A 275,304-nucleotide genomic window follows, 5' to 3' on the forward strand; every position below is an offset into this window, starting at 1 on the left:
AGCATTGTAAAGCAATTATACTCCAATTATAAAACGAAGCAGAAACATATTTATGTCCCCCAAAAGACATGCCTCCTCTTCTGTTAGACTATGCATGTGTGTGTGAGTGTGTGTGTGTGTGTGTGTGTGTTGGATGTTGGTTCTGAGTCAATTTGCTCTGTAGTTGAGCTACATCTGCAATTTCTTGTTGCTTTAGGTAGATTCTGTTCTCCGTGATCTTCAAAGATTTCAAGTAAGGACTTCCCTGGTGGTCCAGTGGTTAAGACTCCGAGCTGCCAGTGCCTCAGGGCATGGCCAAAAAGAAAATAAAAATGATTTCAAGGTAGGATCAGAGCCTTCTCTGTAGCAGGACTTGTGATCTGAGACTCCAGTAGGTCCATGAGCATGTGCTTTCAGTCTTCTGCCATAGCAGCCTTCTGCTTTGGGTTTTTATTCACCCTAAGTCTCAGTGGGAGACTTAGGCGGTGGCCTGGAAGGTATCTCTCAGTCCTCCTTATCCTGACTTAGGATCTCAACATCCTTGTCCCTTCGACCTGGGGAGGCTCTCTCTTAGCTCTTTTGCCCCTTACCAGCCACCAACTAGCACTGGAAGGTCTGGAGTGTGGTTTCCCTCAGCCTAGCTGCCCTGTCTGCAAACTTTGTTGGTGAAGGTCATGGCAAAGGGTTGGTGGGTGAATGCAAACTCTATGTCTAAGGTTCCTAGGAATTCAAACTGTCACATCATCCCATACTCAACGTTTAAAAAATTTATCAAAAGTTCCTCTGTTTTCTGCTCACACTAGTGTCTGGCAGCTTCCTTCTCCTCCTGCTGCAGCTGCTGTCCAGGATAAAAGCAGCGATGGGTCTTTTTCCTGGGAAGGACTTGTCATTTTTCAGATTTTGGCCCACTTTTGTTGTTGTGATTTCAGATCCCTGATAGGCTTCAAAGAAAAAAACCTATGACTCTGTTCCCAGACAGCAGCAAAATAGCCATCTATTGACTTTGGAATTTCGGCAACTGCAGAAATCTCTCTTTGGTTCTCTGAATGTTCCTTTTTATGGCTTCTGTTCTCCTCTCATGGATATTCATCTTATTATCTCCCTGAGGAAGTTAAGGAGTTTTTAAGAAAATATTTCTTATTCCTCACAATCCTGTTTCCCATCAGTTGTTTTCCTCTTCGTTTTGATCTTTATTTTTCATGCTTTCATGTTGGAGGCATTCTCAGATGTTTAGTGAGCCTTGGTTGTCGTCTCATATTTAAGGATGGGATACTAAAGAGCTTATTGCAAGAGGCAGGCTTGTCAATATGAGCCCCATGGTAGGGTGAAGTACCTGGGCTGTTTTTGAGGGGAATCCCAATGTTCCTCTCTGGGGTCCCTTTCTTGTGGAATGTTCAAATGGTCCAGAGAAAGACCTTTAGTCTGATAGCTGTGGCTGGTTGTCAGCACTTGAAGAACTGAGTCATTGAGAAGGCCCAGATGACCCCATGTTCAGTAGTAAATAAACAGTCTCCTTGTTTTCAACATGGTAATCGCTCAGCTGTTCCTGGTGTTTTCTAATTGAGACACTCATGCTTTCATCATTCCCAAAGAATGAAGTTATTTTTCTTCTGGGATGGACGATGGCATCCAACTGACTCTTGTACAGTTTCATTCCCCTCCCCACCCCCATTTCTACCGAGTTCTAAGCCTGCGTGAGCTCTGTCCTGTGAATTCAGCTGGTGCTCAGTCGTCCCCACTGCCTTGGCTTTCTTGGATCTGCTACAGTGGTTACTGCTCTGCTATCATAACTTTGTTGCTGCTATTTCATCTCCTATTATTTTTGCCCTTGGAATTTTTGCTTTTAAAAAATCATTTACTGTCATTATCATGGGGCTTCGGCGGGGGGGTGGGGAGAGAAAGTAAATGCATGTGTTTAATCTGTCCCCTTTGTTTCCAAGTCCACAGTATGTGGAAAAAGTCTGGAGGAGCCACTGAATGGAAACAGAGTAAGGTTGGCAGTGGGTGTGTGACAGGGCTATGGTGCCCACCAGCCAGCTTGTTTGGAGCCCGTGAGTCCCTAGTGATCTGTCTACACACTGACTTGGTTTCATCCAGTAGCACTCTCTGCAGCCTGTTGGTGGGGAGCAAAGTCAAATAGGCAATTCTGTTCAAAACCTGGGGGTTTATAGGGAAAACAAGAGACTAGGTGACTTAGGTGTGGTTAGACTGGACAGGCCCAACAAGATGCCTCCAAAGACATAGCTCCCTGCTGTGGGAGCATCTCCAGCCAGTGATTTACACATAGCTGCTGTTTTTGACAACTCTCTTCCTGGCTTGTAAATGGTTGTCTTCTCACTGAGTTCTTACATAGCAGAGAGAGAGAGAGGGCATGGGGACAGGTGACTGTGGGGTCTGATGTGTCATCTTATAAGGACACTAATCCTATCAGATCAGGGCCCCACCCCTATGACCTCATTCAAACTTAATTATTTTCTCAGAGGCCCCATCTCCAAATATAGTCACATGGGAGGCTGGGGGTTCAACATATGAATTGTGGGGGGAGGGGGACACAAAATTCAGTCCATAGCAGATGACCAGACTATATATCAAATAGCCCATCCCAACTTTAGCCTTAGCTGCTTGGATCAGGAGCAAGCACTGGCCAAGAACAACCAGTCTGTATAGACTAGTTAGTTGCCTATCAGGTTACCTGGGATGAAGGTTCTTCCCAAATAAGGATAGTGAGGATTTGGGCCAATAAGCTCCTTTCTTGTAGGTACTTGAACTGCAGTGAGATTAGAAGCCAAAAGACATGCAGAGGAAAGGTCACATGTGACTTTCATGAAGCAGTCGAAGCCAATGGGGAGCAGAAACTAAGATTAGGGAGAAGCAAAGGGATGAAGAAGACAGCCACAGAGCAGAGGTTATATTGTTGGCTGGTGGTGGTAGGAGCTGCAGGTGCTGAGTCACCATAATAGCAGCTCAGGGGTGGGAGGCTAGGCATATAGATCAGAAAACCTGGTCCACAGAGCTGCTTAAAAATCTGGTTCAGATTCCCCAAAGCTCAGGTGTCGGGTTTTGCCTGGGGACCTATCCATATGTCTGAGGTTAACCTCGTCATGGTTAATTTTATGTGTCAACTTGACTGGGCAACGGGATGCCCAGACATGTGGTCAAACATCATTCTGGGCATGTCGGTGAGGGTGTTTGTGCATGAAATCTATATTTGAATAAGTAGATTGAATGAGGTCGATTGCCCTCCATAAGGTGAGTGGACCTCATCCAATCAATTGAAGATCAGAATAGAACAAAGAGGCTGAGCGAGGCGGACTCTCTGGCCAGACTGCAGGAGCTGGGACATGGGTGTTTTCCTGCACATGGGCTGGAATTTACACGGTCAGGCCTCCAGCTTGTCAACTGTAGATTTTGGAACTTCTCAGGCTCCATACTTACAGGAACCAATTCCTTCTAATAAATCTCTTTCCACACACACACACACTCATACACATCCTATTGGTTCTGTTTCTCTAGAAAACCTCTGACTGACACAATGGCCTTCGTCATTCTTACAGGAACCCTCCCTCAAGGCAGAAACTTGAGCGTGAAGAGATCTGCTAAAGAGCTGAGGTGGGATATGGAAGGGAGAAAAAAGTCAAATGGGATCCAATAGATTGGGTGCAGGGGTCAAGTGGAGAAAGCAATGGCACCCCACTCCAGTACTCTTGCCTGGAAAACCCCATGGACGGAGAAGCCTGGTAGGCGGCAGTCCATGGGGTCGCTAAGAGTTGGGCACAACTGAACGACTTCACTTTCACTTTTCACTTCATGCATTGGAGAAGGAAATGGCAACCCACTCCAGTGCTCTTGCCTGGAGAATCCCAGGGACAGGGGAGCCTGGTGGGCTGCCGTCTATGGGGTCGCACAGAGTCGGACACGACTGAAGCGACTTAGCAGTAGCAGCAGCAGGGGTCAAGGGACTGGAAAACTTGGAGCTCAGCTCAGATGCAGGGGTGGTAGAAGGGTGGAAGCTAGAGAATGAGAAGGGAAGATTGAAGGTCATGCCCAGAGAGGTGGCATTTGGAACTTAACACCTCAGAGCAATTCTGTGGGTGGTGATGAGGCACAACTGTGAGACGGAGAGGCTGAGGTGAGGCCAAGAAGGTCTTTAGAGATAAGGTCAAGGAACTGAGAGGTGGGGATGTCGTATGGGTGAAGGGCAGGTTGGCAGAGTGATAGCACAAGAGGGAGCAGAGGGTGGCCAGGCCCGATGAGGAGAACCTCAAACAACATGGTGTCTGACTTTCAGACAGAGCAACCCTGGAAGAGAATGGGAAGCAAGAAGCAGTACTTTTCATGACCTGCTCCCCAAAGTTGCCTGTTATCCCTTCTGTCTCTTTCTATTCATTAGAAATGAGTCACCAAGCCCGGCTCACACCTCTTGAAGAGATGAGCTTCAAAGAGCTTGTGGCCACAGGTTAAAATCGCCAGACTAACTTTAGACTTGTTAAGGAGTCATGTTGAAATGGGAACTACAGTGCTTCTAAACAAATAAGAGGGGAGAATGAAAAAAGAGCACATTCAGTCTGTCTAAAAGATGGCCCAGAGCTGAGGGAATGGCTGGGACAGTAGCTGGCGATCAGCTTTCAGGCCCACTTTTTTTTTTTTTTCAGTTCAGTGCAGTTCAGTTGCTCAGTCATGTCTGACTCTTTGCAGTCCCGTGGACTGCAGCACGCCAGGCCTCCCTGTCCATCGCCAACTCCCGGAGCTTGCTCAAACTCATGTCCATCGAATCGGTGATGCCATCTAACCATCTCATCCTCTGGCATCCCCTTCTCCTCCCGCCCTCAATCTTTCCCAGCATCAGGGTCTTTTCCAATGAGTCAGTTCTTCACATCAGGTGGCCAAAGTATTGGAGTTTCAGCCTCAGCATCAGTCCTTTCAATGAATATTCAGGGCTGATTTCCCTTGGGTTTGATCTCCTTGCAGGCCAAGGGACTCTCTAGAGTCTTCCCCAACACCACGGTTCAAAAGCATCCATTCTTCGGTGCTCAGCTTTCTTTATAGTCCAACTCTCACATCCATACATGACTACTGGAAAAACCATTGCTTTGACTAGACAGACCTTTGTTGGCAAAGTAATGTCTCTGCTTTTTAATATGCTGTCTAGGTTGGTCATAGTTTTTCTTCCAAAGAGCAAGCGTCTTTTAATTACATTTCTCTTGTGGCTCAGCTGGTAAAGAATCCACCTGCAATGTGGGAAACCTGGGTTGGGAAGATCCCCTGGAGAATACCCACTCCAGTATTCTGGCCTGGAGAATTCCATGGACTGTATATAGTCCATGGGGTTGCAAAGAGTCAGACATGACTGAGCAACTTCCACTTTCTTTTAAGTAATTTATATTGGAGTATTGTTGACTTGGGGCTTCCCTGGTGGCTCAGAGGTAAAGGATCTGCCTGCCGGTGCTTCCCCTGTGACTCGCTCTGCCCACGGTCCTCTCTTATTCCTCCATTTGTGCATATGGCAGTCATACAGAAACAAGTGCAAATCCCAGCTCTACCATTCACCTTCTGGGTGATCTTGTGTCAGTCATTTGACCAGTGTGAAGCTCAGTTTCTTCATTTGGGAAATGGGAGCAATACTGGTGCTGACGTAGAGTGATGTGCTGAAGAGCAGGTGGGTGAATGCAGGCGAACTGCTCCATATAGCACCCCTGGTTGCTCAATTGCCCCCCTGCCCCTTGGGCCCCTCTCTTGGAGAAGGGGGTAACTTGTGGACACAATGAGCTAAAGAGATAAAGACACTCTTCCCAGCCTTGCTTCCTGGACACATTCCTTGAGTTGGTTGATGTGTTCCACAGTTGACCTCACTGGTTGGTGTGAAAAGTAAGTATGCCAAGACTCGACATGTGCTGAGAACAGTGGCAGGTCTGAGGCAATGGTCAGTAAATGGGATGTAGTGGAATAATAGTAATGAATATACTATGAGAAATGGAGACTGAGCCCATGACTCTGCGCTTAGCAGGAGCACACGAAATAGCTCTATCCCCTTCTTACTTCAGTGTGGTCATTCTCATCCCAGGGATCAGCATGGAACCCTAGGGTCCTTAATTGCAGCTGGCCGAAGAGTTTGGGAACTTGGGGGTGGGGGGGAGGGGAGGGTGCTGAGTGAAGGCACAGGCCAGGCCTATCAGAGGTCAGATCAGAGCCGGCAGGAAGCTAAGCCTATCGGAGATCAGATCAGAGCAGAGGCAGGAAGCCAACCGCAGCTCAGTGCCTCATGGAAAATACCCCGTCTTGGGTGCCCATGCCTGCCCTCTGCCCAGCTTCTTCCAAGCCCAGTTCCCAGCCTACTGGCCTAGTGCCCCAGCCAGCCCCAGCCTCCTCACAGCTCCTGAAGGGGCCGGCCGGTTGGCACAAAGGCCCAGCCAGCTCTCCTGCCCTGGGTCTTTTGGAATCGAAGGGTAGGGGGCCACTGGCCACCCTGGGACACACCTTGCCCCAGACTCCCTTGGTTCTCCCTGCCCCAGCCCCCCGCTTCACTCAAGATCCTGAAGAAGCCTGGCAACCTTGCATCCAGACATTCCCTGGGGGCACGAGGGACCACTCAAAGTCTCCCCTTCCAGGGATTGTGAGGTGGGATGGCGAATCGAGGCCCCCTACCACGAAGGCCTCTTGCGACTTGCACGACTTGCCTTAGGAGGCCGAGCTGAGGGACCGAGTATGCTTCACTGGGCCACAGGCATGCCCATAAAAATACCATGGCCACCAGGGCCGCAATCTGCCATCTGGGCCCTAGGCCTTCCTTGCCCTGCGGCTGGGCTCGGCTGGCTCCGGAATAGCTCTGCCCTCCTCGTGGCCTCAGAGGTCATGGCCGCCAGCCCTGGTAGGGGGCGCTGGGGAGGGGATGGTCCCCGGGGGCCTTCCAGAGAGGGGGAGGGCTGGGCCACCAGGAGAGGTCGGGATGAGGCCATTCCCCAGGACAAAGAAATCAGACCCCAGGAAAAGGGACAGAGAGCGGGGGAAGGGGGGGTGGGGGAGTAGTTCTGGGGATGTGTGATGGCAGCTCGACGGGAGACCCTCTCAGCCACCTCTGCACACCCCCCTTTCCTGGGCTCTGCGCTGCTCAGGAGCGCGCGCCCCGCTGTGCCTCCCTGGCGGGCTGAGATCCAGGCCCCAGCGGACAGAGCTCCTAGGAGAGGTTCCAGAAAGAGCTGAGAAACTCGGGAATCCTGCCGGAGGTCGGGGGAGATGAGCGGTCCAAACATCCCCCGGCCAGGGCGCGGCCGAGCCCGCTTGGTGTGTGGGTGCCCGCCGCTCGCCAGCGCCCTCGAAGGCCGGGTGGAGTCTGGGGGTCATCTGTTTCTCCTCCCCCCACCTCGCTCCCCGATTCCTCTCTCCGCCGCCCGGCACTACGCCTCGGGGGGCACACCAGCTCCGAGACTCCTGCCCGGGACCTCCACTGCGGAGCGGATGCCCGGCTGCGGGGCGCCGCCGGGCCAGGGACTCCAGGGCTACGGGTGCGGGTCCGGCGGGACCCGGCGGCCGGGATGCCACTGAGCTCCCGAGGGGGGTCACCGGGGTTCCCCGGCCTGCGCCGGCCTCGGTCGCCGGGTCCCGCTGGGACGAGGGGCACGACGGGGCGGGGCGGGCGGCGGGAAGGTGATCTCACTCCCCCCGCCCCCACGTCCCCCGCCCTCCCCGCGCGCACGCCCGCCCCGCCCCGCCCCCGCCCCCGCCCCGCAGCCGCGGCCGCCGCAGCATCAGCATCGCAGTCTCGCTCGGGCGGCGGGTCCGAGGCCGGCGCGTGTGGAGGCTGGGCGGGCAGCCCGAGCGGCGGCCGCAGCGCAGGTAAGGCGGCCAGGCCAGCCCTCGCGCACGGGCCGCGCGGGCAGCGCCCCGAGCCTCCTGTCCCAGCCCTGCCCTGGGGGGTTGGAGGGGTGGGCGGATGGGCGAGAGCGGGGAGCCCCACCCGGACCAGCCCGCAACCACCAGCGGAGCGGCCAGAGCCCCACCCAGGCCGGGCGCTCGGCTCCGGGCCCCGCGGAGCGCAGCGGGGCAGGGAAGGAGCATCCCCGACAGGTGAAGACTACCTGGGCGGTACCCCCAGTGCCGTCTCTCCGGGGGGAGTCGGGCAGGGTCGGTGCGGGCCGATGGGGGGCCGAAGTTGGCACGTCTCGCCGGGTGTGCGTGCGCGGGTGAGAAGGCGAGAGGGGTGAGACCCAGGGACCCCCACCCAGGCGTCCCCATCAGCCGCCGTGGGGTGTGGCCCTGGGCGTGGCTGCCCCCTTTCCCCGTTCAGGATCCTGTTTGGTGGAACATTCAGCTGCCCCGTGTGCTTTCGAGGCAGGTTGGACTCGGCCGCCCCTGGGAGGGGAGGGAACTGGGCTGGGCGCTGCCCGACTCTCCGCCCCAAGGTAGGAGAGGGGGGCTTTGTTCTCCTGCTTTCTAAACCTCAACCTGGCCTCTCCAGGGTTCTCCTCCCACCTTGTGCCATGACCAGTCTCCTGCCCTGGAGCCCGCAGGTTCTGCGGGCTCTCGGGACCCAAACAGGAAACCCCGAGTGAGGTGGGCCTGGGCACCCACTAGGGTGCCGCTGGGCGCATGGATGTAGACTGTGGCCCATCAGGTGGGGGGGTTGCAGGAAGGGGGGGCCGCGTTGGTCTGGTCGTGACTCGGCCCTGCCCACTGCAGGGCTTGCACCCATGGCTGTCTTCCTTCTGGCTGGCTGGTTATGGGAGGAGACGGCGATTCCTCTTGCCCTTTCCTAGGGTACATTTTCGGAGACTCTTGGTTGGCAGGCCTAGGGCCATCCGGTCCCCCCAAGATGTGGGGGGCCTGACACCCTCTTCCATGGAGGTACCCTACTTCAGTTAACTCCACCCAGAGAGCATGGGCTTCTGGGCAACTGGGTGCCATCTCTGCTGACTCACGTGGCCCTGAGGGTGAATAAGCCAGTCACCCTTCCCTCCCATGAAGTGCCCCGAGTCCCACCTTCCTGGTCCCCTGTGGGGTGGCTGGGGTGGGGTGGGAGGCCTCTTGCCTCTGACCAACGCCTTGCTGCAGGTGATGGAGCTCAGCCCGGCCTGGCCAATCACAGGGCCTCCATGCAACACCCACAGGTGCACCCACGGGCTCCTTAGCTCTCGTGGGGGGCTCTTGGCTAATCTATGGCCACATGGCAAGTCCTTATCAGTGCTGAGGCTGCGACACCCCTCCGCCTGACGTTTGTCTTTGCTACATCCTTTCTTTTCATGTGTGTGTCTCTTTCTCTTCACGTGTGTGTGTGTGTGATCCCCAAAGTAATACATCTTATTGTGGTAGGCTTGAAATATACAAAAAATAGAACAAAAGAAATTAGGGATCTTTGGGGATCTGATCACAGAGAGAGACCCCCGCTCAGCACACCCCAGCCTCAGTCTCCCTGCTTGGCTACAAACCACTCCCAAAAGGCTCCTCCCCCAGCACCCAGCCCCCTGCCACCGGGCAGTTGGGAGCTCCTCCCAGCTCAGGAGCTCTGGGGCCCATGGGGCGCACATTCATTCATGGGGCAGCATGCCCTGCCAGGTGCCGGCCTGAACCAGGCTCAGGCCCGCCCATGGAAAAGCCAGGGACACACTGGACCCGCACCTTCTTTGTCTCCAGATGGGTTTTCTGTTTTCCTTTGTGACTCCCTGCAGGGTAAGAGGAGGCAAGAATTGAGGCAGGGCCTTGTCCCGGGCCTACTCCAGTGGGCAGACGTGCCCAGGCTGTGTGCTCCTGTCAGCCTCCTCCTGTGCTGGGGTGGGTAGCTTCCATGGCATGCACTTGGGCGAGGCCAGCTGGGGAGGCGCCCCTGTGCCACACCCGCCATTCCATGGCCCAGCGATGCAGGCCCCTCTGCCCTTTCCCTTCTGAATCGTGGCGTTCTTGGCTGTCACGTGGGGTTTGGACCCCTTCATCTACAAGGTCCTTTTCAAGGCAGACGGTCCCTGGTGCCCCTCTCGATAGACAGAATGTCTCCTGGGGCACTCTTTCTGTCCAGGGGGCAGGCAGCCTTGCCGTACCTGGCCTGGCGAGCCAGGGCGAAGGTGCGATGGAAGCCTTTCTCCAACCCCTTCTTGGGGGTGAAACAGGAGTGGGTGGGAGCAGCTTCCCAGCGGGTGCTCTGGGTTGAGCAGGGGCCTGTTCTGGGGGAGAACAGAATAACGGGGCCCACTTCCCTCTTCCACCGGGCCCCCCCCACATGGCATCAGTGGCCATCCAGAGCACCGCCCACCCAGGGCTGTGCCCCACCCTGGGATGTGGACCGTGAGGGAGAGAGAGGATCTGAATCCCTGCTCTAGGGTCCCAGGTGGGCTGCTGGCTTGGCCCTGTCCCTCCTCCCCTAATTAGGAAGGCTGGGTTGAGGTCCCTGGGTGGGGCCTTACCTCCCCCGTCTTACCTCCCCCGTCTTTCTCCCTCCTGCTAGCTCTGACCTGGCCATTCCTGGATGCTCCCCCGCCCCCCGCCCCGTACCCTGTTCTCAGCTGTCTCTTTATACCCTCGCCCCCCACCTGTCAGCTTCCTCCTCCCTCTGCTTGCTTCCTGCCCCCTCGCTGTGGGGGGGGGGGCATTCCACTGTCCCCCTCTCTTCAGTCCCCAGACGCCCTTGTCCCTTGTCTCCCAATTTCCCCTTTTGTCTGTCTCCCCTCTCAGCATGACCACCTCCCAGCCCGGTCCACTGGGTTGGGCCCCGGCCTCCCATGGAGCTTTGTCTGACCTGCAGGGTGGCCGGGGTGGGGGGTGGGGACGCCTGGTGGCCACCAGCAGAAGACTGGGGGCAATCAGCAAAGGCCAGCCCACCTTCTCCCCAGACATCAACAGGATCTTTGTGGCTTCCTAGAGGCTGTGGTCTGAAAGCGGGAGGGGCCGGGAGGGTGGTGAGTTCCTCTGCAGGGGGAGGGTCTGGATGGACTGCTGGTCTTTCCAGAAGCTTTTCTTTGTCCAGTGCCCCCCACCCAAGGCCTGGGCCTATGCCCCCACCCCCCACCGTGTTCTCCCCAGGTCACACAGCTGGGGGAGGGGGTCACAGACCCTGCCTCTCCCCTGCCACGGGGCAGTCCCTGCCAGCCTCTGGCCCTCAACTTAGCGGGGCCAACGGGGACAACCTCCGGTTGAGAGGAGCAGGAGGGCTGTGGTGTCCTAGGCCTGGCCCTTCCTGCCCTTCTGGTGTGTTCCAGGAGCCAGGCTTTGCTCAGAAGTGTTCAGAGCCAGGCAGCTGGTCTGGAGGTTTGCACCGGGCAGCTTTGTGTGTGTGTGTGTGTGTGTGTGTGTGTGTGTGTGTGTGTGTGTGTGCAGCTTCCCCATATTCCTATTTGCATGCATGGGCATTAGCCATCTCATTACACGTGTGCAATTGTGTGTGTGTGCGTGTGCTTGGGAGAGCGTATGCACACAGATTGTCCTGTACCCGCGTGGATCCTGTGCTAGGAAGGGGCGGGGCTGATGCTGGTGGTGGCTTTGGAGGAGGCTGTGTGTGTGTGTGTGTGTGTTTCCCTGCGCCCCTGTGCTGCAGAGGCTTCCTGCTGGGGGGCGGGGTGCCCTCTGGCCCCTCCCCTGGCCGCCTGCATTCATGCCTTAGGAATGCTGAGGCCCAGGGGACAACAGAGCCTCCATTGTCCATCTCCAGGCTTCCGGTGCCCCCTCTGCCCTTTAACCCTTTGGAACAGGGAGCCCTGAGGCAACCAGAGGGGCCGGCTGTGTCTGAGCTGTTTCCAGGAGGCCCCTTCTCGCTTGGGCCAGTTGTCCCGGGGCCAGTGGGGCTGTGCAGCTCCGGGTGGGCCTTGGGCCGGGCCCCTCCTGCCTCTCCTGTTGGCTGGGCACCTTTCCTCTCCCACAGGACCTGCCACCTTCTCTCCTCTGGGGTCCTGGAGTGGATATATGTCGCCCCTTCTTGCCCGGTCCCTGAAGCCCCCAGCCCCCTCTGGTGCCAGGTTCATTTCTCAGGATGGGGGCTTGCGATCTTATTCTGAGCCCACTTTCCAGACCCAGAGGGAGGGCTTAGAGGGGATGAGGGGCCCCATTTTAGGCCGTGGGCATCAGTTTTCCCAACTGGTCACACACCCTGGGAACCTCCCTGCTGCCCAGGAAGGGAGTCCATGCTGCCCCTAAGCTGTATCTGGAGAGAGGGGCCCTCTAGGTAGCCAGGTCTTTGTGAGGGGGGCCCTGGAGCCTTTGGTTTACAGAAAGGGGTCAGAGCATCCCAAGGTTCTGCATGGCCAGGGAGAGAGGAGCCAGAAACCAAGAACTGTCTGCCTTCTCTTGTGCAGAGTCCTGAGGGGGGGGCAGCGGGGAAGGGGGTTGAGGGGTAGGGTGGTTTCTGCTTTGTGCTGAGATGGGATGTGGGTCACCTTCTACTTCCGCGTGGCCCGCTCCCAAGAGTTCCCTCCCAGTTGCCCGCATTTGCCTGCCATCTGCCTAGCAAATAGGCCCTTCCCCAGGGGGCAGGCCGGCTTGGAGCGCATCCCTGTCCAGACCCCTGACCCTCTGCAAATGCAGGCAGGTGCACGCACAAAGATGCCTGAGAGGCCCAGAGGCGAGCTGACCCCCCCGGAGTTGTCTTTGGAGGCTTTGGGGGCCCCCACGCCATCTAGAACCCCATACCTGGTGAGCATGGTGCTCCGGTTCTCTGAGCCTCAGTTTCCTCAATGTATACAATGGAGATAATGATAGTACTGCTCCCCCAGGGTCATTTTCAGGATTCAATGAGTGATGCATGTAAGGGTATTTAGAAGTGTCCCTGGCTTGTGGGACGTGCTAGCCACAAATTCAGTTAATAAAATAGGAAAGGGGGAAATGTCTGACTGCCTTTGGGGAGATTCCCCCCTCTTCCTTTCTCAGTGGAGACCGTCCACTCTCCCCTCTCTCCCACAAAGAGTTAACCTTTGCCCCACCCCTTCCTTACCCTGTAAGGAGAATGGTCCATTACAGGTGAGCTGGTGTTGCCTTGGAGACCGCAGCCTTGAAGGGGCTGAGGGTGTGCTCTCCCTGAGAGTGGGGCGAGGCTGGGATCACCGAGGACTCAGCAGCTTCCTCTAAGACTTCCGGCCGCCCCCACACCCCCACCCTCCACCTCAGTACCTGTGAGGGCTCCCACCCAGGAGCCTCTTTTCTGTAGTATCTAAATTACCCATTAGGCTGCGGCAAGCTTTCCTCCCTTCTTCCCCCATCTTTGCCAGTGGAGCGAGCTGGCTCCCATCTCCATGGAAACCCGCCAGCCATAGCCTGGTGGGGAGGGCGAGGAGGAGCCTTAAAGAAACACAGTGCCTGGGGTGGAGGTGACACACACCCCACCCCATTTGTATACCCATCGACAGCCTGGAAGATTCCCCACCAGCCCTGCTGAGCAGACAGCCCAGGTGTAGGTGCCCCCAAGCACCCCTTCAGGCCTACCAGATCATGGCCCTGGCACTGCCACTCTGGACTATCTTATATACCCAGGCTGAGCCCCCAGCCCTGCCCCCTGCTCAGAACAGACCAGCAGGGGCACCTTCCTGTGGCAGGAGCATTTCTGTCCGATGGGAAGGGCCCGGGAGGAGGCCAGCCAGGAGATTCCCAGGGTGTGTGCAAGGAGAAAAGCAGCCCTCCCAGATCCCAACCTGGCTTCACAGCCTCCCAAGTGTGCCCGCCCCCCCCCCCCACACCGCCCCGCCCTGTCCCCATTTAGAGGATGGAGGCTGGAGGAGAGGACTGGCCTGAGGATTCAGGGTGTGGCAGGGTGGGGCTCCTCCAGGGTCTCACTGAGGTACTCCCTGCTGGCTCTTGCATCTCAGAGCCTGCCACACCCTATCTCCCTCCCTGCCTGCCCCTCCTCTTGAGTTTGCAGGAGGCCTCATGGAGGAGGGGTACTCAGCCCGCCCTGGTCTCTCCTCCCCCAGCGTGCGGGCACTCACTGTTGAGCTGGCCCATGGACGCACGGGCACCCCCTCTGCCTGGGGGCGGCTCACTGTGTGCCAGCAGAAATCTTGGAGCGAGGTCCTCTGAGTACTTGTCCCTCCTCCCTTGTGGGACTCCCCACCTGCTTCCTAAGGGTCTGCCAGCAGCGGCTTGTTTCGTCTGTAACCGCCCCCCATCCTACGGCCACAAGTGGTCAGGGCCCTGCTGCTCTGTATCTGTTGTTGCAGGCTTTGTTTGTCTCTGCCTTCTGTTGGTCTCTCCACCATCCAGTCTGCCCTCCGAGCCCAAGAAGCCCCATTCCTGTGATTCGGGTCCATCTCTCCCTCTGTGGCCCTTTCCTGGCACACCCCTGTCTACAAGGATGTGGAAGAGGTGCCCCTGGGCTTGCACACACTCACACATACACTCAAGCACGCACGCACATACACACCCCTCACTCATCTTGCTCTTTTGGCCATTTCTCATCAGTTGCTTTTTGCTTTTTGTCTTGTCCTTTGTGCTCCTCACCCTTCTCCTCCCTTTCCCTGCTGTCCAGGTCTCTGTTTCTGGGTTTCTCCACATGGGTTACTGTGGTGGTCCAGCATCTGTCTTTGTCTCCCATTCCCTGCCCCCCGACCCCCCCAAGCCCTCCTGCTCTGTCTCTCCTGTTCCCTCCTGCCTCTTTCTCGCCCTGTCTGTCACCCTTCAGTCTTCCTCAGCCTGCCCCCCCTCAGCGGCCCCCACCCCGCCTTTGCAGACGTGGCCTTGGCTCCATCTGTACACCAGCTTGTGGAACACTCCCCCGCCTCCTTTGCCCCTGGAGGTGCTGATGGGGGGTGGGGGGCCTGCTGTGCTGACAACCTGAGCTGCTTGCTCTGTAATTGCCTGAGGAATGGGGAGAGATCAGAGACCCAGCCACAGCTGTCAGGGGCCTCCCCACCTTCTGGCTCCTGCCCAGGCTCCAAGGGCCTGGGAAGGTGGTGAGCTGGGTGGCAAAGACCAGGAGACTAAAAGAGTTTGAATGTGAGACTGCGGGGTGTCAGGATGGGGCAGTAAGTGGAGCCCACAGGGATTGGGGCTATCCTGTATCCCCTGCATATACACCAGGGTACACATGCCAAACCCCATTCTGGGGACAAGCAGCCATCCTCTTTCCAGCAAAAGGGAATGCTCCAGCCTCACAGCCCAGAAGGACAGCCTTGGAGATTCTTGCTTGTCTCCCTTCCCTCCCCCTCTGAAGACCAGAGCACTCAGAGCTCCCAAGGCAGCTGTTTGATTGCCTGCCCTCTGATCTGAGTCTCCTACTGCTTCCTACAGGCCTTGAAGCTGAGGCCAAGGTCGCGTGAGGCCCACCCGGCTTGCGTTGACTTGGTGGACTGCCTCCTTTCTGGGACCCAGCTTGGCTCTTGCCCTGGGGAAGTGACCAGGCCATTGCCACTTACTCTCCTGGTCACTCTCTCGGCCATCAGCCTGTCCACATTGACCCACCTGGGTGCTTCCTTCCCCGCCTCCCCCTCCAGCTTTGGGTCTGGGAGTCTGAGAGCTCTAGGCTGGCAGCTATTCGCTACTGTCTATTTTGCCTGCTGGGTCCCAGGGCAGTCTGCTGAATTCACCATACTTCTCAGGTCACCTTCCTCAAAACCAAGCTGTGGCTTCTGGCTGCCTCCTGATTGACTGAGTCTGGATGTCTTGGCATAGCATTCCAGGCCTCCACACCCACTGCTGCTGCCTTCTGAATGAGGCTGGTCCCATGTTGATCAGGTCCTGGCTGGGAGGGAGTTTGCCTGGGATGGACTTGGTGAGCTCAGGCATCACATCCAAGCTCCAGCCCTGAAGCTCTCGGTCACTTTTACTATTGTCTCTTCCTCACACCTCTTCCTGTTTGGGGGTCACAACTCTCTGTCTTCTTGGAAGTGCCCTGGGGAAGTGACCAGGCCATTCTTCTCGTTGTTGGCAGAGAAGCACCCTCCACTGGGCCCTCGGTCACTGGGCCTTCTGGCATGCAGAGGTGGCCTGTGCATATAGCTGATAGACTTGGGCTTGGGGTGGACACATCTATCAGTTGAGCCCTGAAGACTCAGAAAAAAAATCCAGAAGGTGGGCCTGCCAGACACTCTAGATGTAAGAAATGCTGTCCCAGAGCTTTCCCTGAGCCCTGCTCTGAGCCTGGCTTGGAGTATCTGGAAGGGGGGAGGCCACAGTTGCCTCTGTTGGCCCCCTAGGAGCCCAAGGGACAGCTGAGAGGTGCTTTCCTCCTTGACTCCCTCCTGCCACTTCTTGAGGGCAGGCTTCCTTTCCCCTTCTTTCTTCTTTTTCCCTCAACCTGTTCAATGAAATGCAGACTTCTTGGTTCCCTTCCCTTCTTGCCGTGTTCCCACTTCCCTAGTCTCCCTGTCCCCTACCAGGTTTTTAGGCCTGAACAGCACCCAAGGACCAGTTGGTTCCAAAACCCCCAGCAATAAGACTGTGACGAGGGTTCTCTACATATGTGTGTGTGCATGCTGTGTGTGCGCACAGAGATAGCAGACAGGAGTCATCCCCCAGAGACACAGATGCGCAGGAGCACACACCCATACTTCTGTGTGCCTGCAGTCATACACACACCCATTCATGAGTGCCTCCCGGTTGCAGAGAAGAGGGACATGTCCTCCTGTGTGTACGCACATAGTCACACAGCTACTGCACACCCAAATCCACACTCATGCCCACAGGCACCTGCTTATGGGCCCTTGAGTCACACATCGGGAGGATGGGCACAGAGCAGCCTGTGGCATGCCCAGGGGAGCGGATGGGGCAACAAGTTGGTTGTGCTGGGGAGGTAGCTGGTGGAGGAGGCACAGCCAGTAGGAAGGGAATGAAATGCGAACTGGAGGCCCAGCTTCTCCTGGTCTCTTCCAGGTTTTCTTCTCCAAAATGGGGGGGTTGGGGGAGGGAAGAGTGGAGGGGGCGGGGCTGGGGGCGGGGCCAGGAGCCCAGGCTCGCCCAGATGTTAGTCACTAACATCCGTCCGTTCTCTTTCCTCCCTCACCTTGCCCTTCCCCTCCTTCCCTCTCGCAGTGCCCTCACCCCCGGCTCCCTCCCACAGCCACCCACCAGCCACCCTTCCCTCCGGCCGGAGCTTGAGCCAAGCCCGGCCGGCTTTGCCGGCAAAGCCGAGCTGCCGGCGCCGCCGGGAAGATGGCCGTGGCGCTGTGGTACTTGTGGCCTCTCCTCCTCTGCAGCCCTTGCGTGCTCATCCAGATCCCTGAGGAATGTGAGTAATTGGAGGGCGCCGCGGCGCCTCCCTTCCCCGCCACACTGGGCTTTTCTTTATTTTCTGCCTCCTCACCTTCTCTGGGTTCCAGACCCCCCGACCTTCACTCCCTGGGGGCCCGGAGTGCGCAAGAGGTACCCGGAATTTGGATCCCCCTGTAAAGGACCGGGTGGAAGACTCGGGCTGTCTCAGTACCACGGACAGGGACCAGAGACGCGGGAGGGCGGGTGCTGTTTCAGCACCACGGACAGCAGGCCTGACGCCTGACCCGCCCCCTCAGGCCTCAGTGTCGGCCCCAACCCGCCAAGGATGGGGCAAGCGCGAGAATGTCCTCAGCTAGCTAGACCAAGCCTCGCTCTGGCTTCTGACTTGGGTAATCCTATATGGGGCCCTTGGTAGCCCTTTCCATGAACTGAGACAGGAAAAGACCCCTTGCAAAGATCCAGCAGCCTTCTGGATCCTTAAAATGTGATGTGTAGTTACTTAGTGGGGGATTGGGGGTGGGGCTGTTGGAGTAATCCCTTCGAGGGGGGTTTCTGGGGAGGGTGGCTACAGGGCTGTGACTGAACGTGAGTATTTGTGTATGCTTTTGAGCTGGACAGACTATGTAATTTGTCTGGATATATTTTTAGATGTGTATGGTGTGATACATTGACTAAGTGGGGATATTCCAAGTGTGATTTTGATGTCCTGTGTAGGTAAGTTTGTGAGTCACTCTAACCACTACTTACTGGTCAAATTTGTGAAGCTCTGTAGGTATTTGACTGTTGACATTGGATTGTACTAGTGAGTCATACGGGCCTGTGAGTACCTGTCTGTGTGTGGACCGTATGTTACTGTGATGGTGTTTTCTCCTGAGTGTGAGCAGGAGATATAAACACACTGCTATAAGCGGCTTTGGGGCTTGTGTGAGGGACAGTTGACATGGTAGCATTTGTGTATCTTAAATCTGCTCCTTGTTCACTCCAGTCCCCTCCCCCCTCACCTTTCCGCCTTTGTCTCTGAGCCTGCACCGGTTGGAGGCCAGCATCACTGAGAGATGAGCTGTGCGCTGAGGCTGGGGGAGACTGTCCAAGCCAGGAATGGGTCAGGGGCTGAGGGAGGTGACCGTGACCGGCCCCTGACATTGAGGGGTCCTGAGGGTTTGCAGGAGGTGGGGAGGGTCTGATGGGAAGAAAGGTTGGGGCTGTCTCCCTAGATATACACATGGAGCTCTGTGCAGTCACACCCGAAACCCTACCCTAGCTGCAGAGGCACACAGATCAGCCACCTATATCCAGCCAGGCACAGAGACCCCCCAAGAGGACACACGGGGGCACACAGGCACACACAAGTGAGAGGTTGAGATACAAAGGAACACAGCCATCCACACGAACACAGGAGCAGGTAGGCCACACAGAGTCATACAGTAAACACAGGCAGGCACTCACAGCCTTCCAAAATACTCTGGCCAGACACATCCGTATAGAGGCACATGGGTGGATACTCACAACGTCACTGCAGCACTGCCTGGGGTGTGCCCACATGTGCCCAGACTCATACTTTGGCACATTCCCACACATGTGCTCGTCTGCCTCCCCCTTCATCTCTCCCCAGTGACTTTCAGGCCTTACCCTGCTATACCTGCATGCAGAGGGGTGTCGGAGACCCACGGCAGGTCTAAGGGGGCCCTGGGCACTGGCTGGCACTTGTTACTGACCCTGATGCAACGTGGCGAGCAGCCTGGTACCTCCCAGTTGGAAGCTCTCCTCCAGCTCTCTCCCTCCCTGGCCCCTCCAGGCCCCTTTGTCTCCTTCCCTGCTTGCCCCATCCTGTGGTCCCTCTCACTGTCTCTGCCTCTTGGGCTGCCTTCACTGGCCCCTCCCAAGCGCAGAACCCTCTTTGCAGTGTTCCCAGGGAGCCCCGTCCTCTCTCCTGGGGGCCCCTACCCTGAGGTCTTCCACAGAAACAAAAGCTTTCAGAGGCAGCCCACTGCTGTCAGCCACCCCAGCCAGTGCTCTGCTGAAGCCTGCTGGCACTGGGGGCAGAAGCCCCGGCCTCAGCTCCAGGGAGCTCGGTGGCAGGCTGGGAGGAAGAAAGGGGAGAAATTGAGGCCTGGCGCCGGGCCGGCAGGCCCTAGAAACTCAGATTCAGCAGGGCCTTGGGGAGGATTTGGAAGGGAGGGGGCCGCTGGGCCCAGGTAATTGAAAACACTGAGCTGTGCTAATTGGATTAGGAGGGATATGAGCTGGAGCAGGGGAGTGTTCCCGGGCTGCTGTAGGCGGGCTGTCTGCCTCTCTGGCTTCCAAGGTATCCTGGGTGGAGGGCGGGGGGTCAGTTCTGCAGACCCTGCCAGGAGGAGGCAAGGATCTGGCCACAGTGCAGTCTTTGTTAAAGTCATGGATTTCTTTCTCCCTGCCCGCTAGAGCTGAGGCCTACTGGTCCTGGCCATTGCCCCACCCCAGAACTGGCGATCAGGCTGTGTCCTGGAGGTCTTGACCTGCCATAGCTGTAGCGTGGCATGTGTCCCCTTCTTACAGCCTCTCCCAGCCTCCCCCTCCCCCAGGGTTGTCTACTTCTTTCTGCCTAAGCCATGGGGCGACTTGTCAGCCTTTTTCTCATTCTGTCCCTTGCTGCATGGATCTCTCAGATGAAGGACACCATGGTAAGTTGAGGGGAGGGTGGAAATGTTTCCCAGGAGGCCCTGTATGCCTTGTGCCTCATGCAAGCTGCAGTCTTTTCTGCTTCCTGGGTCCTGTGGCACCTGGTGGCGGGGGGAAGGGGGGCGGCTTTGTTCTGTCTCCAGCAGGTGGGTTTCCTCCCTGGCTTTCCACTTGTCTCTGGTGGTCCACCCTTCCCTCTGGTCCTCCTCTCTCCCCGTGAGGGGTTTGCCCTTGTTGGTGCTTCTGCCTTTGGCTTCCCCTGTCTCTCTTTTCTTTCTTTCACATGCTTTGTCTTTCTGTTTGGCTTCTTCTCTCTCTTCTGGTTTCTTTCTCTGTGACTTTTGGTGCCATCTTCTCTCTGTTCTGGTCCCTTCCACCTTTGCCCAGCTGCTTTGGGCTCAACTTGCTCCTCCCCGCCCCACCACTCAATGGCCATGCGGCCTGTCAGGCTCCAGACCTGGCTTCTGTCCCCATGGGACAAGGGTGAGGGCCGAAGTGCTCACTATGTCTGTCCCCCCTCCTGCCCCAGTGATGGAACCCCCCATCATCACGGAGCAGTCTCCCCGGCGTGTGGTCGTCTTCCCCACAGATGACGTCAGCCTCAAGTGTGAGGCCAGCGGCAAACCCGAAGTGCAGTGAGTGACCGTCACCCTCTAAGCCCTGGGGCTGACCACTGACTTGACCCCCCAGCCCTTGTGGTCCCCAGGGCCTTCCCCCTCCTGGGCATCCCTCACCAGCCAGGGTCGTCGCCCTGGCCCAGCCCCTGGCCTGGCTGCCCGGCTTCAGGGCTCCTCTGAGCCTTTTTCTGCCCCACAGGTTTCGCTGGACTCGGGATGGCATCCTCTTCAAACCCAGAGAGGAACTGGGCATGATCGTGAACCAGGTGCCCCATTCTGGCTCCTTCAGCATCACGGGCAACAGCAGCAACTTTGCCCAGAGCTTCCAGGGCACCTATCGCTGCTTTGCCAGCAACAAGCTGGGCACCGCCATGTCCCACGAGATCCAGCTCATGGCCGAGGGTGCGAGGCACTGCAGGGACCAGGGAGGGTCTGGGGCATGTGAGCGGGTCCCCAAACGGATCTGCCGAGCGCGTGTGAGGCTCCAACCCGAGAGCTGACCTCTCTCAGCTGATTATTAAGAGTGCCAAGGGACCGGGCACCGTGCTGGCCTGCAGCCACCTCTTGCCTCCTCCCCCTGTTCTTTTGCCACTCTTTCTGGTCAGCTCCATCCCCCCTTCCCTCTCTTCTGTGCTTTTCCCTTCTTGGCCTTGGGGCTTGCTGCCTGGGGAGTGCCCTGGGAGGGCTTGTTGACTGAATGTGGGCAGGACTGAGCCTGTCTGAGCCTGGGCTTCAGCTTCTACCCCATCCACCCCTCAGTTGCTGTCTGCTCTCCACTTCCCTCCAGTCATCTCCTCCCATGTCCCCTCCATCAGTGTGTCTCCTCTCCCCTCCGTTGTGCACCTCTCACCTGACCTCTCTGGCTTCCCTTCTTACCGCTGTCTGCCTCTGTCTTTATCTGTGTCGCCCTCTCCCTGGGGTTTCCCCCCCCAAGCATTCCATCCTCCTCCATGAGCTTTCCGCCTTCTGAGCTTGCACTCATCTCCTCTCCTCTGCCCCTCCAGTTACCTTGGGAACCGTTGCCATGGTTTCTGTGTCAGGATGATGGAAGGGGCTATGACTCCAGCATCCCACCACGGCTCCCCTCCCCCCATCACTGCACCTCAGCCTTCCCCCACCCGCCCTCATCCCTTCCTCCTGGTGGGAGCTAAGAGTTGTAGAGAGTTAACCCTTCACGGCCATCTGGCCTCCAGCCCATCTCATCTGCATGCTGCGCTGGTCTCAGCCTTGAGCCCAGAGAGGATCCAGAGTCTCTGCCTCCGTCATGTCCTGGCTCGCCAACCTGTGCCCTCGGGTAGCCCTCCTCCTCTCCCCCTGCCCTGCCTTCTCCAGGAAGAGACTGGAAAATCCACGGGGCCGGCCTCTCTGTCCCTTCCAGGTACCCCCAAGTGGCCAAAGGAGACAGTGAAACCTGTTGAGGTCGAGGAAGGGGAGTCGGTGATTCTCCCTTGCCACCCGCCCCCCAGTGCAGAGCCACTCCGGATCTACTGGATGAACAGCAGTGGGTGCCCACGAGGGGCTGCTGCCAGGGGCAAGGGACGGGTCAGTGGGTGTATGTTCCGGGGGAGGGCTCCTGACCTCTGACCTCTGCCTCCTTCCTTCCCGCCCCCCCACCCTGCCCACAGAGATCTTGCACATCAAACAGGATGAGCGGGTGACCATGGGCCAGAATGGCAACCTCTACTTTGCTAATGTGCTCACCTCGGACAACCACTCAGACTACATCTGTCACGCCCACTTCCCTGGCACCCGAACCATCATTCAAAAGGAACCCATTGACCTCCGGGTCAAAGCGAGTGAGTTCCAAAGTCTCTGATACACTGCCCTACTCTTCTCCTACCCTCATGGTGCATCCCATCAGTCTTCTTCAAAGACAGCGTGGCCCACACACCTTCCCTGGGTGGTGAGGGCAGAGATAGGGCCCTCTCTTTAAGAAGAGGAGGATGGAGAAGGAAATGGCAACTCACTCCAGTATTCTTGCCTGGAAAAGTCCATGGACAGAGGAGCCTGGTGGGCTGCAGTCTATGGGGTTACGTGACTGAGCATGTGTGCATGAGGGTGGAGGGAGATGGGTTGGTAGCAATAAACTGGTAGAACTAAAAAAAAAAGAAGATGAAACTGAGCCTCGGAGGGCTCCCTGGGGTGTCCAGAGTCACCCAGCCTGGGAACTTAGTGCGTCGGAGCTGGGGAAGAGTGCGCCATGCTGCCCGCCCTGTCTCCTCACAGCCAACAGCATGATGGACAGAAAACCACACTTGCTCTTCCCCACCAATTCCAGCAGCCACCTGGTGGCCCTGCAGGGGCAGCCCTTGATCTTGGAGTGCATAGCTGAGGGCTTGTGAGTCTGGGTCCCCTGGGAGGGGAGGGGCAGGGGGTGGAGCCTCTGCCGTGGGGCGGAGCATGGGTGGAGCCTCTGCTGTGGGGCAGGGCTGAGCAGCCCGGTCCTCTCTCCCCTCTGCTGTCTCCCTTGGCCTCTGTGCTTGGTGGCCCCGGGCAGCCCCACGCCCACCATCAAGTGGCTGCGCCCAAGCGGCCCCATGCCAGCCGACCGGGTCACCTACCAGAACCACAACAAGACGCTGCAGTTGCTGAACGTGGGTGAGGAGGACGACGGCGAGTACCGCTGCCTGGCTGAGAACTCGCTGGGCAGCGACCGCCACGCCTACTACGTCACCGTGGAGGGTATGGCGCCACTGCGGGCATTCAGGCAGCCAGAATGCCATGCCCACGGTCACGGGGGGTGGTGAGGGTGGGCAGAGTCAGGGCCAGCCCGAGAGCTGGTCACCCGCTGTGAGCTCATATTAGTTCTTCCCTTCCTGGCAGCTGCACCATACTGGCTACACAAGCCCCAGAGCCATCTGTACGGGCCAGGGGAGACTGCCCGCCTAGACTGTCAAGTGCAGGGCAGGCCCCAACCGGAGGTCACCTGGAGAATCAATGGGATCCCTGTGGAGGGTAAGCAGGGCTTTGAGCAGGGATGGGGAGCGAGGCTGGGGGGCCCTGGGGATAGTGACTCACTGCCCTGCCCTGGGCCCATGGCCCACCTGCCATCTGCTCAGAGCTGGGCAAGGACCAGAAATACCGGATCCACCATGGAGCCCTGGTCCTGAGTAATCTGCAGCCCAGTGACACTATGGTGACCCAGTGTGAGGCCCGCAACCGCCACGGGCTCCTGCTGGCCAATGCCTACATCTATGTTGTGGGTGAGTGTCAGCCACCTTGCCTTATAGCCCCCTGGCCCGTCCCTGAAGTCCTGCCCCGGGCAAGGCCACCAGGCCAACTCAGCCACCAGCTGGTCTGTGTGCTGTGGCTGCCCTGCTCCTGTCTGGAGCCTTCCCCATGTCTCCCGCCCATCCTGCCAACAGTGGGGCAGGGTCTTACTGGTATTTCCAGACGAAAAAGCAGCCTCTGAGCGTGGTCCCCGAGCAGAGGCTCACCCTGGCCAGGATGCTTCTGTCCCCAAGCCTCAGGGAAGGTGGGCTTGGGGAGACCCAGAGAGCTTTCAGGAAGAGGCAGGCTGTCTGTGGAGGGGGGGGGAGCCTCACATAATTGATAGGATATTGGAGACTGAGACAAGAGGCTGAGAGAGGCTCAGCCTGGCAGGGGCCATAGGGAAGCAAGATGGGCAGGGCTCATGGGGGCCTGGTGGAGTCACTGTCAGCTTCCAGAGGCTGCCAGCTCTCCTGGGAGAAGCTGCCCTGGTGATCCCTGCATCTGCCTGCTGACTGCATGTGGGCGCTCGCCCGGCCCTGAGTTCGGCCCTGTGTCCCATTGACTGCTTCTCGCTCAGAGCTGCCAGCCAAGATCCTGACCCCAGACAATGAGACATACATGGCAGTCCAGGGCAGCACCGCCTACCTTCTGTGCAAGGCCTTCGGAGCCCCTGTGCCCAGCGTCCAGTGGTGCGTGCTCTGACCCTGGTGGCAGGGGGTGGGGGGCACCTGGAAGCCATCTTCCAGCCCAGGCAACCAAGGAGGGCCAGGGGTCCCAGCCCACTGGGGTCTGAGCAAGGCCTGCCTTGCTTGTGCCAGGCTGGACAGGGAAGGAAAGACAGTGCTGCAGGACGAGCGCTTCTTCCCCTACACCAACGGGACCCTGGGCATCCGAGACCTCCAGACCAATGACACTGGGCACTACTTCTGCCAGGCTGCCAACGACCAAAGCAACGTGACCATTGTGGCTAACCTGCAGGTCAAAGGTCCGATGCCCCTCCCTGCTGCTGCTGATTGTGGCCAGCAGCCCCTCCCTGAGGGAGGGTCACGGTCTCTGGGGGACCCTGGCATGACCTTCTTCTCGTCCTCATCCCCAGATGCCACTCGGATCATGCAGGGGCCCCGCAGTGCAATCGAGAAGAGAGGCTCCCGAGTGATGTTCACATGCCAGGCCTCCTTTGACCCCTCCCTGCAGCACAGCACCACCTGGCGCAGGGATGCTCTCGACCTGCAGGAGTTGGGGGACAGTGACAAGTGCGGGCCCAGCCCCAACCTGGGCTTGGTGGAGGGAGGGGGCAAAGGGGGGGTAAAGCAGGATGCCCAGACCCCCTGGCCTCATATGTCGGGGCAGGGGCGTGACCTGCTGTTGAGTGGAAGAACCTGGAAGGAGAGGGAGGAGGGAGGAGTAGCTAGGACAAGTGTGCCCCCACTCCCCACCCCCCGCCAGGTACTTCATAGAAGACGAGCGCTTGGTCATCCACAGCCTGGACTACAGTGACCAGGGCAACTACAGCTGCGTGGCCAGCACCAAGCTGGATGTGGTGGAGAGCCGGGCAGAGCTGCTGGTGGTCGGTGAGTCCCCAGAGGGTATCCACCTCGTGGCACAGAGGCGAGCGAGACGCAAGAGCCCAGGCATCCGTCGCAGGGGGAGTGGGCCAGCTGGGTCATGAGTGGGCCCAAGATCCAGCTCCTGTGGCCCCCAGGGAGCCCCGGACCTGTGCCCCAGCTGGAGCTGTCTGATCACCACCTGCTGAAGCAGAGCCAGGTGCGCCTGTCTTGGAGCCCAGCTGATGACCATAACGCCCCCATTGAGAGTAAGAAGACAGCAGCATGGCACTCTGTTTGCCCTCCCTTCTGGCTCCCTGTCCCTTCCTCTGGGAGAGCCAGACTTTGCACGACCCCCCCCTCCCCTACTCACCACCCACCGATGACTCCACTGCTGGTTCACTTCTTGGCAGAGTATGACATTGAATTTGAGGACAAGGAGATGGCACCCGAGAAGTGGTACAGCCTGGGCAAGGTGCCCGGAAACCAGACCTCCACCACCCTCAAGCTGTCGCCTTATGTCCACTATACCTTTCGAGTCACTGCCATCAACAAATATGGCCCTGGGGAGCCCAGCCCGGACTCTGAGACTGTGGTCACGCCGGAGGCAGGTGAGCACCAGGGAAAGTCAGGAAAAGGGATGGTGCCCAAGCTCCCTTGCTGCCAGGGGTTCCCCTGGGGCAGCGACTGCCTCCTGACATCCAGGGTTACAATAGGTCATTTCTTCCTTGGTCTTCTGCCTTCATGGCCTTGGTGGGCGCCCACAGTGTTGATGTGTCTACATTACTTTGCAGCCCCAGAGAAGAACCCCGTGGACGTGAAGGGGGAAGGAAATGAGACCAACAACATGGTCATCACTTGGAAGGTGAGGATCCTGGGCCGAGCTCACCCCTGGACCTCAGATCAGGACTCAGGGGTTTGCTATCCCCCCAAAGTACTGGCTGTCCTAAGGACCGGGGACCTTGACCACCCAGCTTCTTTTCTGCTCTCCCCCTCCAGCCGCTGCGGTGGATGGACTGGAATGCCCCCCAGGTTCAGTATCGAGTGCAGTGGCGCCCCCAGGAGATGCAGGGGGCCTGGCAGGAACAGATCGTCAGTGACCCCTTCCTGGTGGTGTCCAATACATCTACCTTTGTGCCGTATGAGATCAAAGTCCAGACCGTCAACAGCCAGGGCAAGGGCCCTGAGCCCCAGATCACCATCGGCTACTCTGGAGAGGACTGTGAGTATTGGGCTGGCCCTGCCCATACCCAGGGGGTGGGGTGGAGCCCACATGTGCCTCTCTGGCCCACTCTCCGCCACTGACTCAGGGATCCAGCCCGGTGCCAGCTCCTGCCTCTTAATACAGTGCATTCCCTAAGAGTAAGGCTATTTGCTTACGTAACCAAAAAGCTGTCTTGCAAATCCAGAAAGACAGTGACCATCCATAAGTTGGTATCTATAACTTAACTGTCTGTTTTGATAGTAGCCAATATCCCCAGTGTGGGGCCCAAGACTGTCTTTCCCGCAGTCCATGGTCCAAGTCAGAATCTCCTGCATGGCATCCACTTATCCTGCTTCTTCCCTTGCCTCCAATCTAGAACATGACCAAATGTTCAGTTTGATTATGCAGTCAAGATCTTTTCTAGTTCCTCTGTCACATAGTTACTATTTCCTCTCTCTTCGGGGAGAGACTCTGAGACTATGTAAACGCCCTTGCTCATTAAACTGCCCACCTGTTACATTGCATCCAAATCCATCTTCCCACTCTGGGTGGGCAGAGTCCTGGGCTGGCCTCATCCATGTCACTGGCCCTTTGCAGACCCCCAGGCAAGCCCTCTGCTGGAACCCGTCAAGGCCCTCAATTCAAGCACTGTGCTGGTCAGGTGGCAGTCTGTGGACCCAGCCCAGGTCAAAGGCCACCTCCGGGGATACAATGTAAGAGTCCATCACATGGGGGCTGGGGAGATCCCTGGGGTGATGGGTGGGGTGACCAGGAGTGATAGGACTGGGCCTGGGTTTCTGCCAGTTGCTCCCTTGGGAGGGCCATGGGGAACACGCACCCCACACTCCACCCCACCCCGACCCGGGTCACTGCCAGACCCTTTCTGTCCTTCCGGGGTCTCCTGTCTACCTGCAGGTGACGTACTGGTGGGAAGGCAGTCAGAGGAAGCACAACAAGAGGCACGTCCACAAAGGCCACGTGGTGGTGCCAGCCAATGCCACCAGCACCATCCTGGGAGGCCTGCGGCCCTATAGCTCCTACTGGGTAGAGGTTCAGGCCTTTAACGGGAGGGGACTGGGGCCCGCCAGTGGGATGACCTTCAACACCCCTGAGGGAGGTGAGCTCTGTGCCCTGCACCCCTACCTCCACACCCCCTGTCCCTTCCTACATGGGGTGACTGGGGCGAGGACTTGCCGCTGGTCTCTGTGCCCCACAGTACCTGGACACCCTGAGGCGTTGCACCTGGAGTGCCAGTCAGATACCAGCCTGCTGCTGCACTGGCAGCCTCCACTCAGCCATAATGGTGTGCTCACGGGCTACGTGCTCTCCTACCAACCTTGTACGTGTGTCATGGACCCGGCCAGGGGGTGGAGGGGGGAGCCGGGGAGGGGGCTGCACTGGGGGCCAAAGCCCACCGCTCACCTGTCCTTGCAGTGAATGACGGGAGCAAGGAGCAGTTGTCCTTTGACCTCCCGGACCCTGAGCTGCGGACACACAACCTGACCAACCTCAGCCCCCGCCTGCGGTACCGATTCCAGCTGCAGGCCACCACGAGGGAGGGCCCGGGGGAGGCGATCGTACGGGAAGGAGGCACCATGGCCTTGTCCGGTGAGCTGGCGTGGGCTCCGAGCAGGCGGCAAGGGCAGGCCAGGGGGCGGCCTCCAGGTCCCATGACCCTTCTTCTCTCCATTGCCAGGGATGCCGGACTTTGGCAACATCTCCGCCATGGCTGGCGAGAATTACAGTGTGGTCTCCTGGGTCCCCAAAGAGGGCCAGTGCAACTTCGGGTTCCAGATCTGGTTCAAAGCCCTGGGGGGTGAGCCTCAAATGGGGGTTCAGGGCCCAGAGGGGCTGGGGCTGGCATGGACCCAGGGTGCTGCCAGGCCCTCCCTGCTCAGTCGAATTGCCCTCACCCACTACAGACGAGAAGCTGGTGGCTCGTCTCCCACCGCAGTATGTCAGCTACAACCAGAGCTCCTACACACAGTGGGACCTGCAGCCTGACACCGACTATGAGATCCAGCTGCTCAAGGAGCAGGTGCTCCTGCACCAGATGGCAGTGAAGACCAACGGCACCGGTGCGGGGGCTTCGGGCAGGCTTAGTCAGCTTCCCTCCATCCCTGAGCTGCCCACGGCCCCGCCAGAACCTCTGTGCCCCTAGGCTTGTAATGGAGAAAAGTCCAGGTCCCTGAAAAGAGCCCTTTTTTTTTCACATCCTCCACTGGTCCTGTTGCCAGGGAAGCCATTTCTACTGAAGCTCTTCCTCCCTGTTCCCCCAGAGGGACTCCGACTTTCCCCTCCCCATCAGCTCGCCCCTCCCCCGGGCTGTCTGAAGTCCTCAGATGTCCTCAGCTGCTCCTGTGCAGTCCCTGGTGTGGGGGGTCCCTGATGTGGGGATCCCTGGCAGGGGGGTCCCTGGTGTGGGGGATCTCTGGAATTGGGGTCCCTGGCGTGGGGGGGTCCCTGGTGTGGGGGGTTGGCAGGGTTGGGGGTTGGCAGGGGACGGAGCCAGAGGCTTGGAGGGAGGTCCTTGACCAAGGCTGGGGACTGACAGGGTGGGCTCGGGTCCTGCAACTGCAGTGTCCCTGGGGGCCCTCCGCATTCAACCCTGGACTTGGCCTCAGTCTCCTGCCTCCTCTCCCCTCCGCAGGCCGAGTGAGGCTGCCTCCCGCTGGCTTTGCCACTGAGGGCTGGTTCATCGGCTTCATCAGTGCCATCGTTGTCCTGCTTCTTGTCTTACTCATCCTGTGCTTCATTAAGCGCAGCAAGGGTGGCAAGTACTCGGGTACATCCTGGCTGTGGCCCCCCCCCTTGGTCCCTGAGCCCGGGCAGGACAACATGGGCACACTGCGGGTGGCGGGCAGGTAGCCCGAGGGGAGCTGTCAGTGTTGAGCATGTGAAGGACCAGGCCCATGTGCCTGGGGCCAGGCTGGGTGATGGGGCAGGGTGAGCAGCTGGGCCTGCTCTGTGTCTGCAGTGAAGGACAAGGAGGACACCCAGGTGGACTCAGAGGCCCGGCCCATGAAGGACGAAACCTTCGGCGAGTACAGGTGAGCTGGGGGTGGAGCCCATGCCCCCGGGCCACCCAGTTGTGCGCTTTTCGTGTGTGACTGCATCTCTCTGTCTCTCCTTTGTGCTGCGGGGGTGATGGCAGGTCCCTGGAGAGGTAAGGCTGGGCTGTCACGCTTTGGGGGCAGGGACCCTCCTGTGGGTGATTTGTGCCAGGCCTGTACACTCCCCATGCCTCCTGATCCTATAGTTCCCTGGTTCAGGGACCAGCCAACAATGCTGACACTCAGCTCCCAAGCCTCCCTGTCCCTGTCTCTGGGGACGGGCTGGACTGGCACCCCTCCTCAGCCCATCCGGAGATGGGAGCCCCAACACCCCCAGGGTGCAGGCATGTAAGCTGCACGTGTCTGGAGTGAAGGCCTTGTCCCCAGTGTGCTCAGAACACACGGAAGTGGGGCAAACCTGGGCCTTCCGTCTCAGGCCAGCGGCTGCCTGCTCCTGCTGGCTACCGCTGGGCCACCTCCCATGGTCCCCGCCCTCCCCTTGCAGTGACAATGAGGAGAAGGCCTTTGGTAGCAGCCAGCCATCACTCAACGGAGACATCAAGCCCCTGGGCAGCGATGACAGCCTGGCGGACTACGGAGGCAGCGTGGACGTCCAGTTCAATGAGGATGGCTCCTTCATCGGCCAGTACAGTGGCAAGAAGGAGAAGGAGGTGGCAGGGGGCAATGACAGCTCCGGGGCCACATCCCCCATCAACCCCGCCGGGACCCTGGAGTAGCGGGGTCCAGCCAGGCCAGGCAGAGCACCACCCAGGGCCAGGCCACGGGGCTATCAGAGATCACCATGATGGCCCAGCCCAAGGCCTGTGCTGGGTCCCTGACCCTGGGACTGAGGCCCGTCCTTCTCTCCAGTGAGTTCGGGGGCCGAGGAGGGGATCTCGCTGCCTCAACGCCCTCTTCTGACTCCCCAGTCCCCACTTGATTGCCAAAACCCAGCTGCTCTGCTTCTTGGGCACACACTGCTTTTTCACTCCAGCTCGGGGGCCACTCACATGCCAGGAGTCTTCAGGTGCTGCCTCACCAGCCTTTGGGCAGGGCGAGGCTGTGGTTGAGGCGAGGAGGCAGGCACAGCTGTGGAGGGGGTCTCCCAAGGACCAGGGTTGGCACCTCCAGCCCCAGCCACTCGTTGGCCAGTAGGACTGGGACAGGGGACTGAAGTCGGTGTCCCCGCTGTCTGCCCCATCTTCTCAGCCATCTCTGCTCCAACTGGGATGGGAACTGAACAAGCTGGCCACGGGTACAGAGGGGGCCATCTGAACAGACCAGAGTCCCCCCACCACTGCCTGTGTCAACTTGGCCCACCCCACCCTGCAGCTGGCTTTCAGGAGTTCCAGACACATGCTGCCTTCGGTGCCCACCAGAAAACATCCAAGTGGGCTCCGCTGTCCCTGCCCAGGCCCACCTCCTCCCCCGGCCCCAGGACCCCTTAGCAACCCACCCCCCAACCCCAGTCTGAACTTGTTCAGCCCCTTGCTCAGCGATCCCCCCCAGCGCCCCGCCTTGGAAATGTAAATACACCACGACTTTGCAAGTTTGTGCCCTCGCCCTTTCCCCATATGCCACTAGTGTGTAGGCAGATGTCTGAGTCTGTAGGTGGTTTCTAGGTTTTCTAGCAATTAGCTTTGATGATCCCATCCCAGGAAAAAAGAAAAACAGACAAAAAAAAAAAAAAGGAAAGATCAGTTCTCCCAGCAGCCACCATCGCCCTGAATGCCTTTGCTTGGTCTGTCGATGAGCCCTTTACAAAAAAAAAGTATATATATATATGTACATAAATATCAGAATTATAAAAGGCAAATAAAAACCTGGAAACAAAGAGGTGCTCTTGTCATTTTACCCAGCACTGGGTCCCACACTGTGGTTCCACCTGGCCTGTTCCCCTTACCCTGCTGGCCTTCCAGGGGCGATCTGGGCTCTCAGCCACAGTTGGGCACCTTGTTCCTGAAGCTTCAGGCCCTGGGGGGTAGAGCACCCTGGGCTGCCTGGCCCTCTCAGGCAGTAAAAACCCCCCTCAAATGAATGACAGAAACCTCAAGTGGACCCGCTGGGACAGACGGCCAGCCAGTCCTGCGGATCTGTGTCGGTTTGCCCAACTCCCATATTCAGCGGAGGTCTTGGTGTCTGTCCTCTTTAGCTGAGTCACTACAAAACACCAGTAGAAGGCATCTTTGCCCCCGTTCTCACCATCAAATCTACCCCCTCCACCCCAGCCCCAGCCTGGAACCCTCAGTGAAGTGAGCTGAAATCTGAGGTCACCCTTTCTACCTAGGTACCAGGTCCCACCCCACTGTGGCTCATCAAGGATCATTCTCCTGCTGTATCTTCCTTGTCTTCTCTGCATCTCTCATTTTTGGCTCCTGTTGACTAGTTCTGGGGGCAAACATGCAGTAACCACCTTTCATCCATAAAAACACCAGTGAGTAACACCACACACCTCTGCAGCTCTTGCCCTGCTATTCTGCTCCTATTGATGGATCACCCCTCAAGACTTGTCTACCCTAATCATCCCCTCTTAAATCTCCACCTAAAACAGCATCTGCTTCTTGGCCCCAAGACGTGTCTTCTTGTTCTTACATAACAATAGAATGTCTTCACTGAGCTGAAGATGCATTTCCCAGACTCCTTTGCACCTAGGTGGGGCCACTGGGATGGAAGCACGGGGCTGTGCCCTGAAAGAAGCACAGTGTGTCTTTCCCTGCCTGGCTCCATCTCCTGGCCAGCCTGGGAGAGTGGAAGTTGGCTGTTGACGATGACAGAGCAGCAACATAGAAAAAGCCCAGGGTCCTGATGAGATGCAGCTGCCATGTCAACCCTGGGCTGCCTTTCTGGATGGTTAAAAAAAAACTTACAGACTTTGTTTTCTAGAACTTTTAGGTTTACAGAAACATTGAGTGGTGAGTAGAGAATTTCAGCGTAGATTTCAGTTCCTCACCAGTTTCCCTCTTTATTCCCCTCTTCCATCTCTTACAACTGATGACCCAATAGTGATTTGTTATCATTAACTGAAGTCCACAGCTGCCATTAGCATTCACTCTTGGTGTTGGATGTTCTGTGAATTTGGACAAATGTACGGTATCATACAGAGTAATTTCACTGCCCTAACATCCCCCCAAAATGTTGTCACTGGGACTTAGCATGCACGACATAAAGTGCGCACCTGAAGTTGGCACTTTTGAATCCACCACTCGCAACACTGGCAACACAGAAAGCCCTATATGCCCCTACCCACTACTTGTTCCAGACACAGCCCCGCTTATGGCATCTTCCCTCCCATGCCCTGCTGGGGAATGGTGTGGACTTCCCACAGTTTACACATCCATGTGCCTATTGGTGGACAAAGGGTTGTTTCCAAGCTCTGGCTGTTCCGGGTAAAGTGGATCTATGCAGTCCTTTCTTGGAGGTGCATGCCCCAGGATGAGCGTGACTAGGCCAGGTATTAAGCTCTTGTCTCTTGAGTGCCAACTGACTTTGCTCTCCTCTGCATCTTGACTCTAGAGCGGAGACTGCAAATCCCATTCCTGCTTGGCTAGCTGGCCCCATCCCAAGCTCTGCTCTCAGAGGCTGTTAGAGGGAGACTGCGAGGCCCAAGGAGGAAGAAAGGGTGTGCTTTCATGGAAGCATCACCCTCACAAGTCCTCCTTCACCCCTCCTCTGGCCTTGAAGACAAGAGGGGCTGTGCTTTGTTGCATCCTCAAACCAAGGCACCCATGCCAGGTGACAAATGCCCCTCTTTTTGGGGCCCCCCTGGGGCTCTTTTCTGAGCGTGAAGACCCCAGCATTGGCTAGGCTCTGCCCCTACCTGGACACTGGTCCTCTCAGGACCCCCATCAATGTGGCTAAGTTTGAGGAGTTGCAATCCTGCTTTTTGTTCCAGCCTTAGGGGCTGTATGAGTTTGTGGGGGCGGCTGTGACCAAGGACTACAAGCTGAGGGGCTTCAACAGTAGAAATGTGTTGTCTCCCAGCTATGGAGGCTGGATGTGCAGGATTGAGGAGTTGGCAAGGCCCTATTCCCTCTGTAGCTCAACTGGTAAAGAATCCGCCTACAATGCGGGAGACCTGGGTTCGATCCCTAGGTTGGGAAGATCCCCTGGAGAAGAGAAAGGCTGCCCATTCCAGTATTCTGGCCTGGAGAATTCCCTAGACTGTATAGTCCACGGAGTTGCAAAGAGTCGGATGCGACCAAGTGACTTTTCATTTATTATTATTATTCCCTCTCAGGAACCCGGGGAAGGACCTGCCTTCGCTTCTGCTTCCTGATTGGTTGAAACTAGACCGATGGAGAAACTGGTAACAAGGGTGGCATCAGGAATCTCATCTTGTGGCTTGAAGGTATCATTTGCTCCTCACCACTCACGGCTCCACCTCTCACATGAAAAACCCAAAGAGGCTGGGATTTAAGTCAACACTGTGATTCTTCAACTTGCACGATCAAACTCTGTGCTTGACTTGCAGCACGTTTCAGCTCCATGGCTACAAAAAGTAAGAGAACTTTTTTTTTTCTTTCTTTCTTTTTTTATTTTATTTAAGAGAACTTTTAGGGCTGTTGTGGAAGCCCTCCAATGCTTTGCAAGGGGATACCCATTCTGCACGAGACCCGTTGGCCATTAGACCTGTGAGGAGGGCCCAGTCTCAGCATTCTCTGGGGGTGTGGGCACAGGGAAGACCCAAGGGGAAACATCTTTAACCCGAAAAGAATAGTAAGATTTTTGCTAGTTATTACTGACAGACATCTGGGAGCATTTGTGTGAGAGTGGATTTTAAGGATGTTATACCAAAAGGGTGGAATGTAATGTTGGATTAGATACAATTTATTGAGCTGGGTGCATTTATTGGAGAGTCTATATTCATGTTAACCCATGTAGCTGGCAGGGACTCTAACTGACTACTTGGTTGGATGACTTCAACTTGGACTCCACTGTGGCCTAAGTTCGATGAGATCAAGATGCCAGCACAACCTTGGCTGCTGCAGGGGCAGGAACACAAAGATGTAATTGCTAGTGGGAATTGCAGGTATTTCTGCCTTGATTTGAAAGTTACCGTTGGGATGACATGGCTCACATCCCCATTTATCTATTTGAGTCTGTGCAGAAGGTGGATGGATCTTGGAGAAAGACTACAGACTGATTTCAACTTCATCAGGCAGTGACTCCAATGATAGCTGCTGTTTCAGATAGAGTTTCTTTCCCAAAGCAGTAATCACACAACCCCTGGTCCCTGCTATGCAGCTATTGGCCTATTGACTATTTTACTCCATACCAATATGCAAAGGGATTCCCTGGTGGCTCAGACAGTAAAGCATCAGCCCCGCAATGCGGGAGACCCAGGTTTGATCCCTTGGTCAGGAAGATCCCCTGGAGAAGGAAATGGCAACCCACTCCAGTACTCTTGCCTAGAAAATTCCATGGATGGAGGAGCCTGGTGGGCTACAGTCCGTGGGGTCACAAAGAGTTGGACATGACTGAACAACTTCGGAGAAGGCAATGGCACCCCACTCCAGTACTTTTGCCTGGAAAACCCTATGGACAGAAGAGCCTGGTAGGCTGTAGTCCATGGGGTCGCTAGAGTTGGACACGACTGAGCGACTTCACTTTCACTTTTCACTTTCATGCATTGGAGAAGGAAATGGCAACCCACTCCGGTGTTCTTGCCTGGAGAATCCCTGGGATGGGGAAGCCTGGTGGGCTGCCGTTTATGGGGTCGCACAGAGTTGGACATGACTGAAGCGACTTAGCAGCAGCAGCAGCAGCAGAACAACTTCACTTTTTTTCTTTTCTTTTCTAATACATGAAGTCCATCAGAAGCATTTTGTTTCTGGCAGGGCCAATAGCACACTTAAGGGTCAAGTCACCTCTCCTCCTCTCTGACATAATGTACTGCTCAGAGACTCAGGACTATCTCACATTTCTCACAAAATCTACTGGTCCACTGCACTGATGACATCATCCTGATTTAATCTGATGAGCAAGAAGCAGAGAGTACTAGAGATGCTTTGTAAGACATACACAGACTAGAAAGTGGGAGATTTACTCCATTAAAATCTAGGGATGTAAAACCTCACTGAAATTTCTGGAAGCTCAGTGCTGTACAGAATGTAAAGTTACCCTCTTCAAGGTGAAAGACAGCTGCACCTATATCAGCCACCTCTAAAAATGTCTGGTTGTACTCTTTGGGATCGTGGAATATATATCACAGGCAAGTGTGCCACGTTGGCCCATCAACTGTGTAACTCGTGAGGCTGCCTGTTTTGTGTGGGGATCTGGGCAGGAGATAACTCTGCAGTGAATCCAGGCTGCTCTCTCACTTCCAACTGGGCCTATGACCCAGCAGATCCAATAATGCTCAAAATGTCTGTGGGAATTGGTGAGGCTGTGTGGAGTCTCTGCCCAGCACTGATAGGGGATCACTGTGCAGAACTCTAGGGTTTTATAGAAAGGCCAGGCCCTCTTTTTTCCGATAACCATTCTCCTCTGGAGAGGCAGCAAAGGAAAATTCTCCAAGTAGGCAGAGCTTGGAGTGGCACAGCTAATTTTTCACAATTTTCCCCCCAACTTTATTGAGAGATCATTGTGTAAGTTGAAGGTGTACAGCATGATTTGGTACATGTATGTGTTGCAAAATGTTGACCACAATAAAGTTAACGAACACATTCTCCACCTCACAGAATTTTCATTTTGTTGTTGTGGTGGTGAGAACGTTTAAAATCTACTCATAGCAACTTTCAAGTGTACACTACGGTAGTATTAACTCTAGTCACCGTGCTTTACCTTAGATCTGAGAACTTATTCATCTTCTAACCAGAAGTCTGTGCCCTTGATCACCAGGTCTTCTTTTACCTCAGCCCCTGAAAAACACCATCCTTCCCATTCTATCTCTTCAGCTTTTTTTGAGTCTACACAGAAATGAAATTACACAGTATTTGTCTTTCTCTGTCTGATTTATTTCATTGAGCATAGTGCCCTCAAGGTATACCCACATTGTCCCAAGTGGCAAGATTTCGTTATTTTTCATAGCTGAGTAATATTCCATTATATATATATTATATACTATATCTTTTTTATCCATTCATCCACCGAAGGACACTCAGCTTGTTTCCATGTCTTGGTTATTGTGAGTAATGCTGCTGTGACATGGATGTGCAGAAAACTCATCAAGATAGTGATTTGATTTCCTTCCAATGTATACCCAGAAATGGAATTGCTGGATCCTATGGCAATTCTATCTTTTTTTAATTATTTTTTTTAACTTTTGGCCACATCATGGGGCTTTCCTGATTGCTCAGATGGTAGAGAATCTGCCTGCAATGCAGGATACCCAGGTTCGATCCTAGGTTGAAAAGATTCCCTGGAGAAGTGAATGGCAACCCACTCCAGTATTCTTGCCTGGAGAATTCCAAGGACAGAGGAGACTGAGGGTTATAGTCCATGGGGTCGCAAAGAGTTGGACATGACTGAGCACCTAGTGTTGTTGCTATCACTGGGGCATTCAGGATCCTAGTTCCCCAACCAAGCTTAGAGCCTTAATCACTGGACCACAAGGGAAGTTCTGGCAACTCTATTTTTTTTTTCATTTGCACAGTCCAGGTCTTTATTTTTACACCCATCAGGCCATGAATTCATAGGGAATGGGCTCCAACAGTTCGGGTTCCTTTCCATTGGTCCTCACAAAGTGTGCTTCTCTGGGTGGAGCAGGCTGGCGCTTCAGCTGAACCCAAGTCCCTTTCTCTTTGGCTTCCTTCTTTTTCTGATCATTTTCCTTCACACGTTTCAAGAAGCTATCTCGGCTCTTAGAGTGCTTAATATGCTCGATACGCACATTAATTCTCTTAGCAAGAATCTTGCCCTTAACTTGTTTGTTTACAATGATGCCAACAGCATGCTGGGTGACATTGTAGACTTTTCCAGTTTTGCCATGGTAACATTTGTGGGGCATTCCTTTTTGAACAGTACCCATTCCCTTGATATCTACAATATCACCCTTCCTGTAGATTCACATGTATGTGGCCAAAGGAACAACTCCATGTTTTCTGAAAGGCCTGGAGAACATGTAGCGGGTGCCCCGCCTCTTTCCCTTTGTGTTGGTCATCTTGGCGAATCAGCCTGAGGGGCCGGGAGAGAGACGAGAGGCGGCAGGAGCTACGCGCTGGCCTGGCAACTCTATTTTTAATTTCTGGAGGAACTTCCATACTGTTTTCCAAAGTAGTTGCACCAATTTACATTCCCACCAGCAGTACAGAAGTCTTCCCTTTTCTCCACATCTGCGCTAACACTTGTTATCTCTTGTCTCTTTGGTGATGGCCTTTATGACAGGTGTGAGGTGATCTTTCATGGTGGCTTTGATTTGCATTTCTCTGATGATTAGTGGTGTGCATCTTTCCATGAACCTGTTGGCTATCTGGATGTCTTTGGAAAAATGTCTATTCGGGTCCTTTGCCCATACTGAAATAGAATTAAATTTTCTGCTTCCTCTCCCTCCCTCTTATTACTTTATATAGCAATCCTTTTGATGCATAACTTTACAATTTAGTCTCTGGATCACAGACTATTCAAGTGGAACTATGACATTTAGAGGAGAAATTAACATTATCAGCACCATGGCTGTCATCAGAGATGATTAAAAAGGCTTTGGGGGGAATTCCCTGGCAGTCCAGTGGTTAGAGTTTGGCACTCTCACTGCTGGAGCCCAGGTTCAATCACTGGTCAGGGAACTCAGATTAAAAAAAAAAAAAAAGGCACTTGGGGTTTGGCCTCTCTCCTCCTTGGGGAGAGGGTGGAGCATATTTTTAGGGAGGATGCTGGCATTTGGTCCGGCAGAAACATACAGTCATCACCATTGCTGACGGAAGTTCAAATACATGTAGAAGGGTTCGGACTGAGACTGAGAAGCTGAAAGGCATACAAACCCAGAGCTCGGCCACACTGGGCTTTCAATACTTCCTCCTCTTCTGACTGTCTGTCTGTTGGCTTCCACCAGTAGGCGCCCTAGAGGAAGACTGGAAGGTTGGAGTCCTGTCTGCCTTTGGTTCCTCTGGTTGACCTGACCCTTCCCCCAAGCCTTGGCAACAGCCACTTGGCAATAGCTTGGCGGCACCCTCTCCCTGGGCTCTGATTTCCAACTCTGCAGGGCTCCTTCCCTGAGCTTTGAGGCCTGTATCCAAGCTCTTTCTTGAGTTCTTCCAGCCTTGAAGGTGGCACAGGCTCCCTGTGGCCATTGCCTCCTGCTGCCTGGCTAATCAATTCTCTGTATTATACCCTAAATTAAACCCCCAATGCCGAGAAGCATCAAAAGAAGATGCTCAAGCCCAGCGATTATCAGAGAAATGTATATCACATGAAAACAACAGTGAGATACCATTTCTACCCATTAGACTGGCAAACACACACAAGCACAGATAATATGAAATAAATGCTGGCAGAGATGTAGGGCTACAGGAGCCTTTGTGTACTGCTGCTGGAAATACGGACTGGCACGGTCATTGTGGAGAAGAATTTGTCAGTATCTAGTTCAATTAAGTATGTACACACCTGGCCTAAGACCCTATAATACTGTGTCACCTAAGATCCAAGGTATATGCTGTCATGTGAGACAAAGTTTGCTGTAGCTTTATTTTCAGTGACAGGGAGAAGCAGGTAGGACACTAGGGAGCACTGTGGGCCCAGGGGTTGGGACTCTGTGCTTTTGCTGGGTTCAGTCCCTGGTGGGAGAACTAAGATCCCACAGGCTATAGGGCACAAGCAAAAAAAAAAAAAAAAAAACAACCAACCAAACAAAAGATTTACATGTAGACCCAGTGTCATAAAGAGAGCCTCAAAGCATGAGGCTGAGTGACTTCTGTGGCCAGCAAGGACAGAGTAAGCCATCTGAACCCCAGCTTTCACTGAGAACAACTAGGCAAGCTCAACAACGCATGAAAACATTTGCTGGAAAACGTGCAAGTGATAACAGGTAGTGAAGACTCATGAGGCCAAGGTATGGAAGAGGGAGCAAAGTGAGAGAGACATGAGCTCAGCATTTAAGGATGTTTATCCTCTAAGGCCACCTGCTTGGGTCCCACGGGGTCAGAGAAGCTGAGCAGAGCTGTGGACAGACTTACAGGGCAGAGGGTCCAAACCTGGAGTTCAGGGCCCACCAAAGGTCTAAGAGTGAGTGTAAGGTGGAACTAGAATAGCCCTTGACAAGACTGCAGTCCTGTCCCCTAAGGGACTATACTCAAGATCTGAGCTATTTCAATCCCCAGAAACTGGATTCAGGAAATCCGGGATTTCTCATGTACCAGCTGTCCACCAGATGCAAGTATATATTGTCTCTGGAGGAAAGAGTGGAGTCCTAACCGCAGGACCACCAGGGAATTCCCTATTTGTAGATTTGTTGATGAAGGCCATTCTGACCTATGTGAGAAGATATGTTGTCCCAGTTTTGATTTGCATCTCTCTAAAAGATTCTTTACATAGGACTACAACTTTCCAAGATATTTGCTGAAACTGACTCCTGATGAAAGATCAAAGAGGAATTTCAAAAATACAGCATCACTTGCTTCCTTTTAGATCAAAGAGCAAAATGAATATCTTGATTGTGTGACAATTCCTTTAAAAACCCTTCCTCCACTCTTGACAATATATCGTTGCTCTCTACCATGAGCTTTATTAACATAAAACGTTGAAATAGTCGATATATACATTGTGCCCAGCAAGTAAATTGGCAATCTGACCTAAATTCAACAAGATAAACCAGAAGCAAGATAATTTACCAAATTAAAGCCCTTTAAATATTATTGCATATGGTATTCATTCCATGATGCAAGGGGTAGCGTTTTGTCCTTACTGGAATGGACAGTCAGTGTGGCCTCCTCTGCCATGGAATTGACTGGTGTCACCCTCTAGCGTGAAACAGCTGGCTTGGTGGGTAGGAGGGTGGCAGGCCCTCTTTCAGACTCAGTTGTCATTCCAGCTGGGTGGCGACACCTCTGAGGCAGGGCCAGGGTCTCCAGAAGGCTGTGTATACAAAGCTGTGTACATTTTGACTCAGCATTCGGTGTATGGAGCTGTTTCTCTTGCAGCCAGGATTCGCGGGTGTGGGCATCAGGGGCTGGAAGCTTCCTAATCCCTTGACTTTGTGCTCTGCTGGGCACAGAAAGTTAACCATCAGAGCCACCAACAATAGATGAGAGCTCCGATCTCTCCACAGCCTCTCCAACAATTGTTTTTATCCTGGCCATTCCAGTGAGTGTAAAGTGATATCTCATTCTGGTTTTCAGTGGTGTTTCCTGGGACTTCCCTGGTGGTCCAGTTGCCAAGACTCCACACTCCCAATGCAAGGGATCTGGGTTCAGTCCCCGGTTGGGGAACTATATCCCACATGCTGCAGCTAAAGACTCTACATGCCACAACTAAGACCCGGTGCAGCCAAAGAAATAAAAATTCTGTTGCCTGAGGGATAAATAGGATGCATTGTTTTTCACATGTTTATTATCCACTCATATGTTTTCTTTAGTAAACTGCCAATTTAAATCTTTTTTCTGTTTTTTATATTGTGATTTCACAAATAGGTAGTGACACTGATCCAGCCAAGATACTGAAGGAGGAAACAGACAGAACAGGCTCCATCTTGAAAGCAGGACTCCATCTTGGGCCGGACTGTGGACTTTGAGCTATATGCCCAGTATCTGTGGAAACAACATACCAACTGGAAAACCAGGTCCCTGGAAGAAAGAGCCCCAGGGCTCGTACCTAGACTCTCTGTTGCCTAAAAGAATATCCTAATTATCTGTGTAACCAAATAGAATCATACATTCTATTATGCTTATTGGGGTATGATCACAGGCCTATTGATAATTGTCCACTGTTAACTACCTAAGCTTAAGGCGTATGAATCATGGGTTAACTTTCATTGTATCTTTCTTTTCCTTTGTTCAGACTAGTTTCAGGGAATTTGGGGAGGTGGGTTTGGGCACATACACTTAGGGTATATAAGGTTTTCACAAAAACTGGTCGGGGTCCTTGGCTAAGAGGAGACTCTGTAATAAACTGCACTCCACTATCTGCACTGGCCTTCTGAGTGAGTTTGTTTCCCGGAATGCATGGCTACAACACTACCTTTCCATCACCTCAAGATTCCCTTCTGTCCCTTTTATAATCACACCCCATTTCCTCTGCCTCCAGCCCTTCCATATTCCTTGGTAATCAAGATCTGTTTGGTTTTGTTTTTAGCTGTGCAGCACATAGAATCTTATTTCCTTAACTAGGGACCCGTGCTCACTGCAGTAGACACCTGGAATCTTAACCAATGGCCTGCCAGGGAAGTCCTGGGATTGCTTTTCAACACTGAGCACAATCCTCTGGAGATTCTTCCAAATTATTGAGCGTATCACTAGTTCCTTCCTTTGTATTTCTGAGGGCTCCATAGTGTAGATGGACCACAGTTCTTTAATCATCCATTATTGAAAGACATTGGAGTTCTTCACAATTCTGGGCTATTATAAAGGAGCTACATACTGCTATAAACATTCATGTACAGATTTTTGTGTGAAAGTAAATCTATATTCTCTAGCATAAATGCCCAGGACTACAATTGCTAGGTCATACAGTAGTTGCATGTTTACTTTTATAAGAAACCTGCCAAACTGTTCTCCATAGAGGCTGTACCATTTTGCATTCCCATCAGCACATAGGAGTGATTCAGTTCTCTGTACCCTCACTGACATTTGGTGTTGTCACGATTTTTTTATTTTACTATTCTGACAGGCATGTAGTGATAATCTCATTATGATTTTAGTTTGCCTTCTCCTATTGGACAATGATGCTGAACATCTTTTCATGAGCTTAGTGGCCATCAGTGTACCCTCTTTGGTGAAAGATCTTTTCATATCTTTTGCCCATTTTCTACTTGGATTGATTTACTGTTGGGTTTTGAGTTCTTAATATATTTACAATACTAATCCTTTCTCAGATATATGGTTTGTAAGTATTTTCTCCCAGTCGGTAGTTGGTCTTTTCATGCTCTCACTTAACAGAGTCTTTCAGAAAGCAAAAGCTTTTAAATTCTAATGAAGCCTGATTTATTAATGTTTTCTTGTATGGATGGTCTTCCCAGGTGGCATGGATCATTCTTTTGGTGTCAAATTAAGAACTCTTAGCCTAGCCCTAGGTCCCAAAGGTTTTCTCTTTTTTTTCCCTTGAAAGTTTTATATTTATGTCCATGATCCATTTTGAGTTAATTTTGAGAATATAGTGTGAAGCTTAGAGACTTAGGTCAAGGATTATTTTATTTTTTAAAACTACTCTGAACGTTTAAAATTTGTTTGTTCTGGCTGTGCTGGGTCTTAGTTGCATCATGCAGGATCTTTTGTTGCATCACAACGGACTCCCTAGTTGTGGTGCTTGGACTTAGTTGCCCAGTGGCAAGTGGGATCTAAGTTTCCTGACCAGGGATCAAACCTGTGCCCCCTGCAGTGGAAGCAGAGAGTCTTAACACTGGACTGCCAGGTAAGTCCCTAAATGATATTGCATTGTAGATTTTGGTGTCCACATGTTTATATTTAGTATATAGAAATACAACTGATTTTTGTGGTATTCTGCAGCCTCGTTAAATTTCCTGTATTAATTCTAGGAGCTTCTTGGTACATACTTTGAGATTTTACACATAGACAACTATGTTACCTACAAATTGGTACAGCTGTATTTCTTCCTTTCTGATCTGTATGCCTTTTATTTCCTTTTCTTGCCTTAATGCACTAGCTAGGACTTCTAGCACTATCTTGAATAAGGGTAGTGAGAGCAGACATCCTTGTTTTGTTCCCTGTAGATCTTAAGGGAAAAACAGTGTTTCACCTTTAAGTATAATGTTAACTGTAGGATTTTTGTTGTTGTTTAGTCGCTCAGTCATGTCCGACTCTTTGCGACTTCATGGACCGCAGAATGCCAGGCTTCCCTGTCCTTCACCATCTATTGGAGGTGATTTTTGTAGATGCTCTTAATCAAATTCAGGAAAGTCCTCCTCTATTCCTATTTTTCTGAGAGTTCTGAATCATGAATAGGTGCTGAATTTTGCCAAATGCTTTTTCTGTATCCATTAACATAATCATGTGAATTTTTCTTCTTTAGGCTGTTCATATGAGCTGCACTGACTAATTTTCAAATATTGGACCAGCCTGTATCTCCGGAATAAGATTCTCCTTGGCCATGATATATGTCTTTCTATATTTTGCTGAATTCCATTCACCAATATTTTGTGAAGCTTTTTTTGTGTCTAGGTTCTTGAGGAATATGGGTTTGTAGTTTTTTCTTTTAAAATTTTCTTTGCCTAGTTTTGGTGTCAGGGTAATACTAGCCTCATAAAATAAATTAAGAAGTACTTCCTCCTCTTCTATTTTCTGGAAGAGATTGTGAAGAATGGATATTAATTCTTCTTTAAATGTTTGCCAGAATTCTCCACTGAGACCATCTGTGAGTAGAAGTTTCTATTTGGAGGAAATTTTTTTTTGAAAGAGGTCCCTCTCAGAAGGTGAGAGCAGCCCTAGGGTATGGGGTTGTTAAAGGGTTTTGTTTTTTTTTTTTTTTGCTTTTATTTATTTATTCATATTTATTTGGCTATACTGGGTCTTCGTTGCAACATGTACAATCTTCATTTGTGGCATGTGGGATCGAGTTCCATGATCAAGGATTGAACTTAACGCTGCACTGGGAGCACAGAGTCTTAGCCACAGGACCACCAGGGGAGATTTTAAATCATCAATTCAATTTCCTTAATAGTTATAGAACTATCCAAAGTATTTATTTTATATTGAGTGAGCCTTGGTAGTTCGTGGGTTTGGTCTTGTATTGCTGAGCCAGCTCTTAGTTGTGGCACGTGCGGTCTAGTGGTCTAGTTCCCCAACCAGGGATAGAACCCTGGCCCCTGAACTGGGATGGTGGAGTTACAGTCTTGGCTACTGGACCACCAGGGGAGTCCCAGGAGTTTGTGTTTTTGAAGAATTGATCCATTTCCATTTCTTTTTTTTATTTTAATTTTTGGCTTTGCAGCACATCTTGGACGATCTTAGTTCCCTGACCAGGGATCAAACTAGGGCCCCCTGGTGGAGGTGCAGAGTCCTAACCACTGGACCACCAGGGAAGTCCCTGTCCCGTTTCCATTTCTATTTAAATTGTCACATTCACGTAAGTTACTGGTAGAATTCCTGATCCTTTTGATGCCTGAAGGGTCTGTGGTGATATCCCCCATTTCACTCCTGATACTCATCATTTGTTTCTTCTCCTTTTTTTCTCTGTCAATCTTCTAAAGGTTTGTCAATCATACTTATCTTTTCTTTCATTAATTTTTTCATTAGTTTTTCTGCTTCCCCTGTCCTTGATTTCTGGTCCCATGTGTATTGTTTCCTGCCTTTGGCTTGCTTTCGGTTCATTTTGTGTTTCTTTTTCTACTTTCTGGAGGTGGGAGTTCAGGTAATTGATTTGAGACTTCTCTTCTCTGAGGTATGCATTTAGTGCTATAAATTTCCCTCACAGCACTGCTTTAGCTGTGTCCCACACATTTTGCTATGCTGTATTTTCATTTTCATTTTGCTGACAAATGTCTGTCTAGTCAAAGCTACGGTTTTTCCAGTAGTCATATATGGATGTGAAAGTTGGACCGTAAAGAAGGCTGAACACCAAAGAACTGATGGTTTTGAACTGTGGTGCTGGAGAAGACTCTTGAGAGTCCCTTGGACTGCAAGGAGATCCAACCAGTCCATTCTAAAGGAAATCAACCCTGAATAGTCATTGGAAGGACTGATGCTGAAGCTGAAGCTCCAATCCTTTGGCCACTTGATGTGAAGAGCCCACTGGTAAAGATCCTAGTGCTGGGAAAGATTGAGGGCAAAGGGAGAAGGGAGTGGCAGAGGATGAGATGGTTAGTGTAACTGAGTCAATGGACATGAATTTGAGCAAGCACTGGGAGATAGTGAAGGACACAGAAGCCTAGTGTGCTGGAGTCCATGGGTTCACAAAGAGTCACATACAACTGAGTGACTGAACAACAACCACAACAGACCAGTGATCAGTGACAAGGCCCTGGCCCTTTGACTTTGCAAAAAAGAATTCCCACAAAGATGGAAAGCAGTGAAATGAGTAAAGAGTTTATTAGGAGGAAGAGAGTATAATACATGTAGACAGACACACTGAAAAGGAAGAGTTAAAATTTACATAACCTCTTGCTCATCTGCCTCTGTAACTCAGCTTGCTCCTTGCAAAGTCTAGATCACATAGGTCATGCAGTCTCAGAAAGTGGGGACTTACAATAGTAGGAACTGGAGATTATCTCACTCACCCTTGTTCTGCTCTTTGCAACTGCCAGGCCCTTGCAAACCTGCTTAATCATACCTGTCTGTGTAAAAGTCAGACATCCCCCTCCCCATCTTGACTGCTGTTCTCTCGTTTATGAAACCCCTTAGTTTAAATGAGCCTATTAACAGCCAGTGTTGCCCACTACAGTCTGTGTATAAAAACTCTGTAACCCCTTTGGTCTGGGGCTCAGAGCTTGGAGTGTTAACTCCTCTGGGCCCGCCGGCGTAATAAACCTGAATTCTCCAACTCTCCGAGTATGGTGTTTGGTTTCTCGAGTACTGGTTTCTGCAACAACACAGGTGCACTCAGAGAGAGTCTCACCTTCGTGGTAGTTTAAATCACCTTTATGGGTCATTTCTTCTGGATTTCCTTTGGCCAATCATCTTGATTTGCCTGGTTCTGAGTCTGTATTTGGCTTATCTCAAGATCCTCCCACGTGTGTGTGCATCTTTCAACCAAGATGGAATCCAGCAAAAAGGACTGTAAATAGCCTTAGCATCACTCCCCTTTTAACCTCCAAGGAGCCTTCTAGTTGGGAAGGTATCCTTGACTTTGAGACTGAGAAATGTGTGGTCTCTTCTCCCTTATCTGGGCAAGGCTTAGCCTCCTTTCTCAATTATCTTGTTATTGATATTTTAGAGTTTCTGTCCACAGGGAATGAATTCAAATTGCTCACCCTGGGGGCGGGGGCCATCTACGTCTTGGTTCACTATGACTATTGATTTGGACTGATGCAAGAAAAAAATGGCCCAAGGGACTGGTTTGTCCTAAGACTGGAAACAAATCTGGCCATGGATTTCAAACTCTGGAGGTTCCATCTGTGCCCTTGAATTGGTGCCTCCTAAGACTTGGATGCTAGATGATGGCCATGAGTGTGTTTGTATTTCATGTCCAAGACATGGTATTTGAGAAGATAGAACAATTACAGAAGAGCTTCAGTTATCATGTAAATGTGATGTTACTTACATATTTGATGAAAATTTAGGAGAAATGTATTGGGCTTTACAAGAACACTCTTAATTAAACATTTAAATTATACAACCCCAGACTTAAGCTACTCTAGACTTGGATTGGACAAGACTTTATGAGGAACTTCAAAATAACACTCAAATAGTTAACTATTAGAAAGCTCGGGTAATAGGTCACAACAGCTAGCAAAATTAATAGAAGACAGGAAAAAAATGTGCGTTGCTTCCCAAGAATCTGATTTAACCCTTTCCCATTGGTATATTTAAAGCTTCTTCTATTTCAAGGCAAATATCAGGCTGCATTGTGAAATTCATCCTATTGTAATTCTGATCATTGTTTTGCTTTGCATTTTTCTTGCTGGCTCTTCAGGCATTGGCAATTTGCCCCTCGCCCAGAAAAAGTTAAAAGGACAGTGGAGATAATGAAGTATTGTAATGTGACGATTTCTTAATAACACAAGGAGGTGGTCCTTGGAAATATTCAAATGAAGAGTAGGAGCCTTCCATCTCCCCGGAGAAGATAAGGTGAGAGACTCCCCCTCCTGGACCTTTTCTTTCAGAATTTCCTCCTCATTCCTTTTAAATATATGCAAATCCTCTCATGACTCAGGAATGTCCCCCTCCTCCAGGGTCGGGGAGCATTGTTTTGCATTGTAATCAAGCTGCAGCCCCCGCAGACCTCCTGGCTTCCTGGGAGAGGTCTCACTATAGCCAACTGGACTCCAAATGGCCAAAGCTACCAGTTAGGGGTGCGGGGGCGGGGGGGTGTCCCCCACCCCTTTGGAGAATCCCCTGGCATCAGCATCCCTCTGGCGGGGTGCTTGTGTTTGCACAGATTATTCTGATTTTTATCTTTTCTGCCTTTGTGGCCAGGTATTCCTGGTTGGGAGATTGTTTTCAGTTCTGTGTCTCCAACACACTTCACAGCCACGGAGAAAGGACACGTTTCCTTCAGTGGAGATGTGTTCCTTAAATATCCATCTGGAGGAAAAAGAAAAGAAAACACTTCTTTCCTCAAGTGTCACCATCAGGCAGAAAAGGGAAAAGTCATCAATGCACTGAGTCTTTTTCCCCTGTGAAAGTGCCTCCCTGCGCCAGGGCCGGGCGTGGGGGCTGGAAGACTGTACCAACCTTAAGTCTCACTGTGGCATGCCAAGTGTTCCTATGCCACCTGTCATCTGAGCCCAAACCTCTGTGTCTTATCAGTGCTTCACAAATGCAACAGGCCTTTGTGGTAGAAAGGTAGAAAAGTTTCCTGTTCTGGTCACTTCTTGGGGTCTTCCTTGAATTGTGAAGGTGGCCAGGTTCACATAAAAGGTTAATCAAGTGTTTGCATTTCTCCTGTGAATGTGTCTTGTGTTAGTTTCATTTCCAGGCCCAGCCGGAGACCCAAAGATGGTAAAGGAGCATTTACCTTCCATGTCCCTTTGGGTCACTCCTGCTCCCCCCAAACAGAGATGTATGTGCAAAGGCTTCTCCAGCAGTGGTGGGAAAGCGGGGAGATGCTGAGGGGACTTGGAAAGAAAGAGGAAAGGAAGGGGCAATGCAAGAAGGGTCCAAGTGAGAGACCCCACACCAGCCCCTCCCCCAGGAACTCAAAAGGTGCATTTCCTCTGGGAAGCAATGGAGATCAGGCCCGGAGAATTTCCACCGGCCCCCTTACAATTTAAAAATGGTCAAGCCCTGATAGGGATAAGTCAATGCTTCCGCCCTCAGAGGGACTTGCATTTCAATGCCCTTGAGTTCCTAGAGGCGGGGAGAGCCTTCCAAGTGTGCGAACCCACAATGGCCCCTCCCCACTGGAGAGGCCTTTATTCCTGGAGGCCATTGTGAGCAGACCCGACGAATTTCTCAGACTTCCCTTAAAACTTAAAAGTGCCCCAAGACCCAAGCTTGGAGAAGCAAATGTCCCGCGGGCAAAGAGACTTGCATCTCAATGCTGTGTCCTTTGAAAGGAAAACAGGATTTTGGCCAGCTTTCCTGAGTTCTTCAAAACAAAGATCTGGAAAACCAAGCTGGATCTCAGGATTAGACCCTACAGAGCGTCTGCAACCTGGAAGTCTTTTTTTTTCCCCCTCTTTTAAGAAATAATAAATAAACCCTGACCGCTGCCGGACACCATGGACAAAAATCAATTCCAGTTGTACTGGAAATGCAAAAGGCGAAATAGTAAAACTTGTAGAAGACGACAGGAGAACACTTTCATGATGTTTGCAGTTGAGAAAGACTTTCTTAAGTGGGATACAAAAAGTACTAACTTGTAGGAGATGTTGATAAATGAGTGTTTTCTGAGCTCCTGGAGCACTGGGTTAGTTTGATATTTTCTGTTCCACACTCCCACCCCCCTGCCCCCATCTCCCCACAGAGTGGCTCCTGGCTTCTCCTTTCTGTTCCTCCAAGCTCCTGCTTTATGGGGAGCAGGTAGGATTACCCCGAGAGGATGAGCCCCTCAGCTACAGAAGTGCACTTTGTTTTGGGTGTTTTCTGAGATGTCCTGTCCTTGGCTGCTTTGTTATGCTCTTCATCCTTTAACGATATGTATCCCCTGCTTGGCTTCCGTTCGGTCTCCTCCCGAAGTGCTCTAGATCCTATAGCTCTTGCTGTTGGTAGGGACATTGGGTTACCGTCACAGAGTCAGCTCATGACTTGGATAGAGTGCTCTGATCTCAGGATGGGGCGGCCTCACTGTGGACTCTGCATGCCAATGCTAACTGCCTTGGGGCTGAGATCTGTCTCTTAGGGGTTTTTTTGGCAATTTAATTTTAACATCTTTCCCCGGTTTTCCCAATTTATGCATTCTTTCTGTCTCTTAGTTTTGTTGAAAATGTTTTTTTTTTTTTTTTTTTTCTGGGGGGGAGGGGGAGTTCCATGCAACTTATTGCCTTTGTGACATCACTGGAAGAGTCAAAACAGTCTCACTTCCTTGCACTTTCTTAAAAAAATTATTTTATTGAAATATAGCTGATGTACAATATTGTGTTAATTCCCTTCTCTGATTGTCAACCTGATGCGAAGAACTGACTCATTTGAAAAGACCCTGATGTTGGGAAAGATTGAAGGCGGGAGGAGAAGGGGATGACAGAGGAGGAGATGATTGGATGGCATCACCAACTCAATGGGCAAGAGTTTGGGTAAACTCCGGGAGTTGGTGATGGACAGGGAGGCCTGGAGTGCTGCAGTCCATGGGGTCGCAAAGAGTCGGACATGACTGAGAGATTGAACTGATACTGATACTGATTGTGGTAATTGCCACTGTACAGCAAAGTGACTCAATTATACACATATATGTTCTTTCTCATATTGTTTTCCATTATGGTTTATCACAAGATATTGAACATAGCTCCCTGTACTATGTAGTAGGACCTTGTTTCTTAGCCATCCTATATAAAAGAGTTTGCCTCTGTGAATCCCAAACTTCCAATTCTTCCCTTACCCATCCCCACTCCGCCTTGGCAATCACAGGTCTGATCTCTAAGTCTGTCAGTCTATTTCTTAGATGTTTGTGTCGTATTTTAGATTCCACATATCAGTGATATCATGGGTATTTGTCCTCCTTCTTCTGATTTACTTCACTAGTATAATAATCCCTACCTCATATTCTTTCTTTTTAAGAGTTGTCCAGGCTGTTCTTTTATTTAGTTATTTTTAAAATATTTATTTGGACATGGTATCTTCCATCATCATGGTAGCATGCAGGAAGTTTTTTTTCAGTTGAGGCATGTGGGATCTAGTTCCCTGATCAGGGATGGAACCTAGATCCCACACATTGGGAACCTGGAGTCTTAAGCCACTGGACCACCAAGCAAGTTCCCAGGCCAATCTTTTCTTATGTCTGTTATTCTTAAGGAAAAGATTCCTCTAAGGTGAGCCAAGCTTAGCAACTCATTTTAACTTAGAGCAACTATTTGCTGCTTCACGAGATTCAGCCATCTAACAGGATTCTCCTAAGTCAGCTCTCATTCCAGCTGCTGCTGCTGCTAAGTCACTTCAGTTGTGTCCGACTCTGTGCGACCCCATAGATGGCAGCCCACCAGATTCCCCCATCCCTGGGATTCTCCAGGCAAGAACACTGGAGTGGGTTGCCATTTCCTTCTCCAATGCATGAAAGTGAAAAGTGAAAGTGAAGTCGCTCCGTCGTGTCCGACTCCTAGCGACCCCATGGACTGCAGCCTACCAGGCTCCTCCATCCATGAGACTTTCCAGGCAAGAGTACTGGAGTGGGCTGCCGTTGCCTTCTCTTGCTCATTCCAGCAGTGCTCTGCATACCTGCTTGGGAAGCTCCGAGGGAAGCAGATGAAATTAATTAGGATACAGCCCATCAAAGCCAGGGCAAGTATTTCACCAGCTGTGTACAGAGACCTTCTCACAACCATGGCAAAGGCCACAGAATAAATATTTTTACCACTGAGAGTTTCATAGTCACTGTCCTTTTTGACTCACTCCTCCTCTCTTCAGCTCTCTGTCCTGACAGTCTCAGCCAGTCCACCATGTTTGTTCTCCCAGAGGCATAAGGATTTCTTTTTAGCTTATTTTTGTGGTTTACCCAACTAACCGGGAAATCAAGCCTTTGGGACAGAAGGTAAAATCAAATAAACAATCCTCTGAATGTCTGGGAAACGGCTGCTGGGCCTTCAACTTCAGGAGACACTTGGGCCAGCTGTGCTCTTCTACGTGGGGTCCTCCTCATCCCTCACCACATCGTCGCTGGTTCATATTCTTTTTTAAAGGAATGAGTTTGATCAAATGAGTAATTAGCACCTACTGATGTGATCAAGCTGGTTCCTCTAACTTGCTGAGTAATAATTTCTATGAAAAGATTTCGTCACATTGAATTACCTTTGTATTTTTGGACTAGACCCTACTTGGCCATACATAATATACTGATCTTTTGTTACATTGAGGGAATCCACACAGTTATTCTTTCCATTTGCTTATAAAAAATATAGGCAAGTATCTTTTTGACTTCAGGGTAGGGAAGGACTTCTTAAGCCAAGCATAAAAGGCATTAATCCGTTACAAATTTTGGTATATTTAACTATGTTAGAATTGGGGACTTCTGTTTAGCAAAGACTCAAGAAAGTGAAAAGGCAGGCCACAGACTGAGAAAATATGTGTAACATTTGTAACTGACACAAGATTAGTATCTAGAACATAGAAACAATTCTTACAAATTAGTGGATGGGTAAACAAGGGAAACAGCAACTGACTTTATTTTCTTGGGCTCCAAAATCACTGCAGATGGTGACTGCAGCCATGAAATTAAAAGACACTTGCTCCTTGTGTTGTAGACATGCATTCTGGGAAACAAACTCACTCAGAAAGACAATGCAGATAGTGGAGTGCAGTTTATTACACTCGTGGGCCAAAGGAAGGGTCTCCTCTCAGCCAAGGATCCCAACCAGTTTTTGTGAAAACCTTATATACCCTAAGTGTTTGTGCCCAAACCCACATCCCCAAATTCCCTGAAACTAGTCTGAACAAAGGAAAAGAAAGAAACAAAGTTAACCCATGATTCATTTGCCTTAAGTCTAGGTGGTTAACAGTGGACAATTATCTATAGGCCTGTGGTCATACCCCAATAAGCGTAATAGAATTATGATTCTATTCAGTTACACAGATAATTAGGGTATTCTTTTAGGGAGAGTCTAGGTTCGAGCCCTGGGACTCTTCCTTTTGGGGTCCTGGTTTTCCAGTTGGTATGTCGTTTCCACAGATATTTGGGCCACAGTCCGGCCCAAGATGGAGTCCTGCTTTCAAGATGGAGCCTGTTCTATCTGTTTCCTCCTTCACTTGGAAGAAAAGTTATGACCAACCTAGACAGCATGTTAAAAAGCAGAGACCTTTGCCAACAAAGGTCCATCTAATCAAGGCTATGGTTTTTCCAGTGGTCATGTATGGATGTGAGAGCTGGACTATAAAAAAAGCTGAGCGCTGAAGACTTGATGCTTTTAAACTGTGGTGTTGGAGAAGACTCTTGAGAGTCCCTTGGACTTCAAGGAGATCAAACTAGTCAATCCTAAATAAAATCAATCATGAATACTCATTTGAAGGACTGATGCTGAAGCTGAAGCTCCAATACTTTGGCCACCTGATGTGAAGAACTGACTCATTAGAAAAGACCCTGATGCTGGGAAAGATTGAAGGCAGGAGGAGAAGGGGATGACAGAGGGTGAGACGGCTGGATGGCATCACCGACTCAATGGACACGAGTTTGAGCAAGCTCCAGGAATTGGTGATGGACAGGGAGGCCTGCTGTGCTGCCGTCCATGGGGTTGCAAAGAGTCAGACTCGACTGAGCAACTGAACAACAACAAATCAGTAGGCAAATGGAAAAAGAAAACACTACAAAAAAGGGCAAAAATCAAAACCAGGTGCAACATAAAAGAGAAAATGCAAATGACCAAGAAACTTAGGAAGGAAAGATTTGCCTTGCCAGTGTCAATGAAAATAATCAATAAGCAATCTATAATAGAATAGAAAAGAGTTTTAACTGAGCCAAAGTGAGGACTCTGTGGTGATCCAAGGATGAAAAAGCAGATAAAACCAAGGAGGGCCTTGGAATGCAGGAACAGAAAAACTACACCCTTATCGTCCTTCCCTCCCCCATGTAATATCAGGTCCTCCTGAGCAGGATAACCTGTCTCCCCTCCTTACCCCATAGGGGGAAGGTATTTGCCTTACTCTTCCCTCCACCCTTCCGTTGAGGCTCAGCTGGTAAAGAATCTGCCTGCAATGTGGGAGACCTGGGTTCGATCCCTGGGTTAGGAAGATTCCCGGGAGAAGGGAAAGGCTACCCACTCCAGTATTCTGGCCTGGAGAATTCCACAGTTTACAGTCCATGGGGTCACAAAGAGTCGAACACAACTGAGTGACTTTCACTTCACTTCACTTCCTTCCACCCAGTATACATGCCTCATACAATCAGCAAATGACCCACAAGACCATTATCCCACTTGTACCCCGGGTATAAAAATGTGAGAGTTGAACTATAAAGAAAGCTGAGCGCCAAAGAATGGATGCTTTTGAACTGTGGTGTTGGAGAAGACTCTCGAGAGTCCCTTGGACTGCAAGGAGATCCAACCAGTCCATCCTAAAGGAGATCAGTCCTGAGTGTTCATTGGAGGGACTGATGCTGAAACTGAAACTCCAATACTTTGGCCACCTGATGTGAAGAGCTGACTCATTTGAAAAGACCCTGATGCTGGGAAAGATTGAAGGTGGGAGGAGAAGGGGACGACAGAGGATGAGATGGTTGGATGGCATCACCGACTCAATGGACACGAGTTTGAGTAAACTCTGGGAGTTGATGATGGACAGGGAGGCCTGGAGTGCTGAAGCCCATGGGGTCGAAAAGAGTCGGACACAACTGAGTGACTGAACTGAACTGAAGGACCCCTGCTCAACGTCAGTTCTCCCTTGAGCTGGCCCGCTGGTCTAACAGCTCTCCCACTCTGATAAACTTTATTTCTCTCTCACTCTGCCTCATGTCTGGAAATTCTTTTCCAACCCGTGACCAGACCATGACAGACTCTAGCCTGGAAGACAGCTTCTCAGAGTCAGTCAGAGCCTGAAACAGTGTTCTGGAGATGCATGGTGTTCAGAGCAGTTCCATAAATTGTCAGAACAAAGAACATCAAACAAGTCAAGGATACATTCCTTTAAGTTAAAACAACAACAACAACAACAAACCAGACCAGCTGATGAGTCAGTAAGGCCTTGGCACCTGGGAAGGGAGCCTTTTCATCCAAGCAGCCCCAGGAAGGGGGACGTTTCATTTTTATTTTTATCATGGACAGTCTTTACTTCTGGTCAATGTGTCCTTTTCTTTCACAATTAAAGCAGATGTACAGTTTATATTCAATAGGCCACAAACAGTCTTAAATTTGAGTTAAGTCATGCATAAGCCAGAATGCCTTCCCCAGACCTCAGTGCGTGAACATTTCTACCATAATTAGTAATCAGGAAAATGCAGGATCATAGTGAGAGAGCATTTCCACCCACCAGCCTGGCAGATATGAAGTCTGAAAAAACCCAGTGGTTAACATGGCAAATTTTGTGTTATACATATTTTTTTTCAAAATTTTAAAAAGCATGAGAATGATAAATCCATCTGTGGCTTATTGTTGTGATGGAGCATTGGAGTGGTAGGGTCAGGATGGTATATGGCCCTGTGCCAGGGTTGGGTGGTGGCTTCATAGGTGTTAATGAGCTTTATTCTTTAAACAAACAAAATGAAAATGGGCCTTGAGTGGACCTGTCTGACAGATAGTGAGTAATCCAATTCTATGCATCTGCATTAAAAAAAAAAAAAAAAAAAAACTAGAAAACCAAATACCCATGACTTGTTCTTAAAACGAACACAAGAAGCCCCTTGGGTCCACCATTTGCTTCCTCTATGTCATCAACAGGGTTTTCAGTTTCGCTACATGGAATAGTCCCTGACAACTACTGTCAAGTGATCTTTGACAAAAGAGCAAAGGCAATTCAATAGAGAATGAATAATCTTTTCAAGAAATAGTGCTGGAACAACTGGATGTCCATATGCCAGAAAAAAAATAATCTAGATACAGACTTTATGTCTTTCAAAAAAATTAACTCAAAATGAGTAACGTGGAATGTGAAACTAAAAAATCCGAAAGATGATGACCTAGAGGAAAATCTAGCTGACTTTGCATTTGGTGATGACTTCTTTGGCTACACCACCAAAGGCACGAGCCATGAAAAACACAGAGGCAAACTCAAAGAATTAGGAGAGTACAATCTCTTCATTCTAGGATTCAGGCAGGAGGTAGATGCCCCCACACCCACCCCCTGTAAACCAATTGGAGATTCATTCCCTGTGGACCAAAACTCCAAGATGAGAAGAGCAGGACAATTAAGGGAGGAGGCTAGGCCCTGTCCAGATCACATTTCTCATTCTAGAAGTCAGGAGACCTCTCCGACCACGCATGCACAGAAAGGCTCCTTGAAGGTCAAAGTGGGGGAGTGATGTCAAGGGATGCTTTACCCACAGGCCTCTGGGATAGAATCCATCTTGGCTAAGAGATGTGTGTGCACACATGGGAATATCCTGAGTTGTACCAAATATGGACTGTGAACAGGGAAATCAAAATGATTGGCCAAAGGAATGCCCCATATAAGTGATTTAAACTACCACAAGGGTATGACTCAAGGAGTCTCCCTCTGAGTCTGCCCATGTGTCTACCCACACATATTATTGTCCTCTTTTCCTCTTACTAAACACTTTACTTGCTTCAATACTGTCTTTGTGGGAATTTTTTAAAATTTTTATATATATATATTTATTTATTTATTGGCTGTGCTGGGTTTTGTTGTGGTGCACAGGCTTCTTTAGTTGTGGCATGCAGACTTAGTTGCCTTGTGGCATGCAGGATTTTAGTTCCCTGAGCAGGGATTGAACTCATATCTCCTGCATTGGAAAGCATATTCTTAACCACTGAACCACCAGGGAAGTCCCTGTGGGAATCCTTTTCTGCAAAGCCAAAGGAACAGGGCCTTTGTCACTGACCACTGGTCTAGTGGCTAGGATCTGGTGCTCTTACCACATCAACTCGGCCTCAATCTCTGGTTGTGAACCCAAGTTTCACTCCAAGCCATCACAGGCCGAGGCCACTCACCCGAGATCAAGATGACAGATGACAAAGAAGCCAGGCTCTCAAGAGATGAGAAGCTGGACAGTTTCTTGGTTGTGCTCTGGCCCCTGCTTCCCTGGGAGCTCCATTCTGGGGACGCCAGTGGGTAAAGTCATGAGTGACTACTGGGAAACAGGGCTTCCCACTGGGGCACCCGGCAGGGCAGGGGTGAGGAAATATAGAGTCACGATAGCACCACTCCAGATCAGAACCTGGGCCAGAGTCACCTTGGTATTCAATGGCCATGGGGATTACAGTGGTGATACACCACCCACCTTGTCTGTCTCTTGTCTGTTGCAGCCTGGTTGCCTGCCATACCTGTCTCCCTCCTGCTCTGCTGGGGTGGCCCTCCCCGTCCTCCTCTTTGCTGAGCTCAGATCAAAGCCCCTGCTCCCAGATCCATCGTCTGGCTCCCATCTTCTTCTCCCACACTCTCAGGTTTCGTACATTTGCTTTTTTTTGATCGCCGGAAGACATGGACTCGACCTTCAGCAAGAAAAGGGATTTATTTGGCATGAGGCTGGGTAGATCACCCAATGAGCAGAATGTCTCATCTTAAGCAAGTCTCGAGATGTGCAGCTGTCACTTGTTTTGAGAGTGGTCCAGAGTATGAAAGGGCCCTGTAGAAGGTCAGGGCTGCAGACCAAGCTGCTAGGCCACTAGAGCTAGAAGATGCAGCCAGTCTAAAGGCTCAAGAGGATCTGTCCATGGTAGATAATGATGCCGGGACAGAGTCTGGGGGAAAGCCTCAGTAGAAGGATTCCAGTACAGATACATAAAGGTTTGGAGCAAGGCCATATCTTCCATGGAAGAGCTATTCACCACTCAAAAAGCAGCTGTTGTCATGCTACTGGGCTGTGGTCCAGACTTTGAGCCTGATCCCAGGATATCAAGTGCCTACGTGACTGATGATGCCCATCATGACCTGAATATTGGCAGACCTGCTGAGTCCTGTAGCCAGGCGGGCATGGCAGCAAACCAGTAGAGATGGCACCTTCCCAAACAGGCCCAACTGGGGCCCAAGGCCCAAGTCGGGTACACGGACAGGTAGTCAAGACCCCAGGTCACCTGCCTGCATCATACAGTACCCTCTCCCAGCTTACACCTTCTGGGCTTCTGGGCAGAGGTTCCCTATGACGGACCCATGCAGGGGAAACACTCAGACCTGGCTCTTGGGTGTGTCACCGTGGTGAGGTGAGTACTCCAGGTGGGCAGGACACTTGGCTGTCCCCTTGGTAGAGAGAGCTATGGCCTGAGATAAAGATGTCATGGAAAACAAGTTGACTGATTGGTCCGGGACACAGGAGGAATAAGACTGGGTCAGTAGAAAGGGTTCTGCACCCAGTTCCAATGTGTGGTATGGAGGTCTTCCCCAGTTCAGATCAGTTCAGTTCAGTTGCTCAGTCGTGTCCGACTGTTTGTGACCCCATGGACTGCAGCACTCCAGGCCTCCCTGTCCATCACCAACTCCTGGAGTTTACTCAAACTCATGTCCTTTGAGTCAGTGATGCCATCCAACCATCTCATCTTCTGTCATCCCGTTCTCCTCCTGCCCTCAATCTTTCCCAGCATCAGGGTCTTTTCAAAATGAATCAGCTCTTCACATTAGGTGGCCAAAGGATTGGAGTTTCAGCTTTAGCATCAGTCCTTCCAATGAACACTCAGGATTGATCTCCTTTAGGATTGACTGGTTGGATCTCCTTGCAGTCCAGGGGACTCTCGAGAGTCTTCTCCAACACCACAGTTCAAAAGCATCAATTCTTTGGTGCTCAGCTTTCTTTTCAGTCCAACTCTCACATCCATACATGACTGCTGGAAAAACCATAGCCTTGACTAGGTCTTCCCCAGCACCAAGCAATTCTCACACACCAGCTGGTGTAATTCAGCGCAACGGCAACACACTTTGAGTCTCCCCGGAGATAGCATCAGATCCCACATGTTAAGGGCTCAGTCCCAAAAGACTGCCCCTCACCACTTCAGATGCCAAGCACAAGCCAGGTTGTGTTCATGGACACAGATGCTCTCAAAACCCCGTCCTGTTGAGTTTTTATTAAGGCTTCCTCACACAGGCATTATTGATGAAAGCTTAGGCCCTCTTGGGCTAGAGGTCCTGACTTCTGGGCTCAGGGCATTGCTTCTATCAGAGCTCATGGGAAGGGCTCTGTAGAAACCTGCCATCTGGCTAACGTGGACTCCTCATAATCAGGGATCACCTGGCCAAGAAAAGACTGCTGTATTGGCAGGGCAGTTGATCCTGAGAACTTCAGGAGCTAGCACTGCTGCTCTCCAACGACAGTAAGAAGTATGTCCGTGACACACAGATTCACTAGGGGTTCAAGCCCTGGTCAGGGAACTAGATCCTGTATGGGGTAACTGAGTTCGCAGGCACAACTAAAGATCCCACACATGGCAATGAAGATCCTGCAAGCTGGCAACACACACCTGGTGCAGCCAAATAAATAAATCTTTAAAAAATATTAATATACAAGCAATTTAATAAACTTGATTGATAAACAAAATAAGCAACTGCACAATGGTGGCCTAATAAGGAGAAAACCATTAAACACTCAGAGATGTGGTGGGTAAAGGTCTGGTTCAGTCGTCCAGGAGAATCACCTAGACCAGTGGAGATGCTTTCTGAGGGAGAGAAAGATCTAGAATGGGTGATGGAGGAGGGTACAGTAGATGGCAAAATGGACACGAAGCGCTCTTGTTGGAGTCTGCCCCCATGTTCGAGACACTCACGGTCTTATCGACTGTGACTTTTGTCTCTCCTCCCACCAAGAGGCAGAGTCCATTTTGGCAGGCTGAGAAGCTGAACTTGCCAATGTGTAGTGCATAGAGCCACATCCTCCAAAAAAGTTCAAGTTCCTTTAAAAAAATAAAATAAAAATGTACAGACATTAAAAAAAAAAAAAGTTCAAGTTCCAGTCCTTGGTACCTGTGAACATGACCTTCTTTGGAATTAGTCTTTGCAGATGTTACTGAGTTAAGAGGGGGTCACGCTGGATTTGGGTGGGCCCTAAGTCCAAAGACTGGGGTCCTGAATTTGTATTGATTTCTTTATTTTGCTGCTCAGCGGTGAAAGTGCAAAGTCACAACCACTGGACTACCAGGGTGTCCTTAGAAAGAAGAAGGAAAGTTGGACCTAGACACAGAGGAGACACATGGGGAAGAAGGTCATGTGAAGACGGAGACAAAAACTGGAGCCATGCAGCTATAAGGCAAAGAAGAGCAAAGATGGCTAAGAGCCCCCAAGCACCTAAGAAGAGGCAAAGGAGGACCACCCCCCCTACCAGAGCCTTCAGAGGGAGCATGGCCCTACCAACACATTCATTTTGGACTTGAAGCCTCTAGAACTATGGAGAAAATACATTTCTGTTTCTGTTGTTTGAAGCCACCAAACTCGTGGCCTTTTGTGGTATGGCAGTCTCCTCTTGGGGCTTCCCTGGTGGCTCAGGTGGTAAAGAATCCACCTGCAATGCAGGAGACTGGGTTCCATCCCTGGATTGGGAAGATCCCCTGGAGAAGAGAAAGGCTACCCACTCAGGTATTCTGGCCTGGAGAATTCCATAGACTAAGTCCATGGGGTCACAAAGAGTTGGACACAACTGAGCGACTTTCACCTTCACCTTCACCTTCACCAGTCTCCTCTTGGGGTCTGGGATAGACAGTTATATCCAGCCAGCCCCTAGCAGGGTCAAGTCCCAGCAGCTTCAAGTGCCAACCAGCTTGAGGACATACCCTGACATCGGTTCTCATTCCCCTGAGACCACTTTCTGACATATGCAACCTACACACCAGCCCTGTCTCCAGGGGCATATACATCCACATCTCATTTCCAGACTCCAGGCAGGCCCAGCATATTCCTGATTCTTGTTCTCTAAACCAGGAGTCAGGGAGGAAAGGAGGGCTATGGAGGGGCCTCTGCCAACCGCTGCGGTGTAATTAAACAGCCCTGTGTGGTTATCGATTCCATCACTTGCCAAGGCCTGGCAATGAAGCAGGCAACAATTGAATCAAGTTATCTCTGCAGCCAGAGGGCTTGGACTCCGCGGCTCTCCCTGGCAGCCCATGGGAACCCGGCCCTCCATCCGAGGCGGCTTTCCAGGCCAAGGCCTTCTTTCTCCAGGCTAGTCCAAGGAAGCCAGGGCAGACTGTGGGAGAGATAAGGGAAGAGATGGAGGGAGCGTGAAAGTGGCACGCTGGGCTCAGGCGGGGACAGAGAGAGACGCAGGTAGGTAGCTAATCCGGTGCACCCGGGGCCCCAGCATCCCAAACCGCTCGGTTGGCTCTCCCAGAGACCCACCCAACCTCACGCTTTTCTCTCTTATTAAAAAAAAAAAATGTTTTCGTTTTTAAAATTTTAACAAAGGTATACGTTTACAACGACAGCGAGAGAACGGCTGAGTTGGAGAGACGGGATCGTTAAAGGGAATCCGGAGAGACGGATGCTGCGCGAAGGATGTGCGAAAGGGGCTTAAATCGTGACCCCCCTCCCCCAGTCCCGAGGCCGCGAGCTCGTGGGGGATCCCAGGAGGCGCTCCTCCACCCCGGACCCTGGTATCCCGGGCTGGCCCCGCGCAGTCGGCATATCCAGGGCCAGGTGCTCCGGGCCGGACGCTGGCGATGGCAGGAAACCGTGGAATCGGGGACCCCCCGCCCCCCCGCCCCGGGACTCCGGGAAAGGCCCCGCCCCCGGCTTCCCGCCCTGGCTCCCGCGGCCTCCAGCCTCGCGCTCGCCCACCCAGCCCCGCTCCCCTCGCTCCCGCGCGCGTGCGCCCGCTCCCCGCTGCTGACGCGGGCGCGCGCGCGCGCCGTGTCCGTCGTCCCAGGCGGGAGCCGGAGACCGCGGGGCGGGCGGCTGGCCGGAGAGCGGGCGCCCGGAGCGCCTGGAGCGCGGCCCATCTAGGCGGGAGCGCGGGCGGGGAGGGGTGGGGCGGGGAGCCCTGGCTGCGAGCGGGGTGGCCGCCGATCCCCCGAGTCGGCGGGCCCGGACGCGGCGCCAAGCGCGAGGGCCGGGCTCCCGGGGCGGGTGGCCATGGGTGGGAGCCAGAGGTGGCAGCTGGAGCCGCGGAGCCGGCGGGCTGGGAGGGTTTCGGCCCGCGGCCCCTGACGGCCCCCAGCGGCCTGGCGCGCCCCCGCGCCTACGCGGGGGGGGGGGGGCGGTAGCCGTGCAACGCCCCGCGCGCCCGCCCATCCCCCGCTACCCTTTTTTTTTTCCTGGCGGGGTGCGAGGGAGCATGCCCGCGCCGGGCCGCGGACAGCTAAGGGTTAACCGGAGGGGCGTGGAGCTGCCCCCACCCCGGGGGCGTGCCCCCCTCCCCCGCTAGGCGGCCCGCCCCCGAGCTAGGCTATGGCCCCCGGCCCCGGCCCGGGGCCCGAGGTCCCGCGATCGGGCCAGTGAAAGGCGTTTTCCCGTGGCCGCCCTCCTCCCCTCGGCGGCCGGCACCATGGGATGTAATATGTGCGTGGTCCAGAAGCCGGAGGAGCAGTACAAAGTGATGCTGCAGGTAGGGCTGCCCGGCCGCGGGGGCGAGGGGCGGGAGGGCGGCACCTGGAGGGGAGGGCCCGATGGAGGGGCCGAAGGGCCCCGAGCGGAGAAGGTTACGGAGGCATTTTCGTCCTCCGTCTCTAGGGCGGCTGGATGTTGGTGTCCGTGGGAACCAGGCACAGATGTGGGGGCGGATGGGAGTCCCTGCGTGGAGATCGGGGTACGGGACGCATCCCTGGGGCGCTCGATTGATTGCGAGGCGAGCCCTGGATCCCGATCGGTCCGGGTCGGGAAGTTGGGCTGAGCCCGGGTCCGCTGCGAGAGCACCTCGGGACCCTGAGCCGGGAAACGAGTTGCCGCCGGCGCCGGCGCGGGACGGGGGTTGCATAGCAACGGCCTGCGTTTCCCTGATCTCGCTGGCCCCGCTGGCCCCGCTGGCCCCGGGGCTGGGGAAGGGAGGTGGGCACTCTCGGAGCGCCGGGAGGCGGGGGCAAATCGCGGTCCCCGTGGGGCAGGGGTACGGGGGCCCGCGGGCCGCGCCCCGGGACCCCGCCGACGCCCGGCCGGCGCGATCAGGTACCTCCCCCAGCAACCCCTCTCCGCTCCGGCCCTGCCCAAGCCAACGGTGGGCTCCCAGGCCTTCAGGGCCTCGGGTGAGCGGCCGTCGCCGGGTCTACTAGAAGGGCAGCCCGCGGCCTTCGGTGCCCGGCCCGCCCTGTGCCCCGCAGGGCCTTTGGGCGGTGGGTGGGGGCGTGGACCCGGCAGTGCTCTACGCCCAGAGAGATGGGAGACTCCAGGTCGCGCTCTCGGACCCGGAGCCGGGCTCCTTTGCTTGTGCGTGGCGTGACTTCGTGAGTGCGTGCTTGTGCCCCGTCTGTGTGTGCGCGGAGGCTCCTGCCACCCCGTGTGTGTGTACTTTCTCTGTGAGCCCTGAGAACCGTCTAGAGACATGTCCTGGATGGCTTGGTCTGAGACGTCCCCCGGGCTCCGTGGAGGGAGTTCAAGGTCAAAGGTGGAGGGGATCTGGACCCAGGGGCAGGCCGGGCGCACCCAGGTATACGTTTCTACTCTGGGTTTGTTGGTCCGGACCGGGCGCACGTGCAGGTCGGAGAGGTGCTGGCTGGGAGAAGGGGATCTCCTTAGGAAAATTGGGGAACCTCCTGCAGGCATTGGCGGTGGCGCGGGGGAGACGGGGGAGGACGCGGGAGCGCTGAGTGCGTGGTGGGAGTGTAGGTCCTTGGGCCCACCCGGGTAGAAGCCGGCGGCGGGTGGGACGCGGAATCTTGCCCCAGTCTGGTGGCGCTCCTCCCCGCCTGTCCCAGGCCGGTCTCCGTGGACGCGCAGGCCTTCTGCTTTCCCTGCTCGTGGCTCTCCGCCTTCTTTCTGCTCAGCCCCCCCACCCCCGCCCCCCAGCCCCGCGGTTAGTTTCATCTGTCCTTCCAGGTGTTTGGAAATCTTGGCTTGGCTATTACCTTTTCCCCTTCCTGCGATCCGGTTCGGGAATGACCCAGGTTGGGATCACTAGAGGAGGCCTTCCGGTGGAATCCCAGGGGTCGCCCCCCCCACCCCCAACCGCAGCCCCCTGCTTGGTTTCATCTCTCCTTCCAGCTGTTTGGAAATTTTGGTCTGGTTATTTCTATTTCCTCCTCGTGCGATCGGGTTGGGGAATGACCCAGGTTGGGGTCACTAGACCAGGCGGTCCTGTGGAATCCCAGTGGTCTGCACCAAGGCTGCAGGGAAGGAGGTTGGGAGCGGTAGGTGCGTTGCCCTCGTTGGTCGATGAGGCCATGCCATCCCATCTTCACGGTTGCCTTTTCTTGCAATCGTTCCATCAAATAGCAAGCAAATCCAAAGCTCTTGAGTTGGCTCTTGATGGTAGTAGCACTTCATTAAGGGCCAACCCAGTGGGGATGTGTGGAAAGTGGAAGGCAACCTGCCCCACGCTGCAGGCCTGAGTTGAGCCAGCCAAGCTTGGGAGAGGATGCTGCTGTGATCTTCTGGATTCCCCAGGGCAGGAGTGGGGGTCCTCAGGTCTGGCTGGGTTAGCCTTCAGGGAGGCTCCCTGTTAGAGGAAGGCTTGAGGTGAACCTGGACAGGGAAGTCCTGGGCCAGGTCTCCTGGAGGGAGACCCTTGAGCCCTAGGCAAGTAGCTCCCCCGAGAGATGGGTCCTTTTCCTTTCCTAGTCTTTGCCAGCCCTCACCGACCAGGCCCTGGGGACATTGATCCCTTTTAAAGCTCCCATAGAAGTTTGGACAGAATCGGAGACTGGATGTAGTTTGATTTTACCTTTTACATCTTTACATTGATCTTTTAATTTTTACTGCACTATAGTTGACTTATATTGTTGTGTTTCTGCTGTACAGCAAAGTGAATTATTTATACTTACGTCTACTCTTTTTTAGATTCTATTTCCATATAGATCATTACAGAGTACAGAGTGGAGTGCCCTGTGTTACACAGTATGGCTGCAGTTTTTTAGAAAAGAAACTGTCCTTTCAAAGGAAAATCAAAGAGAATTGAATTGTAAAAAATCTAGAGAGAAGGGAAAGCCATTAGCTATCCCAGATGACTCCGGGTCTGTTGCCTAGCAGGGACCTTCTCCCGGCTTGAACCTCTTTTCAGAGGGAAGAAAGTTTTTGTCCAGAAGACCAGCTTCCAGGACCTCTGCCTACCTGCCACTTAAATTCTGGTACTTCCCGATTTCAGAGATGCTTCTCCATGGCTTGTCCATATGTGCCTGTGGCCCCAGCATCTTACCAAAATAAGGAACCCCACCAGGACACAGTGCAGCCCAGAGACACACACAAGGACACCTACACCACTTGCCTTGTGGCTTCCTTATGCCCTGAGGCTCTTTCCTAGGTCCCCAGAGGCCTCTGACCCCCAGGTTAAGAAGTCTCAAGTCTCTATTCCAGCCTTGATTCCAGACCCTTTTCTCCAGATGATTCACAGGTATTTTAAAAAAATGCACACATAGAGAGCTATATTGATGTATAATCCACATACCTTTGCAACATGTAAAGTTGAGTGGTTTTTAGTATATTCAGAATTGTGCAACCATCACCAATTCCAGACCATTTTCATCACCTTAAAAAGAAACATTGTACCCATTAGCAGTCACATGCCCATTCGTGCCAATAGCTCCTAGGCTCTGGCAACCACTAGTCTACTTGTCTTTATGGACTTGCCTGTTTCAGACATTTCATTTCAATGGAACCAGTTTCATTTTAGGAACTGTATGATACCTGATCTTGATACCTGATCTTTTTTTTTTTTTTAGTTCTACCAGTTTATTGCTACCAACCCGTGACCCTCCACCCTCATGCACACATGCTCAGTCATGTAACCCCATGGACTGCAGCCTGCCAGGCTCCTCTGTCCATGGACTTTTCCAGGCAAGAATACTGGAGTGGGTTGCCATTTCCTTCTCCAATACCTGATCTTTTGTTGTCCAACTTTTTTATCATGTTTTTAAGGTTCTTCCACATTGTAGCATGTTCTCGGTATGAAATTTCTTTTTATTACTCAATAATATTCCATTGTGTGGCTATATACCACATAATATTTATCGTCATCCAGTGATGGACATTTGACTTATTGCCACCTTTTGGCTAGTGTGAACAGTCATCCTGTGCACCTGAGAGTACAAATATCTGTTTGAGTCCCTGCTTGCAATTCTTTCGGGTAAATACCCAGAAATGGATTTGCTGGATTATATGGTAATTATGGTTATTATTTTGAGAACTGCCAAACTCTTTTCCACAAAGCCTACATCATTTTACATTTTATATTCTCACCAGCAGTGTAAGAGGATCCTAATTTCTTTACAGCCTCTCCAACATACGTTTTAGATTAGAGCCAACCTATTATTTGAGGTGGTATCTGTCTCATTGTGCTTTCCAAATGCATTTCCTGATGAGTATCCTTCCTGTACTAGTGACTGTTTGCTTATCTTTTCTGGAGAAATGTCTATCTTTATGCCTTCACCACAGCTTTTACTAGAGCTTTGTACTCTTTGTACTCTTTGTACAACTTTGTACTCTTCAAGATTGTTCAAGATTGTTGTACTCTTCAAGATTCAGGTGTCTGTTCTGGGTCACCTGAATTTCCATATGAATTTTCGAATCAGTTTGTCACTTTCTGAAAAGCCAGCTGTGATTTTGTAGGAATTGGGTTGAATTCATATTGAATATTGCATGGAATAGATATTGAAATTGTATTGAATATTACATTGAATTTGGGGGAGTATTACCCATGAACATGGGATGTCTTTTTATCCCACTTGTGAAATCTTAGTTCCCTGTCTAGGGATTGAACCTGGGCCCTTGGCAGTGAAAGCACAAAGTCCAAACCACTGGACCACTGGGGAATTCCCCGGGTCTTCAATTACCTTTACCAATGTTTTGTACTTTTGTTAAATGTATTCCTGAGTACTTTATTCTTTATGATTTTATTGTAAGAGTTGTTTTCTTAATTTCCTTTTCATTTTTCTTGTTGCCACTGTATAAAAATACAATTCAGTTTTTTGTATTGGTCATGTATCTTGCAACCTTATTAAACCCATTTATTAGCTGGAATAGTTGTTTTGAGTGAATTCCTCAGGATTTCCTATATATAGTAGAGATAGTTTTCCTTCCTTTCCAATCTTCCTTTCATTTCATTTTATTGGTGGAGCCTTGCGGTTCTTGGATCAACCAGGGATTGAACCCCTACCCTGTGGAATGGAAGCACTGAGTCTTAACCACTGGACGGCCAAGGAAGTCCCGTCTCTTGCCTTTCTTTTTCTTGCCTACTTGCTCTGGCTAGCACCTCCAGTGCACTGTTGAATGGAAGTGGTCAGTGGGCATCCTTGCCTTGTTCCTGATCTAAGTGGGGAGGCTTCCAGTCTTTGTCCCGTGAGTATGAAGTTAGCTGCGGGTTTGTCATAGATGTTCTTTATCAGGTGGAGGAAATTCCCTTCTATTCCTAGTTTGAGTGTTTTTATCATGGAGGGTTGTTAGATTTTGTTGAATGGTTTTTCTGTGGCCACTGAGGTGATCCTGTGGTGTTTTTGGCCCTGGGTTCTTCTGATGTGGTCTATCACAGGTATGTCAGAAGTGCAGCCTGTCAGAACCCCAGTTCCATTTCTGTTGTCCCAATCTTATCTTCCAATGATATTTAACCAAATGTGGGTGCTAGGGGCCTGGGGGGCCCAGGGAGAGCTTGGAAAATCTGGAAATGACCCTTAGTGGGGGGCCGGGTCATGCAGGTTGTTAGGAAGAGGAAGAAGCCAGGTCACAAAGGGTAGAAAGGACGATAGTCTGGTCACTGTACACTGAGACACCCCAAAGAGCCTTCGAGAGCCATTCCTGGTGTCCCTGCTTGCTGGGCTTGTGTCCTTCTCTCTGTCTGACACCATGACCCCTTGTCCTGGATCTGTCTGAGCCATTGATAGAAAATTCTAGAAAGGCAAACTATAGTGACAGAAAGCAGATGGTGGTAGTGGGGGGGGGGATGCTGGTGGCCTGAAAAGGAAAGTGTTAAGTCACTCAGTTGCGTCTGACTCTTTGAGACCCCATGGACTGCAGCCCGGCAAGGTCCTCTGTCCATGGAATCCTCCAGGTAAGAATACTGGGAGTGGGTTGCCATCTCCTTCTCCAGGGGATCTTCCTGACCCAGGGATTAAACCTGGGTCTCATACATTGCAGCCAGTGGGGATGGCCTGCTGCTGCTGCTGCTAAGTCACTTCAGTCGTGTCTGACTCTGTGCGACCCCATGGACTACAGCCTACCAGGCTCCTCCATCCATGGGATTTTCCAGGCAAGAGTCCTGGAGTGGGGTGCCATCACCTTCTCTGAGGGAAGCCCTAGTGGTTAGGATTTGGAGCTTTGACTGCAGTGGCCCAGGTTCAGTCCCTGATCAGGGAACTGAGATGCTGCAAGCTGGCCTCAGAAAAAAAAGCAGGTGGGGGGCACGCAGGTCAGTATTTGCAGGGATGGTGGAAGGGGTGGGAGGACCCTTTTGGGAATGATGGAGACGGTCACTCTGTTGATTGTGGCGATGGCTTTATAGATGTACACATACCCCTGATATCAAAACTTTTTCAAACCGTATGCTCTAAATACGTGCAGCTGATCATACGGCAATTTTACTCCAGTAAAGCTTTAAAAACAAGAAGGCAAAAGGAGAAGGGGGCGGCAGAGGATGAGATGGGTGGATGGCACCGCTGACTCAATTTAACATGAGTTTGAGCCAACTTCAGGAGATAGTGGAGGACAGACAAGCCTGACAGGCTGCAGTCCATAGGGTCGAAAGAGTCAGACACGACATAGCAACTGAACAACACATACACTTAACAAAAGCAGTTTCTTACCAAAAGCACATGGGAGCACTTAGCTTAGCAGGGGCCCCTGGTAGGGCCAAGTAAATCTTTCTTACCTTCTCCTTCAGGGCCCCTGCCAGGGAATACAGTGTGTGGAGGTACTGAATGGTTCCCTGACTCAGTTCCTCAGCTTCTACATGTGCCACATGGGAATACAGAGGGCCTGCCTCCTGGCATCACTGCCATTGAGAAATCAGCAGGGCATTTGGTCCCCTGGAATCTCATCTGGGTGGGCGAGGGGTTGTGAACATCTGATCAGGCACTAAGGAGTGGAAAGTGGATGGAGAAGGCCTTCCTCATGAAACTGTCACAATGTCCAGTGACAGAAGAATGTCCAATATTATCGTGAGAGTTTTCCTAACAAGAAAGAAGTGGGGGGGGACTTACCTGGCCCTCCCGGCAGTTAAGACTCTGCCCTTCCAAGGCAGTGTGTTGGGGACCCCCTGGTCCGGGAACTAAGATCCCACAGGGTGGGGTACAAAACCAGACGGGCCCTGAGTTGTGAAGTAGAAAATATGAGATGAGTCAGGCACTGGACAGATACTGAGATGGAGGTACACTGAGTCCTTCTGCACATGAGCCGCACCAAAAGAAGAAAGACCGAGAAGCTGGGGTTCAGAGCTGGCTTCGGATGTTACAAAGCATCGCCCCTCTTTGTTAGTGCAGTCTGTCTCTTCTCAAGCTTGCTTTGAGCAGTGGAAATAAAAGGAATATTTTCATTTTGCATTGATCACTGAGGAAGGCTTCATTTGAATGAAAAGAATATTTCAGTCTTTATGGAGAATATTTGGATTACTGCAAGACATGGCCTTTGCCTTTGGGCCAACCAGGTTAGCCCAGAGGTACGTAGGTGGGAAGCTGTGAGCACACAACCAGGGATGACCTTAGGAAGTGCTTTGCTTCACTTGTCCAATGTGGCTTCAGTGGGGCATCCCTCACTCCCAGCCTCTCTCCAGGCAGGACTTGAGAGGTGCCTGAGAGGCCTGCTCAACCCTGGAAAGGCAGGAGGTTCAGGGCTGCTGGGTCGGATTTCAGCTTGCCCCTGGGTGGGCACCACCCACCCTTTGGGGAGGGCTTGGTGGGAAGAGAGACCCTGTGAAGCCCTTGCCTGTGGTCTGAATCCCTTCCAGGTGCCTGCAAGTCCCGGTTCCTCAAGGGGGCGCTCTGGGCCAGCACGACTACCCTGAGGCCCTTGTTAAAATGCAGAATCTGCTTCAACAGGTCCAGGGTGGGGCCTGAGATTACTCACATGCTCCCAGGGGATGGATGTTCCGTGCTGCTGGTTTTAGCCTACACTGAGCAGTGAGGACCTTGAGCGGGACTTTGGATAAATCCGTGAACCCACAAATTCCATCAGTATCACCTAGCAAGAGAGTTTATTACAAATAAAAGGGAGGAGGCCTCAGCTCATATCTATCAAATCAATTTCCAGGGATGATTGTCCATGTACGGCCCCCAAGGGACATAATCTGCTCTTCCAGGCCACGTGCAGCTCACTGAGCCTCTTCACGTCACCCACATCCTTACCAATAACCCATAGGTAGCTCACATGGGAACCCAGACACATTCACCACCCCAATACTAAAGGATCCATTGAGATGAAGGCTTCCTGTGTGCTTCATTCTCTCCGATCCTGCCCCTGGGCAGAAAGGGTGGGTAGAGTTTTAGGGGTGGATGGTATAGCTTGTCCAGGCAGCCTCAACTGGGAGCACACCATTCACTGGGTCAGTCATATGTTGTTGGCATGTAGTGTTGTTTCCCTGCTAGAATTCTAACAAATGAAGGCATTTTGCAGCCACCAGTGTAATTCATCCAGTTGAACTGATCCAGCTGGGGAGCATCCTTGGGTGGTCAAACCATGAGATGAAAGTTGTTGCGGAAAAGAGTCCCTGGGTCTCAAGATATCACCCAGATGACTTGTGCATTAGGAAGGGACAAGGCAGCTTTACCAGGGAGAGACTGAGTGATCACACTGAGCCTCCCTCACACCGTGTGGGGAGGGACACAGCCTGCCCTGGGTGGCCGGTCTCCTCAGAAGGCCTAAGCTGAATGTAACCAGGAAGGAAGGAAGCGAATCCAGACCCTGGGACTTGCTATGAGGCCAGTGCCCTGGACTCTTCCAAGAGGTCAGTGTCATGAAAGTTGTTTTTCAGTGCATAGGTTGTTGTAGATACAGGAGACTAGAGACCTAAGAGACTTCCCAGGTGGCCCTAGTGGTAAAAGAACCTACCTGCCAGGGCAGGAGACATAAGAGACATGGGTTTGATCCCTGGGTCAGGATGATCCCTTGGAGAAGGACATGGCAACCCACTCCAGTATTCTTGCTTGGAAAATCCTATGGACAGAGGAGCTTGACGGGCTACAGTTCATGGGGTGGCAAAGAGTCAGACACAATTGAGCAGTGGAAGTGGAAGTGACAAATAGATTCAAGGGATTAGATCTGATAGACAGAGTGTCTGAAGAACTATGGATGGAGGTTTGTAATGTTGTACAGGAGGCAGTGATCAAAACCATCCCTAAGAAAAAGAAATGCAAAGTCAAAATGGTTGTCTGAGGAGGCCTTACAAATAGCTGAGAAAAGAAGAGAAGCAAACGGCAAAGGAGAAAAGGAACGATATGCACCTGAATGCAGAGTTCCAAAGAATAGCAAGGAGAGGTAAGAAAGCCTTCCTCGGCGATCAATTCCAAGAAATAGAGGAAAACAATAGAATGGGAAAGACTAGAAATCTCTACGAAAATTAGAGATACCAAGGAAAAATTTCATGCAAAGATGGGCACAATAAAAGACAGACATGGTATGGACCTAACAGAAAGTGGAAAGTGAAAGTCGCTCAGTTGTGTCCGACTCTTCGTGACCCCATGGACTATATAGTCCATGGAATTCTTCAGCCAGAATACTGGAGTGGGTAGCCTTTCCCTTCTCCAAGGGGTCTTCCCAACCCAGGGATTGAACCCAGGTCTCCTGCATTGCAGGCAGATTCTTTACCAGTTGAGCCACAAGGGAAGCCCAAGAATACTGGAGTGGGTAGCCTATCCCCTGTCCAGCAGATCTTCCTGATCTTCCTGACCCTGGCATCGAACCAGAGTCTCCTGCCTTGCAGGCAGATTCTTTACCAACTGAGCTATGAGGGAAGGACCTAATAGAAGAAGATATTAAGAAGAGGTGGCAAGAATACACAGAAGAACTATACAAAAAAGATCTTAATGACCCAGATAACCACAATGGTGTGATCACTCACTTAGAGCCAGACATCCTGGAGTGAGAGGTCAAGTGGGGCTTAGGAAGCATCATTAAGAACAAAGCTAATGGAGGTGGTGGAATTCTAGCTGAGCTATTTCAAATCCTAAAAGATGATGCTGTGAAAGTGCTGCACTCAACATGCCAGCAAATTTGGAACACTCAGCAGTGGCCACAGAACTAGTCCATTGTTCATTCCAATCCCAAAGAAAGGCAATGTCAAAGAATGTTCAAACTACTGCACAATTGCACTGTTTCACACATTAGCAAAGTAATGTTCAAAATTCTCCAAGCCAGGCCTCAACAGTATTTGAACCATGAACTTCCAGATGTTCACACTGGATTTAGAAAAGGCAGAGGAACCAGAGAACAAATTGTCAACATCCGTTGGATCATAGAAAAGCCAAGAGAGGTCCAGAAAAGCATCTACTTCTGCTTCATTGACTAAAGCCTTTGTGTGGATCACAACAAACTGTTAAAATTCTTCAAGAGATGGGAATACCACACCTCCTGAGAAATCTGTATGCAGGTGAAGAAGGAACAGTTAGAACCGGACATGGAACAACACACTGGTTCCAAATTGGGAAAGGAATACGACAAGGCTGTATATTGTCACCCTGCTTATTTAACATGCAGAGTTCATCATAAGAAATGCTGGGCTGGATGAAGCACAAGCTGGAATCAAGATTGCTAGGAGAAATATCAATAACCTCAGATATGCAGATGACGCCACCCTATGGCAGAAAGCAAAGAAGAGCTAAAGAGCCTCTGATGAAAGTGAAAGGTGAGTGAAAAAGCTGGCTTAAAACTCAACATTCAAAAAATGAAAATCATCGTATCTGATTCCATCACTTCATGGCAAATAGATGGGGAAACAATGGAAAACAGTGAGAGACGATTTTGAACTGTGGTGTTGGAGAAGACTCTTGAGAGTCCCTTGGACTGCAAGGAGATCCAACCAGTCCATCCTAAAGAAAATCAGTCCTGAATATTTATTGGAAGGACTGAGGCTATAAAGAAGGCTGAGGACACTGAAGAATTGGTGCTTTTGAACTGTGGTGCTGGAAAAACTCTTGAGAGTTCGCTGGACAGCAAGGAGATCAAACCAGTAAAGGAAATCAACCCTGAATATTCATTGGAAGGACTGATGCTAAAGCTGAAACTCCAGTATTTTGGCCACCTAATGTGAGGACCTGACTCACTAGAAAAGACCCTGATGCTGGGAAAGACTGCAGGCAGGAGGAGAAGGGGACGACAGAGGATGAGATGGTTGGATGGCATCACTGACCTGATGGACGTGAGTTTGAGCATTGGTGATGGACAGGGAGGCCTGGTGTGTTGCAGTCCATGGGGTCTCAAAGTGTCAGACACACTGAGTGACTGAACTGAACTGAACTGAACTGAGTGACTAACACTTTCACTTTCAGAGACCTAAGAACCAGGTGTGTGATCCTTGATTGGGTCCTGGATCTGGGGGAAAAAAAAGGTTATAAGGGCATTAGCAGTATAATTGGAGATATGATTGTGTCTGTGTTCAATCCCTGAACACATTAAGGGTGTCAGGATTTCCCGGGAGGGGAAGCTTGGTGCCAGCTTTTTGCTTGGGAATGTGTGTGTTGAGACAGGAGGGAGCAGGTGCCTGGGATCTGGGTAAGGGGGCATGCAGACGTCCCTGGGCAGATGCCGTAGACAGATGTGCTGATGGCCCTATGGATTGACAATTTTCCAGCTCCAGAGATGGGAAGGCATGAATGAAGACTTCTTTCTGGGCCCCTGAAAAGAGCCTGCCCTGCTCTGGGCGTCTCCTTTCTGGGTCCCGCGGAGCCTGACACCCAGCTGTATCCAAGGTGTTCCCTGGACACTGGCGACAGCAGAGCTGAGCTAGCCGGTGGGATTGGGTGCAGAGGCTAACTTTGGTTTCTGTTCTGCCTGGCCTCGGTTTCCCAATCCGCAGAGTGGAATTGGGAGAGGCAATCCAGCCGTGGGCGCCCCTCGAATTATGGCGTCAACCCCCTCCTCCTCTCCTGACCCTGGGTGAAAGGGGCGTTCCCCAGACCTTCCAGGGGGCCGCGGGGCCTGTGGGACCCCCAGTCATCCGGCCCAGGGCTCTTTTCTCAGACTACCCTCCTCGCCCCGCTCAGCGATTCTCAAATCCGAGCATCTGGGACGGATGCTGAGGGCCTTCCACCTGAAGCCCCCAGCCTCCTAGAGCCGGGGCCGGACATCCACCAAGGCTGGGGGCGGGGGCGGGGGACCAGAGGGGTAGGGGCCGTCGATCGGGCCGAGAAGCGCGGGAGAGACCCGGCCAGAGCGCGGGGGACCGGACCGGCTGGGCGACCCAGCCTTGCTCGCGTCGCCGCCGCGGCGCGCTCTTTGTCTGCGGCTCCGCGCCCGGGGGGCGGGGCGAGCGCGCCCGGGCCCCGCCCTCTGCCGCCTCGGCCCCGCCCCCTCCCGGGCCGCGGCCGCCTCGCCGCGGGCGGGAGGTGGGGCCGTGCCTCCGGCTTCGCTGATCAGGCCCCTGCTTGATCCCCATTGCGTCGCCGAGCTGTCTGCGTTGCTGTTCCCTGACCCCTTGCTCCTGTGTCCTCTCGTTGCCCTCATATCCCCACCATGTCCCACCGGACACCAATGTCCCTTCTGCTGCTCCACCGCCATTTGCCTCGCTCTTGCCCCCTGCCCCCCGCCACGTGTTTCCCTCGATTCCCCCCCACCCCCACATATACCCCCTACCTTTTCCAGGTCTGACCCTCACTCTTTTTTGGCATTTAAAAATTTTTCGTCTTCTGAACCTACCTTTCCCAACAAGCATTCAAATGCTCTCACATGTCTGTCCTGGTAGAAACCAAACCTAGGGCTCTCCCACACCCCAAAGCCCCTTCCACCCCATTCTCAGCAAAAGCTCCCAAAGGCTGAGTCTATACAGGCCGGCTGGGCGTCCCCCTCCCCGACTGCCCTCTTTTAACCAATCTAGAGGGTCCTTCTGCGTCCTGATCGCATCCAACCTCCCGTCCTTGGTACACTGTCTTGCCCAGCTTCCCTTCTTCACTTTCCTTCTCTTTGGGTGACTAAGCTCTGTATCTCTCTCTGCAACTGCTCAATGTCAAGGTGCCTTCGGGTTCTCCTTGGGCCTCTTATCTCCTCCTACACTCAATCCCTGGCTTATATACCTCCATCTCAGCATTTATAAAGGGTCTGCCTACAATGCAGGAGACCTGGCTTCGATCCCTGAGTCAGGAAGATCTCCTGGAGAAGGAAATGGCCACCCACTCCAGTACTCTTGCCTGGAAAATCCCATGGACAGAGGAGCCTGGTAGGCTACAGTCCATGGGGTCGCAAAGAGTCGGACACGACTGAGTGACTTCACTTCACTTCAGCATTTTAAGTCAAGGACAGTCAATCCCTACTTGAATTCAACAACAATGGTCATATGACACTGGTTTGGTGGCTTGGTTGGAGACGCATGTAGGTGGAGTGGGGGATATCTGCAAGTCTTAGGAACTTCAAAGCAGAGATCAAGATTTGCATCGGGGCTTCCCTGGGGGCTCAGTGGTGAAGAATCTGCCTGCCAGTGCAGGAGTCATGGTTCGAGCCCTGGTCCGGGAAGATCACACATGCTGTGCAGCAACTTAGCCCATGTGCTAAGAGAAGCCAGCTCAATGAGAAGCCTGTGCACAGCAACTCGAGAGTAGCACTGGCTTGCTGCAACTAGAGAAAAGCCCTTGCAACAACAAAGACCCAGCACAGCCAAAAATTAACAAATTTAAAAACTTTTTTTAAAAAAATGATCTGCATTGAGTAAAACCAGTTCCCCAAGTCCTGACTCTCCCCCAGCTCTGTGTCTTTTCCAGTGACCTGCATCTCTGTGAGGGCACCTGTGGTCTCTGTGGGTTCAGGGAGCAGTTTTAATTTTTTATTATGGGCAACGATGTATGTCATAAAGTTTCCCATTAGTGATATTTGAGTACTTTCAATGTGGTGTCATTGTCACCACCACCTAGTTCCAGAACATGGTGGTCACTCCCAAAGGGAACTTCCTACCATTATGCAGGCTCTCCCACTCTCTCTTTGCACTCCTCGACTTTCTGTCTTGATGGGTTTGCCTATTCTGGAATCATACAGCATGTGGCCTTCTGTGCCTACTTTCTCTCACTTGGCTGGGCTGCTGGGCTGTATTCATCCATGCTGTATTATTAGCATGTATCAGGACTTCGCTCCTTTATATGGTGGAATGATCTGCCGGGTGGACATTCCCCCATTATGCTTATCCATCTGCTGGTGAACATGGAGGAGGCTTCCAAATTCTGCCTATTTAGAAAAATGCTGCTGGGAATTTCCCTAGCATTGCAGCGGTTAGAACTCAGCACTTCCACAGCTGGGACCCAGGTTCAATCCCTAGTCATGGAACTAAGATCCCCACAAGCTGCGCCACGAGGCCAAAAAACAAACAAACAAAAAAATAGTGCCGATATGAGCATTTGTGTACGAGCTTTTGTTAGGGTGCCTGTTTTCCATTCTCGTGGTTATGCTGGATTGTATGGCAGCTCTAGAGAGTTTTCCACATCCACTGTTCTCCATTGACATTCCTGCAGCCTCATGCCCTCCCTTACTGTGCTCCTTCTAATCCCTCTGATTCCGGAGAAGCCCTGTGGAGACAGCACAGCAGGACCTTGTGCCTGGAATCCTTGTCCTCACCCCCTGGGGCCCTCCTCAGTGCAGTGGGCAGTGACCCAGGCACCCAGACTCTTTGCCCCGGTTCAGCCTCTGATGCCAGGGGGTGAGGGGGGACCTCCCCTTTCTTGCTAACCTCCCCAACACCCTGGATTGTTAGAAGGGTCTTCCCCTGCCCACCACGACTGCCTCCCACTTAGCCTTTGGAGCTTGGGTTGAGCCAGTCCCTGCGCCAGCTGTGTGCCAACTGTGTCTCCTCTCCCCTATTCCTCCCACTCTCGCCCCTCTCCAAGCTGCCACAGGCACCTGCCCTCTGGTTGTTGGAGGGGTCTCACCCCAGGACCTGGCTTACTTTGAGGGGCTGGGGTGGGCAGGGCCCCCCTCTGAAGGCAGACCTGGGGGCCTGCTGTCTTCTCCCTCTTCTCTGACTGGTGCCTCGTGGGTCAGTGTGCCCCCATCCCTGGGCCTCCTGCTGCCTTCTGCTCAGACATGGGGCTGGGGGAGCTCGGGGCCCATTCCTTGGCCACCCACAGAAAACCCCTTCTGCAAATGCAGACCTAGAGCCGGTGGCAGGGTGCACATGGGGGAAATAAATGGAGGGTGGGAGGGAGTCTGCTCGGTCCTGCCCTAGGCCTGAGACTAATTGACAGCCCCGTGACAAGGCCCTTCTCGAGCCTTCCAGAACCAGCTTCCTGGTGTTCCCTGGGGTGGGCCTGGGACCCTCCTGGCCACTTCCCCTAAGGGTGGACACTGCAATCCACTCAGGGGATCCAAGGTCCTGGGAGCTGCCCCTTCCATTTTAGGGACACCTGGACAAGAGCGTGCCTCCCCTGAGCTTCCCCAGCTCAGATCTGGATGTGAAATCTGATGTGACTTTATCACCACTGCTCCCAAGGGGCCTGAGCCCAAAGGCTGCATCCCCCCAGCCCCGGGCCAGGCCTGCCCAGGGGCCGGGAATACAAAGCTGCCCCTGAGCCTGGGGCCTCGGGAAAAAACTCAGAGCAAGGCACAGGCTAGATTGTTCTTGTCTGTTTTCTCTAGGTAGGCTAGATTGTTCTTGTCTGTTTTCTCTAGGTAGCCAAGTAATGTTTACAGGAGAAAATGCTGTAAAGAACAAAAGACGAAAGTCACCTAGAAATACTAACTCCCAGAGATAACCAGCTACTGCTGGAGGAGTCGCTCCGTTGTGTCCCACTCTTTGTGACCCATGGACTATACAGTCCGTGGAATTCTCCAGGCCAGAATACTGGAGTGGGTGGCCTTTCCCTTCTCCCGGGGATCTTCCTAACCCAGGGATCCAACCCAGGTCTCCCACCTTGCAGGCAGATTCTTTACCAGCTGAGCCACCAGGGAAGCCCAAGAACACTGGAGCGGGTAGCCTTTCCCTTCTCCAGGGGATCTTCCCAACCCAGGGATTGAACCCAGGTCCTCCCGCATTGCAGGCAGATTCTTTACCAACTGAGCTATGAGGAAAGCCCCGACCACTGCTGATATTCTTCCATTTTCATGAATTTCCTTCCAGTCTTTAAAGAAAGGATTGTGTAATAATACTGATGCAGGTACCAATGAATATATATATCAGGCACGCCCATTCCAAATAGTTTTCACAGCCCCGTTCACTCTCCAAGCTGCATACTTGTGGCACTACGATGCTCCTGTGGGCACATATCTCCCTTCCCACCTGCACTCCATCAGTTCTCGAAACTGGGCTCACACTGAGCTCTCCCAGAGGTGCTTGATAGTTTATTATGAGATAGTTTATATTATGAGATAGTTTATTATTATGAGACTTGTCCAGCAATGCTATCTTTTTGAAGTCCATAAACAGTTTTTCAAAAAACAATTTAGCCATGGTATATAAAGTTGGGAAGAAAGCAAATTCTCAGATCTTCATTTCCCTGGAACAATGTTTCTATATATTCTTTTGCAGTCTTTTACCTTAAACATGCATTTTACATGATAGTCATCAGAATTCATGTGTCATTTTGTATCTTTTTTGAGAAACGCTTGTTAGAAGACTCTGGTAGGGCAGCTGTACATTTCCATGAGGCAGACACCTGTACTAAAGACTACTGTAAAGTTTTTGGCATTAGAAATAATGCTGGTACCTCCATACATTAAATAGAGAATGACCATATGGCCCCAAATATTTGAAAACAGGGTCATGAACCCTTGGACACAAATGTTCACCATAGTGTGATTCACAATTGCCAAAATGTAGAAACAAACCAACGTGTGTTGAGGGATGACCGATTTATCCACTCAGTGCAGTTTTCTGGAATAGGTTGCAATATTACCCATAAAAGAAATGAAGTACTGATGCCTGCTGTCATATGGGTGGACCTAGAAAACATTTTGTGGAAAACTGCCAGACATACTGGACCACCTGTTGTAGAATTCCACTTAGGAAATGTCTAGAGGCAATTGCACGAAAGAAAGATTGAGTGCCAGGGTGGGGTGAATTTGGAGAGAATAGGTAGGGGGTCTCCTTTTAGGGGCTGAAAATGTCCTGGAATTAAATAGATGTGATGGTTGCATGACTGTTCGGAGGCATGAAATGCCACTGAGTTGTACACCTGAAATGGTTAAAATGGTAAATTTGACGTTTGCTGTATTTTCGCACAATATAAATAATAATGAATGCTTCTCTGTTCTGAATATCCTTATCATTCATGTAATATAAATTCTGATTATTTTAGGATCTATTATTTATAAGAAATATACTGGATAAAAGGATATGATGAACATTAGCAAGGTTCTTTGTAGTTATCAAGATTCCTCCAGCAAGTTGACCATCTTGTGTTCGGAGGTGAAACACCTCAGGCCCACACAGAGTGCCCCCGACTGGGGATTGCTTCTGGGTCTAAGCAGAAGCCGGGTGCCCCAGCTCTGCCTGGAAGACAGACACGGGTACAGCGCTGAGGGCCACTTGGAGCGCTTCTCCTCTGAGCCAGGGTTGTGCCATTGGTCCTTGGGCCCGCTGACACGCACCCTGAGCCTTTGACCTCCCACGCTGGGAGGCAAGGCCCATGGGTAGCCTCCAGAACCTGATGGAAGGCGAGTCACCCTGAAAGCGTCTGCTTGGCATTCTCCCTGGGGGGGTAGGGGGGTTGCCAGGCCTGGCGTGACTCTTGGGCTTGGAAGGGACACACCGGGGCATTTCGCCTTAAGTGAGTGTAGCTGTCCGCGAAGCAAGAAAGAAGGGCGTTGGAGGGAGAGAAGGTGCCACAGGGGCCCAGCAAATGAAAAAAGTTTGGCTGGAGTGCCAAGACCATCTCCACCTCCTCCACAGCTGCCACCCCAGAATCCCCTCCAATTCAGCCAAAGCCCCACCTTCTCCCCCCATCCCAGGGGTACCCACCATCCACACACCCCCAGCCCCTACTATATATAGTCTGCTCCCTGCCCCTCACCAGCTGGAGATACCAACCGTGGTGGGCATGTCTGGGTGAATGGATAGTCGTGACACGTTCTGCTCTGAGTGCTTTTTGGCTGGTCCTGGAAAACGGGCACTAAGAGATGTATACCTGACAGATGAGGAAACGGGGGAGGCTAAAGGATTCACCCAGGATACAACGCCCGGGCCAGAAACCTCTGCGCCCCAAGTCTCACCCCTTCCACATCCTAATAGGTGACGGCCGCTGTCCCTCCATGTGGATGTGTTCTGAATTGTTTCTCGAGTATTGCATGTGTACTGCCATCCAACCTCGAGGTGGGCCTTGTGGGTCTCAGTGTTCTTCCCATCCCTGACCCATCCCTCCCCTCCCCTGTCCAGGGGGATTCAGGTTTGTCACCCCGAGGTACATTTTCTCCTATCTGTGATGTTCATAAGCATGTGTATTGCCACAAACCACGTGTACGAATATACCACAACTTTTGGATCCATTTTACCAATGGCAGACCTGCACTCTTTCTGGTATTTACATCCCAGTGTCCTGAAGGGGCATCTCCTCAACCCTCCTCAAAAGGGTTCAGGGTCCCTTTTCCTAGAATCCCTGCTTCCCTACTGAGTTCTGGATTTTTCCAGTGTCCTGTTTAGATCAGTTCAGTTCAGTCCAGTCGCTCAGTCATGTCTGACTCTCTGCGATCCCATGGACTGCAGCAAGCCTGGCCTCCTTGTCCATCACCAGCTCCCGGAGTTTACCCAAACTCATGTCCATCAAGTCAGTGATGCCATTTAACCATCTCATCCTCTGTCGTCCCCTTTTCCCACCTTCAATCTTCCCCAGCATCAGGGTCTTTTCAAATGAGTCAGCTCTTCACATCAGGTGGCCAAAGTATTGGAGTTTCAGCTTCAACATCAGTCCTTCCAATGAATATTCAGGACTGATTTCCTTTAGGATTGACTGCTTGGATCTCCTTGCAGTCCAAGGGACTCTCAAGAGTCTTCTCCAACACCACAGTTCAAAAGCATCAATTCTTCGGCAGTCAGCTTTCTTTATAGTCCAACTCTCACATCCATACACGACTACTGGAAAAACCATAGCTTTGACTAGACGGACCTTTGTTGGCATTGTTCTGTAAGAGTTCTTTATTCTGGATAATCCTGTGTCCATTCTGTGCCTGTCCTAACTGTAGTTATGATGTCTTTTGTTATCCAGAAGTCTTATAGTTTAACACAGTCAGAGTGATACCTTTTTCCATTCTTGTTCGCCCATGTTTTATCTTCAGGTGATTCCCTTGCTGTCTGGTGGTTAGGCCTGGGTGCTTTCGCTGCCATGGCCCACATTCAGTCCCTGGTCTGATCCCTGGTCAGGGAACTAACATTCCACACATCGTGAGGCCCGGCCAAAAGAAAAAGAAAAAATGGCTTCTCTATGTCAGCACCATAAAAACACTTATCTCACTCGTCCAAGCTAGTTTTAAAGCTTGATCCATTTAGGACTTGGGTCCATTTCGAATTGGCTTGGTGTGGGTTTGGAGCAGTGGCAGCCAGCCAAGGAGGTGGGGCGTGCCTCTGGCGGGTGTAGACTGTGATCTTACCTTGTGGGGGACTCTGATGGGCTGGCTTCGGTTCACACCTGTCCAGACAGGAGCAGGGACATTTGAATGGTGGCTTGGCCCGTGCACACATGTCTTTCTCTTCTTCATGGCTGAAGGATGAGGAAGCATGAGAAGTGCAGAATACTTCTTTGATCCTTGCCCTGAATGTCGCCATCTTGTTGGTAGCCCTCACCCTCCCTGGGAGGCACTCATGTCCTGCCCTGTTCCTGCCCCTTATTAGCTCTGGGGGCTCAACGGGATGGCTGAGGAGGAGAGGAGGTTGAATGCGCCCCAGGCGCTTGTGGCAGGAGCGGCCCCGGAATTCTAAGCCTCTGCATCCAGAGCTCTGCTTCTGCCTGGTACCACATGGGTCAAGGATCGGATGGCTGCAGGGTTATCACAGGGGTGGCCTGGATCTACGTGTGTGTGCCCATCCCTCTCTTGACATCCCAGCCCACCCAGCTCTCCCCTCCCATTGCCTGGGCCGTTTCCATAGCAAAGCTGTGGCTGGCTACCGTTTCCAGGGAGAAGTACATCCCTGTGTTTCTCAGCGTCACCTGAGCATCCCACTGCACACCATGAAAATGTGAAATATGCCTCCTTCTGAAAATTCTGACTGCAGCAGCTCCACACGTCCCCTTCTGGACTTAAGGGCAATGGGGCATCAGTTAATGTTCTGAAAAACCCTGGTTGGGAGTGTTTGTCGATTTCTGTGGTGTGAATATTCCCACCACGACCACCACCCCGGCGTCACCGATCACTGGGTTGGGAAGAGACGCACAGCCACCCACCATCCTGTGGCGTGTCCTTCCAGACACACTAGACTAAAGGAACCCTAAGGGGCCATATAACTGGAAAATGTAGTAGTTAGAAAACCATAAGTTTGGAGGATTCATGGCCTTTGTTTTTAAGATAATTCATTTAGCTGTACGCTTGTACCATTGAAAGGTCGATACTGGATGTGCGTTAACGGATGCCTCAAACATTCCTTGACCCTTTTGGCTCTGCTAAGGGCTTCAAGGCCAGTCTGCCCATTCCCTTGGCCCCCAGCCTTAGCCAGACCTGCCTTTACACACCCCCTCACGTACATAGCAGCTGGTCCTTTTCTCCCACGCACCTCCCTTCCCTCCTCTGTTTATAACTGCAACCTCCCTGGCTCTCTTGATCCTCTAGGGCTGTGCTGATAACATTCTACAACTAATATCTGTTTCCTTGATACTCTTTGATCCAATAATTCCACTTCTGGAAATGTTCTCTATCACCACCTAGATTATACAAAGACATACATAGATAATAGGTACAGAATGTACAAAAAAAGGTGTCTCTGCAACCTTCTTTCTGATTAAGAACCACTAGTGATAGACAGTAGAGACCAAACCAACACAGAGTGGATGGTCCATGAATAGGCTGCCTGCAGTCACAAAGTGGGAAATGACCAAGGAGGAGATATGCCAACAGTCACAGCTTTTACATCCTTGAGATTGTGGGTGATTTCTGTTTTCTTCTTTAGGATTAAGTCTTTCTCAAATGTTCTACAGTAAAACTCTTTATTTGATAATTAGACAAACCTGATTAAAAAATCTTTCCTGACTATGGAAAAATTGGGGAGAGAGGAAAGAATTTCCTGAAATTGCTGTCTACAAAGGACATATCCAGGTAGCCACAAGATGACTATCTGGGTTCCATGACTCAGAGGAGCCACCGGCTGTCCAAGGGTCTTTAGGACTCTGTACTTTCCTGGAACGATACTCAGGGGCTGGGCTGTTCTTGACAGCCCCGAAACCACGATTTTGTAACTATACTGGCCATCTTGGTGAAAACCCTCATTCCTGGAGACGCCCAGCTTGGGGGAGCACTGTCACAATTGAAGACTGGGAACACTGTGGTCTTATCAGGGCCACTTCCTCAACCCCTCTCTTGGGCTCGGGTGTGTGGCATCCTTTTCTCTGTGGCAAGCCTTGGCTGCCTTGAGGATGGAGATCCAGTCCTTCGAGCCTTTTTGCTCTTCATGGCCCTTGCATCTGAACCTGTTCGTGGACTGACTTCCATTGGCAGAAGGCAGTCAAGCTCTCCCTCCCAACTCGGATGCTCGAAGGAGGAGGAGGGTGGCCCAGCAGGGCTCTAGGCGAGGCCCCCCAGCCCTCGAGGTGTGGCCCTGCCATCCCCAGATGGCTCAGTGTGGTGGCGGAGGGGGCCAGGGTCAGCAGGGCCCTGGCGCGTCCTCACCGGGGCGTGTCTCTGCCACAGGTGAACGGGAAGGAGCTCTCCAAGCTGTCTCAGGAGCAGACTCTGGAGGCCCTGCGTGCCTCCAAGGAGCCCCTGGTGATCCAGGTGCTGAGACGCAGTCCCCGCCTCCGGGGGGATGGCTCCTGCCACGACCTGCAGCTGGTGGACAGTGGCACTCAGACGGACATCACCTTCGAGCATATCATGGCACTGGGCAAGCTGCGCCCACCCACCCCGCCCATGGTCATCCTGGAGCCGTTCGTCCCATCTGAGCTGTGAGTCGCCCTCAGGAGGGCCCCGGGCCCTGCCTCCAGAGAAGGCATGCCACCTGGGGCGGCCATCCCAGGCTACCCAGAGCTGCTATGTTGTTGCAGCTCTGGGCATGGCAGGGAAACCCCGAGTGGGTGCCCTCTATGGCAGAAAGCAGGCTCCTTGGCCTGCAGAACTAACTGTCACACCCCCGGGCTCAGGAATCTCTGGGCTTCTAGCCTCTGGCTGGAGGCCAGCTGGTTTTGGGCCCAGGGGGTCTGACACGCAAGCTTCCCATTGTATCTACCCCCAGGGCCACAGGAGGACCGTCCTGGGACCTTGCTGCCGGAAGGTTGGGGTCCTCAGCTATTCCTCCTCCATTCTCTCTTCTCCTCTGCCAGCATCACCCCTCAAATCTTCTTGCATCTTTGTCTGTTCCATTCCTCTTCCTGCTTTCAGCTTCTTCCATCCCTTTGACTTTCTTCTTTTGCCCACTCGGAAGAAGGGCCTCTCCTCCAGGCCTGATGGCTCATGACCGTGTGAGCGCTGACTCGTTTCGCTAGAGTCTCCCGGGCAGCAGGGAGGTGGTCCTGTGATCCCCTCCTCTGCAGAGAGGCAGACCAAGGGCTGGCAGTGGCCAGGTTAGCCTCGGGGCCAGGAGGGCTGCCTCTGGATGGAGACTAGGTCCTGCTCCGCTGCCCAGCCATCCTCCAGGGCCTGAATAACTCCTGGGGGCACTGCGTGAGTGGGTCCAGTGCCAGCTGGGAGGGGCGCCTGCTGACTGGCATGGTGAGAGGCATTGAGCTGGGGGTCAGGACAGGAATGGTCCAGGGCAGGGTGAGGAGAGCTTAGGCACGCCTGGGTCCTCGGTGCGGACGACCTCACAATCCTGTTCAAGATATATTCCTGGTCTCTGCCTGGGTGCGTGTAGCGCAGGAGGAGGGGTATGGAAGAGGTAGCTGGGCTGCCACCTGATGCCCCACTTCTCCTGGGCAGCCCCCCCATCAGTCATGAGTATTATGACCCAGCGGAGTTCATGGAGGGCGGCCCGCAGGAGGCAGACCGGATGGATGAGCTGGAGTACGAGGTGAGACGGGTGGCCAGCCCTGGGATAGCTGTTGGCCGCCCAGCTCAGGCCTGGCTCCCACTGCCCCCAGGTGACCAGACCTCACGGTCCTGTCCTGTGCGTGGCTTTTTACTCGGGCCCAAGGGCCAAGTTGGGCTGAGTCGGGGAGGGCACGCGTGAGATCCCTCACTTGGTTTGTGTTGCTGAGTCTGTGTCTTGCGCCTGTGTCTATCCCATGAGTCCCGTGTGTCCTCTGTGTGTGTGTCCTGGGTGTTTCCTGGGGTAGGGGAGACCACGGGACCTGTGTGCCGTTTGGGATGGTAAGAGAGAGCCTTGGGAGCTCGGCTGATCTGACACAGTCCTGGGGTCAGGGCTGAGCCGAGGCTGCCCCCTCCCACCCCCCCGACCCCCCCGCAGCTTCTCATTGTCTGTTTCTTCATCCCCCACGGCAGGAGGTAGAGCTGTATAAAAGCAGCCATCGGGACAAGCTGGGCCTGATGGTCTGCTACCGCACAGATGAGGAGGAGGACCTGGGCATCTATGTGGGAGAGGTATGAAGCTGGGAGGGGGCAGGGGTCTTCTTGAGGGCATGAAGCCTCCATGTGCAGCAGCCTCCCTGTGCAGCCTCCCTGTGCAGCAGCCTCCCTGTGCAGCAGCACCCAGGAGGGGCCAGGGCACCCCGAGGCTCTAAGGCTGCTCAGAAGGAGCCCACTTAGCACCACAGGGAGGTTGCCGGTCAGCGAGGCCAGGGCAGCCCATGGCTTCCGTGTGTGTGTGTGCAGTCAGCTGGTCCTCCCCACAGGACCTGGGCTTGTAGTGGAAGAGCCCTTCCCAGCAATCACAGGGGTCCTTCTCCTCACCTGTCTGCTGCACTCAGAAAGTCAGCCCCCTGTTCGCTTGCGGGGCTGCCCTGAGACAAGACTGCCCCTTCCTACCAAACGGGCACCTTAGTGGAGGGGGCCGAGGCCCCATTGATGCCCGTGCCTTGCAGGTGAATCCCAACAGCATCGCAGCCAAAGATGGCCGGATCCGTGAGGGAGACCGTATCATTCAGGTGAGCTTGGGGAACAGGCTCTCTCCCACTCAGAGCCTAGCCTGAGGCTGGGCAACCCCCTACCCCCGTACCTGAAACCAGGGCTAGGACTCACCTCCCTGCTGCACAACCATGCCCCTGGCTCCTGTGTGCTCATGGGATCTGCTGGCATGGCAGGCCCCTTGCTAGCCTGTCCCTCCGTGCCCCCGACATGAGCAGGTCTCCCACTCCACGTGTGTCTCTGAGCACACGTGCTCTTGGGTGGGCCAGGTGGTCTCCATCCATGGCATCTTCCACTTGCCTCCATCTTGCCAGACTCCAAGAGCCCATCCTGGCCCAGGGTGCTTGCTTTGCAGCTCCAGGGGAGGGGGACCCCTGTAGCTCAACTGGGCCCTGCCCCCAAGCCAGCCCCAGGATCTCCGCTGATGGTCTCTGGCCTGCTGCAGATAAACGGCATGGATGTCCAGAACCGAGAGGAAGCGGTGGCCATCCTGAGTCAGGAGGAGAACACCAACATCTCCTTGCTGGTGGCCCGGCCCGAGAGCCAGGTGGGTGTGTGCCCACTCAGGTGTCCTGGGCCCCCGACCCTGGGTTAGGGCTTGGGCTTTCTGGCACCGATGGGGGGCAGGGGGGTGCGATTCCAGGGCCCATTGCCCTCTCTGGGCTCTGATGAAAGGGGGGTGCTCTGGGGTGGTCCTTGAGGCCACAGGGACAGCACAGGCCTGTCTCTGCAGCTGGCAAAGCGCTGGAAGGACAGCGACCGGGACGACTTCCTGGATGACTTTGGCTCTGAGAATGAGGATGACCTGCGCGTGAGGAAGCTGAAATCCCCCCCAGCCCAGCAGGTGAGGAAGGGGGGGTGCGGGTGGGGAACCGGGTGCTGGAGGGCAGAATGAGGAGGGGTTTGGGGGGGCTGTAGGAGATGCAGCAGACCCAAAAGAAGCCCTTGTAATCCCCACCCCCTGGCGACATCCCCCCCAACCCCGCCCTCCCACCCGATGGGGCCCCCACTGAGCAGGACTCCTCTTGCCGCCCCAGCTTGAACACGAAGAGGAAAAAGGGGCCCCCGAGGCGGGCCCAGGCCTGCACAACAGCCAGGAGCTGGACAGTGGGGTGGGCCGGACAGATGAGAGCACCCGCAACGAGGAGAGCTCCGAGCACGACCTGCTGGGGGACGAGCCCCTGAGCACTGCCAACACGCCTGGGCCCTTGCGCAAGTTCTGCCTGCAAGGGGACGCCCTACAGAGCCGTGACTTCCACTTCAGCATGGACTCCCTGCTGGCCGAGGGCGCGGGGCTGGGCGGCGGTGATGTGCCAGGCCTCACGGACGAGGAGTATGAGCGCTACCGTGAGCTGCTGGAGATCAAGTGTCACCTGGAGAATGGCAACCCACTGGGCTTGCCCTTCCCCCGGGCTGCGGCCAGCCACGGCGCTCTGGATGTCAACCGCAATGAGAGCGCGGGCCATGAGCTGGCCGTGCTGGAGGAGGAGCTGCGGCACCTGGAGTTCAAGTGCCGCAACATCCTGCGGGCACAGAAGATGCAGCAGCTGCGGGAGCGCTGCATGAAGGCCTGGCTGCTGGAGGAGGAGAGCCTGTACGACTTGGCGGCCAGCGAGCCCAAGAAGCACGAGCTGTCTGACATTTCTGAGCTGCCCGAGAAGTCAGACAAGGACAGCACCAGCGCCTACAACACAGGCGAGAGCTGCCGCAGCACCCCACTGCTGGCCGAGCCCCTGCCTGAGAGCCCCCTGCGGCGGGTGGCAGCAGCGGCGGGCAACTCCAACCTCAACCGGACCCCCACGGGAGCCCCTGGCGCCGCCCAGCCCAAGGCCACTGCCCCCCCTCCCCCGGGGAGCCCCGCCAAGTTCCGATCCCTCTCCCGGGATCCCGATGTGGGCCGGAGACAGCACTCGGCTGAAGAGCGGGTCCGCCACGGACCCAAGACGGGGGTGGCCCTGGAGCACGTGGGCCCTGAAGGCAGCCCCTACCTGTCGCGGCACCACCGCGGCCCAGGCCAGGAGGGCGAGCACTATCACAGCTGCCTGCAGCTGGCCGCCCCACGCGGCCTCGAAGACCTGGGCCCCGGCCCCTTGAGTGTGGCCGCTGGCCCCCGGGTGGGTGGAGGGGCCGCGGCTGTGGGCCCTGAAGCACCCCGCATGGAGTGGAAGGTCAAAGTGCGCAGCGATGGGACCCGCTACGTGGCCAAGCGACCCGTGCGCGACCGCCTCCTGAAAGCCCGGGCCCTGAAGATCCGCGAGGAGCGCAGTGGCATGACCACCGATGATGATGCGGTGAGTGAGATGAAGATGGGCCGCTACTGGAGCAAGGAAGAGCGGAAGCAGCACCTGATCCGGGCCCGGGAGCAGCGGAAGCGGCGCGAGTTCATGATGCAGAGCCGGCTGGAGTGCCTTCGGGAGCAGCAGAACGGAGACAGCAAGGCCGAGCTCAACATCATCGCCCTGAGCCACCGCAAGACCATGAAGAAGCGAAACAAGAAGATCCTGGACAACTGGATCACCATCCAGGAGATGCTGGCCCATGGCACACGTTCGGCCGACGGCAAGCGGGTCTACAACCCTCTGCTCTCGGTCACCACCGTGTGAGCACCCTCTGTGCTCCAGGGCGCGGGTCCAGTGACCTGGCCAGATCCCCATCTCCTGCCCTCGCTTAGCATCTAGCCTGTGTCTGTGTGTGAGCGTGGGACTTTGCTACCCAGACAGAAGCCCCCGCAGAGAAGGGATGCCTCTCCTCATCAGCAACTTCCTTCTCCTCAGGGAGAGTGACCACATCCACAGTTGGCCTGGGGACAGACACGTATCTGCCTCCCTTCAGCCGTAGGGTGTGTGTGTGTGTGTGTGTGACCTGAACCCAGGCACATGTATGTACACACACACGTACTTCCCTCTAGAGTGGCTACTTGGGGACAGGGAAGTCTACTGAAAAGGAGAGGCAAAAAAAGACTGTCCTAAGCACAAGAGAATGTCCATTATTTGTAGACAGAGGCAACCCTGATTTTTTGTGGCTCTTTCCCTTTTCTGTGCTTGCTAATTGTTTTGGTTTGTTTCTTTTGTTTTGTGGACCTGCTCTGGAGCTTGGCAGCTCCTTCAGGCAGCCTGACCAAGGTGGAATCCCCAAGTGATGGCTGGGAAGGAGGGGGTGGGGGGAAGAAGGGATGGGCGGGGGGCGGTTTGGGGGTGGGAGGGAAGGTGGGGAGATGAAGGAAAGAAGGGGAAGCAGCTTTGCAGGGGGCCTCCCCTCCGAGGTGTGGGGACAGGGAGTGTAGGTGTGGCTTGCCATGCTCACCCTGGAGGTCACCTCCTTCCCTGGTGGCCGTGGGGACGTAAGGGGCAGTCTCCATCCAAGACATCAGCGAGCCCAGGCTATGTCAGACACCCCTGGAGCTTGCCTTCTCTCCTGAGTGGCAGGAGGGGTCCAGAAGCCAAGTCCCCTGAGTTGCAGCAGAAGATCCTGGTGATGAGACCCATATGGAGCTAGGGAGCACCCTGGCACTGAGCGACAGGCAGGTGCTGCCAGCTGGGTGGACTGGGGAGCAGATGCCCTTGCACCTCACTTTGCCAGTGTGGACGGGGGCCCCCCTCAGGGACCTGTGTATCAGTAAGAGCTGGTCTCAGGACCCTTCCGCAGTTCAGAGGGCCTCAGATGGGAGGCAGACAGGCTACCCATCCCTGCCCCCTGCCAGTGTCGTGAGAATAAAGCAAGCTGCCTTTTGAGGGTGACTCCTGGTCTCCTGGTATTCATTCTTCAGCACTGGGGGCTGGTTTGGGGCTTGGTGGGTCACGGGGAAGCTGAGAAACAGGGAAGTGTCCTGCAGTCAGCCTCCAGAATGCCGGGAGGAGGAGGGACAGAGCGCCAGGATCATTTCCAAGGTCTGGCTCGGTCACAGGGATGGTACCCAGGTGCAGGAAGCGAGGCAGAGACTGGACTCAGGACTGGCAATGGCCTGGTGCTGGCATGCACCTGAGGCCAACACTCTAGCTCTGGTCAGGTCCTAGAGAAAGTGGTTCAGGGAGAGCCTTACAGGGCAGTGGGCTGTGGTCTTCTGGAAGGCAACGGCTAGCACTCATGAGATGTGTCTTTTGACCTGGGCTGGTGGGAACTCCCAGAGACTCCATCCAGCACAGCAGTCCTGCTCAGTGCCAGGAACCCTGCTAAGTCTAGCAATTCCAGGGACCATGTGTGTGGCCAGCCCTTCAGCTTGGTGTCCTGAACAGGACAGGACACTGCCAGCACCTTAAGTGGGTGGGGATACATTTAAACATTTTCTTGGAAGAGCAATAGACTTCCTCTAATTTGCCAAGATTGGTGTGAGCAAGAAATCAGCCCATAGAAGTGGAGTGCCCTGCTGAATGAACAGCTGGGAGTGAAGACCCAGCATGGCACATGGAACAGCAGTGGTTTCTTCCTGAAAAGGGCAAACAGCTGACATCCTAGGCCTCTGGAGCTGGGGGCTAGGCATGGCAACTCTTGGGACACGAGTGTGTCCTCGAGAGGGGACACTCCATACACGTCCCTGCAAGAATGGGGTGCCCACGGCCCAACCTGTCACAGAAAACTGGCTAGAGCAGGTGACCAAGGGCACTTACTTTGATGGCTCTAGAGGCACCTCATTCTTGCTCTGAGGTGGGGTGCCAGATGCCCAGGGCTCCTGGGATGGGGTCTAGGACAGGCCTGTAACCTTGGGTCCCCATGTGAGAGCTTAGCTCTCATTGGCTCTGGCAGATGTGTCATCACAATGCCCTGGACCAGCAACTTCACATTTGGGTCTCACCCTCTCCCGGCAGAGTGGTGATGGAGCCTGCATCTTAAAGAGCCCCAGCGTGGCCAACTGCTACTGTGCGTTTTTAGGAGCAGTGCTCAACTAGCAAGCACCTATGTGGAATACAGAAAGCCCCTCAGCCAGGGTGCCCTCGCCCCTTCAGGTCTTAGGGGCACTCACCTGTGACCTGGAACCTCCCTATTCCTGCCAGTCACCCCCTGCCCACCTGAGGGTGGGGGCAAGGAGCAGCTGGGATCCCAGAGTCCTAAGAAGGTCCCCAAACAAGTCCCTCCATGCTCCCAAGGACAGAGCCCACAGGAGATCCCCTACCTGCTCAGGTAGGTTTTGAGTCTACCCTGGTGGCTCAGACGATAAAGCCTCTGCCTACAATGAGGGAGACCCGGGTTCAATCCCTGGGTTGGGAAGATCTCCTGGAGAAGGAAATGGCAACCCACTCCAGTATTCTTGCCTGGAAAACTCCATGGATGGAGAAGCCTGGTAGGCTACAGTCCATGGGGTGGCAAAGAGTCGGACATGACTGAGCGACTTCACTTTCACTTTCCCTTTTGGTGCAGCCTCCCTGGAGGCTTGTTATTCATTCTCTCTGGTAACAGGTGATGGGCGCCAGGTGCTTTGCTGGCTGATCCCAAAACAATCTCTCACTGATGCCCAGGAAGCAGCCAGGTCACAGGTGAGCAAACGTGTGCAGTGGGGAAGGACCCTAGGCATTCCCCCCTCACCCACCCGTGGCAGGAGGGAAACTGGACTGGAGGGACGGCTGTGGGTTGACTCGGAGCATGGAGCCTGCACAGGAATGCCTGCCAGGTGCTGGTGGGGCGGGGAGGGGTTGCTAGGAAGCAAGGTGCAAGGCCAGGCTGTAAAGGGCTGACAGTGGGCTCCTCAGAAGCTTGGGCGGGGGTGGGGGGGGGGGTCTGTCTCTGCCTTTCTCTGGGCCCCACCTGATGTCATGAGACAGGAGCATCCTGGGGGTAACTGGCTGGAGCAGAGAGCCTGCAAGGACTATCCCCCAGAGAGCTACTGGAACTTGATTCAACAGCATCAGCTCCATAGGGGTGCCTGCAACACCCCCCAGGAAAAACACAAAGTACTGGGGTGTGGCTCGTGCCCCGAGTTCCAAAGCCCAGGAACCCTTCCAAAGGCCAGAAGGGCTGCACCTGCATATGCTACTAACCCCTGAGTTCCAGGCAAGCTTCCCACACCACTGTCCCTGGGACCCTGCCCTCACAGTGGCAGGTGGTCAGAAGGCCCTTCCCTAGGTGGGCCCAGGCAGGCTGGGTGAGGGCAGGCAGACAAGGCCACACTCTTCCAGAAGACGGGTGGGAGGGAAACCACGAAGGCAACCCTGAGAGATGCTGGGCACTGAGCATTCAGTCCCAAAAACCATCTGAGGGCTAAGAACGGAGTGGTAGTGACAGCCAAGGAATGAAGCAGACACACATGAGGAGGAGAGGACCTCCAGACCTGTGCCGTCTGCTCGGGTGGATGGATGCTGGGCACCCAGCTCTGCCCATGTGCGTGACCCAGCTCCAGTGCTCAGGATAGCCAATAGCTCTTTATTCAAAGAAGCAAGGGTGGGGGCGGGCACCACCCTCAGGCCTGGATGTGGCTCTTGGCGCTGAAGGCCAGGTAGTAGATCACTAGTCCGATGGCTGCGGCCAGGACTTCAGTGGAGACCCAGGGCCCGTTCCAGGTACCCTGCAAGAAAGGAGAACCATGGTCTCCTTAGACGGGGGAGGGGGCCAGCCACTCCAGGGGGCACAAAGACACGCCACCCACCTTGGCGAAGCCCCCAGTGCCCCCTCAAAGGTGAGGCTGGCCATGTGCCCCACCCCTTCCCCTGGGCTGAGCCAGTCCCCTCCTCCAGCTTACCCGATGGTCTACGCTGACCGTGAATAGAGGTGGGATGACAGAAACATCCTCATTGTTTCTCTGAGCCTGTGAGGGAGGTGCTGGGGTCAGGGGGCTCTGCCGGGTGGGCAGGTTGAGGCAGAACCCTGCCCAGAGTTGTGGGAGAAGAGAGGTGGGCAAAGGAAAGGCATGGGGCTACCTGGGGTGGGCGGTCAGGCAGGAAGGTGGCTACCCATCCATCCTGCTCTGAGTTGGGAAGGGGGATGGGGATTGCAGGGGAGAGAAAGCTGTGGCTGTGGGCTGCACCCTCCCTCCAACAGGCCTGGGGGGCTTTGGGGACACTCACCTTCCTCAAGAGGCTATAGGACTCCTCATCAAAGAACCGGACCTCATAGGTGCCCGCGTGGGCGCTCTTGTGATCTAGGCTCCAGGACACCTGGGTGGGGTGCGTTTGGCAAGGGGTGGATATGATGGGCGTGCTGCTGCTACCAGCGCACAGAGTCCAAGGACCTCAGCTCAGCTGGCCAAGCCGCCCAGGGCTTCAGGCTGCACCTGCGAGCAGGTGGCCTCCCCCGAAAGTGACGGCCACAGCCTCCCTTACCTGGTAACGTCCCACGTCCTGGCCCCGGGTGACAGGAAATTGTTTTCCACTGACGTCAGCATAGAGAGCCATGTTCTGGGGGGAGGGGATAAAAAGAGAGTCACCTTCTCCCTTCTTGTGCTGTCTGTGAGGTTCCGCTATGCCCACGCCTAGGGTAAGCAGGCTGCCAGGCAGAGTCAGGGACTGTGCTGGGTCTGGTAGGGGCACCAAGTGAGAACCATGGGGCCAGTCTCTCCATGTTGGTCTTGCTCCTTGGGGACCACACCTCCCCGCTGGCCTGGCCTCCCTAATCCCCAGCAAGCCTGTTAGGTGAACAGGGGTGAGATGACTGAAGTGTTCTCTTTTCTTCTCTTGAGTCTGGAAGTGAGTACTGGGATCAGGGGCACCCAAGGAGCTGCCTAAAGAAGGTGGTACCTAAGAAAGCCCAACTTCCATCTTTCTTTGGGCCTTCAGGTTGCAGGGACCCAGGCCAGGGCTGCTCAGTTTTTAAGTCACCAAATGCCCATGTAGACACACGTTTCAGCCAAGAGCAACCAGAAAGGGGATACAGGAGCCCTGGGGCTGAGCCTGGCTCTCTCTCTTCCCATGAGCATGCTTTCCAGACACAGCAAAGTGTCTGCCTACACTGCTGCGTGGGGGAAAAGTAGACCTGGCCGGTGAGCTGGATGTTCTTTAGTCACCTGTGCCCTATTCTCGCCTTCAGCTGGGCAGCGAAACCCTGATGCTCGCTCTGTCCTCGTGGAGCCCTGGGTCTGGGCTCACCTGGTGCTACTGAGGACCCAAAGGCTCAGGCTCCCTGCCCACCTCTGAACCTTTGCCCTCTTGGCTGAAGCCCTGCTGCCTCACCTGGACCCTGTTCTTGCAAGTCAAGGAGATCTCCACGATGAAGACAGTCTCAGTAGAAATGACAGCATCCGAGGTGGTATAGTAGGAAGGGGTGATCTGGGGCTCCACACAGGCCTCTGCTGCAGGGAGGAGGCAGAGAGGGAGGGATAAGGCCTGGCTTTCGCTCACTGAGTTGCAGGGCAGAAGGGACCACCCTACCCCACTTCCCAGAGCTCATCCACTAAAGACACAATGGGCCCTTTGGACCCTGCCAGGTGGAGTCTGGGAGACGGATCCAAATGACCAATCAGAAGTGCAGGGGACAAGAGGGGTGGGGCAGCCTTTAAGGAAGGCAGAGAAAGGGGGATGGGAAGACTGTGTGTGTGGAACCTCAATGTCAGGGCAAAAGAACAGGTGAGCATGTTGGGGGGTGGGAAGTGCACTGTGTGAATTCACTGCACAACTCAACTCTGTACCTGGACCTACAGACAGAAAAGCCATGCAATGGTTTAGGGATACAGCCTGCCCTGGAATACCCCAAAAGCCCAGGGCTAGGCTGACCTCAATTCAGAGCCGCAAGGCCCTAGCTAGTTGACTGAAGACGTGCTCTGCAGACATAAAAGCACAAAAACTTATGCGGGCTTCCCACATGAAGGGTCTCTGCCCCAGACAGTTGACAGAAAGCCAAGACTGGCCCCAGCGGTTCTGGAGGAAAGGAAATGGGCGATCTGGGTCCAGACGCACAACTTGTCCTCCTGCTGCCCTGAGAGAAAGGACACACCCTCACCATCTCCACACTGCTAGAGGCCACAGGGAAGGAAAGGTTTCACCAGGCACCAGCTGCTCTAACGCGGTGTCAGGGCAGGGCCATGACTTAGGCTGAGGCTTGGGACTGAACCAGTGGGAGGAAGATGCCTGGGAATGTCGGTGGGAAGTGGTTCTCGGAAGCCACGTTCCCCAGATGCTTCCACACTTTGCCAAGTTTGACCTTCCTCCAGACGCGGGAAAGCACAGTTTCACGGTCGGGTTTGTCCTTTCCAGGCATCACTGCCTACAGCATGGGGAGTTCCTGAGGAGCCAGTGACCAGGGTGTGGGTTGGGTGGCCACTGAGGCTGGTGAAACACTCCAGGCCATCAAGGGTGCTGGCCTGAAGTAGGGCAGATAAAGTGCTCAAAGTGGTCCTAACCCAGTCCAGGCCCCCAGGCCCATTGTGGGCTCCTGGAAGGACCTCCTGCTAAACCCACTTCTGGACTCCAGTGTCAGTCAGAACTCAGCCGGGCCACTGTTAACAACCTCTCAAGAATGTGAAGCCATCTGACTCTGCTGAAAAACCCTATACGGATCCAACAAGGCCTTAGGGGACACAAACCAAGCGTCTGATCCAGACACTCATCTTTCCCTCTTCAGGTCCCTTCTAACTCGTCTGCACTCTGGGCCCTTCTGCCTGGACCGTCTCTGCTTCCTCGCTTCACTCGGAGCCCCATTCCTAGGGAGGCCTGACCCCACATCGGGTCAGATCGTTCCTCTCCACCGGCTCAGTTTCTCGCTCCGATCGCCCTACACTGCAGAGCTTTGCTCCTGTCCACTCCCCTCCCCGCCCAGATCGGGGGCTCTAGGAGTGGCGGCAGGGACGAGTGTCACTTTCCCTGCTGGAGCTGGGGCCAGGCGCACAGAAAGGCTCTGGGAGTCTTCCTCACTGGAGCAGACGGGGCACAGATCAGGCTGTTTCTTCCAGCAGCTCAGCTGCTGGGTGAACGTGTGTGGTGCACGAGAGCATGGTGGCCTCGGCCGCCGCGACCAGAGACCACCTGCCTCTCAGAGGGAGAAGGCCCAGACCCCCGCTCTGCCCGCACCCGTCCTCCCCCGACGCACCACCAGTCGTGGGTGAGAGGCTCGCCAGAAAAGAACTCCGGCCAGGCCGCTACCTGAGCAGCAGGAGAGACCGGACAGCAGCAGTAGCGCCAGGGCGCCGAGAGATGCCAGCGCCGCCATCGCCTGTTCTCTGCCAAGGGAAAAAGAGAGTGGTTAGCCTGAACACGAGGAGTAGACGAGAAGCGCGACGCGTCAGCGGCCGCCGCAGCCAATCGGGCGCCGGCGGGCTGGGCGGGCCTCTGACGTCGCCGGCGGTACTGACGTGTCTCCTCCCCGGACCAGGCGCCCAGCCGACCGCCCCCCAAAGATGGCGGCGGCGGCGCCTCCGGCGCCGGAAAAAGGCGTGGGAAACCGGCGCGGCCGTGTGCGTGCGTACTGCCGGGACCACGCCCCCTCCCGAGACGTCGCGCTCCGCCGAGCTCTCGCGAGAGCGGCAGCTGCGTGTCGGAACCTGCGGCTGTCTTCACGTTCTGTCATGGCGCTGAAGGTGGCGACGGCCGCGGGCGGCGCTGTGAAGGCAGCGCTCAGGCCGGCCCTCCTCTGGCGTCCTTGGGAGGTGAGAGGGAGGAGCGGCCCACGGGGACATCCGCCGCACTCACTAAGAGCTGTTAGCAACTCGGCGGGGTTAGGCGGGCCGCCGCCGCGCTCGGACCGTTCTGGAGCCCGATTGGCTGCGGGCCTCACGGGGAGGGGAGCGTGTCGCGGCCCGGGGTTGATTGGCCACCTCCGCTGTCAGTGAAGGGGTTAGCTTAAGTTGACCCTGGTCTGGCGCTCCAGGAGTCTGCATGTGGTGGCGGGGGAGTTCCCGGCGAGCGGGGGGCAGTGTCACTTCCCAGTGTCCTTGTGGGAACCCTTGTGAGGCGGTCGCGTGTCCGGCCCGCCTTGCTCCTGTGCTCCTGGGAATCCGTTCCCGGCCGCCCGTCCTCCTCGGATTTCCCTCTTATGAACCGCTTTGCCACCTCTCCCAGTGGAGGTGGCCAGTCTGATTTTTCGGTGCCCCAGGGGCTTTCCCACCCTGCAGGCGCTGGGAATGGGAAGGAGCTAGGATTCCTGAAGCTGGCGGCGGGTCGGGAGGCCGCGAGGACTTTGCTTCCATCGTTCTCTGTTTAGGATCTTGCTTGTTCGGGTCTGATTCCTCTCGTGACACACTTCCATGAGGATAGTGTAGTCCCTAGGTGGGTGGGAAGTCCTAAGCGTCATCAAGTCGGGACTGGCCCGAAGGGATGAGAGGTCTGACCTCTCTCTCTGGGCTCCAGTTTCCCCTCGCTGTCAAAGAATCCACCCACCTCTGACCTTCCAGAACTCAGTGACTTTGCTGACACTCCTTGCGGTCACATCTCCTGGCATGCTTCCCCGCTCTGAGCCTTTGGGAAGGCTGGCCTGTCGCAGCTTCTGCCTTATTAAATTCTGTGTTAAGTGCTGACTTCTCCCACTTGCTGGCGAGAGGCTTTCTAAAGGTTCCTGGCCGCTAGGCTCTTGCAGGATCCTGATGGGGACATTTGTCTCCTTGCTGACTTCACCTGTGTGTGTGCTTGTGTTCATATTGGGGCGGGAATGAGGAGACTGAAAGGCTGCTAGCTGGGGAATGCCTTGCCCCAGACTGGTTGTCTTGGGTATGGGAACCTTTAGAGATGAAGCCCAGATCTTTGGTCCCAGTTAGTGGGACCTTGTGGGAAAACATGCAGACACCATTGGTACTTGATCCAACAGAAACATACTGAAGAGAGAAACTTCACTAAGGTGTGCAGCACAGGAGCCCTTTGGTTGAATCACATACCATTCTGGAGTGCTTTCTGTGGTACTCTGAAAGGACGAGGGTAACAGTCCACCTTCCTGCTTGATGAACAAGCTGGAGACCAATGCATGTATCACATCTTGCCTTGTCCTGGGGTCCTTTGATGGATAGGTTCACAGAATCTTTGTAACTCTCTGAAGGAAGGGGCCTGAGTCTGTCCAGAGCAAGGTCAGGGAAGTTGCTATCCCGAGAGCTCTCTGGGTCTTTGGCCAAAGCTGGATGGAACATGTAGCATTGGGACCAGATGAGGGAGAGGTTCAGCCCTGGTGGTAGTCATGGGACCTACGGTCTGGTGGGGGGTTCTTGCACTGAAATAGAGCCAGGCACGGTGTGAGTGGTGGCTCACCATCGTGGCCAGGTCACCTGCCCCGTGCCTGTGGGCCTCAGAGAGCTGGAACCCAGGAGGAATTAGCTGGCAGCCATAGGGGCCAGCCCAGCATCTCCTCATTGGTCACCAGCCTTGCACACTGGCCTGAGGGGCTGCTGAGGTGAAGGGGAGCCCTCATCCCTCAGCTCGGGACTGAACAGCTTGCATACCTCTTTTCACTTAATGCTTCCAGTGGTCAGATAAAGTAGGCACCTCTGTTCCATGGATTTCAGGTAAGGGGAAGAAGCTTAGCAAGGTTAAGCTGTTTGCCACCAGGAGTAGTGGATGGAGGCTTTGGACTGAGGTCTCCCTAGTCTCAGAACCTGCCATATCTTTCTTCATCTTTTGATGTGTTCAGTTCAGTCAAGAAATGTGTTTCGTGTCCCAGCTCTGGACCAGGCATTCTTCTGGGTCCTGGGGTGATAGTAGGAGATCAGACAGACACCGCGTCCACTCTCTGGGGCTTAAGGGTTGGAGAAGGAGTGAGGCAGCCATAACCTAGGGAGATGGGGATTGGGAGGAAGGGAACGAGTAGGGCTTTGCAGCCCAAGGGGACCAGCAGCTCAGCAGCCTTAGGGCATCGGGAAGGCTTCCTGGAGGAAGGGCAGTCTAAGCCACCATGTGCAAGTTTGTGTCGAGAGCCTATAGAGAGATGAATCTAGATACTGACAGTTGCTAGAAGGCAAACAGAAAAACCCCAAGCATGCATCTGGCTCCTGATCCGGGGGCTCCGCGGATCAGTAGAAACCCAAGGAGCATCTTGTCCTGTTCATCACCCCCTTCCTAACTCCTATACCTGCAGAGCTTTGTGCAAGTGGGTACCTTGTGAAAACCAGCCGGAGAGACCCACATGGGGTGGTCAGCCTCTGCCTGAGCTTTCTAGACTCCTAGCAGGAAGGCAAGGCTCTTTGGGAAATGGCCACAGTGACTATCATTGGCTGGCATCCTCTGCTGCTCCCCCAGCAGGCAAGTGGCAGGGCATCCCTGAGTGAGAAGGAAGGACTGTGGCTCAGTCCCCGCCTCTTTGCATTGAGCGGCACACAGGTGGGGCTCCCCAGAGAGGAAAGTGTGAGCCTGTAGCCCCCTGTGGCAGGAGCTGGGACCTGGGCTTCTTCCTCCAGGTAAGTGTGGGGACTCCAGATGGGTCCCTCTGAGCACCTGTCCCATTTGACTCAAGTGGCTGTTGCTCTGAAGCTCTCAGGCATGGCACCGACATGACCACGTGTGGCCGTTGCAAGTGGGGGGGTTGGGGACATCTGTCATCCACGCAGGCCACGAAGCATCTTTGCAAACCTTTATAAAGGCCTTAATTAAGGATGAGCATCTGCTCTTCTTCTGATCCTAGAGGGCTATTCCCCATGTGGCCAGTAGGGCTAATCTTTGGCTGGGCAGAGGGCTGGGTGCTATCTTTTCCCCTCTGGTTTCCATGATCCGGATCGTCGCCATGTTCTGACTGTATGCTGCTTTTGTAGTAAGGAGACGTGATGAAAAAAAATGACATGCATCACGGTCGTGGTAGCCTTGTGGTTTGCTATTATGGTTTCCCTTTTGTACTGTGTTGAGTGTGCCAATTTCTGCTCACTCAACAGACCGCACTGAGCAGGAAAAATTGGCTGAGAAAACTCAGAAACAGCAAAAGGCGGGGAGGGAAGCGTCAACATTTCTGTAAATGTCTTTGGACAGCGGAAGCTCCAGAGCCACAGGGCCTATCTGGGCATGGTGGGGGTGCCCACCTCCCCTGCCAGGAGCTCGGCTGACCCTGGCCAACTTGACAACAACCACTGGCATCTGGGTTCTCTCTGCCAGGTTCTAGGTTCCCACGAGGCCCCCCGGAGGAGCTTCTCAGTAAGTAACCTGCCCTAGTGCATACAGGCACGTGTCCGTCTGTACGTGTGTGCAGAAGAGTGTGTGTGCAGGTGCATGTGGATGGGTTTGTGGGCACCTGGGGTGTAGAGGGGTGTGTGTGTGGGCACATGTGTGTGCCACGCCTCTTGGCTCTGTTCCCTCCATGTGTCCCCTGAGGCGCAATCTCCACCTCTCCTCCTTCCCTCCTCTCCTCTCCTCCTCCCCTGAACCCTGGGGGCAAAGCCTGGTTCCCTGGGCCCTGCCTTGTTCTTCTAACCTCGGCTGATCTGTGTCTTCTTCCTTCCTGTCCCCGCCTCTAGCAACAAACAATTGTGAGTATCCTTCCCGCCTGCCTGTCAGGTTGGGGGCTTTTAGTGGCTTTGGGGTTGACCCAGTTCCAGGCGGAGGTGGGACCTGCTTCTGTGGTTGCCCTCCTGACTTGGGGGGACTGCAACCCCCCACGAGCAGCGCTGCACTGTGGGTGGGGCAGGGCATATGGTTGGGGTACCCTGAGTTGGCACCTCCCAATTGGCTGGCCCACTGAGTCAGGACTCGAGGGAGGAAGGGAACTGAAGGCCTGCCCCCTCCCCCTCCCTTCCAGCCCCCGTCGGCGAAGTATGGTGGGCGGCACACGGTGACCATGATTCCGGGAGATGGCATTGGGCCAGAGCTCATGCTGCACGTCAAGTCAGTGTTCAGGTATAGAGGGGGACCCTGAGAACGGGGCACCATGAGGGTAGCGAGCCAGTGGTGGGCAGCCCCTTGTCCTGGTGCCTGCCCTCCTGCCAGGCTGAGCCGGGTGAGGGGGAGGGCAGAACCCGAGCGACTCATGCCTTCTTGGAGTGTCAGGGCACCCCCATCAGCTGGCACAGCTAGGCTCAGTCTCCCCTTGGCCAGAGCCCAGGCAGAGTGGGCAACAGCAGAGGAGAGACCTCTGTGCCCTGTGCTCGGGGCCTGGGATCACCGTCCTGATCCCACTCTGCCCCAGGCATGCATGTGTGCCTGTGGACTTTGAAGAGGTGCACGTGAGCTCCACCGCGGACGAGGAGGACATCCGCAATGCCATCATGGCCATCCGTCGGAACCGCGTAGCCCTGAAGGGTGAGACTCCCTTGTGAGCTGACCCTTGTCCTTGGGCGCCCATGGGTGCTGCACCTCGGTGGTCTCGGTGTCACTAGCTGCTGTGGGAGCCTGTCTAGGCGTGGGCTCCCTCCCGCCTGGGGCCGCCCTCTTTGCTGGAGTCAGCTGTGGCTCTCAGAGTCTTCCTTCACACGCTGGGTGTCACACCGATGCAGGTTTAAGCCCCCACTGGTGGCCTTGGCTCTAGTTGGCACAGCTGTGGAAGTTACAGCTGGGAGCTTGACCCTCGCTGAGTGTTCCTCAGTTGGGTCCAGCTCCTTAAACTTTCCATCACTCATTCTGCACACTTGAGCCCATCACCTGCTCTGTAGGAGCAGTGAGTGAGCCGAGACAAAGGTAGAGATGCAGGCCCTGGCTGTCGCCTGGAGGGGCTGACATGCCAATGATAGGGTGCCCGAGGTAGCCCCGTGGGGACCTGAGAAGGGCCCCCTCAACTTGGCATTCTCTGACTGCCTTCTCTCAGGGGCAGCTGGCCCTCTGGGTGCCCTGGTTCCAGCCAAGGTGAAGGCGTGGTCTTTTACAGGCAACTCTTGCCTGCCCCTGAGCTGGAGCTCTTGTGGCACCTTGACACAAGGCCTGGCACGAACCCTGGCCAAGCTGCCCTTGCAGCTGGACCCTGGCCTTGCCAAGCCTCACCCAGGGTCTCGCAAGACCTTCTGGCTAGCTGCCAGCTGTTTTCATCCCTTCCTTCATTTAGTATTTATCGAGCGTCTGTTATGTGCCAGGAAGCCATCAGTGAACTCAACACTCAGACGCACACATCCATCCGCCCTCATGGCACTTCGACTGCAAGTGCGCTAGGGTGTTCTGTGAAGCCCTGCTCCCACCAGCTCAAATGCGGGAGTACACTGGAGCCTGGGCCCTTCTCCAGCCTGCTGGTCTTGTTTCTGTCCTGCAGGCAACATTGAAACAAACCACAACCTGCCCCCATCCCACAAATCGCGAAACAACATCCTTCGGTGAGAGCCAAGGGCGCAGCGTGGGTGCTGGGTGGGGATGGTGGTGGCCGCGGCCGGCTGATCTGATTTGGTACACCTGCAGCACCAGCCTGGACCTCTATGCCAACGTCATCCACTGTAAGAGCCTGCCAGGTGTGGTGACCCGGCATCGGGACATTGATATCCTCATTGTCCGGGAGAACACAGAGGGCGAGTACAGCAGCCTGGAACACGAGGTGAGTGGGGCGCAGGGGGCACCTGGCTAGGCCGGTAGTCAGGAAGGCCATGCCTGGACAGAACCTCATGCCAGAGGGCAGGCTCCGACAGGATATGAGTCTCCTGTCCCTCCTCGCCTTCCCAGAGTGTGGCGGGCGTGGTGGAGAGCCTAAAGATCATCACCAAGGCCAAGTCCCTGCGTATTGCTGAGTACGCCTTCCAACTGGCCCAGGAGAGCGGGCGCAAGAAAGTGACAGCCGTGCACAAGGCCAACATCATGTACGTCCCCAACGCTGCCCCTCTGCGCCAGGGCCCAGGCCTGCTCTCAGTGCACACATCGGGGGGAGGTGGAACGGGGTTCTTCCCACTCTGCAAACGGGACTGGTGGTTCTGTGGTGTTGGTGAATACCGTCCCTCTGGTGGGTGGTGGCCGTGGCCAAGCTGGTGTCCTGCATCACCCTAGGAAACTGGGCGATGGGCTCTTCCTCCAGTGCTGCAGGGAAGTGGCAGCCCGCTACCCCCAGATCACCTTTGAGAATATGATTGTGGACAACACCACCATGCAGGTAGTTGGGCTGCCATGCTGCATGGGCCCCTGCCCTGGGTGCATGGGCCTGCTGGTGCTCCAACTCCTGACTGCTGCTCCCCACCCCACAGCTGGTGTCCCGGCCCCAGCAGTTTGATGTCATGGTGATGCCCAATCTCTATGGCAACATCGTCAACAACGTCTGTGCTGGGCTAGTTGGGGGCCCCGGCCTTGTGGCTGGGGCCAACTATGGCCATGTGTATGCCGTGTTTGAGACGGTGAGTGCCACCAGCGATGCCAAGGTCATGGGCCTTTGTGAACTAGGGCTCAGTCAGTTCAGTTGCTCAGTCGTGTCTGACTCTTTGCCACCCCATGGACTGCAATCATGCTAGTCCTCCCTGTCCATCACCAATTCCTAGAGCTTGCTCAAACTCATGTCCATTGAGTCGGTGATGCCATCCAACCATCTCATCCTCTGTTGTCCCCTTCTCCTCCCACCTTAAATCTTCCCCAGCATCAAGGTCTTTCCCAAGGACTCAGTTCTTCCCATCATGTGGCCAAAGTATTGGAGCTTCAGCTTCAACATCAGTCCTTCCACTGAATATTCAGGACTGATTTCCTTTAGGATTGACTGGTTTGACCTCCTTGCAGTCCAGGGGACTCTTAAGAGTCTTCTCCAACACCACAGTTCAAAAGCATCAATTCTTTGGCACTCAGCTTGCTTTATGGTCCAACTCTCACACCCATACTTGAAAGTGAAAGTGGAGTTGCTCAGTCAGTGTCCAACTCCTTGCGACCCCATGGAGTGTAGCTCTTCTGTCCACGGGATCCTCTGGGCAAGTACACTGGAGTGGGTTGCCGTTTCCTTCTCCAGGGGATCTTCATCTTTCCAACCCAGGGATTGAACCCTGGTCTCCAGCATTGCAGACAGACTCTCTACCATCTGAGCCACAAGGGAAGTCCACATACATGACTACTGGAAAAACCATAGCTTTGACTAGATGGACTTTTGTCAACAAAGGTCGGCAAAAAACTATAGCTCATACACTTTCTAGTTCAGTCATTGAAAGTAAATTATTTAGTGGTTTCTAGAATATTCAAAATTTTGCAAACATCCCCACTAATTCTAGAACATTTTCATCACCATAGAGAGAAATTTTGTAGGCCCTTGCCCTCTGCGATGGCCCACTCTGTAGAGCATGCTTCTCTCTGAATCTGAATGAATCCACTTCTTACCAAAAAAAAAAAAAAAAAAAGAAATCTGGTAATTGTGGCCAGCATTCTCTTTCCCTTCCCCCCAGCCCCTCGCACCAATCTCACCTGCTCAGTCTCTGGATTTGCCTGTTCTGGACAGTTCACACCAATGCAGGATACCCTCAACATTCTTACATTCACCAGCCCCCTCCTTTTTCATGTTGCCTCTTCCAGGCTACAAGGAACACAGGGAAGAGTATTGCCAATAAGAACATTGCCAACCCCACAGCTACACTGCTGGCAAGTTGCATGATGCTCGACCACCTCAAGTAAGTGGCTTCTCAATGCCCGGCCATCAGCCCTCAGACTGCGAACGAGGCCCAGAGGACTGAATTCTGTTCTTCTTCCTCAGGCTGCACTCCTATGCCACCTCCATCCGCAAGGCCGTCCTGGCATCCATGGACAATGAAAACGTGAGGCCCCCCAACCCCCACCCCTCTCCCAGGTTGAGCTGATAGGACGCCCAAGGGGCTGGAAATGGTGACCTAGCGCCACCATGAGGAGGGTGACACCAGGTTGGCTAGGCCTTCTTGGCCTTAGCTGGTACTGCGGCCCCCCTGGTGGCCCTTCCAGCTCCTGCAGGCCACAGAGTGTAGTGGGCAGCCCTGGGCTGCCTGCAGGCCAGGGCTCAGGGATTGGCCGGATCCTGGTGTGTGCCCAAGTTTGCCCGTCTCCTGCAGATGCACACCCCAGACATCGGGGGCCAGGGCACCACGTCGGAAGCCATCCAGGACATCATCCGCCATATCCGTGTCATTAACGGTCGGGCCGTGGAGGCCTAGGCTGTCCCCAGGACTGTTTAGGCCCACTCTTCAGATCTGCTTGGCGCCACCAGCACCCTGGGTGGCTCAGTGGGCGGACCCAGAATAAACCCACTTCCGCCCCAGCCCTTGGTGGCGTGCTTTTGTCACTATTGACGCAGGTGTTTCAGGTCACACTTTATTAAGAAAAGAAACAGCACACTTCCCATTCAGAGGGCCCCTCTATGAGGGTTGGGGGGCAGAACACATTCTGAAAGGCCAGATCCTGGCCTCGGCAGATCTGTCTTCCCTGGCCTGCCCCGCCCAGGTGGGTATGAGAAAGCTCCCACTCAGCAGGGTGGGCAGGAACTGTCCTGCTTTCCCTGAAGGCACTAGGGGCCGGGGGTGTAGGGAGGGAGCCGGGCCCGCCCCAAGCTGCCCAAAGTGCCCACAGGGCCTAGGGATTGAGCCAAGGGTGCTGCAGGCAGTCGGCTGCACTGGCCCGCTTCTCGGGGATGTATTCCATCATGGGCAGCAGGAAGGCGCTGAACTGTGTGGCCTGCTCCAGGGGCCACTCGTACTTCTCCATGAGCACCTCGTATAGGCCCCAGTGCTTGAGGTTGTGGATGTGCCGAAGCTCCCCTGGAGGCAGGCCAGCACGCCACAGGTCAGCCTCCTCCTGGGAGGCCTGTCATCTGAGACCCCTCGCTGGCCCCCAAGTTCCCACATCACCCCTCCATCCCGGTGGCCCCACCTCTCCGGTTGAAGAACTCCCGGGAGTAGCGGCCTGAGAGGGCAAAGGCTGGGGGGATGTCTCCTAACAGCTCCACAATGTGGGCGATGTGGTCTGTGGACAGAAAGGGAGCTGGGAGGTTGGCCAGGCGGCTGGGAGGTCCTGAGGCCGGACCCTGGGGTTCGCCACTTCCTACCCTCATCACGACTGTAGTCTTCTCCCGAGTGCGGTTCAAATAGGTAGTCCCCAGTGGCCAGCTCAAAGGCCTGAAAAGGGCAGAGGGTAAGGCTGTTGGCCCCAGTGAGTCTGCCCGGATGGGGTACAGCCACGGGCAGACATACCATGCACGCTGTGCTCCAGATGTCAGCTGGGGGCCCATACTCTGCGCCGATCAGCACCTCCACAGCCCGGTACTGCCGTGTCTGGATGTCCTCGGTGAAGTGCTTGTGCTGGAGGCAAGGGGAGCCCAGGGGAGGGGCTGGGGCCAGGGCTGGTCTGCCCTTAGTTGCCCTCAACATGTCTCCCACCTCTTGTGGGCCCATGTACCCCAGGAGCATCGTGGGGCTCGCTCTGAGCCTCAGGGGCCCCCCTTGTCCTAAGAGGGCCTGGCAAGGTGACCTGAGACAGGCTGGCCCCTGCACCATGGCCGTCCACCCCCGCCCATGGGCCCAGTCCTGCCGACCAGGTGGGAGAGGTGCTGTTTTGGGCTCAGCCCTGGGACTGCAGCCTGAGGCAGGCATGGGGGTCTGGTCGAGCCCCGGGGACCAGCCTCATTCATAGCAGGGTGCCTGCTCATACCACCCAGCAGGCGTTGCCCAGGTCTGCGATCTTGATCTTGATCTTGTCTGCGTTTTGGGGCTCTAGGGGGTTCACCAGGAGGTTGGAGGCACCAAACGGTGCTGGGGAAGCAAGAGAAAGAGTGGCTGAGCTGGTTGGGCACTGGCCCAGCCCTGCCCACTGCCCGCTGGCCTGGTCCCACTTACTGCTAGGGGAGAGGAGGCCGCCAACCTCCCGCTGGTTGGACGAGCCTGAGAGGATGGAGCACGAGGCAGGGGAGAAGAGGGAGCCCGAGAAGCCTGAGGTCTGGGAGCCCGGGCTGAGGCTGCGGTTGCCCCTGGGGGCCGGGGATGAAGAAGCCGGCGAGGGGTCAGCCCCCACGCCGCCCAGGTGGCAACCGGAAGAGGATGTGGAGCCACTGCCCGCCTCGAGTCTGGAGCTGGAGTCTGGGGAGACAGGCCAAGGTGCTGAGTGGGCAGCCGCCGCCGGGGGGCCCGCTCCCTGCTCCCATCCTCACCCTCGGCCTGGGCCGTGGCCTCCATGGCCTCCAGCTTCTGCAGGTCACGCAGCCGCTCCTCCAGCAGCCGCTTCTGCTGTTTCCGCTTGCGCCGCATTTTCTTCCTCTTGTTTTTCGACAGCTTCCCCGTCTGCTGAGAACCAGGGTCAGCCTGGGGGTGCCTGGCAGCCAGCCACGGAGCAGCCCAAGTGTCTCCACGGGGCTCCCACAGGGGACAAGCTCTGCAGGTCCCAGGACCCCATGGCCACCAGGACATGGTCCTGCCACCTCGCCCACCTCCTGGGTCCCCTCCTGCCCTCCACTCTCCAGAGCTGGAGGCCAAGGAAGAACCAAGAAGCCTCTGGCTGGGCGCCAGCCTCCCCTGGGGCCAGCTGTTAACACATTGTCCTTTCGGGGAGGTGGTGGTGAGCCCCAGTGGCCACCCAGGGCCGTTTGGGGCTTGTGGCCCCCTCTGTATCACCCTCATCCAGGCCACCCAGCCTTTTGGAAATGCCCCTGCAGGAGTGTTGGGCAGCAGGGAGAGTTAGGGAGAAGGGGGAACCAGAGAGGCTGAGAGGTGAGCTCTGAGCAGATGGGAAAATGAGGCCTAGGAAAAGAGGCGGCCCAACTTACCAAGACCTCCTGGGGGGCGGTACTGACTGCGGTGGAGCAGGCAGAGCCGGGAGGAAGAGAAAGGAACTGAGACTCAGGCCGGGGCTGAGGCCCACGGGCCCTGCCCTGGCCCCACGCAGGATCTGGGTACCTGTGGAGCGGGATGGGGGTGGTGCCCCTGACTGTTGCCACTCTGTGGCCTCAGCGGCCAGGCGCCGGATGTAGGCATCCCCCACACACAGCAGAATGTTCTCGGGCTTGATGTCCGTGTGGATGATCTTGCACTTGGTGTGGAGGTAATCCAGGCCGTGCAGCACCTGTAGAGAGCCAGTCCTGAAGTCCACCCACCCTGCCCTGGCTGCGTGCCACAGGGCTCTTCCTGCCGAACTCAGGAAGAGCTCACCTGCCTCACGATGCTCTTCACACAGGGTACGGGTAGGCCCTGGTAGTTGGACTTGATGATCCACTTGAGCAGCTGATGGCCAAGGACCTCCAACACCATGCACACATCTGGGGCCAGGAGTGAAGGGCAGCCGCTGGGCATGCAGCTGGGGCCCAGGTCCTGCCCACCTTCAGCTGGGGTGGGGGAGCCCCGAGGCTCAGGCAGCATAGAGCTGGGTCTGGGAGGTCCTGTATCACCACTGTCCCGGTGGCGCTCTAGTGTCCCTGTCACACTCTGGTGTGCCAGTTGGCACCGTACTTTCTGTGGTCTTCCTAGGGACAGGGCACTGGAGGAGTAGACAGGTTTCTCGGAACAGCTCCAGTCCTGTGTCCATGTCTGCCCAAGAGCCTATTGACAGCCCCCCTGAAAGGGAAGGCACACTGAGACGGTGCCTCCCACTTGGGGGTAACCTAGCCATGGATTGCCAATGCCAATCTGGTTATCTGCTCCACCCCCCATGCCCAGACGCAAATCCCTGAAGTGGTGGGGGTATTTCGTAGACTAGTGTCATTGGAAGGGATAAACAGCCCATCACACAGATAGCAAACTGAGGCCCCTGGAGCTGGAAGGCACCAGCCAGCTATCTCCTGCTGAGATGCCACACTTGTTTGCTCAGCCTGCAAAGGATATGGACTCCGTTAACCCCTGAGATCCTGAAGTCATCGATGAGCTGGACAATGGTTTCTCTTTTGGGGTCACTGGGGTCACTGTCTCGGACCTGCAGTAGAAACCAAAGGTCCACATATGGCTTCAACCTCCCCCTTGCCAGCTGCTCCCCCGGGGTGGGCAGCCCCTCCGGCCCCCCTGTCCCGCTGTGCTTGGGCCTCACTGGAAGAAAAGCCTCAGGCCCGCCCTCCGGGTCCTCCCCCTCGGCCGAGCCAGCTGGAGCCTACCCCTGCGGGCGCCCCGCCCCAGCCTGTGGAGCCCGGCAGGCCCCAGGCGGCTCCCAGGGAGCTGGGAACGGGTAGGGGAGGCGCCTCACACATTTCAGGAGCTTGATCTCATCTACAGCTGTCTCCGTGTAATGCCCCGCGCTCTTCACCACTTTGAGAGCCACAAAACGCTTGCGCCTGCAACACCGAGACCCATGTCGGCCGCCGGCACCAGACAGACCCACGGGGCCCTCGCCATAGCCGCAGGCGTGCCCAGGGGCAGGATCCCAGCTGGCATGGAGCCCCGGGGCAGGGGGGACGACACTCACTGGATGTCCCAGCAGAGCCAGACAGTGGAGAAGTGGCCCCAGCCCAGCTTGCGCACCACGTGGTACCGCCCATTGAACAGGTCCCCGATTTTCACAGGGTAGTAGCCGCCTGGAGAAGGGAGCCCACAGAGGCCGCTGAGGGTGGCGCCTTACCCCTGCCCCAGCACGGCACCGTGCTGCCGGGACCCTTGGCCCACCTGGGTGGGCTCCGGGCCCCCTCCTCCTCCCCGGGGCCTCACCCTTGCAGTAGTCCTTGGGGTCTTCCTGCTCCTCATCGTCGGAGCCCAGCAGCCCCTGCAGCATCTGAGGCGCAGGGGCGATGGGGGCCAGTTCGGAGCCGGAGGACTCGGGCCCGCAGGAGGCCTGCGAGCTGCGGGTGGGGCGGGCAGGCAGTGAGCGCGCGGGCCGCCAGGGGCCCCAGGCAGCCCGGCCTGGCCTTACCTGCTGCTGCTGTCGCTGTCGTCGCCGCCGCAGCCGCCGCTTGCACTGGCGCTCATTCTGGCCGCGCTGCCCGCAGCTCCGGCGCCCCGGGCGGCCGCTCCTCTGGGGCCCGGTCGCAGCCCGTGCATTTATAGCCTCGGCTGCTGATCTCACCCGCCTTTATAAATAGCCTCCCAGCTGCTCGGCTGTGGGCAAGGTATGCAGCGGGGAGGGGGCGGCGCGGTGACAGCGGCCCTCGAGGGCCCGATCCCCCAGGACGAGCCCCCCGCCCCCATCCCAGGGCTGGCCAAGGGCGCCGCCGTGGGGACACAGTGTGCCACTGCCTCCCTGGGGAGTTCCCTGGCACCCTAGGACCACCATACCGGGATGTGGTGACCTGGACCCCGGGCTAAGCTCCTGCACCCCAGGACTGGCAGAGGGTGCTGCAGAGTGGCCACGTGGTGGTGAGCTGGTCCTCAAACTGGAGTCCCGGGGCTCCAGAGCCTGGTAAGGGCCCTGTGGGCACGGTGCCCCCTCTCATATGCCCTCGGGCAGTGGCCACAACTGAAAACATGCTCTGGCTTCTGGCTTGTGCAAGCCTGCCCAGAGGCGACCCCAGCTACTCTCGTGGGTACCTCACTCCCTGGCCACTCGGGTCCTGGAGCCCCAAGACGCGGCAGCCCAGTGTCCTCTCGTCCCTCCATGTGGCATCCTGAGGGGCCCTGGCCAGGCGCGGGTCGGGGGCGTGAGGTCTTCCCACCAGAGGTACAGGCCTGGGGGCTGCCCAGGTGGGACCCCAGGGCTGCACGGCATGCCTGTGGCTCCCTGGGTCCATCTCTGCCTTGCTCCCTGGCTCCAACAAGTGCACATGTCCATGTGGGATGCACAGAGAGGTGTCCACCCTGGCCCTGCCCTCGGGGAATCTTCAAGTGGAAAGCAAAGGAACCCATGGCTCTAGTGGCCCAGGTCACACAGCCCTCCAAAGCCTGTGACCTTGGGGTGGTAGCCAAGGGACCAGGTTTTGAAGAATCCGGTCCCCCAAAACGGGGTGGGCAGGGGAACCTCCAGAGAGGGAGCAGGACACACTGGAGACCTCCGTGGCTGGTCTTGGCTGAAGACCAGCTGTGGGTGTGGAAGGCGAGGTGGGGCGAGGGGGCTTAGGTGATCAAGGAGCCCCCCAGAGCTTGCGGGCACGAATGTGGGGTTTCCGCAGAGGGTCATGGGCACTTTGGCTCTTTAGAGAGAACACGCTGATTGCTCCTGGGAGGGAATGGAGTCAGAATGGAATAGAGGGAGCTTGGTAGTAACTGGTCATCCCGAGATGGGACATACTTGGTTCTACATCCCTGTACCAAAAAATAGTTGGGAAGGTGGGGTGGGCATAGATGGTGGTGGGAGGGCAGGGGCACCTTTCCTGCAGGGGTCACGTGAGGGAGGAGAACAAGGCCTTGGGGTCCTCTTTTTAGCATGTGGCAGAAGTTCTGGCTGGGGGCTGGGCCAGGGCACCCAGGAGACTCACGGGGAAGGTGGGGCTGGGAACTGGGCATTTTCTAAAAAGACATGTTTGTGTTTTATTTCCAGATGTGATCCTCTAGCAAGCACATAAATACAGTGGGGGAGGGGGAAGGATTGCTATAAATTAGAAAGAAGCCCCCCAGCAGCGTGGCAAGGAGGGAGAGGGGGAGGCCCTCCCACTCTGTGCAGACCACGCCTCGGTCACAGGCTCCATCCAGGGCTCCATCCTTTGTCGAGTGCGGGAAGGCGCGGAGATGGTGGGTCCTGCTGCCGCCTGACTCACAGTTCGGTCACCTTGTTCTCCACCAGCGCGGCCATCTGCTGCAGGCGGCAGGCCAGTTGCATCTTCTGGCCCACAGGATCCTCCTCCAGGGCACCAATGATCTGCCAGGGCAGAGGAGGCCACCCAGCCTGAGGCCTTGGCCTCTGACCTGCCTCCATCTCAGTAGCAGGCTGGGAGCCAGACCTTCCTATCGAATCTTCCTCCATGAGGAAGCCGAGCCCCTTCCCCAGCCCCAGGCCCTTCCATTCCTCTGCCTACACTGGACCTGGACACTCCCGCCCCCAAGGGAGACTCCTGGGGCCTCCCTCTGGGCTCCAGAGGCATGCCCCTCTCCTCGGAGTGCCCCCAGGTCTCACCTGGTCATAGTACCTGTGGATGTGGGTGTAGAGTTCTTGCAGAGCTTGCAGGCAGTGGGGAGCCGAGGTGTAATTCTGGGGGAGGCACATGGTGGGTGAGGCTCCGGCCCAGACCTTGAGCCCCCAGCTTCCCCCTTCCCCTGTGTCCTCACCCCCGAGAGCTCAGTCAGAGCTGAATTCATCTCCTGGTAGCTCGCTGGAGGGCTCTGGCGGATATCAGAGTAGTATCTGCAAAAGGGCACAGAGTTAGAGGCAGGCAGCCCAGAAGGTCCCTAGTCCATGATGCCCAACACCTACCTCTCTACCATCTGCTTGTATCGAGGGATCTCCCGGGCGTAGAGCAGTTTGTTCACTGGGGAATCCTGCTCCGGGCGGGGTGGGCATAAGTGGGGAGGTACCCCCTCCTGGCCCCACGCCCCGTGGGGGCCAGCCCCACCCAGGGCTCAGTGCAGAGCCCCTGTGGCTACCCTCCCCCCAGGCCTTCTCTCCTCGGCCCTCACCCGGCCCACTTTATGCTCCGAGACTGTGCAGGAGTCCATGAAGGTCTGGGCGATGACGGCGAGGACTGCGTCCACGTTGTCTGACACCCGCACGTCAAAGATGAGCTGCGGGTTCTTCAAGGTGTTCACCCAGAACCGCAGCAACAGGCTGGAGACACAGGCCAGCCGTGGAGTGAGTCCCGGCCAGTCCAGCTCAGCTCCTCCACCTGGACCCCCATGGCCCTGAGCTGCCTGGGGAGCTGGTCATACCAGGGGGGGAGGGGGGCAGGGAGCGACTGGTCACCCAAGGTGATGGCCCCCAGGCCTGGGTTCCTGTCCTGGCCATGCTGGCAGTGTCCTGGTCTCTCTGGGACTCCTCTGCCCGGGGCCAGGCCGGCAGGTGACACACCTGTTCGTTTTCCAGATGTGCAAGGTCTCTGGGTCCTCAATGCTGTGCTTCTCCGCCAGCTCATCCAGGAAGTCAAACAAGTACTTGACGGCGATGGGCACGGGCCGGTTCACGCTGAGGATGGCTTGGAAGGCGTCATCCACAAACTTCTGCAGCGTGCCCTAGAAGGCAGGGGATGGGGCAGTTTTTGGGGGGGTCAAGGTGGGGGGGCCCTTCGAGCTGCGGCCAGCTCCATCGTCCCACAGCATCTCCCCAGGTCTGTCCAGGTGCCCTTGCTGAGCCTCCCCGGGAGCCCCACCTTCATGGACAGCAGGCGGGTGAGGTAGATCTCTGGGATGGCCTTGGCCCGTGCCCGCTCCCGGTCCCGGTCCCTCAGGCTGCTCCGCCGCGCCTTGGCTGCCTCAGGCTCCTCGGGGGCTTTCACCAGGTGCCACAGATGGACCCCACCCTCCTCGCTATCCTCCAGCATGGGGGTGTCTGAGGGTGCAGAAGCTGGGCCTCAGTCCTTGGTCCCCCTGCACCCATGCCACCAGCCGGGGAGCTCCAGCTCACACCCAGGAGCTCCCTGAAGGTGACATGCTGCCACCTTTGTCCACCCACGGGCCTGGGCCCAGTAGGGAGTCTTGGCTTCCCCACTGATGAGGTGTTGGGAGACCCAGGTAGGGCCGATGGCATGGCCTCGAGCTCCTGGGGGCCTGTGATCCCAGTGGGACCACACTCACTCTCCCCCGATGGGCAGCTGGGGGCCAGGCTCTGGGAGATGATGCCTCCTCCGTTGTGCAGCTGGGGGATGAGCCTCACCGTGGCTCCGTCTGGGACCTGGTGGGGAGGGGGGCAAAGGCTGGGCTCCTTCCCTTGCCAAGCCCGAGGCAGGGGGCCTGCCCCCCCAGACCCCACCTGCCAGGCACCTTGTAGTGTTGCAGGGTGTTGAGTCTCTTCCAGCGGTTCTGAGTCACCGATGTCACGTCCTCATCTGACAGGGTGAGGTGACCCGCCAGGCCTGAGCGCCACTCTGGGGGTGCGGGGAGGGGACCCGGGGGAGCCAGTGAGCCCACAGCCCATTCCTGTTGGACAGAGCCGAGCTGCCAGGGGCGAGGAGAGCCTGGGGCGGGCACTCACCGAGATCCAGGGTGTGCGCCGAGGGCCTCTGGGAGAACGGGGTGCCCTTGTAGATCTGATCCAACACCTTCTCCTTGACCTGAGTGATTGTGTCTGTGTCGAGCACCCGGGTGGGGATGTGCAGTGCTGTGTTGCTCCTTGATGGCCCGCCTGGCCCCGGGCTGGCCAGCACCATCAGCGTCAGGGCCCGGAATTCCACATCCTCCCGCAGCAGGCGGCTGTCGTTCAGGGTCCGTTTTGCCTTGCCTGTCACTGCGTCCACGGGGCCCTTGTCCACCTGGTACTGGATGGCCCGGAGGAGCATGTATATTGGTTCACCAGCCACTTCCTGCAAGCATCAATCCGGGGATCAGCCGGCTGCGTGAGCTCACAGGGGCAGCTGGCTGCGCGGAGCCAGGGCAGAGGGCGGCCCACGCCAGCAGGCTCGGCTTTGCACGCGGCCAGGGCAAAGGTTCACCACCTATCCCTTACCGACACCCTGCCCTTGTGCCCGACGCCCCCTTGGAGGGATCGGGCCACAGGTCAGGTAGGCCCGAGGCAGCAGCCCTGGCATGGGGTGAGGGGAGAGGGGCCCTCACCCTCAGGAAGGCGTAGAGGCATATGGACACCCAGTTGGTGAGCAGCTTCTCTGCCATGGTCTCTGTCCTGCATGGAGCGGGCCCCAGGTCAGAGGGGCTGTGCAGGGCCATCTTGTCCCCCACCCAAGGCCAGTGGCAGAGAACAGGCAGGGCTGACTTGCCCTACCAGTGGCTCGGGACCCAGCTGGCCGCCTGGGGCTCCCCAGGCCCACCCTGCCCAGAGCCATCCAGGGCCAACCTGCGCAGCATGAGCTTGGGGTTCTTGCGCACGTAATGGGAAGCTAGGTCACTGAGCAGCGTCCTCATGATCTCGGTCAGGTACTCGAGCTTGCTGTGCAGTGCCAGGGACAGCAGCGAGGCCACGTGGCAGCGGTCCCGCTGCGAGAAGCTGGGTTGCCCCTCCAGGGTGTGGATGAGCTAAGTGGGAGTGGCGGGGCACCAGCACTCATTCTGGGGAGCCCGGCAGCCCACATGGCCTCCCACCATGCAGCCCGTGTCTGCCGACCACCCAGCCTCCCTCTTCGCCCCAGGCCCCCCTCCAGCCTGCCCGCATGGCCCTCACGGTCAGGAGGAAGAGCTTGCTGTTGAGCAGGTTGGAGAGCTGCATGAGGCCCTGGTGCACGGGTGCGCGGCGACCCTCTTCACCCAGCCCCTCGACGGCCGGCTGCAGGGTGCCACCACTGCGCCCGGGGAAGAGGACCCGCTCGGTGTAGGTGCGGTAGTCCACAAAGGGGATCCCACTGGCCTCCAGGTCGCTGCTGAGGTCAGTCATCTCTGTCATCAGGTCTGCAGGCCAGGAGCCACCGGGGTCTGAGCTCGGGAGTGGCTCTGCCCGCGTCCCGCTCCCCCCGCCTGCCCACCCACCCCCGCCCCACCTGTGAACTCCTTGCGGCACTGGTCACCCACGCCGATCTCCAGGTTCTCCAGCTGCACCAGAACCTTCTGGTAGTCCCGCAGGGCTTGCTTGCTCTTGTGCCTGCCGCCGGGGGACCAAGCGTCAGCCACACAAGCCGGCCTGCCTGGGCCGAGACCCCCAAGCCCAGATGGCCGACTGTGGGGCACCCTTGCCATAAGTGAAGAGGGGACTGGACTGGACACTGGCGTGTATGTGATCCTCACCTGTACATGAGGGTCAGGAGGAGCACGGCAGTGATAAGCAGGGCTGCGCCCACGCCCAGGCCCACCTGGGCCTCCACGGGGAAGGCAGACAGCACGGGTTCCACCTCATACTGGACCGGGCCCAGCGCCAGGCGCACGTTGCCCATTTGCACCTGGGGGTGGTGGGAGGCACAGGATTCCTGAGCACTGGCTCTGATGGCTCCGGCCGCCCACCCCTGTGCCTGGGGTCCTAGCCTCACCACGAACTGCAGCAGGGTGCCTGAGCCATTGCTGGGCTGTGGGACCCGCGGGGGCGGCTCACAGTACAGGTGGGTGAGTGTCAGCGTCTTCACCAGGCACTCGCCGTCGCCAATGTGCACGTGGACTTCCTCCTTGCTGATGGCCAGGTTGAGGCCCTCGCCCTGGGAAGCCAATCACGGGCCTGAGTGGAGTCACTCAGCCTGTGTCTGCAGGTCCCCCCAGCCCCCCAGGACTGCTGGCTGAAACCCTGACCTCCACATCCAGGATGTGGCCTGGCTTGAGGCGGTAGGGGCGGGTGGGCCCCCCCTCATGATGGAGGGGGGCCAGCCGAGGGTTGGGCTGGTACAGGAAGTCCTGGCCCCCACTGGCACTGGCAAAGTCCACATGCATGTTATCCAGGCTGAAGAAGACCCGCCGGGGGCTCGCCGTGTCAGGCACCGCGGGGCTCCGGCAGAGGAGGAGGGTGGATGAGTTGATGGAGCACACGCTGGAGCACTAGGAGGGGGCAGGCCGAGGTGGGATGAGCTGGGGGCTCCCGGCCTGCCCCGATCCCTTGCTGAGCACAGGCTCACCTGCAGCCAGCCCCGCTCCAGCTGGGTACAGGCCTGGGGGGCCGCAGCCGGAACCTCACAGCCGCTCCTAGGGGTCAGGTCCTGGGACTGCAGCTTCACAGTGGTCCCCTCCGAGGTCTCCAGCCACACCGACAGCAGGGGCTGCTGTACAACGTCCAGGCCCGTGCCCCTAACTCGGATCAGCCGCCCGCCCCTGTGCCGGGATGGGACTCAGCACGGCCCGGGCAGCCCGGCCCCATCCTGCCACCCCACCCTGCTGGCAGGGTGCAAGTGCACCAGGTCCTCACCCCCGGAAGCTGACACTGGGCTCGGCTGCGACGAGCTGGGGGTTGGCAGTGTAGTGGAAGGGGCTGGTGAGCAGCAAGCGCTGGGCCTGGCCGAAGACCACTCGGACCACTGCATCTCCTGGGCTAGCCTGGGGCATGGTGTGGCACACGATGGCCTCAGGACACACCGGCTCTTGGCTGCAGGGTGGGGAGTGGTCTGGCACCTTGGGTTTGAGCCTCAGCCTGGCCAGCCCGCCAGAGACCCACTTTGCCTCCCCCACCAAGGGCAGAGACCCCCCACCACCACTGTACGCCAGGGGACTTGGGCCCGTTGGGAGCACCCCCAGCTGGTAGCAACCAGCTGGAAGCAGGAGCCACTTACATAGGGCAGGGCTGGCTGCCCACAAAGGCGCTGATGTTGCCTCCTGTCTGGAGGCGCTGTCCGTGGATGGTGAGCTGGGTTCCCCCTGCCTGGGGGCCCCTCTGGGGACTCAGGCTCAGCAGGACAGGGTCCTGGGAGACAGGGCAAGCTAGGGCAGGCATAGCCATCTGGCCTGGCATTTCCTCACCTTGGTTCCAGTCCCTAAAGCCCTGTGCCCCACTGCCATGCCCCACCAGGGGGTGCTCTGGTCCCCTCCCTGTGTCGTCTTGTCCTCAGCCCCAGCTCTAAGCCCTAAGATGCCGTCACCTCCTCGGGGACCTCCTCATCACCTCCTCGGGGGTGCTGTCTGTGCCAAGGGCTTCCTGGCTCCAGAAAGGGCCCCGGACAGGAGGACAGGAGGCTCAGGCTGGCACCTGGAGGCATCTCTGCTCTCCTGCATCCCTGTGCCCTCCTCACTCTCCCACCTTGGCCCCCAGCCCACCCCACACTCAGTGGCCAGAATGACCCCTCAGATCACATGGCTTCCTTCCTGGACAAGAGGCAACTCTTCCTGCTCCCCTCAGGTCAAGTTGGAAGTGCTCATCCAGACGTCACTAGCCTTCTGCCCCTTCTTGCTACAATCCCCTGGTATGGGCACACACCCTGGGCAGGCACTGACCTGGTAGGTGAAGTACTGGGTTGAGATGCCTGGGGGCCGCCCTTTGATGGCCACTTGGATCGGCCCCATGGTGCGGTTAGGGGCAGGCGATGTGACACACACGATCCTGGTGATGGAAAGCCCATGGCTGCTCAGGGGCTCTTGCCTGGCGGGAGCCATGGGGCATTTGCCAGCCGCTGCCCAAGGCCCAGCCCCCCTCTCTCTGGCTTATCATCCTTTGGTGCATCTGATCCCGGGCCCACGTGTCTTGGCTCCAAGCCTCCCTTCTTTCTGGGTGGCCAGTCTCTGCGGGCCTCCCTGGGATGGCATCCCTCTGCCCCTGGCTACCAGCATGCCTCACCGGGTTGAGATGCGGTAGAGAGATGGCTCAGGCCTGCAGGGCCGGCCAGCCACGCTCACAGCGTCCTGCACGTCGGCGAAGTCCCGGCCCAGGTTAGAGCCCTGGATGGTGAGAACCAATCCGCCCTCAGGGGGACCAGTCAGGGGCTCAACCTGTAACCGAGAAGGATGGTGAGGGAATGCCCTTGACCCACACCCACTGAGGGGGGGGGGTGGGCAGGGCTGCTAGGACCAAGAAAGTGGGGGCTAGGAGTTGAGGGGAGGAGGCGGGTGGCTAGGCCGTGGCGGGGGGGCGGTGGGTGCAGGTTCAGGGGCTCACAGTCTCAATCCTGGGTGTGGGACACAGCGTCTCCACGGCTCCAGGTGGGCATAGCGGCCCATAGCGACAGGCAGGCTGGCCGTGGCTGCACCACAGGCAGCCCAGACTCCCATTGGCTGCCTGGCAGTGGCTGCAGTCGGGGTGGCCCACAGCGCAGTCGTACAGGGTCACTGGTGGGGGGGTTTAGGAGGCATGGTGAGGCGCCCCCGCCGGCTACATGCCCTGCCCTGCCCGCCCCACCGCCCCCGAGCTGACCATGAAGACTGTGGGCATTGTCCAGCCGCTGGCCCTCGCCCCGGGTGACGTAGATGGGCACCGGGAGCTCCCGCTGGACCATGGAGGGCTGGAACTGGGAATGGAAGGGAGGGTCAGGCCCAACGCAACTCAGAACCTCCCAGGACCCCCGTCCGCCTCCTCCGGGAAGCTCTTCCCCACATGGATGCCCCCTCACCCCCGCCTGGTGCAGGGCACATCTCCCAGCCGTGGCCTGCCCAGAGCAGGCCTCATGGGTGTCAGTGGGTTAAAGCGGGCAAGCGAGCCCCCGAGGGCCTGGGACAAGCCCAGGCGGCAGAAGGTGTCCAGCGGCAAGTGAGACTGGGGGTTGGGCACCTGCCCACCTGCTGGGCCTGGCAGTGAATGAGGCCCGAGTCCCCAGCCACCTCCTCCAGGGATGCTGGCAGCCTCTGCAGTTGTCCGGGCAGCTCCAGCCAGCAGTGGTAGGAGGCAGGCAAGCCCTAGGGGATGTATGCCGTCAGCAGCCTGAACGCCATCATCTGCCCCCGGCCCCCACCTGCTGGAATGCTCACCTGGAAATGCTGAAGGTTCTGCACACGGAGGGCCAAACGGCTCTCCCAGCCCACTGGCACCAGGAGGGGGCCCACCAAGCCCTCGACCCGAGGACAAGCCCCCGGGCCACGCACCTGGATGTCCGCCTGGCCAGAGGAGACCGCTTAGTGCTTTGGAAGGCAAGGGGCCTGGGGGCAGGGGGTTGTGGGGCAGGGTGGATCCACTCACCTCTTGGGTGCTGTAGATGGTCCTCTCGCCCTCTGGACAGCGTTCTCCATACACACAGTGGCTGCTCTGGGGGCACCAGTGGCAGCGCCAGAGGCTGCCCACACAAGCACGGCACCTGGGAGGGCAGGGGGCTGCTGAGATGGGGCACTATCTAGGGTCCCCACCCCTACCCCGCAGCCAGGCTGGGCACTCACGGGGCAGCTGCCTCCAGGGCTGTGACTGCGCTGCAGTCATAGAAGGAGAAGTTGGTGGCAGCCACGGTCACGTCCTCGAACATCAGGGCCAGGGGCAAGGTGATGTGGTCTGGGAGGGGGATGGCAGCGGCAGGGCAGGTCAGGTGGCTCCTGCCTCTTCCAGTTCCTGCCCTCACCCCTCACCCCAGGGGCCCCTCACCTGTGCCTGGAGGGTTCAGTGGCAGCTGGTCCTGGGGAGGGGTGACGCAGGCCACCTGGGGCCCTTCCACGTGAGCCAAGCTGTCATAGTTGCCAAAGGCGCAATGGAAGTATTCGTCCGTGGCCAGGGTGGGCAGCCGGGGTACCGACAAGGTGACCTAGGGCACATGCAAGGAAACCCAGCAGGTGGGGGCCTTTGGAGGGGGCCACGGGACTGAGGCAGAGGGGTCCAGGCAGGGAAGGTGTGGGCAGAGGCAGAAGGAGAGAAGGAAAATGGGGCTCACCTGGCCCTGCTCCTGGCGGGGGTGGTGGGCCGGTAGCACGCTCTCAATGTGCAGACAGAGGCCGTCCGCGTACGTCCACAGCCACTGGTTGGGCTGGGTTGCCCGCCTGCATTGGCTCTTGCGGGTACACCTGGGGGGCAGAGGCCTGATGGGGCCTTGCGTGGGACTCAGGCTCCCTGGGTGATGGGCAGTGAGGGGCATGATATGGTCCAGGTGGAGCGCAGCAAGCGGGGGACAGGGAAAGGGACTCCGCTCAGACAGGAAGGGGCTGACCCCTCAGTGCCTGGGGGCTGACACACGGCCTTTGGCCGTGACTGTGAGTCGAGGGCTGCTGCTGCGGTGGAGACGAGCACACGGACCTGAGTGAGGGGCGCCATCAGGGACTGATTCCTTGGGCTGCCAGGTGGAGGGGAGCTGGAGTGGGCCAGGGGGCACCCGAGAGAGGCTGACAGAGGCCTTGCCCAGCCTGAGGCAGTGTTGACAAAGGGACACCAACCAGGCTGGGGGAGGTGGACTGACCTCCAGGCCCACCTAGAAGCACTGCAGACACAGTGTCCTGCCTCACCTGCCCTGCAGGACGCACCAGCCGCACAGAGGGTCCTGGGCCTGGAGGCAGCTGCTGCAGTCTGGGAGCTGTGGGCAGGCTGCCACGGGTACCCGGGCCACCTGGACAGGAGGCAGAGGGCAGAGGTGGTGGGTGCAGGGCCTCGGGCTTCGTCTGCCTGGGCCCCTGGGACAGCCCTCACCTGCTGGGACGTCAGCACGTAGAGGTGGCTGCCACTGCTGTCCACGAGCAGGTCGGGGCTGATGGCTGAGCCCGGGGTCCCCACTTGCTGTGAGTGGTACACCTGGCCTTGAGTGCCATTGAGAAAGACCTGGGGGAGTGGGGGACAAGGCCCGCTCTCAAGATGGCCACAAGCCGACCATTCGGGGCAGGTACTGTCATGGCTGGGGTTCTAGGGGAACCTCCTGGCCCACAGAGCCGGTTCCCATTCCCCCCAAGACAGGGCAGCTGGGCCAGGCCATTGCGGGTGAGGCAGGCCCCCGGGCATCCAGTGTGCCCAAGTAGCCTCCTTGATTGAGCCTTACCCAGCTAAGGGAGACATGCAGACCATGAGGAAGCAAGAGTCCCCTGTTACCAGCTGCAGCTGCCGCGGGACATCCCTAAGCTACACATCCAGAGGTGGAAGGAGACGGATGCTTCTGTGAGCCGTCCCAGGGTAGGAGGGCATCCAGTAGGGCCGCTGAGGCCAGTCCCGGCCTGGCAGCATAGAGGCTGGGCACTGGGGGGTCTGGCTGAGGGCCGCCTTGCCTTCCTCAGGCCCTTACTTTGTGCAGCTGGCCCCGGACATCCCCGAGGAAGGCGATCGTGTGTCCGTCCGCCTGGAGGGCCGCGACAGCACTGATGGAGTGTTTTAGCTGCAGCAGAGGCCCTGCCTCCACGGGCTGGCGGCCTGCGATGGGGCTGGGCGTGTGTTCATCGCCACAGGGGTATGACTCTGGGGAGTCCTGCAGAAATGAGGACGAGCGGGGAAGGAGTTAGTGCCCAGAAGAGGGAGGCCGGAGGTGCCTTCCCTGGGCCCTGGTCTGCAGTCCGTGGAAGAGGGCAAGGCAGCTGGTAGGACGTGCCCAAAGTCGCACCTAAGAGGGAGAGATGATGAGCCCGGAGACTTAGCCTAAGCTGGCCCTCCGTGTCATCCTCTAAAGCAGAGGTCACTGGTAATGGGGAAAGCATCCAGCCACCCTTGGCCAGACAGTGGCTGGATGGCTCAGAGAGTCCCTGGTGGCTCAGATAGTGAAAGTGTCTGCCTACAGTGCGGGAGACCTGGGTTGATCCCTGGGTTGGGAAGATTCCCTGGAGAAGGAAATGGCAATCCACTCCAGTATTCTTGCCTGGAAAAATCCCATGGACGGAGGAACTTGGTGGGCTACAGTCCATTGGGTCGCAAAGAGTCGGACACGACTGAGCGACTTCACTTTACCCTTGGCCAGGACCTGTGACAGCCGCAGCTCTGGGCTGGGAGATGATTCAGGTCCACAGAGGGCCAGGGCCAAGGAGGCAGGCTGGGATAAGATAAGGTTGCCAGATGCCAGCGTGCAGAGTCTCAGGGGACAAGTCAGGGGTGCGGCCTGGGCCCAGTCACTCACGGGCGGCAGGGTGACACAGCGCGACGTGACGCCATATTCCACGGTGGCTTCCTCGGTGCCGCTGGGGCCCCTGCCGCCTGCCGTGTAGCAGAGGCGCCGGGCTCGCTCCATGCTGGCATCCAGCTCGGCCAGGGGAAAGGCGCACAGGGCCGCCTGCACGCCCCTCAGGCCGGCGGCAAAGGCCCCCAGTAAGGCTCCTGGGGCAAGGGCAGCGGCCTGTACGAGCCCGTGGCCCCGGCAGCTGAGGGGCACTTCCACGTAGGAGTAGAGGTTGGCATCCCTCAGGCAGACCCGGGCCACATACGAGCGATACTCGGCCTGCGCCCGGTCCCCGCGGCGCCGAAAGACAAAGTAGGCCGACTGGGCGTCGGCGAGGGCCGCCACATAGCTGTTGTTGTAGTCGGAGAGGTCACCCACCACCAGGCGGCCCAGGCCCTCGCTGGAGAAGGGCTGTGGCCCAGCCAGCTGGCGCACCGTCAGGGGTGGCACACCTGCCGACAGCTTGCCTGCCAGGCCCCGGGCCACCAGCAGGAGGTCCCGGTCGGGTCCAGACACCACCAGGCCCACCGTGGGCACCCCCAGGGTGTTGGCGGCCACGAACTGCCCGTCGCCTGGGTCCTCAGCCCGGTAGAGGAGTTCTGCCACATCCTCCAGCCGGCGCTTCTCGCACACACCCTGCCGCACCTGCCCACAGGCCACCAGCTCCCGGGCCCGCCCGCTGACCAGCAGCAGCTGGTTGGTGTTGTCCGTGAGCTGGGCCTGCGGGCACTCGGCTGGGTCCCGGAAGGGCACGCAGTCAGGGCTGTCGAGGACGGGACCCGTGATGGCCACTGACTCCAGCTGCAGCTCGGGGCTAAGTTGGAAGAGGCGATTCACTGCACCCACGTAGAGCGCCCCCTGGCCCGGTGCCAGCGCCAAGTGGTGGAGGGTGGTGTTGGGTGCTGAGAAGTGGTGCGCCCCAGTTGGGGTGGGTGGCAGGCACAGCAGTGGCAGCATGAGCAGCAGGCGGGCACCCAGCAGATGCCGGGGTGCCATCTCGGGGCCCTGGGGGAGGCCAGGCAGGAGGGCGTAAGTCAGGGTGGCCATGGGAACTGAGTGCTGGGGGGCAGGAGGGACAGGCAGACAGAAAGGGAGGGAGAGAAAGGCGGAGAGACAGAAGCAGAAAGCTGGGGCAGACAGAAGCAAAGGGAGAGGAGAGAGAAAAAGTCCAAGCGACTGGGGGACCAAGAGAGGGATGGAGAGTCCCCAGGGATGACAGTGGGGTGCCCATGCATGTGTAAGGGAAGAACTTTCTTCATCTTCCACTTTATATGCAGATCCTACAAGGCCAAGAGAAGACCTGCAGAAGGACTGGGTCACCGAGAGAGGAGAGACCCCTGAAAGACCCTATAGACAGCAGGGGCCAGTGGCCAGGGCCAAGGCAGAGAACAGAGGGCTTGGGGGATAGAGGCGGGTGTGGCCCAGACTGAGCTGGGGGTGCTCAGTGCCGAGGCAGGGGAGGTGCAAGGGACCGAGAGACCACCCAGGGTTCAGGGATCAGGGGAGGCCAGTCCTTTGCTCCATGGCTCCAGCAGCCAGGGGTCCACCAGGGTCTGGCATGGAGAGTGTTGATGGGGATGGGGTATGAGAAGACAGGGCAGAGACTTCCTTGGTGGTCTGGTGGCTAAGACTCCATGCTCCCAATGTAGGGGCCCTGGGTTTGATCCCTGGTCAGGGAAATGGATCGCACATGCCACACGTAAGACCCAGCACAGCCAAATAATTAAATAGAAACTTAAAAAAGACAGGGCAGAGAGAAGACAGGCAGAAAGAGTGGGCCCAGGGGAGTGAGAGGAGCGCTTGAAGGAAAGCTCGAGCCAGGAGTCAGGCATCCCCACACCCCAGCCTGCAGCCATTTAGGGTCCAGACCGGAGGGACCCCCCCGCAAGCCCCCACCCTGCCCCGGCCCTGTAGGGGCCCAAGGTCAAGCCCGAAGCAGAAGGCTCTGAGTGGGGTCCCTGCTGTGCCTTCTAGCTCACCTCCTGGCCAGGGGCAATTAGCAGCCTTGCATGGTGCCCAGGTGGCAAGGTGACACGTCACGAGCCCCTGGGCCCATGACCTCCTGAGCCTCCCTCCTCCTGAGCCCGGAGGCAGAGCCCCAGAGACGGGGCAGAAAGCAGGTCCTGAGTTGTTGACTGAGGGTCCCACACTGTTGGGGGTGCGGGCAGGCATCAGCCAGGAGGGCACCCGCGGGCATTCCATAGCCAGCAGCTCCAGCTCCCATGGGTGTGCCAGCTGCCGGGAGAGCCCCCGAGGAAGGCCCCTGCGCCCTTATCTCAGGGGCACAGACAGGAAGGTCAGGCCTGCCTCAGGGACTGGGCCATTTCCTCTGGAGCCCGGTATCAGCGGCCGTGTCTGGGGCGGGTCTGAGGCTAGAGGGCCTGCAGCTGGAGGTGCTGGGCAGGGGACCCCTGGGCTCCAGGCTTTTCTGTGCTCGAGGGACTCGGGTACTTACCCTGGCAGACAGCAGCAGCAGAGGCATGTCCTGGGTGGCGTGGCAGACACCTCCTGGGTTCAACTGCCCCGGGGCAGTGGTGACGGACACAGGATGCCTGTAGGGAGCATTGTCCTGAGTGGGAGGGAGACAGTCGAGGCTTGGCCCCATTCACATTCACCCCGCAGGAGGAGGGGGCCAGGGCCTGGCAGGCGGGCTCCCCCACAGCTGGCAGCTTTGTCTGTGCCCCAACAATGTCCCTTCTGTCTGGAGGCCCAGGCCAGGGACCCACTCTCTGGTGTTCCTAGTCCCACATCCAAGCTGCCCTGACCCGGGGGCTCCCTGTCGCTTCCCACCCCCAGGGAGACACCCTCCTGGGGATCTGGAGACAAAGGGGGCAGAGTGCCTTCAGCCAGAAAAAATGAGACCCACACAGCCAGTTCTCCCATGCCCACCCGGTGCCAGCCACCAGGCTCCTCTCCGTGTGCCCCCAGGGGTCCCTGTGAAAGGCCTGGAGGAGGTCACGGAGCGCTGGCCCCCCCCGAGGGTCAGCCCCTGCATGGGCAGTCTCACCCTCTGCAGCCTTGGCGCCTGGCTGGAGGCAAGCCTTGGCCCTCAATGCCTGCCTTTGTTGCAGCCGGAGGCAGGGGAGAGGCCGGCCAAGGCAGCACCCCCTGCCGGGAGACCTCTCCCTATGCCCCCAACTCCCCACCCCCAGGGACTGGCAGAGTCGTGCCAGGTACAATCTGGTGCCAGTGGAGGGGGCCGTAGCCAAAAGGATGCACAGGAGCAGATGGGCACCTAGCCTTCAGCCTCGGGTGGGGACAAGACTACCAGCAGGTGGCCAGCTTCCCATGCCAGGCTCACATGGCCCCGTCTGCACACCGAGCCGACAGTGCTCAGGCCGTGGCTGTGGGGCGGGAACCAGTCAGGGTCCCCCTCTTGCCCACGGTGTGCAACCGCAGCAAGCTCCAGGGCCCAGTGGCAGTGGCAAGGCTGGCAGCCACCTGGCTGGGCCGGTTGGGTAGCTGTGGGGGTGGGCAGCAAGGTGGGCTGCTTCCCTACCACCCGTGCCCTGCCCCGTGGCCAGAGGCACCAAATCTCCCATTTGGGGCCATAATGGGAGTCTTACCACCCAGCTTTGGGGCCACCCCCCTGGCTGGGGTGGGGAGATCCATGCCCCCCACTCCCCCACCCTTGACCTGGAGGCCCCTGAACCCTGTGCCTGGCCAGCCCCGGCTCCTGCCTACCTGGGTGGGGCTCCTGGCTGGGGCCGAGAAGCAGCTGGCAGTGCCAGGAATGAGTCCCGGCCTCCCTCCCCACAATGCAATCGCGCCCAACCCGCCTCATCCCGGTGGCCCAGCCTGGGCAGTCCAGCCCCTCCGTGCCCGCCCCTTTGCCCAATGGCTCAGGGCAGGGCACTGCTGCCCTCTGCTGGCTTTGGTGGGCAGAGGTGCAGGGGCCGGCTGCTCACTTGCCCAGAGGAGATGGTGCCCTCCCATGGCGGGACTGGCAGGCATGCAGTCCATAGCCTGCCATGAAGTGCCTACTGAGTGCCAGATGTGACCCTGGCACTGGCACCGTTCAGAGACAAAGCCCACTGCCATCTGTCTCAAGACATTCCTGGATCTAAGAGGCATAACTACCTACCAGCGGATGAGACCTCAGCTCATCTGTGGACGGCACTGTGGATCACCAAGGACGGGGACTCAAGTCTACGGGTGCTCAGATCCTCTAGATGTACAAACTGGGTTTAGAAAAGGCAGAGGAACCAGAGATCAAATTGCCAACATTCATTGGATCACGGAGAGAGCAAGGAAATTCCAGAGAAGCATCTACTTCTGCTGCATTGACTACCTGAAAGCCTTTGACTGTGTGAATCACAACAAACTGTGGAAAATTCTTTAAGAGATGGGAATACCAGACCACCTTACCTGACTCCTGAGAAATCTGTATGCAGGTCAAGAAACAGCAGTTACAACCAGACATGGAACAACAGACTGGTTCCAAATTGGGAAAGGAGTACGTCAAGGCTGTATATTGTCACCCTGCTTATTTAATGTATATGCAGAAAGCATCATGCAGAATGCTGGGCTGGATGAAGCACAAGCTGGAATCAAGATTGCTGGGAGAAATATCAATAACCTCAGATACACAGATGACACCACCCTTATGGAAGAAAGTGGAGAGGAACTAAAGAGCTGCTTGATGAGACTGAAAGAGCAGAGTGAAAGCTGGCCTAAAACTCTACATTCAAAAAACTAAAGATCATGGCATCTGGTCCCATCACTTCATGGCAAATAGATGGGGAAACAATGGAAACAGTGACAGACTTTATTTTTGGGGGGCTCCAAAATCACTGCAGATGGTGACTGCAGCCATGAAATTAAAAGACACTTGCTCCTTGGAAGAAAAGCTATGAGAAACCTAGACAGCATATTAAAAAGCAGAGACATCACTTTGCCGACATACGTGCACATAGTCAAAGTTATGGCTTTTCCAGTAGTCATGTACGGATGTGAGTGTGGCTGTGGCTTAGTTGCACAGTCATGCCTGACTCTTTGCGACCCCGTGGACTATAGCCTGCCAGGCTCCTCTGTCCACAGGGATTCTCCAGGCAAGAATACTGGAGTGGGTTTCCATACCTTACTCCGGGGGATCTTCCCGACCCAGGGATTGAACCTAGGTCTCCTGCATTCAGGCGGATTCTTTACCGTCTGAGCCAGTTGGACCTTGGAAGGCTGAGCACCGAAAAATTGGTGGTTTCAAACTGTGTTGCTGGAAAAGACTCTTGAGAGTTCCCTGGACAGCAAGGAGATCAAACCAGTCAATCCTAAAGGAAATCAACCTTGAATATTCATTGGAAGGACTGATACTGAAGCTGAAGCTCCAATACTTTGGCCACATGATGCAAAGACCTGACTCCCTGGAAAAGACCCTGCTGCTGGGAAAGATTGAAGGCAGGAGGAGAAGGGGACAACAGAGTATGAGATGGTTGGATGGCATCACCGACTCAATGGACATGAGTTTGAGCCAGCTCCAGGAGTTGGTGATGGACAGGGAGGCCTGGCGTGCTGCAGTCCATGGGGTTGCAAAGAGTTGGACACGACTGAGTGACTGAACAATAGCAACAAGTGCATCATGGAGAGCTTCACAGAGGAAGTGAGGTTTCAGCTGACTTTGAACCACATGGTCTTACCCCTACTGTTGTCCTCCAGTGAACAAGGGCTAGTCTTAGTGTTTGCTGTATGTGAATTCATTCAGTCCTTCCAATGACCCTGGAGGGGGTTGCAGTTACTTCCCCTGGTTCACAGGTGGGGAAACTGAGGCAGGCGAGGTTAGGGAACTTGCACCAAGTCACATGGCTTGTAAGTGGCCAGGCCAAGAGTCAACCATGGGCCGCTGCCTTTAACTATCAGGCCCTGAGGCCCTGAAGCAGGAAGCAGGCATTGGGTGGGAGGGGAGAGGGGATCTGCCTGAGGCCAAGCCTGCAGTTGACACACCCACAGAGCATTTCCTCCAACCTTGAAATCAAGTTGGTTGAGGTGGTGAAGGCAGGAAAACCCAGGAGATCCCTAGAGAACAGGACTGCCAGTGGAGGGGAGGATGGGGTGGGGGGTCCACAAGGCAGAAGGAGGTGGCCAGTGGAGCCGGTGAGGTCTTAGCCTGAGAAGCTTGGCTTGGGGTGATGAACTCTGGGGGTGAGTGATGGTCACAAGAGGGAACTTGGGAGACCAGGGTGTCAGGGGAGGTGAGCCACCCAGAACCTGAAGGTCCAGCAGATTCAGAGCGTGGGTGCTCAATGAGTTGTTTTCATCTACACCTTTCATCTCCAAGGCGGAAGGCCAAATGCCCAAGAAGAGGCCTAGAATGGAAGGGCCTAGAAGGGTGGGATCTAGAATCTCTGGGCGGGGCAGGCTGCTGGCAGAGTGATGGGGCAAGGGTCTCTGGACACTAAGACTGGAAGCAGAGACAAAAAAAAATGCAGATGTCTCTGCGTTTCAAGACTGGAAGGACCGTCCTTCCCCCTGCCCATAGAAAGTTTTAGAATTTTCAAATCAGCTTGTCAAGTTCCAGAAAAAAACCGTTGGTACTTTTTTGAGCAGGTAAATGGAGATTTTGTTGAATTTTGAATCCCTTTCTAGACTAATCATCTCTAAAATATCGTTTCTCCATCTCTAAGCATGGCACCTCTCTCTACTTATTAATATCATTTGAGTACATTTTCCCCTAAGGACTTGCACATCTCATGTTAGATTTATTTATTATTTGATGCCATTAGAAATGGTATCTTTTTTTTAAAAAATCACTTTCTGATTGTGTTGCTGGTACATAGAAGCACAACTGGTTTTTAAAAAATTGAAGTTAGCTGATTTACAATATTGTGTTAGTTTCAGGTGTACAACAAAGGAAACACAGTGGACTTCGGTGTATGGATTTTGGTGGTTTTTTTGGCCACACAATGTGTCACGTGTGATCTTAGTTTCCTGACCAGGGATCGAACCCGGCACTGAAAGAGTGGAGTCTCAACCACTGGACCACCAGGGAAGTGGTTGCCTACTTCCGGTGTATGGATTTTGTATCAAGTAACTTCATAAATGCTTGCATGAAGTCTAATGATTCTTTCTGGATTCTTTTTTTGCGGACTCTTCTTGGTTTTCTACTTACACAGTCATACTTTCCACCAGGAATGAGTGTTTTGTTTTTTCTTTTTCAGTCTTTTTAAGTACAATTTCTTTTTCTCACTGTATTTCCCTAGACAGTACAAGGTTGAATGGAAGCAAAGAGAATATTATTAAGATTTTATCATTAATTATGATGCTTGCAGGGGGTGTTTATAGACACCTTTATGAGATTAAGGAAGTTCCCTTCCCATCCTAGTTTGCCATATGATGAATGTTATCAAATATTTTTCCTGAATGGACTGAGTCGATGGATGATAGAATTTTCCTCCTTGCATCAGTTAATATGGTAAATTATGTTAATTGATTTTGTAATTTTAAACCCCTCTTTCAAAGAAATGCTTACTCTTGTGCTTCTCGGACTAAACTCAAGTTTGTCATGGTATATTGGTGGATTGGTTTTGTTGCTGTTTTTGGAGAATTTCCTCTTTTTCTGTTCCCTGGAACAAATTATCTAATTACAAGGGTTATCAGTTCCTTGAAGGCTTGATAGAATTCATCTATAAAATGATCTAGGCCTTCCTTGTTTTTGCAGCCACCAGCCCCTCTATCCATACATTTTAAATTACCAATGTCTTTAATAACTGTGGGACTGTTCAGGTTTTCTGTTTCTTTTTGAGTCAATTTTTTGTATTGTGGTAAAAGAATGCATAGTATAAAGTTTACCATCTTAACCATTTTTGTTTACGTATCAGTAGTGTTAAGTATACTCACATTGTTATGAAACAGATTTCCAGAACTTTTTCATCTTGCAAAACTGAAATACTATATCCATTAAACACATCTCCTTTTCCCCAGCCCCTGGCACCCACCATTATACTTTCTGTGTCTATGAATCTGACTACTCTAGGTACCTCACATAGGTGCATATGTGCTAAGTCACTTCAGTCATGTCCGATTCTTTGCAACCCCAAGGACTATAGTCCACCAGGCTCCTCTGTCCATGGGACTCTCCAGGCAATAATACTGGAATGGGTTGCCATTTCCTTCTCCAAGGGATCTTCCCGACCCAGGGATCAAACCTATGTTTCCTGTGGCTCCTGTATTGCAGGCAGATTCTTTACCTATGAACTACTGAGGAAGCCCTCACATAGATGGAATCGTGTGACTCTTTTGTGACTGGCTTATTTCACATAACATAATGTCATCAAGGTCTACCCATGTTATAGCATCTGGTTGGATTCCCTTCCATTTTGTGTGTAGACCACATTGTGTTCATCTATTCATCTGTCAGTGGACATTCAGCTTGCTTCTGCCTCTTGGCTATTGTGAATAGCACATGGATATGTATATGGGTCTACTTTCAGTTCTTTTGGATATATACTCAGAAGTGGGAATGCTGATGGTAGTTCTGTTTGCTTTTTTGGAGAACTTCCAGACCATTTTTTTATGGCAGCTAGCACCACTTTACAATCCCACCAACAGTGTGCAAGGCTTCTAATTTTTCTACGTTCTTGCCACTATTTGATGTTTTCTGTGTTTTTTAAAGTAGTAACCATTCTAATGGGTGTGAAGTATTTTATTGTGGTTTTGACTTACATTTTTTGATGATTAGTGATGTTGAGTATGTTTTAATAGGCTTGTTGGCCATTTGTGTATCATCTCTGGAGAAATGTCTATTCAAGTCCTTTGCACATTTTTTAATCAGGTAATTTGATCTGTTGTTGTTGAGTTGTCAGAGTTCTTTGTGTATTCTAAATATTAACCCTTTATCAGCTATATGACATAAATATTTTCTCTCATTTTGTAGGAGGCCATTTTATTCAGTTCATTGTATCTTGTTACTACACATATGTCCCCAGTGTCAACTGGAGGGCAACATTACCAATGACTCTGAAGCCCTCGTATACCCTCCTCCTCCCTTGACAGAGGCAAGCACTATCCTTACTTTTCTTTGTACTTGGCACAAATATGGATAATCCTTAAACAATATACATAGTTTGGTTTTATACTTTTGGAATTTATATAAATGGAGTCATACTGGATGTATTTTTCTGTAACTTGTTGCTTTAGTGACATGTTTTTTTTTTTTTTTTCTTGGCTTTTGCCTATTATAAATAAGGCAGCTATGAATGACCTGTACACATAATCTGGTGTATTTGCAAAAGACCTTCTATAGGATACACTCAGGAGTGACACTGTCAGGTTGTAAATATGTACATCTTTGATTCCACTGGGGTTTAGTTGCTAAGTCGTGTCCAACCCTTGCAACCCCATGGACTGTAGCCCGCCAGGCTCCTCTGTCCATGAGATTTTCCAGGCAATTCTACTAGATAATGCCAAATTGTTTTCCAGAGTGATTGTACTAGTTTATATCTCCCCCACAGTGTATGAGTTCTTGCTACTCCAGATCACTGCTAACACATGGCATTGTCTGACTTTTTGTTGTTGTTCAGTTGCTAAGTCTTGATTCTTTGTGACCCCATGGACTGCAGCACGCCAGGCTTCCCTGTCCTTCACTATCTTCCTGAGTGTGCTCAAACTCATGTCCAGTGAGTCAGTGATGCTATCCAACCATCTCATCCTCTGTCACCCCCTTCTCTTTTGTCTTTTTCATTTCTATCAATCAGTGCATGGGACTAAAATGATATCTCACTGTGGCTTTTTTTTTTTTTTTTTTTGACCATGCTTTATGGCATATGGGATCTTACTTCCCTGAGCAGGGACTAAACCCACACTGCCTGCATTGGAAGTGTAGTCTTAACCACTGGGCCCCTAAGGAAGTCTTCACTGTGACTTTATTTTTTTTTAATATAAATTTATTTATTTTAATTGGAGGTTAATTACTTTACAATATTGTATTGGTTTTGCCATACATCAACATGAATCTGCCACGGGTGTACATGTGTTCCCCATCCTGTACCCCTCTCCCACCTCCCTCCCCGTACCATCCCTCTGGGTCATCCCAGTGCACCAGCCCCAAGCATCCTGTATCCTGCATTGAACCTGGACTGGTGATTCGTTTCACATATGATATTATACATGTTTCAATGCCATTCTCCCAAATCATCCCACCCTTGCCCTCTCCCACAGAGTCCAAAAGACTGTTCTATACATCTGTGTCTCTTTTGCTGTCTCGCATACAGGGTTATCGTTACCATCTCTCTAATTCCATATATCACTGTGACTTTAATTTGCATTTCCACAGACCTTCTTTTCTAACTCACGAGAGAGTAAAGTCAGCTCTTCTGCATGAGGTGGGACAAAGATGTGAGAATCTAGCAGCTTTATATATACATATACGTGTATATATATATATATGTATATATATAATTTATGTATATAATTGAAATACATGTGATCTAGTAGCCTCTTACACAGACTCTCAATAGATCCTCCTGTTCCCCACCCCAGCACACATACACACACACACACGCACACACACACACACATACACACAGTATTTCTTCTGAGTTATCTGGTGCTTCCAATTCTTGTGGAAACCAGCCTCTGCTGCCGGCTGCCTCTCAATGCTGTTTTCAACAAAACCAAAGGTTGGTACTTTGAAATTAGTTCTGCTTTCTCAAAACACTGCAGAAGTGATGGTAAGGGGATGACAAGTGAAAAAAGGAATAAATGTACCACAGAAAAGGAGTACCTTTCAGGGGCTACACAGGTGTCCACGCTTCCATGCTTTATCCAGAGCCTCTCATTACATTGGCAAGGGATGTGGCAGCTGTGATTCTACCTCTTTTCCCTCCTGACATCATTTATTTGGATACCCTGTCCTTTCATTCTTGCCAGTGAAAGTGAAACTCACTCAGTTGTGTCTGACTCTTTGCGACCCCATGGACTATACAGTCCATGGAATTCTCCAGGCCAGAATACTGGAGTGGATAGCCTTTCCCTTCTCCAGGGGATCTTCCCAACCCAGGGATCAGACCCAGGTCTCCCACATTGCAGGCGGATTCTTTACCAGCTGAGCCACCAGGGAAGCCCGTCTTTCTTGACAGAGCCTTATTTATGTTACTAATTTCAGAGAAATTTTAGTTTTATCTTTGTTTTTTCTCAATTTCATCAACTTCTACTGTCTTTGTGAGTTCCTTCTTTCAGCTTTCTTTGAGTTTATTCTACTGCGGTTTTTCTGACTTCCTGTGTCGGGGTTCAGCTCCCTCAGCTTAAAGCTGGACGTTTTCTCATAAGTCCTACTTGAGCTACATGCCGCACGTCTTCATTGTCGTTCAGTTCTAACGTCTTTTAGATTTTCATTATCATTCTTCTGGACCAATTAATTATTCAGAAGTGTATTTGTAAATATAACTATGTAAATTTAAAATTTCAAATGTGGGAGGACTTCATTTTAGCTTTATCATCCATTTATGGGTTTATTCTATTGCAGTTTGAACATGCTCTGTGTGATACTCATTCTAGTATTTGTTGAGATTTGTTTTGTGGCTGAGAACACGGTGGGTTTTAGTAAGTGTTCAAGGTGAACTTGAAGTGTGTACTCCCTAGTTTTCGTGTATCTGTTAATCAAGCTTGTTCAATTGGTGCTACATTCTTCCCCCTTTTGTCTGCTTGAGCTACCAATTGGAGTGAGGGGTAGTGTGACTTATTGTGGTGAATTTACTAATTTATTAATTTTTCCTTTTCCTACTACTTTTTGTTTGATGTACATTTGAGGCTCTGTCTTTAGGCAGCTACACACACACCTTCAGAATGGTTCAGTTCAGTTCAATCGCTCAGTCGTGTCCGACTCTTTGCAACCCCATGAATCGCAGCACGCCAGGCCTTCCCTGTCCATCACAAACTCCGCTTCTCAATGGATTACTTCTTTAATCATTGGGCAGCAACCTCTTGTATTTCTAGTAATGATTTGTGCCCTGAGGTCTACTTTGTCTAAACTTAACTTCTGTCCATTAACTTCCTTTTGAGTGATATTCACTGGGTATGTCTCTTTCTATCGATATCAGTTAGGGTTTGGTGGCAGACCACAGAACCATTCTAGCTTTGTAAGTTGAAAAAAAAAAAAAGGATTTATTATCAAGTAGGGACAACTTGCATAATCTTTGCAAGAGACGGGAATGACTCCTAAACCTCTGAATTGCTAGTTCTCCCAGGATCAGGAACAACTCCTAACCTCAAATCTCAGATAAAATGCAATCTGCCTCCTGTTTCCCAGATAAGAGACCAAGGCACCTCCTGACCACGCTGCTTCTCTGCTGGCCAACGCCCCCTCAGAGGACCTCCAGCCTGGAGCTCTCAGCCAGCTGCACCCTCCTAGTGCCAACTGCCTGCTCATCACTTCCACTCGTGCCTTCTGCTGGGGCTGCAGGCCCGGGGCCAGCAAGCAGTCATTGGGCAGAGTACCTTCTCTTTGACCTGTCCTTTCTTCAACAGGTGCCACCACCCACCCGGCCACCCAACCATCACCTTGAGTCTCACCCCACCCCTTTCCTGCCCTGGAGTTTGAGCTGTGCCCCCAACCATCCGTTTCTTTCTTTTTGGCTGCCCTGCATGGCATGCACATGCGAGATCTTAAGTTCTCCCAAGCAGGAATTGAACCCGGGCCCTCTGCTGTGGAAGTGCAGAGCCTTCACCACCGGACTGCCAGGGAAGTCCCCCTGTTGACTTCTAATTACTCTCTAATCCATCTGGGGTTTCAGGCCTCAGCACATCCGGCCCGGGTTGTCAAGCCGTATGCTCCTTGTCTATGTCTCTCTGTATCACTTCACCTATTATCCATCCATCCACCCATCATCATCATCAATCTATCATCTCTATTATTTATCGGTCATCCATCACTTCTACCTCTTTAGGATCAGTGTCTCTATCATCTATTTTTCGAGGTACAATTCACATAAAGGCATACCTTTTAAAGTGCACACTTTGTTGGCATTTAGCAGATGGACAGTATTTACAACCATGGCCTCTACAGATCTAGAACATTCTTATTACCCCCAAAAAGGAAAACTGAGCCCATTCAGCAGTCACGCCCCAGCTCCTGGCAGCCATCGGTCTACTTGGTAAGTGGAATAATACTCTATTGTATGCAGAGACCACATTTTGCTTGTGCATTCATCTGTTGATAGACATTCCAGTTGTTTCCACTTTGGATTACCATCAACAGTACTGTGAAGAATATTCATGTGTAAAGGTTTATGACTGAACATCTATTTTCCATTCTCTGGGTCTAAACCTCCGAGTAGAAGTGCTGGGTCACGTGGGAACTCCGTGCCCAGCTTTCCCGGACCCACCACCCTCTTGCCCACCATGGCTGCCCCGTTTCCGGTCCCACCAGCAAGGGATAAGGGCCAGGTGTGGTGTTCTTGCCTCCCTCCGCTCAGCCTTCTTGAAGCAGAGCTCCCATGTTATCTCCATCCTGCTTCCGGAGTAAGTCCAAGCTCTTTAAACAAGGCTCTGGCCCCTCTCTTCCCCCTGCGCTTGGCATGTGGCACAAGCGTCTCCCACTCCTACAAGGTCTAGAAGCCTTGTGTCCCGCTGCCCTTGGCCTAATTGGCTAGGGACTCTTGTTCCTCTGTGTCCCCCACCAGTCCGCTGCTTGGTATCTCTCTCGAAGCTTCTCATGTATGGACCAGGCATCAGCCTCTTCCTCTTCCCTGGCACAGGGTCCAGGGTCCTCTTTGGGCTTAAACATCATTTTGGGGAGATACTGCAGATGCCTCCTTGCCATGGCCGGGTCCAGAGGATGTGCAGGCCAGCATCTTTGGCTGCAGGTGGGCCACTGAGGTTGCCCCTCATCCAGGCCCACAGCTGCCCCTCCTGCCTCTGCCCCAACCAAGCCCCCATGTGGAGACAGAGGCTGGGAGGCAAGAGTGCACTTTCCATGGCAGGTCTTTACTGAGGAACTCAGGGAGGCTCCCTGACCCCAGGGCTGAGGGCCTGAAAGGCACATGGCGGCATGGTGGCGGTGGGGGTCTCCCTCTCAGGTCGAGGCTGCCTTTGCGGACACAGCTTCCCCACTGACCCCTCTTTGGCACTGGACTGGGCACCACGGTGCCCTCATGCCTGATGGCCCCAGGGTCCGTCACCCCTGGGGCCGGCCCGCCCCCACCCACCCTCTGGTGGTCGGCAGTGTAGGCTGGTGGGGTGGTGGGTGGGCCAGGGGCTGGCTGACTGGGTGCTCCCGCTGGCAATGGAGATGTCTACAAACAGGAATCCAATAAATTAGCTTGGAGAAGGGGGGAGGGATGGGGCTACATTCTTATCATGGCTCGGTAGGAAAAGCTGTGCAATTCTTTTCCTTGTGGATTCTACAGAATGACGGGTGGCGGGGGGGCCATGAATGAGGGGCTGTGTCTCATTCTGAGGGTCTCACTTGGCCGTTTTTATGGCAAAAACGGTATCCCAGGGGATGGGAGCCTTGCTGGGTCCCTGGGATGATGGCAATAGAGGCATGGACCATGATGTCTCCGAGGGACTGCAAACCCAAGAGTGATGAGCTGCAGCCTTGGGAGGTGCTGCCTGGCAAACCCCAGGGCTCCAAGGCCCAGGCTGCTGCTGGCAGCTGGTTGCGCCTCTGGCTGCTCTCCCTTCCCCTCGCTCAGGTCCCTGGGAAGGGGGCACGGGTTTTGTGGGTGGTCCCCTGGGAGGCCCGGGAGGATGGTGAAGCATGTGGTGGGGGGCGGGGGGGCGTGGGGCCGGGTTGCACAGGCGCTCTCTCTCCTTCACGTGATCCGAGGGTTGGGGTGGGGGCGGAGGGGGGCCAAGGGCCAAGTAAGAGAGAGCCAGGGCCCTCGGTCAAGTGGCAGTGCCCTGGTTGGCCCCGGGGCCCTGGCCCAGGATCTGGCAGAGCTCCTGGAGGCGCCGCTGCATCTTGGGGATGCCTGCCAGCTGCTGCTCGAGCCGCTGCTTCTCCTCAGTCAGGCTCAGGCGGGCGGCTGAGTCCAGTTTCTCGAACTTCCAGCCACCCTCCCCGTCGAACTGCAGCAAGTGGGTGTGGTACTTCCTGCATCAGGAGAGGGACAGGGAGGAGGCACTCAGCGGGCCGCCAGGACCCTATGCCAGAGTCCTTCGGGAAGGGAGGGCACACCTACCACAGGGAGGGTCGGTGGGTGATGGAAAGCAGCGCGATGCCTGCATCCTTGGCCGCCTGGAAGATCTTCCCTTCCACATCGATGCTCACAGCGCTGGTACACTCATCCAGAAGAGCGTACTTGGGCCTTGGGGGTGTGGCCACGTGGGTGAGGCTGTGGGCCTCTGGGGCCAATGCCCCAGGCTGGCCCCAGCCCCTCAGGCAGAGGCAGGGAGCCTGACCCCAGTCCTGCTAGGCCCCCAGGGCTGGGGCCAGGCCTCCAAGCAGTTCTGCCCTCCCCACTTCAGGAGGTCCCAGGGAAAGAGGATCAGGGAACTCCCGGTGCCCGAGGGAGCCCAAGCTCCCGGGACTGGGAGGCTGGCGGCTCACCTGTGGTAGAACATGCGGGCCATGCCGACTCTCTGCTTCTCGCCCCCTGACAGGACATCTTTCCAGTCACACACGGCCTCCCAACCTGGCACAGAACAAGGGTTGATGTTCAGTTCAAGAGGGCTGGGCAGCATCTGCAGAAGAGCCTGGGCATGGTAGGTGTGGTGGGAAGGCTTGGGGTTGCTCAGAGGGCTACAGACATGAGTGAGAGCAGAACATGGCAGGGAAAGGCCAGCCACTGGGGACGTCTGTGGACACTGTATTAGTCCAAAAGGACTTGGTCCAGATTTACACACATTTCCTCCAATAGACACCGGGCAGCCCTCACCCGGAGGCCCTGAGGATGCCACCCACCGCACGTGGACACTGGGTCTTCTCAGGGGTGATCGAGTTAAAGGGAGGTCACGAGGGTGGTCCTAGTCCAATGGGACTGTGTCCTTATAAAAGGGGACACTTGGAGATGCAGACACGCACGGAGGAAAGATGACGTGAAGACACAGGGCGCAGACGGCCTCTCCCATCCCAGGAGAGAGGCCTGGAACACACCCTCCCTCATGGCCAGCAGGAGGAACCAACCTTGCCCACGCCTGGATCGTGGACGTCTGGCCTCCACAACTCAGAGACAATATGTTTCTGTTGTTTGCCCCACCCAGTCTCTGGAGCCAGCAAAATCACACAGGACCTAATGGGGCTAATGAAGTACCAGTGGGCAGCAGACAGTCAAGGCAGAGCCCCAAGAACAGCTCCGGGGGTCTCTCCGGAAACCTTCTCACCCACTGGGACCAGGCCTGTGTGTCCCAGTGTGAAGCATGTCAGCAAGGCTCAGGAGAGTTCCTTGGATGAGGAAGGAAGTGGGTGATTCATGAGAAACGCCTCCTGGCTTGCTCCCTCCACTCTTTCCAGAGATCTAGAACTTTCGGTAGGGCATGTGGCCACCCACCAAAAAAAAAAACACTTCAATGCTCAAGTTGCCCCGATGGGAGGTTTAACCACAGAACTGAATCCTGGCCAATGGGGTGTAAGTTTAAGTGTTATACATGTGGCAGCTTCTGGAACTTTCTTTAAAAGACAGCATTCACTCAGTGATTGCCCCCACCTCACCTTCTCTATCCTATGGCCCAGGATATATGATGTGATATGATGCCAAAGCAGCCACCGTGGACTGCGAAGTGACCTTGGGAATGGAGACCACATACAGCAGTGACCCAGGGGCCTTTATGGGGTGGGGCAATCCCCGCCAGTTGCGGCCTGACTTCCTCAGGACTTCTATGTCCCAGTAAGATAAACTCGTAAATGATCTGAGCCACTGTTGGTGGGTAGTTCTGTTACTCACAGCTGAACTTCATGCTAACGGGGTGTAACAGCCAGCCTCGGGGACCCCAGGCACTCAGGGGCACGTGTGGAGCCCAGGTGGAGGGGAGTGCTCCCAGGGTGAGCAAAAGGGGCCCCAGCAGGCCAGGAGGAAGTGAAGTGAAGTGAAGTCTCTCAGTCGTGGCCGACTCTTTGAGACCCCATGGACTGGAGCCTACCAGATTCCTCTGTCCATGGGATTTTCCAGGCAAGAATACTGGAGTGGGTGGCCATTTCCTTCTCCAGGAGATCTTCCCGACCCAGGGATCAAACCCAGGTCTCCGCATTGCCAGGAGGAAGCTGAGAATAAAGCTTTTCAGGGATCGTGGCAACCAGGGGCCCCAGAGGAGCCGGCCCACTGAATCCACTGTCTGCAGCCCCTTTCTGCACAGGCGATGACACCTGTCGGCCCTGAGCTTGAGACTAGCACCTGCCTCTTCTACAGGTGGAGGGCATGTCCAGAAGTCAGGTTTGGCTCAAAGTTAAGCTGCCCCTCAGTGGCCAAGGCAGGACTCTGACTTCAATCATTCGGCTTTCAGTACAGAAATCCCAAAGCTAGCAGTTGGGCCACCCCACCCTCCTCTTGGTGCCGTGGGCATTTAAAGACCAACCTGAGAGGCCCCCGAGTACTGGCCTGTTCCTCCTTCCTGTGGTCTCTTCCCAGGGGACACAGCCCTAGGCTGGAGGGAGACACATGGGAGGGCAGGCGTCCCCTCCACCTCCACTGTCGCCATGCACATGCCAGGCTGCCCTGCCTACACCTGGGCTCTGTCCTCTCACTCAAATGCCTAACGTACCTGTGCATTCCCTGCCTGGCCCGAGGGGGTCTTGCCTGCCCCTGAGCCCACCGCCTGGAGACAGTGCCCCTCTGGATGCCCCTGCCAGGGTTGGCTCCCTTCCACGCTCAGGCTGTCTGGGGCTGTATGCTTCCTGTGGGTCCCCCACCGGGGTGAGGCTCTCCCGACTCCATTGCGCTTTGGACTCCTGCATGTTGCTTGGGGTCATCTTCACCCGGGGTGGGGGAGGCTAGGAGGGAGGCAGGGGCGGCACTGGTGGGTGGGGATGCCCCTTCCCCTACCTCCTTCCCGCTGCAGGATGTGGTTCAAGTGTACGATGTCCAGGATGCCTTCCAGATGCTCCTCGGAATAGCCCTTCCGGCGCATGTCTTCCACTGAGTCAGGGTAGATCACCTGGTCGCGCAAGGAGCCCACGGACATGTAGGGCCTGCAGTAGAGCCGGGTGGCCATGGAGGCAAGGCTGGCACCTTGGTGGGGGGCACCAATCGGAGGGCGGCACACCCACCCCCTGGCAGGCTCAGACACACTCACGTGTGCACACGTGCCCCATGGCGGTGAAGCTTCTGGGCCAGTGGGTTGCGGCGGGAGACTGGCAGGTGGAGGTGCCCAGCCCTTCCGACCCCAGGGGCAACCTATTGCCGCCCTCTGCCCCCTCGGATCAAAGGGGGCAGGGGGTGCTGCTCACCTCTGGGGGATGTAGAACATGCGCTGGGGTGGGGGCTTGTAGAGCACACCGCCATACGTGGGCCATAGCCCGCCCAGGATCCGGAACAGGGAGCTCTTTCCGCAGCCGTTGGGGCCAGTGATGAGCAGGTGCATGCCTTCTTCCACCTGTGGGGGCGGCAGGCAGCTGTGGGCACTGCCCAGGCCCCCTCCCCTCACCTGTGGCTGACCTGCTGGCCTCAGGGAACACCCTGCACCTGGCCCACGCCCACCTTCCACCTCTGGCTTAGGCACGGCAGGGCCCCTGGGGCAGGCTCCAGGGTTCAGCTGTAGGGCTCTGGCTTGTCCCTGACACACGCCAGAGACCACGGGGACAGCAGGACAGCTTGTCCTGCCGCGGCCCAGTGAACAGTCAGCGGTGCCCCCCAGGACACCTGGAGGCCATGTGGGCAGCAGGTGCTTCAGGCTCCACAAAAAGCCTGACATCTGCTGATCTGGAGACACCTGGGGGGTGCTGCTGTCTGCAGGGTGGGGGATGGCACTGAAGGCACAGCTTCCTGATCGCCCCCCCCCCCACCACCACCTTGTGTGATTTCACCGCAACACCCCAGGCCTTCCAGCCAGGGCGGTCCTCTCACCATCCCAGAGCATGTGTCCCAGGCGGTCTCCCTTGCCCCCTTCCCTGAACCTCTGCGACTGCCCTTCTTACCCCATCACCTGGCTGAACAGAGCCGGGCGCGCCCCATCCCTAACCTAACCAGAGCCCAACTCCACCAGTGGCTCTGGCAGGATGGAGCTCTTTCTCAGCCCCCAGCCCCCACTCCCTTGCCTCACCTCACCTTCTAACTAGCTGCCCACCTGGGCTTCCCCTGGGCCTGCCTGGCAACCATTCAACCTGGATAAACCAGCCATCAGCGGCACCCAACCTCCCAAAGGTGACTACTCCCAGGGGTAATGGCGATCATACCACTGCTCTGTGCCCAGCCTCCAGCTGGCAGCCTGCCCACCCGCCCAGAGGCTCCTGGGTGAAATTTCATGTGACTTCTACGCCCCCAGAGCTGGTGAGCTGTGATCCTTGCTGAACCTGGAGAGCTATCTGACCCAGGCTCTTTGTAACCCTTAAGGGCTTCCCTGATTTACCTCTGGTTTACAGTGCCCAGCCTGGAGCTCACGGAACATTAGGTGAACGAATGAATGACTCCCATTCCCCAGGACGCCCCTTCAGTCCATCACTCCGTCCAAAGCCCTAGCTAGGCACATGGGTGACTGATGGCTGTTGGCCCCCAGGGAGTCCTGTCCATAGACAGCCTGCATCGTGGATGAGCGCTCTCCCAAGGAGCCAGGCCATGCCCACCACCTACCTGCCCTGGGGGCCTCTCACAGCATATGGGTGGGACCACCAACCTGGGACCAGAGTTGGACCAGAGTGCCCAAGTCCTGGGCTTCTCAGGGACAGGGCGGGGTGTGGGGTGCTGGCAACAATATGGCCAGGAACCTATGGGTGACTCTTGCCCAGTCCTGGTAATCACAAGGCTCTTTTATCAGCTCTGACTCCATTGCCCCAGAACTAATAGGTAGACACGTTGCTCTTTCACCTTCAGCTTCAGCTGCTGCCACGTAGACCTGGGGTCAATGGCTACTGACAACACAAGGCAGGCTGACCAGGCTGGGTCCTAAGGGCTGAGACTTGCGGGTGGCTTGTGGGTATAGAAGGCCAGGCGTGGGGCCTCAGGGTTGGCTTCAGCCCCGCCCGAGCTTCTGGGCTGGTGCTTGGCTGTGCCTTCTACTTACCCTGATGTTGAGACTGGCCACCACCACCTCCCCAGTGGGTGTGATAATGGGGATGTTCTCACACACGATGCCCTGTTCCACATCCACCACTTGGCCTGGAGAGAGGGCATGAGGCAGAGAGAGGGGGGCGGAATGCTCCCCCACCTTCTGCTGGCTTCCGTGGGCCCCCACCTCCAGGCAGCCCGCCAGTGTGTAGCTTTACCATGCTCCCCTTGCTGTGCTCGGGGCTGGGGAGAGGGATAGTGTCTGCTCCTGCCCCGCAGCACCCCCCAAAGCCAGCTTCAATGCTTAGGGCCTCTTCCACAGTGCGCCCCCTAGACCCTACTCCACTCAGGGGCTACCCTCCACCTCTTTTACAAAGAGAAATCCTGGCAAGGGCTACTGCTCTGGGAAGTAGAGCAGTGGGGACCACAGCTTTCCCGGGAAGCCCTCCAGGGCACACCAGGCAGTGGTGGGAGGGCCGGGACCCGTGGGACCTTTCTGGGGAGGGCAACCTTACCTCGGATCTGCAGGGGCCCCTCCATGCGGATGCCAGACCTCATGATGGCCCCGGACCCTGTGTGCGCATCCTCCAGCTCTCCGGGCCTCTTAAAACGGCACTGCTGGACATCTTCGAACACCTGGAACATCTCGTAGACCCTGGCTGTGTAGCCAGCCAGCTCTGTGACCTGCAGGGAGGGTGATCCTGGCTTAGCCTCTGCCAGCAGGGGTGGAGGGAAGAGGGCATAAGTGGGGTTGGGGGAGGGCTGGGCCATGGGCTGGACCGGGGGCTACCTCCTTGTAGGATGACATGACCCGCTCGATGGCGTCTGCGGCAGCGGTGAGGAGGTTGCGGGCGATGGTGAAGGCTTCCGTGCGCTCGCTCACCAGTTCCCCCTCCTTCATCGCTTGGGCCGCCTTCTTCACTGTCTCCGAGTCTGCAGAGCATGGTGGGGGTGGGTGGGGTGGGTGAGGAGGGGGCAAGGACAGTGGAAAGTCAAAACTGAACCACTAGGGGAGAGAGGAAGTCCCTCTAGCACATGATGCTTGGACAACTGGGTCTCCACGTGCCAAAGACGAACCTCGACCTCACACAACACACAAAAACGAATTCGAAGTGGAGCCCTGGCCTGCACACAGAGCTGAGACTATGTAACTCTTAGAAGAAAGCACTTCGGCATTAGGTACGGCTCCTTGAATAGGACACCAAAAGCAAAACAGAGAAGGCAGCTTCATCGAACAGAAAAAGTTGGGGGCACCAAAGTAAATCATCCACAAAGTAAAAACACAGCCTATGGACTGGAAGAAAGTATCTGCAAATCATTAATCTGATAAGGGCCTAGGTCCCAGAATACATAAAGAACTTTGTCAATTCAATAGCAAGGAGATAAAAAACCCAATTAAACAATGGGCAAAGGATCTAAATAAATGTTTCCATCGTACGATACACAGATGGCCAATAAACATGTGAAAAAATGTTGACTGACCCCGTTTTACCCTTATCTCTCCCCTTGATGCTGTATTCTCTGGCCATCCTCAATGCTACTATTTCTCTAAAGAAGCCCGCTCCTGTCTTGACTTGCTTTTTTCTTTTCTGTCTCAGTTGAGACCTCATGGTTGCCCAGTGCAACTCTCTTTTGTCCATGGCTTTGACTCTCTTGATCCTTGGGTCCCCTAGACGGGCAAGGCTTTTATACAAGGAATGTTCTCTAAATGGTGATGGGAAGCAAAACAGGCTGACTCTGAAGGTTAACTCTATCCACAGGCATGAACGTTTCTGAGCCAGGAGTCAAGGATATGATGGTGGGGGTGGGGTAGGAAGGGGCAGAAAGGTTAGGGCAGGGGCAATAGGGGGTAGACAATGCTGGACCACTGGCCAGAGCACCAGGAATCCAGGGCACTGGGTAGGGGAGGGGACTGGCAATTCTGAGAGTCTAAATCCCAGAACTTCCTTCCAACTGTGGTCCTAGGCAGGGCAGGGGAGGGGGGAACACAAACCATCCTCTCCAGACGTCCTGAGAGCTTGCAAGGGACTGCACACAAAGGGGAAGGGTCTGTGGGGACCCTGGCAACAGCGGGTACCTCCCTGGAGACAGCATAACCCTCTGCTGCTTTCCTCAGTGCCCACAGCTAGACCCTCGACAGCTATTCCTGGCCAGGTGGCCCCTCCCTGGCCTTCTAGCTTGGAGGTGCCGGCAGGCCAGAAGGGCAAAGTTAGCTACATCTGTTTCCCCTGATGATCGCCTGCCTGCTTACCTCGTTCCCAGCGCTCTCCAGTTTGCAGTTACTGGAGACACAGCAGGGACAAAACAGACACACCTCTGACTTCCTTGAGTCTGGCCACAAAGGTGGGCACAGGAGCTGAGGCCTCTGAATCGCCCACAAAGCCCAACACGGCAGAGGCTCCAGAAAGTCCTAGGCCTGCAGAGGAGGGAAGTGGCCGCAGGCACTTCCTCCCAGAAACCGCAGGTTGGTTTCCTCCTGGGTCCCTTCCCATGCTCCTGGCCTAAATCAAGGCCACCCCTTGAATAGGTCCATTGGTGGAAACAACGACCGCCTCCAACTAGATCTTTCCTCTTGGCAGAGAGAGACAGACAGCTGAGGGTACGGAAGCCCCAAAAGAGAGGCACCGATACGGAGAGAGTGAGAGATGCTTCTGGTTCTGGAACGTGCGCGTCAGGCTCACTCTCTTTACATAGTACTGAAAACCCTCTAACTACCCAACTGCACAAGATACAACACCTTTTCCATGGGAGCTGTGCTTGCAGGAAAGCAAGGGAAATTCCCAGGAGCGAGAAGAGAAGCTAGCAGCTAGTGCTCCTGTGACGTCCCTGGAGATGGAGATAGGAGCTGCTGTCACACAGCCAGGTCTCAAGATGCAAGGTCTCCTCTCTGAACTGGTGATTATGTGTCTAGGGCTCAAATTAATATCACCTCCAAATTCAGGAACCCCTCCACCCCAAGTGGAGAAGTTAACAGGAAATGGCCTCCAAACGGTTCATTACCTGGGAGCTCAGCTAAAACCAAAGCCAATGAGTGCTCTGGGGAATCCTACCCTCCAGTGCTTGCTAAGCCCACAAGGACCTTGAGCAAAGAAGACCAGCAGCTGGAAGATGAAATTGGTTTAGACTCTCAAGAATTCAGACAACCAGATGGCTGGATAGATAGTGAAGAGGCTCAGTCATGTCCGACTCTTTGTGACCCCATGGACTGTAGCCTACCAGGCTCCTCTGTCGGTCCATGGGATTTTTCAGGCGAGAGTACTGGAGTGGGTTGCCATTTCCTTCTCCAGGGGGATCTTCCTGACCCAGGGATTGAACCCAGGTCTCGAATGGCTGGATAGAAACCTTGGAATAAGCATGATTAGTATGGTAGCTAGCAAAAGAGGGGCAGTCAGAGAAATGAGAAAGCAGACACAAACACACCTTGAAATTTCTATTTTCAAATGTCTGTTTAAAAGAGAATCAAGTAGAACTTTATAGAAACATCATTGAAAATGAAAATAATTTAAATTAGATGCAGCCAAAGAGAAAACTAGCCAATGAGTGAGCAGGAAAATCGGAAGACCCCTCCCAGAATTTAGCACAGACAATGTGAGGTGGGGAAGGGGGCAGACAGAGGCCAGAAGTAAAGAGCACAAAGAACGAGAGAGGAATTCATTCAATTCATTAATATATTTGAAAAGGGAACAGCTGAGAACTTTCCACGATGGAAGCAATCTGAATGACAGAACAGTCTGGATATTCACAGGACATACAAGAAGTTTCAAGCAGAATAAATGGAAACACACGGGCAAACACCTCCCAGAGAAACTGCAGAGAAAAAGTCTAACCAGGGAGACCATGCAGGCAGCTGAGAGCAGTTAAGCTGATGGCAGGTTTTCCAATAGAGGCAATGGGATGTTGTCAACAGACTAAAGAGAGACCAACGGACCACCTCAACTTCCTCATCCAACTAAACTTCAGTTGTTGGGGGGAGGGTAAAATAAAGACATTTTCAGGCAACAAAATATTCTCAAAGCTCCCTTGACAAAAGCCTCACGGTATTCTAAAACTAATTAAAAGTCTTTGGAAAAAAAAAAGAACAAAAGAGAACTTCTGAAGGACATCTGTCCGAAGGAGGGTTACCGGCCTGCAGGGAAGGGCTTTCCTAGAGAAAACTGCAGAGAAAGAGAACCAAAAAAAAGCAGAAACTCACGGGCGAATCTGAACATGCAGTGACCCAATAAAGCCATGGCAAACTTGATGGTGGGCTGGTCCTCCAAAGTGTGGTAAGCAAGGGCTGGGATGAGCAGGAGCTATTGATTAACCCAGACTTTTCTCAAGTATGCACATTAACCTTTGAAGGGCAACCACGAAGACTGCAAATAGAATGAATTCCTTGCAAACAGGTAGAGGAACAAACTGGGAATCCTTCACAGTCCCCCAGGCCTCAGGCAAGAGGGCCCTGCCCTTGACAAGCTGCAAGAGCGGGCGTGGGAAAGCCCAGGTTTGAGCCAGAAAGGGGCTCCTTGAACGTACTTCCCCATAATCCCACTGCCAAGATGGGTCAAGACAGGGCCAGGTGGGCAACTGTGCAGATGCCTGTTGAAGGGTGTTCCTGAACTGACATCCTTGGGCTTGGCTGAGTGGGACCAAGAAGCGTGAGATACTGTAAGGGGGACCCACATGTAGGGTGGCAGAGAGGAGCTCTGGGAGGGTGTGACTGTGGATGTTTCCCAAGGGTGCCAGCTGGGATCCCCAGCAGTAGAAGAGGCAGGTGGGCCAGCTGGGCACTGGGCCCTCCCAAGCCTAGCCCAGTGGTCCAGAAGGCCGGCCCTCTCTCACCTGACTCTGAGTAGCCAGTGGCAGTGATGATGGGGACAGCCACCATGAGCAAGCCTGAGGCGCTCCACACGTACTTCATAAGGAACTGCTCCAGCATGACATACCACAGGCGTTCCAGCAGAATGAGGTTGATCTGCGAAGCCAGGTCCTGGTAGGAGTGCTGCAGAAGGGCCAGCTCCACCTGTGGGGAAGGGGTGCCAGAGACCCAGAGGCATGGCAGTCAGTCCCCCGGGGCAACAGTGAGCATCCCTGAGTGCCAGGCTACACAGGCCATGCCATTCGAAGGCCATGACACGGCTGAGAGCCGGGGCTTAGGACTGGGCCACGCTTGATGAGTCAAAGCATTGTTTACCAAAATTGGCTTTGCTTAATGGCTCAGCCTACCTGGTCCAAATGCTATACCTCTTGCCACCTCCAGGCTGTGTGAGCTGGAGCAGGTCACTTTCCCTGTCTGGGCTACCATGGACAGGGGGACAGGTCTCAAACTCAGGAGAGGTATGGCATAGACAACGCAGCGCTGGGGTACAACGGCAGTGAAGGGGCTCATCCCCTCATTTCTGAGGCTCCCACCCCCTTTCCACTGTCTCTTCAGTTGGGATGCTCACCATGCCCCCTCTCTGCCCTGGAGAGCTTTTCGACATGGGCTGAGGGCAGCTACCTTGCCCATTTCTTTGAGCAATTGCCGAGGGGTCACCCTGAACGAAGCAGAGGGGAGTGCAGGAAACCCAAAGGCAATAGACGGTTTCGAAGAACATACTTCAGTCATCTCTACCTCTGTAGGCCCTGGCCTCCCTTTCCTTGCCCACAGTTCCTCTGGGTGACAAACTTACACTGCGTCCTCCCATCGTGATCGGCAGGGCACACTCCCAAGCAAGCTCGTTCAGGCATCACCCCCAGTGGACAGCCCCATGCCAAAGCCAGCTGAGGATGCCAGCCCACCAGCCAGGCCACGAGGGGGCCTGCCCTGCCTGCTTGTACACTGGCCACCACTTGCCATCTCAGGAGAGAGAGTGGGCGAGAAACAGGCTCTCTGGGACAGCAGCAGTTAGATGGGCTGGAGTGGCCAAGAAGCAGTCACAGCAAGGTGGCCATTGGGTCCTGGATGGCTTGGTAGGGGCACCTGCCCTGATCCTGTCTCCCCACCCAACGAACAAGAGCTGCCCAGCCTGGAATAGTTTCCTTTGCCAATTCACCACGTAATAGCTGACTTTTGACTTGATTCTCACCACGTCCCATTATATGTGTATTCTCCTGTCCGTGGTAGCCCAGACAGCCAGAGTGACCTGCTCCAGCTCACACAGCCTGGAGGTGGCAAGACGTATGGCATTTGGACCAGGTAGGCCGAGCCATTAAACAAAGCCAATTCTTGTGAATGATGCTTTGACTTATTAAAAAAGTCTATCCGTGCTCAGGCTAATAAGAGGTTGGGTGTGTTGGTATGAGCCTGTTTAATAACCCTTCTGTGGAGAAGGAAATGGCAACCCACTCCAGTATGCTTGCCTGGAAAATCCCATGGATGGAGGAGCCTACCTACAGTCCATGGGGTCGCCAAGAGTTGGACAGGACTGAGCGACTTCACTTTCACTTTTCACTTTCATGCACTGGAGAAGGAAATGGCAACCCACTCCAGTATTCTTGCCTGGAGAATCCCAGGGACAGAGGAGCCTGGTGGGCTGCCATCTATGGGATTGCACAGAGTTGGACACGACTGAAGCGATGCAGCAGCAGCAGCAGCAGCAATAACCCTTCTCCTTGACATCCCAGGAATAGCAAAATACTCGGCGGTCTGCCCTCCAGTCAGCCAGCTACCTCTGCCCCAGCCTGCTGATCTGAGCCTGGGCCAGTGTCCATGGGGACATCAGCCAATGGGACTGGGCTGAGCCACGTGCCCACACAGTGAGGGCAATCAAGCCACCCATGAAGGCCCATCACATCACAGAGCCCTTTGCCCGAGGCCTCGACAGACAGGTTGGGGACGCACATCAGGCCCCTCCCACCCCAGCCGGTGAATCTGCCCCATGAACATGTTATTTCCTGAAATTAACCCAGAGGAAATCCTTCAAAGAGCTAGCGATTCTCCCTTCTTCCCACCTCCCCTATCCCCAGCCAGGTCTTGGGCATTGCTTTGCCATTCCTGAAGTGAGCACGCCTACTCTGAGCGCCCTGGCGATCCAGGCTCGTGCTGGGAGCTGGCAGGAGTGCCAGCTGGGGCTGACAATGTAGCTGCGGGGAATGTGCCAAGTGCCTCACCCAAGGGCACGGCTGCCTGCCAAGACCCTGCGTCCCTGGAGCACAGGGGAGGAGGATGGGGGATTGTGGCTGCAGATCCGGCCCTTTTTCTCCTTATCTGGAGCCCAGCCGGGAATGCCCCCTATCTGCTCAGGGATAAGTCTTTAAAAAAAAAAATCAGGGACAAGCCTGCCTCCCTGCCTGATAAGATGGGCTGCCAATGAGACAAGGTCGAGGACACAAGGCCATCTGACCTAGGGAGGATCCGTGGGCCTTCAGGAGCTGGATGCCATTGTACCCCTCCCCCAGAAGCACTGGGGAACCGAAACCAGAGTCGCAGAGAACCTAGCCGGAGGCAGCTGCAACCCAGGCAGGAGGAGGGGAGGGGCCGGAGCACTGGCCTGGAGTAACCTCTCCCAGGCCCCGGCTCCTGGCCCTAGCCGGCTGGCCGCTGACCCAGCCTGCTGGGGAGCTGCACGGCTGGGACCTGGGCGGAAGGGCGGCCACACTGGGGGCAAGGTGGCCGCCGGGAGGGCAGGAAGTGCGTCCTGCTGCAGCTGCGGCTTGGGCCCCGGCACCCCCGGCTGGGGCCTCGGGGAGGCAGCCAAGCCTGCAGCCAGGCCAGCCTTTGGGCTCCGGAGGCGGGGAGAAGCTTGATCTGGAGCGCTGAGACCCGATCAACACACTGAGCGCTGCTGCTCGTTAACCTCCGCTTGGGCTGAGTCATGCCCATAATGCCCACTTGCCCGGCCGGACGCCGGTCTTCAAAGGGCCTGGGGGACTAGGAGGGGGCCAAGCAGCAGGTTGCATCCCGTCATCCCTGCCCCCAGATGGCAGGAGCCCCTTCTCTGTTAGCTGCAGGCAGGGGGCAGGCTGGGAGCTCTTGGGTCCCCCATCACTAGGGTCCGCAGCCCTAAGGCCAGGACAAGGGAGGTGGGGAGGAAGCAGAAGTGACCCAGGACAGTCTCCACCCAGCCTTCCTGCTTCTCCATTAATGTGCCGACCTGGGCTGCCCACGGCTCTGGTCGTCCCCAGTCTCCCTCTCCCACGGCCAGCCCACACCTGTGCCATCAGCCGCAGGCAGCCCGCGGCCTTCCTGCCCTGGACTCCCCCAGCCACGCGCTTTCCGGCCCCACGAGCGGCCCCACCTCATGGCCCCCGTAGAAGGCAATCTCCTCTGAGTTGGCCACCACTCGGGAGTGCATGTAGCGCAGCTCTCCCTTGCGCCGCGCCTCCTCAGCCACCAGCTCCCCGAACTTGGGCGAGAAGGCTCGCAGCACATTGGCCGTGAGGAAGACCACGAGGCCAGCAATGGCCGAGGGCCAGGCTGTGCCGGCCCCGCGGGAGCGGGCCGCTCGAACCAAGGTGTAGGTGGTCACGGCCACGTCCAGGAGCGGCTTGGTCAGGTTGGAGTAGAGGTGGGCCACGGAGGCAGCGAAGGCCACCACGTCCTCTGTCAGGGACTGGTCCGGGTTGCGAAGCCGCCCGTCCATGTTGCTGACCCGGTAGTAGGTCTGCTGGGAGAAGTAGAGGCTGTAGGCGTGGGCCACCAGCCGGCTGCGGAACGCCAGGGCCAGCTGGCCCTCCAGGTAGCGGATGGCACTGTTGATGAAGGTGGCAGGCAGTGCGATGAGCAGCCACTGCACGAGCTGCCAGCTGAAGGCCTGAGGGTCCTTGCGCACGATGCAGCGGGCCAGCCGGCCGTCCAGGCGGGCCACATACACTGACAGGAAAGTCCGGCTCACCAGGGCAGCCGAGTGCAGCGCCAGCAGCCCCGTCTCCCGGCACAGGATCCTGGGGAACAGCAGCCTCAGGAGCCATAGGAGCCGCTGCAAGAACACCTGGTTGACGCCGGCCTTGCCCGCTGAGGCCACGGGGGCACCGGAGACGTCTGGTGTGGGCTCCCCCTCCACCGCGGGCGCTTGAGGGCCCCTGGCCGGAGCCAGGCACTGGCGCACCAGAGGGTAGAGTTTGTGGGCTCCATAGGCCACGAGGGCCAGGACCACGGCAGTACGCTTCAGCGTGGTCACCCGCGAGGCTCGGGGGGTAGAGAGCACCGTCATGTCACCTGGGCTGGACTCACGGGACCGGGACGGGTGCCTGAGGCGGCAGAGGAGGCAGGTGGCTGCAAGGGTGGTGGCTCTGACCCCGGGCTCGTTGTCTAGGCAACTGGAGACCTCGCAGTGGTCCCTGAGACTGTCGCTTTAGGCCACCCGGGTGGTGCTGGGGCCCCTGGCGCGGGTGGGCTCAGGGCCCTCCAGCGTCGCGGCCTCTTCAGGCGGCCGAAGTGGAGGAACTTGTCAGTCCTTGGAACTTGTCAGTCCCTTGGCCCTTGGGGTCAGAGCCTCCAGAGGTCTCCAGCCGAGAGGGCGTCTTTTTCTCTCCACCTCCTACTCCTCCTCCCCTGGTGGCGCCCCTCCCTGGGGTACCGGGCGCGTCCGTCCGCTCCACAGCCCGGCTGAAGCGACTGTGACTCCGCCACCCGCCCAGAATCCCCACCTACCCACCCACCCCTCCCCAGGGGCGAGTCGGAGGAGGGGGAGGAGGCGGAGGAGGGGCGGGAGGCGGAGCTCAGGCACGGGGCGCCCCACCCCGTTCTCGCCCCACGGTGGGGCCCCGCCCCCTCCCCGGACCACAGAGACGCGGGAGGACCGCGCGGGCTAGAGAAGCGGCACCTCGCCTTCCCGCCAAGGCCGGGGACCCGTCGCTCCGCGCGCGCGCGCGAGGCGCGGCTTCTTCCCCAGTCCCAGGCGTCGGGAGCCTCGGCTCGGGGGCGGGGCCTCCGGGGCCTTGTGGCGGTTGGGGGCGGGCCGGGACTAGCCGGGCGCTTCCGGTTCCGGCCGCGGGGAAGGGGCGGGGCCGGGCTCGTGGTGGGAGAGTTTGGCGGCGACGAGGCGTGCGTGGTGACTCTGGAGAACTCGGTGAGCGGATTCGCGCGCCGTGCTGGGCTCCCGGGCTGCCGAGATCCCCCGGCTCTTCGACGAGGGGGCGCGGGGAGGCCCAGTGCGCAGGGCCAGGGCCGAGGCTGGAGTGCGGGGGCGGGACCGGGCGGAGGGAAGTCGGGGTGGCGGCGGGTGGAGCCGTCTCCCGGGGTGGGGGGCGACGTCGAAGTCCCTCCGGAGGAGCCGGCGGGGTGGGGCTTGTGAGGGCGTGCCGGGTCGGGGCCTCGTCTAGGGGTCTTCTGGAGCCTGGTAGGCGCCGCGACAGACCTGGGAGGCCGGGAGGGGTTTCTCCAGCTTCGGAGGAGACAGTCTTCTAGAACTTTCTCTGGACGGGGCCGTGAGGTGCTGGGTCGAGACCCGCTCTTACCCTTGGCTCCGACTCTCGTCCTCTAGGAGTCGCTCTCGGGGGCTCTCAGAGGTACCGAAAGCCCGAGCCGAAGGGGCGGTGATTGAGAGGCTTTGGAGTTCCGCTCCTGCCCTGGGAGGAGCTGCTCGCTCCTTCTCTGTCGGCCCGGGTGGAAGGGCCCAGAGGCATCGCAGCTTGGGAGGAAGCGCGAAGGCGTTGCTAGGACCGAGGCTGCGGTGTGGTGGGCGGTAGCCTCTGGCGCCCCTCGGCGGGCGGCGATCTCCGGGCTCCCCGAACTGCCGATTCCCACCCACTGCTGCCAGGGTTCCGCAGGCGGAGTCTCCCAGACTCCACGGGGAAGAATTGTTTGGAAAGGTGTCTCTGGAGGTGTTGGCAGCCAGGCTGCGGGGCTCGAGGGCTGGGAAGGCTCTGAGGTCTAGGGCTGGTGGCTGCCGAGCTGTCACGACGCCTATTCGTTCTGTGCTCCGTCAGGAACAGGCTCACATCTTCTGGTGGAAAGCTGCTAGGAACACGATGAGTCTGCAGTGGACTGCAGTCGCCACCTTCCTCTATGCGGAGGTCTTCGCTGTGCTGCTGCTCTGCATTCCCTTCATTTCTCCCAAAAGGTATGGGCAGGCAAGCCAGGAAGAGTCTCGGTAGCTTGTGCCTGCAGAGTTGGGGGGCCCTGGAATTGAAGCCAGCCGGAAACAGGTAGAACCTGTCTGGGATGGGGGTGGCAAGGACTGTGTTTATTATTGCCAGCTAGGCCCACAGTTGTGCTCAGTCACATCTTGACGAGGTCCTTTCCCCTGCACCCTGCCTTCTGGTCTTCAGAGTGTGCCAGAGGGGAGAAGACCGAGCGACCATTCTGGGAACGATGCCCTCCGGGTGTTCAGGGGATGGCATTGTGAGATCTGCAAGACTTGCCCCTGGGTCATGTTCCCATTGATTTGGTGACTTCTGTCCTCCTAACCAGTCTCGCTGGGGTTGCATAGTGGCCTCATGAGCATTACTCAGCCTAGGAATGCCGAAGCCATGTTTCTTTTCAGTGAACAGAGGACTTCTGAAAAGTTATTTTTAAATTCATCTTGATTACATATACTGTAGGAACACATCTGGTCTTAAGTTAGAACATTACAAATAAGACTCTTTTCGCAGATGTTTTCATAAAAGCTTCTTTTTAATGAAAAATTATAGGCCACTGTTGTGATAGAAAGTGTATAGCATTGTTTAAATAATGTTCTTGACAAAAGCTAGATCTGAATCACCGTATATATTTCACAGGAAATGCAGGGACAGTGGCCCACTTGGAGCTGCTACATGGAAAGCTTTGCAGGACAAACAGCCTGGTTTCTGCAGCAGTGAATTGGGGGAGAAAACAAAAGAGAGCAAGGGAGGGGGGAGTTCGTAGAATAAGAGAGGTTTAAGGTACTTATCAACAGAATGCAGAGTGAGAAGCTTGTCAGGATTCAAATAGACCAGTTGTTAAAAAATAATTGCCTCAATTGGACTTTGGAGTTCTGGCTCTGATGATGAGAGATTTTTCTTGATATTTTTGAGGCCTGGCGGTGGCATTGTGATTGGTAGCCATTTCTGAAGGCTCTTCTCTGATGGAGCTGTATGCTGAAGTATTTATGGAGGAAAAGGAAGGGAGGTCTGGGGTCTGCTTCATGGTAATCGGGTGTGGTGGGAGTCTAGATGAGCCGAGATTGGGCACATGGGAAAACAGTTTAAAGAAATAATGTGGATTTGGCAGGCATTTTGATACTACAGAGGGAACACTAAGTTTTGCATTTCTCTCCCCAGAGCCTACCAGTGTTTAAGACTTTTTTAGAAATTTCTATGCTTGGACAGGTTTTTTTTTTTTTTTTTTTTCTTTTTAACACCGTTGAACGGATGTCATAAGTTGGAAAATTGCAAGCAGCTGAGGCTGAATCTGTATGAGATATTCAGCCTTTGAAGAAGAGTGCAAAACTGTATTTCTGTTTTCAGGGCCCTGGATCCCAGGTGTGTGTTCTTACTCTACTGACTTTAACCCTTTTGTCCTCTTCACAGATGGCAGAAGATTTTCAAGTCCCGCCTTGTGGAGTTGGTAGTGACATATGGCAACACCTTCTTTGTGGTTCTCATTGTCATCCTTGTGCTACTGGTCATTGGTGAGTGAGTTGTGGCTGCTGGTAGCTACCTGACTTAGACCTTTTGCTGTGGCCTCTGCTACAAAGCCCTGTGCCATGTGCCATGTTCCATGATTAGAGTACAGCTTTGACTTCTCAGAGACAGACCATTTAGTGCGCCTGTCTTTCTCTTGGGGGAAGAAAAGCTCCCTTCGTCCACAAAGACGTCAGCATCCCTGCTACTGCCTGCTGGCAGGGTCTTTGCTTTGACCAGCAGCCTTTGTGCCCCTGGTGCTGACCACCTCGTGTCTCAGGCAGCTCCTTGGGTCCTTCCAGAGCTGAAACCAAGAGAGGCTAATGGACCTGTGCTGACCTTGGTCCCGGTAGGCTGCAGGGTTTAGGAACTGGGTGTGTGTGCTTTTGCTTTTAGGTGTGGGCTGGGGGTAAGAGTTGGGGTGGGGAGGGACCATGCTGGGGGATGTTCACATAGAGCTTTGCCCTTCTGCACACCAGATTCCACGAACTCTCCTGGTATGGCAGATTGGGTGGGATTGGCCCCTTGCAGAAGGTGGTAGTGGGCAAAAGTGCCGTTTTTCTTTTTGAGGAGTCAGGGAACTGCCTGGATGTTCTAGAGCGACATCCTGCTATGATAACAGGCTGCTTCATATCCTAATGTAATCTATAGAGGCTTGCCTAAATAAGTTGTTCAGTTCAGTCGCTCAGTCGTGTCCGACTCTTTGCAACCCCATGAATCGCAGCACACCAGGCCTCCCTGTCCATCACCAACTCCCGGAGTTTACTCAAACTCACGTCCATCGAGTCGGTGATGCCATCCAGTCATCTCATCCTCTGTTGTCCCCTTCTCCTCCTGCCCCCGATCTCTCCCAGCATCAGTCTTTTCCAATGAGTCAAAAATAAGTTGCTGCTGTTGCTAAGTCGCTTCAGTCGTGTCCGACTCTGTGCGACCCCGTAGACGGCAGCCTACTAGGCTTCCCCATCCCTGGGATTCTCCAGGCAAGAACACTGGAGTGGGTTGTCATTTCCTTCTCCAATGCATGAAAGTGAAAAGTGAAAGTGAAGTCGCTCAGTCGTGTCTGACTCTAGCGACCGCATGGACTGCAGCCTACCAGGCTTCTCCATCCATGGGATTTTCTAGGCAAAAGTACTGGAGTGGGGTGCCGTTGCCTTCTCCGAGCAAATGCTAGGGACATAGCATAACTAGCTAGAAGCTGCAGCCCTGGCTGGCCCCTAGCCGTCCTTGGGAAGGGGTCTAGGGTACATCTCACTGGGGGAGTGGGCCTAAAGAGAGTTCAGGGTCAACTGCCTTGGGCTGGAGGCCTGAGATAGAGAGGGTAGCTCTCTGCTGTATGACTTGAGTTGGTTTGGCCCAATGCCCCCATCCCTGGTTGGCTCTTTGCCATTAGTCAAGGTGGACCTTGAGGTGCTGGGGTCTCTGGATGCAGAAGACAGTGTGGGAAAACATGTTTTTTGTTTAAATCACAAAAATAGCACATCTTTAAAAATTTACAAATTTAACTTACAAAGTTAAAGGTCCCCATAAACCCACGTCTCACAGGTAACTATTTTAACAGTCTGTGTTATGTTTCCACAGTCGTTTTCTGTGTTGCCGTGTCTTCACATGGAGGAAGGGACAAGGGAGCCCTCTGGAGTCTATTTTATAACGGCACTAAACCTACTCATGAGGGCCTTGTGCTCATCTCCCAAGGGCCCTACTTCCTAGTATCATCTGGTTGGGAGTTAAGGTGCCCAAATGGGAATTTTGGGGGTCAGGAACCCACATGTGTGCATGCTGAGTCACTCAGTTGGGTTTGACTCTTTGCAACCCTGTGGACTGTAGTGTGTCAGTCTCCTCTGTCCATGGGATTTTCTAGGCAAGAATACTGGAGTGGGTTGCCATCTCCTCCTCCAGAGGATCTTTGTGACCCAGGGATCGAACACACATTTCTTGTGTCTCCTGCATTGGCAGGCAGATTCCTTACTGTTGAGCCACTTGGGAAGCCCACAGATGTAACACAAAGATACCATTAAGTGGAGGTGTATTTTTATGATGTAAAATCAGCCTAAAAAACAAGCAGTCTCATACCATAAATTAAGATCCAGATAGTAGGCTTACATTGCCCCTCTCCCATGGGGATCCATTAAGAGTCTTCTTTAGGTAGATCTTTATGTATTGATTTTTGATGTCTTAGATGTTCATTTCAGCAGCACATATCCTAAAATTGAAATGAGACAGAGATGATTAGCATGTCCCCTGCATAAGGATGACACACAAACTCATGAAGCATTCTATATATTTTTTTAAGCACGTTGTAGGGGATATATACATAGAAGTAAAAAATACTAATGGAACTTATGTAATGTTACAAATCAGTGTACCTCAGTTGAGAAAAAAGAGATAGCAGGGTTGAGGGAGAAAAGTAGTAGGTATGGGATGGTTCCATTTCTAGCCTGCAAATGCACAGATGTGAATATATGAGTGGCCAGCAGTGGTTTTTTAGAGCAGAGGTTTTTCACTGTTCAGGTGTTTGTGCTCCCCCTGTATGCCTAGAACTCTGTTAGGCCTTAGGGATGTAATAGGAAAGGTTTCTGTTCTTGTGGTGCTGTAGTCTAATTTGGGGGACATGGACATTAATTTTAGGTCTGTGTAATACAAAGAGAATAACACTAACTAGAAGACTCTTGAGAGTCCCTTGGACTGCAAGGAGATCCAACCAGTCCATTCTGAAGGAGATCAGCCCTGGGATTTCTTTGGAAGGAATGATGCTAAGGCTGAAACTCCAGTACTTTGGCCACCTCACACGAAGAGTTGACTCACTGGAAAAGACTCTGATGCTGGGAGGGATTGGGGGCAGGAGGAGAAGGGGACGACAGAGGATAAGATGGCTGGATGGCATCACCGACTCAATGGACGTGAGTTTGAGTAAACCCTGGGAGCTGGTGATGGACAGGGAGGCCTGGTGTGCTGCGATTCATGGGGTTGCAAAGAGTCGGACATGACTGAGCGACTGAACTGAATGGGACTGAAAATGACTGCTTTATTTAAGCTGGCCGCATGTAGTAGGTTCTACTGGAGGTGATTGATTATATTATGGGCTTCTTTCTCCTGCATTGAACATTGATGAGCGTGAATTTCTTTTGTAAGCAGAATACACCAGTTTAACCAGTTATAAAGCTTAGATGCTTAGAAATGAAAACCTTTGAGTCTTTAGCAGGCATGCTCCAGGTCTTGACTCCTAGGCAGCTCATGCCTGCCTCGTGGGCATTTCCATAAACAGGACTCGCCTGGTTTATCAGTTGGGTGGCTGATGGCCAGCCCCATTTGTGATAGAACCAAACAGTGGGGGCACCGTGGGAAAGGGAGTTGCCCCAGTTGCTGGCAACATCTCAGATTCGTTGAGTTTCTTGACATGGAGAGCAAGCTTGCAGTCTGGGTAGAATGGGTCCAGAGGGTGACATGAGAAAAGCTGGAGGAGAGAACAGGTCGGAGGGCAGCACTTCTGACAGGGCACCCATCAAAATGTGTGTAGAAGGGGAAGAGCAGGGGAGACAGTTTCGAGGAAAGCAAGGCTGCCCAGACTCACACCTTGCATCTCAGCTGGACTGATCCGGGGCTGAACATCTGTATCTCTGCTCTGCCGCAGATGCTGTTCGTGAGATTCGAAAGTATGATGATGTGACAGAGAAGGTGAACCTCCAGAACAACCCTGGGGCTGTGGAGCACTTCCACATGAAGCTTTTCCGTGCCCAGAGGAACCTCTACATTGCTGGCTTTTCCTTGCTGCTGTCCTTGTGAGTGGGGAGGGGCGAGGGACTGAAGGGACCTATGGGCTAGTCTGTGGCCTTGAATTGGAGGCCCTTTCTACATTCGGGGAACCACACAGTTTCTCTAGAGGCAGCATGGAAGATGGGAGAGGGCTGACTGGTAGGCCAGAAGGCCATGCTGTGGCTCTGCCATAGTTGCAACATGTTCTTTTAGGGCCTGTGTGCTACTATCACCTTGCTCTCTGTACACAGTGGAGTAAGTGACGGGTGCTTTCCCTCCTATGAAGAGGCCCTTTGGAGCCCAGCTTTAAAAGGGAACAACTGAATAGGGCCTTTTTGTGTATGGGGTCCAGTCCTGAGAAAAGTGGGCAGAAAGGGCACAAAACGGGGCTGAGACCAACCGTGTCGCCAGGGCCTTCCCTGGTGTAGACCTATCACAGGAGCATGAGACCTATTGGAACTTGAGGGCTGGCATGCTGCCTCCTGTTCACAGGGGTTCTTATGGAGTGAGGGGCTGGCTATTCTCAAGTGTGCTTACTTGGCAGGGAATAAGACATTGTGCTCAGGACAAGGGCTTCCAGGAGTATTGGGAAAAACTTACTGTGAGGTTACTCAGAAGTAGGGTGAGTTTGTGGATTCTTGGGCTGGGCTATCTTAATTCTAATCACCTGGACCTCCTTCTTTACTGCACATTGGAATGACTGTCTTGGTTTCCCTTTTTCACACAAAAAAGTCAGTTGCTCAGCTGAGCCTGGTGTCTCTGGGTCAGAGTTGGAAAGTGACAAGAGGTGGAGCTGGCAAGGGCTTTTCAGGGGGATACACCTAATCCCAGGAGTGATCTGCAGGCCTGCCGTGTTCTACCTTCCGAGAGTCAGGAACTGAGAGTGCTGGAAGGAGTTGGACACAGAGGCCAGGGTTTTAGGGTTTCAGGAAGCTCCAAAAAAGTATGATCTTGTGGACTGAAACTGAAAGGGAAGCCGATCCAGAGGACTGAGTCCAACCGCAAGTGAGCCAGAGGGTGGGAAAAGAGAACTGGCTGTGTCTGAAGGACCACAGAGGCTCTTGGGGAGGATTTCATCTGGAAGTTAGAAAGGACAGAAAGAAAACTAAGGATTGGACTGGAAGAGGACAGGGAGCTTTAAGAATAGTATTGAGAAGGCAAAAGTCTGGTGAGCACTGGATCGGGAGCACAGTGAAGCCTGGGAAAAAGACAGTCCCCTCGGTGTTTCTGTGTAAAGTAAGGAAATGGTGGGTAGGGGGTCAGGGCAAAGGAAGCACTGGGATGAGAGAACTGAAATCCTAGATGGGCGAGGCGATACTGGAGCGCCCAGCTTCTCTGACTTAGTTTCCGCTTGGGCTAATGAAATGATGTCTAGAGGCTCTGGAGTTCATTTGCAGCTGAAATCGCCAGTCCTTGAGGAATTGCAGGGTAGGAGAGATTCTGCACGACTGCAGACGGGCAAGCATCCCAGTTTCCAAAGGAGGGAGATAGTAGGTGAGGAAACAGACTGGGAGGGTCTGGTCTGACTTTGATGTCAAGCTGTGTTCCAGAAAGAACAGCTTGTATGCCATTTATTTATTTATTTATTTTAAAAATATAAGTTTATTTTAATCGGAGGCTAATTACTTTACAACATTGTATTGGTTTTGGCATACGTCAGCATGAATCCACCATGGGTGTACACGTGTTCCCCATCCTGAACCCCCCTCCCACCTCCCTCCCCATACCATCCCTCTGAAGAGAGAGGGATCACTGGCAACTATTGTGAGTGCTGGGGGGACAGGTTCTGTCAGTCTTATCCCTGCCTTTGCCCATTTGGGGTGTGTGGATTTTCTGAAAAAGGTTTGCCAGTCTCCGATTCAAGAAGATTCTTATGGACCAGGTGCTGAAGTGTGGGCACTGTGCTGGCATAATAGTGTAGTTGGGTGGGGTCCTAAGTCCCAGGAGTGGCTGCTGTATGGGTCACCTCCATCCAAATAGGGGTCTCAGGAGCTTGCACTCCATCGCTGGCCGGCTCAATGCTTCTCTGCTGAGGATATTTGTTATGGCGAGCAGGTGCAGGGAGAAATGGAAGTGGGAGGAGTTGAAAAACAGGTATGTGAGCTACTACTCAGAACCCACGGCCATCTAGACAGGTTTGCTGATGGGGCCAACTCGAATGAGACTTGAGTTTTTAACAGGATTACGTTTGCAAATGTGTGTGTAGGTTCATAAAGGGCAGCGGAGACAAGGCCAAACAGGAACTCAGAAAAACTTGGGCTTGTGCCTTACTGCAGCTTAGTAGGAGTTCGTGGCAGAGCTACTGCAGAAGCTCATGAGCTGTTAGTCCCCTCCAGTGAGGGCTGGAGGCACCAGCCTTGCTTGACTCAGTGTCAGCCAGTGCTGTGTGGAGGGTTGCAGTTGGGGTCCCACCTTTAAAGAGATGCTGGCAAAGCTCAGGTAGTGAATTTAGAAGTAGTCACAGTGCTGGTGGGTGGAATGGTGTTTGTTCCTCACGTACTGTGGTTTTGAAGTCTGACTCTCCTGACTGCTCTGCTTTTGTGATCTCTTCCAGAAGAATGCCTCCAGGGCAGGTATTATCTGAGTGGGCCGGGGGACAGTGTAGCCAGGTGTATCAGATGAGTGAGTGTGTGCTCAGCTCAGTCCTCTGCAACACCATGAAGCTAGGCATTCCAGCTTAATTCCTGCAGTTGACTTTAAAAAACTGGCATAAAGCACTAGTCAGCATCTAGTTCTAGCTTGACCAGTGCAGAGTAGAACACCACCACAGTCAGGGTGCAGAGCAGTTGGCAGTCTCCTTTCGAACCCAGACTGGTGAATTTAAAGAAGAGCAGTCGTTTATATCTCTGTCTTTTCCTAAGGGGGGTGTGGAATCTCTAAGAGGAGAGTGAGATCTGGACCACAGGTCCAGTGCGCTCTGTCCTTTCAGCTGCTTCCCCCACTGTGCTGTGACCTCTCAATCTGAGAAACGTGTAAGGAAGGTTTCAGCGAATTCCCTTTAAAATGTGTCAGACAGTAGCTTCTTGGGCCGGGTTGTTCCCGCAGCTCCCCATCTGTTTGTTGTCTATCTTGGCTGAAAGAGGCTTTGCTGTACCTGCCACACTCTCCTGGATCCCTGTGTAGTAGCTGATCAAAAAAAAGGATGTGAAATTCTCGTGTGACTTTTTAGAAAAGGAAAGTGACCCCGAGGATCGGTGTGGATTCACTAGTTGTCCACAGATGATCTGTTTAGTTTCTAGAATTTTCCAAGATGATACACTCCTCCCTAGTCTAGGGGTCAGACCCTGTATGGTGGCTGTGACCCTTGAGGAACTTCTCTCTTTGCATGACATTAGCCATAGAACTGTTCTTGTCCAAATACACAGCTCATATGCAGCTTACAGGAAACACTTTAAAAACACAACTATCACCTATGTTATTCTGATTACAGAAGTTATCCCTACTCACTGTAAACATAAACAAAGCCCCCCAAACTTCAAATAGTTGTGTGTGGTGAGAAACTGCAAGTTTTCATCTCCAGAGATAGCTATAGGTAATAAGTGGGATGTTTCTGAAACTTTTAAAAATAATCTTTTACGTATATGTTAACTGTTTTCTTATGAGCACTATGGCTTTTTTTTTTTTTTTTGCTCTGCTTTGACTTGCCCTTTTCACTCAATTATCTTGGCAGTTTTTCTAAATGACTTGCACAGACTTCTCCTGTACGTCATGGCTGTGCAGTGTTCCATGCTGTGAGGGCACCATCGTGTATTAAATCAGTTCCCTGGTCACACATAGGTGAGCTGGTTGGAAATTTTTACCATTAAAAAACCACTTTCCCACATTGATGCTTTCTAATCTGGCACAGGATGCTTCTTTTTTTCCCCTTTTTCTCTGTTTAATTATTGGAAATGGGATCTGTGGGATCCTCGTTCCCTGGCACCTAGCTGCTCTCAACGTGGCCTGTGGCCAGCAGCATTGGCTAGACCTGGGGGCTTGTTGGGAACGGAGACCCTCTGCCCTGCCCCTGGCCTGCTGACAAGGACCTGCATTTTGCTGAGCTCCCAGTGACCCTGGTGTTTAATTGTTAACCATTGAAAAAAATCGAACTATAGTTTATTTACAATGTTGTGTTAATTTCGGGTGTACAGCAAAGTGACTCAGTGGTCAAGTACATTTAAAACACTGGGCATACTCTCTCCCTCTCGTTGTGTACCTGGTTGGTATTTCCAGAAACCATGCTCTTGTCTGTCCTGTAGTTTTGGAAGCGCTTTCTCTTTGAAGACTGCCTTCTCTCCTCTGTCTGCCCTACATGGACTAGTTCGTTTATTGTCCTACATGGCTTTGCTTCCATGTTCCTCTCAACTTTTGTACACTTTTCTTTTGCATAAATGACCCACTAACTCTTGTTAGCCGTGTGCAAGTCTGTGAAAGAACAAGAGAGATGTCTCTCTGTCACGGCTGGGTCAAGTTTAGGTGTATTAGATTGTTTTGCAGAGTCCCACTCACGGTCGTAGCTCCATAACCAGAACATCATTGTACAGGAGACAGAGCTGCTGCAGGAATACTGAGGGAGAATAGTTGTGTGTGTGAATTGTTTGGGTTCTGGTTCGGCTTGAAATCAGTAAGGACTTCTGTAATAGCTTCATAATTCAGGGGGCCTTTGTGAGTGGAAAAGGGCAACCCAGGAGAGAGGGAGCACTGGAGAGATGGCCTGAGTTGCACAGGTTCTAAATGGCCAGCCCAAGCCTCTGCCTAGTTCTGATACCAGTTCGGATGCCCGCTTGTTTGTGTTGGTGTGAGCTCTTAGTAACAGATTGTTGGTTTATAGTCTGCCTCTGACTGTAGACTGGATTGTAGGCTGTTTTTTCCCCTGGATTTTGGTAGGAAGGTGCCTGGGTCAAGCACATAATATATGCATCAGCCTTAGCCTAAGTTTTAGGAGTCCAGTGACTTTAATCTCTTAGTCCCTTTTGTACTCTGAAGATTATTTATTTGGCCACATTGGTCTTACTTGCAGCCTGCAGGATCTTTGCTGTGTCATGTGGGATCTTTCTTTGTGGCCTATGGGCTCTCTAATTGTGGCACAGTCTCTGGAGTTCACGGGCTTCAGTAGTTGTTACATGAGGGCTCAGTTGCCCCATGGCATGCGGGATCTTAGTTCCCCACCCAAGGATCGTCACGTGCCTTGCAAGGCGGATTCTTAACCACTGGACCACCACGAAAGTGCCCCTATCTGAAGATTATTAAGCCATCTGAAAGTATATAGCCTTTGGAGGAAGTTGAGGCTTTAAATAAACAAATAAAAGACATCCTCTAAAATGTCAACCAGTGTTGCCACATGCCTTTTTTGAATATCTTTCTAGACTGATATCAGTTACCATTTGTTAAGGATTCCATGTGCCAAGCACACGTTAATTTTTACAGTAGTTCTGCAAAGCTGAGGTTCAGAGACCCAAGTTCCCAGAGCTAGTCATCAGCAGAACTGAGAATTCCGATTTAAAGGGATAGGACCTCAGCACCTGGGTTCTTTCCCTACAGCAGCCACACGCGTCTTCACATTGGAACTACCACAGGCGAACTTGGATCTCCCACTGTCCGTCATGAACATTGTTCTACTACAGCCCATCAGTTTCCAGCCTTCTTACGAATCTTCTAGTTCCCCGCTGCTGAACATCAGGCTCATCCCCCCAGTTTTCTCTCATAAACCAGGAAAACCCCTCTCAGTTGCTACTTTGCATGCCTCTCAGCTGGACCTCCTGGTCATAGTGTTTGTGTCTGTCTTCCTGTTTTTCTCCTGCGAATTTGCACATGTCTCACTGGCAGGTACTGGCCCAGTCCCAGAACCCAGTGGGCTGTTAGAGAAGGAGCACGTGGAGCAGGGTAGATGACTCAGGAGTGGCCAGAGACATGGTGGAGGGTTTTTAATGCCAGTTTCAGAGTGTGTACCTGACCTCTGTGTGGTAGAGTGCTGCATTTTTCCAGCAGTGCTGTGCCGTGGTCCGAGTTGCACATTTGTACTTGGCAACAGCACCCGGGGTGGGGTAGTTTTTAGCGCAAGAGCACCTAGAAGCAGGGGGCGCAAAGGGGAGATCACTGAATTGGGAGATGCTGGTGGCCTGAACCAGGTTTCTGAGGTGCTGGCCGGAGAAAGGGGGGGAACTAGTGGGGACCCCAAGCCTTGGAGGCAGAAGCATTGGTGGTGGTTCTGCTGTGGGTGCCCGCAGAGTGGCAAAACCCAGAGGAAGACTGGTACATGCATGTAGGGGAAGGGAGCTCGAGAGGCCCACTGGAAGGTGCGAGGAAGCAGGGGCTGGGCAGTGGAGGGGGGTGGCTTCACGGAGGGGTCGAAGGATGGCGGATGGGTGAGAGGGCTGGGCGACCACTCCCTGGAAGCCAGGTTAAGGGTAATGAAGGCCGATTCAGGGAGAGACAAGACTAGGGGAGAGAGACAGCAGGTTAGTGGTGAGGGGACCACAGAGGGAGAGAGCAAGGCTAGGAGAAGAGGCTGGGAGTGGCACTGGCTCCTCCTGGGTCTGGGGTTAAGAGCACACAGCGGGGAGAATTCCCTGATGGTGGTCCAGTGGTTAAGAATCCGTGCTCTGACTGCCGAGGGCTTGGGTTCAATCCCTGGTCGGGGAGCATCACATCCTTAAACAGGTGTGTCCTTCCTCACAAAGCTCTCCCCTGCTGCTCCATGGTTGCTCTGAAGGTAGCAGCTTGCTACCTTCCCAGGTCTCAGTGCTTCCTGCTGAGAAAGCCCAGCTGTGGGCTGGGCCACGAAGTTCGAGAACAGCTGTCTCCACACAGAAGGCCGGGGGAGCTCTGCCCATTTTTCTTATCACAGGTGATTCCCCAGCTCCTGTGGTATCTTTTTCATTCGTTTGTTTGTAATTGTCAAACGTACATATAGCATCAAGCAGGCTATCTGAACCACTTTTTCGTTCTTCTGTCATATATGAGATTGTCAGACAGGCTTTCTCATATTCGTTGGTTGCTGTTTTGGCCTGGCTGCATGGATCCTAGTTCCCCTACCAGGGCTTGAACCTGGGCCCTTGGCAGTAAAGGCACAGAGTCTTAACCACTGGACCACCAGGGAAGTACCTGCCCCTCCAAACCATTTTTAGGTGTGCAGCTCAGGAGTGTAGTTCAGGCAGCCCTCCCAAACTCTTCATCTTCCAAACGGGAACTCTGTCCCCCCTCCACAAACCAGGGAGCTTACCTCCTGAGCTTCTCTTCCTCGGTGTCCAGAAAGCGCTGCGTCATCTCAGTAGGCTTCCTGCCCCACAGTTGCCCTCATAGCCTGTCTGCGCTGCCTGGTCCAGCCAAGCAAGCTTTCTGATGGTATAAAACCGCCCCACCGCCCCTGCTTCCAGTGCCTTCAGAGTGGCTTTGACATCAAGGCCTGACCCTGAGACCTTCGGGATGTGACCCCTTCCTGCAGCCCTCTGAGTCTATGCTTTGGTCTCTCTGTCATGAACCAGCCACGTGGGGCCCCTTCCCTATTTCCGTGGCCTCAGCCTGGACCCCCCTGACCCCCACCTGCTGGCCTGCCAGTCAGCCTAGAACCCCCGTTTGTGCTTCCTGCCTTTCTCATCCTGTGGTCCAAGGCCTGTGTTGTGCTGACCTCCAAGGCCCTGGTGGCCTGGGACATGGCCACCTAGGGTCACCCCCTCTAGTCTTGCCGGCTCCATGCCAAGGGCCAGGCACATACACAGGGCTGCCTTCCCCTTTGGGCCTGAAGGGAGTGTCTGGGCAGACAGGGCCGGCTTCAGGCCCGTGTCTAGGTTGAACTCCTCGAGCTGCTGTGCCGACTATTCTAGGTTGGATGCCCAGCTCTTCAGGTCTCCTTAGCACTGAGCAGGAACGCTGGGGTGGGGGGAGTGCGTGCGAAGACACACGTGTTGAGGACATGGATGCTGCTGGTTGTGGCGCCACGCTGTGGGTCTTTGGTCCCTGAGGGCACGGTGCAGGTCACCATTTAGGATGTACCCGGGCGCTGTGCACTGTGTCTCATCTGTTGCCTTCGTGCCTCCTTCCCTGCTCTGAGTGGGGCTGCAACTGGCCGGTGTCCCTCTGCAGTTGTGGATGTGGCTGCCCAGCAGCTCTTGCTGGGCTGAGGTTTGCAGGTTCTAAGAGTCAAGCTCTGTTTTCTTTGCCTTTGAGGAAATGTGAATGGTCAGGACCAAAGCAGTAGTTGCATCCAGGCCCTGTGTGTGAAATTGCTCCATCTCTAATGACCTGAACTTGGTCCGCGGTTCCCTCTTGTTTTCTGCCTACTCCTTTAGGGCTGGGTTCTGTCGCCACAGTCAATACGGATGGGGTGGCCTGGGCTTTCTTGCAAAGTTCCCTTCCCCAGCGGGATGTAATAGCCCACAACGGCCCTGAGAGGCAGGCGGCTGTAGTGAGAGTGGGTGTTGGAATTAGCTGGGTTTGGGCCCTGGGTCTGTTACTGTTGAGCCATGTCACCTCGAGGAAGTCACTCAGTCTCTGGAGCCTTTTCCCTCCCTGGTTAAATGGCTGAGGATGCCTTTTCACAGGCTTGGTGTAAGGATTAAGGTGACCGGGGCTGTGTTCTTGGCATCCTGCCTGGTCTATGGGGATTGCTTCATAAACAGTGACTGTTCCTGGTATCACCCCAAGTAGTGAGAGAGTTTTGTGGGATTTTCCCCACTTGTGTGGTGGGCTGTGCCACAGAGAATGCCAGGCCTGGCCCTCAGGGTCTTAACTTTCCAGGCTGGGCACAGGGTGGGGAGAGTGAGTGCAGGGGGAAGAGTGGAAGGCCAGGAGAGGCCGGCCGAGGAAGGGCTTGGGGGGAAACACCAAGGAAGCCTCAGGGCCCTGGCGTCTGGTTGGATGTTGCTGGGGGTTCTCAGGCCTGGCTGAGCACTGGAGGCAGTAGAGAAGAGCAGCCCCCTGCGGGTGTCACTCAGTTTCAACAGCAAGTGTGTCCTTGGCCAGTCTAGTTTGATCACTCCCGTTATCCTCTGGAGTATTTTGAAGCCAATCCCAAATAGCATGTTTATAGGCAAAATAGGATTTTGGCCTATCACTTTGAAAAGAGAGGGATTTGGTTAAAAAGTTTTAAGCACGCTAGTATTTTGCATATGAGAACCTTAGAGTAACTTCATAGTAACCAACTTAGTGGTGATTGGTCACATTTCCCAGATTACTTTGCAGGTTTTGCTTATACTTTTTTGAAAGTGAACATGAAAGTGAAAGTCGCTCAGTCGTTTCTGACTCTTTGGGACCCAGGCCAGAATTCTGGAGGGGGTAGCCTTTCCTTTCTTCAGGGGAGTTTTCCAACCCAGGGATCAAACCCAGGTCTCCTGCATTGCAGGCGGATTCTTTACCAGCTGAGCCACAAGGGAAACCTAAAAAAGTATACTTTTTTACTCTTGCTGTAATCCACATCTAAATAAAATAACTGAGGGGTTTTTAAAATCTGATGCTCAAGATCATCCCAGAGATAAAGTGATTTAACTGAAGGGCTGACCTTAGAAGGCCAGGTAGAGGGATTTTTGGCCTTTATTTCCTCTTGATCTGTCAATCAGCTGCCATCATTTTCTGAGACTTCAAATACAATAGTGCTTCAGAGCTAAGCACTGAATAACAGACTTTTTGATAAGTCCATTGATTTCTAGTCCCCTCCTCCTCCAGCCAAAGTCGCCCAGCTGCATTAGTGTGCTGGTGTCCTGTGGGTGCTAGGCCCAGCAGGGGCTCTGATAAAGTGGGGACTGCGGTAAAGTGTGGGGAGTTGCCTATGAAGAGATCACGGAAGACCATCTGACATGCATTGAAATGAGCATCAGCTTCTTTTAAAATTGGATTTTTTGCTCAGCTACTTGGTTTTGGCCAAAGAATTCTCTTCCTCATACTCTAAAGGCAAATGGCAAATGAGCAGTTTGGGGGCACGGTGCCAAACAATAGGGGCTCAGTTTTCCTGATTCCAAGGTCATGGGAAGGAAGCCTGATGTTCTAGCAGGGCCCCTTTCTCGGAAGGCAGAGGGCAGGAGGCATGGAGAGCAGGTCTGTAGATGGGAAGGACTGTGAGCTCCTCCAGCCCAGCGCCATCTGACCAGTTGCCTCCAGGCTGGAAACATGCTCGCTGTGAACAAGTGTGGCTCTGTGACTGAGGAGTTGATTTTTCATTTAATATCATTTCAGTTCAGTCGCTCAGTCGTATCCGACTCTTTGCGACCCCATGGACTGCAGCACGCCAGGCTTCCCTGTCCATCACCATATCCCAGAGCTTGTTCAAACTCATGTCCATCGAGTTGGTGATGCCATCCAGCTATTTCATCCTCTGTCATCCCCCTTCTCCTGCCTTCAGTCTTTCCCAGCATCAGGGTCTTTTCCAGTGATTCAGTTCTTTGCATCAGGTGGCCAAAGTATTGGAGCTTTAGCAGCAGTCCTTCCAGTGAATGAATATTCAGGACTGATTTCTTTTAGGATTGACTGGTTTGATCTCCTTCCTATCCACGGGACTCTTAAGAGTCTTCTTCAACACCGCAGTTCAAAAGCATCAGTTTTTCAGGGCTCAGCATTCTTTATAGTCCAACTCTCACGTCCATACATGACCACTGGAAAAACCATAGCTTTGACTAGATGGACCTTTGTTGGCATGCTTTTTAACATGTGTCTAGGTTGGTCATAGTTTTTCTTCCAAGGACCAAGCGTCTTTGAATTTCATGGCTGCAGTCTCCATCTGCAGTGATTTTGGAGCCCAAGGATATAAAGTCTGTCAGTGTTTCCATTGTTTGCCCATCTATTTGCCATAAAGTGATAGGACCAAAATATTAATTTAAAACGGAAAGGCCACCAGTGGCCTCTGCGTTGGATCGAGTAGCTGATACCACCTCTAGTCCTTTGCTTTGTTCCCTGTTTGGGCCAGGCCTCTTTCCTGGGCTCATTGCCTTGCAAGAGACACTTTGCTTTGGATTGGAGTACTGTGTGGGGCTTTCCTTGTAGCTCAGTCGGTAAAGAATCTGCCTGCAGTACAGGAGACCGGGGTTCGAACCCTGGGTTGGGAAGATCCCCTGGAGAAGAAAATGGCGACCTCTCCAGTATCCTTGCCTGGAAAGTCTCATGGACAGAGGAACCTGGTGGGCTGCAGTCCATGGGGTTGCAAAGAGTCGGGCACGACTGAGTGACTAACACTTACTGGCTGTGTGGGGCACATCTTGGGTGACTGCTCCCTCCCTCTGAAAGGTTGCTTCTGCAAGCCGAGCCATGACCTCCAGAGGAGAGGAGTTCGAGCCAGGGTCAGAGACGAGGCTTAACTACTTGGAGCATTTTGTGTAGCGAAGTTTTATTAAAGTATAACAGATAGGGAAAGCTTTTGACATAGACATCAGAAGGGGACAGAATATGTCTGTTAGTAAGCTTATTAATCAGATAAGAGAGATACCTCAAGGCTGAGGGGTTTCACCAGTCCCCTTTCCCACAGTGTACGTGCATGTTTGAGATAGGATGGTACGAGGTGTCTCATTCCCCCCGGCCGTAAAACAATTGACATGAACACTGGTTTGTTGAACCATTATCAGCCCAAGGTTTGAGAAAAGAAAAAAAGTTAATCTTGAATCACTTTGAAGAAAGGCAGATTCTAAAGCGAATACATAGTTCCATTAAGAAAAACATTTCCATAAGAAAAACACTTGTGTGTGTGTGAAAGTTACTCAGTCCTGTCCGACTCTTTGTGACCCCATGGACTATACAGTCCGTGGAATTCTCCAGGACTTACTGGAGTGAGTAGCCTTTCCCTTCTCCAGGGGATCTTCCCAGCCCAGGTCTCCTGCATTGCAGGTGGATTTTTTACCAGCTGAGCCACAAGGGAAGCCCAAGAATAATGGAGTGGGTAGCCTATCCCTTCTCCAGCAGATCTTCCTGACCCCGGAATCGAACTGGGGTCTTCTGCATTGCAGGTGGATTCCCTGATAGCTCAATTGGTAAAGAACCTCCCTGCAACCGGGGTCTCCTGCATGGCAGGTGGATTCCCTGATAGCTGAGTTCCATGTAGGGTTCTAACTATTGCTTCTTGACCTGCATACAGATTTCTCAGGAGTCAGGTTAGGTGGTCTGGAATTCCCATCTCTTGAAGAATTTTCCACAGTTTGTTGTGATCCACACAGTCAAAGGCTTTGGCGTTAGTAAAGCAGAAGTAGATGTTTTTCTGGAACTCTCTTGCTTTTTTGATGATCCAGCAGATGTTGGCAATTCGATCTCTGGTTCCTCTGCCTTTTCTAAATCTAGCTTGAACATCTGGAAGTTTTCGGTTCATGTACTGTTGAAGCCTCACTTGGAGAATTTTGAGCATTACTTTGCTAACGTGTAAGATGAGCAGTTGTGTGGTAGTTTGAACATTCTTTGACATTGCCTTTCCTTGGGATTGGAATGAAAACTGATCTTTTCCAGTCCTGTGGCCACTGCTGAGTTTTCCAAATTGGCTGGCATATTGAGTGCAGCACTTTAGCAGCGTCATCTTTTAGGACTTGAAATAGCTTAGCTGGAATTTTATCACCTCCACTAGCTGTATTCGTAGTGATGCTTCCTAAGGCCCACTTGACTTCACACTCTAAGATGTCTGGTTTTAGGTGAGTGATCACACCATTATGGTTTTCTAGGTCATTAAGATCTTTTTTGTATAGTTCTTCTGTGTATTCTTGCCACCTTTTCTTAATATCTTCTGCTTCTGTTAGGTTCACACAGTTTCTGTCCTTTATGGTGCTCATCTGTGCATGAAATGTTCCCTTGGTGTATCTAATTTTCTTGAAAAGATTGGTAGTCTTTCCCATTCTACTGTTTTCCTGTCTTTCTTTGCATTGATCACTGACGAAGGCTTTCTTATTTCTCCTTGCTATTCTTTGCAACCCTGCATTCAGATGGGTATCTCCTTTTTTCCTTTGCCTTTAGCTTTTCTTCTTTTCTCAGCTATTTGGAAGGTTGTGGTGGAGAGTTCTGACAAAACATGGTCCACTGGAGAAGGAAATGGCAAACCACTTCAGTATTCTTGCCTTGAGAACCCCATGAACAGCATGAAAAGGAAAAAAGAATGGACACTGAAAGATGAACTCCCCAGGTCGGTAGGTGCCCGATATGCTACTGGAGATAATGGAGAAATAACTCCAGATAGAATGAAGGGATGGAGCCAAAGCAAAAACAATACCCAGCTGTGGATGTGACTGGTGATAGAAGCAAGGTCCAATGCTGTAAAGAGCAATATTGCATAGGAACCTGGAATGTTAGGTGCATGAGTCAAGGCAAATTGGAAGTGGTCAAACAGGAAATGGCAAGAGTGAATGTCAACATTTTAGCAATCAGTGGACTGGAATGGGTGAATTTAACTCAGATGACCATTATATCTATTAATGTGGGCAAGAATCCCTTAGAAGAAATGGAGTAGCCATCATAGTCAACAAGAGTCCAAAATGCAGTACTTGGATGCGATCTCAAAAATGACAGAATGATCTCTGTTCGTTTCCAAGGCAAACCATTCACTATCACGGTAATCCAAGTCTATGCCCTGACCAGTAACGCTGAAGAAGCTGAAGTTGAATGGTTCTGTGAAGAACTACAAGACCTTTTAGAACTAACACACACAAAAAGATGTCCTTTCATTGTAGGGGACTGGAATGCAAAAGTAGGAATTAAGGAGATACCTGGAGTAACAGGCAAGTTTGGCCTTGGGGTACAGAATGAAGCAGGGCAAAGGCTAACAGAGTTTTACCAAGAGAACGCACTGGTCATAGCAAAAACCCTCTTCCAACAACACAAGAGAAGACTCTACACAGGGACATCACCAGATGGTCAATACCGAAATCAGATTGATTATATTTTTGGCAGCCGAAGATGGAGAAGCTCTATACAGTCAGTAAAAACAAGACCGGGAGCTGATTGTGGCTCAGATCATGAACTCCTTATTGCCAAATTCAGACTGAAATTGAAGAAAGTAGGGAAAGCCACTAGGCTATTCAGGTATGACCTAAATCAAATCTCTTAGGTTTATACAGTGGAAATGACAAATAGATTCAAGGGATTAGATCTGATAGACAGAGTGCCAGAAGAACTATGGACAGAGGTTTGTGACATTGTACAGGAGGCAGTGATCAAGACCATCCCCAAGAAAAAGAAATGCAAAAAGGCAAAATGGCTGTCTGAGGAGGCGTTATAAATAGCTGTGAAAAGAAGAGAAGGGAAAGGCAAAGGAGAAAAGGAGAGATACACCCATCTGAATTTTATGTATGTAGAGAAGGCAAAAAACCCTGCAGTTTATTTCCTCCTGCTGCCTGGGGAGCTCTGGCCTCCCTACCTGTTACCCACTCACCTCCCACTCTGTCCAAGTAGCCAGAGTGCCCCCAGTGCATTTCAGCACTGGAGCATCTGCCTGGGGTGTGTGGCCTCTTTTGGTTGCTCTCTGTCCCTGATTTCAAGAAGGCAACGTGACAAGCTCGCTCCTGTTCACGGCTTCTCTTCAGCTCCAGAGGGCCTGCCGCCCCTGCGCTCTGTATCTGGCCTTGCTGTCCCCAGGGTAGACATCAGGGCTTAAGCTTGAGTTGCTGCAGGGCCTTGGCCTTTCCCCGACCCCCTCCTGTTTCTTCTGACTTCAAGGGTGAAGAGGACCTCTGAGGGCTGAAATGTACTCCTGAGATGGATGGATGGGGGCAGCCCTCAGAAAATTTTTCCCTGGACAGTTTCTGAGTCAGCTCTCCTTCCCCTTCTGCCGCCTCCTTATTTCTGTGACTCCAGACTCATTAGGGTGAGAGTTCCCTGGGGCCACTTCAGCCCTACTCTTAGACTTTGCCTGTATCCTTGGCCTCAAGCTTTTGCTGGGGCGGCACCTGGCTTTCGGCTCCTCACCAGGGTGGCCACCTCCCCACGCATCTGCACCGCAGCCTCTGTGTTGCCTTGGCGTCCACCTGCGGCCCAGGGCACCACCTGGGACAGGGTTGTAGTCAGCTTGGAATGTCAACAGGTGGCGCTGTGACCCCAGCTTCCTGCTCGCGCGGTGCAACAGGGTAAGGGAAGGTGCCTGCCCATTTGTCTTGTCCTGTCGTGTCCTGAGGGCCGAGTGACCTGGTAAATGCTCATGGCAGGATTGGCAACAGCCAGGGTGGAGCGGGGTGGCCACAGGCCTAGAATATTCCATTTGGGATGTGCGAAGACACTCCTTCTTGCTCTCTTCTCAATTCCTATGAAGCCAGCCCTCCCCTCCAGTTCACCCAGAGGAGGCAGACAGGATTGGTGGAGAGCACCTGTGAAGCATGTCCCTGCTGCTTGATATGCTTGGCTCTCTCTCTACTGCTGACTCTTGTTTACTCAACCTTTTAGAAAAGCAGGAAAGCCCTCCTCAGTGTCCAGAAACATCTTACTAGGTCTCTGGGGGTGACATTTGTCCGCCAAGGCCACTTTTGGATTCTCTTATGGTTTGGGCCCTGACGTCTCCCTCTGTTACTGAGTGTGTTTATAACCCAGACCCTGGGCCCCTCTGCCAGCCCTGTGCCTCTGGGAAATCCCTTTGGCGGTGGCTTCTCACCTGTTGTCCAGAAATGGCTAAGAATAGGTACCTGCAGAACAGGACTTGGGCGGTCGAGCTGAGCGTGATGGAGCGGGGCCAGCAGGCATGGGGAGAGCAGGCCGCCAGCCTTCTCTCTAGGCTGACTGCCATCTCTGCGCTGTTGAGACTTGGAGATTCTGAAGTGGAGCACCTCCCACCGTGTGCCCTGCTCTGTCCTGGGTCTGGGTCCCAGGGGAGACGCAGAGCATTCAGGAGACAGACAGAAAAAGGGTGCACTGATGTGCCTGAGAGGGAGTGGAGGGTTCCAGGAGCTTTGGAGCTGGATCTTGGGTAAATGAAGGGCAGGCCCAGGAGCATGGGGCCTAATGTGTCAGGGGCAGTAAGAAGTTCTAGAATGCCGACTCCTGGGTAGGCATGGGTGGCCATGCTAGGGAGTGCCGCTCTTGGTTTTTCCGGGTAACTGGCAGGGGCACCCTTTGAACTTGGGCCGGGGCACTGGGCTCTGCCCCCAGCTTTGATGATGAATGTTTTCCCAAGTGCCTTCTCAGCTACCATGGCAGTCACAAGCCTAGCTGGCTCATCACCACAGGTCTGACATGGCACCTGCTGTTGCCGTTTGCTGTCACCCTATGGTTCAACTGACGGGCAAGCCCTGCCCGTGTCAGCCTGTGTCCCCCTCGCTGCGGCCGGGCTGAGGGAAGGCTGAGTCTGGGGAGAGTCAGGGCCCTAGACCCACGTTCTGTCCTGGCCAGAGGTGTGATCTCACCGCTGCGGGGGGCGGGAGACGTCATCTGCTGGGCCCCTTCCCAGTGGACCTGGGACAAGAGGGTCGGGAGATTGAGGGTGCTGTCCCGGGCCTGAAGGCATCTGTAGCTGGGCAGCCAGGTGAGGAGCAAGTGACACGGTGATGTGGGGAGATGATCAGGAATAGCAGGGACTGTGCAATGGGCGGAGGGGACCCTGGGCATTCAGGAGAGGCTTTGAGGGGAGAGCAGGCTGGCTCTTGAGTCATCAGTGAGCGCGCTCCACCAGGAGGGGGACTGGCGAGGGCTGACATGCAGCGGCATGGAGATGAGGCAAGCGAGGACTGGTGTGCTCACGCACAGCCAGCGGTTCGGTGTTACTGGAGCAGAGGGCCATGCAGGTGGGGAGGGGATAAGAGCCAGCTCACCGACGGCTGTGTGCCAGCCAGAGGCAGTAGGCGGGCATCAGGGATCGCAGCAGAGGGGTAACATGGTCAGACTGTCTTGGAGAAGGGTCACTGGCTTTCCTTCGGGTTGTGGTTTGCAAAACTGTATGATCAAGGGTAGGGAGGAGGCCAGTTAGGAGCTGTTACAGTCACCAAGGAGAGAAGCAATGAGGCCTCAGGAGGACTGGGGCCCCGGGTGACATGCAAGTCCGAGAGCTCAGGTAGATCAGCGATGCCATCTACTGCAGGGCTGGTTGGCTTGTCTTGGATGGACTGAGTCGGCCATGCCTTGGGGGGACACAGGAGCCACCAGAGGGTAGGCTGCCGGATGTCAAGATCTGGCCAGGATCCTGAAGGCAGGCATTTGGGGGTGTTGGAGGGAAGGGCAGGGAAGAATTGCAAGGGGATGACCTGTGAGCCGCCCCAAACGCTACAGACAGGCTGCTCCTGGGATGCAGCGGTTACTGCTGGTGGCGTGGTCAGGGCAAGGCTCAGGTCAGTGTAGGTTGGGGCGTGGAGGGGCCAGGGGATCTGTGAGGAGCTTGGGCTGCTGGGCAGGAGAGCCTGGAGGGATGAGGCTCCTGGCGGAGGGAATTACCCGGAATTGCCAGGGGCTGGGTTGGAGGAACAGGTCTAACAAGAAAGGAGAGGACAAGGATGAAGACGGTTGGTATGAAAGACATGTGGTGGGGGCAGGGCCCTGATCCTGGAGGCTCCTGACCTGAATCGGGGAGGCCCTCACGGTGGGCAGTTCTGGGGCTCGGTACCACGTGTTTGCTCTTGCTGTTCACCCTGGTTCTCCGTAAGTGGGGCTGGGCCCGGAGGGCCCCGAGCAGAGCTGGGCCTGGCCTTCCTGGCTCCTAGAGCGGAGTGACTCCGCTGTAGTCACTCACAGCCCTGCCGCAGTCGGCCTGTGGGGGCCGGCAAACAGGGAGTGTCACTTCGGGTTGGCCCGCCCTGTCATTGCCAGCTGGGTCTGCCAGGTGGCACACGTGCCCTCCCCCCCAACCCAGTCTCCAGCTGGGAGGAGCAGCTGGCTCCACCCCACCAGGATCGTCTGGGGGCTGCCTGTGGGCTCGGGGTTGAGTGAGACTTGCCTTTCCTGCAGGGCTCCTCCGGGGACCGCCACTCTGCCTGTGTGCCTCAGGCACATTGCTTCTCTCTCTCTGGCTCCCGGGGCGCTCGAGAGGTCCCTGCATTTCCAGGGCTCCAGCCTGGTGGGGGGCAGGCTGGTGGGCAGTCAGGGCTGAGACAGGGAAACCTGAGCCCCAGGCCACGAGGTCCCGCTCGCTAATTTTAGAGAGCACATGTCACTGGAAACTCTCCCTTCCTGCCAGGAATCAGTCGCCTGGCTCTCCCCGTCCTGACAGGGGCCCCTGGAGCCGCTCTCTGAACCAGGAAGCGTGATGGGTCCCTCACAGCCCCCATGAGTCGCTTCGCCTCGGGCTCATCCCTGGCAGGGGCTCGGCCAGGGCGAGCTGGGCGTCTCGGCCCTCCCGTCTCTCCCTGCTCCTCTCAGCCGGTGTGAGTAGCGGGTGTCCACAAGAGCCCTGAAGAGGCCGGAGATGATGCCTCAGAGCAGGCAGCCTCGGTTGCTTTGTCTCCTAAGAGTGAGCACGTCGTTGGGGAAATACCCTTGCTGAGTCCTCCCCTTGCCCCTGGGGCCCTGGCTGTCCTGCACCCTCCTCGGGGCAGTGACTGGGCAGGTCCATCCTAGCCTTTGCCCTGCTATATTCTGTACTCCAAGGCCAAACTTGCCTGTTCTTCCAGGTGTTTCTTGACTTCCTACTTTGGCATTCCAGTCCTCTATAATGAAAAGTACATCTTTTTTGGATGTTAGTTCTAAAAGGTCTTCATAGAACCATTCAACTTTAGCTTCTTCAGCATTTTGGGTTGGGGCATTGACTTGGATTACCATGATATTGAACAGTTGGCCTTGGAGACGAATAGAGATCCTTCTGGCTGGCAGCAGCGTGGCTGGTCTGGACCTGAGATGTGTACCTGGGCCCTGATCCCTTATCCTCTGTCCCCCTCACCCTGGGAAACCTCAGGGTGGTGATCCTGTCTAACACATGTGCTCTGGCAGCCGCCTGTGGACTGCCTATGGGAACGGCCTGAGGAGAGGTGTCTCCATCTTGCAATCGCCCTCGGGTGTGGTTCCCTGGAAACTGAGAACATGGCGTGGTTGCCAGCTCGGGCCTTGGGGTCAGAACGGGCAGGAGTGCACATTCCAGCCACATTGGTTTCTGGCTTGTAAGCGATGGCTTCAGCAGCCTGAGTCTCTGTTTCCCTCTGTAAAATGGGGGCAGTGGTAGTGTCTGCCTCCCCAGGTGGCCTGCACGATTCAGCTGGCCCGTTCGAAGTGCCCCCAGCACGGGCTGCTCTGGGTGATCAGGGCAAGTGCAGCCTTGCAGCAAGGAAAGGGGCATCGGGGCTGCTTTGGCATGTCCGGGCTCCGCCCTGCAGTGCCGGGTTCTGGGCCTCCAGGCTGGACGTAAACCCGGTCCCCCTTGTCCTGTCAGGCCCCTGCTGCCTGTGCCTTCGAGGCTGGAAGAGAGCCTCAGGGCTGCAAGCAGCCTTTTGGGGGCATTAGCAATCATGGTGGCGGAGGACAGCTCCCAGCTCCATCTCCATCTTTGCCCTCATGTTGGCTGTACGTTGCTCTTCTCCAGGCTGGCGATCCAGAAGGACAGGTCTCGGTTGGAGGCAGGTAGAGGGTGGGCGCAACCCAAAGAAGTTCATGCAAGCCATTTTTTTCTCTCCCTTCGTTTTATCAACAATTATAGTCTGCTTAGACGCCTGGTGACTCTCATCTCCCAGCAGGCCACGCTGTTGGCCTCCAACGAAGCCTTTAAAAAGCAGGCAGAGAGCGCCAGTGATGCAGCCAAGAAGTACATGGAGGAGAACGACCTGCTCAAGAAGGTGAGTTGGGTCCACCTGACCCCCTTCCTTCCCCTCACCACGAGACATTCTTCGTGGGCCTCGGAAATATGTGACGCTGCTGTTGTCCGAAAAGTGAAGCAGTCAGGCGGACGAATGGACATTTTTCGCTGTGGAGGGCGGGTGTCTGGGAGGGGTCTGGGGGTCATGGTGGGCAAGGGGGCACCCCGGCTATTCTGTTTGCCTCCCTCTGCTATAGCCAGGTCAGACTCTTCCCTGATAAAACCTACTCCCTAAGGAGCCGAGCCCTGGGCTGCGAGCATGGGGCAAGTTAGCACAGAAACACCCAAGACAAGACCCCCCCCCCCACCGCCCTGGTCTTCCTGAGGATGGCTATCAGCTGGGGATGAGGTGGGGCAATCCTCAAAGGCTTGTCTGAGGAGGTGAGGTGTGAGCCAAGCTGGGGAGGAGGAGATGGACGGAGCTGGATTCAGAGGCAGAAGACAGTTGGCACAGCAGCGCTGTGTGGGGGCTTGGCTAGAGTGAAGGGTGGCGCTTGGGGAGAGGGAAATGGGAGGGCCTAGGTCAGTTGGGGGTGACTGGCCACAGTCCCCAAATGACAGCAAGTTGAGTTGTTGGCTAGCCTGGGGGTAAACTCGGAGGAGCTGCTGAGAACGGAGCCAGGGCAGGCAGGGCATGTGGCCTGTGAGCTGTAGCAGGTGGCTGGGAACACACAGTGGCCTGATTCTGTGCTGACATTTCCGAAGGGGCAAGTGCCCAGGGCAGCTTGAGGAATCCCAGCTCAGTGGCGAGGACGGACCAGGCCTCCTCTCCCTCCCTCCCCCGTCCCCTCCTCCACCTGAGTGACCTGGATCCTTGGCGCTCTTCCTAGGAAGCTGGCGGTGTCACCAAGTTGGGTGGCAGGGACAGCGAAGTGAAGGTGCAGGAAGAGAACAGGAGCCTGAAGGCTGATCTCAAGAGGCTGAAGGACGAGCTGGCTGTCAACAAGCAAAGTGAGTGCTACCCTCAGGTCGCCCGTGGCCCCCAGAACTCTGGAGCCTCCGCGGGTGGCTGCCGCACCTTCTGTGCCAAAGGATTCATACCAAACTCGCACGCAGGCTGAAGAGCTGGGCAAAAGTAAACAGTGGCTCCCAGCTCGCCCAGCCGAAACCCAGCTGGGGTTGGCCTCAGCCATCGGGGCTTCGTGGTTTAGCAGTCTGTGTAGAGTCCCAGCAAGGAGGGCCCAGGCACCCCAGAGATGCAGGGGCTACCTCCAGAGCATCTCAGCCAGTGCCAGGCATGGGGAATGGCACTCTGTGTCTTGTCAGCAGGGGCCTGGTGGGTGGGGAAGGCAGGCTAAACCAGAGCTGCTAGAGATGCTCCCATCTGCTTTCTTCGTAAAGCCCTCTCTTGACATGTCTCTTGTTCCCAGCTTCAAGGCTGGGGTCCTGCTGCTCTTGCCCCGAACCTTTTCAGAATGTTTCTCCCAGGCCCCCAGGCCCCGTGAAGTCACTCCTGCTGAGAGCCACACAGGGTATCTCCATGACAGGGTTTGGGGGGAGGGAGCCCTAATGTCTTCCTGTTGCTCCGGGTTTGTTGGCCAGGCCTCTCCCACTTCTGGAGACTCGCCTTCTGGATGCTTCCACAGCACCTGGTGGAGGAGTCTTCTTGAGAGGAGGGGTCTCCCAGACACTCTCACTGGGGACGGACCTGGGGCAGCCACATCTGCTGTCTCCAGTAAACGGCACTTTTCTCCCTCAACCTCATCTTTTCATTTTCCTTCCTTCGCCGTTTGTGCTCCCCCCAGAGCTGGAGAAGGCGGAAAATGAAGCTCTGGCCATGCGGAAGCAGTCTAAGGGCCTCACCAAGGAGTACGACCGCCTGTTGGAGGAGCACACGAAGCTGCAGGTCAGCCCCTCAGCCTCCAGGCCGATCTCTGTCCGCTTGGCGAGGCCTTGGCAGCAAGCTGGCTGCAGTCTCTCCCAGTTCCCCTGATTTTCTCTAGTGCTGCTCCAGCCAGCGCCAGTCTGGACCCCAATAGCCGGAACCCCTCCTTGGGTAGGAGGGCTGTGGCCTGGCAGATGGCTGTCACTTAGCAAGGTGGCCTTGGTCTCCAGGCCAGCCCTTTGCACTGTGGGCCTTCCCAGCCTCGTGCCCAGCATCAGTGCCCTTGAGAAGAGTGCCTTTCCTGCCGTGTACCCCTGGTGCACAGTTTTGAGCCCCCCTGACTCCTGTTCAGGTTCACTGAAGGGCCCCAGCAAGTACCAGAGAGATTCATGGGAAACTCCCCTCCCTGCCCCAGGCCTTCCCTGCGCTGGGGCAGAGAGCAGGGAGCATCACAGGTCCTAGTCACTTGCCCTGTTTCCACATGCTCTGGGAGACCGGAAACTCGGCATGAGGGCTACGGAAATATCCCTGAACTCTGACAGCTTGACTGAGTGCTTGGGGGCCCAAGTTGGGGTGCCACAGAGGGTGGAAAGGCTGTGCCCAGCCCCCAAAGGAGGACCAAGAGCTGAAGTCGAGGGCAGGCTTGAAGGCAGGACGCGGGAGGGACTTGGAAATGTGGAGGCCACCGTGAGGATGAGGAGGGGTGCAGGTGAGGCCCGGGAGACAGGGCTGCTCAGGGGGGGCTTCCCAGGCTTGTCGGCTGCCTGGCGTGTGGCGAAAGGGGTGCCCAGCCAGGTCTTTGGGGCTGAGGGCACTGGAAGGCAAAGGGGAGGGGTGCACCCTGGCCTTCCCCCCCCCACCGCTTTGCAATCTTCTGTCCCCTCTGCAGGCTGCGGTAGATGGCCCCTCGGACAAGAAGGAGGAGTGACGCTCCCCGGCCGCCTGCGGCCGGCTGCCGCTGCAGGGCCCAGCCTCGCTCGGTACCGCCACTCTCTCCTTTGCGCTTCTGTTTCCTCATGCTGCTTGCTGTTCCACGCGCTGCCTGCATTCCTTAGGGGACCGGGTCCCCCCAGAATGAGCCAGGCTGCAGCGGGGCTTGCTTCCCACTGGGCTAAGCCCCTCGATGTTGCGTGCTGATATTCTGGGCTCCTAAGGCCCCCCTCCTTCGGTCCTGCCGCAAGGCAGGCAGAGCAGGAAGGATAGCTTCTTGGGGGGCAATAAAGTCTGTTGTGTTATGTCTGTGCTGCGTGCGTGTGACTGAGGCCCCCTTGTGATCCCCCCGCCTGGACCAGCTGAGACACTGTCCAAGCAGGCAGCTCGGACAGAGACTCCGGCCCCAGGCTTGGCCCCAGAGGCCTGCAGGACGCTTTTCCCTGCCTTTGTTCTAATTCCCAAAGGCTCCCTCCTCCCAGGCTGGGTGCGGGCTCGAACTTGCCCCATCTATGCCCTGCCTTGGGCACCCCAGGCCAGGCCAGGCTTGACGGCCACGCAGGGCATATTGGTCCTGTCATCTCCCTGGGCCCAGGGGAGCTCGGGAGACGCAGGGAACCCACTGGGCTTCCGGGTGGCAGCCTCGCCCGCCTCCTCTGGGTCCTGTTCATCACATTGAGGCCAGATAGAGCATGGCAGAGTGCCACCAGTCCCTCCCTGCCCTGCCCCCTCCTGAAGGTTTCCAGGATGACCTCTGACTAATGCCGGCGAGAGCGAAGACGTGCCCTTGGTGGTGACCTATGCCTGGCCCAGGGCAAACAGAGGAAGTGGGCAGAGCCTCCAGGTGGCTCTGGGGTCCCCTCCGCCACCCCATGATCCTGCTCTGGCCTGGACACCCCCTGGGCTGGCTTGGCAGGTGGCCGCCATCAAGGAGGCTCTAGTGTTTTTCTGCTGCTTCTGAGGACTGGGTGAGGGGGGTTGGGGGCAGGTCAGAGGTGTTTTCTGTTGGCATTCGGGGGCCCCTGGAAACGGGTGCAGACAGCCAGCCTTGAGCACCAGCTTCTCCCACCGGGCTCAGGCTGGTGGCTCCCTTAAGCAGTGTTCTTTGCCCATGTTCTTGTGGGGAGTGCCACCCCCGTTTCCGGTGGCCTTCTAGGTGGTGTCTGCCGCGGAGGGAGGCTGCAGATGACACCCTCTGGTTGCTATGCCAAGGCTGAGAGCTTGTCCCACTTTTCCAGGAAGTGTTCCCTGACTACCTCGGCCTTCCTGAGCTTGCCTTGCTCTGAACTCCTGCAGGCCAAAGTCCGCACCGTGGGCCCTTAGGCTCTTCCCCGGGCTGGGCGGAGGGGAAGCAGCTAGCTGGGGACGAGAAGAGAGTGACGGGGATGGCCAACTCTTAAAAGTGGGAAGCATGGTGCCCACCTCACTTAAGACTGGAGGGCCAGCTGTGGGCACTGCCCCCTCCAGCCCATTCTGAAGGCTGCTTTCAGCCGGCAGCCTCTGCTCAGAGTGGGGCTGTAAGCCACTGTACCCAATAGTCTTCCCTGCCTTGCTTGCACCTCTGGTAACCTCGTGGGCACCACAGGGCTGGGCTGATCCATACCCTGACCTGTCTCTCCCACTGCTGGTCCGCATGTTCTCTGTCTGCTGCAGGGACGGGTTCCCTAGTTAACAGGACCCAGCCAAGCAGCATGACCTCTGTCAAGTGCCCCTTACTGCACTGTTGATGTTTTCTGACTCTTTGGTGGCCTGGTGGCAGGTGGCCTGGAGGCCATTTGGCAAGAGGTGACAAGGATGTGAGCCAAGGCACGGCTACAGCTAGAAGAATGGAGATGTGAAGGAGCTGGTGTGACTCAGGGTCAGAAGACCCCCTGGAGGAGGAAACGGCAACCCACTCCAGTATTCTGGCCTGGGAACTCCCCTAGACAGAGGAGCCTGGTGGGAGGCAGACACGACTGAGCACATGCAGGGTGGGGAGTGGCGAGGGTCTGGGGCGGTAGGGACTGTTGAGTTGGAGGGTGCGAGGGCCTTCTTGGGAAAGCCACACTGGTGGTGCTGAGCTGCCAGCGCACAGGCTTCTTGGGGTTGTAGGTGTGGCGAGAGCAGAAGCTTGTAGGATGAGGAGCCTTTCAGAGAAGGGTGGGACAAGGGTTGGGTTGGCAGGCCAGGCGTTGGCACTGCAGGGGCTGGGCCACCATCTCGCCAGGGAGGCATCTCTGCCAGCTGAGGCTCCAGAGGCCCAGGTTGACTTGGGGTGGGGCCTACTCAGCTGATATTCCTCCCCAGGCTCCGGTGACTTGCACCCTGTCCAGGTTCTCCTTGGTGACCACCAGAATGTTTGCTTGTGACTGGCACAAGCCAGAGCCCACCCCTGGCTGTCCAGTTAAGAGCTCAGGCCCTCCCCTCACTAAGGGGTCGCTGCCTGGCTAAACGGGGAATGGCCTGTGAGGGACTGAAGAGGAACCAGTTGTCCGTTTTCTTTGAAGGGCCACCCCATCCCTTCTGCTCAGGCTGGCATTCAGAGCAGGCAGCCGGTGCCCTACCTTGACGCCCACCCCAGGAAGGCCCGCCTCAGCTGATAAGCGGACTGGCCCTGGCCACCTGTATGTCTGTGTCTCACCCCATCCTCCCTCCTGTTATTCTGGATGGATCCTGAATGGGTTTCCTTGGTCTACTTCTTCCCCGCCACACCTCTGAAACCTCGTGCCAAAGCGTGTGTAATCTCAGACTTCCCCCGGAATCATTTTCAGGATGGCAGTTGAATGGCAGTAAGTGCACTTCCGTCGTGTGCAGCCATCCCCATTGCACATCTCCTGAACTGTTCCCTCATTCCAAACGGACACTGTCCCCATTGAACACTAACTTCCCCCCTCCCCCCCACTTTCTTGGAATTGCACTCCTCAGAGAAGTCACACAGGATGTGTCTTCTGGCTGCTTTCTGCCACGTGTCATGTCTCAGAGGTTCATCCATCTTGTTGCAGGTGTCAGAATTTCCCTCATTTTTCAGGATGGAGCTCCTTTTCTTTATTCCTCTTTGCGGAGACGGGTTGCTTCCACCCCTTAATGCCATCCCGATCAGGTTTTTGCCTTTCCCTTCGCCCCAGATTTCTCATCCTGTGTGATCTTATCACCAAAGCTCCGACAGAGCCCATCACCCCCTCCTCCCTGACACCTGGAGGGGATGGTGGGCCCTCACATGTGTGTTCTGGGTGGTGGAGGGGTGTCCCTCCCAACTTTCCTGACTCTGCAGCCAGCTCCCCCTCTGCTCTGCCACATCCAGAGTGTCCCAGGGCCCCAGGGCTCGGTGCCTGGGCCAAGGCTCCCTCTCCAGCTGCCCAGGGACTCATCCAGGCTCGGGGCCGTCTTTATGTAATGAGAACTTCCAAAGTTCTGTCTACAGTGCAGACTTTATAGAACTTCAAACTCCTTGTCTATCTGCCGACTAGACATTTCTACTTGGTAGATAACACTGTCCCCTCTGAACCTCGTCTCCCTGGTGCAGAGCCTGGCAACACCACCCAAGAAGGGGTCCCAGCCATCCACAAACCTGTTGGTTGTTCAGTTGCCAAGTTGTGCGCAACTCCTTGCAACCCTACAGACTGCAGCATGTCCACAGGGTCAGTGATGTCATCCAACCATATCATCCTCCATCACCCCCCTTCTCCTGCCTTCCATCTTTCTCAGCATCAGGGCCTTTTCCAGTTAGTCAGCTCTTCACATCAGGTGCAGGCAGGTCACTAACCTGGTGACTTTGCACCTGCTAGTGCCCTGGTCCTGCCCAGTGACCAACCTTCCCCCGGGCCCTACCTGCTCTCAGAGGAGCACCCTTGAGAAGCTAGAGCCTGGACTTGACACCCACCTTCCCTGCTTAGTGCATTCCTCTTTAGTGGCCCTTGGTCCCCAAGTATGTCAGCTCCCTGCACTGTTCCTGGAACTGTGCCAGGTGTAGAGACCTCAGAACCAACACTTGCCCAGGGAAGCCACTCAGGGTGGGGAGGGCTCACACCCCATCATCCCCTGACTGCCCCCCCAACACCTGACAAGCAGGAGCCAGCTTTGGAAAATGACGTCTTTATTGCTGTTTGCAGTGGCTTTTAGCACAGTAAGGGCGTCCCCACTGGACCCTGGCCCTCCCCCAGCCCCACCCGTCCAGCCCATGTCAGGGTGTGAGGGAAGCCCCTCAAGGGCCCCCTCAGGACTGGACGTGACACGCAGGGTTCAGTGAACCTGACACATGGAGGATTTGAGACATGGACAGGGTATCAGCCTGAAGCTCTCAGGTGGGAGCCATACCTAGGCTGGTGCCCACCTTGGGTCCCTGCAGTGGTGGTGCCTGTCCCAGGTGGTGCCCATCCCAGAGGGCAGGGTGGGGGCCAGCCTGAGCAGGCCAGGTGGGAAGCCACGGGCCCCCATGGTGATGCATCAGCCGACCCTGCCGACTTGTGGGGACACCCAGTGAGGCTCCCCCCAACCTTGCACTTTTCCACTGGTCTGGGGCTGGGGACTGCACATGCATACCCACACGACGGACTTGCACACTTGATAGCTTGAAGCTTCTGTTTTGCCTATGAAAATTAGATCTAGAAATTCACACTCCTTGGCTGGGGGGCAGAGGTATAAGAGGGGCTGAAAGGGATGGGGCGTGGCAAGGAGAGGGACATTGGGGTGTTTCTCTTAGAAATATACAAGCAGAAATCTCTCAAGTTTTTATAAAATGTGCAAAATACAAGCCTCATTTGCCCACAGGCACAACTTACACCTGGTATTCACCATTGCTGAGAGAGAAGAGATCTATACCCTATGTACTCACACACACGTGCACTCATACACAAGCTCACACAATTGATATTGGTGGCAATTGGCGCAGGAACCAAAGGTCCCGTTGCTGGCTGGCTCTCTAAGCGTCTAGATCGGGGATGGGGAGAGGGGTCTAGCCCAGCTGAAGTATCTGCCTTGGTTCTGTGGCTGTGCGCCCCACCTTCCCCCTCTGCTCTCCAATCCTGGGCCCCACGCTGCTACCTCTGGGGTGGGGGCCACCCAAGGGTATGTTGGGCAGAACCTGGAGAGGCAGGCAGGGAGCAGGGGGCTGAGGTGAGACTGCAGTGGGTACTAGCAGGGGCGGGGGGGGGGCGGTGCGCTGGGGAGCAGCGTGTGCACCAGCTTCGTTATGGGGGCGGGGAGGCATCTATTTTTGGTGGGTTGTGGTATTTTTTTGGTGTTTTATTAAAAATGGAAAAAAAAGTGAGTTATAAGCACTCTGGTGCTTCCTCCCCTCCCCCCACCCCAGGCAGGCAGACCCCCGTTGAGTGGCAGGGAAAGGCAAGCCCCCCGGGAGGGGTGGGGGGGGCTAAAGCAGGGATGCTATGGCTACAAGAGGGGGAGCTGGTGCCGGGGGCCCGTCACATGACGCTTTCCACCACCACCACCTTGCTGCTCTCAGACACTGGGGTCAGGGTGGTCAGGCCCCTGACATCCGAGTCTTGAGCTCTGTATTCCAGGTGGTGGAGGCCCCAGATGGGCTGCGTCAGGTGCTGCCAGCGCTGTGGGAGAGAGGGGCGTGCCTTGAGTGCCTGGGGAGGGGCCCCTGCTCACTCTGGGCCTCTGGCCACTTCCCGCCACCTGCCACCAACTTGGAGCCCCAGGCCTGGTCACTGGCCAGGCTGTGACGCCTGCAGTAGGGAAACTGGGTTCAGGGGAGGGTCGAGTGAGTGAGTACAGTCACTCAGTTGACTGCGACCCCATGGACTGTCACCCACCAGACTCCTCCGTCCATGGGATTTTTCCAGGCAAGGGTACTGGAGTGGGTGGCCATTTTCTCCAGGGGGATCTTCCCAACCCAGGGATCAAACCTGGGTCTCCCGCATGGCAGGCAGACGCTTTACCATCTGAGCCACCAGGGAAGCCAGTGTAGGGTTGAGTGGCTGTAAAAACAGAGGCTGGGGACAGGTCTACATGACCAGAGTCCCTGGAGGGACCACTTGTTTTCCATCTATACCCCATCGAGGGTGTCCCGGGCACCTGTCCTGGCAGCTGGCAGGATGGGCACCCTGGAGGTCCTGTTTGGACCAAGGGGGGGGGGCGCGTGGACAAAGGGAGGCATGGGGCACTGACCTCAGCCATGGTCCCCTTGGCCCTGAGGAGGCAGCCCAGGAGGTGGAGGGGCACACATAGCATGGAGGAGAGCGCAAAGGCCCAGCCCACGGCCTCGCCCCACCACGGGTACACGTAGGTATTGTTGTAGACCAGCGGCTCATGGTAGACCACGTTGAAGATGAAGATGCCCTGTGGGTGAGAGAAGCTTGGCACTCATCCCCAGCAGCCATGGCCGGCTGGCCCCTGGGTGCCCTGCACCCTGCCTGGCCTTCTCCCTTACCATGCACACCAGTGGGGTGAAGAAAGACCAGCACCATTTCATCCAGGGGCAAGGTCGGTACCCGATCATGCAGGCCACATCATCCATGAAGCGATCAGCTCCTGCAGAGACGGAGGGCCAGAGCTCGAGACGCCCACCACCGCCCCTGACTGCCCCAGCCTGGCTCGCCTGTTGACCCCAACCTACCGTACACCCAGGCGACCACCACACACTCCCAGAAGGCCTGCCAGAGCAGCGTGGTGCCACTGGCTGAGTAGTAGTCAAACAGCTGGAAGACATACATCCCGCCCTGTGGAGGGGGCCGGGTCAGGGGGGCTGGTAGCTGGCCGCCTGCAAGGCGGGGTAGGGGTGGGCAGCCCACGTCCCACTCACACTCACATCAGTCACCATGGAGAGGTCGATGACAAAGCAGATGGTGCAACAGAGGGCCACGGAGATCTCCCTTTGGAATCGGAAGTAGTAGGAGGCTGGGAGGAGGTCCAGCAAGCCAGTGATGAAGCCTTCGACACCTACAAACTGTAGCCGGGCAACTCAGGCCAGGCCCCTCCCCTGCCCACCCACTGTCTCCTGGCGCCCAGGGTGCCCTAGGCCCACGACCACCCCCCATCACACACCTTGTAGGCCCATAACCCCTTGCAAACCTGGCTGTCCAGACCAAGCAGCAACAGCATGAAGAAGAACAGAGCTGCCCAGAGTGGGGCCACGGGCATCAGCGTGACGGCCCGCGGATAGGCGATGAAAGCCAGGCCAGGCCCTGAGGGAGAAGGTGCGGGGTGTGGACATCCAGAGCCCCCCACCCACATCTTGTCCCCCACCCCACCCTGTCCCCCAGCACCAGGGTAATGAACTACGGCAGGGTACCCTGTAGACAGAGGCCTTCCCACTTGTGGCAAAGCATCACCGGGCCTCTCCCACCCCTGTGTGTGCGCCATGCCAGGGACCATGATGGCAGGTTCCCGCAGGCCCTTGGTAGACTGACACCTGTAACAGGGATGTCTGGCTCAGCCTTTGGGGCCTGGGTTCCAGTAGCCATTGCAGTCACAGGTCCCCACGGACCCAGAAAAGGCCACCCTTTCCCTGGGCAACACTCTGGCAAGCAGGACACACCCCGAGGCCCCTGGAGAGAGAGAGATGGGGGCTTGGGGCTCTGGCCCTGAGCTGGAGGCACATCTGTGCCTCCCAGTTGCTCAGCCAGGCCTCCTCCTGGCCCATGCTGATGGGACAAATCAAGTTGGACTTTTCCCCATTTCTCACAATGGCTATTTGCGTGTGTTCATATCCGTGGTACAGCTGCGGCTCCAGAAGCCTGGCTGGGGCTTGGTGGGGCAGGGGGGGGGGTCTTTACCTGATTCTGCTACCTTGGAGATGTGCACGCCCTGTTCTGTGGCCATGAAGCCCAGGATGGAGAACACCACGAAGCCTGCAAAGAAGCTGGTCCCGCTGTTGATGAGGGCGAGTATGATGGCATCCCTGTGGACAGGGGAACACTCAGGCTCTTGAGACTGCCTGCCGCCCACAGGTGGGTAGGGCAGGGCAGGGGTGGCCGGCTGCGGTGCCTACTTGTAGCAGTTGTTGTTGAAGCGATTGTAGCTGCCCAGGGCGGTGAGGGCCCCCAAGCCGATGGCGTAAGAGAAGAAGATCTGTGTCCCTGCGTCGATCCATACCTGGAGGTGAGACAGGGAAGAGAAGGTGTGGGGAGCCCTGCTGGGGTGCCTGTCTCGACCCCGTGTCCCCGGCCACCACCGTGTCCCCTCCCTCTGCTCTCCCTCACCTGAGGGGATGCCAGCTTCGACCAGTCAGGCTTGAGATAGTAGATGATGCCATCCAAAGCGCCAGGTAGCAGCACTCCGCGCACCAGCAGCACAACGAGGACCACATAGGGGAATGTAGCGGTGAAATACACGATCTGGGGGGGGTCGGGCTGCTTAGAGGGGGGTCCTGCTGGGAAGGCCGCAGTACCCCCCATGCTGGCCACTCAAACCACCGCCCCCTACCCTGCCTTCTAGTCAGAGCCATGGCTGCCAAAGGAGGCTGTGCTCAGCTGGGATACCGGCAGCCCCAAAACAAGCAAGGTTAGCTGCAGGGAGGGGGCCAGGATCAGGTCCCATGCTTCCTGGGCCCCTGACTCTAGGTCATGTGCTCGCAAGGTCCTTGGGATTAGAACTCAGCCTGCCAGAGACAGGTAAGAGTGAGATAACACTGAAGGCGTCTGCCTCCCAAGCAGGTCTGCCTGCTCAGCAGGCTGTCTTATTTTGTGTCTGTTCAGTGGTCCCGCCAGCCGGACAGTGGGCCCCCAAAGGAGCAATGTGTCCAGGCTCCCCGCTGGGGTCCTCTAGGCCACACATCAGGGGATAGAAACAGGCAGTAGACCGGGTCTACCCACACCCTAAAACTGACCAGAACCCTAAACCAGAGCTGGAATCAACAGAAACTGGGAGGGTGGGAAGGTGGGACAGGGATGCCCCACCCCCAGGGAAGGGGCAGCCACTGTGGGGGCCTCTCCCCCTCCACTGGGTGGGGCTCTGGGGCTGGACTGAAGTACAACCCCTGATGCAGTCACCTCCTGTGGCAGCAGTGGTCCCTGGCAACTGCACCCCACGCCCAGGCAGTGGTGCCCAAGCCCCGGGGTCTCCCCCGGCTGTACCTTGCCTGTTGACTTGACCCCCTTCCAGACACAGAAGTAGACCAGCACCCAGCAGGTCAGCAGACACAGGGTCACCTCCCAGTTGAGGGCCCCTGGCACCTCCAGCCCTTCAGAGAGCCGCAAGACTTTGTTCCTGGAGAAGGAAAGCCTGTGAGAGTTGTGCCTGCAGAGGCCAAGAGACTGGGAGAGTCCTGGGTGGCATTGCTCTTCTGGCAGGGCTTGAGTCTAGCTGGTCCTACTGGTGCTTCTGGGAGGCCTGTGTTAAGTCCCCAGCCTGGGGTCCCTGCAGTCTGTGTGCCCGGACCCCCAGGCAGCCCAGCGCCATGCCATCCCCAGTAGGCCCAACAGCAGTTCCCGCTTCCCTCCCCAGGCGGGCAGGCACAGCCTGCTCTGCATCCCTGGTCGCATGCCTCCAGGGCAGGGTCCGGGACACACCCATGTGCATGTACCTGTACGCGCATGCACATACACACATGCGCATACACAAGCTATGTGCAGGAGGCGAGACAGACTAGGCCTGGCTCCGAGGTGCTTTGACTCACTCCCAGAACTCGATGACCGGGGACCGGCGGTCAGCAAGCTGGTCACATGTGAGGTTGGCCATGGTGGCATTGGCACAGTCTTCGTGGCGGAAGATCTCCACGCAATCGGGAGTGTTCCACGTGTGGCCACACGTGGCCCAGGGCAGCGTGGTGGTGAAGGACTTCACCAGATAATAGAAGCCCCAGGCCAGCACCATGATGTAATAGGTGTTGCAGTAGAAGACGATCACCATGGAGGCGTAGCCCAGGCCTGGGAAGCAGGGAAGAGTCTCTGTCCAGGCTCATCCCTGGCCAGGCCCCATTGCTCCCACGATCTCCTGACCAGGCACTGGTGATCCCTGCTGGGCCCCTAACATCCTGCTCCTCACATCTGCTGACTCTGACCCCCCTCAGTGCAACCAGACCCTTCTGTTGCTGTCCACCCAGACCCCTCCGAGCCCCCAACTTTCCTTGTACAAGTGCCCCATGCCAGGCAGACCTCTCAATCTGTGGCCAAAAATCAGATCCTCCCCCAGCCCCCTGCTTCCTCCCCAGCCCTCGGACAAGCACACATCCCATCATGAGAGGCAAGTCCTGTTTCCCTAGTCTCACACCTGTCATCCCCTGAGTCCCACTGCCAGCATGATGAGTGAAGGACGGGCAAGCCTTCACCTGTTTCCCGCCCCTCCCAACAGCAACCTCCCATACTCAGCAGCTGGGGGGTTTTATGGGGACCTGGGGCAGGGTGGGAGACAGTCACCCTCTCAGGGGCAACCTCAGCCAGTCACTTCATGAGTCTGTGCCACAGCCTAGGGTCAGCTCCTTCGGCTTTTCCTGCCATCGTGTCTCACACCAAGCCACCCTCCTTCCAGCCCCAAGGGTGGTGGGCAGGGCTTTCTCGCCCGGCGGGGAGGGGAAGAGGTCCACCACCAAGGTCACCCAGGTAGGTGGTCTTCAAGTCCTCGCAGCTTGAGGGCCACATGCCAAGCCTGGTGCTCAGACAGGATGAGGTTTTCTGTAGTGGGTACCATCTTTGTCCCAGGGGTGGAGAAAGGCAGAGGTCCGCGGGGGTCACACAGGAGCTGCCAGGGCTGCTCACCTTTGAACAGGGGGCAGATATTCCAGACGTTGATGCTGCCGGCCTTCATGAACTGGCCCAGCGAGATCTCCAAGAAGAAGATGGGGATTCCTCCAATCAGGGCGATCAGGACGTAGGGAATAAGGAACACACCTGGGGGGACAAAGCTGGAGGTGGGCACTTGCACAGGGTTGCCCCTTGGCCAGGCAGGGGACTTGACCAGAACTGCGGAAAGACAGTCCAGGGCCTTCCCAAGCCCTGGGGTGTGGGTGGAGCCCCACCTTCAGGCTCCACCCAGGCCATGATAACTTCCCACTGAGTGAATCAGTATAAGGGGTGGCCGCTGACTCAGGAGCCCAAGGTGAACAGTCTTGGCGGGGAGGCGGGGGGGCAGGCACCGAGCAGAACCCCATTTCCTTTTGGTTTCCTGAGAGCCCCTTTCCCCTATAGGGCTTTGGCCCCTACTCACCGAGGGTGAGCTAACTAACGGGCACGGCAGAGACACACACTTGTGGATACAAGCCACCCCTTGAGCTGCAGTTTGCTGGGCGGCAGAGGAAGGAACTGTGAGGGCATGAATGAGTGTGCATGCTCATGCCTGTTGGCTGTGGTTGGCACTCGGGCCCGGGGACCCACTGGGGTTGGGTAAGGGAAGGGAGCCTCTTGCCCGCACATCTGAAGGCCCAGGAAGAAGAGGGTGGGTGGGTGGAGTTGTCTACCAGTGAGCAGAGTGCAGGGTATGTGAAAGGGTTGCTAAGCAAGGACACGAAGTGAGCAAGTTGGGGGAGCCTGGCAGGTACAACAAGACAGGAGCGCCCAGGATGGGGGTGGGGGACCCCTCCCCTCCAGGCCCCTGACCCTTGGCCCAGCTCGCCAGGCAACTACTCAAAAGGCTAAGCTTTGGCTGCCGCTTGGCTGGGCCCGTGGTCTCTGCATCCTCCTGCTGTGACCTTGGGCCAAGGCCTTTGCTCTGAGCCTCAGTTTCCCGCCTGCTGCCTAGTCCCTGCGGCTTTTCCCACCCCACCCCTGGGGCTGCTTTGCAGTCACAGGACACACGCGTGCCCATCGCTGTTGCTAAGCTGGGCTGGGGCGGGCAGGCATGGGGTGTGCATGCAGTGTGTCCAGCAATGGCGCCAGGCGGCCCGGGCTGCCGGCTTCCCAAGCCTGGCTCCGGCACCCAGTGTTCCAGGCCCAGGCTCGAGGGGAGGGGAGGGGAGGGGAGGCAAGAGGAAGAGAGAGAAGGGAAGGGAGGGGAAGTCAGGGGGAGGGACAGAGTGGCCCATTGTGTGTGTGTTCGTGTGTGCACACGTGGGGGGCCCGCACAATGTGCCACTTGTGTGCCTGATCGGAGGGGGCATCCAGGGCTCCTCACCTCTGGAGGCCTCCCCCCAGGCGGGAGGCCTCGCCTGGCCACCTCAGTGGCCAATCACTTGCGGGTGTTGGTGCTGGGGTGGGGGGCCGACACAGCTCGAGGCTTCCTTCGCAGTCCCCCTCCCCCACCACGTTGCCAGGCACATGACCGGCCAGGGGGGTGGCCGCCCGGCTGGGCCACCGAGCGGCGACGGCGGGTGAGGGGCGGCCCCCCGGCCCTCCCCTTCCCTCGCCACCCCGGGGGCCTCCCCACCCTCTGGACTTCGCCCTGCCGCCCCAGTGGGGCTAGGGAGGGGCCCGGCGCTCACCTCCGCCGTTCTTGTAGCACAGGTAGGGGAAGCGCCACACGTTGCCCAGGCCCACGGCAAAGCCCACGCACGACATGATGAAGTCCATCTGGCGCGTCCAGGTCTCGCGCGGCGGAACGGCCAGGAGGCTGCCGGGCGCCCCCAGGGCTGCGGGGCCGTCGCCCTTGGCCGGGGCTCCGTCGGGCCCGGGCGCGATTAGGGGGCCCTTCTTCTCCTCGCCGGACACGCTGTAGATGCCGTTCTCCGTGCTCTTGTTGGCCATGGCCGGGGGCACGGCGGCCCGCGGGGGCGGGCGGGCGGACAGGCGCGGGGTCGCCAGCGGCGCAGGGGGGGATAAAGGCCCCGAAGGCGCGGGCCCGCCGGGGGCCGAGGACGGCCGGACCGGGGGGTCGGGGCGGCGGGCGGGAGGCGGGCGGGGTGCGGGACAGCGGGGGCGGCGCGGTCAGAAGCAGTCCACGAAGCACTTGAAAGTGAGCCTAAAGAATCTCATGTGTGTCGGGGGCCCGGGGGCTCGCGGGCGGCGGCGGGGCCCGATCGGGCGGCGGCGACGGCTCCCGAGGCTCCTGCCCGCAGCTCCCGCGGCGGCGGCGGCGGTGGCTCGCCCGGCCTGAGGCTCAGCCTAGCGGGGGCGCGGGCGGCATCCGCAGCCCCCTGTCTGCAAGCGGCGGCCGGAGCAGGAGCAGGAGCAGGAGCCTGCGGCCCGCACCTCCCGCGCGCTCCCCCCCCACCGCCCGCTGCGGCCCGGCCCGGCCCGGCGCGGCTGCCCGACTCGCCTGCGGCTCCCGCGGCGGCGGCGGCCTAGGCGTTCGCCCCTCCTTCCCGGCGGCGGTGGTGGCGGCGGCGGCGGCGGCGGCGGCTTTAGCCGCTCTCCGGGCCGCAGCGAGCTCAGCGACTCACCACCGTGTTCTGATCTCGCCTCTCCTCTTTGGCCGGACTGCTGGCCGCTTATGAACCGTCTCCAAGGTGACGTCACTCTCGCCCCGCCCCCCGAGGACGGGCCTCGCCCCTCCCCCTCCGCGCGCCCTGGTCACCCCGCCCACCTCCTCCCGCCCTTCTCCAGAGCCAGAGACACTGCTCCCGCGGGAGGCCGCCCGCTACCTGGGGCGCCCGCCAGCGCCTCCTTCCCGGATCCCAGCCGCCCCTGATCCCGGGTTCCTCCAGGCCCGGAGCACCGTCCAGCCACCTCACTTGCCCTTCCCGCTTCGAGGCCAGCCGCTGGCCCGGCTACCTTCTCGGACATCCTGGGGCGCCCCGCGCCCCAACCTCCTTGCAGCCTGGCCCATCTCTGAGTCCCACCCGAGGTTGGGTACCAAGGCCTCCAGCTTCCGGGCCCCGTGACACCACCTCAGGGGTGCAGGCTGCTTCCACCTGCTGAGGCGCTGGGCCCAGCGAGCCCCCTCAGAAAGGCTGCGGTGGCGGTGCGGGGGTCTGTCTCCAGGCGTGCTGAGGGGCTTTGCCGAGACCCTGTCTCCTGCCCTTGGGCCCTCCACATCCCTCAGGGAGACAGCCTTGGTCTGTTAGTGTCCTGGTTGTCAGAGTGACAGCGCTCGCTGACTCTCCTGAACAAGCCGAGGGAAGCCTGACTGGCCGGTGGACAAGGCCGCACTTTTTCACCCAAGTGGACGGTGGGAGGGACTCCTGCGGCCCCTCCGCGTGCCCGACCTGCAGGAGACTGTGGCACTATAGGGTAAGGGTGCCCTCTGGTGCTTGGCAGGTGCACGGACCCTCCCCCCAAAGGCCTCCGCTCCACGCTTTTCTCTCCCCAGGGATCAGCAGGACCCAGGTTGTTCAGCTGCTTCCCCAGCAGCCCTTGAGCCGCCTGTTTGGAATTTTCCAGGACTGAGAGTAGCCCCACGAGGGGGCAGGGAGGGGTTACCATCATGGCTGCAGATGCGCGCTGTGCCCACCCCCAACCCCCTGCCCCCAGTCCCAGGCTCCCCCGAGCGTGCCACCCTGCAGTCCCCAGATGGCTCATCCCGTTAAGCTAAACCCTCAGCCTTCCGGGCGGCTTTAGGAAGAAAAGCAGTTCCGGTCCGAGCCAGCTTGAGCTTGTTAGGTGAGGGAGGGGCAGCGTCGCTCAGGGAGCCTTGACTGGCCGCTGGGGTAGACAGGCAGGGTCTCTGGGCTCAGGTTGGGGGCGGGGCCTGGAGCTCAGGGAACCCCTCTTCCCAAGGTGACGAGGGTCCCCTGACTCCTCAGGAGCCCCGATCTGGAGCTCTGGCCCAGCCTCAGAGTGAAGCAGCTTGGGAGACAGGCAACTGAGGAGTACAGGACCCAAAGATGGCCTGAGGAAGCCAGGGCCCAATCAAGCACAGGCACCCCCAGACACGTTGGAGAGAGCAAAAGAGTATCTAAGCAAAGCAGGCAGAGGGGAAGGGGCAGGATGCCATTTGCAGGCTGGGTGGGGTGATGCCTCTAAGGGGAGGCATCAGCTGTGGCAGGGACCTGGGTGACGTGACTGCTGGGACAAGTTCGGGAATGGTGAGGTCTTGGCTGGGGCAAGGAGCCTCCAGAATGTAACAATTTGCTTGTTCTGAGGAAGTTGGCGGGGAGAGGGATTGCAGGGCGGAGGACGATATGGTGAACTGCTGGCACTTTCTGAGGAGGACACAGGGTGAATCGAGCAGAGCCAAGAGTGGGGGCCTCCTGTGACCTTGCCGGGAGGGCGGGGCACATGTATCAAGGCCAGCGGCAGGACGGGAGGGAGCTGTCACCTGCCTGCCGCGATCATGGTGGGGTCAGAGGCTTCTCAGGGAGAGGTGACTGGGTCCTAGAGAACTCTCAAGGGTGAGCTGGCTGCGGAAAATGGCTCCAGCTCCTTCAGGGACCACCTCCAGCCACTTGGAGCTGGGGTGTCCGCATTCAGGGGCTGCAACAGGCTGGTTCCAGTGGTTCCTGACACCACCTCCCGCCTCCCGGGACCCCACGTGACCCCCTCCTGTGACCCACGCTTCTCTCAGCAGCACAAATCTGACCAGGCCCTCCCCACATGTCCTCTCCTGTGGTTTCCTCGCACCGAAGATCCACCTAACATTCATGGAGCTGGCCCATGGGCCACGACCCGGGGTGCCTCTTCCTTGCCTACCACCTTCTGGTCCTGCAGGGTTCAGCTCAGCTGCTCTCTGGTCCAGGAAGCTGGAGAGGAGGCTGAGAGGGGCCTTGACCCAAGCGCATACCCACACAGCCTTCCACGTCCAACCGAGGTGAGCTGGCCTTTGGAGACACATGGAGTTCATGGACTGGTCCTCTGGTGTGTGGACCCCAGCAGCCCGTGGGAGTGCCCCAGCAGACAGGGAGGTCTCCAGTGTTTGAACACAGGCAGAGGGGTTTCCAACCCTCGGTGGGGTCTCAGGGCTTTGTCAGACCTCCCTCTGCTGCAGCAGAACCTCAGCTGAAAGCCAGGAGGCTGTCCTCCACTGGACCCAGGTATTGATGGCCCTTCCAGTCAGTTCAGTCACTCAGTTGTGTCCAACTTTTTGTGACCCCATGGACTGCAGCATGCCAGGCCTCCCTGTCCATCACCAGTTCCTGGAGCCTGCTCAAACTCATGCCCATCAAGTCGGTGATGCCATCCAACCATTTCATCCTCTATCTCGCCCTTCTCCTCCTGCCTTCAATCTTTCCCAGCATCAGGGTCTTTTCCAGTGAGTCAGTTCTTTGCATCAGGTGGCCAAAGTATTGGAGCTTCAGCTTCAGCATCAGTACTTCCAATGAATATTCAGGACTGCTTTCCTTTAAGACTGACTGGTTGGATCTCCTTGCTGTCCAAGGGATTCTCAAGGGTCTTCTCCAACACCACAGTTCAAAAGCTTCAATTTTTCAGCTCTCAGCTTTCTTTATGGTCCAACTCTCACATCCATACATGACTACTGGAAAAACCATAGCTTTGACTAGATGGATCTTTGCTGGCCAAGTAATGTCTCTGCTTTTCAATGTGCTGTCTAGGTTGGTCATAGCTTTTCTTCCAAGGAGCAAGCGTCTTTTCATTTCATGGCTGCAGTTACCATCTGCAGTGATTTTGGAGCTCCCCAAAATAAAGTCTGTCACTGTCTCCATTGTTTCCCCATCCATTTCCCATGAAGTGATGGGACCGGATGCCATGATCTTCGTTTTTTGAATGTTGAGTTTTAAGCCAGGTTTTTCACTCTCCTCTTTCACCTTCATCAAGAGGCTCTTTAGTTCTTCATTGCTTTCTGCCATAAGGTTGGCCCTTCCAGATGGGTTCCCAATCACTCCTCCTCTGTGAGATGCAAAGCATTCCTCAGGAAGAAGCCACAATTAGACTGTGGGTGAGAGGGAGGAGGTGAAGAGGAAGGGGAGGGGAGGAGGGGAGAACTGGAAAGAGGGAAGGCCAGTCCGGGGGGCTCCCATTGTCCAGGGAGGCCTGGGAATTCGGGCTGGGGATTGGACCCAGTGCTGGTTCCTACTGGGGTCTTCGGAGTAGTGGGTTGAGTGGGAGAGCACCCTGCCCTGGGGTGACTGGTTATGCCAAGAGGGTCTCATAGCTGGAGACAGGGTGGGGGCAGGTTGGGGGCTCCCCCTCTTTGGAGGCTGGCAGGCACAGGAAGCTTTGGAGTTAGAATTAGCTGGGAACAAAGGAAAAACTGGCGTCTACCTTGAAGGGCTTTGTGCTTCCAGCCACTGGGAAGGGGAAGAAAGGTGCAGGCTGCCCGGTGGGCTGGGGGGAGGGCCACCCGAGAGGCTGGAAGCCTGTGGAGGCTGATGGTGGACAACCTACCACTCCCCAGCCTGCACAGCACGCTGGTCCAACAGCTGTGCTCATCCACACAGACCTCCCCCAACAGGATTTTTAAAATTGGTTTCTGTGTTGTAAATGAACTGTCTTTTTATCAGAAGAGCTTTAGAGGCACAGACCAACAGCAGAGCTAGTAGTGAGAATTCCCACCCCCACTCCCAGCTTCCCCTGTTACTAACACTCTCCGTTGCGTGCTCCCGTTGTTACAATAATCAACCAATGCTCTACATTGTCACCCACTGAGGTCCAGTTTTCCGCCTTTGTCCTGGTGCCTGAAGCTGCCGGTACCGAAGACATGATGCCAAGGGACCCAGGGCGCTTTCCCTCTGCCTCTGTACGTTATGCAACCCGGGACCACACACCAATCCCTGCCAAGAAAGGGAGGGTTCCAGTCCACGGTCATATTCGTATTTCCTCATGTCTTTTTTCTGCCCCAGGATCCCACACTGCATTGGTGTCCCATCTTCTTTGGTTCCTCTGGGCTGTGACCGTCCTCGTTTTTGGTGTCTTGGAGGAGGTCCTGGAGGACTCCTTGGAGTTTTTCTGGTTTTCATATCTCGAGATAACAGGGTGATGGTTATTGAAAGGAAGCCCGTGGAAGTAAAGTGTCGTTCTCATCACACCCCAGCAGGACGTCATGCTTTCCACATGACTCCCACTGTCAGTGTTGACCTCGGTCACCTGGTCGTGGTAGTTCAACAGATGTCCCCGTTTTCATCCTGTCCTCTTGGGAATGAAGTCACTGTGCATGGCCCACCCTTGATGAGTGGTGGTTATGCTCCCGAGATAGGAAGAAAGGGGCCAAGGCACAATCCTTAAAGAATGACACACCCATTGAGAAAAGCAGGATATGACAGAAACTGGTTAAAACTGATTATGTCCAAGATGGCAGAAGATTCTACTTTCAGTAGACCTTGAGCCCCAATGTACTGCATTAACATACTAAGTGACACACCCACAGGTGACAAGACAGTTCACAGGCTGACATAAAAGGCCAAAAAGAAGGCAATGGCCAGTTCTTGTCAGCCTCCACCGCTTCTCCAAAATAGTTGGGATAATCCTCCCCCTAGGTAGCCTATGAAGCTACCCAGCCCCTAAAAACTAAGCACCTATATTTCAGGACCACTGTCACCTCTGAGACACACTGCATTCTGCCTTTCGAGTGTGTTGTTTGCTGCTTAGTCACCAAGTTGTGCCCCAGGCTTTGCAACCCCAAGGACTGTAGCCTGCCAGGCTCCTCTGTCCATGAGATTGTCCAGACAAGAATAGTGGAGTGGGTTGCCATTCCCTCCTCCAGGGGATCTTCCCAATCCAAGGATCAAACCTGAGTTTCCTGCATTGGCATGTGGATTCTTTACCACTGAGCCACCAGGAAAGCTAAGGAGTATGTTTCTCTCTGTAAACCTGCTTTCACTTTATTCTGGCTCACTCTTGGATTCTTTCCTATATAGAGCCAAGGACCCTCACCCGAGACCTGGGCATGACTATGCTCTTATGGCCCGTTTTCCTGCACCATCTTTCCTGATGGTGGGACCTCAAAGGGCATAATCTCAGTCCATCTGTAGGGCTGTGGCTCTCCTCTGTGGAGGGTGGCTGGGCCTCGTCCCAAGCCAGATAGATTCAAGTAGCCTCTCAGGTGGTGGCTGACACCGCCTGTGGAATCCAGCAGAGACCAGTTCTGGCCATGAAGGAGCCCAAGGCTTTTGTCCTTTCATCTTTCTCATTCTCCCCTATTGCTCTGTCTCTTAGGACTTGAGAAGATTCACCAAGAGAACCATGCCGGCATCCTAATTACGGGGGCAAATAAGGGGTAAGCCAAAAAGTTCGTTCGTTTTTTTCCCTAAGCTGGTTCGAGTAGCACTTAGTTGTCTTTAACTTCATTCAAAATGATGCTCTTAGATTCTTTGGTGACAGCTGTCATATCAGTGAGCATTTTTAAAAAAGCATCAAAATCAGTAAACGTTTGTGTAACCATTTTAATATTGAAGATGGAAGAAGAACAGCAACATTTTCAGCATATGCTGTATTATTTCAACAAAGGTAAAAAGGGAACTGAAATGCAAAAAAAAAAAAAAAAAAGATTTGTGCTGTGACTGATTGAATGTGTGGAAAGTGGTTTGTGAAGTTTCATGCTGGAAATTTGTCACTGGACAACACTCCTTGGTTGGGAAGACCAGTTGAAGTTGATAGTGATCAAACTGAGACCTTAACTGAGAACAATTAAATTTACACCACGCACAAGATAGATGACATATTCAAAATATCCAAATCAAGCATCGAAAATCATCTGCACCAACTTGATTATGTTAGTCACTTTGATGTATGGGTTTCACATAAATTAAGGGGGCAGGGGGTTGGGGGGAACCAAATTGGAACAGGGAATGGAAAGTGGATACTACACAATATTGTGGAATGGAAGAGATTATGGGCCCCGTGAAATGAACCACCACCAACCACACCAAAAGCTGGTGTTCATCCAAAGAAGATGATGTTGCATATATGGTGGGATTGGAAGGGAGTCCTCTATTATGAACTCCGGAAAACCAAACAATTAATTCCAAGCACTGCTCCCAATTAGACCAACTGAAGTCAACAGCAAACACATAATCTTCCATCAGGAGACTACAAGATCACATGTTTCTTTGATGACCAGGCAAAAACTGTTACAGCCTGGCTGGGAAGTTCTGATTCATCCACTATATTCACCAGACAGCCCACCTTTGGATTTCCATTTATTTCTGTGTTTACAAAATTCTCTTCGTGGAAAATATTTCATTTCCCTGGAAGACTGTAAAAGGAACCAGAAATAGTTCTTTGCTCAAAAAGCCAAACTGTTTTGGCAAGATGGAATTATGAAAGTGCCTGAAAAATGGTGGCTCAGATGGTAAAGCGTCTGTTTACAATGCGGGAGACCCGGGTTCAATCCCTGGGTCAGAAAGATCCACTGGAGAAGGAAATGGTCACCCACTCCAGTCAGTATTCTTGGCTGGAAAATCTCATAGAGGAGCCTGGTAGGCTACAGTTCACAGGGTTGCAAAGAGTCGGACACAACTGATTGACTTCACTTTTTCTTTCTTTAGTGGGAAAAAATGGTGACTATGTTGTTCAATAAAGTTCATGGTGAAAATGAAAAATATGTCTTTTATTTTGACTTTAAAGCCCAAGGACTTTTTTTGGCCAACCCACTCACTGGTGACTCAGTTCCCCTCTATGGATCCTTAGGCCTGACTCCAGCTCCATACTGGATCACAGTGTCAGTCTGGTTCTGAGACACCAGAACTGTGCTGAAGAACAACTTGGGGGACTCTCTGAAGCTTCCTTGAGGTTTTCAGCTTGGCCCCCCATGAGGGCTGTTGGGACTAAGGCCCTCATAGCACCCCCAAACAGAAGTTGCAGGCGAGCACCTCCTTCTTGAGGGTCACAGTCCCTTCCCACGCTAGGAAGTGCACCTTCCTAGTCCCACTCAGTCTTCTTCTTGATTTCAACCCCCTCATTGATGGTGTCACTGAAATGAGGGCTGTGTTCCCCACTGGCATCTCTTAAGGGAGCCCGGATACCCCTGCGTGGAAGCTGTGAGTGAACGCCTTCTCAGGGCACTTAGGAATCTCTCCTGGGAATGGTCGTGGGTTGGACACCTTCCCTCCTATCTTGGTTATTGCTTATGTCCTCCTTGTCTCCTGACTTCTTGGCCTTTCTCCTGATCCTTGAACCTCTTAGCCAGCTTTCCCAGCAGATGGGTGTTGCCTCTTTTACTTCTGAGGAGAGGGAGGCTCTTCTCCATCTCAAGGTCCATATCCTGAGGGGAATTTCAGCCTTGAGTTGTTATCACTGCCTGGTGGGTACGAACCAGCCCTACCCTTCAACTCTATTTGTTTCTCTTTTGTGGCAGTGATAAAGGTAACCTCTAGTTGACTCAGAGCCTAGGTCTCCTTCCTCCTTCTTGAAGGATTTAGGCCCTGGGACTCTGGTGGGGTTTTTTCCCCCCCACTAATCCAAGGGGCCTCCTCAGGCTAACCAACCTGGCACATTTGGGGTGCTCAACAGGGAACCCACGGTTGCCTTTGGCAAACAGACCCTTTCTCTCATGGCTGGACAGCCACAATCCCAGTTTTCCATGCTTAATTAAACACCTTTTCTGCCAAATCCCCAGAGTCAGGGACTGTCAGGGATCAGGCCAATTATACTGTCTCCTAAATTGCCATCAATGAATAGCAAGGAGACATACGAAGACCTTAAATGAACAGTGCAAAGAAATAGAGGAAAACAACAGGATGGGAAAGACTAGAGATCTCTTCAAGAAAGTTCGAGATATCAGGGGAGTATTTCCTGCAAGAGTGGACACAATAAGGACAGAAATGCCAAGGACCTAACAGAAACAGAAGAGATTAAGACAAAAAAAAAAAAAAAAAAAGATTAAGAAGAGGTGGCAAGAATACACAGAAAAGTGAAAGCGAAGTCGCTCAGTCGTGTCCAACTCCTTGAGACCCCACGGACTGTAGCCCGCCAGGATCCTCTGTCCAATGGATTCTGCAGGCAAGAACACTGGAGTGGGTTGCCATTTCCTTCTCTAGGGGATCTTCCTGACCCAGGGATCGAACCCTGATCTCCAGCATTGCAGGTAGACTATTTACCATCTGAGCCGCCAGGGAAGTCCACAGAAGAGCTATACAAAAAAGATCTTAATGACTTAGATAACCACAATGGTGTGGTCACTTACCTAGAGCCAGACATCTTGGAGTGAGAAGTCAAGTGGGCCTTAGGAAGCATTACTACCAACAAAGTTAGTGGAGGTGATGGAATTCCAGCTGAGCTATTTCAAATCCTAAAAGATGATGCTGTTAAAGTGCTGCACTCAATATGCCAGCCAATTTGGAAAACTCAGCAGTGACTACAGGACTGGAAAAGGTCAGCTTTCATTCCAAGCCCAAGGAAGGCAATGTCAAAGATTGTTCAAACTACAGTATGGTTGTGCTCATTTCACATGATAGCAAGGTAATGCTCAAAATCCTTCAAGCTAGGCTTCAACAACACATGAACCAAGAACTTCCAGATGTACAAGCTGGATTTAGAAAAGGCAGAGAAACCACAGGTTAAATTGGCAACATTCGTTGGATCATAGAGAAAGCAAAGCGATTCCAGAAAAACATCTGCTTCATTGACCATGCTAAAGCTTTTGACTGTGTGAGTCACAAGAAATTGTGGAAAATTCTTCAAGAGATGGGAATACCAGACCACTTTACCTGTCTCTTGAGAAATCTGTATGCAGGTCAAGAAGCAACAGTTAGAATTTGACATGGAACAATGGACCTTGGTTCAAAATTGGGAAAGGAGTATGTCAAGGCTGTGTATTGTCACCCTGCTTATTTAACTTATATTCAGAGTACACCACGCGAAATGCTGTGCTGGCTGAAGCACAAGCTAGAATCAAGATTGCCAATAGAAATATCAATAACCTCAGATATGCAGATGACACCACCCTAATGGCAGAAAGTGAAGAAGAACTAAAGAGCTTCTTGATGAAGGTGAAAGAGGAGAGTAAAAAAGCTGGCTTAAAACCCAACTTTCCAGAAACTAAGATCATGGCAGCCAGCCCCATCACCTCAGGGCAAATAGAAGGGAAGAAAGTGGAAGCAATGACAGATTTTATTTTCTCAGTTCAGTTCAGTTCAGTCGCTCAGTCCTGTCCGACTCTTTGTGACCCCATGAACTGCAGCACGCCAGGCTTCTCTGTCTACCACCAACTCCCAGAGCTTGCTCAAAATCATGACCATCAAGTCGGTGATACCATCCAACCATCTCATCTTCTGTCATCCCGTTCTTGGGCTCCAAAAATCACTGCAGACGGTGATTACAGCCATGAAATTAAAAGACCTTTGCTCCTTGGAAGGAAGCTATGACACACCTAGACAGTGTATTTAAAAGCAGAGATATCACTTTGCTGACAAAGGTCTGTCTAGTTAAAGCTATGGTTTTTCCAGTAGTCATGAGATCTGAGAATTGGACCGTAAAGAATGCTGAGTGCCAAAGAATTGATGCTTTCGAACTGTGGTGCTGGAGAAGAGTTTTTAGAGTCTCTTGGACAGCAATGAGATCAAACCGTTCCATCCTAAAGGAAATCAACCCCAAATATTCATTGGAAGGACTGATGCTAAAGCTGAAGCTCCAATACTTGGGCCACCTGATGTGAATAACTGACTCCTTGGAAAGGACCCTGATGCTGGGAAAGATTGAAGGCAGGAGGAGAAGTGTTTGACAGAAGATGAGATGGTTGGATGGCATCAACGACTCGATGGACATGAGTTTGAGCAAACTCTGGGTAGTGGTGAAGGACAGGGAAGCCTGGTGTGCTACATTCCACAGGGTCACAAAGAGTTGGACATGACTTAGTGACTGAACAACAACAACAAAATTGCCATCAAGACTTATCTCTGAAACACTATCTCGAGTGTTTAACGGGGTCCACCCATTTCACCCATTCAAATCCCTGGCAGCACACTCAGGCTTGTGGGATATCTATCAGGGACACTGGCAAAGTGCCAGGATGAATAATCAGGATCTGGTCAGAATCCATCAGACCCCTGTGTCGTCGTGATACCCTAAACAAAATGGGAGCGACTGTAGACCCCCTGAAAGAGTCTTAGCTAGGATGCATATTAGCTAATTGGGGAAAATTTAGACACTGGTTTAAGAAAAAAATTAATTTTCTTTTGTAATCCTGTATGGCTCCAATACAAACTAGAGGACCAAGAGACCTGGCTAGAAAATTGAGTCGTTGAGTTACAACCCTATCTTGCAGCTGGACTTATTTTGTCAAAGGAAAGGGAAATGGAAGGGAGCCCCGTATGTTCAAAGGTTCCTGTCCTTAATCTAAGATCCAGGTCTAAAGAACTCCTATCAAACGTGGCTGGCTCACAACCCTTCAAAGTGGCTTCTTCCCTGACAGGAGACTGATGTTTTGGAGAATCCCCTTATGAGTCCAGCTCTGGGAATTTCCATCTCCCCTGATTCTGAGAGGGGACAGTCTTCCAGATCATTCCCCCTGACTCCTCATCTAGACGTCTGGAGACCCCAGGTCCCCTTGAATCAGCTCATGGACTTGGCCTTTGGAGTATTCAGTGATAGCAATAAGGTTGAAGAAGCAAACCAGATTCAGGGACAATAAGGATGAAAAGCACAATTACTGGAGGCAGCCCTGACCCCTGCACCACCTCAGAGTTACCCTCCATTACAAAAGCCCATGGCGTGGGCAGAGTTCAAGAAGCCAGGATCAGAGCCACTGTCTTGCCAAGAAAGTATCGAAGTGTAGCAAAGAGGGCCGTTGCAAGGATAAATGCCCTCTGTATGGGAAAAGCCCACTGGGTCCCTGCCTGATATGAAAACGAGAGGGCCACTGGAAGTGGGACTGGCCAGGACCCTCCCCGGCTCGACAAGGAGACCTGGTCATTTGTCTGGAGGAGCCTCAGGTAACACTTGACGTGGCAGGTAGGACAGTTATTTTCTTATCAGATACAAGGGCCACCTACTCTGTGCTAACTGATTTCCTTGGACCCTGGTCCTTCTGATCATGTGTGATAATGGGGCTCAATGGATGGCCAAAGCTAAGCAATAAGCCCCCTACCACCCTCAGCTGCTTGCTAGGAAGTCGTACCTTCACATGTCAGTTTCTGCTCAGGCCTGAGTATGCCTTCCCCTTGCTGGGAAGGGACTTGTTCACTAAATTCGAGACAAGAGTCCAATTTGGAGAACCTTACGAGGAAGCCACCCTCCAAGAAAAATGATCGCTCTTGCACATGTGAGCCTGCCTAAGTCTTAAGCCAGAGGGGGTCTCCCCTCCACCCCAGGTTGATTCTCAAGGGAACCCCACTGTGTGTGATGCTGAGATTTTTGGTGGAGCTACTGCTGTTAGGCTACTTTTAGAAACAGGACTACGTGAGGCTGCTCTTGGCCAGTCTCTTCAGATATGAGGCTGAACTGGGGGCCATCATCAGAGAATTTTTTTTAAACCCACAGAAGATCTTCAAATAGTTTATAGACAAGTTACCAAAATGGGAGGCCACCTGTCTGATTAAACTAACCATGTGTTAGTCGCTCTGTCGTGTCCGACTCTTTGCAACGCCATGGACTGTAGCCCGCTAGGCTCCTCTGTCCATAGGATTTTCCAGGCAAGAATACTGGAGTGAGTTGCCATTTCCTTCTCCAGGGGATCTTCCTGACCCAGAGATTGAATGCAGGTCTCCTGCACTGAGGGCAGGCTCTTTAACATCTGAGCCACCAGGGAAGCCCTGTAATCATAGCTAAGCATAGCTGGTAGAAATCTGGGGGGAGGCTTTCTCCCCTAAGCTAAATGAGGGAAACTGAAACATGCCAACGTATAGGTGAATGGGTGTGTCAGTCCTTTAATGTCCTTGAGGTGGCCACCCAATTGTTTGATGTAAAAAACAAAACAAAACAATGATCTTCTTGTTTTGTAAATCTAGTCTTTACAGGACCGGAGGTGTGGCTCCAGAAATAATCAAATGCAGGGGACATTTGTGAGCCAGTGTTGAGTTGGCTCCCTGGTCTGGGAAGATCCCACATGCTGTGGAACAACTAAGCCCATGTGCCACAACCACTGAGCCTGTGATCGCAGAACCTGTGAGCTGCAATTACCGAGCCTACGCCCCCTAGAGCCCATGCTCAGCAACAAGAGAAGCCACCGCAATGAGAAGCCTGCACACCGCAACTAGAGAGTAGCCTCCGTTTACTGCAACTACAGGAAAGCCCACACAGTAATGAAGACCCCCGCACAGCCAAATAATAATAATAACAATAACATAAAACTGAAAAAAAATGCACATCTTGCAAAAGAGGGTAGGTAACTTGGACCTTAACTGGTCAAGGACAAATAGAAATTCTAAGTGGATCCTTCTAGCACCTGCCCTTGCTCGTGTGTGTCTTCCCACTGGCTCCCAGCATTTGCCTTCCATGTATTTAATTGACTAATTCCAGCAGGCAGGTAGAGAGTGCTCAGAATTATTAACCCTTACCTTCAGGAGGAGCAATGTTGGTAACTACAGCCAACGGCTTATATGTCGCCCCTTCTGCTTTTGCTTTTGACAGATGCCATTCATTTCCAAAGTGACGTAGATCAGCTCCTTTCCATCCCACCCCCTATTCAGTGACGTGGTTTTGTACATTTCTAATACGTGTCGATTCTTTTTGTCACAGTCTGCATTCCTTCTGAGGCTGAATCGAGTCTCAGAGACAGAGTTTCATGTAAAGTAGAAAGAAAGAAAGAAAGAAAGAAAAGTGAAGTCACTCAGTCGTATCTGACTCTTTGTGACCCCATGGATTGTAGCCCACCAGGCTCCTCCATCCATGGAATTTTCTAGGCAAGAGTACTGGAGTGGGTTGCCATTTCCTTCTCCAGGGGATCTTCCCGACCCAGGGATCAAACCTGGCATTGCGGGCAAATGCTTTACCCTCTGAGCCACCAGGGAATCCCAAAGTACAAAAGTAGAAAAGGATAGCTTTATTGCTTTGCCTGGCAAAGGGGGACACAGCAGGCTACTGCCCTCAAAACTGTGTGTCCCAGCTTGGAGAAGACAGTGAGGAATTTTATAGTAATTGTTCAAAGAGAGCAGGATCAGCTTGTGGACCTTCTTCTGATGGTGGTGAGGTAAGTAAGCATCAAGATTATCAACCTTCGGGTCCAATTGATCTGGGGTCTACATTTTTTGTGGGCAGTGTACCAGAGGTCATTTCCAGAATCTGCAGGACAGCTCAAATATGTTGTTCTGTATAGATAGGGAAACAGGACCTTGCCCCAAGCCTGCTCTGCACAGTTTATTTTTCCCTGATGTGACATCCCCTCCCTCTCCTAAAGAACAACTGCTTGAATCTGCGCACTGGAACTCAGGGAAGGTCATGGAGGCTGAATGAATGCTGTTTCCTGTAATCAAAGACACAGGCGCACAGAAAGTGTTTGGGCCCCGGAGGATCACTTCCTGGGATCTCCCAACCTCCTCCCTCTTTCTGCTGTACATTTCTCTACAGGGTGTCATGTATCCACCGTGACAGCATCATCACGCAGAGTATTTTCATGGCCCTAAACACACCCTGGGCTTCCCCTAGTCAAACCCTACCCCTCTTCTCAAACCCCTAGCAATCCCTGATCTATTACCGCCTGTAGCTTTGCTTTTTCTGAAATATCATATAAAAGTAATCATACAGTATGTAGCCTTTCTCAAACTGGCTTGTTTTGCTTATCAATGTGCATTTAATATCTGTGCATTTTTTCTTCATGGCTGCATAGCTCTTTCTTCTTTATCACTGAATCATATTTCATTGACTGGATGGGCCACAGTGCGTTGATCCATTCACCTAAGAAAGTACATCTTGGCTGCTTCCAGTTTTTGCTGATTGTGAATACAGCTGATGTGAACATTTGTGTGCTGGTTTTTCTGTGCCTGGTTTGTCTCTACTCCTTTGGGTAAAATACAAAGTGGTGTGGTTACAGGATTGTATGGTACATTTAGTTTGGTAAGACACCACCAAGCTGTCCTCCAAAGTGGCTGCACCATTTTGCAATCCCTCCAGATTGCAAACTCCAGGAATCAGAGTTCCTGTTGCTCTACAGCCTCTACATGCCACTATGGGTGTTATCCATGGTTTGGATTTTGGCCGTTATCATCGGTATGTAGTGGTGTCTTATTGTTTGAATTTGCAATGCATGAATGACCTATGATGTTAAACATCTTTTCATATGCTTATTTGCCCTCTGTATTTTTTCCTTGATTAGGTATCTTTGGCCTATCTTTAAATTGGGTTGCTTGTGTTCTGTTCAATTCTCAGAGTTCCTTATCTATTTTGGTCCCTTCATGGATCACAACCTTGAGATGGCAAAGGGGCTTGCATAACTCAATGAGAAAGCAAAGGAATTCCAGAAAAACATCTACTTCTGCTTCACTGATTACAGGGAAGCCTTTGACTGTGTGGATCACAACAAACTATGGAAAATTTTTCCAGAGATGGGAAAACCAGACCACCTAACCTGTCTCTTGAGAAACCTGTATGCAAGTCAAGAAGCAATAGTTAGAACCTTACATGGAACAACAGACTGGTTCCAAATCGAGAAAGGAATATGTCAAGGCTGTATATTGTCACTCTGCTTATTTAGCTTATATGCAGAGTACATCATGTGAAATGCCTGACTGGATGAAGCACAAGCTGGAATCAAGATTGCTGGGAGAAATATCAACAGCCTCAGATATGCAGATGATACCACCCTTATGGCAGAAAGTGAAGAGGAACTAAAGAGCCTCTTGATGAAAGTGAAAGAGGAGAGTGAAAAAGCTGGCTTAAAGCTCAACATTCAAAAACGAAGATCAGGGCATCTGGTCCCATCACTTCCTGGCAAATAGATGCGGAAACAACGGAAACAGTGACAGACTTTATTTTTATTTTCTTGGGCTCCAAAATAACTGCAGATGGTGACGGCAGCCATGAAATTAAGAGACGCTCGCTCCTTGGAAGAAAAGCTACGACAAACCTAGACAGCGTATTAAAAAGCAGAGACATTACTTTGCCAACAAAGGTCCATCTAGTCAAAGCTATAGTTTTTACACTAGTCACGTATGGATGTGAGAGTTGGACTATAAGGAAAGCTGAGCGCCGAAGAATGGATGCTTTTGAACTTTGGTGTTGGAGAAGACTTTTGAGAGTCCCTTGGACTGACTGCAAGGAGATCAAACTAGTCAATCTTAAAGGAAATCAGTCCTAAATATTCATTGGAAAGACTGATGCTGAAGCTGAAACTCCAATACTTTGGCCACCTGATGTGAAGAACTGACTCATTGGAAAAGACCCTGATGCTGGGAAAGCTTCAAGGCAGGAGGAGAAGGGGACGACAGAGGATGAGAGGATGGCATCACTGACTCAATGGACATGAGTTTGAGAAAACTCCAGGAGATAGAGAAGGGTAAGGAAGCCTGATGTGCTGCAACCCACGGGGACCCAAAGAGTTGGACATGACTTAGTGACTGAACAGCAACATCTATTCTGGATACCAGTCCTATATCAGATATACCTTTTGCAAAGATTTGCCCCAGGCTGTGGCTTGTCTTCTCCCCCCTCTGTCTTTTTTTTTTCTCATTGTCTTAACAGTGTTGTCTACAGAGCAAACATGTCACATTTTGATACAGTGCAATGCATCATTTTTTCTTTCATGGACCATGCTTTCCATATTGTATCCCCAAACTCATCATCAAATCCGAGGTAAGACAGATTTTTCTCCTATGTTTTCTTCTAGATGTTTGCCATTTTACATTTAGGTCTGTAATCCACTTTGAGTTCATTTTACTGTAAGGGGTCCCCTGAAAAGATTTTGAAAAGCTCTTTACTCACCACCATATAACACACACACATGTATTGTGAAGTTGACATCTACAGTATTTCAATGGATGTTTCAACAGTCATGAAGGGTATAATTTCCAGTGTACTGTAAATAGTAGATTTCAAACAAAAACTGTGAGATCACTTTTTTCCATTTCCACAGGTGATTTTCATGCCACAGGCTCTTTGGAGGTGGTTCTTTTTCTTCCTGCCTCCCCTTTCCATCCGCTGCCCCTCCTTTGCGGTCCTTCTTCACACGGGCCACCTTTTATTATTCACACACCCTCGTACTTCTCCAAAACACCAATTACATTTCTTGTTAGGACCTGTGACCATGGGGGCAGTGGATTAGACATGTGGATGTGTAATTATGAAACAAGCAAGTAAGACGTGGTTTCTGTGTCAATTAGTCCAAGTGTCCAAGAACAAATAGTACTTTCTGCCAGTATGAGATGGGGTTCACTGTTGGCTCCATTCCTCATTTTTTGCTCTTTTAGGTGGAGACTCTAGGAAACCCTGTGCACAGATCAGAGCAGTTGGGAGGGGGGACCAGGCTGCCAAGTGCTGAGGCCCCTGGAGCCTTCTCAAGGGAACTGAGAGAGGCGGTTGAGAAAGTGAAACTGAGGGGGCATTCTCCAACTACCAGTTTTTAAAATGTAGTTTGAATTGGAGGATAATTGCTTTACCATGTTGTGTGGGCTTCTGCCATACATCAACATGAATCAGCCATAGATATACATATGTCCCCCTCCCTCTTGAACCTCCCTCCCACCTCCCATCCCAGCTTACCCCCTCGGTTGTCACAGAGCACCGAGACCCCACTATTTCAAACAAAGGATGTGCAAGTGTTGAGGTACACAGAGATGATTTTGATTTTTTAATTTTATCTTTTGGCCCACATGGCATGTGGGATCTTTGTCCCCTGACCAGGGATTGAATCCATGCCCCTGCACTGGAAGAGCAGAGTCTTAACCACTGGACTGCCAGGGGTCTTGAGAGAGAGTTTTAAAAACCTTTGCCTGCTCCGTGGACTTTCTTGAACACTTTGTGTCAGACTAGGGGCCTACAGACCCCCTAGAGGACAGATTCAGTGGGATACTCACAGACCCTGAGATTCCTTGAAGACCCTGCAACACTGGCCTGTGTGGGTGCCCTCCTGTCAACAGCCAGGACACATGTCATCCCCATCCTTGGTGGGACCTGCACCCCCTGGGAGGAGTACCAGAACTGAGATGAGACTGGATGGGCCGAATCTACTTATTGTCAGACGAAGGATTGAATTCAGTCACCCAGCACTTAACTTCCTAAGCGATTCTCCTGGGCCAGGTCGGCAGAGACACTCTCTGGGAATGGGTGCTTTGCTGAGACATATGTTCTTCAGACAAGGCAGGCAAGGTGACGTTCTATAGAACGTGTTGGAGGGGGACAGCTGAGGCCTGTCAGAGGAGGCAACATTCTAGTTGAGACCTGATGGAATGAGGTAGCCAGCCAAGCAGATACCTGAGTGAAGAGTATTCCAGGCACGAGGCTGGCAAGGGCCAGTGCAGAAGCCCTAGGGCATGTGCCTGGGTGGCATGTTTGAGCACCAGTTAAGAACCTGGTGTGGCTGAAGCTGGCTGCAGCTGCTAGAGCAAGGGGCAGAGTGTGTAGAGCATGGCCAGAGCATTGATGGGGGAGAGGGACCCATCCTGCAAAACCCTGGGGCCCCTAAGGATTCCTGCTTTGGTTTGCAGTGACACAGAGTGCCACGGCAGGGTTTGGAATTCAGGGTTGGCCAGATCTCAAGGAAAGGCATGCTCCAGAGGCTCGGGGTGGAGGGGAAGAAGGGGCCAGTCGGAGAGGGTAAGGGTGTAATCAGAGGGCAGGGGAGCCCAGCGAGGAGGCTGGGGCTGTCCCCACCTGAATGCCCAGGTGGGCTCAGGCCAGGGCTGCCAGAAGCGGCAGTAGCAAGGCTGGGGCGAGAGCGGGAAGCTGTTTTTGGCTAAGCGGCCTGGACGGCCTGTCGGCGGAGAGGACGGTAGAGCGGGAGACCTGAAGGCAGGCGGAGAGCCAAAGGCAACATGTGGGTGAAGAAACTTCTGCATGGCTGCCGCCGGTGGTGGTGCAAAGGCCCTGGGGTCGACCCCGTCTGGTTGCCGGCGGGGGTGGTGGGGTGGTGGTTGCTGGAGCCTGCAGGAACCCGCACAAATGACCAAGGAAGGAGGCGGGGGCGGCCAGCGCGGGCTGATTGCCTTACAAGGCGCCCTGCAGGGCCGCGGCCTCATGCTCCGCCGCCAGCGGGCCGCAGGGCCAGGCTTGGAGGGGGCGGGACTGCCCGGGCGCGGGCGCGGGGCTCGGCGCGGCGGCCACTGCCCAGGGGCGACTCTGCGGCTTCGCTGGGGCTCCAGGTCCGCAATGGGCACGCGCGCAGGCGGGGTCGCGCTCAGGCGAGGTGGCGCGCGCAGGCAGGGCGCGCGCAGGGGATCGGGCCGTGTCCGGCGCCGCGCACACCTGTCACGCCCAGCGCGCCCCCGGCCGGCACGCGCGCGGCCCACGCAGCTCCGGACTTGGGAGGCCTCCCGCCACGAGGCGCCACGGGGCTGGGCTGCGCTGGGCGGCCGCGTGGGTGGCCGTGGCGGGCCGCTGTGCGCGGGGGTCGCAGGTGCATCTCCGGCAGGTCGGAGCCCTCGCGGGGGAGGGGGGCCATGGGTGGCAGGGCTAGGCCTGGGGGTGAGCGGGAACGGTGGTGGGGCGGGCGGCCCAGGGGAGGGGGGGAAGGGGCACGGAGCCTTCTGGAAGGCGGCAGATCGCGGCTGACTAGGGGGTGCGGGGGCGGAGAGGGGGCGTCTGGGTGCTGATCGCTGTCGGGGGCTGGCCCTGCGCGGAAGCGGGGAGGAGGGTGGGCGTCCACCTGGGAGTGTGGACCCGGACTGTGGGGGAGGGGCGGGCCGGGTCGGGCTGGGCTGGGGGAGGGTGTGCGGGACCGGGGTTCCGGACTGAGGCTGTCTCTGAGGGCGCCCTGGGGGCACCGCTGAGTCTGGGCTTGAGGGCCGGGGCTGCCCCTCGCCCCTGGGAGCCTCTCCCCACCTCGCCCTGCACCCCCAGACATGCTGCTGCTCAAGAAACAGACGGAGGATATCAGCAGCGTCTATGAGATCCGCGAGAAGCTCGGCTCGTGAGTGTGTGTGTGTGTCTAGGAATTTGTGTGTCTTCGTGGGGGGGGGGGCAGGGGTGCTATGGGACCTAGAGGGCCTCCCCATCTCCTTCAGCTCAGGGGTCCTTTCCTGTCCTGTCCCTCCCTGCCTGCCTGCCTCTCTGCTGCAGGGGCGCTTTCTCTGAAGTGGTCCTGGCCCAGGAGCGTGGCTCCTCACACCTTGTCGCTCTCAAGTGCATCCCCAAGAAGGCTCTTCGAGGCAAGGAGGCCTTGGTGGAAAATGAGATCGCGGTGCTCCGCAGGTGTGTGCCCCACCAGGGCTGGGGAGTATTCTGGGCTGGAGCGCCATCCCCCCACCCCCCACCCCACCTGCCCTGGTGGCCCCAAGAAAGGCCTGGCCTGGTCTCTGCCTGGCTGGACTGGGCCAGGCTGGGAGGAAGTAAAGAGGTTGCTGGGCTTCCCAGTGGTGGCCCACAGGGGACGTCTTTGTGCCGTTGCAGGGTCAGCCACCCCAACATTGTGGCTCTGGAAGATGTCCACGAGAGCCCTTCACACCTCTATCTGGCCATGGAGCTGTGAGGACCGCAGGGTCAGGCGGGGTGGGGTGGGGGGCGCTGGGTTTGCGTGGTAAGCTGGGGCCGGTGGGGCCTGGGTCCGCTGAGTCACTGCTCTCCTCAGGGTGACAGGGGGTGAGCTGTTCGATCGAATCATGGAGCGCGGCTCCTACACAGAGAAGGATGCTAGCCACCTGGTGGCCCAGGTCCTTGGCGCTGTCTCCTACCTGCACAGCCTGGGCATCGTGCACCGAGACCTCAAGGTGCCTGCCCACCTGGGGCTTGCCTGGTGTCCCTGTGCCAGGGATCTTGGGAACCTGAGGGCACCCAGCTCCCAGAGCCACACTGGGGCTGACCTGCCGTTCTTTCTGCCATCTGTGCGTCACAGCCTGAAAACCTCCTCTACGCCACCCCCTTCGAGGACTCCAAGATCATGGTCTCTGACTTCGGCCTCTCCAAAATCCAGGCGGGCAACATGCTAGGCACCGCCTGTGGGACCCCAGGCTATGTGGGTGAGTGAGGGGGTGCCCCCAGGCTCCACGGGGAGCCGGGGGAGGGGGCAGGGGGTGCTGTGAGTGCTGTGGTGCCAGGGGCAGGGCAGGCGGTGGGTCCACTAGGCCGCACTGAAGGCACAATGTGTGTGTGCACGGGTGTGTGTCTGTCTGTCTCTGGCCTCCAGCCCCGGAGCTCTTGGAGCAGAAACCCTACGGGAAGGCCGTAGATGTGTGGGCCCTGGGTGTCATCTCCTACATCCTGTGAGTGACCGCTGGGAAGGTTCTTCTTCTGCCTGCCTGCCCCCGGCTGGGTTGGGGAGGTTTGGACAGCTGGCTGATTCATCTGTGGGTGCCAGGCTGTGTGGGTACCCCCCCTTCTACGACGAGAGCGACCCTGAACTCTTCAGCCAGATCCTGAGGGCCAACTACGAGTTTGACTCTCCCTTTTGGGATGACATCTCAGAATCAGGTGAACTTGAGGCTGATCCAGAGCTCAGGGAGGTGGGTAGGGATGAGGGCCCATGGGGACGTGGGGGGCTGACCCCGGTCTGACCTGGCTTCCCTGCTTCAGCCAAAGACTTCATCCGGCACCTTCTTGAGCGAGACCCTCAGAAGAGATTCACCTGCCAGCAGGCCTTACAGCATCTTTGGTGAGTGGGACCTCTGCTGAACTGTCCAGGGGGAACCTTCAGAACCCCCACTGCCACTGACCTCCGGCCACCCTCTAGGATCTCCGGAGATACAGCTTTTGACAAGGACATCCTGGGCTCCGTCAGTGAGCAGATCCAGAAGAATTTTGCTCGAAATCACTGGAAGGTCAGTGTGGACAGGGACCTGGGAGAATCAGCTCAAGGCTGGCTGCTCCTCCCGTCAGCCTCAGGAGGATGGTCTGGGTGGCCAGTGACCTTTGTGGGCCTCCAAGTCTTGGGCCTGCAAGTCTTGGAGGACCTCCTTATGGGCCTCCAAGTCTTGGGCCCGAGATGTGGTGGCCTGACACCCCTCTCTCCTGGCAGCGTGCATTCAATGCTACCTCCTTCCTCCGCCACATCCGCAAGCTGGGGCAGAGCCTGGAGAGTGAGGAGGCCTCTGGACGGAGGGTGATGAGCCGCAGCCACCCGGGCCTTCCGACCAGCCAGCCCCCCGAGTGGTGACAGCCAGGTGCATGCTGGGAGATGGCTCCTTGGCGAACTCCAGAAGTGGCAGGCCCCGGGTGGCCTAGAGCTCAGTGGGCTGAGGGTGGAGAGCACAGACAGGGGTAGCGGGGGAGCCGGGGTCCCCCAAGAAGGGGATGAGAGAGAGGTGCGGGGGGCAGGCCATGCTGCTGGCCTGGATTCTTGAGGGTCCCAGTGCCAGGCCCCAGTGGGCACCTCTGCTGAGAGCCTGGGCTGGGGGCCGGGGGCACAGGGCAGGCCATGGTGGGGGGGGCTCCTGAGTGTCCGTTTTCCTGTGCTTCTCTCTTTCCCTCTCCTCCAGGCAGATGCCCAGGCTGAGCGCATGGACCCTCAGAGCCCCCAGCTCCACACACCCAACCCCGCCAGCCCAGGGTGGGTCGCTGTGGGGAGAGTTCGAGTCCTGTTGGGTGGGGTGCATGGCGCTGGGGTGGGGCATTTGCAGACTTTCCCTCCCCTGTTGCCACCACACCCTGGCTACGAGCCAACAGGCCCCAGGGATGTCTGGCCCGTGCCTGTTCTGTGCTTTGCTGTGGGTGGTCCTGCTTATGTCTTGGCCCTCCAGATCCCCCCACCCACCCCAGTCTCCCCCAAATCAATAAAGACAGACAGAACAGTGGGCAGTGGTGAGCTGGAAGGAGGGATGAGGGGTGGCAGGGCGAGGGTGGAAGGGGCTGGGTGTCTTCCACGGGAAGGAAATCAAGGAGGCAGGTCCACGGCCGTGAGACTTGGTCCATCATTGCCCGAACTTCCGCACACAAGCACCCGGTGGGCCAAGGACTTCCTGTCCTCACTCTCCAAAGTGCCAGCAAGAGTCAGCCCAGCAGGCCAGCAGGGCCACCACTTGGGGTCGGCCTGCATGTGGCTCTGGGGCCCTGGGAGAGAATGGGCGCATCTCCTGCTGGCAGCGGGGGTGGGAGGCGGCGAGGGCTGTCTCCAGGCCTCCAGGGCTGGGCTGGGCTGTGCTCAGGGGCAACTAGAGTCCTGGGCCGTTTTTTGCCCTCTCTCCGTTCCTTCCCTTGCTTCCTGGGGCCCTGGACGGACAGTGCACGCCCTGTGTTTGCAGGCAAAGGCTCTCCAGCCTCGGTATCCAAGGCTGAGGGAGGAGCCCCTGGCCAGTAGGGGGCGCCACTGGGGCCCGCACCGTGTGCTGGGTCGTGGCTTCGGTGCACCTGGGCTCCAGGCTCCACAGGGCCTTTGCCCTGTTTGTGCTCCTCACGGGAAGACTCTGAGGACCTTGGCCCCATCCGGGCCAGAGGGAGCACCCTGAGTTCTGGGCCAGCAGGCCACCCCTTCGCCCCACCGGCCCGTGCCAGCCTGAGTCGCCCTGAGCAGCACTAGGAAAGGCTCTGGACCTATCAAGGCCGGGCTCTGGAGCTCCGCCCCGTCCAGCCACTGCAGAACCTGATGAAGACACTTCTCCGTGTTGACATTTGGGCCCTGAACGGAGGCAGCGAGAAACCCCAGAGCAGGGCTGGCCTGGTGCTCAGGGGTGGGGCTGGAACAGGGCATGCCTGCCTGCTGCTTCCCAAACCCCAAGTGCCTTCTCTGGCTTTCTCCTCCCCCCACTCACTACCTTCCATATACATCTACCTATGGGCCCCTGAGCCCTGGGGCAAGTCCTGTGGGGGAAGGCAGCTTCATCCTCTGTCACCACGGGCACTTTTAGGCTGTCGTTTGCTCAAGGCCTCAGGGTCAAACAGTCAAGCAGTGAGGTCCCACCACACCAGCTGCCAGCAGTCCAAGGGACTGTGGCCAGGTCTCCAGAGCTTGGCCTCTTAACCTCCAGCAACCTGGCCTGCCTGCCACTTGGGGCCTTGTCAAGAACTGTCCTGCCCCCTCAGACGTCCACTTCACTGGCTCTCCTTCCCTCATTTCGGTTGTTCATACTGTCTCCCCAGTACACCCACACTGTCTCATTCTGCCGTCCAAATTGATGGGGCCTTTAGTGTGCGCCAAGCGCTGGGCCCGCGGGTCAAGGGTGCCCACTCTTACACAGAAGGCCCTGCAGCGGAGGGGCTGGGCTTCCTTAGACGCAGGAGAGAGTAGCCGCTGGCTGCTCCTGGAGGCTTGAGCCGGCATACCAGAGCCAGCCTTCCAGAAGGAATGGCACTCCTTCAGAGACACCCAGCCCAGGTTGCCCCCTGGTCCTCACTGAAGAGTCAGCCCTGGCTCTGGCCGCAGGGAAGTGAAGTCACTCAGTCATGTCCGACTCTTTGTGACCCCATGGACTATAGCTTACCAGGCTCCTCTGTCCATGGGATTTTCGAGGCAAGAATACTGGAGTGGGTTGCCATTTCCTTCTCCAGGAGATCTTCCCGATCCAGGGATTGAACCCGGGTCTCCCGGATTGTAGGCAGATGCTTTACCATCTGAGCCACCAGGGAAGTCAGGCCGCAGGGAGATACAGTGCAATTTGACTTCCGGCCAGTAGGTGGCGCCAAGGTCACGTGTTCCCCAAGAGCCCACCCCCTCCCCCCACCCCCGTTGATCCTTCAGCACCTGGGGCAGCTGCTCAGAACCACGTCTCCCCCAAATCCTGCCTTCTTCCGAGTCAGGCAGAGGTGGCATCCTTCCCTTCATCCCTCCAAGCCCTTCCCATCTGAGGGGCAGTTTGTGAAAAGAAAGCTTTGGGTCACCCACGCCATGGGAGCATTTCCAGGCTCAGGGAACAGCAGGTGCTCAGGCACTGGGGCTGCTACTGGAGGGACCTGTCAGACTGGAGCCAGGCTGGGGAAGTCTCTGGCCAGTGATGAGCCAGCGTTGGGGTGGGAGCCAGACAGCGCCATTGTCCACGCTGGGCAGGTGCTGAGCTTCTGTGAGTTGGGAGTCGGGATCAAAGGACTGGCCAGTCCATCCTAAAGGAAATCAGTCCTGAATATTCACTGGAAAGACTGATGCTGAAGCTAACACTGCAATACTTTGGCACTTGATGATCAAATTTGGCATTTGACTCATTGGAAAAGACCCTGATGCTGGGAAAGATTGAAGGCAGGAGGAGAAGGGGACGACACAGGACGAGATGCTTGGATGGCATCACTGACTCGATGGATGTGAGTTTGAGCAAGCCGTTGGAGTTGGTGATGGACAGGGGAGCCCCTGTGGGTGAGATGAGACGAAGCTGTCTCCCTCGTTCTGGGCCACTCAGGGTGGGTCTCATGCTCTGTCCTGGAGCAAACCCCTGGGTGTCAGGAGTTTCAGGGATGCTCAACCTAGGGGCCCTCCCTGGGTATCTGGAGACTAGGGCGGTGGTCCTGGGAGCTCTTTAGAAGTCAGTGATGGGTTGAGGGTGGGGAATGAAGGAGAGGAGGTCTGTGGTGGCCCATGGAACCATTCACCAAGAGGGGTTCAGCTGGGGTGGGTTTGGGGGAGAGACAGCGAGATTGGCTTTGAACATGGTGGTTTGGCACTGCCTGAAGGGATATAGAATTAGAACATAAGAGACACATTCCTCACCCTTCTCTAATCAGAAGAGTTAGCTCAGTGGCGAGTCTTTATTGAGCACTTACTGTGTGCCAGGCACCTGGATTAACTCCAGCCTCGACTATGAGGTAGTCATTCTCATGAGTCATCCCCTACTTTGAATACAGGTGGACCAATGCATCAGTTCAGTTCAGTCACTCAATCATGTCCGACTCTTTTCGACCCCATGGACTACAGTACGCCAGGCCTCCCTGTCTATCAACAACTCCTGGAGCTTGCTCAAACCCATGTCCATCGAGTCAGTGATGCCATCCAACAATCTTATCCTCTGTTGTCCCCTTCTCCTCCTGCCTTCAATCTTTCCCAGCATCAGGGTCTTTTCCAGTCAGTTCTTTGCATCAGGTGGCCAAAGTATTGGAGTGTCAGCTTAAGCATCAGTCCTTCCAATGAATATTCAGGGTTGATTTCCTCTAGGATGGACTGATTTGATCTCCTTTCAGTCCAAACGGCTCTCAAAAGCCTTCTCCAACATCACAGTTTAAAAGGATCAGTTTTTCGGTGCTCAGTCTTCTTTATGGTCCAACTCTCATATCCGTACATGGCTACTGGAAAAACCATAGCTTTGACTAGACGGACCTTTGTTGGCGAAGTTATGTCTCTGCTTTTTAATACACTATCTAGGTTGGTCATAGCTTTTCTTCCAAGGAGCAAGCATCTTTTCATTTCATGGCTGAAGTCACCATCTGCAGTGATTTTGGAGCCCCCAAAATAAAGTCTATCACTATTTCTATTGTTTTTCATCTATTTGCCATGAAGTGATGGGACCAGATGCCATGATTATCGTTTTTTGAATGTTGAGTTTTAAGCCAAATTTTTCACTCTCTTCTTTCACTCTCATCAAGAGGCTCTTTAGCTCTTTTTCGCTTTCTGCCATAAGGGTGGTGTCATCTGTGTATCTGAGGTTATTGATATTTCTACCGGCAATCTTGATTCCATCTTGTGCTTCATCCAGCCTGGCATTTCACATGATATACTCTGTATATAAGTTAAATAAGTAGGGTGACAGTATACAGCCTTGACGTACTCCTCTCCCAATTTGGACCCAGTCTGTTGTTCCATGTCCATTTCTAACTATTGCTTCTCGACTGAGGCATAGAGGCCATAAAAGTGAGCTAAGGTCACACAACCTTGTGCTTGACCTCTTGCTGGCCTCTGGGCAAGGAGGATGGCTCCCTGGGAATAGGAAGGCCATATGGGGACTGAGAAGAAGATGGTGGAGCTCTTCTCTACCTTTCCTTTGGTGAGCGCAAACTGTTGGTGTGAGGACAGAGGAAGAACACTGGGCCGGGGGGCACCCTGGATTGGAGTCTCAGCCTTGCAAGTGGTTCTCTTGCCTTTAACATCCTCTGTGCCTCTATTTCACTAATTCCTTGTGAAATAGGAACCTGGGTAGTGGGGTCAACCCCTGGGGTTCACTGTGAGGGGCTACTGGGAAGTGGGGCAGGGCTGACACTTCTGGGGGACCGTGTCAGGCAGCAAGGCAAGAAATGGAGGGAGCCTGTGTCAAGGCAATTGAAGAAGGACAGGAAAGATGGAGGTTGGCAGTGGTGGACGGAACAGGGCTCTGTGAGGGAGACTAGGAGAGAAGCAGACCAGGTGAGGAGGTGAAGGGGGCAAGCCAGGCCCTCTGTCAGGACTCGAAGCCTAGCTCTTTCCTGCCAGCCACTGGGTGGGCCCATGGCAGCCATGTTCTCTACCCAGCCCCAGCTCTGCCCAGGTATCCTTGTCTCCATCCCTGTCTCCTCAGGTGGGCAAGACATGGAGTATGGAGTGTTTCAGGAAGAAGCAAATAACCCGATTTGATTTCTTGAAGGTGGTTGTGAAAAGTGGTTCAGAGATTGGCCAGAAAAAGTGAACTTGCTCAAGAGGGCACTGTGGAGCCACTGGAGGGCTGTAGGTAGGATAGTGACAAGATTAGATTTTTGCTTGAAGAGAGTTTTCCAGTATTTTTCGACCCTATCTGATCTCTCTTGATAAATATAAAAATCTCATCTCTAGATTCCACCCCCCGACCCAGGCCCCACTGAGAGTTCTATAGTTCCCCTCATGCCAGGGAGCCAAGCCTGCCTCATGTGATGTTCCGAGTAGAGGCCCAGTTGCTTTTTCCTCAGTTGAGGCTTGTTGTTCAGTCGCTCAGTCGTGTCCAACTCTGTGACCCCATGGACTGTAGTACTGCTGTTTTCCCTATCCTTCACCATCTCCTGGAACTTGCTCGAACTCATATCCATCGAGTCAGTGATGCCATCCAACCCTCTCATCCTCTGTCGTCCCCGTCTCCTCCTGCTTTCAATCTTTCCCAGGATCAGAGTCTTTTCAAATGAGTCAGTTCTTCGCATCAGGTGGCCAAAGTATTGGAGTTTCGGCTTCAGCATCAGTTCTTCCAATGAATATTCAGGGTTGATTTCCTTTAAGATTGACTGGTTGGATCTCCTTTCAGTCCAAGGGACTCTCAAGAGTCTTCTCCAACACCACAGCTCAAAAGCATTAATTCTTCAGCATTCAGCCTTCTTTATGGTCCAGCTCTCACATCCGTACAGAACTACTGGAAAAACCATAGCTTTGACTACACAGGCCTTTCTCGGCAAAGTAACATCTCTGCTTTTTAGTATGCTGTCTAGGTTGGTCATAGCTTTTCTTCCAAAGAGCAAGCGTCTTTTAATTTCGTGGATGCAGTCACCATCTGCAGTGATTTTGGAGCCCAGAAAAATAAAGTCTGTCACTGTTTCCATTGTTTCTCCATCTATTTGCCATGAAGTGATGGGACCGGATGCCATGATCTTTGTTTTTTGAATGTTGAGTTTTAAGCCAGCTTTTTCACTCTCCTCTTTCACTTTTATCAAGAGGTTCTTTAGTTCCTCTTTGCTTTCAGACATACGGGTTGTGTCATCTGCATATCTGAGGTTATTGATATTTCTCCTGGCAATCTTGATTTCAGCTTGTGCTTCTTCCAGTCCAGCGTTTCTCATGATGTACTCTGCATATAAGTTAAATAAGCAGGGTAACAATATGCAGCCTTGACGTACTCCTTTCCCAATTTGGAACCAGTCCATTGTTCCATGTCTGATTCTAACTGTTGCTTCCTGACCTGCATACAGTTTTCTCAAGAGGCAGGTAAGGTGGTCTGGTATTCCCATCTCTTGAAGAATTTTCCACAGTTTGTTGTGATTCACACAGTCAAAGGCTTTAATGTAGTCAATGAAGCAGAAGTAGATATTTTTCTGGAATTCTCTTGCTTTTTCTATGATCCAGTGGATGTTGGCAATTTAACCTCTGGTTCTTCTGCCTTTTCTAAATCCAGCTTGAACATCTGGAAGTTCTCATTTCATGTACTGTTGAAGCCTTGCTTGGAGAATTTTGAGCATTACTTTGCTAGCGTGTGAGATGAGTTCAACTGTGAGGTAGTTTGAACATTCTTTGGCATTGCCCTTCTTTGGGATTGGACTGAAAACTGACCTTTTCCAGTCCTGTGGCCCCTGATGAGTTTCCCATATTTGCTGGCATATTGAGTGCAGCACTTTAGCAGCAGCATCTTTTAGGATTTGAAAGAGCTCAGCTGGAGGTCTATCACCTCCACTAGCTGTGTTCATAGTGATGCTTCCTAAGGCCCACTTGACTTCACACTCCAGGATGTCTGGTTCTAGGTGAGTGATCACACCATCAGGGTTATCTGGGTCATTAAGACCTCTTTTGTATAGTTCTGTGTGTTCTTGCCACCTCTTCTTAATATTGTCTGCTTCTGTTAGGCCTATACTTTTTCTGTCCTTTATTGTGCTCATCTTTACATGAAATGTTTCCTTGGTATCTCTAATTTTCTTGGAGAGATCTCTAGTCTTTCCCATTCTATTGTTTTCCTCTATTTCTCTGCATTGTTCACTTACACATGAACAGGTATACGTATACATATAGCCACTCATTTTTAGATTTCCCTCCTGTTTAGGTCACCACAGAGCACTGAGTAGAATTCCCCGTGCTATAGCAGTCGGTTCTCATTAGTCACCTATTTTATACACAGTAGTGTATCTATGTCAACCCCAGTCTCCCGATTCATCCCACCTACGCCTTCCCCCCTTGGTGTCCATATGCTTGTTCTCTCCATCTGTGTGCTTGTGCTTTATAGTCGACTTATACAGTGATAGTAACATAGCAACTGTATCTTTCTTTTGGTGAATACTTGTCTGGCATATCTTGTTCAGTTCTTTTTCTTTCAAACTTAATTTTTTTTACTGAGATATAATTCACATACCATAAAATCCACCCTTTAAAATGTACAATTTATTGTTTTTTTTTTAGTATACAGATGGTCCCTGACTTAAAATGGTTTGACTTAACGATTTTTTGACTTCTACGCTGGTGCGAAAGCAATACACATTTAGTAGAAACCATGCTTTGAATTTTCAATTTTGATGTTTTTCCAGGCTAGCAATATGTGGTGCAATCCCCTCTCATGATGCTGGGCCATGGCAGTAATCTGAAGCTCCCACTCAGCTACTTGATCATGAGGGTAAACAACTGGCAACACTCATCAAAATTCCGTACCCAGATAGCCATTCTGTTTTTCACTTTCAGTTCAGTGTTCACTTATATGAGATATTCAACACTTTATTATAAAATGAGCTTTGTGTTAGATGGTTTTGTCAAATTGTAGGCTAATATTAGTGTTCTGAGCACGTCGAAGCTAAGCTATGATGGTAGGTTAGGTGTATTAAGTGCATTTTTGACTTAGGATATTTTCAGCTTATGATGAGTTTATTGGGATGTAACCCCATCGGAAATTGACGAGATCTGTATTTACAGTTTACATCATCACAATCTAATTCCAGAACATTTTCATCACCCCAGAGGAAAATGCTGTACCCGTTAGTGGTAACTCTCCACTTCCCCTTCTCCAGCCCCTGGCAAAGACTGATTTACTTTCTGTCTCTGTGGATTTGACTTTTCAGATATTTTACATAAATGGAATCCTAACATGTGGCTCTTTGTGTCTGGCTTATTTCACTAAGCATAATGATTTCAAAGTTCATCCACGTTGCAACGTGTATCAGTACTTCATTTATTTTTATAGCTGAACAATGTTCCATTGTATGGATAGATCATGTTCTATTTATCCACGGATTCACTGATGGACATTTAAGTTGTTTACACCTTTTAGCTATTGTGAATAATGCTGCTATGATCATTTCTGTGCAAGCTTTTGTGTGGACATACATTTTCAGTTGCCTTATTTGATAGAATTCACCAGTGAAGATGTCTGGAGTTGGATTTTCTTTGTGGGAAGACTTTCAATTACTATTTCAACGTATTTGCTTGTTATAAGCCTATTGAGATTTTCCATTTCATTTAAAGTCAGTTTTGATCATTTGTGTCTTTGTCCGTTTCACCCGAATTGTCTTAATTTGTTGGCATAACGTTTGCCTTATAATCGTTAACATTTTTTAGTTCAGTAGTAATGTTCCTCTTTTCATTCTAGACCTTAGTAACCTATTTTTTTTTTGCTCATTGCGTAGTCTAGGTTCCCCAACCAGGGACTGAACCTGAGCCTATGGCAGTGAAAGCACTGAGTCCGAGGTAATCTTTTTTTTTTGATCAGTCTAGGTAAGATCAACTGTGTTGGTCTTTTCAAAAAACCAACTTTTGTTTTCACTGATTTTCTGTAGTTTTCCTATTTTCTAATTCATTTCTGCACTTATCTTACCTCTGCTTGTTTCAGATTTAGTTTGCTTTTCTTTTTCTTGTTTATTAAGATTTATCATTTGGCCATTGATTTGAGACTTTTTTGTTGTTGTTGTTGGTATAGGCATTTAAAGCTCTAAATTCCTCTTGTAAACAATATATATTCAATAGTTGAATCTTGTTTTCTTGACTCTCTGATTTTTGATTGGGATGTTTAGACCATGAATATTTAATGTAGTGATTGATATGGCTGAATTTACATTCGCCATTTTGCTATTGGTTTCTCTGTATCTTCTGTCTTTTTGTTGCTCTCTTCCTCCTAGACTGCCTTCTTTTGTGTTAAATGTTTTTTAGTGTACCTTTTTTTCTTCTGTTGATTTTTAACTATATGCTTTTGAATTGAAGTTGCAGTACAATATATATCTTTTTTTTTTACAATATATATCTTAAGTAATTATAATCTACTTCATATTAACACTCATTTAATTTGGGTAAAATGTAGAGACTTTTCTCTAACATAGCTCCATTCCTGCCTTCCTCTTTTGTGTTATTAATGTCATATATATATTACATCTATATAGATTATCATAGGAACTTAACATGACAGTGTTATAGCTATTGCTTTATATCAATACAATCTTACTTTTTTTTGAAGAAGTTAGGAGAAGAAAGTTAGGAGAGACATTTGTATTAACCCAGATTTTAATCATTTTGGCTCCTCTTCATTTCTTCTTATGAATTCAACTTACTAACTGGTGTCAGCCTGAAGGACTTTTTTTTAGTATTTCTTGTAAAGAAGTATGCTGCTAAGTCGCTTCAGTCATGTCTGACTCTGTGCGATCCCAGAGACGGCAGCCCACCAGGCTCTCCTGTCCCTGGGATTCTCCAGGCAAGAACACTGGAGTGGGTTGCCATTTCCTTCTCCAATGCATGAAAGTGAAAAGTGAAAGTGAAGTCACTCAGTTGTGTCCGACTCCTAGGGACCCCATGGACTGCAGCCTACCAGGCTCCTCTGTCCATGGGATTTTCCAGGCAAGAGTACTGGAGTGGGGTGCCATTGCCTTCTCCAAAAGAAGTATAGTAGCAATGAATTCTCCCAGTCTTTGTTTACCAGGAAATGTCTTTTTTTAACCTTCAATTTTTTGAGGTATAGTTTTGCTAGATACAGAATTTTTGATGGATACTCTTCTTTTCTTTCAACTCTTTGATTATGTCACTTCACTGTCTTTTGGCCTCCATTATTTCTGATGAGTAGTTAACTTAATTTTATTATGGTTTTCTTCTACATGGGTCATTTTTCTCCTATTCCTTTCAAAACTGTCTATCTTTGGCTTTCAACAGTTTGACTGTAAAGTGTCTATGACTATCTCTTTATCTTATTTGGGGTTCATTGAACTTCTTGGATCTGATTAATGTTTCTCATAAAATATTGGAAGTTTTGGTCTTGTTTCTTCAAATACTTATTCTGACCTTGTTCTTCAAAACCCCCCAATACACATATTTTAGAATGTTTCATATTGTTCCAGAGGTGTCTGAAGTGCTATCATTTTTCTCTCCATTCTCCAGATTGTATAGTGTATATTAATATTGTTGATCTATTTTCAAGGTCAGTAGTAATTTCTTATGACATCTTGAACCTACTCTTGAATACTTCTAAAGAAGTTGTCATTTCAATTATTGCACTATTTAAAGCTATTTTCATTTAGTTATCATTTCTTAATTTGTGTATCCATATTGAGAATCTCTATTTGTTGATTTGTTGTTGTCATCATACTTTCCTTTAACTCTTTAAACATGGCTTCCTTTAGTACTTTGAACCTATTTATAATATGTGCTTTGAAGTTATCATCTGCCAATTCTAGCATTTGGAAACACTCAGAGACAGTTTCTGCTGATTTCTTTCCCTAATGTGGATCATACTTTATTGTTTCTTTGCATGTTATACAATTCTTTTGTTGAAAATTGAACTTTTAAACAAATATTTATTTCTTTGGCTGTGCTGGGTCTTAATTGTGGCATGTGGGATCTATAGTTGTGGCACGTGTGATCTAATTCTCTGACTAGGGATGGAGCCTGAGACCCCAGCATTGGGAGTGTGGAGACTTAGCCACTGGACAACAAGGAGGTCCCCCCAAATTGAACATTTTAGACAATCAGATCAGATCGGATCAGATCAGTCGCTCAGTCATGTCCGACTCTTTGCAACCCCATGAATTGCAGCACGCCAGGCCTCCCTGTCCATCACCAACTCCTGGAGTTCACTGAGACTCACGTCCATCGAGTCAGTGATGCCATCCATCCATCTCATCCTCTGTCGTCCCCTTCTCCTCCTGCCCCCAATCCCTCCCAGCATCAGAGTCTTTTCCAATGAGTCAACTCTTCACATGAGGTGGCCAAAGTACTGGAGTTTCAGCTTTAGCTTCATTCCTTCCAAAGAAATCCCAGGGCTGATCTTCTTCAGAATGGACTGGTTGGATCTCCTTGCAGTCCAAGGGACTCTCAAGAGTCTTCTCCAACACCACAGTTCAAAAGCATCAATTCTTTGGTGCTCAGCCTTCTTCACAGTCCAACTCTCACATCCATACATGACCACAGGAAAAACACAGCCTTGAATAGACGAATCTTTATTGGCAAAGTAATGTCTCTGCTTTTGAAAATGCTATCTAGGTTGGTCATAACTTTCCTTCCAAGGAGTAAATGTCTTTTAATTTCATGGCTGCAGTTACCATCTGCAGTGATTTTGGGAGCCCAGAAAATAAAGTCTGACACTGTTTCCACTGTTTCCCCATCTATTTCCCATGAAGTGGTGGGACCGGATGCCATGATCTTTATTTTCTGAATGTTGAGCTTTAAGCCAACTTTTTCACTCTCCACTTTCACCTTCATCAAGAGGCTTTTTAGTTCCTCTTCACTTTCTGCCATAAGGGTGGTGTCATCTGCATATCTGAGGTTATTGATATTTCTCCTGGCAATCTTGATTCCACTTTGTGTTTCTTCCAGTCCAGCTTTTCTCATGATGTACTCTGCATATAAGTTAAATAAACAGGGTGACAATATACAGCCTTGACGAACTCCTTTTCCTATTTGGAACCAGTATGTTGTTCCATGTCCAGTTCTAACTGTTGCTTCCTGACCTGCATACAGATTTCTCAAGAGGCAGATCAGGTGGTCTGGTATTCCCATCTCTTTCAGAATTTTCCACAGTTTATTGTGATACACACAGTCAAAGGCTTTGGCATAGTCAATAAAGCAGAAATAGATGTTTTTCTGGAACTCTCTTGCTTTTTCCATGATCCAGCGGATGTTGACAATTTGATCTCTGGTTCCTCTGCCTTTTCTAAAACCAGCTTGAACATCTGGAAGCTCACAGTTCACATATTGCTGAAGCCTGGCTTGGAGAATTTTGAGCATTACTTTACTAGCGTGTGAGATGAGTGCAACTGTGCGGTAGTTTGAGCATTCTTTGGCATTGCCTTTCTTTGGGATTGGAATGAAAACTGACCTTTTCCAGTCCTGTGGCCACTGCAGAGTTTTCCAAATTTGCTGGCATATTGAGTGCAGTACTTTCACAGCATCATCTTTCAGGATTTGGAATATAGTTTCTATCAACTCTGGATTATGATATTCCCTTTACCCCTAGAAGTAGTTTTCAGTGTGTGTGTGTGTGTGTGTGTGTACTTGTTTCTTTGTTGTGTAACTTTTTTGCACTAAGTCTGTGAAACTGTACTGTTTCCCACCCCCAGCTGCAGTCAGTGGTGTCTCTGTTGAATTAAAAAAAAAACAGTTTAAAATGTAAGCCTGGTTTCCTAGGGGCTGCCGCATATCTGTCCAGCTTAGTGGCCAGTCAATGATTAGTCAGAAACTATGTTGAAAGATCTCAGGCCACTAAGGCTTGTGTGCTCTGATGTATCTGTGTGTGGGCAGGGGAGTTCTTTCAACGTTCAGGTTATTTTCAGGCCTTCCCAGGGTTTTCTTTCCCCTGACGCCTTTGAATCTCCTACATACATGTGTATAGCCTCAGTGTAGTCAGGAAACATGATTAGATTGGGACCTCTCCATTCTCCAACTAGTCAGGAACACGCTTGCCCCAACCACATTCACAACCTGTCTAGTAGAGCTGAGTTGTTGGCCCTTCCCTGTTGGTCTTCCCCCGAGAAGTTTATTTCCATTGACAATGTCCCTGGGTGTGGATATTCCCCACCAAATTGACTTAGCCCCCTTCAAACCTAGGCAGAGAAGCTGCTGGTTTTCTTGAGCTGCCTTGTACTGGTAGAACCTCCATGACAAACTGAGCTGGGAAGGATGGGAGCAACTCTAGGCCAGAATGCCACAGATTCCCACAGTTCAACTTCTCATTTTATTATATACCTTTGGTTAAGTTCTAGATCATAAAGGTATTTGTCAGCTTTGTCCAGCTTTATTATTTTTTTTTTGAGGTTATTTGTTGATATCCTCATTTGGCCATAGCTAGAAGTCCTGACTTTTCAATATTTTCCTTTTCTGTCCTATCATTTAGATGTACCAGTCTTTTAATTTTTATTTTTGTGTATTCTTCTTCTTATTATTATTTTTTTTGGCTGGGCTGCATGGCATGGGGGATCTTAGTCCCCCATCCAGGAATTGAGCCCATTCCCCCTGCAGTGGAAGTATGGAGTCTCCACCACTGCACCACCATGGAAGTCTCTAGATGTCCCTCCTACAAACTGCTTATGGGTGGATTTTTAAAAATCTTGTCTTCAATTGAAGAATTTAGTCGATTTTGTTTAGTGATGTTTGGCCTAATTTCTAAAATTTTATTTTATGCTTTCTACTTATTCCAATGTTTCTATTTCTTTATTTTCCTCTTTTGACTTTTGAATTGAGATTTTTTTCCTTGTTATTATATGATATTTTCCTCTACTAGTTTGAAAGTAGTATACTCTATTTATATTCTTTTAGCAATTACTCTAGAAAACCTAGCATGCATTTTTGTCTTAACAAAGCTTAAAGTTAATACTGATATGGCCATGAAGGAATAACATGGTCCAGAATTTCCCTCTCTCCATACATGATTGGAAAACTTGGCAGATATATGAATCAACCGTTTTAAGGTGGTGAAGACCTGGTGGTACCAGAGAGAAAGGAAACAAATGAGGTGAACTCCACCACCAAGACTTTCTGACTGAGAGAGAAGAAGCATAAAAATGTAATCTGTAATGATAAAGAATCAGCCAATCAAAACAGACCCAGGGAATTTCCAGTCTATTATCTGGCACGTGAGGAGCCTGGGAGTCATCACTTGATGCCAACAACAAGAAAATGTTGAACAAACTGAAAAACCAACAACTGTTTTTAGATCCATTAGAGAACAGAGGTCAAATGGCAAAGTATTGCTCACAAAACTGAAGAAACAGACAGGTGGATACAGAAAACCACAATTTACCAGAGCAGAAACTTGTGAGTGGGTACAGTGTTGGGGTAGGAAAACCTGAGCTTTAACTAATGATTTGCTGGAGGCTAGTGTGGAGAAGTATGAGAGTTAAAAACTGCAAGGAGCCTAATCTTAGGGAGGCTCTCACCTCCTACACTTCTGTGAGTTTTACCTCTAGGAGCCCCATCAGATTCTCAGAGTGAATACTGGAGAACAATCTCCTCATGTTTCCAGTTGGGGGAGAGGGGAAAGTTGATACTTTGAAATACACCAGAGCATTCTGTTCTTAACAAAGCCTGCTCTGAAGACAAACCATTATACCAGAGTCTGACCTATTGGGGTTTTATTAGAGTCTAAGGGACTTGGGGGAAGGGAAATATCCAACTTCAGCCCCCTGTAGCCATCCTAGCCCACCTTGGAGAGGGGGCACTGATAAGCACTTTCGAAGATCACAACCCAGAAGCACAGGCTCACCAAAACACTGAGAGCTAACCATTGGACTGCAGAACACTTCCCCTTCCACCACTAGTAAGTAAAGACCTCCTTCCTGCAGCTCCTTTATCCAGGACATCGTGCCTGACTTTCAACCAAAAAATTGCAAGGCACACTAACGGGCAAAACCCTCCACAGTTTGAAGAGACAGAGCAAGCATCAGAACCAGACTCAGCTATGGCAGGGATGTTGGAATTACCAGACCAGTCATTTCAAATACTATGATAAATACGCTAAGGGTTCTGATGGAGAAGCAGATATCATGGAAGAACTTGGCCATAATTAGCTACAAGGCAGGATGGGAAATCAAGTTTCTGGTTGGGAACCAAGATTCCCCATGAACCTTTGGAGATTTTACTTCTAAAAGGGTCAGAAATCCAACACAGATTTAATTGAGCTAAAATTGAGGTGTGGGCAGGGCTGCATTCCTTGAAGAGTCTCAAGGAAAGAATCAGTTGTCTTGCCTTTTCCACCTTCTAGAGAGCACCCACATTCCTTGGCTGGGTCCCCTTCATCTTTCTTCAAAGCCAGCAGTGTTGTATCTTGGAATCTCTCTGACTCTGACCTCTTTTCTATCATTGCATCTCATCTCACTCTCCTGTGGCCCTCTTTCCCTTATAAAGATGCATTTAGGGCCCACCTGGGTAACCCAGGACAATCTCCCCATCTCAAGATCCGTGACTTAATCACATCTGCAGAGTCCCTTTTTGCCATATGCATAGGATTCCAGGATTCCCATGAGGCCATCTTGGGGTGGGGGGCAGGATACTGTGCTGAAGACACCTGTTGAGAGCACAGCACCGCCCTTCAAAAGTCCTGGCTTTATGTGTGGGCCCAGGCGGTATCTCCCATCCCATGATTGGTGTCTGGAAAGCCATGGAAAGCTGTCTCAGGAGAAAGGATGGGCTCTGGCTCCTGGGTGTAGATGCCCCTGGGTCAGGTGCTGGCCCCAGAGCTGACTTACTTCTCTGGACTCAAGTATCATTCCTGATCTTGGAGGCTTTCACTTGTTTCCCTACCAGCTCAGCCATTCATGCAAACAGGTTTTTAGGTTCATTCTCCATTTTAAAGGTTCTGGACCAGGAGGGTGGCTCTAGACATGTGGGCCACATTGCCCATAAAGTCTCCAGTGACTTCTCACACCGTGCTTGTTTCTGCCCACCCTCCAGCTCCCTTCCACTTCCAGCTGTGTCTCTGTCACCGGGAATTGTGACTTTAGAATGGCTGCTCCAGCTCCAGTGTGCAGAAGGCCCTGGAGGAGGCCAGAGAGGAACAAGGCCCTGCTGTCGCTTCAGGTGACCCAGTGGCCTCCGCATGCTCCCCCAGCCCCCAGCCCAGCCTCTGGAGTCCCAACTCCACCCTGTGTCAGCCAGAGGGCCGCACGCTGGGACGAGCAGTCTTCCCACATCCCTCACCAGCTTGGGTCTTCCTGTGGCTCCATCTCCTTGTCCTGGGGCTTGGGTTTGGCTCTGCACTGAGTCTCGGGGCTCAAGTGCCCACCCCTCACGGTCACACCCGAGCCCTTGCTCCCCTCGTCTGTTTGCCACCCTGGGGACCTGACGTCATTTGCTGCATCACCAGATCTCAGTGCCTCCCTCCCACTCTGGGAAGCTGACCATGAGCAGGAGGCCTCTGACTTGCAGCTGCATGCTAGTCTGCAGCCTGCGCCCTAGTCCCAAGCCATGGGGCACGGAGTTGGAGTTCAGTGGCTTGTGAGTACAGGAGGGGTTCAGCCAGAGGCTGGGCAGTGTGGATGCTGGATGGCACATGACAGTGGTGACGGGGTGTGGTGTGCGAATCCCCCATGCACCCCCTTCCCCAGGCCTCCCTCCCCACCTTCCCCTCCAGACTCTCCAAGGTGCTCAGGATCTCAACAGAAACCATTTATTGAGGAACAATTAAAGAAAGCAACCACGCTGTGGATTCCCCAGGGTGAGATGGCCTGGCCACAGGGACTGCTGGTCCCGGGCTGGGTTCGTAAGCCAAGAGGGTGTGTGTGTGCAAGTGCTGATACGTGGACACACAGACATACATGCACACAGGCTGCTCATCAGGGAGATGTACTGCAGTGAATGACCGTGTGTGTGTGTGTGTGTGACGCTTGGCCCTTTCCCCACCCCCCAATCCAACCAGGGCTGCGTGGGACCCACAGCAGCAAATTCCAGGCTGTCTTCTCCCCCTCCCCACCCAGCTCTTGCTTAGACCCCCATCTCCTCCGGCGGCAGTCTGACCACCCTCAGTCACAAAGAGCCCCAGTGATCCTGTCAAGACATCTGGGGGAAGAGGAAAAAAAAAAAAGCATCTTTTCAAATGTCAAGTGGATAAACAGTCAGGGCGCCAGATGTGAGGCCAGGAACCTGCCCAGCGGCTCCTGGTGAAGAGCGCACCCAGACACGGATGGTCCCTGTGGCTGCGGGGTGGCTGCTGAGTGTCCAGGTCATGTCCCCTGGGAGTCCCCCCACCCCACCCCCCCCATCCCAGGAGACCTCAGGCCCCTGTGGAGGAGCAGCAGGTGACTATGCTGGTGGTGGTGGTGGTCTAGCCATGGGGCAACAGGAATGGGGCTGGGAGCAGGTCCCTGTGGCCATAAGAGGCCCATGTGCTTCCTGAATGGGAGACCCCGGGGAGGCTCGGGAGTTGGCCAAGCACACATCTCCTGGGCCCTGGGAACCGGCAGCCACCTGGAATCGTCCCTCGGAATGGGAATCCACCCCCCACCTCCAACCACCCCCCACAAAAGAAAAGTAACAGTCGTAGAACAGGCAGGTTCTGGAGCGGGGTTCCGCCCCAAAGTGGCGCGGGTCAGGCCGGTGGCCCCAGGCCTGGCCCGTAGGCACGTTTAATAGGATTCCCCGTGGATGTTTCCAGTGGGTAGGACAGGGCTGTCCCCACCGCCACCCTGGAGGGGGTCCCCAGCCTCTGCCTCATCCCACAGCCCCGAATGAGGTATTGTGCTTTCCCCCCACCTCCCCCCACCCCGCCCCCGCTTAGGCCAAGCCCCCTCTGGCCTCCTCCCCAGCACGTGGGTGGCTGGGCTGGGCACACCCGCTGGAGGGTGCCCTGGGGCCCTATGTGGCATCCAGCTCAAAGACACCATCGCTGGTTGGGGTGGTGAAGAAAGAGGGGGGATCAGAGGCGGCTGACTCCTGCCCCCCGCTGCCCCTCTCCCGGGCACGGCGCTCTTCCAGCTGCAGGCTGCGCTCGAAGTCCAGCAGCTGCCCCATGAAGCTGAAGTTGGGCGAGATGTTGGACTTCTTCCTCTTGACCAGATCGTAGGCATCGTTGAGCGAGAGGTGCAGCTTCTGCATGAGGTAGGCCACGGTGACAGTGACGGACCGGCTGACACCCGCCAGACAGTGAACGAGCACCCCGCAGTTCTGCGACAAGGCCTCGTCTAGTGGGGGCAGATGGGGGCCCTGTGTGAGATGGCCCATCACGGGGATCACATCCTAGGAGTTGCCTGGCCCCAGCAGGGCCATCCTGGGCTGGGCCCAGGGGGAAGGCAGGCCTGGGGGGGCTGGGGAAGGAGTGGGGAGGGCGGAGTGGACTCACCAATGAACGCGATGGCCTCCGGAAAGAACTGGGACAAGTTCTGGCTCCAGTGGTCCGAGATGGGGATCTGCTTGTAGTGAAAGTCGCCATTCTTCTCGAAGAGGTTGGGGAGGTTGGGGGTGACATTGAGGATGTAGCGGATGCCCAGCTTGGCCAAGCTCTCCACGTTGGCTGAATCACGGGCACTGCCCAGGTAGAGGTTGGGCAAGATCTGGACAGGGAAGGACGGCAGCAGCCCCGCTGGGGGGGGTGTGGCGCCCTCAGAATCCAGGCCGCAGCTCATGGCATCACGGTCAGGCTCGGAATCCACATCAGAGCAGTCGGAGCCCAGGCACAGGCCCCCCAGCCCCACCACTGGGCTGGGCAGTGGGGCCATGCTCGGGCCCCCCCGGCGGTCGAGGCTGGTCTCACAGAGGTGAGGGCACTCGGCCTGGAATCTGCTGAAGCCACCTGGGAGAGGGGATGAAATGAGGGGCCCATTGAGGTAGCCTCCCGGGCAGCTAAGTGCCCTGGCTGGGGTTAGGGATGCAATCCTAGATCCTTCTGATGCCTGAAGAGGTGGGTGGGCAGATGTACCCAAGGGGCACTCAGGAGTGAGCAGCCTTGACCTACGTGGTGTCCCAAGTGGTGTCTCTGGAGCCGGTCCTCTGGACGGCAAACCAAAGAGGATCTCACATCCCTGGGGCCAAGCCAAGGCGGGCATGAGGGCTCAACACGTAGTGCCAGCCTTGGGAAGGACAGCAGGCAACAGTTAAAGACGAGGAAAGGTTCAGATGTGAGTTGTCTGCCTGAGTGATTCCCGAGATCAGGGGCCAGGGCACAGCCACGTCTGCGTGCTCTTCAGAGAGCCTGGGAGAGTGTATAGCGTGCCACCTGGATGGTCCCAAGGTGCTCAGAAGGGAACATCTCCATCTCCAAATAACTACTATTTTCCCCGGACTGGGGGGGTGGGCGGCGCTAGAAATCCAACACGTTCTATATTTCTATATCTCTGCACATTCAGAATTGAGCAAGGGAGGACAGTACAATGACCCTCCTCAATGGGGAGAGGGGTCTAGGTTCCTGGAAATCCTGTCTCTATCCTGGATCTCTGAGGCAGAGGGTGTGTTTGGCTTGGCAAGGAGCCAACACGTCTGTGTCTGTCCATCGCCTCCCCCAGCCCTGCGCTGACCATGGCAGGGGGAGGGGAAGCGGGGAAGGTCTCTGCCGTTGCAGCTTCTCTCCCTGTCGTCCACCCCCCCGCCCCCGCCCCGCCAGCCCCCGTCTTCCCCTCCCCCTTCCAGACCCTTCGGTGAGCAGGGGAGATTTGTCCTGGGGCTCCAGCCTCCTTTACCCATGGCTGAGCAGCTGGGGGAGGGGGGCGATAGGGACCCGCTGGGGTTCCCGGAGCCAGGTCAGATCAGATTCTCCCATTTTCCAGGCTCAGAAACTGGGGCTCCCAAGAGTGAAGGGCTTCCCCAAGGTCACGCTCAGAGGAGGACAGACTCTCATCTCCACTTTGGACCACAGGAGGTCGGGCTCGCCCATGATCAGATGGATTCGGATGGCCCTCCGAAGGTGGGGTCCTGTGCTCCCCGGGCAGGGGTCCTCCCCACACGGGTGCCCACCCGCCGCCCACCACCGGTACCTACCCTGTAGGTAGTAGGCCAGGTAGCCTTCCTCCCGAAGCTTCTGCAGCAGAGTGCCCAGCACCGAGTCGGCCTCCCACTCCTCGGCCTCGGCCTCGGTGCGCCGGTGCCGGCCCCCGCCCTGGTCGTACAGGAGCACCGGGGCGGGGGGCGGGGGCTGCAGCGGCGGCCCCGGTAGTAGCGCTCGCACCGACAGGCTCCCTCGCCGCAGGCGGCGCAGCAGCAGCGCGGGCAGGGCCACGCTCAGCGCCCCGCCGATGCGCGCCGACTCGTAGAGCTCACGGCTGCGGCAGTCAAGCAGCAACAGCCGCGGGCGCGGGGGCGACAGCTCCCGGCGCAGCCACAGGCACGAGCGGCCCAGACCCTCCATGGCTTCGCGGCTCCCGGCACGTCGGGCTTCCGGAGCTGCGGAGAGAGGGAAGGCACGAGACGTGAGCCCGCGATCTGCGCGCCCAGAAACAGGGCGCCTGGGGTCTCGCGGGGGAGTCCCTCTATCGCCGGATCTTCTCCTGCCTCTCCCACGGCATGCCCAAAGGCACCCCCGTGCGCCCCAAGAAAAATGCCCCAGGCAGCCACTCGAGTGCCCCACCGGAGAAGGGAAATGCGAGAGGTGCCCCAGCCGAGCAAGGCTGAGCGTCCGACGGCCCCCTTTGAGAGCCGCTAGGGTCCCTCCTGGCCCCTCGGAGGAGTTCAGACCCCTTCCTGCGTCTCTCACGCCCGCGATCACTCCCCGCTTTTCAGCTTCCGACTGGGGGGGACCGCGTGCGCTGAGGGGCGGCGGGGAGAGGGGCTCTAGGCCGAGATTGTCCCCACGGCCCGCCGGGGCCGGGGAGATAAAGGCGGTGCCCAGCCGCTGGCCCTCGGCAGGCGGGACCTCTCGGGGCTGCCCGACTCCACCCGGAGAAAACAAAAGGAGAGACCTGGAGCGTGATCCCGCGGCGAGCGATCGCTCGCGGATGTCCTGGACACAGCCACCGCGGCTCGAGGGGCGTCGTTCCCGGGCTGGGTTGCCCCGGCCCCGGCCACTGGGAAGAGGGAAGGATGGCAGAAAGAGCGCGCCGCACGTGGAGACAAGTCCACCGCCGCCTGCGCGCACCGGCAGCTTCCTGGCACTGCGACCCAGCTTCCCACCTTGGAAGCCAGTTGCCTTTGGACGTGGAGTTGCCTTTGGAGGGGCGGGGCGGCGGGGGCGGGCTCAGGGGGGCCAGCGAGCCAACGGGTGCCCTTGAAAGCTGGTGAGTGGGCCCCGCAAGTGGCCCGCTGGGCCGGGGCTTCCACCCAAGCGGGACAGGGCCAGGGGCAGAGGCCAAGGGCAGGTCAGGGGCCCAGCAGGGGACCAACTGCAGCTCCCCTGGCCGGCGCCAGCCAGGCCCCTGGAGGCAGGGGGAGGGGTGTGGACAAGAGCCCTGTGCCCCAGCCCCAGAGGCTACCTCCAGCCAGGCTCACTTGGGGTGCCCCTGGACCATCTGGTCCTGGGACTGGACTTCAGTGGCTTCATCCATATAACAGGCTCACCACCACGGCTGCCAGGGAAATGGTGGAGGGGAAAAGAAAGCGGAACCACAAATCTACTGCTGCTTTCTGGCCAGAACTCGGCCCAGGGCTAGCTGGAAGGCTAGGCAGGCAAAGGGCAGCTTTGGGGCACCCCAGTAGCTTCACTGGCATGAGCCAGGCCAAAGACTCCAAGAGCCTGCCCTACTGATCCTGGAAGTCAGCCTGGCTTCTCGGGTTGCCTCCTCCCTAGTCAAGAGTCAAGGCGTTTCTACTGAAATGTCTCTCACTTCTGTACTGTCCCCTCTGCCCCTGTGCTGGCCCAGGTCGCCATCAGGGCTTTCAAAGCCCTCTCCCCATCTCCAGGCCTGTTTGCCTCAACTCCCCTCAGCCCTGCCCTGCAGCAAAGGCCCCACAGTGGCCTCCAGAACCTTCTGTGGACATAGGACGATGAACCGGCAGGGCACACTTGGGCCCTTGCTTGCAAGGCACTCCCAGGCCAGCAGGACAGGTCAGTAATAAACCGAGGGATGGAATGAGAGAATACCAGGTGTGATAAATTCTGAGACAATGAAATGAGGTGGCGGAGCTTCTGAAAAGTCTGGTCTATGTCCCCCCCCCTTTTTTTTCTTAAAGCCCTAAAGCAAATAGGCCAGTTGAAGGAAAGTGTACAGCAGATAAGAGAAAGCTCATACAAATGAATCAAAAAGTTGAGACTCTTATAGCTACATGGGCAAGGAACCAGAAAAGACTGCATGAAGGAGCACATGCAACTGGTGCAAGGCATTTGGAGAAAGGTACAACTTCAGGCATGGGAAGGAAAACAAATTTAAAAGCCCAGCTAACAATGACAGAAAACAAGGTAACACTTCCAATGTTCTCAGACTGAGAAAGCCCATGTGAGATGGGCATGCTACTCTGTTGCTGATTGCTAGAGGTATGCTGGTGTGACTCTTTTGGAAATTAACTTGGTAATATACATCCAGAGCTGGGAAGAACCCCACACTGGGAATCTACCCCAAGGAACTAAGTAAACAAAGGTAAAGCTATGCACACAGGATGGGTACCATAAGAGAGGTAACTAAGGAGTGAAAGGTGCAAAACTGCTGGAAGGTCACTGATCAGAACATAAAGTAGGATAGGAAAAGGCAGGAGGTATTGCTGGGGAGAGGGCAGGTCACAGAGAGCCAGGTTGCCTCAAAGGGGCCTCCGGTTGCCCCTTCCTACCCTGCCTCCCTTCCCAGCCCAGTGGGCCACTAGTCCCATCACCTGGCTCCAGGGGCCCTGGGCAGCTAGGCTGGGTCCCCTCGCCCCTAGCCTGGGCTGCCTCCTCTGCAGCCTGTCCTGATTCTATTCCTTCTTCACTCCCCCTCCCCCAGGTTTCTGTCTCCCTCCTCTGTGCTCCAGACCTCAGTTCCCTGAGGTTACCAGCTAGGCTGGAGCCGAGTTGGGGGGGTTGTGTGTGTGCATTTCGTTTCTCTCACATCCCAGTTCCCACAGGCAGAGGTGGGAAGCCACCAGGCCCGGGGCGGGGGGGGGGGGGTCCCTCCAGGCCTGCTGCAGCTGTGGGCAGGACCCCGGAGTGGGCTGGGGTTGAAGGCACCCAGGGGTTCCAGGATGTGCCAGCCTGGTGTGTCTGGCTTGGCCAAGTCGCCAGAGTTGGGGTGGCCGCCCTGCACGGGGAGGTAGAGAGAGAGACACACCCCCGCTCCTGCCTGGTGCTGTGGTCTCAGGGGGTTGGAGAGAGGGTCACCCTGCGGTGCCAAGGCCTGCTTTCTGGAGACGGCTCCCTGCGGGAGGGGACCAGCATCAGGCCAGGGAGGCAAATTCTGCCCCTGGGCGGGGGTCGTGCGGGTCTGCCCCTTGCCCAGATCTCTGCTGGTCAGCCGCGCGAGAGTGAGCCTTCAAGGGAAGGCGGGGGGCGTTCAATCACCAAAGTGCTCGCTGCCCAGCGCCAACAGCGCCCGCTGCGCCAGCAGCAGGAAGACATCCTGGAACCTGTTGCCACCTCCGCAGTGCAGGGCTGAGCGCCGCCAAGCCCCCCTCCCCCGACCCTCGCCGGCCCCCCCGCAGCGCCGGCTAGGGTAGGGGCGCCGACCCTGGGCCCCGCACCCACTCCCCAAGCGCGCGCGCTCCGGGCGCGCAGTGGCCTCCCCAGGCCCCCTCAAGCGGGCGGAGCTCGGCTGCGCGCTTCCTGTAGGATGGGCGCTGCGCCCGCTGCCCGCCCTCCTCTCCTGCAGGGCGCCCCTGGCCTCCGCCCAGCCCAAGCAGTGCCCCTCGGAGGCCGCGGAAACGCCGCTGCCCGTAGGCCTCTAGCGCGCTGCCCATGCGCCCCCGGGGCCCGGGAGCCTCCTGAGAGCGGCGCCCCGCCTGCCCCCCCACGCCCGCCCCCACCCCCAAACACTTGGGTCCCGCCGGCCCAGTGGCGGCAATTGGGCCGTCCAGCCCGGTTAGAACTCCCAGCCACAGCGCTCCGGGCAAATCCAGTGTCTTTTCCTCCACATCCACTTTCCGCGGTGATGGCTCTCTGCTTTGCCGGGTCGGCCTCCTGGCGGGACTGGGAGTTCCTCCAAGGCAGGAGCGGGTGTGTGCCCGGCCCCGAGCTGGCCCCAGCCCCCCAGGGAAGGGCCTGGCATGCGGTGCTCACGGAAGAAATGCTCGTGAACAAAGAAGGCATGAATGAATGAAATCAATTGTTGCACCAGGGAGCCCAGGGGGGTGGCTTTCTCCCTCAGCGGGTCACTCACCCAGACACACAGAAGCACACGTGCGCACGCGGTTCCTCCCCCCGCCGCCCCCCTACCCCCCGCCGCCCCCCCACCGCACAGGCAGGTGGACACACACACACACACACACACACACGGACGGGCACACACACGGGCACTCCGACTCCTGCCTCCAGGAAATCCACCTACTACGTGCGTGCCAACACCTGGGGCCCCTTTGGCCGCAGCTGGGTGGCCTCCATCTCAATTGCCTGCCTCTCCCTTGCCCTCCCCCATCTAAGTACGGTACCTTGCACCCCAGTGCCTTCCTTATCTTTTAGGGACCAGGCCAAGTCAGTCGCTGGGGAGACTCGGGGCCTGTTTAGGGAGCCACCTGAGGGGGCCTCAGGGTGGTGAACCGCTGCTGCAAAGGCAAGCCAGTGGCGCCTGGCAGAGATGCCACCAAATGCTGCAGCCTCCAGAACCGGTGTGCCAGGTGTTGGAGGGAGGGACTGAAATGTGTTAGAGGACGTGCAGGGCTATGTGCCATGGGGGCAGGCCAGGGTGCCCAAGAGTCAGAATCCCGCAGGTGTGCACATATTGGGGGTGTACGAGGTGCAGGCCTGGGGAGCCAGCTGGGCTTCAGGAGTGCGGCGACGGCCTCTGGGTGGGGGTTCCTGTTGGGGCTTCGTCCAGGGGTGGGTAGATGTCAGCATCTCTGGACTGGGAACGTGGGTGGGGTGTCTGTGATGAGCATATGGGGAGTTGGAGATGGTGCGGGCCGGCGAGGGGAGCTGTGTTAGTGCAGATATCCCAAGGATGTGTTGGGTATCTATGTGTGTGTGTGCGTGTGCGTGTGTGTGTGTGTGTGTGTGGTGTGTGAACGCGCGCGCACGCTCACGCGCGCCTGGGTGTGTACTGAGGCGTGGCAGCGTCTGGGATGGGTGCTGGCCTGAGTTGGGGACAGTAGTCGATGGTGACTTAGCGGCTGCCGGGGCGTGCACTGCAGGGCCCTGGGTCCGCGGTGCACTGTTTGTGCACGCGCGTGTGTCAGGGGGTGTGCGTGGCCATCGACACGGGAGGTGCACGGGCGGGCGCACTGAGTGGGTCTCCCAGGGGCGCGTGCGTCGGCCTGGCGGGGTGCGCGCTGGAGAGACTTTGGGGGCGCAGGGCGGAGGCGCACACACGTCGGGGGGGCGGCCAGGCTGGGTGGGGGTGGGGTGGGTGCCCGGGCGCCGCGTGCCCAGCTCACCTCCGTTCCGCTCGGCTTCCTGCGCCGGCTCCGCGCGTCGCGGCCGGGAAGTTTCCAAAAGCCGGGCCGGCGGGAAGCGCTACCGCCGCGGCCGCCGCGCGCCACCGGAGCCTCGGGCGGCGGCCTCGCCTGGAGCCGAGGGGCTGCTGCCGCCGCCGCCGCCGCCGCTGCGGAGGGAAACTCCAAATCCCGCCTCCGCCGCCGCCGCCTCCTCCCCTCCTGCCGCCGTCTTCTCCGCCCCCTGCCCAGGAGGGGCAATGTCGCCGGCGGAGGCGCGCGAGGAGGGAGCGGGGAGGGGCCGCGGCCTGCCCGGCGTCTGCTCCCACCTCCCCCGCCCGCCTGCCTCCCACCTGCCTCCGCCGCCCGCTCTGCCCCCGGCGGCCCCTCTCGGCGGGGGCGGGGGGATGCCCCAGCAGCCCCGGCTCCCAGCCGCCTCGCCGCGGGGTCTCTGAGCCTGGGCCGCCGGAGTTGGGTGGGAGGCCCTGACCTCAGTTGGGCCTGGGCTGGGCTGCCTGGAACAGTCCGCCCTGGCACTCCTGCGGCCATCGAGGACCAGACACAGCTCGGCCCCAGGGGCCACCTCCTGATGTCCCAGGGGCTAAGGTGTAAGGTCCGGGTGAGAGCATCCGAAGCGCCCAACCCGCGGTCCCCTGACTCCTGTCTTCTGCCATCCTCCCGTATCAGATTCTGGCTCCTGGAGCTTTGGGGCCTGAGTGCCTGGAAGGGGTGCGGCCAGGACGGTGGGGGTGGGTCAGGGAGGAGGTGCTGTCTGCAGGCCTGGGGTGCTTTCCTCTGGCCCTCGGGCCAGGGCCCCCCACCATCACGGGCCTCCTTTGGTTTTTACACGCATCTGGCAGTTGGAGGAGACGGGTCCCCTGCTATAGCTAGGGAAACTGAAGCAGTGGTTTCCCGGGGGTCACGACGCTGTGTGGTGACAGGGCCAGAGTGGAGGGGGATGCAGGGAGGGCTGGGATGCCAGCGGTAGCCTAAATCCCCCTGAGTCATCACCCCTGGGAAAGAGAGGACAGAGGCTGCGTGTTTGGGGATGGAGCAGACCTCACCATCTCCAAGGGCCCTCACCAGCTTTGCAGCAGTCTCTCTCCAAGGTGTGGGAGCTGGGGCAGGGTCCAGATGCCACCAGCCTGGCAGGCCCAGCCCGCCCTTTGGCCTCCTTCAGCCCTCATCACGTGCCTGCCCTTGCCACCCTCCCCTCTCCAGCGCCTGGGCCTTTCGGGGCTACCGTCACTGGCAGGTGCATCTGTGGGCCGGGCTGATTGTTCACCTCCCATTCAGCAGCAAGGCCCCAGGGGCTGGCGTGGAATCAAACTGCAAGACGATGGCATGCAGGTGGGCAAACGAAACCCGTGGTGGTTTGGGTGGATCCTGCCACTCTACCCTGTGCTTCTGTGCCGTCCACGCTGCCAACTGTCCTGGAGTCAGAGGGCCCTTTGCTAAGATAGCAACCTGTGCTTAAAGGCATGCCGTTCAGCAATAGGACCATTTTGATCTGTCAAAGGGGCAAAATACATGGTAACCAGAAAAGATGGGGGCCAGCTCCCCTGGGGACCCTCCCATTTGGGGAAGACACATGGCAGCCATGCCCCTGGCTCTGGGCACTCGGCCCCCTGCAAAAGCTTAGGGAGCTGACTCACAGAGGAGTTTCTTGAAAGGTTGGAGAACTACCCCCACCCCCCGCCCAATTCTGTGCTTTAGTGACTCAGGGCTGAACGGCTGGAGGAGGAACATGTGGACTGGATGATGCCACCCTCACCCCTGCAGAGCTGCTATCCCAGCCCTCCCACAGGGCCTCTGCACTCCAGGCAACAAGACCCACCCAGCACTGGACGTGAAGAAAGCTAACCTGAACCACCGGGCCAGTCCTGGGAGCTCCGAGGACACAGACCTGGTCCGCCTGGGAAAATGGGGGCCACCTGCCTCATTCTCAGGGGCTTGGCTAGCCAGGCCTAGCCTGTGATCCTGTTGAGGGATGAGCTGGAGAACCTTCTCGAAGAGGACTTGAGTGAGAGGCCAGCCATGTCAGAACTGAGGCTGTTTTGAAGGCATAGCTGGGCCTGCCTCTGAAGCAGCCAAGCCTGCATGCTCAGGTCCTAACAGAAACCTCATGGTGGGTTCTCCTCTGTGGCCTCCCTGATTCTTCCACTGGGAACCCCCCCAAGCCCCCCACCCGCCCCAGACACGCAGCAGAAATTGCCTGTGCAGGGTGGAGGAGCAGAAAACTGGGCAGTGGCCGGGATGCGCCCCCGTGCACTGTGGCTGAAGGTGGCCGTACCTGTGAATATGCAGCTTTTCCAGGTCCTGATTCTGGGTCACTTTTCAGACAATTGAAGCTTTGAAGAAAGGCCCGTCTCACTGGGTCCTTGCATGGAGGCCCTGGCGTCCCCAGAGCACTGGCGTTTGGGTGCACGTACACGTGAGCCTTTATTTCTGGGCAACCATTGGGTCCCACCGAGCGCAATATCCTCCGCTGAAGCCATTTGCTCACATGACAACCGCCCCCCAGGCCGCCGCCGCCCCTCCACCGCTGGGGAACTGGCTTCACTGCCCCTCCCCCCTCAGAGGCGCGTTAGCCAGCATCTTCTGGATGCATCTCGCGCTACCAGTTGCCATGCCTCCGGGAGCACATCCTAGGCCCTGTTCCGGGGCACCCCACTTGCCCACCGCAGCCCCCCTGGCAGGACCACCTGCGGGCATTGGAAACCAAATAACCCAGTGATGGCTCTCAGATTGGCGCTTGAAGCCCAGGTGAAAGGGACAGAGAAGACAGGAGGGAGGCAGTGTGTGCAGCGCAGCAGCGATTGATTTCTGAGGGGCCAGGACCTCAGGAGCCATTAACATCCCCATTCTGGGAGGCCTCCCGTTCAGGTTCGATAACCTGGTTATCAACCCCCTCTGGCCAGCCGCGCGGGCTCCCGGTACTTGTCTTCCCAAGAAGCCATGCAGCACGCGTGTCGGGATGTACGTTTCAGATGATATAATTCTTTTACTGGGAGATAGCCAGACTCCCATGCCCATTGGCTGGACCAGCAAAGGGAGGCGGGAGGGAACTGGGGGCCAGTGGTGGGAGGGGATGAGACAGAGGGCTGAATAGGGCCAGGAGAGGGGAACCAGAAAGGTGGAAGGGACAGGCCAGGAGATACAGCCCCTTTCAGCCCTGTCTCTCATCCCCTGCTGTGGGACCTGTCACCAATCGCTCTGATGATGGCCTCTGTGAGTGAGGCCATCACTGGGGTCTCTGGTCACATCTCCCTGTCCTCCCTCCAGGAACATGGCTCTTGACTCAGGCCATCACCTCACAGGAAGGAATGTGTTAAACAGAACAGTGGGTTCAGGCCCCTGGCTCTGGCTCAGTTCTTTGGGGGGCCGGGAGGGGCTTCTGGGGACACTGTGGGTTTTTCTCATGTCCTCATCCTCAGGGGTCTGATTCCCTGTATCACAGATCGACCACCTTGCTTCCCAATACGGCAAGGCCAGCCTGGGTCCCGGGAGCTCCTTGCACCCAGACCAAGGCCTGCTAGCAGGATGGCTAGGTCACTGCTGTCCTGGGGTCAGGGGTGCTGAGCACAGCTCTGCACACGTCTCTTCCCGTCATGGGAGCTTTCCACCCTAGTCTGGTCTGGGAACACCTCAGCAGTGACTGGAATCAATTAAGTCAGGAGGGGGCCAGGGCCCAGGTCAGGGACCTGCCCCTTGGCTATGGCATCAATGCTTAAGCTGCCAGAGTCAAGGGGAGGGTGTTGCACAGGGCGAGCCTGGAGCCATTTCGCCCCTGGAAGGGGGACTCGGGTGGGCTTTTGCCACGCCAAGTCACACTTGCTGCCCTTTGAAGCCTTGCTGTCACCAAGTTTGGAGCCAGCCTTCCTTGCTGGCCCAGAAGGCCCCCTCGTGGGACCCTTAAATAATGAGAACAGTGGCTTTTTCTGGTCACCGTGCCAGGAACAAGGGCCACAAAGCTTCCATATGAGGAAACCAAGGCCCTGAGTGATGAGGCTGAGGATCCCAGCCTCTGATGTTGGGGCTCAGGTCCAAGCCCATCTTTCTCACAGATTTCAAGATTTCGCGATGTCAGGAGGGGACCCAGTGACACAGCCCCAGCGAGGAAGGACGGAGCTCCAGGTCACAGAGAAACCGTGGTGAGTGGTCCACACAGTCCCAAATGGCAGCACACCGCCTGTGGAGAGGCCCTGGCCTGCCTGTGAGTTCAGGCCCACCCTGGCCCAGATGAGGACTTCTGTCATTGTCCCTCTCCCTGTCCCCAAGCACCCCTCCCCACCAACCCCGCTGCCGCCCCCTCCCTACTTTCGTACTCGAGAGGCTTGCCACAAGGAAGGCCCAGGGTATCTCTACCAACTCTGTGGGGATTTTTCCCATCTAAATTTAGAGAGTGCCTATTATCTTGCCGTATCCGCTTCTCACAAAGAGGAGAGACAGAAGAAGAGCGAGGGGAAGGCCAAGGCCTGATGGCGGCAGAGCCGGGGGAGGGTCACTCTCTCCCCGCAGATGCCGCCTCAGGCCCTTGAAGCTGGCCCTCTTGGCAGGAGGCTGTGAGGAGTCGGGGGTTCCTCACAGGGGTCCTCAGAGCTGTCTCCCTCCAACACGGTGTGTTCACCCCTCCTCAGTACCTGCCACCTGCCCCCTGCCGCCCACCACCCCCACCACCATTTCACTATCACAGAGAGAAAAGCCAAGGCCTGAGATTGGTTTCCTAGCCATGGTGGCCTCTCTTCACTGCACCTCCATTTTAGGGACCCATGTTGGGGCTGGCGTGGGCAGGACCATGAGTGTAACCTAGAGCCCAATGTGTCAACCTGCAGGACTTGGCTCTTGGGACCTGTCCGGAGCCACAGGGACTGTGACTGGGACTTTGACCTCCCTATGGCATCCTTGGCCTGAGCTGCCTGTTCTCTGTGGCCCCAGAAGAGAAGAGGGAATCAACGATGGAGTCCCCACGTCTATAAACCTGAGAGGACTCTTCCTAGTCAACAGAACGAAGTCCCCGAGGTCTTGTGCTCTTGCTCTCAGTGACAGCTTGGGATGCTGTCTCTGTCTTAGCCAAGCCTTCCCTCCCCATCTCTGTGTCTTCTCCCCTCACTGCTGGCCCTGTCCTTCCAGCACCAGCCTTGCCTCCACCCAAGTCTCTAAATTGCTCTCAAAGGTCTTTCCATGATACTTAGTAATAACGTATCAGGGAAAACAATCTGAAAAAGAGTATATGTATATATATGCGTATATGTGTATATATATGTATCTGAATCACTGGGTTATATACTGAAGCTAACATAACATTGTAAATCAACTATATTTCAATAAAATAAGGAAATACCTTATGAAATTTTTTAAAAAGCTATGGCAAATAACATAAAATGTCTAAAGAAAAGCACTCCTGCATGTTCTTGCTCACTGCACTTCCCAGAGCCCAAGGCTGGTTGGCATCATCACCTTGCCTCTCAAGGTGATGGCTTCTAGATGTGACGTGTCCATCTTCCCATTGAATGCCAGGACCTTTGAAGCTCTTCTCAATCAACCCACCTCTCACTCCCTGGTTTTGGATTCACCGCTGGGGCCTTGGGTCTGGGCTCCCACCTCTGTCCTGTCCTGTCCATTTGAACCCCTGCATCTCCAGGCTTCTCCCGTAACCCTAGTCCCCTCTCCACTTGGTACCCTGTGGATCCCTTACTTGCCCCTGGCCACTTTCCTTTCCCACCATCCTCAGTGGCCAATCCAAAGCTCCATCAGTCTTCTGGAGCCCAGCTGAGGCCTGACCCTTCCAGTGGGTACCTTTGCCACCCATATGACCTGGCATCTTCAGGCCAATCAAGTGAGAGCTCCCTGGACTTCCTGCCCTTGCTGAGTCAAAGCCAGCAGCAGTTGTAGTCCCAGTCCCCTGGCATCCAGGCTCAGAAGAGCTGGGGTCCGCTGTCCCATCCCCTCAGCTACTGTCCCAGATGTCACCTTCAGAAGTGCCTTCCTATGTCCCTCCCACCCTTCTCTGCCCTCCAGGTTTGCTTCCCACCACTCTCGCCATTTCTGTCAAGTTTGTCTCAGGCTCTGAGTCCTCTTCTCCCCCTGAGTGTACCCCTGGGATGGCCTCCACTACTGTTCTGGGTGGGCTTCCCTGGTGGCTCAGACAGTAACGAATCCGCCTGCAATGCAGGAGACCCAGGTTCAATCCCTGGGTCGGGAAGATCCCCTGGAGGAGGACATGGCAACCCACTCCAGTATTCTTGCCTGGAGAATCCCATGGACAAAGGAGCCTGGTGGGCTACAGTCCATGGAGTTGCAAACAGTCGGACATGACTGAGCGACTGACACTTTCACTTCAACATGTTCACCTTTCCTGGGTGATGACTGTGTCATCATAGTCTCCATGGCTCCCTGGATGACCCATGGCCCTTCAGATGTGTTCTTTGCCACAGGGAACTCACTGTCTCCCCTCAGTTGCCCAGATCCCAGCCTCAGGGCCATCATTCAGTTCCCTTTTCTCGCCACCCCTCCCACCTCGAGTTGCCACCTCCTGCTGGGTTCTCACCTAAAGAGTGGGCACGTGCTGCCCTCCTGTCCCTGGCCAGACCCTTCCTCAGTCCTGCCCTTATCTCCACAGGGTGGACATGGTGACTCTCGTAAAGCAGAGGCTCTTACCACCTCACCCCCCAGCATTGTTCAATGTCCCTGAGTGGCCTTGTGGACTTGGGGACAAAGTCCAAGCACTTCAGCCGGCTCACATGGTCCTGTGTGACCTCTTACCTTCCAGCTCCCCTCTCTCAGGAATCTTCTGCAACCCCACTGCAGTTCCGGTGCTTGCCAGAATGTACCAGCTGTCTCGTGTCCATTGGCCTTATTCAAGATAAGCTGAGGCTCTGAGGCTCCAGGCACACACGTGTTCTGTAAGGCCACTCTTCAGCCCACTACAGCCAGCCCGCTGCCCCCAGTGCATGTCAGCCCACGTGCAAAATACATTCCCCCCACCCTGTTATCTCCTAAAGACTTCACCTGCCATACCACCACCACTTAGTGTCGCAGCTCCTTATCAGCCCGGTAAGGGCACATTGTCTTTCTTCCCTTCACTGGTACAGAACAGTTGGGGACAGAGGCCACATCGTGGTGGTGTCCCTCTCCAGCATGGAGCGCCCAGCCTGGCTCTGGGATGGGGCTCCTGTAGTGTGTGTGTACCCCAGGAGTGAATGGATTCAAGAACCTGGCTATGATTGCTAGACAACTGAACCGGGTCACCAGACTCTGCTGATTAAGAAGCAGGAAGACAAAGCCGGCCACGAAGGAAGGGGCTGGGAGACACGGGCGTCACTACCGGCCACCTCCATCCCGGCCACAGGGGACCTCAGAGCATGGGGCTCTGGTCCTCCTGGCTCCCTTTGGAGTTGCAGGTCTGAGTCCAGGCCGGCCCTGAATGCAGGACACCACCCAGCCACTGTGGGCCCTTCTTCCTGACAGGCCTGGGCAAGTCCTCTGGCCCTGGACCATGGGGCACTGGGCATCCCAGCACAGCTACATGCTGACATCCACCCTGGACCTACCGGGGTCGAGGCCAGTGGTGGTGGGCTCTGGGCCGAGCCTCTGCGAGACGACCGCTGGGCAGCTCGTGGTGGTGGGACCAGCCTGACCGTGAATGTTCAGTGCCCTCTGCAAGGACTGGCTGGGGGCTGCTGCCTGGGACCCCAGCCCTGGAGGCCTCCAGTCATGGCTGCGACTCTGGGTGGGAAGGGGGCGGTTTGGCCAGGGCCCCTGGCCTCCCTCTTCTGAGCAGGAGGCAGCACTGTCATCTCATTGCAGGGGGTGCCAGGCCTGTCCTCCCAACTCATCCCCCACCATCCACCAGCCCCTTCCTGGCTCTCGGCCTTAGTGGGCATCTGGCCAGGAGCAGGCCAGGAGGGAGCTCGGGGCACCAGGAAGGAGGAGATTTGGAACCCAGGGAAAGGCTGGTCTGTGTCCCTGATGGACTGTGTTGCAGGGCTTCCCTGTCTGTCATCTGCTCCTCTGCCCAGGCAGCTGGTGAGCCCAGCGCCCCCATTGCAGGTGCCTCTGGGCTCCACCTCACCTGGCATCGGGCCTGGGCACCACAGGCCCTCCACAGATGTCTCCTGAGTGAATGATGTATAACCCCACGTGGACCTTCCCAGCACCCCAAACCCTGGCCCACAGCTGTCTGACTATGGGGCTGGCTCCTGCAGCTGTGGCCACTTTCCAGGGCCCCTCCCTGCCCTGGGTTGTCCTCCTCCTCCAGGTGAGGACTGTGAATTCCTGGGGTTGAGCTCCGATGACTGTCTTGGCTCCCTCCTCTGTGCCCGGCTGTACCCACAGCCCGCAGGCTCGGTCACGGAGTCTGGACACTCCTGCTGGCCCAGGTGCCCCCACACTGCCAGCCATCTCTCCCAGAACCCTCCAACTGCCCACACATCCCTTTTCCAGTCCAGGCAGCTGGCCGGGGCCCCGGGGTGGCTCCTACCCACACCTGAGGGCCGAGTGTGTGGTTGCTGAGGATGGGGCCATTCACCCCCAACCTGCCTGAAGGCGCTTGCTGGGCATATAATGCAGAGGAAAGGTGGGCAGGGGCTGGAGGGAGGATGAGTTGCCATGCCATCCTGTCTGTATCCCTGGGACACCTCTGCTGCAGGTTCTGTGACCAGTCACCAGCCTTGGTTACTGCGGAAACCGGAGCCTCGTGTGAGTGCTTGTCAGCTGTGTGGAAGCGGACAGGCAGAGAGCACATCTCTCCAAGAGATGAGGGCCAGGGTGCCCACAAGACTGCATGGAACGCCACCGGGTGTCCACCAAGACCCTGGCTGGCTTTCAGGCTGACAGGGGCCCCGGAGTGGGCTAAGGGAGAAGGTTAGGGGCACCCGAGGCTTCCAGTGTCGGCGCTAAAACTTGCTCCATCAGTGGTGCTACGGTAGCACAAACCCAGAATCAGGACAGTCACGTGGTGTCCACACATGAATGTGCACAAGCCTTCACAGGGCATACATTCACCTCCCCAGGGAGCTTGCCAAGGTTGAGACACATGCACACACTTGTATATATCCAATTAAGATTTAATTGGACCACATAAGGTGTAGCCAACAAAAGGGACAGTGATGCAAAAGACCAAAATGTTCTAATAGGACATTAGTGTAGGGCTTGTTATGGGTTGAATGGTCCCCCTCCCACCACTCATATGTTGAGTCTTAACCTCCTTGTGCCTGTGAATATGACCGTCTTTGGAAACAGGGCCATCATCTATGTAATTAACATGAGGTCATACCAGAGTGGGGTGAGCCTCTAATTAAATATCAGGGGACCCCAGCCCCTAGGCCATAAACCAGGCCACACAGGAAGGAGTGATTGTCTTCCACAAAACCGGTCTCTGGTGCCAAAAAGGTCGGGGACAGCTGCACTATGACTGATATCCTTATGAAAGGGGGATATTGATTTATCTGTTGCTGCAGCGTGTGGGATCTTAGTTCCTCAACCAGGGATGGAACCCATTCTCCTTGCACTGGAAGCATGGAGTCTTAACCACTGGACAGCTAGGGAAGTCCCAATAGGGGACATTTAGACACAAACACTCCCAGGGAAAATGCCATGTGGAGCTGTAAAACCTAGGGGCATCAAAGCCTGCCAGCACACCAGCAGGAGCCAGGGGCGGCCCCTGGGGCAGACCCTTCCCTACTGCCTTCAGAAGGAGCAGAACCCTACACACAACTCGATCTGAGACCTTCGGCCTCCAGAGCTGTGACACAATAAGTATCTTATTATTTTAAGCCATCTAGTTTGTGGTGCTTTGTTATGACAGGTGTAGCAGACGTGGAGAGCCTTAGAGTTCTTGAAAGGCTTTCTCATCTATTTATTGCATCATTTAAAGCTAAAAGATACCCTGTGAGGTGAGAAAGTGTTAGTCACTCAGTTGTGTCCGACTCTTTGTGATCCCATGGACTGCAGCACACCACACTTCCCTGTCCTTCACCATCTCCCGGAGTTTGCTCAAATTCATGTCCATTGAGTCGGTGATGCTAGACAGTCTGAATACATGCTAGTTGGTGATGAGGCAAATAGCCTTAGCATTTCTCAGATGAAGAGTTCAAGATTCAGCACACTTGAATGGCTTTCTCAGAGTAATTCAGTTGGAAGCAGACCTGGGGCTCAGTGCAACTCTTCTGGTTTAAAATCTAGATCCAGTGATATGTAAAAGCGCTAAAGTCTCCAAGCTTCCTGATATAGACAGATTTTAATTATTGTAAACGATTAATTTGTGAAGGTTTCGGCCTGACAGATACTGTTGATTGAATGAATCAAGGCAAATTGTCTATCCTTACTCTGTGCACTGTCCTACCTCTGATAAATTGATTCCTTTTAAGGGAGAGAAAGAATCTTTCTTCTTCTTCTTCTTTTTTTTGCTATAAATATCCCTCCTTAGCACTGCTTTAGCTGCCTCTCACAGAATTTGCTATATTGGAATTTTATTTTCTTTCATTTCAGTGTATTTAAATTTTTTTCTTTAGACTTCATCTTTGCCCCACATGGATTATTTAGATGTGTGTTTAGTTTCTTAGTGTCTGGAGATCCTTTTTTGTTATCTTTCTGTTACTGATTTCTAGTTTGATTCTATCGTGATTGGGGAATAAACTCTGCATGATCCAGTTCTTTTCAGTTTGTTGGGTTGTTCTATGGCCTGGGATATGGTCTGTCTTGGTACATATTTCATGGTGTTTGTAAGGAATGGGGATCTGCTATTATTGGGTAGTGGTGGTGTGGTGGTGGTTTAGTCTCTAAGATGTGTCTGACTCTTGCGACCCCATGGACAGAGGAGCCTGGTGGGCTACAGTCCATGGGATTTTCTAGGCAAGAATACTGGACTGGATTGCCATTTTCTTCTCCAGGGGATCTTCCCGACCCAGGAATCGAACCCAGGTCTCCCGCACTGCAGGCAGTTTCTTTACCGACTGAACTATTATTGGGTAGAGTGCTCCATAAATGTCTATTACATAGGGTTTATTGGTGGTGGTGTTGAGTTCTTCTACATCCTTGTTGATTTTATCTCGTTCTTTTGCCAGTTTTTGAGAGACGAGTGTTGACCTCTCCAACTGTAACTGTGGACTTCTCTGTTCCTCTTTTTGGTTCTAACAACTTTTGCCTCACGTATTTTGCAACTCTGTGGTTTGGTGCATGCACATATAGGAATGCTATGTCTTCTTGGTGGACTGGTCTTTTATCATGATAAGTTTTTATTGTTGTTGAGATGAATTTGTTTATTTTTATGCAGATGATTTTTTTTTTTTACCAGTTACAGTTTTCATGATTTAGGGGATGCAGCAGAATTAGAGGGTCTTGGAAAGCAAGGGAACTCATCTCAGGGGAGGTAGTTTTACTTTGTTTGGCCATTCTAGACTGAAATTACAGAAAAGAAAAGAAAGTCTGCACTCTTTTCTGCCCCTCCCCATGGAAAAGGGAGGTAGCCATGAGTGGACATTGTCACCTGCTTGGGAATTCCAGCATAGCAGAGGTATGGATGGGGCTGGGCATTTTGATCAGAAATCACAAAGAGGTGTTTCCTTATCTTACCTCTGAGACAGACCCAGCTTTAACAAGCAGCAGCAATCTTAGTTGACATTGAAACAAGGTTCTTAATTTATTCTTTTTTTTAAACTGTCCTGTAGCATGCAGGATCTTAGTTCCCCAACCAAGGATCGAACTTCTGCCCTCTGCTGTGGAAGTACAGAGTCTTAATCACTGGCAGGGATGTCTTTTTAGCTTATTCTTAATTAATTGTATTCCTTTAAACCTTGCTCTAAATTATAACTTTTCCCAAATATGCATCCCAACCTAGTAATTGATAATTAGTTATGTTAGCTAAGAGCTTATCTTTAAGGAGAAAGCATAATTTAGTTGGCATCTAACAAATGCCTGTGGAATACATGAATGAGCTGATTCGATTGGTTTCCAGGGATAATCTAGGTCTGGGAATAGTTACTGACACGGCAGCAGATAAACCAGGAGGAAGTGGACTGCCTTCAACAAGTGGTCAACAAAATCCGCAGGCTGGGAAAGAACAGGGAAAGCTCTGTAGAAGGTGGGCCCCAGACCCTAGTCTTGCGGTAGGAGTCTGCCGGGTGGAGCAGGGAAGAAAGTGGTACCAGGCTGGAACAGCATGGGCAAGAGCAGGGAGGGAGGAAAATGCTGAACCTCTTCAAGGACTCAGAAAAACTCCCTGTGGCACGTATGTGTGTGTGTCTACTTGGGGTAAAGATGAAGCTGGAGGCATAGAAGAACCAAATGTGCAGAGCCACACAGCTGCCACATCAGAGAAGGGGACTCTGGGGAAGGCGATGCCCAAGACTGCCCCCTCTCCTTTGTTCAAGATCCCAAGGCTGCTTCCCAGATGCCAGCTTGCCTCCTAGAGTCTCTGGGACACACACACACACACACACATTTTTGGGCCTTGATCACTCCCATCCCTCCCACACACTTCTGCCTGAAATCATGGTACACGCACCCACACGTTCACAGTGTGAGTGCGAGCTCCTGGATACTGCCTCACCTGCCCTGTACAGCTGCCTGCATGCACACGTGCATGTGTGTACACACACACACACACACATAGAACTCTTTGCTTCTGCTGAGCAAAAAGCAGACAGACATGCCAGTCCTTGGGGCTGGACACTTTAGCTAGTGGCCTCTCACCGAGCCTTCCCTTTGCCCTCTCTTATGCCAGCTTCTGGTTCTCTAGACCCTTCCAGAGGTGGGCAAGGGGAGCCAGGCACCATGCAGCGTGACAGATCCCTACAAGGGAGGCAAGGTGTCTTCGCATCCCCGTGAGATGGTGGGCGGGCGATTCGGTCCACGGATCAGCGGCTTGGCTGCCAGACTGGGCCAGGGACAGTGGGTCACGGACAGGGGTGGGGAGAGCCCTGGGTGAGCCCGGCTCTCCTGTCTGACCCACCCCTGAGGCTCAAGCTCCAGTCACACATGACCTTTGTGCTGAGTTGACGCACATTCTCTCTCTTCTGGTGATTCTGCCTCCTTGTGATGCAAAACCCCAGGGCGATGGTCAGCTAGGCTGGCTCCCACCCCAGGACCCTGCTTTCCCCACGTGGCCCTGGCAGCCACCTCGTGCCCTCACCAGCTCTGAGCTGGTCCCCTGGGGGACAAGGTGTTGATCTGTGAACTCAAGGCTCCTGAGTCGCCACCCAGCCCAGCTGAGGACACCCCAGTGGGCTGCCTGCAGCCCCTATCCCCAGCCACAATAAGGGCAGGACACCCCTGGCTGGTGCTGGCTGGTGCATCAGCAGAACCTCCACCCCCCTTTTTGCCACCAGCCAACATGGCACCAACATCCACTTCCTGCTCCCAGCAAAATTGGCCCATGGCCTCCTTGGGCCTGGCCTCCATGGCCGGCCCATGCTCTCCTTCTTAAGGGGCTCGCCCACTTCCCACCAATGTCTTAGCTTCACCCTGGACCCTTTCTCTAGGTTCCTTCCCCTGTGGCGTCCCAAGAACCTGCTGCTGAGCTCAGTCAGTTCCCCCATTGCTCCCTCCCCGGGGCCTCAGCTCCCTTGACTGGCCATCCTGGGCTAGTCTCAGATAAGGGGAGACAGGATGGAGAGAGGGAGGCCCGGGGCAACCTCCCTCTGCCCCTCCCCTACAGCTCCTCTTCACCCCTGCTCTTTCCTGTCCCTCTGGACCACTGGCCTGTAATGGTCTTGGCCCTTTGGCCTGTGGCCTCCATGCGTCAGTTCAGTTCAGTTGCTCAGTCATGTCCAACTCTTTGCGACCCCATGGCCTGAAGCATGCCAGGTCTCCCTGTCCATCACCAACTCCCAGAGTTTACTCAAACTCATGTCCATCGAGTCGGTGATGCCATCCAACCATCTCATCCTCTATCGCCCCCTTCTCCTGCCTTCAATATTCCCCAGCATCAGGGTCTTTTCCAGTGACTCAGTTCTTCACATCAGGTGGCCAAAGTATTGGAGCTTCAGCTTCAGCATCAGTCCTTCCAATGAACATTCAGGATTGATTTCCTTTTGGAGGGACTGGTTGGATCTCCTTGCAGTCCAAAGAACTCTCGAGTCTTCTCCAACATCGCAGTTCAAAAGTATCAATTTTTTGGCACTCAGCTCTCTTTAGGGTCCAGCTCTCACATCCATACATGACTACTGGAGAAACCATAGCCTTGACTAGCCAGGCCTCCATGTCTGGTGAGCATTAACTCAGAGGCTGGTGGCCCCAGGCAGGTGGTTCGAGATTTGACTGTGGGGAGGAGACCTGGATCCACAGATGGACAGCAAGGACCTGGAAGAGGGCTTTGGTGATATGTACCCAGGGGCCAGGCTTCATGGTTTTGAACACCCTCTCCTTCCTGCTCTTGTAGGGTGTGATGGGCCTCTTCATTCATTCATTCATTCATTCAAAAAATAGTGAAGTACCTCTGGCATGTCACATACTGTGCTAGGAGCTGATAGAACAGGCAACAAAGCCAAGCAACTATTGTCGAGGTGCTGATATTCAAGCAGGGCAGGCAGATGATGACTTAGATGAAAGGCAAGTTTCCCAAAGCTCAGGGGAAACCTGAGCCCAGGGACCCTCCCAGAGCCCCTTGGAGCCAGCATGGCTGTGCCAGGTCCCCTCTAGTGACGGCTGGGCCCTGGGTGGCAGTGGCCTAGCAGCTTTGAGGCTGGGTTCAGCCTAGCACACTGTCCCTTGCAGCCCCCATCCCCATGGGGGAGCCCCTGGGGCCATCCCTTCCTTGTGCATCCAGTGTCTCTCTTGACTACATCCTTCACTCCTGCCCACAGTACCGTTTCTGCACTGTTCTCATCTTGGCATGTAAACCCAAGGAGGCCTCAGAGAACCAGCCTGCTTGGCTGCCCTGGGTCTCCACCACTCCCCTGCCCCTCATCAAGGCCAGGGAACATGGAGCTGAGGCTGCAGAGAGACAGGCAGACAGGTTGATGGGCCATCAGGCCTGTAGGGAGGAGGGTCATTGTTGAAAGAAAGGAAAGGGCAGAAGTCACCAGCTTTGGTGACATGGAGGGCCTTGGCCAGAACAGTGTCAGTAGACACTGGGTGAGTGGCCATCAAATGGGCGGAAGGCTTGGGGCTGGGGGGTGATGGCTGGAGGGGTTCCCATGTGCTGAGTCCCAGTTGCCCAACCTTCATGGTCGGGGGAATGACCTGGGCACCTTGCTGGGTCCAGCATGCTCACCAAGTGATGGCCGCCAGCCGTTGCCCATGGTCAGGAGCATCAGCCATCACTCTCCTGGTGCTTAGAGGGGCTCTTTCCCACATCCGCATCTCCCCCGGAGGAGTGTCCTGGGGCTGCCCTCAGGGTCCCACGAAGGGGTAATGACCTTCCAGAATGTTCTCATCTCCAGAGCCTAATCTCATCACATCTTTGTCCAATCGGGCCACATTCATAGGGCCAGGATGTGGACCTGTCTCTCAGGGTTGTGGGGGGGTGCACCATTCACCCCATCAGACCCACAGTGTGTTACCCTCTCCGCTTCCGAAGGCAGTGACTTGCTGGAGGGTTCCTGGGTCCTCCCAGCCAGGGTGGAGGATGGGGCCTCCTGGCAGCTCTGCGGGGGGGTGGCCACCCTAGCCGCTGTCCAGCACGTAGCCAGATGGGAGTTTCGTCCCCAGAGGGGCTGCTGTGTTTGCAGCTGGGCACGTGCTCAGTGTGTGACAGAGAGCAGGCCAGCGGGGAGGGGCCCAGGGCCCCTGTGGAGGGTCTGGCCTCACAGGGGAGCAAGGACAGGCCATCTGGAGGGCTGGGGGGTGGGGAGTGAAGGGCTATGTGGGTCACGGGGATGGCCAGGGTGGGGGGAAGGAAGAAGCATTTGGGAAGCGGGCCCAACTGTACCTTGAGAACCTTCTTGAAGGCCTCCCTCCATCCTGCCCCCAAACCTTGGCTCACGAGGATCCCCTGACCCCTGCCCTTGCAGCCCCTCACCCCTCTATCCCGTGCTTCCAAGCTTCTCTGTAGGACAAGGGTTCAGCTCTCCACCCCCCACTCCGATCCCCCCAGCCTTGAAAATTATGCAGCCACGTAAATGCCATTCACCGTTAAGCCAAGCAAGCCATGGTTACTTTTCTCCTCTGCACAGCATTTTGTTTTCCCAGGAGTTAATAATTGTCCTCTGGCTGACTGTTTGCTTAGCTTCCCATGCACTTATCACTAATTCAACCCAAGACTCGTCCCGGTGTGTAAATGTTCTCTCAAGACGTTCAAACACACCAGGCATTCAAGTGATTTCATCTTGAAGAAAACCTCTCATGGCAGAGTCCTCTGACTGGCCATCTGGCTGCCCGTGGCCTTGTCCCTGAGCACAGTGGGCACTCTGGGTCTCTCTTTGCCATCTCCCAGGGAAGCCCCCCGTGCTGCAGCCCTCAGTTTATGGTCAATTTCCCCCTCTTTTTTTTAAAAAACAAAACAAAACAACAAGCATGTGCTTACATACTGCTTATGTAAAGTTTAAAAAATATATATTTTAAGAGAATGTTATTGGAGATCAGAAGGACTGTGATTCCATGTGGCCTTGAGAAGGCCTCCCTGGCTCTTGCTTCCATGATCTATAGAACTGCAGGTTTTGACTGTGGTTATTCATTAATCCTTCATGTATTCATTCAACAGACATTGGTTTAGCAGTGACTCTTAAGAAAACTGTTTATTGCGGAAAATATCAGCCATTAAGCAAAGGTGGAGAGAATCGTTAATGAGGCCCTGGGGACTGACCAGCCAGTGTCAACAGTTATCAACAACTGGCTTGGGTTTTTCCTTTTGACCCTTATTTTTCTTTTCCTGAGGTATTTTTTGGAATTTATTATTTCAAAATAATTAGATTCACAGGAAGTTGCAAAAAAACAGGCAGGAGGCCAAGGCCCCCCTCTCCCAAGTTCTGTGTTAATTTCTGCTGTAGAGCAAACTGACTCAGTTATAAATACACACACATATATTCTTTTTCATGCTCTTTTCCATTCTGGTTTATCACAGGATGCTGAATATAGTTCCCTGGGCTGTACAGTAGAAACTTGTTGTTTATCCACCTTAGGTGTACTAGTTTGCATCTGGTAATCCAGTACCCCATTTCATTCCTTCCCTGTTGCTCTCCCCCTTGGCAACCAAAAGTCTGTCTCTATGTCTGTGACTCTGTTTCTGTTTCATAGATAAGGTCATTTCTGTCATATTGTAGATTCCACACATAAGTGTTATCATATGGGATTTGTCTTTGTCTTTCTGACTTACTTGGTATGATCATCTCTAGTTGCATCTGTCTTACTGCAAATGACATTATCTCTTTCTTTTTTATGGCTCAGTAATGTTGCATTGGATACATGTGCCACGTCTTCCTTATGCATTCATCTGTTGATGGATATTTAGGTTGCTTTCATGTCTTGGCTATTGTGAATAGTGGTGCTATGAACATAGGGATACATATATATTTTTGAATTATAATTTTCTCTGGATATATGTGCAGGGGTGAGATTGCTGGATCATACAGCAGCTCTATTTTTAGTTTTTCAAGGAGTCTCCCTACTGTTTTACATAGGGGCTACACCAACTTACATTTCTACCTACAGTGTAGGAGGGTCCTCACAAAGTGAGCTTTTGATTGTGGAATAATTTTGTTGTTGTTTAGTTGCCAAGTTGAGTCCAACTCTCTTGCAACTCCATGGACTGTAGCCCACCAATCTCCTCTGTCCATGGAATTTTCCAGGCAAGAATACTGGAGTGGGTTGCCATTTCCTTCTCCAGGGGATCTTCCAGACCCAGGGATCGAATCTGCATCTCCTGCTTGGCAGGCGGATTCTTTACCACTTAACCACCTGGGAAGCCCTGGGATAAAGATAGTACAGAAGCTCCTGGGTTCCCCTCACCTACCTAGCTTCCCCTATTGTTAACCCCTGGCCTTCCCAAGATGTTTGTCAAAACCGAGAAATGAACATTGGTACAATACCAGTAACTAAGCTCCAGACTTCATGTAGATTTCACCAGTTTTTCTACTCATGTTCTTTTCTGTTCCAAGATCTCACACATTTCTAGTTTGGGTCATTTGAAAATAAATGGTAGACTTCACATCATTTCACACATAAAGACATATCTATGGATTTCTAACAGATCCTGGCTTCTAAAAACAGATACTGGCTTCTAAAAACAACCCCACATTCATGTTGATGTATGGCAAAACCAATACAATATTGTAAAGTAATTAGCCTCCAATTAAAATAAATAAATTTAAATTTAATAAATAAATAAATAAAATAAAAACAACCCCACAAATCATGATCACACCTAATGATCGATGTTAGAAATAGTCCTTAATGTCACTTAATATACACTTTCTTTGTCTGAAAGATGGCTTCTTATAACTGGTTTGTTTAGATATGAGCGCCAGCAAGGTGATCACCTAGCAGAGAGTTGATTTGCCTCTCATGTCTTATAAGATCTTGAAAAACCAAGTCCATCCTGGCTGATGATGGTATCCTTGTGGTGTCTACTGTGTCGTTCGTCACCTGTATTTCCTATAAACTGGTAAGTAGAGCAAGACGTGTGATCAAATTCAGGTTAAATTTTGTTGGTAAGGTGACACATCAGGTGGGGCTGAGCACTTCACATCTTACACCAGGAGACACACCTCATCTAGCTGCCCACTTTCAAAGTCAAGATGGACTGGTAGGTGCAGGTGGGGTCAACCTGATACAGCAAATGTCCACCCAGCAGTTTCAGCAGGCATTGATGATCTCCAACTAGGGTCATTATTTTGAGTTATGAATGGTGATTTCTTGATTCTATAATTCTTCTTGCACCTCCTAGTTGGCTTTTTGGATGTAGCAATTACGGTAGAGACTGCTGGTTGCTTCTGTGGTGACCGATCTTTAGCTGGGCCCATGACTGTCTGAGGATAAGCCTACACTTCTGAGCCTCTTTTACAATTGAGTGTGGCCACATGACCAGTTCTTGGCAATGAGATTAATTAACTAATTAGCTTTGCTTCTGGGAAATTCTTTTCAGAGGTGCTGGTATTCTCCTTGTTCACCCTTTTCTCTATTTTCTTCCTTATCTCTGTCTGGTGCTATGGCTGGCACTCTGGCTGCCATTTTGGATCAAGTCAATGAAGGCCACACTTCAGGGGGCTGGAATGATCTGGAAAGATTCTTGATTGCTAGTGATTTTGTGAAATATCCATACTAGTCATGAGTGTTTTACCTCTGGACTTCATTAATGCACAAAACAAATAAATGTCTTCCTTGGTTAAGCCACAAGTAGGTTTTTTCTTGTATGTGTAACTGAACCTAAATGCTAACTGATGTGGTCTCTGTTATAACCTAGTGTGGAGACAGCCATTTTATGACATTCTTATTATCATTATTATTATTATTGCAGAACTATCTATTAAAGAAAAACACAAGGCTGTCCCTTAAGTATTCTTGCCTGGAGAATCCCATGGACAGAGGAGCCTGGCGGGCTACTGTCCATGGGGTTGCAAGAGCTGGACATGACTTAGTGACTAAACTACTACTACTACCCCTTAACAAAAAAACAAGAATGAGAGAAAGAGAAATTTATCTTAGATGAATTTATCCAGATTTTTGCAATCAGAATACCAAGAAGGAAGCCATTTTTATGACAGAGTACATGCAAGTTTTGTGATTTTTAAAAAGGTGTAAGTTGATTTCTGTTTTTTTTTTTTTCAGCATTATAAACTAGATGTTCTGTGTGACCTTTCTGATGAAAATAACTAAAGTCACTGAATAAAAGATCTAAAAAATCATCCTTTTAAATGAACCAGTTAGATGGTAAAAGAGTAAGGAATCCCAGAGTCCAAAAATTCAATCAAGACAGAAACTCAGAGAGGGAAACAGAATGCTGAGGCCAGTCTTGAGAATATTTGTGGATCCTGGTGACCTTGAACTTCAGTTTTCATGGCGTCATGGATTGTGACTCCAGATATTTGAATGATCAAATATAAACTTGAAAATAGCTAAGCATACACTGTTCAAAGATATAATTGACAATATTGACAATTATGGCAAGGAACTGGAGCTATAAAAAGAGCTACTTAAAAATTCTAGAACTAAAAATGACAGTAACCAAAAGTAATAAACAAATGGATGGGCATAAGAGCAGACTACGTACAGCTAAAGAGAGTATCAGTGGACTGGAAGGTAAGTCAGAAGGAACTATGCAGAATAAACTAGGGAGAGACAAAGAGATGGAAACTAAAAAAAGAGGGAAAGAGAGACAGGATACAGAGCTAAACAAATGGATGATTAGAAGAGGAGAGAAGGAAGGGGACATGACCAGCATTAAAAGACCTAATGGCTGAGAACTTTCCCAAAACTGGTGGGGGGTACCTCAAACCACAAATTAAAGAGGGCTTAGAAACTACTTGCAGAATAAATGAAGAGAAATATGCACCTAGATATATCTGGGTAAAACAGCTAAAAACCAAATTACTGAATTGTGAAATGTTGAAAGCATTACATTTGAGGTCAGATACAAGATAACGCTACTGGCTAATTCCATTTGACATGGTACTTGAGTTCCTGGCCAGTGCCGTAGGGCAATCCAAATTAAAAAAGAAGATTTAGAAATTCTTTGCAGATGCTATGATAGTTTGTGTAAAAAGCTTGAAGATTCTGCAGATAAATTATTCAAATTAATAAGAAAATTTAGCACAGTTTCTGGATATAAATCAGTAAAAATAAGCAGGGACAGAATTTATAAATAAAAGAAAGATAATGTTTACAATAGCATAAAATATCTATGTAGGAGTAAATACAAAAAATGACATGTAAGACCATTATTTAGAAATTTACAATCATTTGAGAAGACATTGAAGGAAAGATAAAAGTAACAATAGAAATATATGCTATGTTCATGGATTGGAACACATACATATTTTTTTGCTTTAACTTTTTTAAACATAATTTCAAATATGTGAAAGATTACAAGAATAGTAGAAATAAACGGTGGAGAGGGGAACATCTTCAATGTGAAATAGGGCATGTAGGAAAAAACACAGCTAACATCATACTTTGGCATAGTCAATAAAGCAGAAATAGATGTTTTTCTGGAAACTCTCTTGCTTTTTCCATGATCCAGTGGATGTTGGCAATTTGATCTCTGGTTCCTCTGCCTTTTCTAAAACCAATTGGAACATCTGGAAGTTCACGGTTCACGTATTGCTGAAGCCTGGCTTGGAGAATTTTGAGCATTACTTTACTAGCGTGTGAGATGAGTGCAATTGTGCAGTAGTTTGAGCATTCTTTGGCATTGCCTTTCTTTGGGATTGGAATGAAAATGGACCTTTTCCAGTCCTGTGGCCACTGCTGAGTTTTCCAAATTTGCTGGCATATTGAGTGCAGCACTTTCACAGTATCATCTTTCATGATTTGAAATAGCTCAACTGGAATTCCATCACCTCCACTAGCTTTGTTCGTAGTGATGCTTTCTAAGGCCCACTTGACTTCACATTCCAGGATGTCTGGCTCTAGGTGAGTGATCACACCATTGTGATTATCTGGGTCATGAAGATCTTTTTTGTACAGCCTTTGACTGTGTGGATCACAATAAACTGTGGAAAATTCTGAAAGAGATGGGAATACCAGACCACCTGACCTGCCTCTTGAGAAACCTATATGCAGGTCAGGAAGCAACAGTTAGAACTGGACATGAAACAACAGACTGGTTCCAAATAGGAAAAGGAGTACGTCAAGGCTGTATATTGTCACCCTGTTTATTTAACTTCTATGCAGAGTACATCATGAGAAACGCTGGGCTGGAAGAAGCACAAGCTGGGGTCAAGATTGCCAGGAGAAATATCAATAACCTCAGATATGCAGATGACACCACGCTTATGGCAGAAAGTGAAGAGGAACTAAAGAGCCTCTTGATGAAAGTGAAAGAGGAGAGTGAAAAAGTTGGCTTAAAGCTCAACATTCAGAAAACCATCAGATCATGGCATCTGGTCCCATCACTTCATGGCAAATAGATGGGGAAACAGTGGAAACAGTGTCAGGCTCTATTTTTTTGGGCTCCAAAATCACTGCAGATGGTGATTGCAGCCATGAAATTAAAAGACGCTTACTCCTTGGAAGGAAAGTTATGACCAACCTAGATAGCATATTCAAAAGCAGAGACATTATTTTACCAACAAAGGTCCATCTAGTGAAGGCTATGGTTTTTCCAGTGGTCATGTATGGATGTGAAAGTTGGACTGTGAAGAAAGCTGAGTGCCAAAGAATTGATGCTTTTGAACTGTGGTGCTTGAGAAGACTCTTGAGAGTCCCTTGGACTGCAAGGAGATCCAACCAGTCCATTCTAAAGGAGATCAGTCCTGGGTGTTCATTGGAAGGACTGATGCTAAAGCTGAAACTCCAATACTTTGGCCACCTCATGCGAAGAGTTGACTCATTGGAAAAGACTCTGATGCTGGGAGGGATTGGGGGCAGGAGGAGAAGGGGACGACAGAGGATGAGATGGATGGGTGGCATCACCGACTCGATGGACAAGAGTTTGGGTGAACTCCAGAAGTTGATGATGGACAGGGAGGCCTGGCGTGCTGCAATTCATGGGGTTGCAAAGAGTCGGACACGACTGAGTAACTAAACTGAACTGAACTGAACATTATACTTTATGGTGAAAGACTGAAAACTTTCCCCCTAAGATCAGGAACAAGACAAAGTTGTTGGCTCTTGTCACTTTCAAGTAACATTGTGCTGGAGCTTCTAGCCAGGGCAATAGGCAAGAAAAAGAAATGCAAGGCATCCAGATTAGAAAGGAATAAGTAAAACTATCTCTAGTCACAGATGACATGATTTTGTATCCTAAGGAATCCACTAAAAAGCTATTTGAATGAATAAATGAGCTCAGCGAGTTGTAGGATACAAGATCAAGGTACTAAAATCAATTGTTTCAATATACAGCAACAAACAATCCAAATGAAATTAAGAAAACAGTTTATTTATAAATCACAAAAAGAATAAAATGCTTAGAAATAAATTTAACAAAAGAAGGGCAAGTCTTGTACAACAGTATGTTGTTAAAGGACAATAAAGAAGATCTAAATAAGTAGAAAGACATCCTATGTTCACAGATCAAAGAACTGATATTAAAGTGGTAGTACTGTGGGCTTCCCCGGTGGCTCAGAGTTTAAAGCATCTGCCTGCAGTGTGGGAGACCTGGGTTTGATCCCTGGGTCAGGAAGATCCCTTGGAGAAGGAAATGGCACCCACTCCAGTATTCTTGCCTGGAGAACTCCATGGACAGAGGAGCCTGGTGGGCTACAGTCCACGGGGTCGCAAAGAGTCGGACACGACTGAGCAACTTCACTTTCACTTTTCACTTTCACTGTCCAAACTGATCTATGGATTCAATACAATTCTTATCAAAATTCTAGCTGGTGTTTTTGCAGAAATGGACAAGCCAATTCTAAAATTCACATGGAAATGGAAGGGATTAAGAGCAGGCAAAATAATCTTAAAAAAGAAGAAAGAAGACTCACACTTCCTTATTTCAAAACTTCTAACAAAGCTTCAGGAATCAAGACTATATGGTATTGGCATAAGGATAGACTTATAAATTAATGTAGTAGAATTGAGGTCCAGAAATAAGCCCTTACATTTATGGTGAATTAAATTTTTTTGAAAAGGAAGCCAAGACAATTCAATGGAAGAAAAAATGGTCTTACAACAAATGGTGCTGGGACAACTGGATATGCACCTGCCAAAAAATAAAGTTGGATTCCTACCTCACACCATGCACAAAAAGTAACTCAAAATGGATCAGAGACCTGATTATGAGAGCCAAGACTATAAATCTCCTAGAAGAAAACATAGGTGTAAATCTTCATGACCTTGTATCAGGCAATGATTTCTTATATATGATACCAAAAGCAGGAGTGACCAAAGATAAAAATAGATAAATTGCACTTCATTTAAATAGTTTTATGCTGCAAATGATACTACCAAGAAAGTGAAAGCACAACCCACAGAATGAGGGGAAATGTTTACAAATCATATATTGGATTAAAGGGGATATAGATCAGGGGCATATATTGGACAGAGGGCTTGTATCTACAGTATAAAAAGAAACCTTACAACTTCATGATAAAAAGACAAAAGATTCAAATCTAATAATGGCAAAGCATTTAAATAGATATTTCTCCAGAGATGATGTACAAGTGGCCAATGAGCACATGAAAGATGCCCAACACCATTAATTGTCAGGAAGATGCAATTTCAAAACATCATGAGATACTACTCCATACCCACTAGCATGCTTGGAATCAAAAAGATGAACGGGGACTTCCTTGGAGGTTCAGTGGTTAAGACTCCATGCTTCCACTGCAAGGGACATGGGTGTAATTGCTGGTTGGGAAACTAAGATCCCAAATGCCATTCAGTGTGGCAAAAAAGAACAAAACATGTTGATGAGAAAGTGGAGAAATTGAAACCCTCATACATCACTGATAAAAAGGTAAAGCGGTACAGCTGGTTTAGAAGTTTGATAGTTTCTCAAAATGTTGAACATAGAGTTGCCATATGATCCAGAAATTCCACTCCTAAGCATAGTCCCAATAGGTAAATTGCATGGCATATGATTTATATCTCACTATAGTTGTTAAAAAGAATAGTAGATAGATTTTTTCTATACCTTTCATAAAGACTTCCCAAATGTTGACATTTTACTCTGTTTGCTTTATTCTTGTCACTTTTATCTATATATACACACACACACACACTCATAACACATTTTCTGAATCTTTTAAATCAATTAAGACACGATGCTACTTTATCTGTAAATATTTCAGAGCGTATTTCCTAAAAACAAGAAACTTTCTCCAATCTCAGCACAGTTCAGTTCAGTTCAGTTCAGTCGCTCAGTCGTGTCCGACTCTTTGCGACCCCACAGACTGCAGCACGCAAGGCCTCCCTGTCTATCACCAACTCCTGGAATTTACTCAAATTCATGTCCATCGAGTCTGTGATGATATCCAACCATCTCATCCTCTGTCGTCCCTTTCTCCAGCTGCCTTCAATCTTTCCCAGCATCAGGGTCTTTTCCAAGGAGTCAGTTCTTCACGTCAGGTGGCCAAAGTATTGGAGCTTCAGCTTCAGCATCAGTCCTTCCAACAATTATTCAGGACTGATTTCCTTTAAGATTGACTGGTTTGATCTTGCTGTTCAAGGGACTCTCAAGAGTCTTCTCCAGCACCACAGTTCAAAAGTATTAAGTCTTTGGTGCTCAGCTTTCATTATGGTCCAACTCTCGAAACTGTACATGATGACTGGAAAAACCATAGCTTTGAGTATACAGACCTTTGTCAGTAAAGTAATGTTTCTGCTTTTTAATATGCCATCTAGGTTGATCATAGCTTTTATTCCAAGGAGCAAGTGTCTTTTACTTTCATGGCTGCAGTCATCATCTGCAGTGATTTTGGAGTCCAAGAAAATAAAGTCTGTCACTGTTTCTATTGTTTCCCCATCTATTTGGATGATGTGATGGGATCAGATGCCATGATCTTTGTATTTTGAATGCTGAGTTTTAAGCCAGTTTTTTCACTCTCCTCTTTCACTTTCATCAAGAGGCTCTTTAGTTCCTCCTCCCTTTCAGACATAAGGGTGGTGTCATCTGCATATCTGAGGCTGTTGATATTATCCCGGCAATCTTGATTCCAGCTTGTGCTTCATGCAGTCTGGCATTTCGCATGATGTACTCTGCATATAAATTAAATAAGCAGGGTGACAATATACAGCCTTGATGTACTCCGTTCCCAATTTTGAACCAGTCCATTGTTCCATGTATGGCTCTAACTGTTTATTCTTGACTTGCACACAGATTTCTAAGGAGGCAGGTAAGGTGGTCTGGTTTTCCCATTACTTTAATAATTTTCCACAATTTGTTGTGATTCACACAGTCAAAGGCTTTAGTATAGCCAATGAAGCAGAAGTAGATGTTTTTCTGGAATTCTCTTGCTTTTTATATTACCCAAAAGATTTTGGCAATTTGATCTCTGGTTCATCTGCCTTTTCTAAATCCAGCTTGGACATTTGGAAGTTCTCAGTTCATGTACTGTTGAAGCCTGGCTTGGAGAATTTTGAGCATTACTTTGCTAGTGTGTGAGATGAGTGCAATTGTGTGGTAGTCTGAACTTTCTTTGGCATTGCTTTTCTGTGGGATTGGAATGAAAACTAATCTTTTCCAGTCCTGTGGCCACTGCCAAGGGTTCCAAATTTGCTGGCATATTGAGTGCAGCACTTTAACAGCATCATCTTTTAGGATTGGAAATAAGTCAGCTGGAATTCCATCACCTCCACTAGCTTTGTTGGTAGTAATGCTTCCTCAGGCCCACTTGACTTAGCACTCTAGGATGTCTGGATCTAGGTGAGTGATCACACTTTTGTGGTTATCCGGGTCATTAAGATCTTTTTTGTATAGTTCTTCTGTGTGCTTTTGCTACCTCTTCTTAATATCTTCTGCTTCTGTTAGGTCCATACCGTTTCTCTCTTTTATTGTGCCCATCTTTGCATGAAATGTTCCCTTGGTCTCTCCAATGCTAGGTCCATGAATCAAGGTAAATTGGAATTGGTCAAATAGGAGATAGCAAGAGTGAATATTGACATTTTAGGAATCAGTGAACTAAAATGGACCACAACAGGTGAGTTTAATTCAGGTGACTATTCTATCTACTACTGTGGACAAGAATCCCTTAGAAGAAATGGAATAGCCCTCATAGTCAACAAAAGAGTCTGAAATGCAGTACTTAGGTATAATCTCAAAAATGACAGAATGATCTCTGTTCATTTCCAAGGCAAGCCATTCTGTATCACAGTAATCCAAGTCTATTCCCCAACCACTAATGCCGAAGAAGCTGAAGTTGAATGGTTCTATGAAGACCTACAAGACCTTCTAGAACTAACACCAAAAAAAGATGTCCTTTTCATTATATGGTACTGGAATGCAAAAGTAGGAAGTTGAGAGATACCTGGGGTAACAGGCAAGTTTGGCGTTGGAGTACAAAATGAAGCAGGGCAAAGGCTAACTTAGTTTTGCCAAGAGAATGCACTGGTCATAGCAAACACCCTCTTCCAAAAACACAAGAGATGACTCTACACATGAACATCACCAGATGGTCAATACCGAAATCAGATTGATTATATTCTTTGAAGCCAAAGATGGAGAAGCTCTATACAGTCAGCAAAAACAAGACTGGGAGCTGACTGTGGCTCAGACCATGCCAAATTCAGGCTTAAGTTGAAGAAGGTAGGGAAAACCACTAGACCACTCAGGTATGACCTAAATCAAATCCCTTATGATTATACAGTGGAAGTGACAGATAGACGGAAGGGATCATATCTGATAGACAGAGTGCCTGAAGAACTATGGACAGAGGTTCATGACATTGTACAGGAGTCAGTGATCCAAACCATCCCAAGAAGAAATGCAGAAAGGCAAAATGGTTGTCTGAGGAAGCCTTACAAATAGCTGAGAAAAGAAGAGAAGCAAAAGGCAAAGGAGAAAAGGAAAGATATACCCATCTGAATGCAGAGTTCCAAAGAACAGCAAGGAGAGATAAGAAAGCCTTCCTCAGTGATCAGTACAGTACAGTTATGAAAATCACGAAAATAACACTGAAACAATATTGTGATCTTACCCTTGATCAGAGTTTGCCAATTGTCCCAATAATGCCTTTTCTAGAAAAGGAACACATTTTATCATGAATTACATTCAGTTGCCATGTCTCTTTAGTCTTGTTTAATCTGGAGCAGTTCTTGGGTCTTTGTGGTTTACAGCATTGACATTTTTCAAAGGCGTAGGCCGATTATTTGAAAGAGTATCCTTTGTTTTGGTTGGTCTGACATTTTCTCACCATTAGATTCAGGTTTTACACTTTTGGTAGACGTTTCAGAGAAGCAACGTGGTGGCACATGAGACATGGAGGCACGTAATGGCTGTTTGTCCATTACTGGTGAAGATGTAACTTTGATGGCTTAGTTAATGGGATGTCTGCCAGGTTTCTCACCTGTTGAGTTGCTATTATTTTCCATTTGTGTGTGTGGGCCACATTTTGAGACTATTTAAACGTTCAGTTCTTCGTCAAACTTTCACCCAGCAGTTTTTTCAGTCACTGATCATTTTTATTTGAGTCAGTCATTCGTATGATGGTTGCCAAATGGTGCCTTTACAGTTCTATCATTCATTCCACACTTATTCTTTGGTTTTACTGTGAAGAAGAACTTCCCTTCACCTCTCCCCATTTACCTGTTTATTTATACCAACACAGAGTCATGGATTCCTTACCTTCTGGAGGAACAGGATGTTCTAAGATTCCTCCAGACCTTCCCTGGCCCCTACTCCTAGGATCTGCCATTTATCCTAGGATCCTTAGTTCATTTTGAGTGGATAATTGTTGTAATTAGAAACCTATTGGGAAATTACACACACACCACACACATTTATGTATAACACATTCATGCATACATGTAGATGTATGTGCTTAGTCTCTCAGTCATGTCCAACTCTGTGTGAACCCATGGACTGTAGCCCACCAGGCTCTTCTGTCCATGGAATTCTCCAGGCAAGAATACTGGAGTGTGTTGCCACACCCTCCTCCAGGGGATCTTCCCAACCCAGGGATTGAACCCAGGTCTCCCACATAGCAGGCAGATTCTTTACTCTCTGAGCCACCAGAGAAGCCCATGTAGATGTATATCTTTGGATATATATGTACACTTTCACACATCTGTATTATCAATCAGTATTTAATGTCTATCTATTTCTCTATCAATGATCTATCTCTCTGTCTCTTTCTCCACGAGTTCATACTGACATCTCTGATTTCAGGTTCACTCTAGCATTCTTCCCACTTGCTTACTTGTAATTTCCTTCTCTCATTGAGAAAGCTGGCTCACATCACCCTCAATTCATGTGTGTATTTGCTCAACCCCAGAACACTCTGAAAGCAGTTTCAGAATTGTCAACTCATATCTCTGCAAATAAGAAAGCTACTCTCTGGAGTTCAATATTTGTTTGTAGTTCTTTGTCTTTAACTTAAGGGCAGCGAGGCCAAGGACTGTGTTCAAAGGTTACCTGGCTTGGTTCTTTTCTTCCCCTTTGGGGTGGTTATACATTGATATATGTGTTGCTTCATTTGTTTTTGTTTGTATTTCATTTTTTAAGAGATTTCCCCCTGTCCTTGTGATTTTATTTATTTTAGGTAATTCAAAATTTGGATGCTGTCTGTCTTCTGATTATGCTGAGGGGCATGGGTTTTGTGTGGTCATATTTGTTCTTGTTTTTCTTAACTGATTTTTGGTTTGGAAGCTGTGTTGAGAGTTTCAGATATATGGACCTTGCCACCATTATCTTGGCTACCCAGAAGTCTCCAAAAAATCAAAGTTTTGAGCATGTTTTGAACATTTCCATTTGATTTATTGATTGACTACAGTAGCAACCTAAATGCCATTTTAAAAATGGAGCTTGACAAGGTAGTTCTTAAATGTATATGGAAGAGCAAGCAAATGGTCAGGTGGATGGAGCTGCCTTAGCAGATTCTGAGGTGGATTCTAAAGGGACAACATTTAAGCAGCTGCAGTTTAGCAAAAGGAGGGACAAACAGACCAAGGTGGCAGAATAGAGACAGTGGAAGCAGATGAGCCGTGTGGAGAAATTCAATGCATGACGAAGTTGGCACTGCAGGTCAGTGGAGACAGATGTTTTTCAATGAAAAATCCTGGGACAGTTGGTAATCTGCATGGAGGATAAAGTCTGACAATATCAGGCTCTCTGGGCAAACCATGAGAAAACTCAGAGGCTGCAGGCCCACAAGCCGTGGGAAAGTGATTCATCCATCCTTAGCAGAGTGGAGGGCTCATGTGATATGTGGCCCAGGGGCCTCCCCCTGCCTGTGATCATTACAGAAACTCACCCTGAACATCAGGACACCTGTCCACGAGTGTGTCAAGCCACCCTGTTTGTAACAGTACAAAAGACAGACTCGGGCCCACTGTCCATCAAGATGACCATGGGACTCAGCGTCAGCTCTTAAGGGGGAGCATGGGTGAGTCTCAAGATTCCCATGTTCAATGAGAAGGCAGGTTCGAGAAGAATATACACAGCATGATTCCATTTATGTACACTTGGAATCTGGCGAAAGGAAATGTGTTGTTGGGGGATGGACGCATACAAAGGTGGCGAGACTATAAGGAAAAATTCAAGAAAGAGGTCCCGTCTGAAGCAGGGGGAAGTGGGGTGGGGTGGACAAGAAGGGACACCCAAGGTCCTTAAAGGCAATGTCACCTTTCTTTTTTCCAAGCTGAGCAGTGACTAAGCAGGGCCTACTGGCATTGACCTTCCTACCCACGTACATTTTGTTGGTACTCTTTTTTTTTTTTTTCAATTTTTACTTTGAAGTCTTCATTGTTTCCTAAAGTGTTAAACATTTTAAAAGGAAAAGCAAGCTTTCAAAATTTCAGGCCCTTCATTTAAGCACCTCCGCCAAGTCCAAAAATCTTCTTTACCACCCTAGAAGCAAGACATTCTCCAAGAACCATCTTGGTACTCTTTTGTGCCTTCTCTTTATCTAGTGGGCTTTCCTGGTGGCTTAGAGGGTAAAGCGCCTGTCTGCAATATGGGAGACCTGAGTTCGATCCCTGGGTGGGGAAGATCCCCTGGAGAAGGAAATGGCAACCCACTCCAGTATTCTTGCCTGGAGAATCCCATGGACAGAGGGGCCTGGTAGGCTACAGTCCACAGGGTTGCAAAGAGTCGACTGAGAGACTTCACTTCCTTTCTTTTTTCTTTATCTAGTAGAAACAATTTTAGAGACTAAGACTTCTGCGGAATTATCTCTGGTGAGGCGCTGGGATCCTGTCCTGGCTGGAAACTTCATAAGCCGGGCTCTGGCGCCTTCCCAGGGAGGAGGGCCCAGTTTTCTGGGCCCATAGTCCTAATCACAGCAGCTGGAACCCCAGGCAGGGCGGTACCACAGTTAAAATGCTACAGGACTTCTGCACACATCAGTAAATTGCAGCTCAGATGCTCCTGGTCTGCTGTTCCCCTGCCCCCATCCTGATCCTCTAATGAGGGTTCTGTGGGGCCCATGAGAGGCCCCCTAAGACCTTCTCTTTTGCCCCCACCCCAGGCCTGGGCCCCCGGGGTTGGCAGCATGGGACATTGGAGCCACACCTCCTGGGGCCTCTGGTCTGGGAGGAGGGAAGAGTCAAGGTTATGTTCGCTCACTGGGTCCCTTCGCCTTCCCGTCCTTAACCAGTTTGCCTAACCACCAGGTCACCTCCAAGCCTGCATTTGGAATTCAAATGAAGGAGTTTATTTCCACCTTTTATTCCAACAGCGGCTCCAGCTTAATCAGTTTTCTAATGATCAATTTGCCTAATTAAAAAAATGAAGCATTTGGAAACCAATTCACTGATGGCCCTTCTGTCTCTGCAGTGTGTTTCCAAGCCTTGCTTTGTGCTGGGCTAGGGGTGACGGCTCTCCTGGGGGATCTTTTGCTTCTTCTTGCAAAAGTAGCCATGTCTAGCTGTAAAGCATCTCCTAGAGCAGCCCGCCTGGATCTACACAGAGAAGGAGCAAGTGGGGCGATGAAGTACTGCCCTCGGTACCTTCCTGTCACATCCAATCCACACAGGAAAACAGGGCTGGGAGACACAAAGCGGTGTACAAAACCCCTGAATACTTATTCCCCGAGCAAAACAACTGTAGGGGAAGATCTTTATATCAAAACACACACACACACACACACAAAAGAAAGTCCTTCAAGCACTCCAGAGATGAGCAAAGGGAAGAAAGGCTGGTTTGGACCCAACAGCTCTGCTGTCCCTGGCCGTTGACCCTGGGCAGGTCACACCAGCCTCCTCCTTTATAAAATGGGGCAAAATGGTGTGTCCTTCACATAGGTGAGGATTTAATTGGGTTAATCCATTTACTGTTTACCGTGAAGCTGGCCTAGAGATCCATTTCAATGGCTGTAGAAACACAGAATAACGCGTGCTGCCCTTAGTTAGAGGAATGCTTTTTTTTTACATCTTAAAATGCTGACAACTTGGGAGAAAAAAATCAGGCCCCATAGCTGCAGCCCCAGCCTCACAGTACTTTCTGAAAGGACCCTCACCACCTCCCTGGGATTGTTTCTGCCTTTCCCTTTGCCTGGAGAGCTCCATGCAGGTCTCTCCATTAGCATCCTCCTGGGAAGCCTTCCCTGAGTCTCCTACCCAAGCAACCAAGCAACCAAGAGCCTTCACCATCTTTAGGGGGCAAAGCCTGTTACCCTTCTTTCTGCCCCCTTCCCTCACTCAGAAGCTGTTAATGGTGGTAGGGGGTCACCTCCCACCATCAGGCTAGTCACCCCTAGCCCGATGGAGGGGTGACTCAGAGAGTGTCACTCCCCACTCTTCCAGCTGCCTTCTGAGCCTGGAGTGAGGTGTGGGGAGAGCTGGCTCTGTGGCCTTGGGAATGAGGGTACCCACGTCTCCCCACTGGGGTCTCAGGAGGCTTACTGGAGTGCCCCTCTCGATTGGCCAGGGGGTACTGAGAATGCATGTTGAGAAGGAAAGCTTGGGACCCCTGCTCGCCTCTGCCTTGGGGGGCAGGAATCGTGGGTGGCCAGAGGGCCAGTGTCAGGAAGGGGGCACCCATCTGGAGAGGAGGCTGGGCTGTGGACATGGCAGGGGGCAAGAAGACAGGGCTGGCCAGCCACCTGAGTCCTTGGTGAGGAGGGGCTGAGCCCACCCTGGGAAAGGGGTGACCTTTCAGCAGGAGTTACAGTCAGGGATGGAATAGCCCCTCCATCCCCCGCCACCTCGACCTTGGGCTGGTGGCACCAGACAAGGCTGGCCGGCCCCAGCCTTAGGAGCGGGGCAGGGGGGTATTGGGAGGGGAAAGGAGGTCAGAGCTACTTGTCTCCATTCCGGTGCATTCCAGTCCTGGGGAGGCAGATGGGATGCTTCAAATGAGATGTGAATCTGGGCTGAATTTTAATCGCCCCCAGGGACTAGAAAAATGAATGAGTCAGGGGTGAGGGGGTAGGGACGGAGGGTGGGGGGGCTGGTGAGCGGCATAAACAAAGCCTTTTGAGTGAGTTCCACCGGTGGGGAAAGTTCGGGAATGACCAGTAGAGACCCAGGAAGTGCCAGGGCGGCTGCAAGTCAGGTCCGGGTGTGATTCCTGTTCCAGGCTCTGAGTGCTCAGTCCCCCTGCCAGGCCTTGGGGCAGCCTCATCACCCCAGCACCCCATGGTGCCCTCCCTATCCCAGGAGACCTTTCCCAGAACTAAGGCTGTGGGGACAAGGTGAGGCCCCTGAGTTGTCTTGGAAAACTGAGTATAGAGAGGGTCCCCGAGTTGGCACAGTGGCTGCCTGCAGGTTTGGAGACTGGAGGGACTCTGATTCTTGCCTACTCTCCTGGGAGGGTGGCAGGCCACCTACAGGGCATCCTTGGGCCCGTGGAGAACAGACCGGGTCCCAAAGGGAAGCTGCAGCCCCAGGGGCCCCCAGCTCAGAGCTACCAGCAATTCCTAGGTTCCAAATGGCAGGATGCATAAGGGTGAGACCCCAGAGTCTGTTGTGCTTGCAGGCTGTGGACACCCAAGACATTCCTCCCACTCACCGTGTTCTGGCCAAAAGAGAAATGGGCTCCTCTGTGCCAAGAACTCATGCCCAGGGTCCAAACCAGCGGTGCCTTCTGCCCAAGCACGTGTTGGCTCTAGCATTTGGAATTTTTTTCTGTGTAGTCTTTTTACAAGGCCTCTTGATCTGTGTGCTCAAGGAGTGTATAATGCCTTGATGTTTACTCTCTGGCCCTGGGGAGAGATCTCTGGGACTAGGTTCCCCCCCCCCCACCATCTCGCTTGCTTTTGGCCACCGCAGCTGCACATCCAGCCAGCACCAGCATCCCGTTGCGGGAAATGGCTTCCACCGCGCCTGCTGCTTGGTAGCAGAGTGGAAACCATGGCAACAGGAAGCAGGGAGGATCTTCCCGTCACCCTGTAGAAAGGGCAGCCTATTTCTGGGACCTGAGCCCAGTTATTCACTAGTTCTGCATTTTGATGTGAATTTCAGTTGTTGAGATCTGGCTTGGAGGGTGGTGGACCTGAGTTTGTGAGGGCTGGTTAAGTGGCCTGCTCCCTTCTCTCTCTGAAGGAGACCCAACTCCTGGCCCCAAAGAGGGCTGTTTGTGCTGCCACAAGACTCAGTCTGTAGCACCCAGTCGGATCCCTTCTTTTGCCTGAACCGGGGAGATGGGTGCTTTGGGTGTTGACTAGGGTAACAACCGGATTGCATGAGCTCTTCCTGTTCTGAGAGCCTGTGTCCAGCAGAGAGGAGCCTTTCAGCCACCGTGGCAGCACAGAGGAGGCTCTGACATGGTTGGTGAAGAGACTCAACCCAGCAATGAGCATGCCCCCAACACGCCTGTACACACACTTAGACACACACTGCTGCACTCTCCAGCTGTGTGGCCTTTGATGTAGTCGACTCTGCCCCCTGGTGGTAGGCTGTGGCCAGCACACCGGGCTCAGGGCAGC

General features: G+C 53.8%; 11 protein-coding genes, 3 non-coding genes and 1 pseudogene across 24 annotated transcripts; 6 read left to right on the forward strand and 9 right to left on the reverse strand.

Moving 5' to 3' along the window:
- Positions 1-7,697: 7,697 nt before the first annotated feature.
- On the forward strand, positions 7,698-31,215 carry L1CAM (L1 cell adhesion molecule). 2 transcript variants are annotated; one of them, XM_070365942.1, is made up of 27 exons: positions 7,698-7,809; positions 16,912-17,107; positions 20,279-20,384; positions 20,566-20,768; positions 21,745-21,867; positions 21,992-22,162; positions 22,593-22,704; positions 22,864-23,048; positions 23,190-23,321; positions 23,426-23,569; positions 24,157-24,268; positions 24,398-24,564; positions 24,676-24,832; positions 25,026-25,150; positions 25,282-25,392; positions 25,537-25,734; positions 25,918-25,988; positions 26,123-26,345; positions 26,925-27,040; positions 27,243-27,444; positions 27,544-27,666; positions 27,762-27,935; positions 28,024-28,143; positions 28,250-28,405; positions 28,978-29,112; positions 29,305-29,377; positions 29,886-31,215. In XM_070365942.1, the coding sequence occupies exons 2-27, from the start codon at positions 17,032-17,034 to the stop codon at positions 30,115-30,117; spliced, it is 3,747 nt and encodes a 1,248-aa protein (XP_070222043.1). In that variant the 5' UTR covers positions 7,698-7,809; positions 16,912-17,031; the 3' UTR covers positions 30,118-31,215. The 2 variants fall into 2 exon arrangements, with proteins under 2 accessions (XP_070222043.1, XP_070222042.1); XM_070365941.1 differs by lacking the exons at positions 7,698-7,809; positions 16,912-17,107 and having other exon boundaries at positions 17,677-20,384.
- Positions 31,216-36,953: 5,738 nt separating this feature from the next.
- On the reverse strand, positions 36,954-37,540 carry LOC102273856 (large ribosomal subunit protein eL21-like; annotated as a pseudogene).
- A 23,581-nt stretch (positions 37,541-61,121) lies between these two features.
- Positions 61,122-89,382, forward strand: PDZD4 (PDZ domain containing 4). The gene is made up of 8 exons (XM_070366543.1): positions 61,122-61,849; positions 83,329-83,582; positions 84,553-84,643; positions 85,075-85,173; positions 85,614-85,676; positions 86,102-86,203; positions 86,390-86,500; positions 86,694-89,382. Exons 1-8 carry the CDS (start codon positions 61,790-61,792, stop codon positions 88,257-88,259), a joined length of 2,346 nt encoding a protein of 781 aa, XP_070222644.1. The 5' UTR covers positions 61,122-61,789; the 3' UTR covers positions 88,260-89,382.
- A 2,605-nt stretch (positions 89,383-91,987) lies between these two features.
- SSR4 (signal sequence receptor subunit 4) lies at positions 91,988-95,811 on the reverse strand. 2 transcript variants are annotated; one of them, XM_070366652.1, is made up of 6 exons: positions 95,655-95,811; positions 93,750-93,868; positions 92,904-92,978; positions 92,649-92,738; positions 92,324-92,389; positions 91,988-92,149 (listed from the first exon to the last, which is right to left on the reverse strand). In XM_070366652.1, the coding sequence occupies exons 1-6, from the start codon at positions 95,719-95,721 to the stop codon at positions 92,045-92,047; spliced, it is 522 nt and encodes a 173-aa protein (XP_070222753.1). In that variant the 5' UTR covers positions 95,722-95,811; the 3' UTR covers positions 91,988-92,044. The 2 variants fall into 2 exon arrangements, with proteins under 2 accessions (XP_070222753.1, XP_014338172.2); XM_014482686.2 differs by having other exon boundaries at positions 93,750-93,865; positions 95,655-95,805.
- Positions 95,812-96,003: 192 nt separating this feature from the next.
- Positions 96,004-104,568, forward strand: IDH3G (isocitrate dehydrogenase (NAD(+)) 3 non-catalytic subunit gamma). 3 transcript variants are annotated; one of them, XM_005909062.2, is made up of 13 exons: positions 96,004-96,157; positions 99,570-99,608; positions 99,929-99,940; positions 100,210-100,307; positions 100,597-100,709; positions 101,647-101,707; positions 101,790-101,922; positions 102,048-102,181; positions 102,366-102,468; positions 102,560-102,706; positions 103,857-103,951; positions 104,035-104,095; positions 104,363-104,568. In XM_005909062.2, exons 1-13 carry the CDS (start codon positions 96,077-96,079, stop codon positions 104,462-104,464), a joined length of 1,179 nt encoding a protein of 392 aa, XP_005909124.1. In that variant the 5' UTR covers positions 96,004-96,076; the 3' UTR covers positions 104,465-104,568. The 3 variants fall into 3 exon arrangements, with proteins under 3 accessions (XP_005909124.1, XP_005909125.1, XP_070222752.1); XM_005909063.3 differs by lacking the exon at positions 99,929-99,940; XM_070366651.1 differs by lacking the exon at positions 99,929-99,940 and having other exon boundaries at positions 96,020-96,157; positions 99,447-99,608.
- Positions 104,569-104,607: 39 nt separating this feature from the next.
- Positions 104,608-109,277, reverse strand: SRPK3 (SRSF protein kinase 3). The gene is made up of 15 exons (XM_070366650.1): positions 109,125-109,277; positions 108,923-109,053; positions 108,684-108,792; positions 108,465-108,552; positions 108,111-108,200; positions 107,444-107,548; positions 107,192-107,357; positions 107,062-107,087; positions 106,450-106,579; positions 106,139-106,378; positions 105,954-106,054; positions 105,497-105,604; positions 105,352-105,421; positions 105,177-105,269; positions 104,608-105,064 (listed from the first exon to the last, which is right to left on the reverse strand). Exons 1-15 carry the CDS (start codon positions 109,250-109,252, stop codon positions 104,880-104,882), a joined length of 1,770 nt encoding a protein of 589 aa, XP_070222751.1. The 5' UTR covers positions 109,253-109,277; the 3' UTR covers positions 104,608-104,879.
- A 1,389-nt stretch (positions 109,278-110,666) lies between these two features.
- PLXNB3 (plexin B3) lies at positions 110,667-125,364 on the reverse strand. 2 transcript variants are annotated; one of them, XM_070366036.1, is made up of 36 exons: positions 125,299-125,364; positions 124,070-124,166; positions 121,576-122,619; positions 120,757-120,936; positions 120,174-120,302; positions 119,993-120,093; positions 119,428-119,557; positions 119,145-119,301; positions 118,946-119,054; positions 118,752-118,866; positions 118,544-118,669; positions 118,355-118,471; positions 117,993-118,086; positions 117,738-117,907; positions 117,420-117,571; positions 117,080-117,185; positions 116,422-116,552; positions 116,061-116,237; positions 115,774-115,966; positions 115,454-115,696; positions 115,201-115,362; positions 114,962-115,113; positions 114,718-114,818; positions 114,405-114,628; positions 114,081-114,259; positions 113,843-113,909; positions 113,265-113,592; positions 113,054-113,157; positions 112,868-112,964; positions 112,444-112,622; positions 112,146-112,306; positions 111,758-111,905; positions 111,555-111,619; positions 111,410-111,485; positions 111,258-111,332; positions 110,667-111,002 (listed from the first exon to the last, which is right to left on the reverse strand). In XM_070366036.1, the coding sequence occupies exons 2-36, from the start codon at positions 124,094-124,096 to the stop codon at positions 110,898-110,900; spliced, it is 5,724 nt and encodes a 1,907-aa protein (XP_070222137.1). In that variant the 5' UTR covers positions 124,097-124,166; positions 125,299-125,364; the 3' UTR covers positions 110,667-110,897. The 2 variants fall into 2 exon arrangements, with proteins under 2 accessions (XP_070222137.1, XP_070222136.1); XM_070366035.1 differs by lacking the exon at positions 125,299-125,364 and having other exon boundaries at positions 124,070-124,249.
- Positions 125,365-135,507: 10,143 nt separating this feature from the next.
- Positions 135,508-151,226, reverse strand: ABCD1 (ATP binding cassette subfamily D member 1). Its single transcript, XM_005909061.2, has 10 exons — positions 149,879-151,226; positions 146,502-146,682; positions 142,471-142,613; positions 142,196-142,364; positions 141,697-141,791; positions 139,928-140,073; positions 139,524-139,669; positions 137,096-137,180; positions 136,728-136,853; positions 135,508-136,639 (listed from the first exon to the last, which is right to left on the reverse strand). Exons 1-10 carry the CDS (start codon positions 150,791-150,793, stop codon positions 136,432-136,434), a joined length of 2,214 nt encoding a protein of 737 aa, XP_005909123.1. The 5' UTR covers positions 150,794-151,226; the 3' UTR covers positions 135,508-136,431.
- Positions 151,227-151,497: 271 nt separating this feature from the next.
- Positions 151,498-180,604, forward strand: BCAP31 (B cell receptor associated protein 31). Of its 3 annotated transcripts, none has more exons than XM_070366076.1 (8): positions 151,498-151,651; positions 152,511-152,644; positions 154,074-154,174; positions 157,795-157,942; positions 177,385-177,520; positions 178,371-178,491; positions 179,286-179,386; positions 180,255-180,604. In XM_070366076.1, exons 2-8 carry the CDS (start codon positions 152,553-152,555, stop codon positions 180,291-180,293), a joined length of 738 nt encoding a protein of 245 aa, XP_070222177.1. In that variant the 5' UTR covers positions 151,498-151,651; positions 152,511-152,552; the 3' UTR covers positions 180,294-180,604. The 3 variants fall into 3 exon arrangements, with proteins under 3 accessions (XP_070222177.1, XP_014338176.1, XP_070222178.1); XM_014482690.2 differs by lacking the exon at positions 151,498-151,651 and adding an exon at positions 151,900-151,921; XM_070366077.1 differs by lacking the exon at positions 151,498-151,651 and adding an exon at positions 152,067-152,090.
- On the forward strand, positions 156,345-156,449 carry LOC138986608 (U6 spliceosomal RNA). The gene has a single exon (XR_011463412.1). It is a non-coding gene; the product is annotated as a U6 spliceosomal RNA (small nuclear RNA).
- Positions 180,605-185,407: 4,803 nt separating the features above from the next.
- On the reverse strand, positions 185,408-193,514 carry SLC6A8 (solute carrier family 6 member 8). The gene is made up of 13 exons (XM_005909059.3): positions 192,591-193,514; positions 190,933-191,064; positions 189,855-190,104; positions 189,313-189,445; positions 188,440-188,574; positions 188,229-188,332; positions 188,014-188,138; positions 187,310-187,422; positions 187,047-187,184; positions 186,855-186,957; positions 186,669-186,769; positions 186,407-186,577; positions 185,408-185,835 (listed from the first exon to the last, which is right to left on the reverse strand). The coding sequence occupies exons 1-13, from the start codon at positions 192,850-192,852 to the stop codon at positions 185,695-185,697; spliced, it is 1,908 nt and encodes a 635-aa protein (XP_005909121.2). The 5' UTR covers positions 192,853-193,514; the 3' UTR covers positions 185,408-185,694.
- On the reverse strand, positions 186,124-186,195 carry TRNAG-GCC (transfer RNA glycine (anticodon GCC)). The gene has a single exon. It is a non-coding gene; the product is annotated as a tRNA-Gly (tRNA).
- A 4,090-nt stretch (positions 193,515-197,604) lies between the features above and the next one.
- LOC138986550 (small nucleolar RNA SNORA57) lies at positions 197,605-197,731 on the reverse strand. Its single transcript, XR_011463363.1, has one exon. It is a non-coding gene; the product is annotated as a small nucleolar RNA SNORA57 (small nucleolar RNA).
- Positions 197,732-212,021: 14,290 nt separating this feature from the next.
- Positions 212,022-215,678, forward strand: PNCK (pregnancy up-regulated nonubiquitous CaM kinase). Of its 4 annotated transcripts, none has more exons than XM_070365458.1 (12): positions 212,022-212,105; positions 212,803-212,872; positions 213,022-213,153; positions 213,352-213,426; positions 213,530-213,668; positions 213,794-213,917; positions 214,085-214,160; positions 214,256-214,368; positions 214,471-214,549; positions 214,628-214,715; positions 214,913-215,057; positions 215,373-215,678. In XM_070365458.1, exons 2-11 carry the CDS (start codon positions 212,805-212,807, stop codon positions 215,048-215,050), a joined length of 1,032 nt encoding a protein of 343 aa, XP_070221559.1. In that variant the 5' UTR covers positions 212,022-212,105; positions 212,803-212,804; the 3' UTR covers positions 215,051-215,057; positions 215,373-215,678. The 4 variants fall into 4 exon arrangements, with proteins under 4 accessions (XP_070221559.1, XP_070221558.1, XP_070221561.1 ...); XM_070365457.1 differs by lacking the exon at positions 212,022-212,105 and adding an exon at positions 212,279-212,374; XM_070365460.1 differs by lacking the exon at positions 212,022-212,105 and adding an exon at positions 212,279-212,374 and having other exon boundaries at positions 215,377-215,678.
- A 17,447-nt stretch (positions 215,679-233,125) lies between these two features.
- DUSP9 (dual specificity phosphatase 9) lies at positions 233,126-238,159 on the reverse strand. Its single transcript, XM_070365622.1, has 4 exons — positions 236,224-238,159; positions 235,307-235,708; positions 233,676-234,125; positions 233,126-233,517 (listed from the first exon to the last, which is right to left on the reverse strand). Exons 2-4 carry the CDS (start codon positions 235,671-235,673, stop codon positions 233,192-233,194), a joined length of 1,143 nt encoding a protein of 380 aa, XP_070221723.1. The 5' UTR covers positions 235,674-235,708; positions 236,224-238,159; the 3' UTR covers positions 233,126-233,191.
- Positions 238,160-275,304: the final 37,145 nt, after the last annotated feature.

Source organism: Bos mutus, chromosome X (genome assembly GCF_027580195.1).
Source record: "Bos mutus isolate GX-2022 chromosome X, NWIPB_WYAK_1.1, whole genome shotgun sequence".
In the NCBI taxonomy this organism is placed as follows: Eukaryota; Metazoa; Chordata; class Mammalia; order Artiodactyla; family Bovidae; genus Bos; species Bos mutus.

Excerpts from the sequence above, each read along its gene's own strand:
- BCAP31 (XM_070366076.1), top strand. The coding sequence starts at position 152,553 with ATGAGTCTGCAGTGGACTGCAGTCGCCACCTTCCTCTATGCGGAGGTC. Across the intron at positions 152,645-154,073 it reads CCCTTCATTTCTCCCAAAAG|ATGGCAGAAGATTTTCAAGT; the intron begins GTATGGGCAGGC and ends TCCTCTTCACAG. Across the intron at positions 179,387-180,254 it reads AGGAGCACACGAAGCTGCAG|GCTGCGGTAGATGGCCCCTC; the intron begins GTCAGCCCCTCA and ends TCCCCTCTGCAG.
- PDZD4 (XM_070366543.1), top strand. The coding sequence starts at position 61,790 with ATGGGATGTAATATGTGCGTGGTCCAGAAGCCGGAGGAGCAGTACAAA. Across the intron at positions 61,850-83,328 it reads AGTACAAAGTGATGCTGCAG|GTGAACGGGAAGGAGCTCTC; the intron begins GTAGGGCTGCCC and ends TCTCTGCCACAG. Across the intron at positions 85,174-85,613 it reads TGGGCATCTATGTGGGAGAG|GTGAATCCCAACAGCATCGC; the intron begins GTATGAAGCTGG and ends CGTGCCTTGCAG.
- IDH3G (XM_070366651.1), top strand. The coding sequence starts at position 96,077 with ATGGCGCTGAAGGTGGCGACGGCCGCGGGCGGCGCTGTGAAGGCAGCG. Across the intron at positions 100,308-100,596 it reads CACGTCAAGTCAGTGTTCAG|GCATGCATGTGTGCCTGTGG; the intron begins GTATAGAGGGGG and ends ACTCTGCCCCAG. Across the intron at positions 103,952-104,034 it reads ATGATGCTCGACCACCTCAA|GCTGCACTCCTATGCCACCT; the intron begins GTAAGTGGCTTC and ends CTTCTTCCTCAG.
- SRPK3 (XM_070366650.1), bottom strand. The coding sequence starts at position 109,252 with ATGCACGGGCTGCGACCGGGCCCCAGAGGAGCGGCCGCCCGGGGCGCC. Across the intron at positions 108,201-108,464 it reads AGATCAAGCTCCTGAAATGT|GTCCGAGACAGTGACCCCAG; the intron begins GTGAGGCGCCTC and ends TTTCTACTGCAG. Across the intron at positions 107,549-108,110 it reads CAGGGGTTAACGGAGTCCAT|GTGTGCATGGTGTTGGAGGT; the intron begins ATCCTTTGCAGG and ends CTGGCCCCAGAT.
- DUSP9 (XM_070365622.1), bottom strand. The coding sequence starts at position 235,673 with ATGGAGGGTCTGGGCCGCTCGTGCCTGTGGCTGCGCCGGGAGCTGTCG. Across the intron at positions 234,126-235,306 it reads CCTGGCCTACTACCTACAGG|GTGGCTTCAGCAGATTCCAG; the intron begins GTAGGTACCGGT and ends CCCCTCTCCCAG. Across the intron at positions 233,518-233,675 it reads GGAGGCCATCGCGTTCATTG|ACGAGGCCTTGTCGCAGAAC; the intron begins GTGAGTCCACTC and ends TGCCCCCACTAG.
- SLC6A8 (XM_005909059.3), bottom strand. The coding sequence starts at position 192,852 with ATGGCCAACAAGAGCACGGAGAACGGCATCTACAGCGTGTCCGGCGAG. Across the intron at positions 190,105-190,932 it reads TATCTGCCCCCTGTTCAAAG|GCCTGGGCTACGCCTCCATG; the intron begins GTGAGCAGCCCT and ends CCTGCTTCCCAG. Across the intron at positions 187,185-187,309 it reads TGCTTGGTCTGGACAGCCAG|TTTGTAGGTGTCGAAGGCTT; the intron begins GTTTGCAAGGGG and ends GCCCGGCTACAG.
- SSR4 (XM_070366652.1), bottom strand. The coding sequence starts at position 95,721 with ATGGCGGCGCTGGCATCTCTCGGCGCCCTGGCGCTACTGCTGCTGTCC. Across the intron at positions 92,390-92,648 it reads CCTATAGCCTCTTGAGGAAG|GCTCAGAGAAACAATGAGGA; the intron begins GTGAGTGTCCCC and ends CCTCCCTCACAG. Across the intron at positions 92,150-92,323 it reads CGGTCAGCGTAGACCATCGG|GGTACCTGGAACGGGCCCTG; the intron begins GTAAGCTGGAGG and ends CCTTTCTTGCAG.
- L1CAM (XM_070365941.1), top strand. The coding sequence starts at position 19,774 with ATGTTTCCCAGGAGGCCCTGTATGCCTTGTGCCTCATGCAAGCTGCAG. Across the intron at positions 22,705-22,863 it reads GAGTGCATAGCTGAGGGCTT|CCCCACGCCCACCATCAAGT; the intron begins GTGAGTCTGGGT and ends GGCCCCGGGCAG. Across the intron at positions 23,049-23,189 it reads CTACTACGTCACCGTGGAGG|CTGCACCATACTGGCTACAC; the intron begins GTATGGCGCCAC and ends CCTTCCTGGCAG.
- PLXNB3 (XM_070366035.1), bottom strand. The coding sequence starts at position 124,219 with ATGGGGCCAAGCCTCGACTGTCTCCCTCCCACTCAGGACAATGCTCCC. Across the intron at positions 118,472-118,543 it reads AGAACCTTCAGCATTTCCAG|GGCTTGCCTGCCTCCTACCA; the intron begins GTGAGCATTCCA and ends TACATCCCCTAG. Across the intron at positions 115,114-115,200 it reads GCACCCTGCTGCAGTTCGTG|GTGCAAATGGGCAACGTGCG; the intron begins GTGAGGCTAGGA and ends CACCACCCCCAG.
- ABCD1 (XM_005909061.2), bottom strand. The coding sequence starts at position 150,793 with ATGACGGTGCTCTCTACCCCCCGAGCCTCGCGGGTGACCACGCTGAAG. Across the intron at positions 142,614-146,501 it reads CACTGGCTACTCAGAGTCAG|ACTCGGAGACAGTGAAGAAG; the intron begins GTGAGAGAGGGC and ends CATGCTCTGCAG. Across the intron at positions 140,074-141,696 it reads TGGCCAGTCTCAACATCAGG|GTGGAAGAAGGCATGCACCT; the intron begins GTAAGTAGAAGG and ends CCGCCCCCACAG.
- PNCK (XM_070365458.1), top strand. The coding sequence starts at position 212,805 with ATGCTGCTGCTCAAGAAACAGACGGAGGATATCAGCAGCGTCTATGAG. Across the intron at positions 212,873-213,021 it reads ATCCGCGAGAAGCTCGGCTC|GGGCGCTTTCTCTGAAGTGG; the intron begins GTGAGTGTGTGT and ends TCTCTGCTGCAG. Across the intron at positions 214,716-214,912 it reads TTGCTCGAAATCACTGGAAG|CGTGCATTCAATGCTACCTC; the intron begins GTCAGTGTGGAC and ends CTCTCCTGGCAG.